Source organism: Serinus canaria, chromosome Z, assembly GCF_022539315.1.
Source record: "Serinus canaria isolate serCan28SL12 chromosome Z, serCan2020, whole genome shotgun sequence".
NCBI classification, from domain to species: domain Eukaryota; kingdom Metazoa; phylum Chordata; class Aves; order Passeriformes; family Fringillidae; genus Serinus; species Serinus canaria.
The window spans coordinates 63,739,084-63,987,739 of record NC_066343.1 but is presented as its reverse complement, the minus strand read 5'-3'; the positions used below and the strand labels follow the sequence as shown (position 1 = coordinate 63,987,739).

At 37.3% G+C, this 248,656-nt stretch overlaps 3 protein-coding genes across 7 annotated transcripts; 1 reads left to right on the top strand and 2 right to left on the bottom strand.

The window, feature by feature from the left end:
• Window positions 1-9,859: 9,859 nt before the first annotated feature.
• CPLANE1 (ciliogenesis and planar polarity effector complex subunit 1) lies at window positions 9,860-69,202 on the bottom strand. 5 transcript variants are annotated; one of them, XM_050986875.1, is made up of 55 exons: window positions 68,795-69,202; window positions 68,513-68,655; window positions 67,593-67,728; window positions 67,288-67,407; window positions 66,260-66,489; window positions 65,804-65,910; window positions 63,952-64,108; window positions 63,061-63,164; window positions 62,725-62,907; window positions 61,063-61,312; window positions 59,910-60,062; window positions 57,926-58,683; window positions 55,388-55,572; window positions 54,411-54,491; window positions 53,430-53,573; window positions 52,371-52,544; window positions 49,260-49,488; window positions 48,905-49,038; window positions 47,144-47,361; window positions 46,716-46,880; window positions 45,576-45,714; window positions 45,146-45,255; window positions 43,923-44,084; window positions 43,651-43,759; window positions 42,984-43,293; window positions 41,627-42,560; window positions 40,336-40,499; window positions 39,221-39,354; window positions 38,496-38,578; window positions 37,610-37,678; window positions 35,298-35,377; window positions 34,395-34,463; window positions 32,226-32,412; window positions 30,001-30,258; window positions 29,080-29,829; window positions 28,072-28,238; window positions 26,722-26,851; window positions 25,733-25,787; window positions 24,515-24,619; window positions 23,959-24,051; window positions 23,194-23,306; window positions 22,742-22,940; window positions 22,245-22,486; window positions 20,873-20,966; window positions 20,060-20,227; window positions 19,006-19,119; window positions 18,609-18,639; window positions 17,280-17,411; window positions 16,269-16,434; window positions 14,600-14,661; window positions 14,015-14,179; window positions 12,609-12,721; window positions 12,204-12,287; window positions 10,848-11,017; window positions 9,860-10,436 (listed from the first exon to the last, which is right to left on the bottom strand). In XM_050986875.1, exons 2-55 carry the CDS (start codon window positions 68,591-68,593, stop codon window positions 10,296-10,298), a joined length of 9,711 nt encoding a protein of 3,236 aa, XP_050842832.1. In that variant the 5' UTR covers window positions 68,594-68,655; window positions 68,795-69,202; the 3' UTR covers window positions 9,860-10,295. The 5 variants fall into 5 exon arrangements, with proteins under 5 accessions (XP_050842832.1, XP_050842829.1, XP_050842831.1 ...); XM_050986872.1 differs by having other exon boundaries at window positions 53,409-53,573; window positions 68,795-69,201; XM_050986874.1 differs by having other exon boundaries at window positions 35,298-35,374; window positions 53,409-53,573; window positions 68,795-69,201.
• A 3,905-nt stretch (window positions 69,203-73,107) lies between these two features.
• Window positions 73,108-103,672, bottom strand: NUP155 (nucleoporin 155). Its single transcript, XM_018920607.3, has 35 exons — window positions 103,447-103,672; window positions 102,302-102,439; window positions 101,886-101,982; window positions 100,781-100,851; window positions 99,850-99,942; window positions 98,936-99,102; window positions 98,391-98,496; window positions 96,351-96,424; window positions 95,955-96,046; window positions 95,730-95,827; window positions 95,493-95,645; window positions 95,105-95,205; window positions 93,601-93,771; window positions 92,441-92,551; window positions 91,450-91,544; window positions 89,716-89,804; window positions 87,364-87,423; window positions 87,116-87,266; window positions 86,181-86,247; window positions 85,281-85,399; window positions 84,974-85,077; window positions 83,514-83,647; window positions 81,556-81,747; window positions 80,760-80,898; window positions 79,982-80,117; window positions 79,397-79,550; window positions 79,038-79,142; window positions 78,780-78,934; window positions 78,246-78,375; window positions 77,869-77,982; window positions 77,282-77,402; window positions 76,750-76,860; window positions 75,654-75,790; window positions 74,833-74,933; window positions 73,108-73,668 (listed from the first exon to the last, which is right to left on the bottom strand). Exons 1-35 carry the CDS (start codon window positions 103,580-103,582, stop codon window positions 73,530-73,532), a joined length of 4,161 nt encoding a protein of 1,386 aa, XP_018776152.2. The 5' UTR covers window positions 103,583-103,672; the 3' UTR covers window positions 73,108-73,529.
• A 10,452-nt stretch (window positions 103,673-114,124) lies between these two features.
• On the top strand, window positions 114,125-245,855 carry WDR70 (WD repeat domain 70). The gene is made up of 19 exons (XM_050986878.1): window positions 114,125-114,220; window positions 114,311-114,373; window positions 114,490-114,573; window positions 116,563-116,668; window positions 120,225-120,441; window positions 144,921-144,980; window positions 150,131-150,264; window positions 155,400-155,553; window positions 156,893-156,969; window positions 184,113-184,287; window positions 203,182-203,281; window positions 209,206-209,290; window positions 210,286-210,424; window positions 224,833-224,933; window positions 226,360-226,439; window positions 229,137-229,253; window positions 229,590-229,752; window positions 237,531-238,384; window positions 243,491-245,855. The coding sequence occupies exons 1-18, from the start codon at window positions 114,199-114,201 to the stop codon at window positions 237,613-237,615; spliced, it is 1,962 nt and encodes a 653-aa protein (XP_050842835.1). The 5' UTR covers window positions 114,125-114,198; the 3' UTR covers window positions 237,616-238,384; window positions 243,491-245,855.
• Window positions 245,856-248,656: the final 2,801 nt, after the last annotated feature.

Genomic DNA, 248,656 nt, shown 5'->3' with positions numbered 1-248,656 from the left:
ATGCTTCAATTTCTTTCTAATGCTGTCCAAGTGGTAATTTATGGTAGTTCAGATTTGGGGAAGGCTGAATGACTCTCTTGCTTGGGAGAACTGGCCATGTATGCATATCTCTGGGTTAACATAGAGAGGCTTGTGTCAAGAGGAGCTTGCTACCAGTGTCAGAGGAGTGAATGGGTATGAGTCTGGGCAATTACACTACATTCCTTCACAGGTGAATTTTTTAAGAAAATGTTTGTATATTAGACTAATTTTTTACTAATTGAAAGATGTTTTCACATTTTGTAAATTGAAAAAATGCTATTGAAATCTTCCAGAAGTATTTGCTTCAACTGCCTTGCCACAACCTTTCATAAGCAGTTTTTCTTTTCTCTTTTCTTCCCAGAGAGCAAGAAAAGCAGCATATTTGCAAACAAGAAAAAAATCTAAAAACAGCTAAGCTTTTTAGGAGTCTGTAAACCCTGGTGTCTTTTCAAATGTATTTATCGAAAACAGATGTTCCTCAACATAGTTATTTTTCTATTACATTTTGTTCTTTTAAAAATTTAATAGGGCTGTTCTTGTGAAACTAACTTGCAGAATTCTAATGCATTATTCAATTTGTGAGGAATAGTAACAGTATTTCAAAATATTGATATGTTAAAAAACCCAAACAACCCATTAAACAAATTGGTAATTACTCCTCAGAATCCAGTTAGTAAATTGTTGGGGAATGCCTTTTTGTTGTTTCACCACTGGAATTTTTCTGAACAGGTATGATTTAGCACCTCTTTGTTTGATAGTGTTGATAGTAATCTCTTCAACATACAAAAAGCCTTGTCTTGGGCTAAGATTGGTGTTGTTAAAGGAGGGAGAAGTAGAAGCAGCAGGAGTCAGTCCTCTGCCGTTCTGGAAACAGGACAATTTTGTCACAAACAATGAACATTGTTTGTCAGGGCCAAGTGCAGCCTTTGTGCTGACAAACTCATGCTTAGAGACTAGAGGGGTTATATGACATGTCAGATATTACTGATAAGCAGAGTTGAAAATACTTCACCAAGAAACTCCCAGGTGATAAACCCCAGGATTTCATGCAGTTTCAGTTTAAAATTAAGTTGGCTGTTAGTAATTTCTAATGCAATTATATTAAAGCATCTTATTTTTAATAGGTAATACAAATATTTCCTTGTTCATTTCATGTGGCTTTTCCAATAGCAAAGATGGGGGGTTATTTCAATTTGCTTGGTATTTATTGGAATGAAATTATCAGAAAGAAGTTATAATTGAACAATATAAGTTAAAAAGTTGAAGTCTAAAGTTGTCTTAGTTGAGAGGATTTAGACCATTATTATACTGTATGTTATGCCAGTGGCATACATGCTCCTTGATGGGATGTGATGGTTGTTACATAATTTACAGTTATAAAGTTGATTATAGATTATTAAATAAATTGAATATGATTCTTACTAGTTAAAGAGTTGAATTTTACCCTCCTGAAGTACACAGAGTAATACCTAGTCTGGTCTTGCCCATCACAAGTGCTCTGGTTACTGGCTGTGAAAGGAAAAGGTGGCAGTGCCCCATTTTGGGAAACAAACTCCTGTTTGCTGTGTGAGACTCAGGCTGATGGCTCTCTGCAGCATGGAGTCAGTGCCCAGTGTCAGCAGTGGCATCAGTGCAGGGCTCAGCCTCTGAGCAGCAGCTGCAGTGGTACCAGCACAAACCACGTCAGTAGCAGTAGCACACACCAAGATAAGAATTTCTCTACATGACAAAATGTTTAGTTTTGTTTTGGTTATTCTTTAAGTGCTGCAGTGCAGTAATTGATCCAGTGACACAATTTTACTCCTTTGTATTGACATAGCTTTGTAGTATTTTTTCACTGTATGGCTATAGATTTTTACTTATATAACTATAAGATTACTGAATTTTTTATTCTTCCTGCTTTGTCCCTTTGAGTAGAGGATCCATACGTGGAGCTTGTTGCAGTAGCTTACCTAACAAAGGGGTATTATCAAGGTTTTAGAATTAACACTAGCCATATTATACTTTTAAAGAAAACACAGACACTTCCACAATCTAAATAAGAATGAAATCATTATTTTTAATCTTCCACTTCATACTGTAAAATTGCAGAATTATTCTTGAATATTTCAAGATCACAATAGTTTTTGACAGAACTGTAATTATAAGTATTTTTTTAAATTATTCAGTAACACCCTTTTGTATTTTTGAGGTTCTTACTTATATTAACTACTCTAATGTGTACAAAAGTAGGCATGGGAAATATTCAGCATAAGTATTTTAGTGAGAAGATATTTAAATTTTTAAAATTTGAGTCAAACTTTTGCCTTTGTTTTGCTATTGTTGTGTCACTAGTAGGAATATTGTTACTGTGGAATAATTAGATTGTGCTAAACAGAAGCTCTAACATGAAATACCTTGCAGCCCTAAAATAGTTGTTAAACGTGTTTGTGGCTCATGTCAAAAAAAAAGTTTTTGATCAGGTCTGCCTCATCTGGTGCTGATTAACAGCACGACAATTCTGCCAAATGCATGTGTTAATGATATTCCAGGGAAACAAAGGGATGAGTTCAGCTGATCCTTTGCTTTGACTCTGAGCCCCAGGCTGATCTCGGTGATGCTGAATTCAGACAAACACCTTTTCTGTGCTTTCCTATGTCCCAACACTCCTGAGATCTCATGCCCTACACATAGCAGGAGTGCAAGCCAAAATTCCTGTATCCCAGTGTTCCTCCACTCACTAAAGAGCCACACCATGGTCACATGAGCATTTCCATATCCTTCAGAGAATTTGTCATCTTATCATTGAAGTTCTGAGTTGTAATGGGTGAGTTCTTAATGTAAGTAGCAAATTTTTAGATCTCATGGTTTCTTGACTAAATATTAAAGTGTTATTGTTATATACAAATAAATTCATAGTATTTTAATATTTCGTTTATTTAAAATAACTGTTTTAAGAGTTCATTCTGGACCCTTCCAAAATGAAACTTGAAAGGTTTTAATCCTAGAATGTGCTCACACTTTGTTGATCCCTTCTTCACCATGCTCACAGTGCTCAAATCATGCCTGGGCACCCGTAAGTCATCTAGGGAATGCATTTTTGGATTGTTTTGGGAGCCTTCTTGCCAATCTGTGTTCCCCCCATCACAAGTAACTACATCATTTCTAGTTTCTGCGTTATTCAGGGGCAGTGCAGCTGCATGCACTGCTCACAGCTACCCGGACTGTGAGGTCAGATATCCTCCAGACACTCCTTGCCCTGCGGGCCGGTTCGGGGCACGGGCGGGGCAGGGGAGGGTTTATCCTGCGCGGACCTGAGCTGGCTCGGGCCACCAACACCGGCAGAGTGGCGGCCCAACTGTGGGCTGTGCCCGTGGCAACCATGCCGGGGGAGGAACTCCCTGCACCGCAGTTACTGCAGGACGTCGCCAGTGGCTGCCAGAGTGTGACACTGAGTGACCCGCGTCGCTCGTTACTTCAGCAGCTTCTTCTTTAAAGCAATCTGGTTGGGCTTCAAAGGAGATTTCCTCCACCACTGTTCTTGGTGCGGCTGTGTTGAAAGGCTCATATTTCTGTTTTGAAGTAAGATCCTGCTTCCTAAAATCTGGAAAGGTGATTTATCTGATTTCATCCCCACTTTCCTGGGGACTGTCCATGAGCAGGGTGCTGCAGCTGTGCCTGCAGTGCAACCTCTCCCTCTCAGCAGCTGCAGTCACCAGCGCCGAGCTGTGTTGGGTGGGTCACTGCTGGTGCTGGCTGCACCTCACTCCCCACACTGTCCATCACCTCACTTTCAATGCACTTCCTCCTTTCTCAGCTCTCAAGAGGGCTTCTGAATTTGTTTCATCTATCCCTTATTCATATTTTCTTCCCAACTATAAAAGGCTACAAGAAGACTTATGTTTACTTTGAGTAAACTTTTTTATGTTTACTTTGAGACTTCTTTCAGTGTATTATTTTGCATGTTTTTTTTCTCTTGTTAGCATTCATGATTGTACAGAAATACTCCTTCACTGCACTCAGATTCCTGAAAGCTAGAAGTACTTATGTGGAGGGAGACGTTTAGTGGGTTTCCTGCTTAGATTAAATATATTCTGTGAGTACAGGCAAAGTATGATGAATCCTTGAGAAAATCTATTTTGTTACTTATTTGTGAGAGCTTTTTTATTTTGAATAGTCTCATGTGGAGCTGGATATTCAGATTCAAGGTCAGCCCTGAATATCACCTGTGTGAAGAGTCCCTGCAGTTTCATCCCCACTGACAAACTGTAGGACAGATTCACATAATACCAAGTTCTGGGTGATTTGGATCAATCCTCATCCTTTTTATTTGCTGTCCTAAAGTACTGCTGTTGCTCCACTCAAGAGAGAGAGGATCCCTTTCCTTCCCTTCGTGTTGAAATCCACATGAAATATTTGGTGCAGAAGTTGTTATTAAGCCTTCAAGCCATCCAGACCAAACTTTCCAGACTAGCCTTGTACAGGCTTCTATACGCTGAGTTTTTCCTTTGGATAACTGATCCCAGTTACAGGATCCTTCATGGTTTGTGTAAATTTTTCATACCTTTGATGGGTATGAGTCTTGGCTGGGAAACGCACTCTGGCCACTTCTTTAATGTCATGCTAGATATTGGTGGTAGGAGGGTGCACATAATTACAAGGCATGTATTATTCTCAGCAGGCCCTTTTCAAATTTTAGGGCTTTTGGAACTTTCATTCCATCTATTAGTTGTGTTTTTCTTTATCAGAAAAATAAAAAAGTCATTCCCTTATTTTAGTGAATTTGAAAAATTCTGAGGTGAGGCTCAGGGTTGTCTTCTGGTGCTTTAGCTCCTCTGTATCTCAAACTGACAAAATTATTCCAAAAGAAAGTTTTAGGGCTGTATTTATTCTTAGGATAGTAGTGAAGTTTTGTTCCTTTTTCCTACAAATTTTATGAATTGTAGTCCAAATTTATCTTGTGTACACATTCCAATGCTACACATAATTTCTTGAAGCCTATGTAGGATCCTTGAGATTCCACAGCTGAAGACCCTTGCTTCCATCTTCAGAAGGTGTAAGTGTGGCATTGAGGAGACAGGGAGCCCAAAAGGAAACTTCCCTTGTTTTCCCTTGCATGTTCCTCTCTAAATCTATTTCTATTTCTTCACGTGCCAGGGGTGTTGAAGAGAAAAATGCCAGCCCTGTGTATCTTAATTGGTCTTTTCACAGAATTTGACATCTTGTTAGTAGTCCCTCTAAGTTTAAATATCTCAGCCAGAGTTCTGGCTTCAGCTGGAGGCGCTCTTGTGTCAGGTACTTACATGGTAAGTACCATTGACTTTATTACTGCCTGAGTCCCTTAACAATCAAGATTTCATATTAAAGAACCAAAATAGTTGAAGCAGTACATTCTTGCTTTTGTAGCTTTGTCTTTTTCATCTTATTTTAATTCTTGTACTTTTTGGGTTTTTTAAGTTGGTGTTGGGTGTTGTCTCCAATATCTCTTTTCAGGGCTTCGTTGGAAGAGGTATTTTAGTTTTGTTTTTCATTTTACTTCTACTTTTGCTTTGTTGTTGTTTTTTTAAACTTCCTGCAAGAAAGTTTTTTCCTGAAATAAGTTGCTTTTGACTTTTTAAAGCTTTCTGATAGAAAACACCACAAAAAACAAAGATCAAAACATATCAAAATGTAAAATGCATGACGTACAGAACACAGCCTCTATATACGATTTAATCCAAAGAAAAGGATCATGTGCTTAATCTGTGAAGCTTTCCTGTCTTTCCTTCAGATGGAAATGCTGTGCTATTAGAGCGCTAAAGGACATTCAGGTCTCTTTGGATGAGATTCCCAAAAAGCTGTGGCAGGGGCTGGTTGCCACAGTGCCCAGCCCCAGCAACATCTCAGTGCCAATGTCCATGGCAACAGCCTCGGGTCATGGCTTTGGCAGTGATTGCCATGGCACCATCCTGGCACCATCCTGGCTGTGTCAGGTGCAGAGCAGGACTTGCCATGGTCCTGCTGTTCCACCAGCCCTGAGGAGCACCTGACAAGGTGTCCTGCTGCCACGCTGACTGAGCAGTACTCCTGCATCAGCTACAGAGCTGAGAGAGAGCCACCAACTCAAACACAGCTGAGAAACCTCTGGGTCCTCCTGTAGCTAGTGGGTAATACGCACATGCAGATGTGCAGATGTGCAGGTTTGAAACTCAAAGGAGAATTTGTACTTTTACATGTTTTTGTGCAAGGAAGAAAAGAGGATTTTCATGTTTAAAATGAGGTTTCTTACGTAGTGACTGTGGTAAAAGATGCCAAGGAGCTGTGGGGTTAATGACTCCCAGTATAAAGTTCATCACTTTTCCCAGCATCTTGCCATTAATTGGCAGGTGCTGCACTGTTCTCTCACTGCTTGGTTAACAAAATTAACCTGTCATTTCAATATCACAGTAAAGAAATGGAATGGAATGGAATGGAATGGAATGGAATGGAATGGAATGGAATAGAATAGAATAGAATAGAATAGAATAGAATAGAATAGAATAGAATTAGAACAGAACAGTTGGAAGGGACCTACAACAATCAACAAATCCAACTGCCACTTCCAAAGACCTTTTTGCTAATCCAAAGAACATTTTAGGCCTGAGCAAATGTTAAAGCCTATTGCTAATGGCACTGTCCAAATGCTTTCTGAACACCGACAGACTTGAGGCATCAATCTTCTCTCCAGGATGCCTGCTCTTCTATGTGACCACCCACAACCCTTGTGGTAAGGAAATGCTTCTTAGTATCCATTCTGAACCTCTCCTGCTTCAGCTCTGAACCATTCCCATGCATCCTCCCCCTGGATGCAGGGCGAAGAGCTCAGCACCTCCCTGAGCCCTTCCCCTCCTCATGAAGCTGTGGAAAGCAGTGAGATCACACCTAAGCCTCCTTTTCTCCAAAATGAAGAGAAGCCCAAAGAACTTCAGCTGCTCCTCACAGGAGGTTCCAGCTCTGTTTCCCTCCTCAGGACACACAGAAGGACCTTCCCATCCTTCTCCACCTGCAGGGCCCAGCAGGCCCCAGGTGAGGCCACCCCAAGGCTGAGCCCGGCGGGACCATCCCCTCCCTGGGCCGGCTGTGCCGTGCTGGGCGCTCTGGGATGGGGATTGTCCTTGGGGCTGCCCGGGCTCTGCTGACCCTCCCTGAGCCACCCCTCTCCCACTTCACCCCTGTGCCCGGTGCTTCTCCTTCCCAGGTGCAGAATTCAGCATGACACATTTCACCCCATTTAAGATTGGTCAGTGCTCCAGTCTATCTAGATCCCTCTGTGAAAGCCTCCTGTCCCTCAAGAGAATCCACAGCACCTCTCAGTCTGGATCATCAGCAAACCTGCTACTGGTGCACTCCCTAAAGCAACCAGACCACTGACAAACACATTGAGTAGGACACTGTAACTAACGGATGAGGATTTTGTTTGTGTCTAGGGATGTTACTCTTCACATTTCTTATTTTCCAAAAGAGGCTACTTTGAAGATTTCCCATGCCAGCCATTAACTGAAAATTAAAATAGACAAATTGTTTCTAAACATTTATCCTATGCAAAGTGTAAACAGATATATGCTTGGGAATGTCAAGTATTTTAGGTATCCTGGAAACTCATGGAAGAGCAAGCCAAACGTGTCCTGGGCTGCATCCAGAGCCCCGTGGGCAGCAGGGCAGGGAGGGGATTCTGCCCCTCTGCTCTGCTCTGCGCTGGTAAGAACCACTTGGAGCACTGCATCCAGCTCTGGCTCCCAGCACAGGAGGGACAGGGACCTGCAGGAGTCAGCCCAGAGGAGGCCATAAAGACGACTAGAGGAATGCAAAACCTCTGCTCCAAGGACAGTCTGAGAGAGATAGGATTGTCCAGCCTGGAAAAAAGAAAGCTCTGGAGGGACCTTAGAGCTCCTTCCAGTACCTGCAGGGGCCTCAGAGGAAAGCTGAAGAAGGATTTTTTACAAGGGTAGGCAGTGGTAGGACAAGGGGCAATGAGTTTAAACCAAAAGAAGATCAACTCAGGCTAGATATAAAGAAGAAATTTTTTCTGTTGAAGGTGGTGAGTCACTGAAACAAGTGAGAGGCTGTGATCAAAAAAAACCACCAAAAACCAACAAAGAACCCCAAAGGGGTGGCAAAAATGAGGCAGGCTGGATAAAGAAAGTTTTCTAAAGTTTCAAGTTCGGCAATTTGGTGCTTGAGGAAAATATTAAGCCTTCAAATTTGAACATAAGCATTAACTTCTCTTTCAGCTTTGCAAGAGAAACTTCAGCCCTGAAAAATGAAACAAGTAATGAGGCAAAATTAAACTGTGAACCAGTTTGGATTAATAAATACATATACAGTTGTATTTAGACTACCTTTACTAGCATATTAGAGAAAATTTGTTTATAAAAGGTTGCAATGACTTAACAGATTTTTATTTGTTTTATCCTCTACAAAAAAGGATAAAACAAATCCTCTTTATAACTTCTACAAAAAAAGCAGACCTCATCAAGGTTTTTTAAAGTCTATTCAAGATTTCTTTAATTTCAAATTATTATCTGCTTCTCTCAGAAAAAGACCTTCTAAACAGTTTCTTCCTCTTTAGCCTTAAAAGGAGCATCATAGAAGAGAAATTGCAAAAAAAAATTTTGAGTCCATGGAAGCAGCTTGGTCAAGAGATCACTCTTGAAGATCTCCTCACATGTAAAGAGTGCTTTTTCTCACTGCTGTGTCTCTGCAGGAGCAGCTCTGCCTGCCCAGGTTCTGCTGCTGTCACAGCTCAAAGTGTGAGTTCAGTGCTGACATCCCAACTGAGAGGTCTTTGAACTGCCTCCCTGCCCTTGTGTTAATGATTTGTGATGCTGTGGATCAGGAGCCACATCAAGAAAGTATTTCCTTTACCACTGTTACAATGAAATGGACTGACTGCTTTCTCTTCTTTCTCACAGATGGCTGTGGGCATAACAAGATTTCCACATTTGGCTAAACCAGTGTTTTTCACAGTATTTTTCCAGCAGGAACAGAAAGTGCTTCCTGGTGATTTGTTTGCCGCCACTCTGAAGAAACACAGTATAATACTCTGGGTAAAGTCACAGTTTCATACATCAATTGGCTCTTCAAAGGCACTGGCCCCTTTCACTTGAAGATGATCAAACCCAATCCTGAGTTTTGCACTCTGATCAACCCTGTGAGAAAAGCTGATCCAGATTCTGAGGACTGCTAAAAAAAAAACCATGGCCAGTTTGGACCTCTGAGCCTACAGGAACTGTCAGTTCTATCCCGGCATGTGTGTAGTCCTGTAACAGTCTCCCTCTGAACTCTATTTTCTGATGTTTGCCAAGATGCAACTTCACTTGAAAACATGAAATTTTTAGGGTTTTTAACTATTACAGTTTGGGGTGACAGTAATTAACTGGAAATTAATACACCTTTCACTTCCATTAGAAATTTGTATTTCCTCACTACAAAATAAAAACTACAGCTGTTGGGAAAAAGTCACCACAGCTGCATCTGTGGTGATGCAAAAGACATCACAACTGCTTGATGGTCACCAAGCACAGGGGAAATTTTTCTACAAACCTCTGGGGGTTGCTGGTGGAGCTCTAAACAGCAGCATCCTGCAGAGGAACAGTGACATTGTTTTTATCTCAGTAGGTACTTGCCCTTTGTGTCTCCCACTGCTGCCTCACTTCTCTAACAAAAGTCTATTTTTCACTTTAATTTCTGACATTTGTACTTCTTTCTATCAATTACTCAAACTCTTTTAAGATTTCTCAAAACTACTGCACAAGTAGGCTGGGTTTAAAATATGACAGCAGTGCACATAACAATCCTAGTGGTACACAGCAATAATTAATAGTGCTACATGTGCAAATCATTTATAGCAGAAACAAATAAAATCACTTTTATTCCATCAGTTTATCACAACCCTAATGTTATAAAAATAACTTCATAGTATGTTAAATATTAAATACAAAAGTAAAACAGCTGTACATTGCTCTTAAAATAAAATAACTTTTTTTTTTGTTTTATATATGTTTCTATATAAAGCAGATGACCCAGATCTGTTTAAGACTGTGGGTCTGCCTTTACCAACTATATTTAGTTCTTCTTGACCTGAAGACAAATGGAAGGAAAACTACATTTTAAGGAATTCAGCTTCATCTAGGAAGGCTGGAAAGTGAGTTTCCATGCTATCTAAGAAGGAAGCCAATGCAGGCCTCAATCCATTTTAAGTAGAACAATTACTAATTTTAAAAAACAAAACGCAAACACCAGCAACTATTTGGAAGAGCACAGTGGCTGAGAACTATTCACTTGTCTTCCACATCTGCTATCATATCCTCAACTGCATTCCAGTCCAACTTGCTGAGAATGCTCCCCGTGCTTTCAGAAGCACTGTCAGTGTTGATACTGCCGAGAGGAGAGAAACTCTTGCTGTGCACTGCAGAGACCTGTAGGGGGAAGAGAGGATGAACTGAACACTGTGCTTCATTCATGGACAGCAAAAATGATCCCACTCTTTTAAAACATGTCCAAATCCAGTTATGCGTCTGATTACTCTGCAACAAATGCAATCTATTTTCCTGTTAATGCTCTCCCACTGGTGTCTGTTGCTTGAGCAGGCAATTGTGCCTCTGCAGTTGTTAAAAAGAACATTCAATTTCAAGGCTCACAAGAATGACTGTAATTGTAAACAAACAAACAAACAAACATGGTTCTGCTGAAGCCCCACCATTTATGCCCCTCTGTATCAATATCACCCACATATTTTGACTAGAGAACCCCATTTTAAACAAAGCAGAAGTAAACAAAGTGTTAAATGGTAAGTATAAAATAGTTTATAGAATAAGTAGGTACTCTACCTGGAACATGGAGTCATGAGTATCTCGAAGTATTCTTTGGATATCATCAGGCACAGTCCAAGGACTCACCACATCTCGATCACTGTCAGGATCAACATCTTCTGTCTGAACTGCAGTGGCAGCTTGAGAAGGCTTTTGTGTTGAGCTTCTGCTGACTCTGCATGCAGCAGCTGAGGAGAAAACAGGACAACCATAGCCCTGTAACACTTCTTGCACTTTTCATCTCAATCTCTTGAAAATCCTTCAAGAATAGAAGCTCCACATTCTAGGAACTGAAGCTATGTGTAAATCCATGTGAAAACAGCAAGCTCTGTTACCTAGAACTGATGTGGGTTTATGGTGAGAAAAGGCTGCTGATTCTTTCCAGCCTCCTGCTCTGAACTGCCTTCCCAGGGCAGAACACAAACAGGACTATCCATGGTGCCTACAGCATCCAGGCTCTGTGGTTCCATCTCCCACAAAAAGCGCATTGCTTCCTTATTTGGCAGAGGACTAAACTAAATAAATTCTGAATTTGTGCCTCTTCAGAAGACATGGAACTTTGATGACACCATTAACAGTGATGTGATATAGTGGAAAAACAGATACAAGAAGGTGCCAGGAAATCAGAGAAAGATCAACCTGAATATAGAGTTTAAAAAGTGAATATATGGAATGGAGAAAAATTACTTTTCCACATGAGTAGAGGTGATGTGCCTCTAGGAAATGTGCCTTTCTGCTTATTATTACTTCCCTCAATTTCCTATACTGCCAAGTCAAATACATTGACCTCTGACAGTCCAAATTATGCCAATAGTACAATTCTGGTGTAAGGCAGAATAGAATCAGGCCACTGTACTTCCTAATCTCAGACTGATTCACTTCTCATTCTTTGATCAGAAATTCTACTGCTGTTAACAAGTAATGTATCTGTTAAATAATTTGATTAAGAACAATCTTTTGTGGATTCAGACCTACAAAGACAGGTATGTGAAAAAGTACCACTAAAATTCAAAGGGGATTTTTTGTTAAGCTTAGTCAAATTTGATATATTAGATGGATACTGTATAGAGGGATAACAAAGACAATTCCTATTTTAAAGAGCTTGGAGAGTCAGCAGCATAGAAAGGTAAGGGAGAGTGTTTCAGGAGTTCACCAAAATCTAGCACACTTATTTCAGTAATCTTGAAACTGTCACCTGGCTAAAACTATTCAGAAGGTAAACAGAGGTGACTAAAATATTTCACAAGTTTCCAAATAAAAGGATTTTTAAGTGGGGAAAAAAGAATGACTTTTATTCTTCTAACCAAGCGCTGTATCTGCATCTTATTCTCTCCCCTGTATTATGTATCACTGTCATTGTTCTGTGTAACTTACAGTGTCTAGACTTAACAGAACCATTTGTAGCATTTCTCAATCTTCTTCTGGAGGTACTTTTCTGAAGGAGCATACAGGCACTTCCTGTAAAGACAAAGTAAGCATTTCTTTTTTAAAAGCAGATCAAATATACTCAAAGATGCTTAGAAATTTTTATTGACAAGTTTGCTGCCTGAATTACACAGGACTCTTGCTATGGCAATTTAAACTATTTTGGATTTAAAGAGAAGTGATAAGAAAAGGTAATTTAGCAAAGCAATAGCAGCAGAACTGTAAAAGTCTTAAGACAGGAAACATCCAGGATTATAAATCTGATTTTTTACACAGATATCCCTCCCAAAAATCCAGCAGTCACCCAAAGATCCTCTTCAGTATGTGCCTTCATTAAAAAAGTGCTGTTCTTACCCCTGGAGTATGTTAAACCAAGAGCTGGGGTGAAACGTTGTACTTTTTGAACAAAGCCAGGTTTGGCAGCAGTTCTGCTCCTTTCTACCAGAACAGGACTCTTCAGATCCCCTCTGCAACAAGACAAAAAGACCGACACAACAAATCTTAAATTCCTGCTACTGTGTATCATATACCATTCCTCCACACAACTCAGACCTCACAGGGCATATTCAGAAGAGACATAAAAGCCAGAGAAATCAAATTAAGCCCAGTTAGCAGAGGACCAACATCACACACTGCTTGTGGGGCCAGTAAGCCTCATCAGAATCAGAACTGCTGCAATCACAATGAAGACACATCAAACTGGCTTTACAGAGAGCCACTTTAGGTCCAACAAAACTTTTTAGTTGGTAGCTTCTGCCACTCATAAGTGGCTTCCTGCATGATGTTCCTTAGCATGTCTGATTCTGCCTGGGCTGATGCACCTAAACTTCCCTTGGGTACCACCAGCAGACTCTGCACAGCACTGGCTACATTCAGTTTAATGTTGCATGCTGGAACTGTAACTAAAAAAGGTACTGTACTGAAAAAGAGAAGCAGAAATATTAAATTACAGGATTACCCTGTAAGTACAGTTCTCCCTATTATTCTGAAAAGCATAAAATTATGTATATTAAGAAGAAAAAACTACAATGCAATAAACACCTGTATTACACATATACACACAATTTAATACCATCAAATTGAGTAAATGTATCAGCTCATAACACTCAGATACCCTCATCTCCCCCAAAGGCAATAAGCAAAGTGCAAAAGTAAGAACAAGTAAAATCCTAAGTAATGAAAAATTAAGAAAGAGAACAAGTCTAGAGTTTGTACAGCAGAATTTTTATTTGCTTCTTGCTTGCTGTTAGATGCTCTCCAGGTCTATATTGCTGGTTATAGTCCAGTGGCACTCATGGAATCATTAAGGTTGCAGAGGACCTCCAGGCTCAAGTACAACCTTTGATGGGATTACAAGCCTGTCAGCCAGACCCTCGCCCCGAGTGTCTTGTCCAGTCACACCTCCAAGGGATGGTGACTCCACCACCTTCCTGGGCAGCTGTTCCAGGGTTTAAACACTCTTACTGTAAAGGAACTGATGTGAGTAGAATGGGTTAGGACACTGCTTACAGTCCAGCTCCTGAGTTGGCTTATTCAGTGATCCAAACGGCCTTTATAAGGCTCCCCACAAGATATGCAGTACTGGTTTTAACAAGCTTGGAACAGAGACTTGAGAGTCCTCTGACCCAGACAAATTGTATCTTTGATTCCACCAGCATATGACTTTTCTCTCATGCTATTCCTGTCTAAACTTGCTACAAAATTTGGAGGGTAGTAAAGACACCAACAGAATAGAGCAGGTTTAATGCTCAGAGTGTTACCCTGTACTAGATGCCACCTTCCTCCTTCTGTAAGCTTGAGCTGATCTTGTGCTGGACAACATCCTGTGATCACTTGCTGGTGATGCCACTGTTTCAGATAACATTTCATTCATCAGAGAAAGTGCCTCTGATACTCTGATTCTGTGATGCTCAGACAGCAGGGCTCTGTGAAGAAATAATATTACACATTACCTCATGCTGTCACTCACTTCACTACAGCTGGCTTGTGAGTCCTGTAAGGCTACATGAAGAACATTTCTTACAAGATTTCACAGAAAAAATACTAAGCGTTTTAAGAGATCATTAGTGAAAAGTTAGAACATTTCTTACTGAAGGGTTTGAGAGAATGAATGAGTAAATGTTGGGGAAAGAAAACAAACAATCATATTTGGAAAGCAACAAATACAGTCAAAGGATAAAAATGCTCAGTTTTCCTAAATGGTAAAAGCAAATGTGAATTATTCATGCTTTTGGTTGAAATTTCATTCATATAAGAAGTTTCATAAGCAATACAGTTAAAGTGATTTCTACATCTTTCCAGGACTGGAAATCTAATATAAAAATAAGGATTTAAAAGCAACTTACTTGTCTTTTTCTTCTTTCTTCTTCTGGAAGACTCTAATATCTTTTGAAGTAGGATTATGATGCTGTTTAAAAAGTATAAAAATCTTTAATTAATTATGTACTGTGGTCTCATTCCAATCTCTCACTCTCAAAATGTACTTACTTGAAAGCTAGTGCTTAAGAAACGCTTCAGAAAAAAAACCAATATGAAAGCATATGGCCCTATAAGGAAATTCAAGTAAGATTGTTTCTATAACTTTCCAGTCTCAAAAAACATACTGAAATCCTGCAGTCACATTTTCCATACCTCATATACTTAAAATATCAACATTCCTAAGGAGATGTCCTCACAGTCAAGCTCAAAGTTTCAAATGGCCTCACCTCCAGTCTCCTAATAATCAGTGACATTTCTAATAACTGATATATAAAACAGGAGAAGGTTGCACTTCAACCTGTGTTTGCTAGAGTACAATTTGAAGTCTTTAATTCTTCTTTAAAAAAAAATCCAATCCAATCCAAAACAAACCCAAACCATTCACTGAAAGCTGGGAATCCCTCCACTAATGATTTCAGGAGAAAAGCCCATAGCAAAAGCATCAAGTGTATATTAATGGGCTGACAACACAGCAAAGGGAGAGAAGCAGGACCCATTTTTCTTCAATCGCTTCTCTCCACGCATGTGCAGAAGAGCACCCTTTCACATAGATCTGCTACTCTTTCTGAAAGTGAATACATTGAACTATTTAGTCACAGGGAACTTGTGTATGTTACATATTTGCAGCTTGGGAGTTAAAACAAGTAGAGATTCAGCCTGCAAGTATTTACAGCATATCCTAAATTCAACAAGTAGAAAGTATAGGAATATATTTGGTGTTCTTAGGTCTCATCTCCTTAACTCCAGAGCTTCCTGTGACTCAGCGGGGTCTTTTCTGGTCCTGAAGGAATCAAAACGGCAAATGCTTTTTTTAAGAGTAAATACTGATTCGAAAATGTTTTCTGAACTGCTTTTGTATTGTTTTTTAAAATTTTTCTATTATTTACAGCACAGAAAAATTTCCAGATCAGGCCACAAATGTGTTTATACTAATAAAATTAAAACGTTAAAAAATTCTGAGAGTGGACTGTTCATTGAAATCAGCCTTCAACAAAATATTTCATAAGATACCTGACATATATGGCATATTCTAGCATCTCTGCTGATCTCTTATGATTTTTGCATGCATCCCTGTGTGGGTGAATGACAGTGACAGCTGCCCTCAGTATCCTGCCATGTTTGTAAAGGATGCTGGCATCTGAACGCTGCTTTTTAAATTCTCTGGGAGGCATGTGGGAAGATGAAACAAGGTGTAAACACATCTTAAGAACTGCTGTAGCTATCACTCCCTGAAAAACACATCTCTCATCAGTGAATGTTGCAGCTGCATCCATCACAGTTGAGTGCCACCTGCATTACTTTGTAATAGCCACCTGCAGCCAATGGTCACCCACTGCAGCCTGTGGAGAACACTGGTGTATTTACTTACCCGATACAACTATGGCAAACTCCAGTAAAATAAAATCATACATGCAGAAACCCTACCTTACAACAGGAAAAAAACCCCACCACTCCAGCCTTTACATTACCTAACCTGAACAATCAACACTTGTATAATAAGTAACAGCTACTCTTCAATACACCTCTTATTCTTACCACATTCTTTCTCTGGTTGAATGGATGATGTTCTTTCTGTCTTTGTTCATCTAGTTTCTTCAAATATTCTTTCATTCTTTCCTTTTGCTTTCTTTTCATCCATGTTTGGATCTCTTTCCTTTCCTTTTCTGTTCTTTGAGAATGCCCAGAAGCAGAATCAAGAACCCTGAGGGCAGATGTAAACAAGAAATAATCTAGCACATCCTGTAAATTTCAAACAATGGCAACTACATGATACAACAAAAACATTGAAAACTCTTTAAAATCCTGACACAGCTGGAAGCATAAGTAATGAACAAGAGGAGAAATTTTATTTTGCAAACTTTTACTAAATAAAATCCTGGCAAACAAGTAATTTCCAAGACATTTCCCAAAACTTTTCTTTTACTTGTCAGCTACATTCAGATAATAGAACTAGAGCTTATACTGGTGGAACTGTGTCACTAATGCAGCAGACTGGTGACCTGAACAGCTGCATTTTTTTGCCTTGTCAGCAACTGATACCACAAACTGCAGTAGGAAACAGCTGTCACTTTGATCTCTCTCAGGAAAGAACACAGCTGATTTTATAACAGTCAGGAAGGTGTAGAAATCTCCAACAGGGAGAGGAGTATGACAAGCTGGAATCTGGGGCTCAAAGTTTATGAATCTGCTGTGTTACTGGCAGGAAATTTCTGTTCTGTCTTTCAGAACTGCTTTACAAGACCTGAAGGTCTGAACTGAATCTCCTGTATAAAACCAGTTGTATAAAAACAGTGCTCCAGTCCATACCTAGCAGAAGAAGGAACAAGCAAATAGGAAGGAAAGAATTTCAAAACCAGAATACTAGAAAACAATTAGTACATTTGACACTAATGATCAGTAGATTTGTGGCAATTACAAGCTCTAATACCAGTCCCATTAATACCAGAGCACATACTTGCTCCCATTGTTTACAGGATGTGGACCGCAAGAATAACCAGGGTTAAAATAAATTAAGCAACACACAACAAAATCCAGCCATGGTATTACCTAAAGGTTTTCTTAGGCTGTGTTCTTGCAAAGCCCAGCTCCAGCAGAGACACGTCACTTTCGATCACATGATCATTCACCACATCAGTAACATCACTCAGACCAGTAATCTGCAGGGGATCTTCTAAAGAGCTTGATGTTAGGTAGGGGAAAAAACCTGTTACTCAATTAATGTAGAACAGTCCTGTAAAAACAACAAGCTAAACCACTTTCTTTTATACTTAAAACAACAATATCCAGGTTGTTTTACATACAGCCTTTGGACTGAATATTCTTTCCTGACATCTTCACTGGGTTAGTACACTTGAGTGAGCTTTGATGAGGACAGAAGGAGCAAGACCTGATTGTCCCAACAGAGGGACAATCCACAACTGAAATGCTTGAGCTCTACCGTGGTGTGTGAACATGGCTGGCCCACAGGAGGCTGAGCCTGGCAGTCAGGAGCACCACAGTGTTTGTACTGCTGCCCATGAGGAGATAAGGTTATGGGATGCCACCAGTTTCAATGGTACCCAAATCTCAATGACCTGAGCAAGAATCAGTGTCAGTGAGAGCACAGCTTCACCTATATTCTTCCCAATTCTTTCCTCTCTTTCAATCAGTTGCTCCCAGTAAAACACAAATCTCATAATTTAGGACTTCAAGCTATCAGTGTCTGGTAAAGTTTTGCCTCACACCCATACTCCACCTTACGTAATCACTTCCTAATTACTTCAGTCACAACAACTAATTCTACTTAAAATGCTAGAAAAGTAGGATAAACCATTCAGTTAGTGCTATGCTTTAAGCAAAGCAATAAAGATGGGTAATGGAGCAGAATGACTGGGAAGAAAGAAAACCAGCCAGCCTTTCCTACTGGATCCAGAAGACAAACAGTAGCTAAAGGTAAAAATATATATGTCAGACCATTTTATTTTATGCATAGGCTCTACCCAGTTTTGAAATTTTCAGTCTGTTGCTTTACACTTTTCACACGGTAAGACTTTAAAAAACCTTCTGGTAGAAAGCTACCCACAGCAGTTGCATATGTTTTGCTGAAGAAGTGGTTTGCAAATAGGAGAAATAACAAATACTAACAGACAAGAGTACCATCTGCATTAACAGCTCCAATACTTTTAATTAGTAAAGAACTTTGAATGCTTCTAGAGCTTTTGCATGAAGCAAATCTAACAGGCACCACCAAAGTCAGAGTAAATGCCTGAAATTAGCTAACAAAAGGGATTTTATTCAGTTTGAAAATAAATGCTTCAATTTTTACAAAGTGACGATTCCACCCTAACAGTCACCTTTTGTGTAAACTGTCAATAACAGCAGTCTCAAAATACTTACCCAGGACATAGATCTCTGCATATGTGAGAAGCTGAAACAGAAACAATCCTTGTTAATAATATCTCTGCATTTTTACACACACTAATCATATGTATGTTAAACAGCCTGTGGGATAAAATATAGAAACATGTCAACATCAATTGACATTTGAGAGTTGACATTAAAAATAAATTAATATGGTACATAGGCTTAACAGCCTGTGAAACAACACAACATTGGCTGCCAGGTGAACACAGAAGCTCCAGAGCATTAATTAGCAGCTCCTGGCTTTTGTGGATAGTTTTGCTAGGAAGATATTGTCACTGCTGACAGTTTTCTGCCATGACCAACTAACTAGAAATAGTCTGTTCCAATTAATTATACAGTATTTCTCGGAAAATTAATGATTGACACTTACTTGAGGAATCCAGGAACTCAGAAGAAGCTTGGAAATCAGGAGATGCAACTGAAGAGCAGTATGGTTGTCTTGGAAGGAAGAGCACTGCTTCCTCTCCTAAACTAATCTCTCCATCTCAAAAAATTATAGTTGTAACTTAGTATCACCTCTAGTTTTCTTAGCTTGGAAATAACAAGCTTATACTTACAAAACTCTATCACTCTTTTCAAAACTTAACTGGGTGTATGTACTATTTGAGATTCACTAGTTCTGTATACAGACACAGGAACCATGTTTTAATATCTTTTAAGAGAGAATGTTGTAAATGTGGCTATCAAATGCACATTCACACGCACAAAGCACATACCACTCTCGGGAGCCTGACTGCAAGCAATGCAGGCAATACACAGAGAAAACAATACAACTGCATTTTTAACCTCAGGCAACAGGTTGCTTGCAGAATGATTTTTCATCCTCCTTTTAATGCTACTGTTGTCTTTATAATTGCAAAAAACAATTTACCCTCAGTTTTCAAAAGGACTAGACCTCATAAAATAATCTTTTAGGACACAGACAGTAGTTACTGTACAGAGAAATAAATCCATTGATTTTGCTGATGTAGGCTGGATTTAACGGAGAGATCACCTCTCTAGACACAGGTAGATGACAGAGATGATCAAGACAGCTTTTGGAGGAAGCTTTGAGTGTTCTGTGATATCACAGTCATTTATATTCACTTAGGTAAATAAGTACAAATCAACACAGTGATGGGAAGCAGACCCAATGCTGACTATTTTCTTTCAATAACAGTGAATTTGAGTGCAAGTATGATTCAGTACTGAACTGTTTTCAAAACTTAGTGATACTGTTATGTCATGTAACAAACTCATTATCACACATCAATGAAACCATTCTAAATAATGCAATCTAGAAAGACTCGTGCCTGATTTCAATGAGCTCATTCGCACTATGTAACATTCTGTGAAACAGTCATGAGGAAGTACTACAGCATGAAGAAAACGTTTACTTATTTTTAAAAGATGCAAAGAGGAAAAATATACAATAACGATTATACCAGAAGGTGACTTCAGGCCACTGGGAAACTTAGAAGCCAAGGCTGAAGAGGCAGAAGAGTGTGCATCCACTGTAGTAGAACTGGGGATAGGATATTTCAAGTTTAAGCTCTCCTTTTGATCACCTAAATCATCTTGAAAGATCATGTCCATCAAATGATCTTCTGATTCTATGGAAAAAACCAAAATTGTACTTAGTGTAGGCCAATGGCAAAATGCAACCCTCCAAATGCAGAAACTATCATATATCTTGGTTAGTGGCATTTTTAATTTATCTGTCACCTACAACAGCCTGGACCTGGATCAGCTGTGCCTCCCTACAGAAGGGTACTTCCTGGGCTGTGCTGTGTGAACCAGTCCTGCACACACAAAGAAAATGACTGGACCAGGAGTTGCTCTGGGTGAGTGTAAAGGACATCCTAAATATCGTCTTACGTATGATTACAGATATAGACATGATTTAGTTCCACCACTTGACTTTGCTTTAACTCCATAAGTGGATTATACAATGTTCTTGGCACAGCCCAGTAGCTATAAGTAGGCACTACATAGTTATTTGTTAGATAAACAATAAATCATTCAATACATCTGCTCTAGTAAACAGTTAAGCTGATGCAAGATTTCAATAAAACCAGTAGATATTATAACTCAATACTAAGATTGGCTACCTTTCATATTATTTCTTTCTCTGGTTTTTTGGTTCATATTTCAATAACACCTTTAGGGATTGAATTAAATGTCTGTGGTAACTAAAAGTTATTTAATATGCACGTTCCATGGCAAATTTATTATCCTTCTGTTAATTGGACACATACCAGCACAAATGACTCCAGCAGCTTCAGAGACTGCACGATGAGCACCAAGGTCTGAATCAGCAGCTGCTTCAAAATCTTCTATCAGCTTCACTAACTATAAGTGAAACCCAAAAACTAGGAAATGATACTTCCTTCAAGGTATTTCTGAGACTTACACCACACATATTTATGCAATGTCCACTCTAAATATATTTTCCTTGTAAGAATCTTTCAAACATTTTAATGCAGTTTTCTAACTGAAAACAAATTAAAATGTTCAGGAATCAAAGTAGCTCAAGCAGATTAATTTCATGTAAGAATTACAATCTTCTGGATACTGACTTTAAGAAAAATACATACAAACTCCATTATTTGTTTGAACAGTTTTACTTCTACTGATCACATAAAGTAGCTGAAGTCTTCCAATATATATTTTATCTAAAACCCACAGATATTAAAATACTTCCATTGTCTTCATAAGTCTGAAGTTTCACACTAGAAAATGAAACCTAAAACTAACCCAGAGTGAGACATTTTACTGACCATTAGTCTCAAAAAGAACAAATCTCAAAACTGATATGAAATACATGAGAAATTACTATAATAGGAATTGCCAACAAGTTTGAATGCAAAAAAAGCACCAAAAAAAGGGGGTTTTCTTTAGGGTTTGGCTAGATACCCAGAAGTTTTAAAACCCAGGTGCTATGAAATGCTGAAACAAATAGAGGCTATATCAAGATTTTTTTTTCTCTACAGGCTTTTAAAAAGCTGACTTAAATAACAACCTTGATGAAGAATGTAAGTGATTAAATAATCCACCTGAGCCTAATAACTGTGTGTAAGTGACACAATGAGGTCTTTACATTTCCGTGAATCATAGAATACCATGAGTTAGAAGAGACCTAAAAAATCTATCACAGCCCAATTTTATTTTAATTCCATATTAGGATTTATAAAGATGGTAAAAATGCAAGTATTTTATGAAACAAATTGGATCAGGTTCCAGAAACAGTCACACAATATTTTGCAGAGGTACAACTGCAGAAGTCTTTGCCAAAAAAGGTTTCCTGCTCAGCCTGAACTCAGTTACACAAAAATTCTGCCCATTCACTAATAACATCACCATTCTGGCCAGCATTCGGTCCATTGTAAGCAACCATGTCAGCCAACAGAGTCAGCACTAAATATGAAAGAAGATTTACATATACGTATATTGTATATACATATATGTAAAACTTGCACTATAATATAGATAATATTTTTATATATTATATATTATTATCAATATCTTTCAACAGATACTAAGCAAATTTGAGAACACATTGTTCCAAAATGGAAGTTTTGTCTTTAGTTGAAAAAATAAACTGTTTAAAAACCAGGAGTTAGCACTCACCATTTTGCTATTTCTGAAATCCTGCTCCATATTTTCTACTATGTTCTCTAGTACCCGTAATTGCATATCCATTTCCTTCTGCTTTGAGGAAAAGTACTCTTTTTCAATTAGTTTGGGTGGAAGCCCTGAAGAAAAAAGAGTTCCTCCATCTTCATGTGCTATGTTCCAAGTTACAATATCTGTAACAGAATCTAACTTCTCTTTCTTTTGCAACTTGTTTGACACATTATTCTGATGATCATCTTAAAATGAAATAAAAAAAAAAGAATGCACCAATATCATTGAATAAGTCACAAGCACCTAAATACTGCACATAATTAGCCATAAACGTGCCATACCTAACAGGGCGTTTTAGAAGGCAAGAATCAATACAAAAGAAGTCAAATGTATTAATGTTGATGTTAATACTAAAAACCAATGAGATTAATTGGGAAAAGGCTGCAGATTTTCTGTGGAAGTATTACAACAAAAGAGTATTTAAAACTGAAATAGTTTACCTTGCTTCTGAAGTGCTCTAGGTGGAACTGCATTAGTAACAGAAGCTGCTGTGTGATGAAGTTTTGCAGTGGATGGAATTTCAAGCTTCTCATTCTGCTGCTCAGCAGCTATCTCTTCTGCAGACTCAGGTTTCATGGGCAAATTGCTAAAGATGTCACTGTCTTCAATGTCAATCACACTGATATATTCCTGTTTATGCTAAATAACAAGATAATGAAGAATTATACAGTATGTGTTTTGAATGGGCTGTTTATAGTACATTGTTCACCATTTCCTGTGTTTACCTCTTGACATTTGTGGATGAAAGGCTTTTTGTTTGGGGAACAAAATAAATACAATCTTCCCTACCACACTACACAACTGACTCAGGCAGATACAAAGAACCCAAATTCACGAAGACAAACAGTATACTTAAAATGCATTTAAGCCATATATACATTAGATCACTAACCAAATCAGGTGCATCTGACAGAGGGGATGGCAAAGACTTCTCATTCACTTCAGTGGGGAAACTCAGGTTTAAGTACATGTCTGGCAGTAGTATCTCAGAGGAACTGGATGATTCTACAAGGAAATAATAATAATCAGTATTATATTTACAGAAAAACACACAAAAACATTAGACTATTAAGAAACAGCTCTGCATTCTCTAGAAGATAAGAAAAGATTTGACTAAGCTGCCATCTAGATTGCTATTAATATCTAAGTCCCTCCTACTTAGGTAAAAAAAAAAATCTGCATCTTTACTTAATCCAAAGAAATTAGATTACTCAGATAGAAACCTCTAATAAAACTATATGCAAATGAGTCATGTGATGTAGTAAAATTATCTTCAAATAGAAGAACATCGTTGAATTTTACAATAATGGAAAAATTAGTATACTGTCTTGGTACCATAGGGAAAATAGTTGGGTACTGAAATCTATGTAATGTATTTATGAAACAATGCTACTGCAGCTCAATTTTGTGTGATCTGTTTTAACCTCTCACTGATCAATTCATTTGTTCTACATTACACTAAATATTAAGATTAAATGGGCACTAAAATCAAGCTAAAATCCACAAAATGAGGATTGGGTTTCAGAAAATCAGATAAATTAGCATGTTATTTGCACCCTGCATTAAGCTGTCTCAGGTACAAAACCCATGTTAGAACAGTAACACTTTTATAGACTTCCCAAACAACAAATGAAGTGGAGAAAGACTGCAGCCACACCTGATACAGGAACAGATATGACCAGCTCGTTTTCTTGAACTCTGGAAACCTCATTTTCACCACTGATCCCATGATCCTGTTGCGATTTGAGCACTTGATTGGGAAAAGAAAGAAGACCAGACTGTATGAGTTTACATAAAGAAAAGATACCAATGGCATTATCTGAGCGTACATTTCTGATTTGCCAGTTCACAATCAAAGAAAAGTGGGGGAAGAGTAAAGGAAGCAATTTCAGTTAAGTGTGAAACATTGTCTAAAATGCATTTAGATAAAGTTAAGTTAAAACAAGCTTTCAGAAAAAGTTGCAGCAGAACTGACTTTCAGAAAGCATGATTTGTGTCAGTAATATTTTAAATTATAATTACTTTAACTACTGCTTTATAATTTATATTCTGTTGTTTTCTAGTTTAATTCTTTTAGAAACAAGAAAATTGCACAAAAACCTGCTTTCTCTTTACAAACTTGCTGCATTTTGAAAACTGATCAAACAGCACAACTAATCAAGAAGGAACACCAGAAACAGTTGGTTTCTGTAGATCACCTGTGTAGCACTTACCTGGGTTAGTATTTGTACTTGCATCTTGAGTTTCTGCTGGTTTTTTTCCTACAGAAGCCAAATAATGTAGATCTGCTGAGGTGATACTTGCTTTATCCATTGCATCTAAAATGTGATAATACAAAACAGGTGTCTATTACTGATAAATAAAATTGATATATTTGAAAGCAATGATACTACTCACAGCTATGGGCTCCAGAATTTTCTTACTTGTATTTATGAGAGATAATTTTCACTTGTCTCTAAGCATACCTCAAAAATTACTCCAAGAAAAGTTCATGCTACCGATTTTATGTGAATAAACAACTGACACAATGTTACACTGAATTAAAACCAAGATTCAGTTAGATATATGATTTTAAATTAAATATTTTAGTATGTTGAACAGTAACAGTCTGTTTCACATTCTAAAAGGAGGGGAGGAATATTTATGACATGTGTGTTTTCATTTCTTTATTGCTGTTTCTACAAAGTTTGCATTTCTTTAAAGCCAAACTTCAGAGAATGAATTGCATTTTGTCCCGTGACAGAACTGAATATTGTCACGAATTAACACATTATATAAAGAAGGAAATCTTTCCACAGGCCCAGTTTTTGTATTGCAGGCTAGAAACACTGCATATATTGAGTTTCTTTTACAAGAGTCCTAAATTTTGTGTAATTAGAATATGCAGGCAAATAATGCTGGAATAATATATTTTTTAAATATATTAAAAATTTAGGATTGGAAATGTTTACAGAATTAGTTTGATTAATCACATGAACAGAAATCACTGTCAATCGCAGGTAATTTACTTGATATACTGTTATTATTTAACTCTATTGTTTATAAACATAAATACAAGATTATCACTCATTTTGAAGAAAAATTAAAATACTTCTAAAATTTTTATGAAAACTAGTCTGAATCTTCAGAAAATTTGCACAAGATTTTAAATTTGCCTGCACCTCTCTTCATACCAATCCCAAAAAAAACAAGTGTCTCCCAAAAGTTCTGGACACCCATTGTACATCCTGAAAGGTCTGGGAAAGATCCTATAAGACAGAAAGTTCTACTGACCACAGACCATATTATCCTAGTTTTTTACATGGAAATTATTGTAGAGTTTTATTGTGAATTCTAACAGACTAATACTCCTTGACTTTTTATTTTTTATTTGAGCACTCAGCATTAAAAAGCATTGTAAGCACTAAAGCATTAAAAAGACTTCTACTTGCCCATTGACATGAAAAAACCATCTTGAACGTAAGACGTTGATTTTGGTTTGTGATCCTAATACAAGGAAAAAAAAGAACCATCTTTAAAAAACAGTTCCAGTGCAGATTAAAGGCTTTCTTGGTGATGTCAGCTATCCAATATACCTGATACGAGTAAAGATTTGGGGGAAAAGAAGGAATAACCGCCACTTACTTTTCTCAACACCTGTTTTAATTCCTCTGAATTATTCCAACTTACTGTAATTTACTGACTATGTAACATTCTCTTATGTACCTTTGGGTGACAAGCAGTAACACAAATTCCTTATTCTTCTTTGAATTTATCCTACCCCTGCTGAACCCTGAACATCTCCAGGTCTGGTGAGGTTCTCTAGCTGCTGTGCTGCAGTGAAGTCTCAGAGAAAGCATGGTATGGACCAGAAACACAGCTCTGGGTAGTGATTCAGCACTAAACTGGTAGTGTTCCAGCTTGAAATTTGGTACTTGTAAGGTTAAACCCCAAAAGATATCAGAAAGACCTAATCAAAACCCAGCTTGATGAAGGCTTTCTTTTTTCAGAGTCTGAACTGAGACAAAACTGAGGTTCCAATGCTGCACATCCCTACTCTTATACTGTCATACATCCAGGCCCACTTGGAAAGAATAATGCCTGTGTCACTTGCCTGGGTCACTTTGTCACTACTAGGAAAAATAAACATTTTTTTCATTTTTAACATTTTTATATGTATTTACTACAAATGTACATGGAGACTTATATCCTACCAAAACAAGTTCATGTTCCAGAAAAAAAAGAGTACCCTGGAATCCTTTATAAAAATCAATCTCCAGCTTAGAGAAAATGCAATTATATGAATCAAAAATATGCATACTGTTTGTAGGCCAGAGCCTGGAAGATAAGTATATTATTGTTTGTTTACAGTTTTATCCTTTCTTTTCTGCTAATACTTGAATAGAAAAGGTAAGAGCTAAGAAAAAAAATAATTCTATACCCCAGTCTCTGATTCAGAAGGCACTGCTGTGTCACTAATACTGATGATGGAGTCGTCTGGATGGAAGGACACGCTTGGTTTCCTCTTATCCTCCTTCTCTTTCAGTTGCTTCTTACTACGCCTCTTTTTACTGTCAACATATTAATTGCAGGTAAAGAGTAAGAAGCGCTACGAAATAATTGTTGTTTTCTAGGAAAGATTACTATCAAGAAATAAACACTGAAATAAAGATTGGAAAAGAAACAGCTGCTGCATATAGATCAGTTCAAATCACAGTTTCTGCTTGGTTGAAAACTACTCAAAAATGTTGTAGGAACCAAAAGAAATAACAGCAATTACACTAAAATCTATTAATTGTCCAATAGGCTATTTATATTAAATATAACAAACCTCATAATATTTCACATCTATATTTTGTGTATAATTAATAATTACTAGACAAAATGTCCATAAGGAATCTATAAGAAGCAAGCTTCAATTATACAGCAGTAGTGTTTCTAACTACTAAGTGACAAATAGATTACACAACAGCAACTATAGCTTCTTCTTTAATAAGTGACAATTAGATTATATGACATCAACTACAGGTTTAAGCACTTTCATAGATACTATTAAAATGTATTCTAAACTCTATCTGCAGTTACTTGTGTAGCAAGTTTTCACTTCAATACTAAAAAACTCCTCTTGAGGAGGAGCTCCAAAATGACATAATTAAAAGCATTCTTAAAAAAAAAGCATAATTGAAACCAAGTATTCTATTCCAAAACATTCTATCAGCATTCTATAAGAACTGAGCAAAGATACGTAAGCAGCTTAAACAACTGTTTCAACTGTTTGTGAAATCAATTAACATGAAATAGATTAATTTTTTAAAGTTTTAAATAATATACCTAGCAAAAAAACCCACAACAACTCAGCCTCAGCAGGAATTTTGTTAATCACTGTCTCTATTAAAAACAGCCTACATATTTAGTTATATTGAAAGAGCATATAATCCTTTCTTTCTTGAAGATGACAGTGACAATATGCAGCCCAGACAGCAGTCTACTAATATTCACTGTGTAAGGAGTGAGCATTTCATTAAGAGTGTATAGCAAACAGTCACAAGACAACAGGACTTTAAAACACAGATAAGGGAATGAAAAACATTTCCTCTTGAATCTTCTTCCTACAATCTCCTAAAAGCAAGAACTCCTTACATCCTAATGATACACTTCTGCTGTATCTTTAATATTATTTGATACTTTATTCTCTGCTGAGAGAATACATTCTCTCTCATGCCAAATCTAGAAGATAAAAGTTACCAGTTAGCCTGTCATAATGAAATTCCACTTTAAAAATCTGGCTTGCCTTTTTCTTGTCTTCTGCACATTTCTAAGTTCAAATGGTTCAACATCAGTTCTTAGTAGCTGGATAGGTTTGGTTTGGTCTTGTCCAGAGGAACTACCAGGCACAGAATGATGCTTGTGGCATTGCTCAAATACAATGAGATCTCGAAGTGGGATGAGATTTGGTGCCTAAGAGGGTTCAGAGAGAGAAAGAAAATAGGGAGAGGAACTCCAGTCAGATTGGATGAAGAAAGTAAGTCCAGTTTGGATTTCAGTTACACAAACAAAACTCCCATAACATTTTTTAAAGAATATGGAAATGGAGTATTAATAGTATCAGAAGAGAATCTCTGCCAATATGTACATGTGTAAACTATTTTCTGAAAATTAAGAGGTATGAATTTTCTCCACAGAACATATTTCACTAATATTTGCATTTCTTATGTAGGTAGTTCAGGGTGGAACCATCCAATGTAGACAAGTACTGAAGAAGCACCTTTCAAGGAAAAGCATTTCCATTCGTCTCAACTGGGATTTGCAAGCATGTAAGTCTATGAGAAATAACATTTTTCAAAACATCAGGTATTCAAATATTATGGATCATAATCCATAATATTTTCTTTTACCATTCTATTTCTGCCCTGCAAAACAGGATTTTTCACCACATTCTGTTTCTGTAAGTAATTCTATTATAATCTGTCTAGGAAAAAATCCTATTTTTTTACCATACAAATATTGTCCAGTATCTTAGATAGTAAATTCTTCACACTCATTACCAGTGGGCTGAACATTGATAAACTATGGAATGTAGAATCAATTTAATGTAGTTATAAACACTTTCAGGCTTGTAGTCTGCCTCATATTGACATGTCAATAAGCAGGTACCCTTAGCTCTAGATCCCTCCTGGCATCTGTACTGAACAATTTCAAATTCAAACTCTGTAAACATGAAATTATTTGTGATGACTAAGAAACCACGAAACTGACAAAACATTACAACTTAGAAAAATATATTATTAAAATCTAGTACCTTCTTTTTCTGATGTAAATTAATCTGAAGTAGTGTCATTCCTGCATCCCACCGTGTTTCTCTGGAGTCAGCATCCTTTGCTGAAGGTTTAACAGGTACTAAAGTAGTAGTGATTGGCTGCCTTACAGCTGGTGGAACTCTAGGTACTGGGTCAAGTTGCAAGTGCAACAGTGGAATAGCAGCCAGGTTCTGAGTGGCTGGTGCTTTGAACATATTCACATTTTCAGGGAACTGTGGCTGAGGTGAATGTTCTTGCTGTCCCTCACACTGATCTGAATTCAGATGTTTGGGAGGACCCTCATGCACTGCTTCTGCCCATCTCTCCTTTTCCTCATGCTTCTGTCTTGAAATGTCAGGGTTGTATCTACTTCTGTGGAAATCTTCCTCTGCCTTACTTCTTCTTGGTGCGTATGATGACTGATGGTCCCATAAGGAATCTGATGAACTCCAAGCTACTCGTGGCACTGGGGGTGGCCTGGCAAATGCTGATGACATTTCTTTTGGATGTAATAATGCTGGTTTGACATGATAACTTGATTCCAGCTTAAGCAAAGGAAAACCATTTGAGTAACTAATTTTTTTTTCAACAGGGATAAGCTTCACTTTTTTTTGGATGCCTGAGGAAGGAGCTAGGAGATGAATTGGTTTAGTAGGCACTGAAGAATGCAAGTCTTGGGATGGTGACATTAATCCTGTTTCCTTGCTGTTGCTTTCAAATAATGTCAAAGAGGCACTCTTATCCAAATGATTCTAAATGAGAAAAGCAAACAAACCACTACTTAATATCAACCATGCACTAAATAAGCACAAAAATAGTTCTATCTACGGCAATCACTAATAACACATTTCCTAACTCAACAGGATAGATAACATACCAGATATACTGAACAGTCTTCATAAACCATGCTTTGATATACCTACTTTTATTCGAGTATTGTTGCTTTCATCTTCTACACTCTTCCTTGGCTGAAAAACAGAGCTCTCTTGACCAGTTTTTCCTTTTTCTTCTTGGGTGAGCACTTGTGTTTTTGGAGAAGCATTGCTTTCAGCAGCGTGTGCAGGCTGGCTCCCTGCCAGGTGAACCAACTGATGTTGCTGTAATACTTGTTGCACATTTGGCACATTGGTAAAGGATGACTGCACTAATTGCATTAAACTCATGAAGTTGATCTGCTGGAGCTGAATACACACATGAACAAAGTTAACAATGCCAATAACTTTAACAGAAATCTTAGCAAAACCGCCTAGGCTGTACTACAGCTGTTCACTATGAGGTGACAAAACAGACAAGATCCCAATGATGGGATGATTCAATAATGATTAATGATTAATTTGTATAATTGTTTTGGACTTCCTTTTAAGATACAACAAATACCTGCCACAGACAGGTTATGCTAAAGCAAAACAAATATCTTCAATTTTTTTGAAGTTTCAATAAATATAAAGTCACATAAAATTGGCTCAACATATTGCCACCACTTAAGTCCTAGCGCAGTTGAAAAGCTATTACAGCATCAGAATTTTTCCAAGTGTAAACTATTGAAGGACATTGACTTATGTGAGCTAAAACACACTCAAAGATCTATTATTATACCACTCATTTTCTTGAATTAAAAGCAAGAGTTAAGTCTAAAATAAGTTTCACAATGATTAACATGGAACTAGAAATCTCTTTAAAGAATAACCTGTGCTGGTTTTGCACTGGAGCCACGTAAGTGATTTTTTTCTGAGAGGAACTGCTGAGAGCTTACTTTGTGCCTAGCAAAACCAATTTGTGCTAGCTTTGAGAATAAGAATATTAATGAGCCAATAAAAACTAGACCTGCCTCTGTGAACACACATTTCAAAACTAACAAACCCTGGGAATTCTCTTTCCTTTCTGGCCTGGGAACAGGTAGCAAGACTGGCCTAGTCCTCTGTCTAGGCCGGGCCTGGCCGGGCAGGCTCTGCCGCAGGGCCGGGCCAGGCCCGCTCAGCCGGGGGGATTTGGGGGAGGGCTGGGCCGGGCCCCGGGGGCTGCCAGGCAGGGAGGGAGAGGCCATCAGCCGCTGAGTCCTAGCCTGGCTGCTGAGATCCCAGCGACAGTCAAAAAAACCCCCGGAGGCGGCTCTGTAGTCCACACAGAGAGCAGCCCCCCGGGGGAAACAGCCATGCAGCCAGAGCAGCCACTGCTGTCCTGGCCTGGGCCCCCTGAGATTCTGACACAGCCCCAGTGCAGCTTGAAATCCATCACCATGAGTGCTCTGGACACCCCTGGCAGGGATCCTGTGAGCATCTGCAGGCCTCAGGTGAGATATTAACTCTTTTAGGGCATAGATAAGATTTGCTTTCAATCCTCCCTTGGGTGAGAGAAAAGGACAGAGTAAAGACATAGAGAGAACAACATGAGACATGAAAGTCAGTAAGAAGAAGTCAGGTCCCAGATAAGAGGGTTGAGGAGATGCCTCAGGTTTGAGCTGAAATCTGCTTGTAAGGCTATGGAGAAGATATAATTGATACATCAGACTCTTTTTCCCTGTAACTCATTGAAGTGTTCGAATTGTAGATATAAGCACAGGTATCTATGCTAAAGTAAGCAGATGTTGAAGTAATTGTGATCCCAGGAGAAGTTTGAACTTGAGAGAGAAAAGAGTGCCCCAAGAGAGAGAAGAAGACCTCTGTTCCCAGAGATTGATGATCTGAGAGACAGATAATATTTGCTCTTGAGCAGCTCATCCTTAAAATAGTACCCCCTAAGTTGATATGGCTCATAAACACAGCTGTGAGAAGGCTGCAAAAGATGGGAGGGACTCCACAACAGCAGATTTCCAAGCGGTTGCTATTCATGGACATTAAAGCCATAAGAGAACTGTTTTTTTTGTGGAGAAGTCTATGGCATGGCAAAGGCAACTGCCCTCCCTAAGAGAAGGGAAGAAAGACTATTGTAGAGCTGATAAACTTACTGAATCGTTTCTGTATGCTGCACAGGAGAAAGAAAAGGTTGTAGGGGAGAGAAGTGTTCTAAAGGTTTTATCTGATTCTTATTATTCTTTCTTTGAATTACTGTTTTACCACACAAAGAAGGCCCTTAAAACAGTAACTATTTCGATTTTTTAGCAACACAGTTGATATCATGAAAACTACTTAAAATAATTAGCTAGTCTCACCTGAACTAATTTAAACATCTCATCTTGCAGCATGTGCCTGACAGTTTCTGATGTGCTTGGTTTCTCTTCTCTAGGGACTTCTTCCTTGACTTCTTGCTTCTTTGCACAAACAGAAGTATGGGAGGCAAGACGTGACATAGTCGACACAGCAGTCTCAGAAGGCTGAGAATCACTTACATTGTCTGCACTATTTAAGAAAGAAAAGAACCAACTATGAAAAACATTCAGAGTTCAAAACACCTACACAAGGTTGTCTTAAATCAATCCAGAAAAATTTTAAAGATACCTGTGTATTTAAAAAACATAATTAATTTGTAGTAGCAACTGAATAATTAACAGTGCACGATCTTGACCATGTGAGCATGTAGGACATATTTCCTTAACACTTCTTAAAATACTGAATGAAAAACAGAAGTGAAGATGTAAGTTCTATCTGATTTTGTAACCACAAGTGTATGTAATATTATTATCACTAGAGATACAGGCAGAAAACAATGATTTGACAAAAAAGACAGAAAAAAGGTCTGGTTAGTCATAAAGTCAAACAGCTGATGGAAAATGAAGAGGGATATTTTTAGTTAAAAAAGGCAGAAGACAGATTCATTTTGACTTAAAATAATGTTCAAGCAAACTGACAGGCCCACAAATCATGAGTGGTAGATGAATTCATAATTTGTATCAGAATAGACCAATGCTTTTAATTTTTCTTAACAGAAAAGGGGGGGAGGTGTTGTATTGCACTAAATAGTTCATTTAGTTGTGGTTTTTGCACTGGGTGTTTGGTAATTTGCACTGATCACATGGTCTTTCCCCCCAAAGCCCACGTGGTAATGGTTTGTTCCAGGTTTATTCCTCCCCTCACCCCTTCCTCACTTCTATCCCATTGGCTGTGGTCCTCTTTGTCTGCCCCCCATTCCCCAGGTTTAGAAATCTCTGGACATCAGGCATTTGCCCTCTTTCTCTCCTGGGACACCGCTCTCTTAATTATTTTTTAGCCCAGAGGAGAAGAGCACCTCACATCTTTTACTTTGTCCTTGTAAAGGCTGCAAGGGGCCAAGATCCAGAGACAGCCACATTGGACCTGAACCGTCCTGGGAAAGCTCCACCTTTTACAATATTCCTTTAGATATTTGGGCTTAAAAAGTAACAAGATTTCAGAGTAATGTATTGTATGTGTTACTCCAATTTTAAAATATTTTCTTTACATTTTCCCACAGTGATAACAAGGTCATTTAGTTGGTAAAGAATATTAAGTACATTGATTCCTTACATGAAGAAGAGAGGGTTAGTATTTATAATAAGCTATGAAGAAACCAAAGGATTTTACTTGCACCAACAGAAATCAACCCAAAAGACATTTCTCTGTTTAAGAAAAATGCTGACATTGCTACGGATACAGGCAACCCTTAGAGAACTTCTTACAATTGCACAGAATGGTCTCCAAGCATGTGAACAAACAGGATCATAAAGTAATGGAAAATGAATAATAGTTTTAGATATGTAATAGGTGTGAAGGAGCATATGAAATCTTTAGGAAGGCAATTAGAATGTGCAAGCATTGAAATGCCAAAAGTTTGAGTAAATTTTTTTTAAAAGAGTTGGCATGAGAAACTCAAGCAGGAAGAGAGATTAGAGACACATGAAAATGAAGCCCAAAAGTATGCGTAGTTCATATTCTCCTCTAAACTGAAAAAAGCCTCATAGAGGACTGTTCCAGAACTGAAAGCCTGACACTGACTCCTGACTCCTTTTCCCAATTCCAACATTCTCTTTATTTTCTATATATTTATGTAAATCTATCAGTTGCCATAGGATAGCTGCATTTTAATAATTTTAATTAAAATGTATATATATAATCAATAGTAGTAATAATAATCTTCTATAGTAATATTACATCATGAATTCTGTCCATAACCAGAAAACAAAACTATCATGTCTCTTGAAATCTGGTAGCTCTGAATTAACATTTGAGTCATGCGATATTCCAGACAACACATAAGAGTATATGGATCCACAAGGATTATAGTACACAAAGTTCCAGAAAAAGCTACTTAGTTTGTAGGTGCAATACACTCTACCTGCAAATATTTTGCAGTCAAAAATACACATCACATTACTACAGATCAAAAATATTGTTTTGTTACATAAAACAACATAGGTTTATCTTACCTTGGAACTTCTGCATCTGGTTTTAAAGAAAATGAGTGGGAAAGGGTGCTAGTAACAACCTCAGTCATACTATAAAGAGAGAAAAAATAGTATGTTATGCTATCTATTTCCGTTTTATATACATGTATGTGTATAAATATACAGATAACCCCCTGAAAAAGTATTTTAATTAGTATGAGATAAAGTACCTGAAAGCCACCTGATCAAAGCTATACAGATCTGCATTCCTTCACTTACTGCATTACACTGCAATCTGAGCTGGCAAATATTGACATTCATGTTTTGTCTCCCCTAGCAATCAGAAACTGACTCAAACAAAAGCACAAACAATAGCACTTCCAGCTATTCAAGACAGCAGGCAAAGAAAAGGTTGATTCTGATAGACACAGGAAGAGAAAATCCAATTTAACTAATACTGTTAATATCACTATAATCTGCATCTCTAGAAGAGAAAAAACAACGCCATAATAAATTCTTGAGGGACATCTTACATTCAGTTAAAACAAAATCATGTAATTTTAAAAAGTAGAGGATTTCAAGTCTTTCTAAAAGTTATTATAGAGTCTTTCACAAACATTATGTATACATAGGGACATTTATTTATACGTTATTGTAATAAGATTTTCTATTTTTTCAGTTATTGTCTTTCTCCTAGATAAAATACACCTTCCCACAAACCATGCTGTTTTATTAGATCATTACTAAAATAATGATTCATCAGCCCAGCTCTTTATATATATGAAATGCCTGTACATGGAATAGGAGATGACTGAAAATCTTTGAAACTATGGCTTTGTTGCTATAAGCAACAACAGGAACCCAAGACATGACAAAACTGCTTTAGATTTTTAAGCAAAGTTAAAAGACTTAAAATTTTGAGTTTAAAAAAATCAAGTCACTTACATATTCTGTTTAGACTTTTCTTCCTTTGTATTCTCCATGCTTGGATCTTGAGCACTATCTACAGCTGAAATGGCAACCTGCTGAATATAAAAAGATTAAAGGATCTAAACTTTTCTATCCCTCAAATTATTCAAATTTTTCTATCCCTCTTGCTTCAATAAAATACAAGTTTGGCATATATATTTTTGATTAATTATCCAATTACAAAAATCTGACTAAAAATAATCAAAATTACATACTTATCAGAAGACAGTTATAGATCAGCAACAAAGAGATATAAAAATTTACCTGAGAATCTTTCTTATTTAAAACAATCCTATTATTATAAGATTTTAGTTCCAAATTCATATTCATCCCTGGATATATATTCTGCTAACCTCACACTCCCTAGTAAAGATGAAAATGTGGAAACAACTCCATTACATATACACAAACTATCTACAAAACAAGAAAATGAAAAAAATGTAGGATATTGTACATGCCATAGATTCACTATAGTAAAATGTGTTGAAAAAACTGGAGACCACAATACAAAGCATAGCAGCCCTGCCCTTAGCCACTTTCAAAGAAAGATACCTATGACCAAAAATGATGCATGGAAAAAGTAGGCTTATTTATAAATCCAGACTGAGTTTTCAGACAGAGGCAAAATAAACATCTTGATGTATTTTTAAAAAAAATCAATTCAATTTTATGTATACATATACTGTATATACATATATGAAAGAATACACACATTTTCAAAAGTGCTTAGAGCAGATCTCACTTTACTACCTTTTAATTGTTAATTTTATTATTAGGCAAGAAAGAAGATTCACCAAGCCTAAACAATATAGCCCTCATGTTCACAAATACACTGATGAAATCAGGACACTTTGAAAACAGTACTCATAACAACTTAATGCTTCCATATAAGATCCTGTCATGTCAGGACAAACGCTGGAGCTGAGTAAGGCAGGCAGATCTGCCCTCTGTGTTACAGGCAGCACAACTAAGGAAAGTTGATTAGTGGTGGTAGGAGGTTACTCTCTTCTGAGAAGTAACAAAGCATCCATCTGCCAACCTGACACACTCTCTAGGGAGCTTCTGCTTCCCTGGGGCTTCTGTCTGCAATGCCTCCAAGAGACAACCAAACCCTGTAGAGCCCACTATTACCCACTGCTGCTGTTTCACACGTGTGCCAGCGACACATCCATAACCAGGCTGAGAAGGGAGTAGCAGTGAGGGCTCTGGAGTGCATAGTCAATCCTCCCAGGCAAAAGGAAGGGGTTTGAAAGGGTTTGAATCTGGTGAATCGACAAATGGCTACAGGACTGGTGCCACAGCCAGGAGTATGGCTTCTTCAGCCATGGGACTTGCTTAGAGAACCTGGTCTGCTGAAGGCTGACGGAGTTATCTATCAGAGAAGGGAAAGAGCACCTTCAGTCATCACAGTCTCGGAAACGGGGAAGAGCCCTTCCAACCTGAAGTTGTCAGGGGAGGGGCAATTTTTTGAGTCAGAAAGAGATGCCTGGAGAGGAGCTGCTTGTCAGCAGAGCACCTGAAGAGCTGCACAACTCCTACCAGTAACTCAACTTCATTGGGGGCCTCCATGCAAGCATATATAGCATGGGGTATAAAAAAAAGTTGGAAATGTGTATGTCTGCCAGGTACGATGTTACTAGCATTGCAGATATGTTTGATGGCTCTGATGATTGGAGTGTTGGAATAGATCTTTCGTTAGGAAGGCTCTTTCTTTAGGAAGCATGGGCAGGGGAGACGAGGAGTGGGTGTCACCCTCTATGTCAGTGACTATCTGCAGTGCATGGAGCTCTGCCCGGGGATGGATTAAGATTTGACCAAGATAAAAGGCTGCCCAACTATGAAGACAAAGCAGATGAGGTCTTTTATATGCAGATAGGAACAACCTCATGTTTGCAAGCCCTGGTCCTCACAGGGAAATTCAACCATCCCAGTTTCTGTGGGAGGGGCAACACAGCATGGCACAGGCAATCCTGCAGGTTCTGAAAGGCATTGGTGATAACCTCCTTCCACATGTAACAGAACAGGCAGTGAGGAGAGGTAGTATGGTGGACCACTGCAGATAGTCACTGACATAGAGGGTGACACCCACTCCTTGTCTCCCCTGCCCATGCTTCCTAAAGAAAGAGCCTTCCTAACGAAAGAGGTTATCACCAATGCCTCTCTTGACCAACAAGAAGGAGCTGATGGGGAATGTGAAGCTCAAGGGCAGCCTTAGTTGCAGCAACCATGAAATGGTGAAGTTTGAGTTCCTCAGGGCAGTGAGGAGGGCACACAGTAAGCTCACTGACCTTCACTTTAGGAGAGCAGACTTTGGCTTCTTCGGGGATCTGCTTGGTAGAGTCCCATGGGATTGCACCCTGGAAAGAAGAGGGGCACAAGAAAGCTGGTTATTATTCAGGAATCACCTCCTCCAACTTAAGGAGAGACGCATCCCAATGAAGAGGAAGTTAGGCAAAAATGTCAGGAGGACGGCATGGATGAACAAGGAGATCTTGGACAAAGTCAAACACAAAAATGAAGCCTACAGAGGGCTGAAACAAGTACAGGGTGAGGAATATTGAGAGACTGTCCAAGCCAAACATATCCTGTGCTGCATCCAGAGCAGCATGGCTAGCATACTGACGGAGGCAGTTCTCCCCTCTATTCTGTCCTCAGAGGACTCACTGGAGCACTGTGTTCAACTCTGTGTCCCCCAATATAAGACAGACATGAACCTGCTAAAGCAAGCCAAGAACAAAGCGCATTCAGGGGCCTGGAGCACCTTTCCTATGAGGAAAGACTGTCAGAGTTGTGGTTGTTCAGCATAAAGACCAGAAAGCTCTAGGGAGACTTCAGAGCAGTCTTTCAGTATCTAAGGAGCCTACAGAAAAGTTGGAGATGGACTTTCTACAAGAGCTTAATAGTAACAGGTGAGGGGGGAATTACTTCAGACTGAAAAAGTGTGGGTTTAGATTACATTTTAGGAAGAAATTCTTTACTGTGAGGAGATGATGCAACGGAACAGGTAACCCAGAGAAGCTGTGGATGTCCCCACCCATTGGATGGGGCCCTGGTCAATCTGGTCTAATGGAAGGTGTCCCCATCAATGGCAGGGGGTTTGGAATGAGATGATCTTTAAGGTCCCTTCCAAACCCAAGCATTTCTACGATCTCTGATGATTATATGGCAACTTGCCTGCTGTCTTTGATGTTCTTCAGGCCTGATCTTGACAGAGCTATTGGAGCTCTTTGAAGTTTCATATGGCTCCTCAAAGAATTCTACAATATAAACACAGTTACTCTAAATAGAAAACTACATAGATTATAGTACTGTTATATGATTTCTGACAGCAGGTCACTTTTCCCTAGTGTGGAGCAAAGTGTTCAGAGTTTCTTCTGCTAATGCAAAATTTGTGTTCTTATTAGTGTTGATGCATGCACCCCAAGAGAGAGGTAAAAAAATCCTCAGCTTAAGTAAAGGGAACAAATATGATAATTTACACATACTCAGCTCTTAAAATTTGCAAAGCATTTTGCACAGTTGTGTGAATATTTCTGGAGTGAAAGTATATGAGAGAATAGAACATACTAAAATACATCTTTTCTATCTCTTTAGAAAAAAGGCGACATACTGAAAATTCTTATTGTAATACATAGTGAAAATTCTTATTGTAATATAAGATGAAATGCCACAGAGGAATTCAGGTTAAATATTCTTTATCTTCAAGACAGAACGTCTTGATAAAACAATTTTATATAATTTAGTTATAATATAAACTGGATAAAATAATTTAAATATAACAGTGAAGACATTCACATTTTTTGATTAAATAAACAGAGGAACATAAAATCGTACTCATGCAAAACTCCTACTGCTTTACATGTCAGACCATAGTAAAAGGATACACCATTAAAACCAACCTTGATCTGATATTACATCCCACTCCTGCTGAACAAATGGTTCCACTTCATTCAGATCTTCAATTATATGAGGCACAGAATTATTTCCATGATTAATTTTCTTTTTATAAAAATCTTTTGACTTTGTAGACATTCTGATAATAGGGATTAGAAAACATAATTAATAACATAAGTATCTGGCTCACTTCAAGTATGCTGTTCCTTTCATACTGCAGGCTAATGCCTAACTACAAAATAAACACTGTTGTGATATAACCAATATTCATTCAGGTTTTCTCTCTGACTACAACTTAAACCAAGCTTAATTTTTTTTGCATAGCTGTGATATTTTAATGGCATTAATGGTACACTATCTCAGACAGGTGTCTCCAGACAAACTGCTATGTCTTTAAAATAATCTGTTTAAGGCTACATTTATCTCCCTCACAGAAACTTCATTTATTGAAAAAAATAGGAAATGGTCAGACAAGACATACAATCATGTCTCAAAATACTAGAGATTATTTTCAGAATAGAGATCTATATATACATTCTAATACTAGAGGTCAATTTTTTTTTCTTATTTTAATGTAAGATGAAATGCCACAGAGGAATTCATGTTAAGGATTCTTTATCTTCAAGACAGTGCAAGATATTAACAACAAAAAAAAATACTGCATTTTCCAACTATTTTTGAGATATGCACATATATGAACATAGCTACATTACAGATCAGAGGAAAATAAACTAGCATTGTGAAGCACTCATCTCAAATCAAAGAAAATTACACTAAGAGAGGGGAAGTTATCTGAATTCTTTGAGAAAACCATGACACTTGTTACATTGGAAATCCAGATTCCATTTCTACGTGACTTAAGTTTATAAACAACCATGTAAAATCCACTGAAATACAACAGCTACCTTACGTACATGTGCCGATGGAGAATATTTGCTTCATGCAGCTGTAACCAGTATGCCCAAGTTTGACTTTTTGCACAAAATTAAACATGCATATAATACATAAATATAAATATGTCTATATTATGTATATAATACATATATAGCAGTAGATCTCTTCATGCTTCTCAGTAGAGGAATTATGACCAACTAGAGTTCTTAGCTTAAAAAAAAATTACCCCAAATCACTTTCACAAAGATTATCATAGACTGGTACAATCTGGACATCAAGAGGAGAATTGGCCACTGTGGAAGAGCCTTCATCCATACTACTTTCTTCCTCTGTTCTAGACTGGGCTTCTGATAGAGATGCAATTTCTTTCAGATATTGATCATCTGGATGCTATTAATAAAAAAAATTATAATCGAAATTCACTAGTTAAAAAAATACCAGGTACTTTAAAAAAAACCCAATTCTTTCATGTAAAATGATTATACTTAATTCAAATCCTTTTCTTTATTATTGAGCCAAGAAATCCTGGAGTTACAGATTTACAGAAACATGCCTTTCTCCCCTTTTTGCATTAAGTGAAGCAAAGGTCCTCTGAATCATCCAATTCTCAGTGTCAACTGAGTATGAATTGTCAAAGACACTATATGACAATATAATCAAGACAAATATATACAGTAAGATTTGGCATTATCCAGAAAATATAGAACTCTCAAATTACCACTGAAAACAGTATGAAAGGCAAAAAGAGATTACATAACCTTGTAGTTAGATTCATGCACTAGATTTGTAAATTGTAAATAAAAAACTTGTCAAAAACCCAGAAAATACAAACCAAAAGTAAGTAAAAAATCCCTTTTGAAATTGGAGAAAAGCCTTCTCAACCTTAGTCCCACAACCCTCTTCCCTCAATCACTAACTCTATCTATTGTCAATTAAAGAAGCTAAGTGATCCAGTTGTCTCTGAAGTATTAACTAAAGCAATACGTACCAGATTCCTCTGGCAAATTTCCTCCTTCATATCCACGCATATACTCCAAACCTCTGTAATAGTGCTAGTCATTTTTCACTGGTCTTTAACCAGTTAAAATTCTCCAATCAGATTGTCCTCAAGCACAAATGAACTTAAACTCTTGCAAGAGGAACTATTTTTTATTCTTTGCCTTGCTTTGCCATGTTCTGTCTCCAGTAGTTTGGTTTTTCAAAGATGATGTCTAAAACTAGACCCAGTGGCCAAACTTACAGGAATTTGTGCAAAAAATGTGTTGTCTGGATAAATGACCTATGTTTTGAACTTCCAAATAGAACTTTCATCTCCAACTCAAGTATTTCTCCTGACAGAATTTCAGTTCTTCTGGATTTTCCCCCTTTCCTTAACAACTCTTAAAAGAAAGGCTTTTAGTCAATATTCTGTGTTTTACTGAGAACAGAACTATGAGGTAAAACAGGCATGTGATTTTTCCCTACTGGCATAACTCAATCACACACTTCACTAACACTTGTCCCATCCTTTTTCTTACCTTACATTTTATGCTCTTTGTTTGAGATCTGTCTCCATATAACTGTTCTAACAACCAAAAAGATGTAAGGACAGCTGCCGATGATGTTTTCAGATGTATCATTGGGAGAGTCTCTTCTAAGGAATCTTGTTTATTGGAACCACAGAGCAGTCTTTTATCAGCCCATCTGATCATCCACTCCAGCAATTTTGAAATATTGTTCAATTTGTCCATCAACTCTATAGGCAGTTCTTCTGCTGGTACAATACCAACTACACCAAGAGTTTTGTAAACATATTTAGGAATTGCCTGGGTTTGCAGGGTAGAGGAAGTATGATTACGAAAGGTCTGGCTTGCTTGTGCAATGCTGACTCCTTGATTGTCAGTCTGAGCTCTATATACTGATTTGTATTTTAAACCAAATAAGCCTTCTTTAAGTCCTTTTTTTAGGTTACACACAGAAAGTTCTGTGGTCTGCCCAACAGACTGTACCATTGTTGAATTTTCCAAATTTTTTTTCTTTTCATTACAGGCAGATACTTTTTCAGGATCACAGAATGCCAGGGTGACAGTATAGCAAGACCCTGCTCTAAACACACTTTGACTTCTAGTTTTGTTTTGTCGACGTTTCAGTGTTGTGTGAATATCAAAAAACAGAGAGTTCAATTCATGCTCTCGAAGCAGCCCAGAAAAGCTAGTGAGAAATGGAATTCCAAGGTCACTGTACTTTATCAGGTCTCTCTCAAGAACATAACTCAAAAAGAGTTCTAAAAATCTAACATACTCATCATCATCACGTTCAAATTCCCATGTACCAACTACAGGCAAATTGTGTTGATTAAGCCTGTCTCTCCTACACACTTTGTCTTTATGTTTTGTGTTACAGTTAGGAGCTTTTATCCTGTGTGTGGTATTTTTGTTATCTATTTCCCTTTGTCGTTGGAGTTCATTTTCCCTGTAAGACAATAGATGTAAGGAACCATTAATACTCAAATCCATTTTAAAAAGAATTACACGCAACATTAGTTCCTTATCTTCCACTGAAGTTAAAAACAGACAAAACCCCCAAATTTACATCAGTACAACGTATAGGTGGCAAGTTAAGCAAATTCAAAATCCAAAACCAGAAACTAGACAGTAACATATATGAATGTAGACAGAGCTGATAGTAATATACACTTCAATAATTTATTAGTCACATACTAACTGGTATAACATTGTCATTTCTACAATTTGGGAAATCTGTAATTCTTCACTTGACAAATCACCCATAGTGACAATTAACCTGTTTGGTGAAGAGATTATTTGATCAGCAGGAGACAACTTTTTTTCCCCCCCCAATTTAAATCAAAAGCATTCTGCTGCAATTTTCTCATACCTTGAGAGTGAAGGTGTTTGAGGTCTTGTTTCTTCAGTAAACAAAGCATCAGAAAGTGTGTCTGCCATGTCTGCATCATTATATACCTGAGAATTCCCAACATCAGTAAGTGTGCTTGTGCTTAGACTAGTGCCTAATGAGAATCTGTCATAACAGTGCTCCTCATCATTTGATGCTGCGTCTTCTACTGGCTCCCAAATATAAATTTCTATAGGGCCTATGTTCTTTACCACACGTCTCAAGGTCTTCTTCCTTACTTCTTCAGCAGCTTGTATAACAACAGACATCATTTCTTCACTTTCAGGACCTTCTGAAAGAAAGAAAACCAAGTTTTCAGTCCAATTTTCAGATTTAATTTAGTCTCAAATTCAGACATGAATTAGATTTCAGTTAAAATCATAAATTAGAGCCATTTATAAACTCAACAAGAAACTGTGATAAAGTGAAGAAACATCAACATTTTGAAAGCCATGATACCTTGTGACTGGTATAGAAATCGTACGTATCAGAAAGAAAACACAGACTTTGTGACAAAACTCAAAGTTGTCCAACCGAAAATGACAATAATTGTATGGCATGAGGTATGACAGAAAGTACTGTTGCAAGCTAATAACTAGGATAACAAACAAAGCTTGTTTAAAACTTCTGGAAGAATGATGAACACTACCTTTAACAGTACTGTGTTTGAGTCGCTGCTGAAGTCCATGATATTTATCTCTTAGTGGAACTCTTACATCTTCAGGATTAGGAAAAGCTTTTACAAAAATATCTGCCACCTACACAAAAAAAGAAAGCATCTTTTCCAGTAGCTATCATACAAGTAGGTGTCTTATCACACATAACTTACACCATGAGAAAATCTGACTAGCAGGTTTTCCAAGGAGGAGAAATATTTCTTATAATCTCTATTGCTTTTATTCTAGTTTTGAGGTCTTGTACCTTTTTTACTGGTGGCAGTTCTCCAAGCAGACTTAAAATTACATCCTGAACTAATTCTTCAACATTCATGAATCTGCAGAAAGGAAGCATTCGGCAAGCCCACTCCACTGCATTCAGACAATGCTCTACTGGGTAGGCATCATATCCATTTTTATTTGGATCCTAAAAAAATTACCAGAAGCATTATTTACTCTAAACAATGTATTTCAGCAAAATGATTCATACATTGCAAACAGTAATGCTTCTTAAAAATAAAAATCACTAACTCATCTGCCAAGCAGAACAGAATATGAGGGCAGAAAGCAGATCAACGTTGTAATGGATCATAACACACATTTAAAAAATAAGAAAGAGAGAAAAAAATGGGCTTTTTAAAACCAGCTTAGGAAATAATTCCATTAGCACACAGCTGAAGAGTTTGTTTACAGTTACAAGTAAAACCTAAGGATTTGCTTAAACTGTGAAGTAAGTAATTGTACTTTGACTTCATGTGATCATAAATTCTTTCTTGTTAGCAAGAAATTTAAGCCTTGCAAGAGGCATTTAAGATGAATTGGTTTATTCTGAACAGCATTTTCTATTTCATTTGTCACTGTCAGATGAAGTACAGAAAAATCAGAAAAATCCACCACTTCAAACAGAGACATTCTGTTTATCTGAAACTTGGTTTTTCTGGTGAAGAAAAACCTTGGACTTGTTAAAGAATACATGGCAAATATGTTAGTAGTTTCTTTCTTTTTCTTCCTGGATCTCTGACATCAATTGAGAAGGTATATGTAGAGAAAACATTATCAAATTTTAATTTTTTTCATTACTCTTTCTGACAACCATGTATATTTAACACACCATAAACCTGATTTTTGGTGTACTAAGTATGTATTATTCAGGAAATTCTCAAAATACCTTGACCTAATATGGAAAAAAACAAGCCAGAAAGTAAATTCTTAGGTCAAAAAGTGTAGGAGCTATTGCGTTCCTGGCAGCTCTTCTGACTCAAATACCAAGCAAAAGCCTAACAGAAATATTGTCAGTAAGATGGAGATTACATGCTCAGCACACTGCTCCAGAGCATCAAATATCTAATTCACATTGCAAGCACTGTGCTCATTTTGTTCTGTTAAGCAAACAGAAGTTTTCACAGAAATATACAGCAGATCTTAAGAATTGTTCTCACAGCTTCATGCAATTAAGATGTATCTCTACTATATTAGTAATACAATTACCTTGATATTGTTAATATTTTCCCTTGCTGTTTGGTACCGCCTACAGTTGTCAGATAATTTTTCACGAACATGAAACATCCAACACAATGCACAGAACTCTCTGAACCAACCTACAATACAAAAATTCAATATGATTAAAAATTAAATAGAGTAGCCTGACATTTTTCAGTATTGCTCTGGAGCTACAGCTCCTTAGTCCCACTTAATGTTCATGTTCTTTAACATCTATCAGGTCTGTAGCACAACCCCCCACACCCAATCCAGAAGAGCACATTTTTGAATAAGAGCTTCAGTAACTAACATAAAAGCTGGAAATGAAATGTGCTCCTGACACATTGCAATAACTATTTCAAACTAATATGCCAGCTATGGATTTTCACCAGTGTTCTTTTTTCCAGCTCTAAATTATTTTATGTTACTGCACACAGACCTAAAATTTTACAGGTAATGTCATCAAACTGATGGGCTCCAGAAGATGTAGATCCATAGAGGGCAGTGCGGAAATTGCAGTAACAAAGCAAAGTCTCTGGGAATGGACTCAGCAAAGGAAGAGAACTTTTCATTCGAATCTATAACAACAGGTAAATAAACAATCAAAATGGAAATAAAAATCAGTTAACATTTTACATGTATCACTACTAAATGCACAGCCTCTCAGTTATTAGAATACTGCTAAAATCAGTAAAACTGCCTGAAGCTTGCTTTTGAATTTCTTCAAATTACTATTCTGAAAATTCAATTAAAGGAATATGTTTAATATGAACTATGGCACAAAGAATGTTTTTGTTTGAATGGTACTCATGATTACCATGAAATACAAGTGAACACAAAGTATAAGAACTAAGATCACAACCAAGAAACCAGACTGATTCAACACAGTACAGGCTGCTGTCACCAAGGCTGATTAGCTTTGCCTCCAGTTTCAGTTGGAATGTCTGACCAGCTCACCATGCCAACATTAGGCATGTGACCATGCAAACAGAAGTAAATACTTTTCAGTCAGATCGGTTCCTGATCTCAATGACTGCATTGACGCTGCTGCAGGGGGGTTGCAGGTAGAGCCATACACACTCCCTTCTTCTTTAAGTAGCTATGTAACAATGACCTAAGAAAAGACCGATTGTACACAAAAACTTTTAATCAATTTATTCTGAATTTGCTTCTGTGCAAACAAACTGCACAAAAGTAAAATGAGATCTTACAAGTTCTGTGCACTAAGATGATCCCTTTACCTGAAATGAACATTACATTCTCTGTTAATATTCAAGTGATTGGAGCATATTTCCAGCTAACAGCTATAACTCCCAATTAAAGTCCGCTTTTTTCTTTTAATAGAAAATAAATTAATTCATATGTTACCAAGTACGTATAGAAAGACATGGAAAAGGAAACACTTTATGATTTAGATACCCTATATCTTTAAGTTCTAGTTTCCTATAAAAATTAAGTGTAAAACTAGAAGATGATATTTACAAAACATGACATCAAAGCCAAGGTGAGACTGAATGCTTCTGCAGCAGCAATATTTACAACTGATAATCAAGTTAAAAATAGAAAGTTAAATGTTTACTTTCTGCATAACTTTTCTTGCCCACTTCAGTTGTGTAATATACCACTGTGCTGCAGAGCAAGAACAATGAGCAGCCCGGAAGAGCAAGATAATCCGCTGAAGAACTCCCGATACTTTCTGACGGACTTCTTTCTCTGTTTTTAAAAGAATGTCATCACTGTCTTCCTAAAAATAAAAAGAAAAACAAAGCTCAAAATTAGAAAGGACATATAACTAAATGTTGTTACTAGTCCTAATCTCTTCTTCTTTATAGCACAGATCATTTACGAAAAAAACACAGAGGCACACATACTTTCTCATCACTGCTGTGCTACTTTGGTAAATGAGCAGACACGGAACAAAACAGAAAAATTACCTCAAAAGAACCAGAATAAAGCTCATAAAGATTCATAAAAACGATCAAACAAACACACTAGAAGCAGACTTACTTCATTGAGAGAAGCTGGTTGAGGACAGTACAATGGTGGTGCTGGAAGACAGAGCCCAGCCGGAACCAAACCATAAAACTTTCTGCAAAGATCCTTGGCAGAATCCATCAAAAGCTGAAATGTCTCTGAGAGAATATCAACATCTGCCATGACAGCTGCTTTCAGTAGTTCCTGTATTGAACTGTAAAGAACATCTGCATCTTCCTCTTCAATTGGATCTATAAAATATTAAGCCCAGAAACTGATAAATTAATTGAGTCAATACATGGATCTTCATTCTGACATCATGATGTTATGTTCCCTGAATTTGCATTCATATATTACAATGACAGACCTCATCTACTTGCTTTAAGATAAGGTCTCATGCATTAAAATCTAGAATTCAATTATTAAGTTTTTCCCCATTACCATGACACCTATTGCCTTTCTAGGTAGACAGCAGAACTTTTTAGTCAGGCATTTGCTTGGCAAAACATTCTGGCAAATTGTTCTTTCCAAAAAGGCATAAACGGGTACATTATTAATAATGACTAAAGCAACTCTTTTATCAGTAAGTAGGTCCACCTGCTGACAAAAACTTGAATGCTTTCAACAAAAAAGAGAATAAAATATAGAGATTTTGCCAGTAAACTTCCCATAGAATATAAATAAGGTTAGGTTGACCTAGCTAACAGTGTGAATTTCAGCAGTTAAGTATTAATACTTAAGTTAGGAGCTCACAGTATCTGCAGGGCCCAGTGAAGACCTGGCCAACAGCCAGAGAGACAAGTGAGAGACCTGCTTTTGTGTCTTCATGTCTCTAAAGGCAAGACAAGGGGACCCCAAGGGAGCCATGACTACATGCCAGAAGTACAGTGTGTTCATCGGTATGTGTCTCTAAAGGCCAGGCACCTGGACAGGCTGAGGAGCCCAGACCAACTCTCTTGCTGTATCCTATATACTGACAGGACTGTATGCTCCAGGCCAGCTGCTGTAGGGGTGCATGGACAGTGTATCTGTGTGGGGGAAGAAGGTGTTTGTGAGTGGGTGTTGTGAGTTTTCTGAGCACCAGAAAGCAGAGAGGGGCTGGGGCTTTGGGGGCTTACATACACAGACATGAGCTATCTGTGACACTCAGCAGCTGGGTCAGCTGGCCATCTACTCAGCTAATGGTCTTGCCACTGGAGTGACACACACTGTACAAATCAGTACCTATAGGCTAATCTTAACCCTGACCAACAGGAGAGGGAAAAGTGACAGGACTGTTGGTGCTGCCTGTGTGAGTGTTCAGCGGATCTGTAGGTGTTTGTGTGCGCCCAGTCCTATATAGGTGCTGTCCATGTGCCTACTGGGAATACACTCCTAACCTTGCTAGCTGCTGGACCTAGGGATTCACTTTATTGGAAATGAAAAAGCAAAGCTAAACCTCTTCTTATAGCTCATTTCAAGTGTGATGACACTTCCCATACTTATTAACACATAAATTTTTTAATTTATTGTAACAAAGATTCAGTTTTCTTCCAACAAGTTAACATAAAATATGGTCAAATAAATGTTTGGACAATACAAATGAGAAGACAAGATTGATAATTTATTTCATTGCTGAAATGATCAAAGCCAAAACACATACCCTCATGAAATTAAAATGCTTGAATATATTATAACAGTAATACACACACTGGAGAAGACAAAGCAATTGTTTCTTTCTCAGACAGTGTTATACACTGCATATGTAGTCAAATAACATGGAAAAATAACCACAATTTTTTTCATTTAATGTACCTGTGAACTTCTTGTATTTAATATGTCCTGATGTTTCAGAAGTTACTGGCTGTCCTAACAAAGACTGTAACTTTTCCTGAAAAGTCTTCATTGGTAATAAGCTTAATGGCAGGTGACACTCTGGTTTTCTCATTCTGAAAGTATAACAAGAAACTGCTCATGAATAACAAAGTAATATCCATACATAATCCAATGAAGGTCTGTTAAACTTATATCTATGCCAAAATAACTAATCATAACACCTTAAGTTCTACACCTAGTAAGAGTCTAGGATATGAACTTCTGAGGTAATATACATGGCTTTTCACAATAAATATAACAAAAAATAGTATACTAATTCCAATTGCAAGTTTACCTTGAGAGCTTCTCAGAGTTCTGACAATACAGCTGGTAGGCCAGACCAACTGACACAGACAGCTTCCAATCCCCAAGTGTGTGTGCTAACCACACAGCCTCTGGAATAAGTCCACCAACAAAGAACAAATCAAGAGCATATTCAGCTGTCCACACAGATGAAAGCTTCTGGTCCCTGACAGCTCTGGTAACCAAAGAGTGTTGCAGTGGAATGACACGAGGAGGTAAGTCTGTGACATGAAAGGCACATATTAAAGTTTACATAAATCCTCATGCTATCAGATGAATAATCTAGATTTTATTTGCTCACATTGCTTATGGATTAATTACAGTGTACAACTGCTTTTATTAATAATTTACTTTTATTACAGGTATACTATGGAAGAGCATCTGCAACAGCTAATGCAACGATATAAGAGTATGTCCAAAATAGGCTATTTTCCTGCTTAATAATGTTGGATATGAAAGCAAGTGCAAAACTCGTGGGTTTTTTTTTTTTCACTTTAAAGACTTAATCACACTGACAGACCATTTGCAAATATTCTTCATATCTGTAGGATATACCAGAGGGTAGACAGGAGATAAATGGAAATTCCTAGAGTTTTCCTAGTGTACCCATACTAGTTTGTACACACTGTGCTTATTGCAGAAGACAGAACATTAAAATGCATTTTTGAGAAAGAACAGTACATAATATTCTGTGATTCTTTGATTTTAGGATAGTATATAGATACAAACTTCAGACAAATTTACTATCTCCTTTTTTTTTCAGATTTAGATTTGCTTTTCAAGGTTTTGTTTCCTGGTTCTCCTGGAGAGGTGCTGATCAACACGAATTCAAAGGAGTTATTTGCTTCTCTCACAGCTTCAGTTTTACTCAGACAATGGCATTACTTAGGAGATGTTCATGCTAATCCAGCTTGCACAATGTAATTTTCCTCCAATTGTCTCACCATGTACATTGACCTTTGCTTAATCAAGTATTAAAATCAAGGTTTTATTTGGTAGGTTTTATCTTGAAAGCTATCCAAATAAAGCATTCGAGAGACCATGAAGAAAGAAGTAGATACCAGGGCATGCTGTAGTACAGAAACATTAAAAAATATTCAATGTATTCAAATACACTACAGAAAACCTAATCAATCAAAATAAGTTAATATTGTAAAAAAAAAAAAAAATACATGGCATTATAGTATCAATTTACTGGTAGAGTACTTAAAATGCTTCCAAACAAATATTTATTCTCACGTACATTTGAAAAAGCAGCTCTGAAAATAAAAATTTCTTAACAAAGGAAATCTTTAAACGGAGTCTCTCTGAAACCACTCACTGTGATAAATAGTAATTCTCAGAAAAAAGCTGAGAAGCTGGACTTAAACTAACAAGTACTACTGGATTCAACGCCAAGCAACTTGGCATTCCCATTTGCTTTGACAAAATGGTGTCTAAAGCATTTGGGTTTGGATTCCAAGACTTTGACTTTCAGATAAGCAAAAAATGCTTTCCTCTGGCTTTTCAGCTGGGGTCACCAGATCACAAATTCAAGAACTTCTTCAGCACTGCTGTTATCCCACTTTTGTGAGGATCAAAGTCAGTCAGAGCCAGATCTTTAGGCAGAATTGTGACAAAGGATGTTAAAGAGGCTGAGGTTCTTAATGCCTTCCCTTGCTCATTCTTTAATAGTAAAGCCAGTTTTCTGAGTAACAAGCTTTCTGAGCTGGAAGACAGGAATGGGGAACAGAATGAAGACCCCAGCCCAAGGGAAAATGGTCAGAAACCTGATACACCACTTAGACACAATTCTATTTGGCTGGATGGGATCTGCCAAAGAGTACTGAGGGAACTGGAGGAAATACTCACTGAGGCAGCTTCCATCATTACCCACAGTCCTGGCTCACCAGGGAGGTTCAAGCTGACCAGAGGTTGGCAAAAGGGACACCCATCAACAGGAAGAGCTGGAAGAAGGGTCTGGAGAACTACAGACCTGTCAGCCTGACTGTGAGGCAGAGGAAAGTCATGGATCATCTTGGGAGCCATCATGAGACACATGCAGGACAACCAGGATCAGGCCCAGCCAGCAGGGATTCAAAAAAGGCAGGTCCTGCTTGACCAAACTGATCTTCTATGACAGGGTGCAGGAAGGCTCTGCAAAGGGTTCTGGATTGACAATTGTATGGTATTTAACAAGGCCATATGTCAGGTCCTGTACTTGGATCACAATAACCCCACTACATGCTGGGGGAAGAGTGCCTGGAAAGCAGTCCAGTGGAAAAGGACCCAGGCATGTTGCTTGACAGAGGTGAACACGAGCCACTGTGTGTCCAGACAGCCAAGGAAACCAAGGGCATCCTGGCTTGTATCAGGAATGGTGTGGCCAGCAGGACGTGGGTAATGATTGTCCCTCTGTACTCAGCAGTGGTGAGGTCAGCTTGAATTCTGGGGTCAATTTTGCACCCCTCAGTACAACAAAGACATTGACATGCTGGAGCATGTCCAGAGAAGGGCAACAAGGCTGGGGAAGGGTCTGGAGCATGAGTCTTGTGAGAAGCAACTGAGGGAGCTGGGGATGTTTAGGCTGGAGAAGAAGAGGCTCAGGGGAGACTTTAACACTCCACAATTCCTTGAAGGCAGGCAGGCTGTAGCCAGGTTGAGATACATCTTTTCTCCCAAGTGCCAAGTGGCAGATGAGGAAATAGCTTCAGGTTATGCTAAGGGAGGTTTAGACTGGATATCAGGAAAAACTGCTTCTCTACAAGGGTGTCAAGCATTGGACCTGGCTGCCAAGGAAGGTGGGTTGAGTCTCCATACCTGTAGGTATTTTACAGATGAGAAGCTGTGGTGTGTAGGGACATGGTTTAGTGGTGGGCTTGGCAATGTTAATGGCTGGACACAATGATCTTACGGGTATCTTCCAACCTAAATGATCCTATCTGTTGGAATAAAAATTGTATCAGCTACACTTTCTCAGTGACATTCTTATGGATTTTTTTTCTGTCTCCTACTCCACTGAAAAGCTGACTTGATCATCAAGTTAAACCATAACAGATATCATTGATACATGTGAAAAAAATTGTAAGATTTAAGCAACTAGAACATCTTGTACAGGAAATACCTTGTTTGATGTGAAGTGGATGAAGGATGTCAACATTGTGGGGAGGAAAGATATAGAGCAGCTGCTTTGTGAAATAAGCAGCCATGAATCGTGCCATGGATCGAATCACAGCCATAGCAGTGTCAGTATGAATGCTGGTTACCATCCATAGTTCATGCTGAAAATACTTGATATCTAAAAAAAGAAAAATCAAATTAAAACATTATGATAAAAAATATTTTAAACTTGAATGCTAAAATTATTTAATCACAGGTTATAAAACATTTTTTTAAAACAAGCAAACTTACATAATTCTTTGACAAACTTTCAGAACTTGTACAGCTTAATCTTTTACACTAATTACACATTATATTAATATTAGAAGACTTTTCTACTAGGTTTTTAATGACTGGAGATAGACCTTTAGCATCTAAATTTAGACCTGCACTGAGTAAAAATAAACACTTCTTCACACTTGGAAATTCAGATTTCACTTAGATCAGACTTTGTAAAAAAAATATTTTCCAAGCATCTGCAAAAAAATCCCACTGTCAAATTAGGACTGGTGACCAAACTAGAATCTGCTGTTTTTTCATGTTGTATCACAAAAAAAGATAAAATAGAATATAATTATATTATTATATCATATATTATTAATATAAATAATGCATTGATACTATAAATACTATTATAATTTATATATTATTATTGTTAATAATAATATATTATAAATCATACCATATCACATACCATATTATATTAATATGAAATCAAATCATATAATTTCCCCCTTATTTTTCTTATTCAAAGTCCTTCTTTGTGATTATTTAGTTCTAAAAATATTTAGCAGGTGACTAGTAGACAATGAGAGTTGTCTAAACACATTTTCCAACAAGTGCAGCTGAAATATCATATGAGGATCAGAAAAAGTCACTGAAAACAGTGTAAAGTGAAAAGTGTCAAAAGCTGCCAGGTGTGCAGGTGAGGGCACAGAAATTAAGACACTAAGTTCTTCAGTGTCAACATACCTTATTGCACTTTTAGGCAATGTAAACATACCAGAAAATTCTTCCATCTGACCTGTCGAGAGCTGTGATCGCCTTAGAATCTCTTTTACCAGATGATCGCAGAGTCCCTGAGCTTCACAAATGTTATATTGATACAGGTGACAAAACAATATTGCAAGATAGTATCTATGCTGAAGAAAACGTGCTCTTTTTCCTTCTGCATTAAAAGATTAAAAAAGGTACAAGTGCAAGTGAAAAAATAAGCACAGAAAGAGACATAGCAAGCGAAAGTTCTTTTCTCTCCAGAAACGCATCTATATTTCTACTTTGAGGAGTAGAAATCAGGAGCAGCTACTTTAAAGTATGATCTTTCTATACAGCCTCCAAGTCGCTAATAAGTTAATGCTCATCCACAACATTTTTATTTCTAGACATAAGGCAGTTTTCAAAACAATAATATGCATAACTGTTAAGACACAGAAAACGTCAGGAGAGCTCAAGGAATTCTAGCCTTCAAAGAAAGAGTGCCTGAACCATCCAGTGGAGTTGCTCAGACACCCACCAAAACTCCAATATTCTGAATTTTTTCCTCAATGAAGTATTCTTTATTCTAATAATCAGCAGAAAATTTTCTCGTGATGCCTGGAAAAGAAACTCTGGTATACCTGTTTCAAATCAACGACTACAAAAACACATGACTCAAGTTTTATTTTCTAACTCTCCAAACACGAATTCTTTTAATTTTACAGCTACTAAAGAAATTGATTTTTTTATCTGTTTTTCTTGTCTCTTTCTTGCTCACAAATTTATCTAGAGCTTTCCTGTACCAAGTACTTAATAATTGCAAGAAAGCCCTGGTATTAAAATAAAAATGCATAGAATTTTCTCAGAGAGCAAAGAGACTTAAGTTTTGACTGGTTGTATTCATCGCTTTTTAATTTCAAATATGCACCCTTTATGCATCTCACCTCCTCTTTTTGAAGAGCAAACAGAGTCACAAATGTAAAATGATTATACAACTTATCCCCCTCCACACTCAAAGATTTTACCTTACCATTTGTCTTGAGTTCACAAAGAGATCTTTTCCAAATGTTCAGAGATTCTCTGTATGAGCCTAAAAGGAACTGCTCCTCGCCTACAAAAGTCACATATTAACAAATTAAAAGCTTTATTTTTAGTAGTTACTTTCATAGTTACAAATACATACGCTCTTCTTTCAGCATCAGACATTTACTGAAAGCAGAACAAAATACATGAGCCCCCAGAAAACTTCTATTCTCATAATTAAGTCTAAGTTTTGAGCATCTGAGAGAATATGACTTTGAATACTCCTTGCCAGAACAAATAATGTATGAGCTCTCCTCCAGGAGGAGATAATGTATTGTATGGGGCAGTGTAGGAAGAGGAGTTAGAATTGTCATTTAAGGGAGAGAGATCAAGAACACAGCAAGGAAACAGAATTGTAAAGGGAGACATATATGGGAAGCTGGGTTTAGCAGCGTAGAAGTCAAAAGGAAGGTAGAACATAGGACAACAAAGTGTAAGAAATTAGGCTACAGCTGTAAACTGTTTGGAAAATAAATATGCTGGATTACCAAGCACCTTAAGTTACACTAATTAGATGTTTAGTTGAAGCTGACAACGTTTAAGAATACAACATGATCATGCCCACAATGACCACATGGAGTGAGCAATCTTTCTACACAGAAATCCAGTAAGAGACACATTGTGATGCCCATTTTACTTCAGAAGAAACAACACAGGAGATCAGAATTAAAATCTTCCATTCAGATTCTTTAGGACATTGCTCAAAGCAAACCAAAGAAAATTCAGTCTTTTTATTTAGCTTAACAAACTCTAAAGATTATAATGTGATCTACAGACATACCAGGCCATTAAGTATTTAAGACAGAATTATGATAAGAATTTTAAGAGAAGTCTAAATGCTCACTTTTTAAAAATCTGGTAGTCAGTTACCGATTGTTAAATTGAACCTAATTTTCCTAGTTTTCAATTAACATTTTTACTAACCAGATACAGAATTAATCTTCAGATGTTGTTCTAATGTCACTCCTGAAGACTGGATGGTTGCTTGTATATGACTTAAAAGCAATGAGACGACAGAAACCTCTTCTGCATTCTTGCTCACTTTTCTTTTTAGCTGCACCTGATACCAAACCACTTTCTTATACAATAACTGCCATAGTACAGTCAACCTGTAATTCAAGAAGTACAATATTATGAAATTAAGCAAGAGTTAACAAAAGTTGCCTACATCAATTTCTTATGTTCTTTTATTTCACATTATGCACCCAAAAACTAAATTGTATCAACTGCTTTCTTGACTTGGATGAGGGGAAAAATGAAGCACTTTTTGCCTCATTTTTGACTAAAAAACATTAATTCTTCTGAATTTTCTTAAGCACAGCTATCTACTTTAAGAACCTAAACACCCCAAAAATTAATCCCCTTGCTAGCTAAACAACGGGGAAATGAAATAATCTCAGACTAAGAAACCTCAGAAAAGGTATCAGTATCTTTTTAAACAAGACTGATTAAAAAACAATTAAAGCATAACACAGGAAAGCAGAGACAAGAAAACAAGACTGTAAAGTATGGTTTTAGGACTGGCAAGTCCCTGTTGCCTAGCACAATCCTATTAGATGTACCAGCTTAGATATGAAGTAAGTTTAATAATAATAGCAAATACACATTGTTAGAGACTTGAAAAAGCTTACACAAAATTGAAAAACATCCATATCTTGAAGTACCTTTGGCTTCATAATTAACACAGAGTCAGTCATATGCACAGTGCTCAGCACATGGAGTACAATTAATCAAAAATATGGATGATGTTCTCTGAGACAACTGAAACTTGCATATCAGATTTGCAGTAAACATAGCACCATATTTAAGGATTATTGAAGAAATACCTTCTACTGTAGTAGGAATTAATTTGTGAGTTATAATGCTACTTAAGTTCTAAATCTCTGGAAAGCAGAAGCCTGCTCATGCGAACACCACACTTTGATTCACTGGAGTTTTGCAGCATAGAAATACTCCATTGATAACAGTATAATTTCCCAGAAGTAAAACAGCACATTTCAGTCAAGTTTATGTGTGTGGAAGAAACAGCTCTGACAATTTAAGTAAATTAGTTTCCACAAATGGGTTTTTCTTATTGCTCTAAGACCCCACATCCATAATGAATAAAAACTTTGCTGACTAAACTGACATCCCTGACATACTGCATATGAGCAGACTCTTGCTCCATAAGATTCACAACTAGGAAAGAACGAAATGCACAAGAGACAGTTAAAGCATCTAAATTTCAATATCTGTATTGATGCTGAACTACCCAGGCCTGGTGTCAACTGTCAACTCATCAGTTATCTCCAAACCGATTTGCAGTTACTGTTTAGTCACCATAACCAAACTATACTCAAATATAGGTCTGAGCCTAATCTGTATGCTTTGTTCATCATGCCTTTACCTGGAGTAAAAAGCAGCAAAAACCCAAAAGGATATTTCATTACAGTTTAACTCATACAATTTTCATTCCATCATATAGAACCACTTAGACTGGAAAACACCCTTAGGATCATTGTCTCCAACCATTAACATTGCCAATTCCACTTCAAAATCATGCCCCTAAACACCACAGTTACACATCTTTTAAATACCTACAGGAATGGGAGACTCAGCCCACTTCCCCAGGCAGCCTGATCCAATGCTTGACAACCCTTTCAGATACTGTGGGGCTTAGGGCTGGATTTGATGTGCTGCCTCACCAGTGCCAGGTACAGAACAACTGTCACTTCTCTGATCCTGCTGCCAGCATTCCATTGGCCTTTTTTGGCCATCTGGGCATACACTAGCTCATGTGTAGCTGCTGTCAACATACATCCCAGGTCCTTTTCTGCTGGGCAGCTTTCCAGCTACTCTGCCCCAGCCTGTGGTGCTGCACAAGACTGTTGTGACCCAAGGGCAGGACCTGGTACTTGGCCTTGTTGAACCTCACACCATTGGCTTCAGACTATCAATGCAGCCAGTCCAGATCCCTCTGCAGAGCCTTTCTGCCCTCCAGCAGATCAACAATCCCACCACGAGTGTTAGCTGAGTGTTATTTGTGTACTGACTGACGGTGCTCTCGATCCCCTCACCCCGATCACTGATAAAGATATTAATCAGGGCTGGCCCCAACACTGAGCCTTTGGGAACACCACAGCAACTGGTTGCAGGTGGATGTAACTTCATTCACCACCACCTCCTAGGCCCAGCTATCAGCCATTAATTCATTTTAACCCAGCAAAGAGTGCTTTTATCCAAGCCATGAGCAACCAATTTCTCCAGGAGAAAGTTGTGGGAGCCTATGTCAAAGGTTTTACTAAAGTCCAGGTAGACAATATCCACAATATCCACAGCCCTTCCCCCAACCATTAAGTATGTCACCTGTCACAGAAGACCAGGCTGGTCACGCAGGATCTGCCTTTCATAAACCTGTGATGGCTGGGCCTGATCACCTGGTTTTGCTGTACATTTTTTCCCCCATACAAAGCTTATTCATACCTTTTTTCTGTTTTTGCATCATGGTTTACTTGAGGACATTCTCTAAGCAGAGACTTCAGTGAGCTAAACTGCTGAGTAGTATTGTCATCAAGAACCAAGAAAACAGGCAACATGAGAGAGTCAAGTTCCACAAGAGTATTACTGTCAGGAGAGGAAAAAAAATTCTCATACTGTAGTACACATACTCTGCTTAGGGTGTGAGAAACCATTTTCAGAAGACAGAAGCATGCCAAAAGGTTTTTTGAGAACAACTGATCTTGTTGCTGTATAAACATCATTTTTAAAGTTTCTAATGTCATCTTTGCCACATGCCCAATCACACTGGCTCTTGAATGCCAGTACAAGATGGTCAAACACTGCCGAAAATATTTCAGAACAAAATGCATCCATTGAGTATTCTTCACAGACTTATTTAAAGACGCATCCTGGTTTAGCAAAGTACATTTCACAAACTGAACAATGCTGAAAAAATGGATAATGCAGTTCACTGTGTAATTCAGTAATGCATCTTTCTCTTCCATATTTTTTGAAATCCCTATCTGCCATGCACCAAGGAGGTTTTTCTGAACGGAATATAGTTCCAATGATGATTTATCTTTCTCTTCAATATCATCTTCTGCATGGATGGTATCAAACATTGACGCGAATTCTAAGCAGCCTTCATCAGCTTTACCAACAGATGAATAGATTCTTTGGTTATAGAAGCTGGAAGTGCTACTGTAAAACTGCTTTTCATTGTCTGATTCTTCTTCAAGGTCCTAAATCAGACAAGCGAAAAATCAACAGTTTAATTTAAGTTTACTGAGCACGAGAGAGCACACACAGATTGCAAAGAATCATCATTTAGTCACTCTCATAAATGAAGTTTTTATGCTTAATTACCTTGCTTAAATGCTCTTACATTTAATAAGCTGCAGTTTCATCTCAATCTCAAATTAAATGTTATTTGCAGAACAGTTGGGCAGACAAATTACCTAACAACAAAATTACACTGCCAATACAGAAGATTTTATACCAGAAAGTGAAACTCTGTCCTTCATTAAACCTAGAGTACAAGACAGAGATTTTGCCAGATACCTGTAAGATTTAAAAGTCATTCAACAAAAGCTCAAAGCTTCAAAGAACAAACCAAAACTCAAAAGCGTGAAATGAAGTTGGGAAAGGCTGTTCAGTAACTATGATCACAGGGCCACTCTTCCAAAAGACAATACGGATTTTGGAACTTATTAAAGAATCCTCTAAAACTTAGGATAAAGACATGTACTGTATTTATTAAGACTGTTATTAAAATAGTCTACAGCCCCAGTATATCTAATAGCTAATGTAACATTTTATTATAAAGTGAATCTAAATCCTAGGTTTCCAGGGAGACCTTATAGCACCTTTCATTACATAAAGGAGGCTACAGAGAGCAGGAGACTTTTGACATGTACACATAGTGATAGGACAAGGGACATTGGTTTTAAACTGAGAGAGGGCAGGCTTAGATATCAGGCAGGAATTATTTACTGGGAAAGTGCTGAGACTCTGGAATGGGCTGCCCAGAGAAACAGTGGCTGCCCTATGCATGAAATGTCCAAGACAAGGTTGGATGGGGCTTTGAGCAATCTGGTCTAATGAAAGGAGCTCCTGACTCCGGCAGGGGGTTGGAACTGGATGATCCTTAAGGTCTCGGAACACAAACCATTCTATGTATGGAAACATCACAAACTGATATATATGTATATTGTCAGATACTCTTCAGAAAGTCAATACACACTGAAAGAAATAACTTGCTTAAAAATAAAATCAAGTATCAATTTGAGAAAATAAGCATATTTCTCATGTCTATGAAGAAAATGAGGCTATTGAATGACTGTAAAAACACTAGTTAGGATAAATAAATCTATTATTATTTTTTTAAATCCCAACAGTTATTTCCATTTAAATTATGTACCTTAAACATACATAATTTCAAAGTAAGTGGAAAAATGCTATTACATACCAGGAAATCCATGGTTTTCTCGCTCATTTCTGTTGTGTCCTCCTCCAGGAATCTCGGAATGGTGGAAAAGATAGAACTTTGATTTTGAACTTGTTTTAAAAGACTGGCTTTTAAAGACAACAGTGATCGTAAGTACTGAGATCCCCTTTTACACTAAAAGAAATAACAGTAACAGAAAACATATTATCAGTTTCTTGCAAGACAGTTACTAAACAAGATAAAAAAATTGGTTACTGTTGTAAAAAGCTTCAGATCAAAAGTCCCAGCCAGACAGAGAGAACCGGGCAGCAAGCATCTGTTGCACAGAGACAAACTACCATTTGACCAAGCTTTGGGGAAGCAGAATTCTCTCACACCAGACAGCTTTAGTTTACGTCATACTGAAAGAATCTGCTTTCTTGATGCCTGAAAAAGCCCTACAAATTTGCCTGTATGTAGGGTTTTTCTACATTTTTACTAGTAATATATCTCTTTAAATCCTCAAATCCTTGCTTACTATTCTAACTTATGCAGGAATACCATGACAGCTCACTTCTCCAAAATCAGAATAGAAACTGAATTAGAAGAAAAGCTGCATTTTATCAGCAAAAGAAAATATTCTGAACTAAATATCTGTCCTATCTTATGTGGTCAGCAATAGCTGCAGGACCTCTTCCTTCAAGGGAAGTAAGGCACCTGGCTTCCCTCCTCCCAGACTTAGCTCAATTCAGAAGTGACAGAAAATGAAACAGAAATGCTTTAACTAAGCTTTAATTGCCACCCTAGATTGAACACCTAGTGGACAAATGTATGAACTACCAGAGACTAAGTTACAGAGGATTTCCAGAATTCTTTCTGCATCACTCTGAAAGTTGATGAGAATAGCATAACACCTGTCAACATCCCAAATCAACTCTACAGATACAGAAATCCCTGTTTCTTTTACAGTTCCAGAAAAATGATATAGTGACAGCTCAAACTGTCCCATTTTACATTTTCCTGAAATATCACCCAGACAACAAAGGAATAAAATTTCAGGATATCTGTATTCATTGCTTTGCAGATCAATGTGGTTACTTAAACAGCCTTATAATTCAAAGGTACTTAAATTTACACTCTTTCATGCACCTGAAAAATTTAACTTAAAAACCTACAAAATAGTTCATAACCTTACCTTGAAGTTCAGCAAATTCTGACGGATGTTTTCAAGCTGTTGGGTTGATACAAGCAAAAGGGATCTCATAAATCCTGATGGTGAAAAGTTGTTAGGAAATCTTAGCAGTGTTATCATGTATCCATCAGAGACAATGAGGTAGGGTAGTCTTGGGTGTGAAGTAACAGAGAATCTCTGTCTCAGGAGGTCACGTTCAGAATCTGAAGAACCAAGAGACTGGCTGGAATCTCGACAACAAGAGTGGTGCTGTCTAAAACAGAAATACATCAAAAATTAAGAAGCAACTATCACATTTAGTAATCATGAACAGAATAATTTCAGAACATGTAATACCATGCAATTTACTATCCAAATAAATCCCTTCCGAATCCTAGGGAAGTGTCTACCCTTTTGCAGGATGAGCACTCTGGATAAAACTATTTATGCTTGCAAGATGCCAGGATTTTACTACAACCGTAACTTCTTTCAATATAAATAAATTAAAACCAGCTTTCAGTATCCACTTATTATTTCATTAGTAATAACCATATTTTTTCATAATTAGAGTCTAAATTTCTATATCACACTTTCTTATCTAGCTTGTATTTGGTATGACAAATGCTTGAAGATGAAATTTGAAGGGCCAGACTAAGAAAGTAATATCTGAAAGAAAAGAACCCCTTGAAAATCTAAATCTTATCATTTCAGCATCAGTTCAGATATTCAATAGAAAAGTTTTATAAACACATCTTCTCTTTCAAAATGGTTTTTCTTATACAGAAATCCCTCCTTACTGTGTTCCAGAAAATTGTGTTATGCACGTATTCCAATATTAGCCACATAATACACTGTCTGGGTTTAAAAAAAATACACATAATACACTGTTTTTTTTTAAAAAGTGGCTGCATATATTGAATATATCATCATAATGTATTTTAATATAGTATTTTAATGTAGAATGTATTTTAATATAGTTTAGCATCTGATTTTTCAAGCAGATAGTGTAAGAAGGTTAATATGATGCTTTGAATATCTTCACAAGCTTTTATATTTACACACTATTTGGTTTAAGGCATGCAAAATTAATAAGATTTTAAAAAAATAAAGTTTAGACTCTATTTTGTTTTCTCTATTTAGACTGTGTTACTTGTTTATGCTAAATTGTGTTATCAAAGATCCTTCTACTCTCTCATGCACCCAGCAGCATAATCTCAGAACTTAGATCCAGAGAATCCCAAAACAACATTTTAAAAACCAATTACTTTCTGCCCATGCAAAATATGTTACTTACAATATCTTACATCAGGTTCTATATGTAAAATTAAGGAATGAGCAGAGAAATAGCAATGGATTAAAATAAACCTGCACTTTAGTACTTCAGCAAGTAAAATTTCTTCTTACATCATAAAAACATGCTAATTTTAATTACTAATAAATTCAAACACTTTTAGGGAAAAAAATCACTTTATGAATACTTACATTATCACAATGTCAATTTTCACCACGACAAATGCATTATAAGAAACAGAAGAGAACTATGAATGAGAAACAGATATTGGAAAGATACATGAAAAGCAAGAGTGAATTTGAAAGATTACATTTATGCAAACTTATAATAAATATGATAGAAAGTAAGGTAAGACCAGAACACAGAAACATATAAACCTTTTTAAACCCTTTTACCTGTATGTTATTAGTGGATGAAATGGAATAAACTGTGCTGGTCCAAATTCTACAGAGCATCCAGAGGCAATTAAGGTCAGCAATTCCCCCATACATGTCAATAAAACCAAACATCCACGTTTTAACATGCAAGCCAAGAAAAGGCTATCAGGAGTCCAGCTCATATCGCCAACCCAGTAAGATCTAAATTGGGCAGATAAAAAAAATTTTTTCTCCGTCTAACTTCAGCATCAGAGGGTTAGGATACAAAATAAACAAACAAGTTATAAAATAAACAAACCATAACACAAAACTAAAAGATCCACAACAGCCGCAGAAACAGTGTCATTTACTGACCTGATAAACCTGGATGGTGTCACACTACTCTTGCTACTACAGCCTTTCAGGCTACCTGAAACAGTTACAAAATTCAAGGTGTTCAGAAACAAAACCTGAGTTGCCTAGAAAGAAAAGATAAACACATCATAAATGTTTGTATCAAAATGCCATTATTGTAAAAAAAGTCTACTACTAACTTATGTATTAAATTTGGTGGACTGGTAACACCATTATACAAAGAAATGACATTGTAGGTCACTATTAATTACTACTTGAACGTTTAGTGAATTTTACACATTGTTCTACACTTGAAATATAACTAAGGACTATTATATACTTAATAGGTAATTCAATATTCTTTTTAATGCAACTTTTTTCTAAAACACTCAATATAAGATCACTCTACTTTAGTCTTTCTGGTAATTAACAACTGGAGCTTTGAAGGATGGTATCATCCCAATCTGCTACATCAAAAAAACAGGTCCATTTCCCCTGACAGCATTAGCATTAAAAAGTACATTAAAATCTGACCTCTGAGTTATTAATAGGAATAACATCATGAAGTCCAAAACATGTCAGGCTGAGGCTTGACTGAGAATCACCTAGAATCTTTGTAGATATGATGCAGTAATTGAAAATAATTTATTTTTTAATAGAGCTTATAAATGACAGGATTTTGTACCAACTTCTAGCTACACATAAACAACTGAGTTGTAGTAAGAGTTTTTAGCCATGGATATCAATGTAAATATAATTTCAAGTCCCTTTATGAGTGCTAAAATCATCCCAAAACTGTGTTTTTAAATCCTTGTTACTGTTTCATTCAAATGGAACTCTTAAATTATGAGTTCCATTCAAATGAAACTCTTAAATTATAAATTAGCTTAAATTATGCACTCTCATACATACCTTTGGATCAGTTTGATTTACAGCTACAGCAAGTAGAAGCCCATCTCTTGCAAATGCACATAGCAGAGCTCCTCTTGACTTTACAGACACACACTGAGGAACCAAATTAACAAGAGAACAAGTCTGCTGTACCCACTGGATCTGGTATGGCAAAGAGCTGAATACCAACAAAAAGATAACAAAACCAAGTGGTTACTTCATTTTGCAGAACGGGATTATTCCTATAAAGTAAAAAACCATGCAAGACAAAACCACATAAAGAATGAGCCAGTAAAAAAAAAAAAAAAATCTGTTTTTCTTCAAATGCCTTACAAATGAAAAAATATTTTGTACTTACACAAGTTCAAAAATTATGTCTGAGCACTAAGAGTTATTTTTATGGGATGGGATTTTATGAGATTTATAAGTCTAGAACACGCAAATATATACAGATCAATGACATATAATTGAGGCACTTTCATTCTAGCCAGAAGCAGCTTCCCCAGACCCTGTAACACCATCCACCCATCACAGGAATACTCAGAATTTGAAAATCAGCAGAATGTAGCTCTGAACAAAAAATTTGTGGATGACCCATCACTGGAAGTGTTCAATGATATGTTGGATTATGCTCCAGTAACCTGATCTAGTGGAAGAGGGTCCTACCCACAGCAGGGAGGTTGGACTTTGTGACCTTTACAGGTCCCTTTCAAGCCAAACAATTCTGTGATCCTACCAAGATTCAAAACATGACAGAAAACACAAGAGAGAATCTGTCTTGAAATATGCCATCTAACTAACAGGAAAAAAAAAAAGCGCATTAATATGCAAAAATGAATTAAATAAAATAACAGCAAGCAATGAAACTAAGCATGAGTTGACATAAGAAAATGTGAATAAGATGTCTGAGAAATGTAGTTAGAATTTCAGGCCGCAATTACTATGGTGCAGATAGCTAGCTAGCTACATACATACACAGGCATTTCTGCACTAGGTATATTATGCTCTGTTTCATTTTTTATATAGCATCAGAAAGGAATTACCATGCCACTGATAAATTGAAGATTAGGTCAAGTAGGACATCATTACTAAGTATCAAAAGAAAAACATATAAGAAAAGCAGTTGTACCATATCACATGCAGGGCAAAATTTTGTCAAGTTATTTTGATAACCTGCAGAGGGCATATCCATTTAAACTCATACACATATGTGTCAGCCAGGAAGAGGAATGGACTATACATGTGCTCCAGACTATTATTCAATAGCATTTTTAAGTGGTTGTATCGTATAACTATTTAAGTACTTGCCCCCAATCCAGATAAAGAAATACACACACGCACTTTCACATCAAGCAAAAGAAATGAAAAGAGCAACAGAAAACCAATAAAATATGCAAATCCACATAACAAAGAGGAAGAAGTAGTCAAGGCATTCATGGCTACACAGTACAAGAAATATAAGAAAATAAAAGATATATAAGCAATAAGAAGAAACAAGAAAAGTACATTCTATCATCATGCAAAAAGCAATGAAACTAAAACACATGTGTCAACAGGCATACATAGCTACCCACACAGAATGATAAATATTCTCAGTGTTATCTAGGTGTAAGATAATAATAAAATATGGAATATGTTAATAAATGCTCTCATGATAAACACGTTTCACAAGGGATGTGTAAAGGACAGGGGAGAATGGCTTTAAAATGACAGAGGGCATACTATAAACATCCATATGTAAATATAAATAGGTGCTTATAACCATAGGTTAATGGAACATCCATGTAAATGTGTTCAGTTGCATCTCTGATTCCTAGCTCTAAAACATAATTAAATATTCCCGATGCTGAACTTCAGATATCTTCAAACTTACCTAACATTTTTAAAGGTATTTTCATGCCATCGAAGAATCAAAAATGTGAGCACTAAACACTCACCAGAGTAAAATACAAATGAACACAAACAGCAATCACCTAGTACCTGTAAAAAAAGAGAACAAGATCAAAACAACCCCAAAAGGCTTGTGACATACAAATTTCTCTTTAACTATCTACATATTTAGATCAATAGCTATTAAAAATCAGATTAAATAACAATGTTGTCACTCAGAAATGTAAAGGCTGGCAAGAACACAAGTGGGCCAGAAACTCAGATCTGATCCAGTATGGCTGTTCTCTTGTTGCCAGCAAATATAACATGAACCAAAATGTTAAGCCTATGCAAAATGCCAAAGAGGCAGACATTGCTTTCAAAATTCACTGTAGCTTTTGTGGCTCTAATTTAATTAAGATTTTTTAATTAAATTATTGCCTTGGGGTTTACTTTTTACCTCATTTTGTATGAAAGCAGCATCCACTCCAATTTCTTTTTCTTCAGTAGAAGGCAATATGACTGATTCATCAGTTAAAACTTGTGTCCAACGCCCAGAAGGAGAGCTTTTACCAGAGGCTGTATTTTCATGTTCTGTACTCTCCCACAAAAAGACACATGCTGTAGAAGTAGTTAACAGTACCTTTCTGCCATCTCCAGATACATATAAGTACAACCTCATTACACACTCTGGAGGAAAAAAAAAAAACGAAAACAAACAAACAAAACAATATGCCAGGATAGTTTCTGTTCCTTTGTTAAACATAGAATTTATAAGAATAGAGAAAGTAAATTTCTCTTCTCATCTATGACTAGAAATCCAAGCTGTCATGTTTAGTATCTTCAATTCCCAGCTTCATGACTGACAGCAGACCTCGGGCAGCAGTAAAGTCAGATGGATGTTCATCCTATTAATTGTCTTTCCTACAACACTCAACTATTAGAGATGTTTCCTGAGACAGCCTAATGCTCTACTATGGATTACTTTTAGCTCTTAAGTACACTACTGATCTTCCCTGAAACGACAGAATTTCTTGTGCAACACTTAACTTTAGCAGTTGGTATCAGTGATGCTATCCAATACAAGAAAATGCTTGATACTTAAGTTTGCAAATATGTGTCTGTATTTTATTCTTTACAGCTAGCATTTGCCATAAAAGCCCACCCAGAGAATCAAATTATCCATATACTGTTTACATCAAATGTACATCTGCCCCTAACTGATAACCTAGTCAGGAACATTTTACAGTAAAAAATTAACCATTAAAAACCACACTTACAGTATCTGAAAATGAACTATGTACAAGGGATTACTAAATGAATAATCTGTATCACTCAAATGACATTTCCCAAAGTTTAGCCAGCAAACAAATTATACAAATGCAAAACAACGTAAAAATAGTTTCACTCATGTAATAACTTTTAAAGAAAGGAAAACAACTTTTCCTTTATTCCATTTTTTCACAGGATTAATTGAAAAAAACCTACCTTGTGCTCCTGCTACTACTTTTTTGGACTCTTCAATTGCTGGTACAATTTTCAAGCAGTTCTGATCTTTATTCCAAAGAAAGAGCTCTCCTGTTGTAAGTATTCCTGCCAACCAAGCAGCTGCATTCGTTGGGGGAGAGAAGTTTTGAAGGATATTACTGTGAAGTTACTTAAAATTACTTCTCTTCCATCCTAGCCACAGTTTTAAGTGAACTGGCAGATCCTTTAGATATCTGCCTTTTCACACTGTTACAAATACAAATAAAATAACCTGAGCTTATTGTACATAAGATATTATACTTAACCATTTCCTGATGTTGTTAAGACAACCACATTTTTCAACAATGACTGTAGCGAAGGGATTTTCTTCTTTGTCTTCCCTGACGACAAGTTAATTTCATTTATATGTTTACCATCTAGAAGAAAAACAGCCTCTTTTTCCTATTGAAAGAATAAAAAAGCATTTATTTTTTCAAAATGCTCTTTTCTACACAGGTGTACAGAATAATGCAGAGAAAAAATGTTAGGGAAAAAATAATTTTAAAAAGTACAATAAAGCAGCAATTGCCATACTATTTTCATTCTTTGGCATATTTACTTCACAGTACATTATATGCAGCATGGACCTACAGTGATGATGAATTTAATTCACAGGTTTCAAAACACCAAACTGATCTTACAGTCATTATTAAAAAGTTATTCAAAGTACCTCTGCTAAACGACCGGCTAAAAATGCGAAAATTGGAAGTTAGCTATCTTGTCTTGCAGTGTTTAACTTAGTGAGGTAATTGCCAGTGACGCCAACAGAAAAAAAAAATCAACATTAAATTGCTACCTACTTAAATTCAAATCATAGAACAAAAAAATTTAGTGTGATTTTATGAAAGAAGTCTAAGAAAGTGTGTCTTTCAAGAGATGCAGGATGACATGAGGAAAAAGAATCATTCACATTTCCCACAATGTATTGTAAAAAACGTTGTGAACAACTATAACCATCAAAACAACAATCTCATCTAAGCACTTCTGAGTCTTTGGAGTAGGAAGAAAAAAAAAAAGGCTCTGCAAAGTTTCCCTGAGAAACTTTAAATCTCCAGACTCAGATCAATAAGATAAAATTAATTTATAACTCTTAAGATTACTCAAAATACTTCCTGAGGTTGTTTTTAAACCCTTCTAAAGCAAATGGAAGTGCAAAGTATTATACAAAAGAGACTATTACACTTACCTGTCCAACCCATGATATGCGGGGCCATGGTTTTCTTTGCTTGATACACGTAGAGACGAGCACATCAAGCTTAATCTCCATTCTAACCAAGCCTCTAGGTAACCGTTATACAGAAAAGCAAATAATGGCTTTTCCACACATTTCTAGAGAAAATGAAGAAAGAAAAAAAAAAACCTGAAGTTTTTGTTATCTGGGGGTAGGTGCAGAGGAGAGGAATTCCCATGGAAAGTCTTGACCATCTCTAGCAGCTTTCTGCTAAACACAAAGAGAACTGATGCTTACCAGTATTTCCAAACTATCTTCCTCCGCGCAGCTCAGGGGCCATGCGCTGCTCAGAAGGAGTTGAGAGAGAGAAGCCGCGTGTACATCGTCAAGAACTCCAAAAATGCACAAGACAAGGAAAACGTCCAGCAGCCTAGTCCGGCGGGAGATCGGGAACCCTAGGACAGGGGCGCAGGCCTGGCGCGGGGCCAGCCGCTCACCCGAGCGCGGGAGCGAGGGGCGGCTCAGGCTTCCCCCGCTGCCGCGGGGCGCCACCCGCGGCAACGCGCGCTGCCTGTGCCCGGCTCAGGGTGGAGACGGACCCCGGGGCGGACTCCTTCCCCGAGGCAGAGCGGCGGGAGGAGCTGCGCGCCCAGACCGCAGCTGGCTCGCAGGGGCGCTGAGGGGGCCGGACCCCCCGCCTGCCTCGCCGGCCCGCCCTCCCCCCGCGCTGCCGCAGCTTCCGGGCCGGGCAGGCGCAGAGCGCAGCCGCAGCCCTGCCCCGCGGCTCCCGGCGAGGCGGTCCCGGCGCTTTGGGCGGGCCTTCCTGTGCGACCCGGGCGGGCTGAGCGCTCGGCCGGTGAGAGCTCCCGCGTTTCTGAACATGCCGGCTTGGCGAGGGCGGTGGGAGTGTCGCTCGCCGCCCAGAAAGCCGCCGGCATCCTGGGCTGTATTCAAAGCAGCGTGGTCAGAAGAGGATTCGGCCTCTGCTCTGATGAGACTCCACCAGAGTGGTGAGAGCTCATCAGCTCTGGGGTCCCCAGCACGGGAAGGGCATTTGGAGAGTCCAAAGGAGCCCAGCAATATCAAAAGCAGGAACACGTCCCCTATGAAGATAGGCTAAGAGAGCTGGGTTTGTTTAGCCTGGCGAAACTTCTGCAGAAACCTCATTGAGGCAAATCAGTACCTGTACTAACAGTGGCCTATAAAATAGAGGAAAATGGGACTTTTTGCAAGGGTGTGTAGGACAAAGAGGAATAGGTTTAAACTAAGAGACAAGATTTACATTAGATGTTAGACAGAAATTCTTTAAGAGTGGGGAGGGCACTGGCACAGGTCACCCAGAGGAACTGAAGATGCCCCATCCCTGGTAACACTGAAGGCCAGGTTGGATAGGGCTCTGAACTGTCTGGTCTAGTTGAAGGTGTCCCTGCATATGGCAGAGGGGCTGAACTATTTGATCTCTAACATCCCTTCAAATTCAGCTCATTTTAGGGTTCTGTGAGCTCTCATATGTCAAGAAAACTGACTACTGAGACTTGGTGATCAACACAACTCCCTCAGTGGAGAAAACCAGACACTGGATTGCCTGTGGCAATCAGCCCACAGGGAAGGGCGCACGGCTGTGGCTGTGAGGGACAATTTGCATCAGCATCAGTATTTGAGGATGAGGGGCATGAGTAACAGCAGGAGACATAGCTGTAAGAGATCAGCATTCTCTATACAATTCAGGAATTACTGGAATCAGGTTGTCCTGGTTTCAGCTGAGATAAAGGTAACTTTCTTCCAAGTAGCTGGTACAGTGCTATGTTTTTGATTTAGCAGAACAATGTTGATAACACACTGATGCTTCAGCTGTTGCACCATAGGTACTTTATATAAAGGAGTGTTCAGTGTCCTGTGCTCTGCCACTGAGCAGGTACACAAGACAGGAGGGAGCACAGCCAGGAAGGCTGACATGAACTGGCCAAGGGGATTTTCCACACCGTGGAACATCATGCTCAATACATAACCTGAGGGAGTTGGGTGGGAGGAACCCATCACTACTCAGGGACAGGCTGGGTACCAGTCAATCCATGATGAGCAATTGCATGATGTCTTACTTGTGTTTCTTGGTTTTATTCCTCTCTTTTTGTTACTTTTATCTTTTTTTCAATTGTTAAATGGTTACATCAACCTATGGATTTTACCTTTTTTCCAACTCCCCCCTATCCTATGGAAGGGAGTGAGAAGTGTGGGAGTGAGAAGTGGCTGTGTGATAATTGCTAGAAGGGGTTAAACCAGGACAAGGTGAAATACAAGTAGGGTAAGCTGTCACTATATTTTATCACCTTGAAGAAATACCCTTGATTTGCTTAAAGCAGCTATTCTTTGAAGCTCACCCTTGTTCCCACCTTCTGCCACCTTTCCCTAATCACAGTCTTGATTGAAAGCTACAGAACAACAACAAAAAATTAAGATACATTGATGTTGATGAGCAATGTTTCACATTTATGTTGGTCTGTTACTTCCCTGTGATTATCATCTTTCATTTCATCTACTGCATTAACCTCTCTTCTCCCCTCTGATCCCAGTTTTCTATATACCTCCAAATTTAAATTGTGAAACAGAACATATCTTTTCTCCATCTGAGAGTAGAGCAAGTGTTATGAAAATAAAAGGTTATGTGTATACTGGAAATACCTGCTGTCATCTGAAAAATATCAGAGGTAACTTGTGATACCCTTTGAAATACTAATACTTTGATAAATTTGCAATATTTCCAGAGGAATCCTTATTCCATTAACTGGAGAAAAAACCAGAAGAGCTGAACTTAAAGTCTGTGATTTGATCAAAACTTTTCAGTTATTTCTCCAAATCTGAAAAGAGAAATGTGTTTAGTAATCACAGATTACAGAATGTGGCTGAACACAACATTTTTTAATGCAAATACTGAAATTTAGTTAAATATATCAAGCAAGACTTTGGACATTATTTGTGTGAACTGCACTAACAAGACCAGAATAAATGCATGATATCCTTGATATAAAACATAGCTTTGCAGAAGGTAACTTCTAATACTTAAAGATGTTTTATTTTACATGGAAAGAAGCAAATATTTTTCCCAGGACACACAGGACTACTTCTACTTAAATACTTTTAAAGTTTTTAACACTGACAAAGAAGAGTTAATTCCAGTATTTAATCTCTTTTTTAAAGAGTTGTATTTTAATTTTTGTATTACATCAGTGAGTGCAGCTGCTGGCCTAAAATCACCATAATGTATTTGGTAGTTGAGAGGGAAAGAAATGTAGTTTAAGCAAAATTTTAGAGCAATCCTGTTTCATAGTAAAGGCGCTGTAAAGCACTCAGCATTGAGAAGCAGCAGGATTGATGCCCTTGTTCTCCAGCACTTTTCATTCCAGTTGTCTGGACAAAGACCCTTTGTTGGGGATCCCAAGTCCTTGAGAGGCACTGGGAGGGGCAGAGTGAAGCAATGAAACCATGCTGGGCCCATAACCTAGAGGCTGATGGATTAAAATCCTATTCTAATGGATTTTTTTGTCTTCCATGGAGTACAACACCTAGCAATCCCCAGGAGCAAGGAATTGGGCAAGGAAGGCTAGTGACAAGCATGGCAGATTAGGGAACTGCTGGTGGAACTAAAGGGAAAGTAGTAAATACACAGATAATGGAAACTTAGACAGGGAACCTGGGAAGAGTATAGAAAAAGAATGGTTACGTATGGATGAAGCGAGAAAGCCCTTCCAGAAGCTGGAATTGAACCGACAAGGGACATAAGGAATAACAAGAAGGGCTTCTACAGGTATGTGAACTAGAAAACGAAGGTCAGAGAAGGTGTAACGCCCCTGATAAACAGTGATGGAAAACTGTTAACAGATGAAGGCTGAGGTACTCAACACTTTTGCCACAGTGTTCAATGGAAACCTGTCTTCCCACACCTCTTGAGCTGATGGACAGCAGGATGGCAACTGGGGGAGCAAAGTGCTTCCCACTGCAAGGGAAGATCAGGTTCATGATGACCTAACCTGAATTTACCCAAGTCTGTAGAACCTGGGTGAGATGCATCCCAAGGTCCTGAGAGCATTGTCTGATGTAGTTCCCAAGCCACTCTCTGTGATAACTGAAAAGTCATGGCAGTCAAGTGAAGTCTCAGAAAATGTATTCATCTTTAGACAGAATAAAAAGAACAACCCTGGGAGCTACTAACCTGTTAACCTCCACTCTGTGCCTAGGAAGACCATGAAACAGGTTCTCCTAGAAATTGTGCTGGAGGACAGAGAGGTGATTTGGGACAACCAGCACGCTTCACCAAGGGTAAGTCATTCCTGATCAACCTGGTAACCTTCATGACTGAGTGACTCCGACAGTCGACAAATGATGGGATACAGATATTTGTCTGGACTTCTGTAAAGCCTTTCAGATGGTCCCCCACACATCTGTGTGAGATGTGGGTGAGAAGCTGGATATGCCCCAGCCATGGCACTCACAGCCCAGAGAGTCAAACCCGTCCTGGGCTGCATCCAGAGCCCCAGGGGCAGCAGGGGAGGGAGGGAATTCTAGGTGTGTATACAATGTGGTGTTTGTGTGCACATAATAAAAATAGACAGAAGTCATTTTTTGACTTCTTTATTTAACAGATACAACATATTAAGATGGAATAGGGGAAATAATTTGCTTTTCCCCATTATTAGAACAAAGAAAAATAAAATATTTTTGAAATATTTTTTATCCCCATGGCCAAGATCACACAATGTTTTTTATTTCAACAGTATAAAAAAAAGCTTTCTATAGTTAAAAAACCTAGTAGTAGTAAAAGTAAAAGAAACTCCATTTGTCACATTTACATTCTACAATGTGTAGATACTTTTAGGAAGAGCATGAATACAGGCCACACATTTGATAACCATGGCAGGAGAAAACTCTCAAGATTTTCTTTCTGAGGATTTGTTCGTTCATAATTCAGTGCCAACACTGGAACCTTTATTTCAGTTTGTATTACCTGCACTAATGATTCTGTTCTTGTATTAGTCAATCAGTGAAGACGTTCTAACTTGGCCTGTAGAGATTTAAAATTCCCAATAGTAGTCTGCACCATTAGTGTGGGGCTCATAGACTGAAGTTCAACCAGGTAGCAACTAACAGCATCCAAACAAACATTAGTGAATCGTCGCCTGCAAAGAAAACACAGAATAACAATGAGCTACTTTCTAATCCTGTATCTCAGAATTCATCTGAACTAGAACATGAGCATTATTTGAGTTCCAATGGAATACTGGATTGGTAAGACATCTGTCACCTACTTTTAAGTATTTAACTATTCATTAAGAGAAATTTATTTTTGAAATCTAATGCCTGTGATTAAGACATAATAGGAAAATAAATGACCCATTACTATTTATCTGATATTAAATTTACACTATAAAAGCATGGTACAGTTATAGCAATGTTAAATAATTAGATACTACTTTAGATATTATTATGGTCAATGTATAAGTTATTAATTTAGATAGCTGTTCAAATGTCTTAAATTATAATCAAATCTCAATTTACGTATTATTAAAGTAGGTATTAAAATGAGACAACATTCACTCAAGTTCTAATAGAGTATTTAAATCAACCAACCATAAAAGACCACTAAAGTGATAAAGGATAGAAATATGTGAACAGGGGATATTTTTATGTATATTCTTCAAAAGAATCAGAAACATCTATGTTTAGAAGAGTTATCAAGACTTTGCCTAGTTCTGCTTTTTGACAAGATAGCGCTGGCTGGAGTTCATATAGTCTACTCAAATAAAAATTGTCAAAGGTAGAGGTGATATGCAGGGGACTTTTTCAAGTACTTAGCTATCTTTTTCGCTAAAAACTTTTTCTATTATTACACCTAAATTTCTTCCTAATGTGAACTAAGATTGATTCATCATCAACTTCTAATAAACAGATGGGGAAGATCCATCCCAAAGTTTGGTCTTCTCTTTCCTAGAGTAACTCAGAGCTTCTAGAATTGTACATGAAACAGTTTACTGTTTCAATCACAAAATGTCCAATTTTTGTTTTCCCCCACTTTCACTAGTCCTTAAAGTATATTGCCAAAAATCAAAAAATAATACTCTCAGTTCCTCAAGAATCTTCAGTGATGTGAAAAAAATTACCTTTGTGGAAGACGTTTATAAGGCAGACTTCTACAAGTTTCTACCAAATGGTTTTTAATGACAAGTGTTAGAAATAAAATATTGAATATACCTAAAAGAAAAAAAGCTTTGGGAATTGCTGGAGTGAAGTATTTTAGAAAAATTTATGTTTCACTATTCATTAGGATATAGCTATCCTTTTACCTCATAGGCACTCTGCTTGGATCCTGTACATATCCTGACAGTAATATGTGAATACACTCCAAGAGGTGCAAAGGCTTTTTCATTCTACTCCAATATGGATCCTAAAAAAAAAAAAAAAAAAAAAAAAAACCAAAACAAAAAAAAAAACAAAACAAAACAAACAAAAAAAAAAAAAAAAACAAAACCAAAACAAAACAAAACAAAAAACCCACAAAATATTAAGGACACATTACACTTGTTAAAGAGACAAGACAGAAAAAGATGTTGTGTGTACAGGAATTGCCAGCTGTGCAATTACTTAATTATTGTATCAAGAAAGTTAGATAAATAGGAATTCTACCTTAATCTATATTTAAGCCTACATTTAAATATTATTTTAAATTACATATGTAAATATACATAAATTTAACTCAGTTTTTCATTACCACGAAGTCAAACTTCTTTGTTTATTGCATTAATGGATCAGACAAGATAAGTAGTACAACAAACTTTAATCATTATTAGGAAACAAATAAAATTAATATTCTCCATATATGCTGTTCCTTCTGCAACATAATCCTATTTCATCCTAAACTAGCTCCAGGTGAACTAAAAAAATTATCAGATTTCCTGATCGTGCTCTGGGGTACTGAAATGAATAAAATTTACAGATTTTATTCACAGGGAAAAAATGTAGGTTTTTAAAAGTCTTTGAGTAAAGAAAGCAAAGTTTGAATGTATATTTTGTTAAATCCTTCCTTATATTATTTCACGTTTCCCATTAAAGAGAGACCTTGATAATAGCTGAACACAGAATTTTTATTTTGTGCAATTTTCCTTACCCGTGCTTTGAACAGCTGGTCATACACTTCAAGCAGTCTTGGCAATGGCACTCCAATTTCTTGCATGGTGTATGTTACAAAACCTACATCCCAGTTCAAAGTGCAGACTTGTTGCTCTAGAAACTGCACTAGAAAATCTGGAGGATATAAATGAGGAACATTTAGATTCCAACTTGTTACTGGAAGTCAAAGAATCAAAGGCATTTAAGAGTCGTTTACTATCAGCAGTGCATGGCAGGGATTACTCACACTTAGTACTTTGTTACCATTTTGCCTTGCAACTATGCTGTTAAGAAAAATTCATTAACTTTTGTTTCTACACAAAACATATACTATGACTACATTTGCTAGAATGGCCAGAAAAACTACTGAAGCTTGTTTAAGTGCCAGTAACAATTAACAGTGTACTGGTCAGCTCTAAATGCTCATATTTAACATCAGTTGCACATTATTTTAGTATTATAAAATAAATGAAGATTTACTACTGAAACATATCTTTAATATATTAATATATTAAACTATTAATATATTAATTATTAATAATATTAATAATTATTATAATTTATAATTAAAAGTAATCAATGGTTATATTCTAATTATTAATATTACTATATTATATATTAATATATTTAATAAATATATAATTAATATATTAATATGTTTGCCAGGTTTTTATATAATAGCACACTGTCAAAACATATGAGCATCGGAAAAGCAGAAATTCTAAAAACTATCCAGAAATCTCCCGAATAATTTTCAGAATCTACTCCTTCAGATGGCAGATGGTTCCTATAGAATTTCAAGAGACAGCAGATAAATGTGCTTGCTTAAAATCTTAAATGTATAAATACACATTTTTTACTTTATGCTTTGATGCAAACACACTTTACTACTTTCTAAAATGGGATCTGCACAGCCATCCAAAAGTAACTGCTGCTGCCACCTAAACTTCATTTATTTACCATTTCTTTTAAGAAACGTAAAACATTTCTTAGTTTAAAAGTTTTCTAAGAGTCTAAAAAGAAAGCTGAAACCCATCCATCAAACCCATCCATCAAACACATATGCTTATTTACTATGCAGGCTAACAACTTGCCTAAAGGAAAGTAGCGAGGTGTGCCAGCATAGATCTTTCCAAGCAATGCCAGCTTCAGACAAAGTGCTTGCATTCTGTCAGCGGGGCTCAGAGATACACTGTCGCTCAACTCTGGAAATTAAAAGAAAACACTTAGAGAGACCTTCAGGAAAAGTCCCACATTTACACAAAATGGTGTGACACTGAGGCACCTAAATTTATAAATAACACATGAAAATCTTACACTCTTGTCAACAAAAAAATCATCAAATGGAAGTAAAAATACAACCTTTTCTGGTGTGTTTGCATGTACATTTTTCAGTTTTTATGCTTCTGTGAAAACCACATTCCAGAACCCCACAACAAACCCACTACCACACAGCTTTTCCCTTAGATCTCTGCCTAATGTTGTTAGTACAATGGTAAATTTGAGCCCAAAGACCAAGAGGGAAAAACCCCCAAACAATCAAAACCAACAGGAACAGAGAGTGAATTACTAACTGATGGTAAAATATGGAGAGATCATCACAACTTCTCCTCCATTAAGACCTACCTTTTTCAATGACTTCTTGCCAGAGAGTTTGCACCAAGATAGGATCAGAATGACCTGCACAATGTATAATTGCAAGCTTACACTCTGAGAGCTTAAAAGGATCAGCAAATTCTCCATACAGCTGAAAGAAAAATTACCAAGCTTTACTTTTCATGTAAGATCAAATTAAATCTTAAAAATCAGTTGTTTCTTATTTTGTCTGACAGACTAGTAAATATGCAACATAACTGTTGTCAAGCACTAACATTTTTTTTGCTACATTTAGTTTCATTTCATTTCTTACTAAATTTTATATGACTTTGAAACGAAAACTTAATTTTCCAATATTTTTTTCTATGAGTGAAGAAATTTAAGAGACGTCATAATGAAGATGAACATGTGAAAGAAATTAAAATACTAAAGATTGAAAGTATTATCTGTACTAATAAAATACAGGAAATTACAGTCTAGGGTAACAGACATTCTGAGACCAGGAGTGATAAACTGGCTATTACTCTTCCTAGTCAATATAGAATCATTCTTTGCAAAACATTTTTCCTCCCCAAAATATGATAAACTGGACTTTAGCACAAGGAAATTTCTACCACCTTGGTTATATCCATCAGCTCAGCATCAAGCTGGGAGATTGCATCTTGTACTGAAGAATGATGGGAATACTGCCGCTGTAATGTTTCTTGTATTTGAAGCTGGATCCTTGCAACCTTGTTTAAGAGGAAAATACAGTATTTCAAAATTGAATTAATTTATTCATAGTTTAAAAATACACCCAGAATTAACTTTAGCTTATTTAAATGCAGAAATATTGCTGCCTTACATAATGAAGTCTGTTTTCATCTGCATAGCTTTGCATGATGAAAGCAAAGAAATCCATTTATAAAGAACTGGTAGTAAAACTGTTACGTGCCAATGAGACAAAATGAAATAATGCATTTACAGTGTAGCTTAGATTAATATTTTTTCTTACTTCCATTTTCTCTTCTAGTTCATGTAGGAATTCACCATCTGCAGCTAAAGAGGATATGGCAGTGGAACTTTTGGCACTCAAAATGGCACGTGCAATGTATTCAAGTCGCTGCTGAAGAGAAATTTCTGTGCTGCAAAATAAATATTCATAATAAAATGAATACTTAATATAATTATTTGAGGGTTAGTTATATTGTAGCTAGATTCTGGAAAGTAATATGTGCCTTTTACAGATTTTACTAACTCATGCATGACACAATCCAACCATGTAACCACATCATTGCTGCAAGCTCAGTTGTAGTGTACTTCTCAATAAGAACTATCCACTTAATAAACTATAATTACAGAAAATGCATTGCAAAGTAATGTATAATACAAAAATAAACATTATCATTGACTTCCAATAGTTGCCTAGATTTTAAGCTAACACATCCTATTTTTAAAAGTACTTACACAAAAGTTTTTGATTTTGGTTTTTTTCAGTTTTTTCCAAGTTACCTCAATGTATATATAATAGATCAGACGTAATTCATACCTATGGAGGTCAGCCAGCTTAGCCAAGACTCTGGCAGCATTACTAAAATTTCTGTTTTTTTCAAAGTATCTCCAGAGTAAATCCATATAGCGGACTTTGTTTTGGTCAATCTTGGTCATGCGCACCAGGTAGGGCTCCAAAAAGGGGGCAGTAACCTGCAGACATCAGAAAGATAACAGTTACACTCTTGCTCTTCCCTGCCTTTTAAAGCATTATTACAGTTACCTCTCCCAGTTCACTGTGTATAGACAAGCTCACCTGTAATAGCTTGTCCGCCAAGTCAGCCTGTATCAACCAATTGTAAAGCGCAATACTGAAGAGCTCATCTGTTGAACGCTGAGCCAACTTTAGCATTTGTTCAAACTAAGGAAAGAAAAGGTCAGAACCGCTATTAGAGAAGTGGCTACATTACTTTAAGTCCTGAATTACCATGCAACAATCCTTAGATTCACATTATTTGCATGTCATAATTTCCATGGGTGCTTTAGATATTGAGGCCAATTCATGACAAACCTTCACTTCATTAAACTACTCCATAATTTTATTAATAAATTCTAGACCCCTTCAAATCACACTGTGTTCTGGAGCGTAGTCATGACTTTTTTGTGAGTTCTTACATGATGTCCAGCTTCTTCATTGCTTAACATGTTGGGGTCAGATGACAGCAGCGGAGGACCTGGCTTTTTGGGTACGCTGGGAGACTGAGGAGCAGCTTTACTTTGATTCACTAACTCTTGAAGGGTGTCAGTGATACACTTGTAGCTGTTCAATCTGTAAACAGAGCAAAAGAAAATAAAAGCCTCATAATTTTTATTGCAACTGTCCATAAAATAGTTTTCTCAAGTCTGTTATTGTATGCCTCTGTAGACCGTTACCAAGATTTAAAGATTATTGTCAGCTTATTGAGCTTATGGTTAGCTGGATGTCACAATCTAGTTTGTTCTCATTCATCTTTTTAATAAGTATTTCTGTAGTGTTCTGATCACAATATTTCTGCATCTCTTAATCCGTTTCAGATTAAGTTGCTGTGATATTAGTCATAATCAAGGGGAGCATGATGGGCAAAAATATTTATATTGTGTCCCTTATCATAAAATGCTTGCTTATTATTACCCTGTATTCCTTCCCTAAAAGAGCTACTTTCCCAGTCACTTGAAATAAAGCATCACATTTAATCGTCATAAATTATCCTGAAAACTTGCCTTTCTTGAAAAGCTTGGAGTCCAACAACATCTTCTTCTGGTTCTCCATTTTTATAGAAATGAAGGCCAAGACCTTGGGGATCTTTCTTTTCAGCTGCTGTAAGAGAGAGCTCTACTACTCCCTCATAGAAACGCACTAGGAAAAATCAAAACAAATATCACTGTTCATTATTGTATTAAATTCACAACAAAATGGTAACTGACATCAAACATTTCTCATGTAAATGCTACACTATTTACTCTGGTCTATATAATTTAAAATCTACACCTGTTCCTACCCTGTGGCATTTATATGCAAATTTGAAGTTAAGATACTAAGTTACATAGAAATTACAAAGAATTTCCTGCACAATATATAATACTGTACAGAGCCCCATTTCTTAACCTTTATATAACGAAAATGTATTTGTAACTGATATACTGCACTAATTAGGATTCAGAACCATCTTTCAAAAAGCTTATTTTGTATAAAAGGTACCTGTAACCCTCTCCTTACATAGAACCTAGTGAAATATTTGAACCACATATATGAAACAAATGACTCTGCAAAATGAAGTACATACATGGGACTATTTTAATATAGAAATGGTTGGCTTGTTTAATCTAGCAAGGCTTTAAAAAAGAAAAGGCTGGCACATTTTAATTTTAAGATTTATTAAGCAATTGTTTATGGTAAAAAACTACAAAACTGAGTTGAGTCAGCTAACAAAGCAAGCAGAAAACATGGCATGAAAGCATATCATGAAATTATTCAGCATGATCAGTGACTGGCTCTTACCCTGCCTGTATTGTGCACAAACATTAGCAAGGTCTACTTGATTGCTGATCTTCTGGTACTCTTTCAGTGACTCCCTCAGCATCTTCTCTTTTTCCATTTTGCTTTGAGCTTGTCGAGATCGCTGAAGAAGTTCATTTGCCTAAAAACAAATGAAAAATTGAAATTATTAATATGAGCACATCATGAACAGATCATGGATACTGTTAATGAGCTGTTATTCTAAATTTCAAAGCTGAAACAGAAGAAAGACCATCCTCTCAAAACACTCTCTGGTCCCTAAGTTTCCAGCAAAAAGGCTACAATAGCATTAGAAGAGCTGAAGACTTAACCAACTGGTTTCCTATTCTCTCCTCACCAGTTACTTGTTTGAAATTTATTTGAAAAGCTTCAATGACCTAAGTTCTTAGACACAATTGTATGTCACAAATTCAGTAAACTGTGGAATGGACAAAACCCAAGATACTATGCTGAGAAAGACTGAAATAATACAACATTTTATCAACATAAAGAAGACAGAGTTAAGATTAGAGACCAGTTTACAGTTAAGAGACTACAAAAATAACTGCAAATGCATCAAATAATTTTTGTGTAATATTCAAAATTAATCAATTAAAATATGAAAATATGCACACAACGTGACTTCATCTTCTTCTGCCTCTGATCTGAAACTACTTGATCATAATCATCATCATCATCATCATCATCATCACCACCACCTACAAGCTGTCCAATGTATCTCATTTGTGCATGTTCTCAAGTTGTGTTTGGGTGCTGTAAAATCTGGAAGTGCACTTACCTTTGAACACACAGCATCATCAGTGCTATAAAGAAGAGGGCAGATATCTTGCAAATGGGCAATGATTCCATCCACAGACGCATTATCTCTGATGTAACAGTTTATAAGAGAGGCAATGAGTGCTCCAGTCAACTCTCTATCTCTAATCACCAAATCTTTAAAAGCAGTAACCTTTAGCTGTTCTTGAAGTTCCTGAAAATAAGACAGAATTTTATTAGTTTTTCAAATCTTCTACTTGACCCTGTTTAGAAGTTTCTGTATGTTCCAGCAGCAAAATTAACTGTTTCTAATAATTAAAAACATATAAAACTCCAATGACTACAATGAACAGCATAGAAATACGTTATTTAAAATACACATTTTATAGTAAAATAAAAATAATAAAGCAAGGGCTACTACTAAAGGCCTTGCTGGATGCCTGGGGACAGTGAAAACTTCTCTTAACAGACTTTCTCTGCCATCTTCACTAGGTGTCCCTCTGTTTCAGATCTCTGACAGTAAGAATGGAATTAGAAGTTCCTTTTAATTCACAGGGCACTGTCAGAATGCATACCCTATGAGACTGTCAAAGTTTTTAATATTCAGAACAGTAAAAATGACAGATTCAATAAAAGAAGGAGTTTGGAAAGTTCGAGGTCTGAACTCATTATGCTTTTTAAGATTAAATTATACTGAAGTTTTCTAATTTTTAAAAACTTATCATGAATATTTGCGCACATAGCTGCCAATAGGGTCTAGGTAGTGTCTATGTAGTATCTATAGACAATACTAACAGCATGATAATATAGCTCCAAAACTCTAAATCTATTGAAGACAAAGGAAAACATTTTACTTGTTAAAACAGTTAGTTAGCTCCTTGTCCAACACAACTAAAAGTGGCACAAAGCTCCCTAATGCAACACTGTGAAGAGCAACAGCTTCTGTGCCTCTGTAAGGCTTTAAAATTATTCTTTTTGTGAATAAAAACTACTACTTCTCAAATAATCTTATCAAGTTTTAGGACAAAATGCCCAGTATTGATGTTCATAGCTTTTTTAATGGTTGGCTGCGAATTCGACATTAGCAAAGGGTATACAGCAGTAGCACCCTTTGTTCTACAAGTTTCCTTCTTTACAAACCAGGGGCCTGAAAGAACTGGGATCATATAGCCTGGGGGCTTAGAGCATGATATGTAGGACCTTACTAATATTTTTGAGAAAGTGTAAGCAATGCAGAGTCAGATTTTTTCCAGGAGTAACCAGTAATAGGACACTGCACAATGGTAAAAAATTGAAGTAAAGGAAATTACACCTAAATAGAAGAGAAATCTTTCTTGCTCTAGAGGTGGTTCAACACTGAAACTGGGTTGGTCAGAGACACTGTGGAGTTTTCACCTTTATAGATATTAAAATCCTTACTGGACACAGTCCTGGGCAATCTGCTCTAGCTGCCCCTGCTTTGAGAGTCAATTAGATTATTACCCCCACTGCGAAGGGGACAGATCATCTCCAGTGGTTCCTTCCAACCTCAGCTGTTCTGTGGTACATTCTGGTACCCCCTTGACACAGAAGAGCAAGGACTCTAATACCCTATTGTTTTCCATCTTTCACCAAGACTAAGGCAAAGAATGAATTCCACATGGCTGGAATATGCTGGTCTGTTATTTTCAGAACATTTTGCAGAACGTGCTTAAGGTATAAAACCCGTAATTTATAAATGACACTTAGTATTAACTATCAATAAAAGTAGAAAAAATTATTGTTAATGGCACTTCCAATTGCATAAATTGAGTGATTATGTCAATGCTACATGTCAGTCTCTTAAACATTTGTGACCACATATTTAAAAATGTGTGTGTGGTTTAAAAGTCATAGGTTTCTCAATTAATTTAAGTAATTGTCCTTTGGGAATACTTAGGTAGCAAAAGAAATTTCAGGTGATTAGTACAAACAAATTAAAATTTAATATCCAGGTCTTACCTTCTGAAGCTCACCTACAGCAACACTGAATTGGTGCTCACATAGCAACTTCCATAAAGCCAGTGCCTGGCAGGTTTTGCGAACAAGCTGCTGGATGCCTTGAAGTGAGGTCTTCTCAGTCAGCTGTGCCTCAGCTGAAAAACCAGAGACTGTCAGCAGGCAACTGTTCCATATATTTCAAATAAGCATGTAAGTTTTTGAGGTTTTTTTGTAACCATCTCCTTAATTTTCTATCTTTTTTCCTCTTCCATTGTTGATTAATGCTGCCTAGCTCTCTTGGGAGATAAATGCTATGTTAACACTGTCCCAAAACAAATGACCCTCTGTTAACATTTATTTCCAACCATGCAACAAAGGAATCATGCTCTCTGAAAAACAAGTATGGTTTCCTGTGCAGTAGATTTACACATCAGTCTTAAATTTCTACTTTTGTTTCAAAAATAGGTATTATAAATGTGTTTTTGCTGAACATAAAAAGAAATCATATTAAAACTATACATATTCCCTTTTTGTTTGATTACCTGTATTTACTTGTAGAGAAAACAATTACAATTACAGCTGTGGTCAATATCGTCTACACTATCTTTAAAGCAACAGCTACTCCAAAAACTATTTCTGTGTTCTTAAAGACAGCACTTTAAGAACACAGAACATTTAAATCTGGTAAGATGTATCACATAAACTGAAAGGATAATGTTTTCATACTTATAACATAGGCAGAACATAATTGCAACAATTTATGTGTTTACTTTTGAGTGTTTACAGTTCACAAACGAGGTTAAAATTAATTAAATTGTGTTATTCAGCTATCTGAAAGGACTGATGAACTCAGTAAAGAATAAAATTTAAAAAATAAAACTATTAAAGGTCTATCAAATCCTACATAGTGACTTACAGAAAATGTTTATGTTTACACTAATTAAAGCCCAGGATTACACACATGGGAACCACGAAGATTCTCAATTCCATATATGCAGTAACAATATTTCCCAACTTGCCTGCAAATTGCTGGGCAAAAGCTGCACTATAAGAAGACAAGAAATCAAATGGGCTGTGTAACAGACCTCATATTTCTAAACAAAGTTTTGCAGACGTTTCAATGACTGCACCTTTGGAAACCTGCACTACAGTAGGTTTTTAACATGACATCATGCTCACTTGTCTCATAAAATAACTGCTTAGTAAATGCCATCTTGTAAATATAAATGGTTGTGCAGCTACTATGTACTGTAGTGAGGAGATTAACCAAATTTTCCATAATGGAGAAGGATTAACCAAATTTTCCATTAGGAAGGAAAAAAAGGAGACAGGTAAGAGTGCAAAATGATGCCATGATATTTAACATAAATTTTGTGCATAAAAAAGGCCTTTTTATTCAGATGATTTCATAAGATAAGTGAGAAAGGCGCCATCCAAATGCACCATTCCTTGATACTTCCTGCTCAAAAACAATTACATACCATGGTATTTCCTTTGGAGTTCTTGTTGGACTTGCTGAGAACTTCCACCATCAGGCCGCATAAAACCCAGGAGTCTCTGTTGTAGATTGGCTGGTGTGCTGAAACTGCAATTTAAAAAGCCCCAAAAAATGGTATTATGATTACAAATACCAAATCCCTTAAAAATGACTGTAACAAACTCATTTTTAGCATCTGAATGTTGCAGCTGGAGACTATACAAACACTTCAACTCAGCAAAACACCTGTGGTAGTTTTTCAAAAGCTGGACATTAAACACCACATGTAAATTTACCACAATTAATAATACCTTGGGTTTCCAAGTGCTCCTACTGTAGCAAACTGTGAATTTCTATCCAAAAATTCTTGTAAACCTTTTAGTTCTTGTAGCACACATTCCAGCATACGGGATGGAACACTGCTTTCTATCTGCAAAAGAAAGCAAACTTCTTTACAAAAGCTGGGTTTTCACACTTCTTTTTCCAAAAAATATCAATTTTAAGCTAATATCACTGAAAAGACAAAAAAGAGGGTACAACAAATAAATTATGTGCTAGTAACAGATCACTAGAACACAAGATAATTATATAACATTCATTGAGGCAGCACACATGCGAAGAGGCAGGAGTCCTCTGCAGATAACACAGTATTTAAGATGCTACTTTCTTTGCCCCCCTGATAACTAAATTAGCTACGCTTTACTACTTCCAACTCTAAGCTAGAACAAGGATTGAGCACTGGAGTCTGCTAACAACCACAGCAAGAAAAGATTTTATTTTCATCATGGACAAAAAATGAAACAGCTATCTGTAAGTTAGGCAAATGACGAATTTTTTTTTTTTTTTTTGTCCTTCCACAACTGCAGTGACTATCCCAAATCAGTAAATCATTTTATTCTTGGGGTTTGTCTGGAGGGAGCATGCAGAAATCCTAAGTAGGTATCAAGGAAGTGACATCAGTAAACATGGAGAAAACTGCCCATTGCCAATTAAGAACAGAGATTAAATTAGTTTGGTTTCTTAGAAAGTACTATTTAAAATAATAGCTTTAAAAGACAACTAATTATCAGTTAAGAGCTCAGCATTTAAGAAAACAATGACATGGCAAATGATGGGTTTTGTACTTAATAGTTTATAACTAAGAACGGAAGTTTAAAAGGACTTACATACTAAAAGAAAATTTTAAGAACACAGAATAGTTTTTTACTTACTGCAACAATTTCTCGATTGCCACTTTTGAAAACTCTTTCCACGACTATACTGCCATCCCAAATATTTCTGCAAAACAAAACAAAAACTAAGTCATTTAACCAAGTATTTTTGTAAGTCTTCTATGTATAATTTCTTGAAAGAGAAATGGTAAAACTTTGAAGCTAAAAGTCTAAAATAAGGATTATTTTTAGATGAAAAATAAATATTTTTAGATGAAATAAATATTTTTAGATGAAAATAAATATTCTAAAAACTAGCTATTATATAATAATGAATAGGTCAGATATAAATAATTAGCAAAATTCCAGATCTAAAAACTTTAATTAAATCAAATTTGACGCTTTCAACTACTATAGATGAATATGATTCCCTGGAATACAGTGTAAATAAACAAGTCTCATAACAGAAATTTCTTTCCCAGTCAGTATAGAGAGAGATCACCAACATATGCAGAACTCTGTTCTTGCTTGGGTTGTTTAGGGCTCAGCTTCCAAGGTAACTGAATCTTTAGTTATGTTTCATTGCTTTGACTTCTGATTCTGACTAAACATTCTTCATAGAAATTACTTAAAGATAGCACTTTGATCTTTTAAGTCCTTCTACATTTCTGTTTCATCCTTCAGTAGGAAAACACACAACTCATAGGTTTGAAAAATAAACCTGGAGATTTCAGAGTTCTGTTAATGCACTTGATTGCAGGCTCAGTATCTAAGCAACTTTCATGCCCTAGGCATTCACTGAATGTACTATTATTAAAAGAGATGCAAAACCAACATATTATACAGACAGGTATTTCATAAATAAACATTAAAATTTACTAATTTCCAAATTAAAGGCTATTAATATAGAATGCACCACCTACATGCACCTGTTAGTGCAAAGAAAAACTATGAAACAAATTGAGTAATGGAATCTCTTTTTCCAAAGATCTCACCCTATAATCCGGGCAAAGTATATGCAGATGCCATTGTGTCTTCCAGAAAACACTATCTCGGGACCCATCATTCCGCTGATGGATGTGCCAGGGTGAGACATGGAATTTCCAGGAGGAAAAATGGGAGTTGACATTGCAGGTGGTTGTAAACCTAGGGTAAAAACAGATAAATATTACTCATTTCAATGCCAATGAAAAAGCCTTAAAAACTTAAAAATTAATAAATAAAATGGAAAAGAAGGTGTTACCTTGCCCAGATGTCAAAATGCTAGGATTAGAATATGGACTATCAACAGTCAAAGGGGTGCCTAAGAAGGGAAAAGAAATAAAGGTAAGGTGTGAAACGCAATCCAAAACTGCCCCCTCCCAAAGCTACGCCATAAAGTATCTCCACAAAAGCAACAAAGTTGTCAAATCAAACACTTTCAATGTTTATAGTAAAGTATCAAACTGCATTCACTTCTTATCAACCAACACTCCACAAGTCAAATAAATGGATACACTTCCTTCAAGAGCAGTTGAAGCAGTATTTTCTTCCCAGCATTCATGTGTTAATTTTTTGCTCACCATCTGTTATCTGCATTGGATGTAATATTGCCCACATACTTTTTGCTGTTCCTCACCTTCTGAATGCTGAACACTGATAATATTACTTTTCATTTTTATGTGGGGCAGATGTAGAAACACTACAGCAACCCTGCTAACTCAAAACAGTAAGTCCTGAGACTGTCCACAGCCTCAAGCTCAGCCATGAATACTCCATCTCTTCCTGCAAATTAAGTCTGAATAGCTAACTTAAGACCTCAAAATATCAGGAGCACATGTGGTCTACAAAAATGTCTACACACCATTAACAAACAAGGTGATGTATCACAGAAAAGATAAGAAAAACTGGCACTCTGAAAATTTGGCTTTTACCAAAGGATACAGTTTTGCCTTATTTGCAACAGTTCTGTCAACTTGGCAACTCACAACAGCACAGAGGATAATACAGTGCCAATACGTTCTCTGAGCACATTGTCATATGTGCTAAAGCAAAACAAAAATCGCAGAAAAGCAGCACACAAATGCATGACTAGACTTTCAACAGTGGGAAAAAAGATGGAAATGGCACCTGGCCTTCTAATGCTAACATTATTGTTATGTTAGTTTCATATGCAAAATTATGAGGTGGTTGAATGAATTTCTGTCAGCAGTGTCTGACCCACCACATGGGACATCCACAATATCAGAATCTTAATTTCACATGACAGTTCTCTACCCTTTGAGCAAACCAAGAAAGTGGTAGAAGACTGGTGCCATCTTCCACCTGGACCTGTTACTGAAGCAAAATGGAAACATCTGCTTTGATACTAGGTTTGAAACAGGCATTTATGACACAACAAAAATAAGCAAACATTTAGACTTGGGAAAAATACACTTAGTCCTAAAATGTGTCTCCTTCTTGACTACAGAGCCTCCTGCCATTTCCCCCACAACCTAATTTCACTCTTAGTCTGCTCCTAGCACCTGTTCTTCCCATAGCTACTGTTCTCTCCAACTCAGATTTCATTTTACATTCTTATGCCTTGCCTCAGCTCTTGACAACACTGTTACTGTTTCACAACAAAAAGGTTGGAAACTGATGCCACTAATTCATTGAAGCAGAATTTTAATAGTAGTTAAGAATTCTGAAAAAAGAGTCAAATGTTTTTTCTAAATTTCATCCTAGTTCACCACATTTTTCTCCAATACTTAGGAATTTGGATACATGTCAAAATATGGTAATGAAATGGAATTTCCTTGAATTCCAGGCAAACAAGTTTATTTCCCAAGTCTGTTGTGTAAAACTGAATGCCACATGTCAGATGAAGGAAGAAGATTTTATACATTAATGAGTTCTGTGTAAAAATCAATAATTAATTTAATTCAGTAATTCAATCAGAATTTAAAACTCATAATCATAAATTTCTTTTTTAAAAACCCTTCCAATCTGAAATTGAGTAATGCATGTTAAGAGACAGCAATTGTAGAAACTTAAGGGAATCTCAAAGTACAAAAAGGCCTTCACTCCAAGAAGCATTAAGTTCTGAGGAGAAAAAATAAGCACTTTTTTCCTTTTTAGGTGGCACTGAAGACTGAAGCAAAACCAAATGCTGAAGACAGTGCTTTTTTAGACAGAAATCACTCCAAATGACTAGCTCATTTCTTGATTAAATTTCTTCTTCCTTCTCATATATCTGTAGAAGCATGACAATGCCAATGTAGAAGATAGTGTTATATCTACACAGCAACCAGCTAAGCTTCATGTCGTCTGAAATACATCATCGATAAGTTGTTCTCTGGCTGCTAAAATGACTCTGGAAGTAACAAATGTATACCCTCTTTAGTGTCTTAACAGAGTATGTGCAATACGGATACATCATTTGAGATAACAACCCCCTCACTAAATCCAAAAATCACTCAAGAGAAATGGAAAAAACTCTTCTCATTAACTAGCTAGTAAGTGAAAAATACAGTCTATTTCAGACAAAAAGAACACAAGTACTTGTGAGAAGACAAACCACAACATATTTAAGGGAAAAAAACCTGTCCAAAATGATGAAATGCTTGCTACATACCTGCAGAAACAGGAGAACCCAAAATAGGTCCAACATTGCTGGGAGGAGGCAGAGCTGATGGAAATCTCATTTGTGCTTCTCCACCATACCTAAAGTTTGCAAAACCAAAAATTTTCAACCTGTCATACACAGCCCATTCAATTTTCATGCCTTTGAGAATTAACAGCAATTCTGGGGTTCTTTTAAAATGGGAAATAAAAATCCCAGAATAGTTTTTAAGAGAAATTTACCAATTCCTAAGTCAGAACTCTGCTTTAGCATCTTTTCAAGGTTTGCTTCTACAGGGAAGTGGAAAGAAGAGCACAGTTGAGATGACCCATGGTTGTCTGTCTATCCACATGTAATTTCTATTCATCTCTATCCTACAGTGTTACATTAACACTTTGCTATGTCTTCCCTGGCTAACTCTAGAGTTATAATCCACATTTTGTCTCAGATTTTGTGATAAAATTTAATTTGATGAAGAGCAACTATTCACAACCTACTGAAAACAGCTTACTGACTTTAACACCTGCACAAGTTTTGGCAAGGAACTACTAAGTTTTTTGGAACACAACTTTCCAAGACGCACATTTTATCATCACTTTTAACAGCCGTATCTTACCAAAAACTCTTTTCTCTTCCTGTAGGACAGCCAAGACACCCACAATATAGGGTGGGTCACAAGAACCTCATTAGGTTCAACAAGACCAAGTGCAAGGTGCTGCACCTACAGAGCACAGACTGGGAAAAAATAACTCATTGAGGGCAGTCTTATGGAGAAACACTTAGGGAACATGGATGAAGAGCTGGAAATAAACCAACAGTCTGCACTAAAAGCCAACACTATTCTAGGCTGCATCAATAGAGGAGCGAGCGGTCAGGTGATTCTCCCCTTCCACCCTGTCCTTGTGATAACTCACATGTACACACACCCTCACTGCATCCAGCTCTGGGGTCCTCATTTCTAGAAAGACTTTGGACCCACTGGAGCAGGTCCACATGAGGCCATGAAAACCATGAGGGTGCTGGAGCAGCTCTGCTGTAAAGACAGATTGAGAATTGGGGTCGTTCAGATGGGGAGACCTTATAGCACCTTCCAGGACTTAAAGGGCACCTTACAAAAATCAAGGAAGAACAACTTCTTACAAGAGCAGACAGTAACAGGACAAGAGAGAATGGTTTTAAACTAAAAGATCAAAGAGATTTAGGTTAGGTATTAGGAAAAATTTCTTTACTGTGAGGGAGGTGATACACTGGAAGAGGGTGGCCAAAGATACTCCATTCATAGAAGTATTCAAGGCCAGGTCAGATGGCGCCTTAAGCAACATTATCTAGTGGGTAGTATCCCTGCCCAAGGCAGAAGATCTGAAACAAGGTGATCTTTAAGGTCCCTTCCACCCAAACAATTTGCGACTCTCTGTATACACCAACTTCTTTAAGGCAGCTAATGAGAATACACGTATTTGCATCATACCAAGGAAATGCAGCACTTAAAATACATGGAGAAGCTCATAATTCATCACTCAGATTGTAATGGAAAAAACATACCAAACTTAACAGCAACATAGCCAAAGCAACCAACCAACAAAAAATAAGAGCCACAAAACCCAAACCCAACACCACATCACCAAAACTTCACACCTGTAACCAAAAGTCACCAGGCCCTGAACTGGCAGCAGGTTAAAAAGCCTGTACACGTGATTAGTGATCCTGTGCATAACATTCAGAATGACAGACAGAATTGAAACTTACCTGAAGAATGCTCGAGTAGCCCAGGCAGATACTTCTCTATCACATGCAGCATTAGAACAGGCCAAAATAAGGCAAGTGGCACAGGCCTGATCCTCCTAGAGCATATTACAATGTTAGTGTGGTGTCTTATATCAACTTGGTAAGAAATCTATAGAAGTTATATTCCTCAATAACTAAAATGGTAAATACTTTCTGCATAATTTTATTTAGAAGCCATGGAAATCAGCTCTTCTAATATACAGTCAAGAAGTGAATTCTAGCAAATTATTCCACTGTATTATTATTACTGTATTAAGTAAGATTTTGCTATACAGTTTTTGCAAACTCAGTGATACTACTGGTAGGGAACAATCTTCATGCCTGACATTTAAATGAGACTAAGATTCATGCAATTTTTACAAACACAAAAACATGAATTACAATTGTGTTTGAAGAAAAAAAACTTGTAAAAATCAATGTTTGCATATTCTAAGGCTGTTACAATACAAACTAGGTCCTTTCCAAGCACAAGAGAATAGATTACAATGAACACTCACTATAGATACTACACAATACTAGTCATATTAAAATTGTAATCGACAATAACCAAGCTTCTGCTTGTTTCTTGTTTATCTTAAGCTGCTAATCAAAAGAATACCCCAACTACACACATTTCTACTGGCCTTCAAAACATAAAAATCCCTTGTAGTGGTAGGAATTCAACTTTTTTAGAAACTCTTCCTCTCCTGCTCTCAGATGAACTTCTTTCTAAACTAAGAAGTGCACAACACTTCTACATACAAGACCTACGAATTTCAAGGAAAGTGCACTGGACATTTGTTTTTAGATATCATAAAATGAGAAATTATTTCTCTATATGATATAGCTTTATGTAGACAAAAGAAAAATTTACCAATCACTTTAACTGGTAAATGAAACATGGACCAAAACGTTGCAGCAACAATGAAAAGGCAACAAGCCTTCCTTGCTACTCCACATCAAAAGTTCTTACCTGATGCAACTTGAAAAATCTCTCAATCTCCTCTCCATCTCCACCTGTATTGCTCACAAGCAGATGCCGCAGTTGATCAACAGGTCTGAGTTTATGAAACATAACACTTCCCTAAAAGTAAGGCAAGGCAAGTTAGGCTAAAGCTGTCTTTACTCTGTTTCATCACAACACACCCATCTCCATGAAATTTATCTTTGACATTCTGAGTCTTGCCCCACTGCACCACTGGATAAAAATGTACCTGGTGTCCAAAGCCAAGTTCTCAATCATTAGCAAATTAAGGAATGGCAGGCAAGTACTGCAATGGTTACAAACTCTCCCTAAACTGAGTTAATTTTTCTATTCTTAGCCTAACACAAAGCACAGAATTACATTCTGCATATGTAAGTAATGCAGAAAAGAAAGGCTTTGTGTACCTTGCAAATCCCAAAAACTGCCTGAAGGAAAAATGCTTTAAGAATTCAAGGCATGAATTCAGACTTCACATTAATCACCTTCCCTGCATTCAAACTAACAACTGGAAAGGGGCCAAATAATCCCCTTAACAAAACGGCTGCTATTAAACAAATGCAGCTTGCAGTTCTAGAGTTTGCAAGATGTTAATATTTAAACACTATTTAAAACAGCCTATTGGTCAAGATATTGAGTGCCAAAAATATTGCTAAATATAACCAGAAAAGTAGGCAAGTTCACTTCCTTTTTTTTTTTCTTCTTTCTTCTCTTTCTTATTGCTTCCTAAAAACCTCTCAAAAAACTTTTTCTGGGACTTTTCTATGACTAATAAGAAATTACTAATTCAAATCTCAATTGCCAACAATATTTACTTGAACTACTTTTCTGGGCAGAAAGTGATTGTTTCAATTTCACATAATCAAGAGCACAACCAAGGCTAAAGGAACTTCCCTGATTTGTATCTGCAAGGATTTCTGGAGAGCAACAAAAATTATTAATATACTGTATGAAAGAAGTTGATTTAAAACCTTTGAGTAAATTTAAAGTAGGTACAGATTAATTCCAGCAATCTTCTTCCTGATTCCTTTTCATGTTCAAAATATATTCCTTAAAACATGTCTGAAATGAATCATGTACAGGTTTAGATGAAGCATCTAACTTCATACTTAATTCTTCTGGTAACCTATGTCAAGAAAAGTAATACTCACTTGGGCTGAAAGCAGAACAAACTTCTTAGGTGGCAGCATGTGTTGCTGCACAACAACAGGTGAATCAGTTATGGGAATAATGTCTTTATTTAGTGGTGTTACAATCTTCTGAACTTTAAATTCATCGATAGCAGAAAGAGCCCAGGAATGTCCATCAACACGGGTCGTCATCTGAAAAACAGATGGATATTGTCCACAGTTTGGTAGCAGAAATGGGTTTTGCACATCCATGGTAATGTTTTACTATTTACCATTTAAAATTACACAGAACAGAATCTGCTCCTCACACAAGAAAACCCAACAAAAATAAGTTCTTGTACTGTCTAACAAAGTTACCACCAAATTTACAGCTATATATACACTGCTGCTTTTAGGAGAAATGCAATAATATATTGCTTCTTTTGGAGGACGGGGATATTGTTTTACATTTAAATGTAAAACAACTTGCAAAGTGAAGCTGCTACAGTATAAACAGCAACCATCTACTAACCACATCAGAACTAAGCACTGTAGGCATCATGAATTTAAAAGATTTCTTTAAAAAATCAAAAAAGCTGCAACTGAACTAAAAAGGTTTACAAGACCTTTGCAGTTGGCAGTACTTCAAATATAACTCAGGAAGAGAAATACACTAGTGAAGACATTTCAGAAAATTATGTATGCTAACCAGAAGGAACTGCTGCTCAAGAACAGGCTGCAGGTTTTTTTGAGAAACCTGGCTGTTGCTGTCAGATGCCTTGGGAAAAAAAGAGGTTGGCACTTGGGATATTCATGTCTAAGTTTTTGCTGGAAGGGATCTGAAACAACTATAAAGATCCTTTGTAAGAATTAAATAGCAGATTAATCAAAAACTGACTTTGAAGCTTTTAACTTACATAGTCCCTTCATTCACTTCAACTCTGCTCTTCAGTAACACTATTTTTGACATGTCACTCCTCCACCTCAGCAGAAGACTTGAAATGTCTTTCAGAGATGAAATACATGTTTTCCCTGAACTGACACATAAGGCAACTAACCCCCTCCAAACTTCTCTTACAAGCCCACTTACATAACAATCAGGAAAACGAAAGTCAGAAACTATCCACCATGAAATAATGAAGACATTTAACATGTGTGGATTTTAATGAAGATATGGCATGTAACTTTAAATAACGAATCACAAAGTTTCTAGCTTGTGCACAATATGCAGCATTGCAACAGAAGTATTCTCAGAACATATTAATATGTATGAGAAAAGTATTCTCAAACATATTAATTAGAAGCCAGGTCTTAGAAGTTAAGGCAATTGCTTTTGACATAAAGGTTGCATCAAGCTAGAAAAGTATGTTGGAACTTGGGATCCCTACTAAGAGAGGCTCATTCAGCTTTGTAGAGTTTCCAAACGCCTCGTGAAATTTTCTTTCACCTACTGATTTCTTGCAGACAGTATGATTCAGGCATCTGTTATCAGGAAAGAAAACATAATACCTAGATTTCATCAAAATCATGAAGAAGTCTGCTTTACCTGTGTTTCCATCATTGGCTTTTGAAAAGGGAAAGAATCATGATTGACACACCACAGGATGTCATTATCTTCATTTTCTGAAGCTGCCATCAGCAGGACCCCTAGCAAGAATAGCAATAGTAAGTCCAAATTAAAAGCAATCATCATGCATTAAATGCAAACTCATTAATTCATTCCTAAGTTAGCAAAACTCAATCTTTAAGTCATTATCATACAATCTGAACAGCAACTAATATCTCCTAGATTTGTATGTCATATGGTACTTCAAAAGGTCACTTTTAACACCATTTACCATCTGAAAAGTAAAACAGATTTTTATAGGGATCAAAGTAATAGTGACTGTCACTCACAAAAAATAATCTCATTTGAGCCATGTTCCATTGCCTACCTTTGCTATAAAGAGCTCTGTGAACTTTTGCAGGCTTCTCTACATTTGAAGAGGCTGAAAATCCAGGTGGCAAACGGACATGGACCAAGGTTAACATAGAAGGACGAGCTGTTGGATGTTTAAATTGTGATGTACTAAAATACAGTCGGACACCTGAACAAAAGATAAGAAAGGTCACAAACTGTGAAGATACCATTTATCAGTTTAAGTAGAGTGGAATTAGCATTGCTTTTTTACCTGCATGTGTGATTGCTAGTAGTTGACAGTCTATGGATTCAGAATTTTCAATCACTGCTATTTGAATAATAGGCTTAAATACAGAACGATCAATTGTTCTGAAAAAAATAAACCAAAAAACCCAATACACTTTTAATTCAAAAAATATGCAAATTCTTCAAAATTGTATTGTGAAACTATGGGTCTTAAAGGAAGCCTCTTACATTGTAACTGTCAAGAACATACCTGGCAATGCTCCCTGCAGCAGAAACGATAGCATTTTGTGAAAGAGAAGTAACTCTGGTCATTCCTTGACCATCTTGCCCCAAATCATAAACCTGCAATTCAATAACACAGCTTAGTATTTATGAATGAATTAATAAATCCAGCCTCACTAAACAAGAAGTCACTCAAGCTGTATTTTTATGTTGTACTCATGCTTTCATAGAATTGAGGCTAGTCTTTCCTCAGAAAAGAAGTTTTTCAAATCTTCAGCACGCACATTGCTACAAAAAGATAAACATGAGTAAGGGCCTGACATAGCTACAGAGAATTCTCAGGCATTGAAGTAAACTTACAGAGGCATCTGTACATTATTACACACATGATTAACAGACCAAAGAGTCATAAGAAGTCACATACTTGCAGGACTCCTTTTTCTGAGCGGGTGTACAAGATATTTCGAGAGTTGTCAATGGCAATTTGAACTACAGGATCTGGAGGAAGAGGAAAAAAAGGGAGAAGCAGCAAATCAACACTGGACTTAAGAAAGCAAGTTTAAGACAGAATGTCTATAAAATAATGAATTCTAAGTTCACAAAAACTGCACTTTCATACAGGACTGCTACTGTAAGTGATTCAAAACAGCAATCAACACAATTGCTAGTAAACAAACAACCAAAAAAATCCCAGAGAAAAAAACTGTAATTTCAAAATAATTTTTCACTAAACAGTGAAAGAAGGTAAGATTATTCACACTTTTTCCATGTTCTTGGTGATGCCACTAAGCACTTATTAATTTTGGGCTGCATATCACTCACTTTAGTTAGAAATGTCAAAGAAATGTCAATTTTTACAGGCTTTGCTGTTTACATCCTGAACTAAACACACAGTCTGTCTCAATTTTACAGAATCACTGGATTGGAAGAGACCTTTAAGATCATAGAGTCCAACCCGTGCCCTTGAACACCTCAACTAAACCATGGCACCCAGTGCCACATCCAGTCTTTTTTAACACACATTCAGGGGTGGTAACTCCACCACCTCCCTGGGCATTCCAGTACTTTATCATTCTTTCCATAAAAAACTTTTTCCTAATATGCAACCTATATTTTCCTTGGTGCAGTTTAAGACTGTGTCCTCTTGTTCTGTCAGTTGCTGCCTGGAGAAAGAGACCAACCCCCACCTGACTACAGCCATCTTTCAGGAAGTTGTAGATGGTGATAAGGTCACCCCTGAGTCTTCTTTTCTCCAGGCTAAACACCCTCAGCTCCCTCAATTGTTCCTCACAGGGTTTGTGCTCCAAGCCCCTCACCAGCCTCATTGCCTCCTTTGGACACGCTCGAGCGTCTCAACATCCTTCCCAAACTGAGGGGCCAGAACTGGACACAGCACTCAGGGTTTGGTCTCACCAGTGCCAAGTACAGGGGGAGAATGACCTACCTGCTCCTGCTGGCCACATTGCTCCTGATACAGGCCAGGATGCAATTGGCCTTCTTGGCCACCAGGGCACATTGCTAGCTCATGTAGTTGGCTGTTGACTAGTACCCTCAGGTCCCTTTCTGCCTGCCCACTGCCCAGCCACAGCAACCCCAGCCTGTAACATTGCCGGGGGTTATTGTGGCCACAATGCAGGACTCAGGACTTTGACTTATTAAACTTCAACCAATTGGACTCTGCCCATCCATTCAACCATACCAGGTCTCTACACAGAGTCCTCCTACCTTCCAACAGATTGATACACATTCCCAGCTTAGAGTCATCTGCAAATTTACTGATACAAGGCTCAATCCCCTCATCCATGTCAACAAGAAAAATATTGAACAGGACCAGCCCCAGCACAGACCCCTGAGGGACACCACTGGTGACTGGCCCCCAGCTGGATGCAGCACTGCTCACCACCACTCTCTGGGCCCGGCCATCCAGCCAGTTCCTAACCCAGCAAAGAGTGCTCCTGTCCAAGCCAAGGGCTGCCAGCTTTCCCAGGAGGGTGCTGTGGGAGACAGTGTGAAAGGCCTTGCTGAAGTGCAAATAGACAACATCCACAGCCTTTCCTGCATCCACCAGGTGGGTCACCTAGTCAGAGAAGGAGTCCAAGTTGGTCAAACACCACCTACCCCTCCTAAACTCATGCTGGCTGGGTCTGATACCCTAGCCATCCCATAAGTGTTGCATGATCACAATATAAACTGCTCTATTACCTTACCAGGTACTGAGGTCAGGCTAACTGGCCTATAATTACCAAGATTCTCCTTCCCACCCTTTTAGTGAATAGGCATCACACTGGCCAGCTTCCAGTCATCTAGAACCTTTGTGCAAATCTTCTGTAATAAGAACGCAAGTATCATTGACAATAACTAAGTACTCCAAGTAAGCAAAATATTCAGACTGACTTCTTGGTAGCATTATTTAAAAGGTTACATTAAGTTATTGGCTAATAAGAACTTTGATATCAGTACTTACCATCCTCTGAGAATGTGAACTGTAGCAACGAAGGAATAAGAAAAGATAGCGCACTCTTTGAATGATTAATTTTTCTACAGCGCTGGCTAAACCAGCCTGCTTCAGCCTACAATTGAAAAAAAAAAATACAGCATTGAAAGAAAAAACAAAACAAAAACCAAACTAGGAGCGAATTAAAAGTCATTCAGAGGATGAGTATGAAAACAAGTAAAGATCTAACTGCAAACTTTGATTTAATTGGACAAGTATGTGTTATTCAATGGAAAGAAAACAGTGATCACTAAAACAAAAATTTAGCATAAAATAAAGTGTGCAGATAATGCAATTTGAATTTTTAAGGTTGACAAAACTGCACTGCTATTCCCCACATAAACACTACTTCTTCAAAGAAAATGCATCTACCCTAAGCTGTTGTGCAACCAAGACATGCAACACAATTACAGAAGAAAAGCAACTGCAAACTTGACATGTTTTAGAACTATTACTGCTGAAATCCCACAACAGTGAAACAATGAAAAAAGCCTGTGTGCAAAAGCAACAGTCACCTGGTATGCTACTTCATATAAGCAGCCATCTTTTCCTGCCAGGAAGATCCTCCCGTTATCAGTGGATGTGATTGCCAGGATGTAGGTGTTGTCAGTAGGGAGTGAATACAGAGGATCTGGTAGCAGCTGCATTCCTCCAGACATGCTGTCATTGAGTGATCCAGTACCTTCAGTAAACAAAAAAACATAAATCCTCTTTAGTTTTTAAGCTGTTTTAATAAATACTACAGGTCTGTGATAAGAAACATTTCAGAAACCAGGAAAAAACTACAGAAAATTTCATTTATGAAAATGTTCTCAAACAGAGTTTGTCCAATGTGAACTGCAGAGTAATAAATCCATTCTATGTAGGTTTCCAAGGAAGGAAACACAATGTTTTTCATTTCTATTGACTGTTCTCTCCTCTAAATCCCACCAAGTCCAAAACACAGATTTCTACTTATTTTCTCTTTCACATTGACAGATTATTAAAAAAAAAAGTAGTAAGGTTCTCTCACTTTCACCAAACAATTTTTTCTCTCTGTATATATGGCATAAAAGCATGCTATCGGTTCTCAATTTTTGTGGTTGAAATACAAATTCCAACAAAGTCAATGAACTCTATTCACAGTTTCATGATTCATGCACCTGTCTTCTCTCCATCTCCAACATGCTCTTTAACAGGAGCATCTGTTTCAAGTTTTTTTAACTTTAAACAGGTGAGTAATAAAACTCAATGCTTCTCATGGAGTCCATGATCCAGCAAGTGCACACACCATAAAAATTATCTTCCCTGCCTGTAACATGACTTAAAGATTTATAACGAGCAAGGCACTTGGCACATGGGGTTTTTCAATTTTTTTGAATGACTACTAATAAAACTGCCATGTGTTTGGTCATTAACACACTGAGAATAGGAGAGAAGAGAGTATTACCTGATTGTATATTAGAACAATGAAGACCTAAAATCACAATATCCACAGGAGTAGCCAGGACAAGTAAGTGTCGTACATGAGGCTGGAAGATACCTAAATGAAAAAAAAAAAAAAAAAGAAAATTTTAGTTTGCACCCTGCTTCTCTGATTACCACGATGTAAGCAAATAAATCCATTGGAAAGCCACATCAACTGATTAGACTGAACAGTCACATGTTAAGTCTAATGATCTCTGGAATTCTAGAATTAGAAAGGAGTATCAGCCAACAGCTCGACTTTCACTTCATGAAATACAGGACCTTTAAAAACATTTCTCTTACCAACATACTTCTTTTAAACTCAACTCATTTGCCAATTCAACTTTGATATTAATGATATCTTAGGAGTAGATACTGAAATAACTGGGAGGGCTAGAAACCAGAATCTAATGGAAATTATTACTTGAATATGTAAATTTATGAACAGTACAGATGTTAAAGCTTGATGTGGAGACAAAAATGCAAGCTTATCAGTGAAAATAGTTGTTTCACTATACATTATTTTTGGCTCATAATTAATTTTTTCATGTTTGTAAAATCAAAACAAACCCACATAGTCTGTGTGTACATATATACACACAAACCACAGATTTACACATAACATAGAATCATTGAGGCTGGAAAAGACCTCCAGGACCACTGAATCCAACCTTGAGACTGAATATCACCATGTCAACTAAACCATGACCACCAAGTGCCACATCCATGCATTAAATACATATGCATGTTAATATCTACGCCTATATAAAACCCAAAAACATATTTTGGGTTTTGTATTACATTACACTGCGTGATTTGTATAAAATACAAATGCATATATACATAAAGACTGAAAAAAATACACAGAAGGCTCAGTACTGTCCAATTCTAAACTCTGTCATAATATTCCTTACCTGCCTTTGGCTTTACTAGGCCCACTGCAAGAATAGTTTCACTGAGGCCATCAAAATAAGCCAGATCTCCTCTGTCAATAAATACACAAAGAACTGCATGAAATTTGTCATATAACATCACATAAAAACAAGGCAAATAAAATCAATTTATATTTAAAAATTATTGATGCTTTGGCAACACTCTGAAGCCATCCACATCCTTCAGTGAAAGCAGGTCACTTGAGTTGCTAGAAGCTCCTATAGTTGATTTTCAAAGCAAATCCAACTGCAGCATTTTTTCTTTTCAGATTTTGTTAACTCATACAGCCTACTTTGAATTACACAATGCAGCATCTGTAATACTGATTAACCTCAAGGAAAAGAAATCACATGGGATTTTTTTTTTCCCCGTGAAAATTATCTGATGCAAAAATTCCCAACTTCCTCCCCACTATCTACCACTAACACCATTCAGTGCTGTTTTCTTTGGGGAATGTATTTCATATGCTCTGACACAATGTAAATGTATAAACAGTAGCTATTCTGAACTTTAGGGGTTTCTTTTAGAAAAAGCAACAATATGTAAAAAGCAATTCTTACTACACAAATGCCTACTATGTCGGCAAATTAAGACGCAAACATGAAAACTATAAACTGATAAATGCCATTTCAAGAAGTACTGAATTTCTTTTCAGTTTTACACATCTATAAAATAAGCAAGAATGGAGAGTTTCAACTACAATACTTCAAAATATTAATGCCCTATTACTTACCATTGTGGGAATGACTTGTACTAAGATGCATGTGCATCTTTTTATCTACTTTTTCAGCAAAGCCCTTGCAAAAGAAGAGCAGTAACTTTAGGATATTAGATATGTCAGACGCAAAGCAAATTCATTTTCTTTTCTCTCACCTGTGGATGATTTGGCAGCAATGTTACTAACTCTTACAGATCATTATACACTTACTACTCAAAAGTTTCGGTAAAACCTAAAAGGAATTAAGCTAAATTAAACTGACCAGCACACCTCCATGCTTCCAGTAAACAATATCCCATGCTCCAGTTGCTTGCTTACTTCAGGTACAATACCAATAGAACAACATTGGGAATGCATCCTCTACGTACCCATCCTCATAGTTCCACATAAAGATGTCACTGTCAATGGTCAGCCAAGCTCTGCTTATCTCTGGAAATACTCCCATCATACAATTGCACTGCATATCTGAAGCACTGCTGATGTAAGGATTAAATGCATTTTGGGTAGCAACGGCAAAATCCTCTTCAAAGCACTTTAAAAATATCATTAAAATATAGTATTACACAAACTGCATACTTCTATTCTTCATTTAGAAACCAATTTCACCAACAACTCTATGCAAATGCGCCTTGTTACCACTTTAAGTGCTATTAAGAGAACCCAAACAACATTGAAGTTTTTTGCTGGGAGTCTGACAAAAAGACTGGGGAAGAAGAATATGGAGAAAAGCTGTTTCTAATATTACTCCTTACACAATCTAGGACATTTGTTTACATAAGGATACGTCCAAACTGCTCCACTAGCTCCGGTGGAAGTGGGACTCGGCGGACTGAGCTGATTTCTGGAAGATTGGGTATTGACAGCAAACCTGGTCCTTGTAGAGGATAATCCATATCTGACATACCAGATACAGTAGGGCTACCTGCAAGTAAGAAACAACAAAAACAAAACAAAACAAAACAAAACAAAAACAAAAAAAAAAAAAAAAAAAAAAAAAAAAAACACAAAAATATCACTACTCACAAGATACATGTGGACAGAGGTTTCTGTAGGAGCAAAACCACAAACAATAAATCAATAAATCTAAGTCTCAAATGAGCTAAGAGCAAACAGATCTGCCAACAAACTCTTATAACAACTCACCTGGACTCCAGCCTACTCTCTACCCCCTTTTTTCTGTGATACCCTGCACTGCTTTTTTCATTGTACAGCCAGGCATTCACATGAACAAGCCAGAAGCATATTCCTTCACCTAGAAAGGCTGCTTGTACTCTCAGGACCGACTTAAAATACCTATACATATTCACTGTTTTATGTGCTGTGTAGCCAGAGCAGCTACACTGTGGCCATGCCATCACTGCACAACAGAACGCAGATGCCGTTTGTTTACATCCTGCCTCTTCGTAGCCCCCTTTGCCAGTCTGCACTATGAAGAAGGAAATGCTGCCTCCACGTGTTAAGGAGAACAAAACTAATTTTTGGTGGAAAAAAGTACATCTTATACCACAAGCGCGACATAAAGGTGCAGACAAAAAAGAAAGTCAAGCTTAAGAGAGCTTTCCAGACTGCGTGCAACTTAGGCATGGTGGTGGGCACGTGGCTACCATAAAAGCATTCTGCAGGGGACTTCCCAATACGAAGAATGGAAAATTAGAGCCGTTTCCGACACCTTTCAGAGGGACAGAAGGCACTTGAAGCCCAGTCCTCCTGACCTCCTACAGTGCTCACGTCCACAACTCTCACCCGCGCACTGAAGCGGACAACGCACGGCCCCACCCCACCCCGCGGCCGAGACGCCTTCTCACATCCGGCCCCAGTCCCCAAGCAGGGACCACAGACCTCACGGGTGTCCAGCCGGGCCGTAGGCCGAGGCCGGCCAGCGGCGGGCCCCGGGGCCCCAGGGGCCCCGAGCGGGCGCTCCTCACTCACCTGGCGCCGGCACCGCCAGCAGCTCCGACAAGTCCGGGTAGCAGCGGTCGTCCTGGATCTGCCGGTCAATGATGCGGCCGGCGATCTCCAGCGCCTCCTGCGCAGCGGGCGCGGCCATGCTCGTGGCGGCTGGCATCGCGACGGAGGCGACAGCAGCGACAGAAGGACGGCGGCGACACGGCGATGGCGGGGCCGCGCTCTCGCGCCGCTCCACCGCCCGCCCAATCCCGGCAGGCCCCGCGCGGCAGGCCGCTTCCGGCGGCGGGAAACGGGGGAGCGGAAGGGAAGGGCCGGGAAGGAACGGCCCCGCGCAGGTGGTGGGCTGCGCCTCACGGGAGGGGAGGGGACGGGATCGGAGGGGAGGTGGTCGCTGCCAGAGAAGATCAGTGAAAGAGCCGACCAAGAGGGGACCTCAAGAGGATGAACCAGCCTCTGCTCGGTTGAGCAGAGGGGAAGAAGCAGAAACTATTGCCCAGGAAGCTCCACCTAAGCATGAGGAGGAACTTCTTTATTGTGCAGTGCCCGAGCCCTGGAACAGATTGCCCAGAGAGGCTGTGGCGTCTCCCTCACTGGAGATACCCCATTTTTTTGTACACAGTCGTGTGCCATGTGCTCTGGGATGGCCCTGCTTAAGTAGGGAGGCCGGACCAGATGACCCACAGTGGTCTATCCAACCTGACCCATCGCAGCTGTTATATGCTCCACAGCTGTGATATGCTCCACACCAGGGACAGGCGTGGTCTGCTCTGCAGCCCCTCAAAGGCACAGGGTGGCCCCGAGAAGAGCAGTGGGAAGCTGCTCTTGTCCTCTAAGGTGGCCCTGGGCAGCTCCCTACCTGCTCTGCAGCCACAATACCTCTGGCTGGGCCCCGGCGATAGCCCAGTCAAAGACAGGGTCTAGGATCACACAGGTATCATATATATGCAATATATACGCTGGATCAGTCAAAGGTTGGACCCATTGGTCTCAGAGATCTTTTCCAACATAAATAATTTGATGGGTATTTGATGCCAGCCTGGGGTACTGTGGAATGGCAGTATAGCTCAGATTGATGCAGACATGCAGATTTGGAAAGAAAATCCAAGAGAGACAAGCAGCTATTGGAGAGGGCTCGGCAAAGGCAGTAGTAGTAGTAGTAGTAATTGTTCTCATACAAGAAAATATAAAAGTATATCATGCATATAATTTAGATATGTAAGATATATATATGTAATAATTATATATACTAATAGAATATAAGATTTATTATTCTAGTAGGTAGTAATTAATAATATGAATAAATAATACAATGAAATAAGGGTATATTATAATGATAAGGTATCTGGAACATCTTGCTTACAAGGAAGCCTGTGAGAATGGGGCCTGTCTCAGTCTGGAGCAGACTGAGAGGGGATTTTATTCATGTATATAAATATATCAAAAGCAGGTGCCAAGAGGACAGTGCCAGATTATTTTCAGTGGTGCCCAGTGATAGGACTGAGGTGCAATGGCCATAAACTAAAACACAAGAAGGTCCAGCTCAACATGAATGAACTTCTTTGCATTGAGGGTGGCAGAGCATGGGAACAGAATGTCAGGGAGGTTGTACAGTCTCCCTCTCTGGAGACACTCGAACCATATCTGAATATGTTCCCATGTAACCTGCTTCAGGTGACCCTGCCTTGGCATGGGGCTTAGACTAGATGATCTCTAGAGGTCTCTCCCAGCCCTAACAATCCTGTGATTCTATGATTTTGTGTGCATTGCTACAAGCCAAAACCAAGCTTACACCAGGCTCCTCCAGAGTGGAGCCCTTTAAGATCTGAATACATGTTTGAGTCAAACTTTGCAATTTTTTTTTTGATTGTTCATCTGTAACTGGCTGGACAGTAATGATTGTGCCGTTGCCATGTGAACATTGTACACTTGGCTAATCTTTTGTTTTGAGGAAAAGAGAAGACAATCCCAAAGTGAATGGGCTGGCTGAACAAAAACCACCAGAATTGAAATCAGCAGGACTGAGCAGTAACTGAGGGAAACTTAATTCCAGGAGTTAGTGATCATGTCCCATTAGCCACCTACTCAAAAGAGATGCCAGACTCAACTGGAAGAGCAGCACCTGTACTAATAACCACGAGAAACCAGATACACAACCAGCAAATGGAGGTTTGAGTAGTAGTCAATAAAGTTAAGTAATTTGTAACTGATCAATGTTGATACCTTTGTAAAAATGTATAAATAGTGTAAAGCTCTGATTATCAGGAGGCCAGCCTTTTGTGAGTTAACACCCACCTCCCTTCTCTGCACAAGCAAGAATAAAGAAATAGAAATACAGGAATAGAAATGCCTCACTTCAGTGTGCAAACTGCATACTGGGTAGCAGGCCCATGTTCAGGACAACATGGGGACTTCCAAGGCATGCACAGTGCCTCTGTTCAGAGCTGAGGTGTAAAAGCAGAGTAAATAGCCTTTGCATGGCACTGGCCTCATGTGGCTGCTGTTTTTCCAGAATCTGGGGTGACACATCAGTGTGACTGTATCAAGTTTTTAACTTAACAAGGCTGAGTTTTTGTTAAGTGATGTGTCTGCTCTGAACAGCACTGGCATTCGCAAAATGTCACAGGATATTTTTGGACTAGGAGAAAATTGGGTTTCCAGAGGGGTTTGGTTTGTAAGTGAAGTTTGCTGCCTAGACTGCACTGACTTACTGCTCCTCAACTGGTCCAGCATCCATTCTGGAAAGCTTCACTTGTGGCAGAGGCACATGGCACAAGAAAGGAAATCCACCCTCAGCCTCTGCTTTCCAAATTAAGATTATAAAGTCAAACCTCAAACCCTTCAGGGTTTACATCACTGTTAAGCTTTAACCCCAGCCAGCAACCAAGCCCCAAGCAGCTGCTCATTCACTACCCCACTCCCAAGATCAGGAAAACTTGTGGGTAGAGGTAAAGAGAGTATAATAGGGAAAGTAAAAGCCACACACAAAAGGAAAGCAAAACAAGGAATTAAGTCACCGCTTCCCATGGGCAGAGAGGTGTTTGGTGATCTCTGGCAGAGCAGGATCCCATCATGCATAATGGTTACTTGGGAAGACAAACACCATCACTCCAAATGCTACCCCTTTCTTCTTCCCCTCAATTTATATATTGAGCATGATGTCACATGGTCTGGAATATCTCTTTGGCCACCTATCCTGGCTTTGAGTCACCTATGCTGGCGGTGTCTCTTCCCAACCTCCTATGCACCCAAATTTCCCTTCCAGTGTGGCAGTTTAAGAAGCAGAAAAGGCCTTGGCTCTGTACAAGCACCACCCAGCAACAACAAAAATATCTCTATATTATCATCACTGTGTTCAGCACATAGCCTTGTACTACCCACTGTGAAGATCAACTGTACCCCAGCTGAGACCAGCACAATGGCAAATGAGGACATTCTCTGTCTTCTCAAGATTAAGAAGCTAGTGCCTAGTCAATGGCAGAGTTCCCAAGGGCTCAATTTTAGGGACAGTGCCCTTTAATGTTTTTATAAATTATCTAGTTGCAGGAATTAAGTCTGATTATACTAAAATGGGAGGAGCTGGTGACTCCCTTGATGGTAGAGGAGCCTAACAGAGATTTGGACAGAGAGACGATCAATCACCACTCATCTAAAATCTAACAAGTGCCAGACTCTCCAAACAGGACAGGGAAATCATGGTTGCACAGAGAAATTGGGGGATGAGAGGCTGGATTGCAGCTCCATTAAAAGCAATCTGAGTTTTTGAGTTGATGTCAAGTTGAGTATGAGTCAAGAGTGTGCCACAAGTGACAGCCAAAAGGGCCAACTGTGTCACAGAGTGCATCAGGCACAGCACTGCTGGCCAGTCTGGGGATGTGACTATCCCATTCTGCATTATGCTGTGGGGTTGCACACCTCCTATTGAGTCCTATGTGCAGTTTTAGGCACCTCAATTTAAGGACATCACACTGTTAGAGGGGGGCCAAGATGATGAAGAGTATTGAGGTCAAGATTTAAGATGCTGAGGTCACTTGGCTTGTTCATTTTGGGGAAGGTGCAGGGGAAGCCTCAGGCTGTGGACACCTTCCTCATGGGGAGCAGCAGTCGGGGACGTGCTGACCTCTCCCTGTTGACCAGCGGCAGGACAGAGGAGATGAAATTGTTAAAAATAGGTTAGAAACTGTTGTAAAATAGTTGATAGTTGTTAAGCATGTACTGTTCGTTTGGTTATTATATTGTAAAAGGGGTTAAAAGGGTTAAAATAAGAAATACGGTACTCAACGTACCTTATTACACCTAAGTAAAGTGTACCACCCCCCGCCAGCAAAACGAGCCAGCTTGGACAGAACTGTAATGGGCCAATCAAGTGCCTTAAACCTTCATGCAAATGAAAGGATCCAAACAGAAACCAATCCAGAGGGACAAAACCCCACAGGATAAAAAGGAGCATGTGACCCAGGGAAGCTGTGCCGCTCCACCTAGTACATCGGGGACATCGCTGCTCAAGAAGCCCCAGCGTCGGCGCTGCAGCATCCTCGACGGGAACGCTCCTGCTCGGCCCACGGGCCCCCTTGCTACGACCTCGTCCAGCCGAAGGGACGGCCGCATGTCCTCCACGGAGGAACCTTGCGTTGTTATCCGGGGCAAAAGGCCTGAGGTACATGTGAGGCACAGCGGAGCCGGTAAGTATCACCCATCCACGGCCGGGGGAGGGCCCGAGGGGACGCGGGGCGAGTGTGTGTGTGCATGAGCGTGTTTGAGACGGGACCACCACCTCAAGCGGCTCAGAGCCCCGAAGTACATGAGGATCTCCTACTACCAAGGTTCTGGCTCTCTGCCAGGAGACCATCTGGGAATGGAGGGAAGTCAAAGAGGGAAGATCGAGTGAGGCGCCCCCCCCAACTCTCCTTGTTCCGGCACCCGGGCAGGCCCCATTAAAGCCTGACAATCCGCTGTTCCCCGGGCGGGTTGGGGGCTGTCGAAAAAGGATTTAGTGACCCGCAAACAAGCTATTGTTTCCCGAGCGGGTGGGGAGCCGTGGTGAAAGGGAGTGAGTCGCACGCAAATCAGCTTCAGCTTCCCGGGCGTGTGGAGAGCTGTGGCGAAGGTTTGAATAACAGCGTCACAGGTGAACTGACACCAGAGGCGACCAGATTAAGGGCCCTTCCACACCAACTCCTCCAAACTCTCAAGCCACCCCCCCACTTAACACCAGCCTTCTGCTTCTCAAAACTTATCTTTATCCCCTCCAATGATCCCTGCCTCTCCTTTATCTCCTCAGCGAATCTCCATGTCATTCTAACGCCCTCCAACAACCCCACTCCCGTTTATATATCCACCCTTTGATGCTTCTTCCCCGCAGCCTCCTACCCCCACTAATCTGCAGTTGTCTCCACCTGTAAGTCAGAATACAACACCCTTCCCTGAGAAAAAACCTCTGGATATGTCTTCCAACCTAACAATTGATCCCTCCCAAAATAATAACAAATAATTAGTGAGCCAGTCAAATGACTTCAGATGCTGGCCCTTACTGTAATACCAGATCAAAAAGTGGTGTAAGGCCAGAGATAAATCCGGACAGGCTGTTTCCTCTGAGGGAAGTTCCACAAGGTGGGGGGGTGGGAGGAATAGGTTTTGTAAATGCACCCCTGACAGCTTCTGAAGGAAGGACATTTAAGAAAGAGCTAGTTAGTTTAATAGAAGACCCAGCTGGCACAGCACAGCAAATAGATCAGTTCCCAATATATATACCTGGGGGGAGCTGCATTCTATTATGAACATCCTCTTCTCCCTGGAGGAGATAGCTTTATAAGGTCAGCAGGGATAAGGATCTGGGAGAAGAAAGATCGTACGGGACCACCCAGGTGAGCAAAAAGTCCCTGTAGTAGACCCCTCTTCCTGTCTTCCCTTAAGCAGGAAAAGGGACGGAGAAATATACGAGACTACAGGACCTTAATTGTAAGAGGCATAGAAGAATCTACTCAAAAGCAGCGATACCAAATTGGCATTTGATGGGAGTCAAGAAAAGGATGAGTCCCCAGGGGCATGACTAAATCAAATAAAATGAAATTTTTAGCTACCTTCCAACATTGATCCTGCTGGACCAGAGAGCAAAGTATTATTAAAAGTACGGTTTGATACCAAAGCTTGACCTGACATTAGATGGATATTGTAAAAACTGGAAGACTGGCAAGAAAGGGGAAATAGCAATCTGTTAAAGGAAGCTCTGAAAATTTATTTAAGGAGAAATGAGGAGAAGAACAGAACCAAAGCAAAAATTATGGTGGTGGTAGCAAGAGAAAGTGTAGGAATGGGAAAAGGGGAGCCAAGGTGGGGGGGGGGGCAGAAAATAAAGAGAAACTGGGTAAATGGAAATTACCACCATTAGATGATGTGTATTGCTGTTACTGTGGTGGAAAAGGGCTTATTAAGTGGTCCTATAAAAATTACAAATGGATGAAGCAATTGAAAGAGAACAGGATACCCTGGAGGAGATTCTGAGAGGAGATGATGATTAAGGGTGTCAGGGGCTCTACACTCTGGGTGATGAGATCGGACACCAGATAGAGCCCCTGGTAAACTTAGAAATTGGCCCTCAGAGTGAAGAATATGAGTTTTTAGTGGACACAGGTGCTGATCGATCCTGTGTGATGAAGCTCCTCAGAGGAGCTCAGCTAAGCAAAAAGATCTGCCAAATGTGGGGAGCAAAAGGGGACCAGTTGGGAGCCCAGGTTACAGAGAGTATAATTATAAAAGGCAACTCGAGTGCAGGGCTGATTTTCTTTATATCTTGAAACTAGGTTGTAACTTATTGGAGCGGGACCTGCAGGTAAAGATGGGGATTGGAGTAGTGCTAAAGGAGGGGAGGATGGTACCCCAAATAATGTTATTAACTGAACAGGATATGGGAGAAATTAATCCAATAGGCCGGGCAGAAGGAAGAGGGTGAGGGTTGCTAAATATCCCCAAGATAGAAATGCAGTCAGAAATTCCCCCTGTTTGGGTGAAACAATATCCCATCTCCCCTGCAGGCCAGAGTGGATTAACACCTGTGATACCTGTGGAGGAAGGCATACTAGAACCATGCATGTCACCACATAATACACCAATTCTAGCTGTCAAAAAGGCTGATGGAACCTATCGATTGGTGCAGGATTTGAGGGAAATTAACAAACAATTTCCAGATATCCAAAAGTTTTAAATCCACATACCCTTTTCAGTGAAATTCCATGAGAGCATGCATGGTTCTCAGTAATAGATTTGAAGGATGCTTTCTGGGCCTGTCTGATAGAGGTGGGGAGCAGGAATTGGTTTGCCTTCAAATGGGAAGACCAGACTGCAAATGTAAACAACATCTTAGGTGGACCTGCCTCCGACAGGGATTCACAGAGTCCCCTAACCTATTTGGATGAGCCTTAGAGGATATTTTAAGGTCCTTTGTACCCAGGGAAAAAATACAAATTCTACAATATATGGATGACCTACTAAAATCAGGCAAAGATCAAGAACAGGTCCAACAGGACTGTCTGTTGTTTTGAAAAAGTTTACTAAATTTTTGGAGATGAAAAGGATTAAAAGTATCCAAGAAAAAACTGCAATTTGTAGAAGAGGTAATGTACCTGGGGCATCTAATTGGGAAAGGTACAAAAAGCTCAGTCCTGAAAGAGTTGTGGGGATCCCGTCAATTCCACCACCCAAAACTAAAAGAAAGCTATTAGGTTTAGTGGGCTATTGTAAATTATAGATTGATCAATATACTCAAACTGTAAATTTTTTGTATGAAAAATTAATAAGCACAGAACCTGTAGCCTGAATTCTGGAGGATATTGAGCAGTTCCAAGACTTAAAGCCTCGATTAATGGAAGTCCCAGTTTTGAGTCTGCCTAATTTGAGAAAACCATTTGATCTGTTTGTTCATGTTAATGAAGGGATAGCATATGGAGTAATAACCCAAGACTGGGGAGGAAGCAGGAAGCTTAAGGTGGCTTATCTGTCAGAATTATTGGATCTGGTTGCAAGAGGGTGGCCAGCCTGTATTCAAGCTGCAGCAGCCACAGCTACGTTATTAGAAGACACTCTAAAGCTTACATTCAGTGGGAGGATTCGAGTACACACACCCCACGACTTGAGGACAGTGTTAAGCCAAAAAGCTCCTCGGTGGCTAACAGATAGCTGAATCCTGAGGTATGAAATAACCGTGATGGATATTGAGAATCTAGAGATTGTCACCTCAAAATGTTTAAATTCTGCTCAATTCTTAACCAGGGAACCAACGCAAAATTTAGAGCATAATTGTATAGAACTAATTGAGATAGAAACAAAAGTAAGAGAAGACCTAGAGGAAGACCACTTACAATACGGTAGGGTCCTGTATATAGATGGATCCTCTCGAATTGTAGTGGGAAAAAGGGCGTCAGGATATGCCATTATTGAAGCAGGGGAAATCAAAGAAAAAGGGAAATTACCTTCAAATTAGTCTGCACAAAGTTGAGAAATATATGCCCTAAAGAGAGGTTTAGATTTATTAGTAGATGATATTGGGACAATCTACATGGATTCTCGATAAGCCTTTGGGATAGCTCATACTTTGAAATAATCTGGCAAGAGAGGGGATACCGTAACTCAAAGGGGAAAAATCTGACACATGAAAGTCTGATCAGGGACATACTCGAATCCCTCAGAGGACCAAAAGAAATTACCATAGTCCATATTAAAGGCCACCAAAAAGGGGATACCCCTGAAATCCAAGGAAACAAATTAGCAGACCTGGTGCCTAAAGAAGCAGCCGTAGAGATCGGGAACTCAGTCATAGTCCTAAGTGTAAAAGGATATGAAGGAAAAATAAATAAAGAGAGGGCACCAATTTTCAATGACAAGGAGCCAAAAGAAATAGAGGAAATGGGAGGGATAAAAACAGAGGATGGAAAGTGGTGGATCACTTTCCTGAAGTAATCACATATGTGATCATTTGCTGAAATATTACATGGAGATGGGAATATGTTGAATAGCCAGATCCATCACAGGAGAATGTTTAACTTGCCAAAAAATCAACAAAAAGGTGATGTGAAAGACCACTCTAGAGGGAAGAAAATTAGCCATAAGACCTTTCCAGAGTATTCAGGTTGATTTTACTGAATTAACTCCAACCCAAGAGTATAAAAACCTATTGGTCGTAGTTAACCATCTAACACACTAGGTTGAAGCGTTCCCCATGAGAAGGGAAACAGCCCAAACTGTGACAAAAGTTCTCTTGGAAGAAATTATTCCGAGGTATGGGCTAGTAAATATTATTGATTCAGACTGTGGCCCCAACTTTACATCCAGTGTTCTGCAAGAAATCATCAGAGCCCTGGGAATAAAGTGGGAGTTACACACCCCTTAGCACACTCAGAGTTCTGGGAGGGTTGAGAGGGTGAATCAAACCTTGAAGAATATCTTAATAAAATTGGTGTTAGAAATCCAATGGAATTGAGTCAAATGTTTATCATAGTCCTATTACAAATGAGAACAAGACCCAGAACAGATCTAGGGGTGTCTCCTTATGAAATGATTGGGATTTCTTGCTTACCCCATACAGTATTGGGGAACATCTAGAGGAAGGAAAGACAATGAAAAATACATAAAAACAGTAACAACAACCCTACAAGAACTAAGGAAAAAGGGCTACCTCCCCCAAATTTCCCCATCAAACTGTAAAATACATGCACTCCCTTGTTTGGACAATCCGGTTGGTGGGACAGCTTGCTCACCTGGAATGCTAAATGGTGGAAAAAATTGGCCTTTTTTGTAGTGTGTGCACTAGCAAGTGTAATATTACTACCATGTGCAATTCCATGGCTAGTCCAGATAGTAGCCAGCATTGTCCAAAGCAGATCGTGCTACAGGTAACGTAGCAGGGTAAAATGGCAAAAAAGTAATGTTAATAAGAGAGTGATCAGAATGTCAGAGATATGCTTGAAAAGTATGAGAAACTGAGAAAAGTAGAAGTTGAGTTTAAAATAGGTTAGAAACTGTTGTAAAATAGTTGATAGTTGTTAAGCATGTACTGTTCGTTTGGTTATTATATTGTAAAAGGGGTTAAAAGGGTTAAAATAAGAAATACGGTACTCAACGTACCATATTACACCTAAGTAAAGTGTACCACCCCCCGCCAGCAAAACGAGCCAGCTTGGACAGAACTGTAATGGGCCAATCAAGTGCCTTAAACCTTCATGCAAATGAAAGGATCCAAACAGAACCAATCCAGAGGGACAAACCCCACCGGATAAAAAGGAGCATGTGACCCAGGGAAGCTGTGCCGCTCCACCTAGTACATCGGGGACATCGCTGCTCAAGAAGCCCCAGCGTCGGCCCTGCAGCATCCTCGACGGGAACGCTCCTGCTCGGCCCACGGGCCCTGTTGCTTTAGGCCTTTTTATTATAATAAATGCTGAAATCACTTTTAGTACCGGGAGTCTGGTCCCGTTTTTAACAGAATGAAGCTCTACCAAGAGAAATTTAGATTGGACATCAGGAAAAGGCTCACCCACAAGAGGGTGGTCGGTCCCTGGAGGAGGCTTTACAGGGAATAATTTGTCAGGGCACCAAGCCTGGCAGAGCTTAAGGAGCATCTGTACAACACGTGCAGAAACGTGGTTTAGTTTTACGTGGCGCTGCGAGGAGCAAGAATTCCGATTCCCTGACGCTGTTGCATCCGTTCGTTTAGGAAGGAAGCTCAGCTGTCCCCGCCCGGCCGCTTCCTGCTGGCGCCTGTTGTGGTTCCGGGGCAGGCGTAGCATGGAGCCGGCGGCCGAGGGCGGTGAGGGACGGGGACGCCGGGGCTGAGGCGGGCTCAGCTCGCCCGCTGACCCCGCTCACCCCCGTGGTTTCTTCTCCCCTCTCGTTGCAGATGCAGAGATGCTGGGGACACCCGACCCGGAGCTGGCGTCCACCATGGGCTTCTCCGGCTTCGGTAGGTGGCGATGCAGCCGGAGGGGCCGGGGGCTGGCTGGCGGAGCGGGGGCGAAGCTGTGGGCCTGTCAGCCCCAGGTGGGTTTGTGTTCCAATCTCCGTTTGCTTCATTTGCAGGGAAGAAGGCTCGGACTTTCGACCTCGAAGCCATGTTTGAGCAGACGAGAAGAACTGCAGTGGAGAGGAGCAGGAAAGTCTTGGGTGAGAAGTGCGAGCGTAGTTGGCTCTTGCATTTTAAAACATGTTTTGATTTGCTCTCTCAGGGCGGTGTTTGAAGTGTCTCGTACTGGCTGTGTAGAAAAAAAAAACAGAAATGCGGTTTTATTCGAGGAAGGCAGCCCTGAACAGCTTGGGCCTCGATGAAATTAGAGATATTAATTTGCTGGTGTTGTCTGAGGGTGTTAGATCAGTGTGCATGTGCCAAGTGCCTGTTGTGGGTCATAGCTTGCAGATACAGGAAAAACACACAAACTCTTTTCATTTTTTCTTTTACTTAGCTGTGTATTTATTTTGGAAGAAAAAATGGTATAGACAGCTTTAATCTAGAGACTGCAGAGTAGTGTGAAAAAGAAATGTGTGTCTTAGACCAAGGAGCAGGTTTTGTAGCAGACCCCAAGTGTGTTGCTGCCTTCTGGTATGCTGGGAGTGGGCACTTTTTGACGGTGCTGTTTCGAGAGTGGGAAATGGAGAAAATTGTATCATTTGCTGCCTGTAATCAGTTCAAACAAGGTCCCTGAGAACAGTCACGTATGTTCTGCAAATCCCTTTGCCAACCTAGTTATTCATGCTTTCTCCTTCCCCTTGGCCAATTTTTGGAGCATGTATGCCTTTTGTTTTATTATGATGCCATGTTTTTTATTGCTCTGATTGTATACAGATTCAGATCAGACCTCTTTGGGGGCTCATTGACTTCTTGGACTTTGGGACACTGTGAAATTCAGCTATATAAGGGATTCCAAAATACATTTCAGACTGGGTTTTTTGGGTTTTTTGTGTTGGCTGAAACTAAACACAGCAATGCATGTCCATATTGGGAACCTTTTTATGTTTGTTACTTGTTCAGTTTGAGCTGTCTTTCCTTATGAAGAACTGTTTATTTACATAATGTATTTGTTTAATTGGGAAAGTCAGTAAGATTGCAAAAATACAATGTTTTTAAGTCAAGATATCTTGACCTGTATCTTGAGTTTGTCGTCTCCCTTACCCTGCAGCAGACCACATCCCAGCCCGCCCCCAGGTTTCTAGGCTTATACCCGTAAAAGAAACACACAGCATTTTGTTATTTATAAAGTTGATAATTTTGCCAAAAATTATAAAGCTTATATGTAATTCAGTTGTTTAACTTAGAAACAAATTTTAGTATTGAGACTATAGCAATCAAGAATGTGTTTATGTTGTGGGGGTGGCTTAATGTGAGCACCTATTTTCTGATTTTTTAAGGTACGCTTCTGCTTTTCAGCTTTTTGGAATGATAGTGATAAAATTTGGATATGTCTACCCCACTATCTGATTTGTGGAGCTGAGATCAAAATATGTTTTGTGGTTCTGTATCTTGCAGCTGTTTGTCTTTCTCCTCAGTGGAAAGCGTTTCCTAGCTTTGCTGCAAAAATGTTTTTCTTTTTTGTTTATTTAACAGAGATGAAACAATGTTTCTTACATAATATGAGATGGAAGTTTTCATTTGCTTTAATTTTACTGCAGTGTTTCATAGGGATCCCTATTCAATGAGTGCAGTTTGAAAGAACTATTAATGTAAGCAACACTTAGTGTGCTTAAATTATTTAAAATTCACCTATTTACATGTCTTTATACTTTAACTGCGCTAATTTAGTTCTCTGTGCTATGAAAACATCAACATTTCTCTCAAGTGATCATACTGTTTTAGTATAATGTTGAAAATAATTGAAATACCAGCATCTTTATATAATCATCTTATGTTTGATAATATGTACAAGTGAACAACAGGGAGGTGTTTACATTGTCCTTTTGATGTTTTGTTGAGTGATCATTGCAGTAGCAATGGAAACTTAATATATATGAAAAAGTGTCTTAAATCCTTAATTGTTGTTACCTTTTCAAGTATTTCATCTAGGTCTAGAAAAAAACTGTCTTACTGTCATTAACAAGCCAGTGATTTTATTATTTTTAAAGGGCTTGATTATTTGTTATTTTTGTGGTCTCCCTATTCAGAGGCCCGTGAAAGAGAAAGAGAAGAGCAGACTGAAAAGGAGTTCAGAATTCAATACGCTGCTTCAGCATCCAGTGCAACAGGACCTGGGTCCACATTAACTGAAAGGTACTCGGATATGGTGGGAGATTCCATGCAGCAGCTTTCTTATCTGGGGAGAGTGTTGGCTTGTTTTGCTAGCATGAATATCATTTAGCTTCTGTGAATACGTCTTGTTGTCTTAAGTATTTCAGTGGGAATACCGATTTTAAACTTTTTAAAAAATTTCTTTCCTAAAGATATGTCAATACGTCAATATTTGCAGATACTGACATTATGTATATTTAAGAGGCAATTTCGCTGCTTCCTCCTTGATTGTGTTCTGCATACTTTTTTAAAAATAGAACAGCACTGTTATCCATGTATTTTTTGGAAATATTAGGGCAAATACAATGGCAACATGTGATGACTTTATTAGCAGCTATTGTGCCCACCTGTAGATAGAATATTCTTGTTCACACTGACGAAGAAGAAGGCAAAGTAAGTGGACAGACTCTGTGTGCAGATTTTATGGAGTAATGATGATGTAGAGAAAGCTTTTTTTTTTTTACTTCAGTCTGAAGTTTATTCTTGAACTTTTGTCTGTTACTGACAAGCAATATATGCTATGGATTTTGCAGTTTAAATTCTGAAATTCTCGGAAATCAGAAGTAGCGGTGGGCAGTGGAGACCATATAACTCCATTATCTGGCAGGGCTGGCAGACATGAATGCGTTGTACATTTTTAGGTTCCTGTAGCTATGGAAGTTTAACAACCCATCCAAGACTCTAGTAGACCTTTGTATATGCATATTATCGGCTGATATGTGGTAGGTTATTATGAGCCTATATGTGGTAGCTTATTATAGACGAACTTGTAGAGTTTCACACTGAACAAATTTTTATTAGAAAATTTTGGTTTTGCCTGTTCGTCTTTGGAAAACCTGGGCACGCTCACTAAAATACTTCATTGCACAATATACTACTACTTTGTGTATTCTATGTATGTCTTGTGCACAAGGAAGAATATTCTGTACTTCCATTTGCTTCTGATCTTATATACCCATTTGATGACATAATGGAGGATGACAAGAGCTTAAATGTAACATGATTGTGTATTGTAAATGGGTGACTCCAATATACATAAGCAATTTAAGCAAGTTATAAGGTGGAAAGTGGTCAGGCAATACAGAGGCATTCCATAATTATCTCATTCTTCTTACTGACTTGACAAGAGAGACATCCAGGGACTTAATATAAAGGAAGATAACAAGTATGTTTCAGTACGCTAAGTTATTAGGTAGGCTCTGATAACTTGTCACAGTTCTGCTCATAGTAAATTTTCTTTGTTACTGTTTTTTATTAAGCATTAAGACGGAAGGGCTTCGCCTGAAAAGCTCTCTTGGTAGTTTTATATTTCCATGTAAAAAAAGGATATGTAGCTTAGTTCTTAAAAGTTAAAACATGAAACTAAAGGGATGTGCCGTTATGACTGAGTTTTAAGTCAGAGGAACAATCCTGCAACTGACAATTTTAGTCTGAAATACAGGATTTTCTAGTTCTTTTTATAACAAAGATTTTTGTTTCTATGTCTTGATCTAATATGCATAGCATCTGTTATTCTCTGATAATGGCACCACTTTAGTGAATTTTAAACTTTTAAAATTATTGGAGTTTTTTTAGAGTAGCCCTTTTACTAATTTTTCAATTGTTAAAAGTCACTTGAAATGATGTGAAATACACCTAATGATTATTTTTTCTCCTGAGCTATTTTGCTGTAGAGAAATGTTTACAATAGCTATGGTACATAATTTATGCTTAAGTATAATTACACCTTGAGAAGTGAAATAATCTGTTAGTATATGAAAAGAAAAAACCTGAGAAAAGTGAGTGATATGCAGAGAATGAACACATGGGGGGGATATGCCCACATATTTGCACAACTCAGGATTTTTTTTGTTATTGCTCTTCTCAGTGTACCATCCATGCTCCATTACAGGTTTCTTTTTTTTTTACCTCTTACAGCTTGTTTCACTTACTGAGGAGGTAATGAGGGAAAGCAAACAAACAAACAAACAAACAAACAAAAAAAAAAAAAAAAGTCCTTACACTTTTCTGAATCCTGGGAAAGGGGCTGGGAAATAGTTCTTTCTTCACAGCCCAAGGCAGACTAAGATTGTAAGATTAGAAGTTGAGGAAAACATCACTTGCTTTGTCCTTTCTGTCAGCGCCACTCCAAGCTGATGTCAAAAAGGTAGATGGGCATTTGGTCTGGCTGCATCGGTGTGTTTTATGTTTGTATCCCAGTCAAGACAGAGGATACCTGTAGCTATTGCTGGAGTTTTTGGCTCTCCTTGCTGTGCTTGGAGTGTGGTGAAAAATTGCACTGCAGCTCTGACCAAGTCACATGCAGAATGGCTGTGCTCTCCCTCAGAATACTGAAATGTTTGATTTGATCAATTTCCTTCACAGCAAATGAGAGAATTATCGAGGTAATTAGGAAGAAAGGCAGATACTGATCTTGGGTGTCTGAAAATTTCGGTCTCAGGGATTGGAATGGCTTCCTTGAATCATTATGTTGTATACATGGTTGTCACTGGCACAGTTCCTATTTAGTTTCATTCCAAAACTAATTAAATGCTTTGGCTTTTGTGGAAAAGGTGTGTTGTTTGCTAGTGTAGGAATGTGTATCAGCTTTCAAAATACAGCTCTTTTGCATGTAGTATTATGGAGTTAGTTTTGAGGATCCCAATCTGTGCCTCACATGCTGGAAAACCTTCCCTTTGATAAACGGATAACAATTGTCCTATTATTGTAGAGTAAGAGATGTTCTTTATATTTGTGTTGGATTTGTTAGGTGGTCATATTCTGATCTTGGTCTTTATTAGACAAGCTATCAGGCATACAAACCCGGCTCTTCCCTGTAACATCTGTGGGATGGACCTAAGTCATGTTGGTTTTAGTTTATTCTCTTTTCTTCTTGAAACACAGTTTAAATTGCTTGCCCAACAAAATTTTTTCCCGTGCAACTTAGTACCTGCTTGTACAGCTGTATAGGTCAGAACCAATTTTCTTAGTCTTTCTTTATGTTCCTAAACTTTTGTGATTTTTATTATAGTCTTAAAGTGATAACCTACACCTTAAAATAAACCCAAACAAAACAATACCGCTGTAGTTTAACAAAGAAACGGGAAAGGAAGACTATTTTTTTCAGCCTGCTCACTTAAAAATTCTGAAAATATAAGCTCCCAAAGGAAGCCTTAGAAGTTGAGCTTCTCTCAATAGTCCTTCTGCCCGTTTGAGTGCGTGGCTTGGGAACTGCCAGCAGAGGGAGCACGGCTGTTTTGAATAAACTGCACGAACATAGACACAACTCAGCTTTTCAGAAATTTCCACATGTCAAAATAATGTGTTTGCAGAACCGATTTGGGCAACAGCAGAATGGTAATTTAATGTAACTTTTGAAACGCTTGAGAGTGTTTCAAAAGATGATGGTGGGCCCACACTGTTAATGAAAGTTGGTGTGCATTTTGCTGCTAGTTTTGGTGTCTACTGATTTACAAGAGTGCTCAACATCTTTTATCTGAAAACTGCAGTGGAAGTGACAGTATTCTTCAAATAATAATGTTTTAAATTTTTCTTGCAGAGAGGCAGTGTGTAGTGAAAGTGAGGACAACTCAAACGAGGTGTTAAGTGGTCCTTCTATGCAATCCCAGAGTTCTGCTAAAGGTCCAGCTGAGGATACTGATGATGATGATGATGACGACGACGATGATGATGAATTCATCGGGCCACCACTTCCCCCTGGGTTCAAGGATAGTGATGATGACAATGACAATGATGATACAGAGGAGGAAGATAATGTAAGTAGCTTGCTTCTCCTTAATGTTTTAATCCTTTGAGTGGGCTCTGATTTGTATGAGGGCCATTCCTTTTGATGGAATTCCCAGGTGATGTATGACTTGTTCAAAATGCAGGTTTTCTGTTTTTCTTGCACTTTTTCTGTTTTTCTAATGCTAATTCATCAAATGCAAATAACTAGTTTTATTTCAAAATACCAGGATTTAAAACAAAAATACACATGTGAGTCTCAAGGGTAATTCAACATCAATTAGTGTATATTGTTTACTTTTTGTTTTTGTGTTATGAAAGAACTAGATGAATAAATATTTAATACAGCTATTTTAAATTATTTATTTCCCAAAGCATATGTTGAATTTTATAGGAGAAAGAGGAGGCAGAGGTAGGCTTTAATCTAGGGAGAACTGTTGTGCCAAAACTGGTTTTAGAAAATTAGGTCTGGTAGCTGGGAGCTTGTTGTTTGTTTGTTTGTTTTTGTTTACTTGTGTTTATTTTGGTTTGCTTTTTTTTCTAAATTAGTGCCAGACTTGTTTGTTGTTAAGAATACAGATTTTTCTATCTATGTTGAAATCAAGAGAGCTCCTAATAGCCTAACTTTGGTATTACAGATATTCAGTTAAACAGCATTCCTCTATTTAATGAAAAGGCATCTGGATCTAGCACTAACTATCACTGTGGTTTGGTGATTTAAGGGTTATAGTGGTAGTGCTGGGTTGGACCAAATGATTTTAAAGGACTCTTCCAACCTTGATTATTTGATGATTCTGTGAAAAGATTATTGGTTTAGTGTTTGTTCTTCAAAACTGCCTGGATAGAATATTTTGTGGCATTGGGTTTTGTGTGATAGTTTCCATGTGTAACAACAATGATAGAAGTCATGTGAAAACAGTCTTACTTACTGCTGTATTGAACTGTCTGCTTACAGAAAAAGACCTGGATGTCCTGTTACACAAATGTAAACCAAACTAAAAACCCCTGAATTTCCAGGGGTCCCAAGACTTTCCTTTTGATTTTTTTTTTGTTTTGTTTTTTGTTTTTACTCATGATTCAGTTTGTTTGTTCTTTTTCTGTAACATCTCTTACCTTGCATGTTTTGAACTTATATTTTAAAGTTTAGAGAACTCTTTTTAAATGCTTGAGAGGAGCTTCTTAAGCCATGACAAAACTCATTTTTAGAGTAAGCCTAAACTTACATGGTGACAAAGTTTTCTTTTTTTGTTTTTTGTTTACCTATAGGGGATAAGTGGTGCGAAATTTTGGTGTCTTTAGGTGTTTATATCTCTCTGTCTGATTCACTTGATTCACTGTAGCATATGGATTTCTATAATTATTAAACTGTACATTTTGGTCCCATATCTCCTGTCATTGTACCTGTACCCCACAGATGACTTGTTCTGACTCAGGGAACCACGAAAAGATAAATCTGGAATTTTCTTTGAGAATGACATAAATCTAAGTTTGCTCACTGTTGATCTATGTCCAGAGTTCTCTTAACTTCTAGCTGTTAGGGCACTGTGAAGTTGGTCTCTGTTCCCGAGGGCATTAGACTCAGTGGGTTTCAGTTGCTACGGGTACTATTATATTAAAATCACTGTTTCTTTGCTGCCAGCTTCTCCAAAAACAATTTGCAAAAGCAGCTGACTTTACTTTACCCTGTCTTTCTCAGTAGTCACTGTCCTGATTGTCTGTTTTAATTTCTAACAAGATTCTGGTATTTACTTTTTATTCGTACGTATTTGAATAATGCTACAACTGGCTTGATGAAGTGAAGTTACTGGCGAGCAGAGTTAAAAGACCCTAATGAAAGGTTTCAGACAGAAAGGTAACTTGCAGTCTGGTGTGATTTAAGTTTGTCTGAACTTAGGACAATAGTTACAAAACAGTCTAGAATAGATTTGGTTGAGAATAAGCAGAGCAGCAGAAATATGAGACTTGTGGGTTTTCAGTCTAAACAGTTAATTTATAACTGGGGAGATTTTGTGTCAGTGTAAATGCCAGAGGCCTTTGGGGTCTAGAGCCTTCCCTTACTGCTACTCATAAACTCAGTTATTTTCTTTCCTGTGAAGTGAATCAGGAAGCAGCTGTGCTTTCCTGGTTTCCTGTTGATCGATTGGTGATCACCGTATGATCTGGCGAGCCCCAAGGAAGGCAGGTGTTGCAGTTATGAGAACTCTGTGATTCCTTTCTCTTGCTTGTACGTAGCCGATGGATGGTATGCATGGGTGCAGAACTCAGACAGAAGAAACTGAAAGCTGAATATTTTTTTCCCAGATGTAGTGTGAGACTCTCTCTTTTATTATCACATTTTGCTGCTGAGATAATTTCTTGAAAACACAAGAATCTGTGGCTTCGATCCTTAAGGAATAAAATTTTTCTTCAGTAGTTCTAGGTGTTGTGGTATATAATTTGTAATCTGAAGTCTTGTGAATTTTGTATGACGGATAAAATACACCAAAATACTGGCTTCACCCTGACATTTTCCCACTTTCTCTCAAGCATGACTTTTAGATGTGGGGTTTTTTTCACTATTACTTGTTCAGTTGTTTTTGCTTTCTTATGACAGACTGTAAGTAGAGACACTTGTCAAATTTGGCTTGCTATGAGGCAGACAACTTTTGAGTCCAGGGTTGACCCAGGACTGCCCAGCTTACATGAGTTATTTTACTAAAGAAACATTAAAGTGGAAGGAGTAGCTGGTGGTTATTTTCTTTGATAGGAATTTTTCATTCCTTCATGGTGTTTTTATGGGAAAATTTCTAACAGCAGTTAATTGCTCAATGTTTTGAATTGGTGCTGGTATTTTTTGATTATTATGCATTTTTCTAGTTTGCATAAATCATCTGTGATACAAACCAAACACAACTTTTTAACAGAGCCTTAGATATTGCATTGAATGTGTGAATTCTGACTTGCGGTACTTTTCCCCCAAATTGATATAAGTTCATTTGATATCTGCAAGTCTTTGTGGTCCTGTTTTAAAGGATTTTTCTGTGTTTCATTAATCTGTGTTGATACTGATGATTAGTTGCATTTAACAAATAAATATTTAGATTAAATGACTTGCTAATTTGTTATCATTCTCTTCCATTTGTGTCAAAAGTGGCGATACTAAACAAACCACAATATGCTCGTGAGTATTTATCTAAATGCATTACAATGCTTGTTTTGTAGTAGCCTAAGGAATAGTGGTCTGTCAAGTACATTTTAAGGATAATAGGTAGATTTGGTATTATTTCCCTCTGATATTTTCCTCTTGGTGTAGTATCCTGTTCTATATAAAAGGTGTGCATTAATTTGGGGAGTGAGGAAAATTAAATCTATTTGAATTGGCTGTTTGGCTATTTGAGTTGTGATCATCAAATTGGCTATTTGAGCTGCGATCAGCACTTTTCTGTGGTGCCTTTTCTTCTGAGGGTGTAAAAACCTGATGGGATTGTTGGTGTCCATTTTTCGCATGGTTGTAAGGCGAGAGGGGGAGAGTGGAAGCAGAGCATCTTTTGTAGTGTGAAGTTTCTCAGTACTGATCTATCTTGATCTAAATCTTTCTAGAAAATTTCAGGAGAATCTTTAAAAGAGAAAACAGCTCATTTTGCAGGAGGGCAAATGGATAATGAAGACACTATTGCATGTGTTAAATTTTGGATTGGGAAATAGAGTAGAGGCTTGGCCAGCTTTTATTTGCCTGTCAAAATGCACTGGGAGTCTGTCTGATATCTGTGCACTCAAAACCTGTCTGAGGAGGGACAAAGACTAGCAAGAGCAGTTGTGTCAGGATTGGTAGTTAGATTTAAATCTAGGACATAAACATTTTTCAAGGGAACGGATGACTCATGTTAGAAGACATTAGTGACAGAGTGTGTATCTGCCAATGCTCTGTTCTACCTGTCATTAGAAGATGTGCTGAGATCTTTAACAAAACATAATATAGTGTTAACATCTTGTGACATTTTTTCTGGCTTTAGGCAACAGGTAAAGGTGATTGTTAAAGAATTTGCCAGATGGCTTTGCAAGGATTTACCTCCTATTTGGAGCTGAAGTTACAATTCATTCTCCTTTGGAACAGAGAACTGTTTCTCCCTGCAGCACCAAAGGGATACTAATCATGTTGTAATTATGTCCCTGAAACAAGTACAGCCTTGGGCCTTTTCACAGCCCAAGGCTGTACTCTGATTTGGCCTGTTTCCAAAATGATAGCATAGCTGTATTTCAGGTTTTAGAATAATTTGGAGATATTTAAAAATTTTTTTTAGAAGTTTAACAGGACATACCAGTAATACTTGTTCAGAATTGAAGGAAGCCATTTCCTGCTGATTTAGATGGAGAATTTAAGTAGACTGTAATTGCTCCAATTAGAATTTGGCTGTGGTACCAGACTAAAAATTATAGTGTTGTAAAAATAAATAAATGTTGTGGGAATTTTTAGTCTTCCTAAGGATTTTTAAGATTTAGACTGAGAATTGTCTGTCCTATAACTGCTGAATCTTATTTACCCAGTCATTTTCCTGTCCAAAGAGGAAAAAGTATAGTAAGCTGAACAAAGTTAGAAGTTAACCATTACATCAAATTTTCTTGTGTGTTACTTTCCTATATAAAAATGAAGCAAATGGTTTTTTCATATATATGCATGATATGTTCTGAAGTCTTAACAATGGAAATTACGTAAATGTATTTTATTTATATTAAACTTGGTACAAGTTGTGACATTTTTCTAAGGATCACTGATGTGCTGCAAAGACTGAGAAAGATCATATGCAAAGGGAGTTGAAACAGATTTGCAAACTTTGCAAAAATTAGAAGAAAACAATATAATTGGTCTCTGTCTTCCAATGTGAGGGAATCAAGCAGAAGCTGTAAAGAAAGGAATACTCAACTTAAGAAACAGATCATCATTTGGAGAGGAAGCTAACAAGATAATTCCCTTAAGGAATGTTGGTCTTCAATAAAAAGGCGTGGAGTATTTGCTCATCTCCTCTTTAGCTGAGTGCCCCAGAGTTCATGACTGCCAGTTGTTCCTAGAGTGTACTACTTGCAAGATCTCTATTGCTTGATTCTGCAGAACTTAGTAAGACCAAGCCTTCTTTGCTGTATATCACACCATGCTTTTTGGTGGATGATACAGATTTTAAATTATTTGTAATATGACAGAATACGAAAAATATTAGAACGTTTTCCCTGCAGATAGGTACTTAGGGTCCTGTGAGTTTGTTTCCAGAAATACTTTGTGAGAGCATTAAGAGGCATATGTTTGTTGACTGCGAGGTGCTCTAAAGACAGAGGTGATTTTACCATTCTTAAAATGTGAAACAGAACATAATTATAGTTTTTACTGCCCTTTTTAATGAAGTTCAAAAATCTTCTTATGTCCTGTTTTTACATTTTATCAGCTCTTTTAGAGACCCTTTAGCAGGTCAGCTTTAGCTGGTGTAGCCTGAAGAAAGCCTTTTTTAGGAGCTGCTGGTACCATTTCTGTGTTTGAAGAGGGAGCTGTTAAGACTGATGCAAAGTGTTCTTCATCTCAAGGCCAGTTACACCGTGGCAATAAACCTTCCACAGTTAAAACCTGGGATCCTTGTGCTCATCCCTCCGAGACCCTTGATTTCTTTATAGCACAAGATTTTGTGGAAGCTAATGTCCTCTACTGTGCTTGGAGGGATAGTAGACATCTAGGTTTTTTTCCTGCAAGTATATTTAAGGCATGTATAACCTTGAGACTGTACAATTCTGTGACCTACCCCTTAAGAAAAAAAAAAAAAAGTCTTTCTAAGCACATACCCTGCATATTTATCTCAGTCACAAGACTGTACTTTTGATACAGTATTATTTAACAAGATTGGGTTGTAACGGTACATGCAATGATAAATGCAGCGCAATGCTGAACATTGGTACATGCAATGGTATATGAATGGTTCTGTCCTGAATATTGCTTTCTTTACTTTCAGTTAAAGTTAGGATATTTGGAAGTGAAGATACTGAAATTAAGTTATTCTTTGAGAACCGAATACAGAGTCAAAACAAAATGGTGACTGCCTCTTTACGTGATGCTTGATGCATTTTTTTGGCCATTGCAAGAAATTTCCTATATACTTTTAAAAAGAAGCACTAATAGCATATTGTTTCTATCAGTGTTAAAATAAAATCTTTTTAAATTTGGCCAGGGAACAGCAATGGTCACACTATATTCAAAGTTGTTGGCATCACTGTGGAAAGCACAAATTGAAGATAACCAATTTTGTTCTTTATTTGGCATGTGAGTGTTGTCTTTTTGAAAAATTGTTGGTTCTGTAAACAGAATAATGAGAAATACAGGTACAGAGGAATCAAGAGGAGAATGAAGTGGATGATAACAACTATTTGAAATATTTATGGTGGGGACAAATAAATAATTTAAAAGGATTGGATTTGAAGGAAGAGTGTAAGTGACATGCAGTTACACTTCCTCTCCTGTGAACAAGTCTTCACGAATGATTTATGTTAAACTGTTGGAACTGCAGACCACTCCAATAGAATCCTTGGAGAGCAGTTTTGTTGACTCTAGGAATGTCTGCTGTTTGTTTAAAAGATGGCTTTGGATTTTTATGAATGTGAGTCTACCACACGTATTGTTTTACAACTCCTGCAGTGGCATCTCTTATTTGCAGGTGAGCACTTAGCAGTATACAGGGACTACATATACTTGATGCTAACAGTATCCAGATCACCCAACTATCGCACTGAACTTTCTTCCTTTACTCCTGCTTATCCTTTTTTTTTGTATTTAAAGCCTAATAAAATTATCTTCAAATTCTTAGGATCATGGATAGTATTTTATTGCGTTACCTTGTGTACTATTCATGAATGTTTACTTGACATACCATTTTAACTAAAGATTAATAAATATTCAAATAGCCAAATACAGAAAGAAGAAAGACATTTGATTTGGATTATTTGGATGTGTGGGATTAATTCCAGTGAGCATTCTCATGTGGTGAAACAAAGGGCTTAAATAAGGGTTGAACTCAGTCAGTCATAGTGACCTTTCGCAGTACAGAGGCCCCCTAGGTCATCTTTCATATAATAATGAGTATGAACCATGTCACAGTTTGGGAATGGTATTCCCCAATTTAGTACTTCCATTAAAAAGAAGAACACGAGCTGCTCCCCTCCCTCCTTCTGGTGGGAGACACAAAAGGCAGAGATCACGAGTTGAGATAAGAACAATTTACTAGATTCAGCAATTGATATGAAAGTAAAGAGTAACAGTATTAATAAAGAATATTAATAGTCAAAGTATGCAAAGAGGGAGATTCACATGGAAAATGGTCTCCATGCCTGGGACAGTTAAGCAAAGGTGAATGGCTTCTGGTGACTGGAAAAGGAATGTCATTCTTCTTTGAAGAATCCGTTTTCCCTGCCCCTGGCACTCACATGAGGTGTAACTGAGTAGTATAATGTCTTGTCCACGCCCGGTCATGCCAATCTGGGCTGGAGCCAGGGCAATGCAGGAAAGAAATTCTGCAAGAGGTGTAGAAATCAGGAATAGAACTTATTTTTCTACATGTGACCAAAACTTCTGTTGTGGAAAGAAATGGCTTTGAAGAATTATTTAATTAATTCAAGTGTCTAGAATGAAAGCAGAAGCTAGAGTTCTAATTGATATTAGTTATTTTCATGGAAATGTTAGAAAATCTGGCTTGTTTTTTTTCAGGCAAGTATTTCAGATATCACAAAGGTAGTGGTATTTCCCCATTTGACTTACTGTAGAGTGTATATTTCTAGAGCAATTCAGGTGTCAGAAAGAGCTGATAACCTTCATTATAGTTGCAATGTCCTATGAATGAGGATAAATTTTATATTAATCTTTGCCTCTACTATTTTGTGTATTAGCTGTTCTTTTGCTTTTATGCACTACACTCCCATTAAACAATGGGATTTAATACTTTAATTTAAAGAGGGAAGCAAAAAAATAAATAAATCATGTTATATATATAGCCTTTTCCTTTATTCTCTCATGTTAAAAATGCAGTTGTCAACTTAGGAAGATTAGTTGGAGGATGGAAAAGTTACTTAGGATTGATGCAGCAGTGGAAGTGTTTTTTTCTTAGCTCAGTAATCTTAAAAGTTTCATGGATTGTCTGGATTTATGAAGGTATCTTTATCTAACCAGTCTGTTACTTGGGGTGTTTTAGAACATGCTGGTCTCATCAAAGAAGGCAAATGTGCATGTCAGGCTATGTGTGGCATCTGTGGGCATCAGTTGGCTTTCAATGCCACCAGATTTGCAACTTTTTGCAGTTCAAATAGTCAGGGTATGTCCCTTGCAAAACTGATGCCACAAAGTAACTGATCTTGTCTTAAATGTATGAATTAAGATATTTCTCAGTGTCATTCCTTCTTGGAGTTAATTTGCTGCCTTTTCTACTGAGTACCAAAAATGTCAGAAATGGAAATTTAGAAGAAAAATTTCAGTAGCTTAATCATCCTCAGTGTCTTCAAACAGAACATGTCTGTTTTATCAGATCACTGTGACACAGAGTGCTGAATCATTTTAATGACAACTTCTGCTTGGTCTACAATGTCAAGTCTTGGTCTTTATGAACATTCTATGCCATTTTAGATGCCTTAAGACCACCTGAAAATAATTTGGTGTTCATCTCCATAATTTTTTTCTGTAGAAAATATTAAAATTCTGGAGAAGCTGTAAACCCCCATGTACTGTTTTTTTTTTTCCCTTTTCTATCACTTCTGCGTTTTTTTCATACATTTACTTTTCCTTGTGTTTAAAAAATGCTGTCTCATTTGGATGACATACATGGGGTGTGCAGGCACACAAGGTTAAGTGTTGGGTCACACATAAGAGTGATAATTTTTGACTCATTAGAAGAGTGACATCCAAATTTAAATTCTAGAAATAACAATGTGAGAGTAATTTCACAGTACATCTCAATAGAAAATAGTTTAGGAATTCTGACATGTGTTTCTCTCAATAAGTACTTGTTTTAAAAACTTCATTTGTTTTAACTTGGCATTTATTACATTTCTTTTCTCAGAGTCCTTCAGAGTTGTTTCTCTGTTTCATGATTAAATGCTGCCTTATCTAGCATTTTCTTTGGTGAGGACAGCCAGTTAGTTTTGGGATTTTTTTAAATTTCTTTTTTGTTTTTTTTTTTTCTTTTTTTCAGACCAGTACTCTGACATAATTAATTGCTCTTCCTAAAGTGCCTTTTAGGAATCAGGCATTTTGTTGATCCTCTCTTTCCCATTCCTGCTTGCATCCCTATCTCTTGTGACTCTCATATTTTTCTCCTTTCTGTAAAAGAACTAATGAAAGAGATTTTTAAAACAACAAATGTTTATATTTGTGACAGTGCAAGCCTGTAAGTAGTAAAGTTTTTGCGTTGGACAACTGCAATTTTAAAGGCAGATTCTTTCAATGATCTCTAAGTTAATGGTGTAAGGTTTAGTCCAGTTGATGTCCGTAAATTTTTTTTCTTAGGGAAGACAATTATGATTTATTGAGTAGACAGTGAATTTATGAGAAAGCCTAATGGTAGTTTCCTGTGATTTCTCAAAGTCTTGTTTTCCAAATAAGAAACTGCATTCTGTTTTTCAATGAATGAGTAGTAGTAAAATAACTCAATGCATTTTCAGCAGAAATATTAATTCCTCTGAGTAAAATGAATGTCACTAGATCTAAATCAGTTTCAGCTATGCTATTTATAAGTCTATTTTAAATAAGCATCTGCCCAATTCACATGATAGTTATGAAAACTGGTCCTATCCTGTTAAAAATATAATAGTTGTCAGCTGTAGTTTAACTCTGTATACAGTTTAATGCAATTTGCATTAGTTTACCTCTTGAGAATCATCTCATAGTGTAGTAATTAATGGAAGCTGCAACTCTGTCTAGTACTTCTAGGGAGTATCCTCATGAGGGACTCTGCAACCAGGTTTGAGTGGGTGGGAAAACACCACAGAAGCTACCCAAAATTTTATAGATAAAATTTTGTATCTGGCTGCATCTTGTGGGTGGGTGTCTGAAGAAGAGTTCATGTTACTCTCAGTAATGCTTTAAAGTGTTGAAAATTTTCAAAGTATTGTGAGAAAAAGAAATTAAAAATTTGGGATTGCAGATTCATGTTTCCTTCTGACTGGTGTGTATTTATCAAACTTACTTACTTTCCAAGTATAGTAAGGATTTTTATTTTTTCTGGAGTCAGCCTTGCCACTTCTTGTGTGTTCACTTTTTTGGAATATTAGTTAGTGATTTTTTTTTTTTGAGCATTTTAAACCAAATTTATATGAAAATTAAAAAGTATTTTATGCTGTGTTTTCTCATATGATTACATAGCTACTAAGGTAATTGGCTCATTTTCAGAACTAAATTGGTCAGGAAAATTTCCCAGTAACTGAAATTTCCTAGAACTTGCTTTGTTTCTGGTTCAAAGCTCCTTGTAAGTATTGAAGTTTTTGTAGATAAAGGAAATTAAATCAGGAGTGATTGAGCCTAGATCATCTTAGAGAAAGATCATTGGTAGGCTTAGGCTTTCTGTGTTAGGACGTTTGTCTTGCAGGCCAGGAGCTGATGAGAATCCAAACATTCAGAATGTTTCTATTTGAAATAAGTTGAATAAATAATATTTAATTTATCTTTAATCTGTAACAGCTCATCTTTTATCAAAGATAACAAACCAGCTTTAGGTTTGTAGATGCTTTGAAAATACTGTGTGGCAGCCCCTGACAATACACTGCTTGACCTTGCTGTGTGCCATTCTTCTAGCTAAAAAGGCATGCAGGAGGCACACTGACAGTAATCTCTCAGCTTGGCACTTTTACAGTGAGCAGGGCTTACTGTGTAAGCATGAGGCTTAACATGCCATACCTTGTTGTAATTACAAGTTCTAAGAAGGTCATGTCAGGTCTTTCATCCTTTCGGGGTGGATGGGTTAAATTGTGTGCAGTTCATATTATAGCTTCTTGGTTATTTGAGTTCTTTAAGTGCAAATTTGTGGACACTAGAACAGTAAATATCATTTGGGGCAAATACATAACCTTATGAAAAATTCCAGTGTCTTAGCCAGAACTCTTCCCCTCCCTTTATTGTGCAAAATTTTAATAGTGCAATTTCTATCTGCTCAGTCCCTGTCAGTATTAATAGATACTTGTAAGTCTTTGATATCCACAACCAGCTGCAAAAATCTATTTATATGTATTTGCTCACTCTTTCTAGCTTGTTCCCTCGCCTGTGGTCCATGCTACTGGAATTGTTCGGTATCATAGTGACTGTGACAATTTCAGAATACATGAGTAACTTGGTAGTGGTTTTAATAGTTTTTGTACCTGCTTGTCTCAAATTGATGATTTTGTTTTAAAAGCAGGATTCTTTTGCTTTCTCCATTTCCTTAATTCTGTATTACACTGAAATTCTAAGGGTAGGTGGTTCACAGGTAGGAAGAATTTACCCAGTGTCAGGGTTTCTGCATTTTAAAAGGTTTCCCATTTTAATAGTGCTACACAGTCATTTCTAAAAGAATTGATTTATGTAGTGAATACTAAACTCCGTAATTTTACTCACTAAATAAAATGAAGGCAGTTGCTTCCTTTCTGTAGTGGTTTATCAGATCTCATGACAAGAATCTAAAGACAAGGGGTTGCCATCATTCTCTACACAGATATCTATTTTTGCTGTCTCAGACTGCATGTTACTTGTGGTAGCTAAATGAAATGAGGATCTAGAGTATCTGAAATGTATGATAGGGAAGGCCAGGTAAATTCTGAAAGCAAGCATGTAAAGAAAAGTGCCCTCAAATGGCCTTTACTTTGCAATTTTTCTGTAAATAGAATAATGGCATTGAAAAACTCACTGTGAAACAGTTTGTTTCAGAAGCGTATCTACTGTCCATTTTGTGTGGCTCCCAAGAGGTAAGGTCTTAACAGGCCTAACAATCAAGTTTGGGACAGCAGGAGGTGTTATATGAGATGGCATTAGTTTCAGAACTAAACCATGTCATTTAGTGGATCACACGTTCAAGGGGGATGTCAAACATGAGGTTAATGTGAAGAATTTGGTCTTACAGAATGAATTCCAGAAACAGGAGTTAACTTCTGCCCAATTGCAGCAACTGTGCAAAATTGGGAATCCTTGTTTTGGCTTCCTTATTAGTTGTCTGGAATATGTCCATAACAGGGAATTTGAACAAATATGAGCAAAAAATCTTGGACTGCATTTGATTCAGATTATTTTATGGGTCATATGTTCCCGCCCACCACTTCAGATTTTCCTGTGAAAAGCCAGTAAGTGTTTATAAACTCTGTGCTTCTCTCACGCACGTTTTTTGGCATAATTTGTACTTTTGTTTCTTTTTTAATAGAATAGAATGTTGGACTTGCTTATTACAGGGGAAGATCTGCTAGAGGATTTTTATAGACAGAGCTTGCTTTTTTAATGGAAACAGTAGTTATGGAATCATGAATTCGCTAGGAACCTCACCAATCAGTCAGCCAGGATGTATGAAATACCATGGATCTGTTTTCTTAACAGCATCAAGACTGCACTTGTAACATAAGCATTATACACAAAGCTTGTTATTTTTTCCCCCCTTTTTGGAGGGTTTTTAATTTGTTTTTACATCCCTGGAGGACAAAGGCATGGAGAGCAACCCTGCCAAGAAGAACTTGGGAATGAAAAGCTGGAAATGACTTGGCAATGTGTGCTTGCAGTCCCAAAAGCCTGGGCTGCATCCAGAATCCTGTGGGCAGCAGGGGAGGTAGGGGATTCTGCCCCTCTGCTCTGCTCTGGTGAGATCTACCTGGAGCACTGAATCCAGCTCTGGGCCCCCAGCACAGAAAATAAGGACAGGGACCTTTTCAGAGTGAGTCTAGGGAAGGGCCGCAAAGATGCTTAGGTGCTGCAGCACCTCTCATGTGATGAAAAGGCTGAGAGAATTGGAACCTGAAGAGAAGACACTTCCTGCAGCCTTTCAGTACCCAAAGGAGCTCCACAAGAAAGATGGGGACAAACATTTTAGCAGGGCCTATAAGGGGTCATGGCATTGAGCTAAAAGAGGGTTGATTTAGCTTAGATACAAGGTTTTTTTATGCTGAGGCCTGTAAAATACTGGAACAGGTTACCCAAAGAGAGATGGTACATGCCCCAACCCTGGAAACAAAATTCAAGTCCAAGTTGAACATAGGTCTGTGCAATGTGACCTAGTTGAATATATCCCTGTTGATTGAAGGGGCATTGCACTAGGTGACCTTTACAGGTCCCTATCAACATAAACTATTCAATGATTGTTTGTTAGTAATTGGCATTAATAATGATTTCTGTCTTAGTGGAATCTGAGTGGCTCAATGAACAAACATACTATACTTACTGGAGTATCAGCATAGCACACCTGCAAGGTGGGGCATTATATCCTATTTAAAACATACAAGCACAAAAGCAATTTTCATATTGAAAATTTTACAGCAGATATGTAGTAGATACCTGGTCTGGAATATGGAGTTCTTTATATCTATGGACTGTGCTTTTCTTTTCTGACTCTTGAAAAAAAGTAATTGTAGAGTTTCATCTGAATATCTGAAACTGCCATCTTTGTACTAGATTGGTATGAACTAAAAATGGTAACTGTCTGTTACGACCAAGTTGAAGATGCATATTGTTGTTAATCCATTTCAGATAGATTTTTTAAAAGTTTATTATGTATACGAGTAATAGCAATTTCATTTGAATCATATAATCCAAACTTAAGCTTTAGATTGTAAAAGGAAGATTTTTCCTGTAACTCAAGTAATCTTTGTATAGTATGGAGTATTGTATGCAACTCCTTCTAAAGATCAAGAAACCTATTGAATAAGGAGAGATATCACAGGTTGTATGTAATCTATGTTTTTTATCTGTTAGGAAGGAAGAAAGAAAGATGTATGAGATCTTAAATAATGTCTGTAAAAATCTAAAATGAGGTATTTCAGGTAGTTATGATGTTGACTTTTTGTGTTCTTTTTCTGTGCACGACAGTTCATGTTGTCAAGACAATGGATCTTTATGTTAGTCTGGGTTAAAAAGTGAAAGCATTACTTCTGTGTACTCGTATGCTTCAGGCTCCTTAAAGAGTGTCTATAATAAATGTTGGATTTAACATGGGTGACATTCCACTGGAAGCTGTGTTGAGGTCTTTGTTCCTTTCCTGTATGACCCAGAGCTGAGCCATACTGAACAGTTAAGTGTGATTGCTTTGTGGAAATCAGTGTCTTTCTGTCTAGTTGTGTGTCCTGTCAGGTTTAATTGTAATAATTTGGAATTTTCACTGCATTACCTATGTGGAAATCAGTATTTTTGATACAATGTGCTGGAGGGTTTTCAACATATATTGGTACTGTAGTAAAATACACCAATAAAAGTGCTCAGAAGACAAGCATGTTTCATAATTGTTAGGCACAACATTTTATAATTATTTGCTTTATATGATTCCGGATAAAGCTAGGATATTCACACTGGTTACCATTTACAACCTAGTGCTTAGTAGTTCACTTGAACATCTTAAAAATTATTGCAGTGTTGTTGGGTATTGCAACCATCTTAGCAATAAGAGATAGATAATCTGGTCCTAATGCACTGCATTCTTCTGTCATAAGCTTTAGATAAAAGAGTATACCTGAGTGAAGCATGAAGGAAGGTGTGTTTCTACCAAGCATGGACCTGAAGTCCATGCAATATAAATGTATCTTTTCCTCTTTCCAGATGCATAAAGTCACTTAGCAATTTATCCTCATGTCACATTACATAAAATTGTGCTGCTATAAGAGAGCTTAAATGTTAATGTTTTGAAGGTAATTTATGGGTGGCATGGGAGAATTAGTAATCGAAACAGTAATGGAATTGGAACCAGCTGTGGAAGCTACATAGGAAATTGTTCTTCCTTCCTGCAGTAACAGAGACATGCTGTAATTTTTAACCCTTGTCCCCCTACCTTCACCCTGTGTTGCAGATCTTCTTTACATGACTAGCTGACAATAAACACACATACATATACTTTTAATTCATTACTCCAGTTATTTGGTAACTTTGTGGACAACTGCAGTCATTGTCATTAGGTAGGTTGTTACACATGCGTTTCTGTCTCTCAAGATCCTGAAGTAAACTTTTGAATGAACATGTTTCACAATAACAGCTGTAGAACTGTTGAAAAATGGAGTCTATGGACATCTCTCTCTCGAGCTGCAGTGGTTTAGTTTGCTGAAGGCAGTGTGTTTGCTAAAACCAACAGGGCCCCTAGGGAATGTGAAAAACTTCACCATTATTGCTGAAAACCTTATAGCAGATTCCTTGAAAAAGGTGTTATTTATTCCCATTTTTTCAGATAAGGAAACTGAGGTATGTAAAAGTCAAATAAATAGCACAGTTAAAGGTCAAGGATTGGTCTACACCAATGGTGTATTGTTTTAATTTTGGTCATTAAAACACAATTTAAAAGAGGTGGCTTGCTAATGAGGTTGCCATTATACTGGTATAGAGGTTGTATTATCCTGATTATGAAATTCTATGCTAACATGTTCACCAAAAGTCTTAAAATGAGCTTTTAAAATAAGGTTCTTTTTTGATAAGAGGAAAAATGGATTTTATTTCAGTTGTAGTAATAGCATTCCTGTTTTAGATAGAAATTCCAGATATTGATTATATATTGGTAGCATTGTTTTTTCAAGTTTTGATGAGCCCAGGATTGTATTGCTGTTGATGGACTTAATTTCAGTGATTACACAATTTTCAAAAGAAGCTTTAATACTTATTGTACTGCATATGTAATTTTAATATACTTCCATAGAAGTGCATGTAACTAAAATTGGGTTTTGCTGCATGAACTACAAAGGCTTAGTAGTATTTTTGACTTTTAAAGTATATAGAGGGGAGGAATATTTTTTTTAAAAACATGTTTAACTTTGTACATATTTCCGAATTGTAGGATATTTCATAAGTACTTCTATTTTGACAATAGTTAAATCTAGAGAACAGTAAAGCTATTTTAAAGAGTGAAAAACACCTAAGTGTTCATGGTTTATCTTGTGAGTCAGGTGAAAGAACTTCATGCTCTTTATTCCCCAAAGTTTGCCAAATGGTGGTAATGATAAAGTGTCTGTGTAGTTTAGATAAAAGATGTTTTGGAGCAGGTTTAATGTAAATAATTAAGTGAACTGGCTAGCAGGCTGAAAAATGTTATGCATTAACAAATGTTAAGTTCAGTCTGGTTGTGCATCCTGTGTTTTGGTTTTGGATTTTTTCATGGGTATCTTTTATGGCATGTTCCTTGTGGTAGAAATCCCACATAGACTCTGTGGTACAAAATTATAAACAAGCTGAATATAGAATAGGTGAATGCTTGTACCCATCTGAGCTAAACATTTGGCACTTTTACTCCAAAGACTTAGAAGTTCACAATTATTTGTTCTTTCTGATTTCGTAATTAAGCTATGGTTTGGAAACCTACCAGCCTGAACAGAGCTTTCAGAGTTTGTTTTATTTCCCCTCATTGTCAGCTGATCTATGGTTGTGTGAGTTGTTTCACTGTTGCAGAGTAAATGGAAGTATTCCATTATGTTAAAACAAAGTGCTCTATTCAGCTCTAAAGAATGACCTTAATAAAGGATATGCCTGACTGAAAATGCTAGAGATTTTTTTAATTCCTAACATGGCAGGTAGCAGTAATGTTTTGTATTTTTTTATTGTAGTAAGACAGTGGCTTGACTGAACATGGGGGTGCTTTTTGGTGGTATGTGGCAGTTGTACATATAATTTCAGCAAATTTGAAGTATTTATACCCATTTGAAGCTGAGAAGATAAAGATGAAACAGGGAGGTGGTTATATGAGTGGAATGTAACTGGAATACTCAGCTTAAGTAAACCTGTCTCTCAGAAACTGCAGAGGAAACTTGAATGACTCCTGGCAATTTTAGATTTAAATCAGTTTTATTGATGATTTTAACTTGTTTTAAAAAAGGCTCAAGAGAATTTCTTTGGTATACATTGTGACAACAGGCAGGTCATACTTATTAATTTAATGTAAACCATGACTTCATAAATCAAAGGCTTGTTACAAATTTAGAAATTTATCTGAATGAGATTTTGGAATCTAGATGAAAAATAGCAGCCTCCTGAAATGTGTCTAAAAGTAGCCCCCAGAAGACAGATCAAGCAAACTTTTTGCTGTACTTCAGAAGTATAATGTTTATCTCTTAAAAATGGTGCTTGCAAACATGCTGAGATTCTATTTGTTATACTTTTTCTAAATTGCTAAGTCATTGGAGTCTTTTCAGAAAGGGATATGCAGGTAATGGCATGAAAGGGAAGGGGAGAGCTAATTCATGCTACCTGTTGTGTCATGGCACAGTCTCTGAGTTACCATTTGACTCAATATCTAATAAAATATGTTGTGTCTGTTCTATAATAACAATAGAAATTTATTACTTTTAGGCAGTCTTGTTGAAGTAAAGATTTAATCTAAGGTCTTTTTCCTTGCTGGTCACACCTGACAAAACACTTAGGTTCAGATCATAAGAGAAAAATTATACGAATCTGTGATTAGATGATGTTGGGAGAAACTAGCCACAGTACTATTTCCATGTTGAATAATGACATTTACTTCCTGTTGGTATTTGAAAGGAAGTTCATCTATTTAAAGCACCTTTTAACTCTTGAGTGCGCACTGAAGCAGTATCTTTTAGTTCACTAAAGGAAAGAATAACATCTTGATCTTCCTATACTTAAAATTCAAGATGTAAATATTCTATGCTGTTTTGACTTACCTAAATTAAAGGCTGGAAACTGGGAACAAAATCATTTTGTAGGGCCATTCGGATATTTCTGTTAATTTTGAAGGTTTTCTGCATTCTTCATGCAGTTATAATTATCTGTGTTTTTCCATGAGTAATGGATATTTTGGGTGTTTTGTAGGAATGCAGTCAAGATAATACATACCAATGTTTGCATGCATCCTCCTGTTTTCTAGAATGTTTTCCTTTGTCTTCAGACCAGAAATTTAGATAATACAGACACATGTGCCCAATTAATCCAATTTATTCAAGGAACCTATGCTAGGAATTGAGATGCTTTGCACTTTCCTGAATAATTTATGAAGAGGAGAGGTTCAAAATAATTCTGTTTTTTTAGTACACTGATTCTTCTTCTTTATATATTTACTTTTTTTTGAAGGCTGTATAGGAAATCTTAAGAAAGTTGTTTCCATATTTAGATTTATCATATTTAGAAACTCAGATTATATGAATCTGGGCCAAGCTGAGTTTAATAACATGCAAGTTTGTATGAGAATACATCTGTCAGTTCTAACCTAAGAGAGAGGAAATTAAAAGTTGTTGAAATGTTCTTTCAAATCTGTATGCTTCCTTCTGCATGGAAGTTTGTGGGCAGTTTGTGCAACAGCAGCTTGCCCATCTCTCATATTGTAGTTTTTCATACTTCGTCTTTCTCTTGAGTGTTTACTTGTGCAACCTTAGTGTATATCTTGCACGTTTATTTTCAGTTTAATTTACAGAGGAAAAGAGTGAAAAATTGTGACTTGGTAAACCTGCCCTTTTTACAAGTAGTGTGGTTTTAATCAGTGCATGATTGTGGAACAAAACATGACATCACTGTGTGTTTGTTTGAAAAAGGGGTTTTAAAAAGAACAGAAAAAATAAATTAGAACACTTACTACTGCCTTCACCTTTCACTGCTGTCATGGAAAATTCATCTGGGTGCCTAACAGCTGAAAACATTTATCTAGTTTGGAAAGAGGAATGAGGGATGTTTTCTTCCAGATTTGTGAAATACTCCCCTTAACCTCCTTTTATCTTTCTTCAAATAATGTTTCAGACTTAATATTGAAGAACAGAACTGGGTTCTGATCTCTCTGTTCATCATCACTAAAATAGTCTCTTAATTTCCTTCACTTGCATATTGAAGTTGGATGTGAGATAGAAGGGAAAAAATTGCTTTTTTGTGGGCCTGAGGTTAATTCCAGTGCAAGAAGGTTATGCAAGTGTCCCCCTCTGAAGTTTTATGGAGTTCTAGAACTTCTTTACACTGAAAAAAAGAATTTAGGTTGTATTTTAAGTGATGTGTGAGAGAGAATACTTGACCTGTAAACCAAACACATTTTGATACAGACAAGCATGAGTTGAAGCCTTCTGCTATTCATATTAACATATGGTTGTGCCTAGATACTGCGGCACTTGGACCAGATTTCTTTGGTGGTCACAATAAACAGGGGCTTTTCTCTGGTTTTCTGTGGTATTTTATCTGTCCAAACATTACAGGCTGTCCACGGAGTCTCCCTTTCTGGAAATATTCAAAATCTGGCTGAATTCCTGTGTCACCTGCTCCAGGTAACCCTGCCTTGGCAGGAGGGTTGGACTGGATGATCTCCAGAGGTCCCTTCCAACACTGACCATTCCATGGTTTTGTGAAGAGCTTGTGCTCTTGTACCTGTCTGGTTTGGGAATTACTGTGTCAGATATCCCATCCTTTCTGTTGTGATTGTTGATGAGTTGTCTGCCCATATTTTTTGTCCTAAAAATGTTTTAAGAGCTTTCTCTTTCAATATGTAACATAATTTACAGTATGAACATTTTTATAAGAAGATATTACATTTCTCTTTTTAACTCTTTCCTGTCATCTTAATTAACTTTATTAATTGCACTTACAGTTTTGAATGCTATGCTGAAGAAAATAGCAGAGGGATAAATTTGCTAGTATCCGATCACAAGGCAGATTTCAGCACTGTCAATCTGTATGCTGGTGTACAAAATAAAAGTCTTTCAAAGGGTCTCAAATTTTCCTGCACTCCTCACCTTGCCCCTCAGCAGTATGACATACTTTTCCAAACATGCTGTTCCATACAAATCAGTAATTTTTGGATAGAAAGAGAATAAGCTTTTAAAAAACTTGCAAGAAAACATGAACATTACGTATTTAAACAAAAGGCACAAAAATAGGAAGTCCTTTTTTCTTAATTGCCAGAAGGCCTGAGATTTGAATGATTAAAACATGGCCTACTGTATGGGGACTTTTTTGTGGGGACTTAAGTTCTTATGTAGATGGTGGTATTTGCATTACCATTTGTTGCTAGGGTTTGTTGTTCCCTTTCCACTTGAACCAGCTATTCCAGTTGTCCATTTAGTATTCCAGTCATTTCCATCTGTCTTCAAATAAGGCAGTAATCATCTGTGTCAGACCACTTCTGTGATACTTGTGCAAAACCTGTATTTTCACCAGAAATGGAGAAATATCTGTAAAGTGTAGCTCTTGCCTCCTTCTCATCATTCCTGCCCATCAGGAACAGACAACATCTTCCCTGTGGAGTATGTCAAATCAGAGACCCAAAAGAGCAGGGTGAGTGTACACTTGGAGCAGAAGGGTGTTTTTAGTATAGTAGAATCACTTAGAATTATTGAATGGTTTGGATTGAAAGGGACCTTAAAGACCAATGTCCCTGCAACTAAACCAGGTTGCTTAGTGCCCCATCCAGGCATGGTCTTGAAAACTTCAGGGACGGGGCATCCACAGCTTCTCCCAGCAACCTGTGCTAGTACCTCACCACCCTCACAGTAAATAATTTCTTTGTAATATCTAACCTAAAGCTAAACCTAAACTTTCTCAGTTTAAACCTATTCCCCTTTATCGTAATGCTAAGTCTCTCCAGCTTTTTTGAGGCCCCATTCAGATACAGGAATAATATTCCCCCAAGGCATTCTCTTCTCCAGGCTGAGCAATGCTCCCAGCCTGTCCTCACAAGAGAAGTGCTTCAGCTCCCTTATCAATTTAAAGACTCTCTTAAAGATATTTAAAGTAGGTAGTAGGCAAACCAGCTTTAACCTTTTATCTTGCTCAAGATGGAAAGTGTTCACCTTTTTGTTCAACCAGCTGTAGTTTTGCATTTTTTTTCTTCATGCTGTGCCATTGGTCTGCTCTCACAAATGATAGTCTTTTCAAGTTTTCAGGAAGCCAGTGTTTCAGGAGAGAAATGAGAACAAAGGAGCTATCCAGATTTTTTTCCAAGGCAGCATATGATCTTGAGGTTCTCAAAGAAGGCAATTGCAAACACAGAGAAAAAAGAAGTGTTTTTTCTCTGTAAATTATAGTATTGTAGGTACCCAGAAATGTTCCTATTTAAGAGCCTGATGTGTGAAAGATTACCTATAGTTTGCAAGTCTCTCTCAAACAATATAATTTCCATTTATATATAAACCTCTGGAAACAGAACAGTAGATCTTCTTTTAGGTGTAAATGTGTCATTTTCCCCTTCTCTGGTTAGGCCATGAAAAAGTGAGTAATTTTGGTTTATTTGATTTTTTGGTTTTGTCTTCGATTTTTCTCAAGACATTCTGGGGAGACTAATCGAGTTTCAGCCTCTGGTTGCTAGTGGCATATTTTCTGAGTATTGTTTGAGAATAAGAAGGCTCCCAAAAGGAGCAAGGGAAAAAATACACAATATTTATTGACAGTGGTGCAGTTGTTAGGCACAGGAGTATAACACTCAACTAGGGCTGGAATTCCCTGAAAAAATTGAAACTCCATACTGCAGATGTGATGCTGATTTGCAGTGTCCCCTTTGCAGAAATTGCTTTAAGGCAAGACTGTTCATTTTGACAAAAAACTGTGAACTTGTAGAATACTCTATTTCACAGATTTAATATGTATTAATCTTATGTCAGACAGGGAATTGAGAATTTTTGTGAAAGTAGTAGGAGATATGTCAATGCCATAACTATTTTCCTCCATTTCTGCTGAAGCAGAAATTTAAAATACTATCTTTTCCTCATGGGCTTTATAAGAAAATAAAAACAGCAACAACAAAAACACCCTGGAAATCCTGTAAAGATTTTATCTCCTGTAGTTTTAATTGCTATACAAATTTTGCAGAACAATATTTTTGAAATCATGTCATCAGTTTGTGTAAATTAACATCTGAAATCCAAGCAACAGCTGAAGTCCTGGAAGTGCAGGTACACTTCAGGCAAACTCTATCTTGTCAATTTTTTCACACTTCCAGTAATATTCCAGTATACATGATATCCAGATGTTCAAATCGGCATAAATGTATTAGATATATTTAACTTTTGAAGTGTGAAAAAAAAAGGATTTTATGGCATTCATTATTCTTTGGAGTGTAATAACTGGAAAAGTGCAGTAGTGCTGGTAGTTGTGTGCATATAAGCATGTGCTGTAGCACATTAGAGATACAGCATTCTAAGTTATTTAGGAAGTTCATGGTTAACTAAAATAGAATAAGCCACCTTGGTTTTCTGTAAATATTTAGCTAATTTGAAGATGTTATGCCAAGATACGTTCCTGGATGTTGTTATCTTAATTTTTTGTTTTGAATAGTCTAAACAGTTACTTTAACTGTCAGGCATCCCTTGGACCCTGCAGAGCTTAGCACCAGTAGCAGTCGCCAAGTGTCTGACTTTTAGGCTCAGAATGTTTGATTTATCAGGTGGCAGAATATATTCCTGTCTGTTTTTCTTCCCTAAAATGAGTAGCCAGAATACTGTTCAACGTGAGTGTGTTGTAAATGTTTTCATGTTAGTGCTTCACTCTTGTCATAAAAGGGGGAATTTAATTATTGTCGCCTGAGGGAGCTAGCAATTAAAATAAAGTAAATTTGTCCAGATAATTTTGTTTATTAATAAATTATTTTTTTCTTTGACTTACTGAAAGACCTCTCAAAGTAGTTAAGATACCCTCTGAAAATTAAAATCAGTGCTGGCACAATATATCTATACCATACCTGCCTTTGTGGTAAGTTACATGAAATGGAGAACTCTATAATAATCCAATAACAAAAGCAACCTGGCAGTGATTAAGGTAAGAATGCAGCAATGGTTTCTGTGAAAGCCTTTGATTCACAAATATAATGCATCTTTTATTGTGTGTGATGGCTGTTGTGAGTGAATCTTGGAAACTGTTTGCTTTTCTCACTTTGGTTTTTATGGAATGTGCTTGGATAATAAGTGCAGGCAATGGCTGTTGAGCAGTTTTTTGCATCTCAAGAACAGCAAATATCAGTTTATAGTGTAGGGAATGATGGAGCATTGAAAACTTAATTTGTATTATAATTATACCTTTGTCTGTGTGCTTTATAGGGTCAGTTGAACAATATATTAATTTTCATAATCACAGCTTTGCTTGGGAATTTTAAGCTGCAACTGCTTCTCAGCTTCTAAACCATAGAATCTGTGAAAGTGTCTCTTGGTTCTATGTGGGCTGTACCTTTTAGGATGTCATGTATAGTTATTGGTAAACCTTTACTGTTATTTTGTGATGGGCTGACCTTGGCTGGATGCCAGGTGCCCACCAGGCTGCTTTATCACTCCCATCCTCAGCAGGATGGAGTGGGAGAAGAGAGGAAGATGAAAAAAAAATCACGTGGATCAAGATCAGCTAAATGAAATAAAAGTGAAGTCTTCACATGGAAACAAGGGAAAGCAGAGGATTTATTCTCTACTTCCCGTTAGCAGGGGATGTCTTGCTGCTTCCCAATTTGGCTTCAGTGAACAAAGTGGTTGCTCTGGAAGACAAATTATGAAAACACATGCACAGCCTTCATGCCCTCCCCCCTTAAAGACCATCTCATTTCAACCCCGCTGCCATGGACAGAAGCACATTCCACTAGACCAAGTTGCTTAGAGCATCATCCAACATGGCCTGGAACATTTCCAGAAATGAAATATCCACAGCTTCTCTGGGCAACCTGTGCCAGTGCCTAGCAATCCTGAAAGTAAAGAATAATGTCTAATCTAAGTGTACTCCCTTGTAGTTTAAATAAAGTTAGAAGAAATGTAGGTGTGGCTAAACCAAAGATAATGAAAGTTTCGGTTTTATCTGAGAAATAAAAGATTGAACTGATAAAGAAGATTTAAAAAGTATGGAGGTAATCAGCCTGATGCTATAGAGACATTTCTGTGAAGCCTGAAAAATAGTGAAGGGATTGGCAGAGATGGATAAGACAGGAGATTTAATGTGTAGTATAGAGTGGGCCTAAAATTATTTTAAAATTATACTCAGCAACAGATAATTGTAGGAAAGATGTCAGGCATCAAGAGGATAGATAGTGTCTGTTTTAGGAAACTGGAGTGGTGCCAGATAAAGAAGCATTTTCAGGGTAATGATTCACATGACCTTTGTAGGAAGTTGCTCAAAAGTACTTGAGTACTTCCATTACATTTCTTTCTGTGTGAACTAATATCTTCCAAAGAGAAAAAAAAAGAAATATTTTAGTTTTTTAGTCTTAAGATGGTGTAATATTTTAAAAACAATTATTTATCATATTTTTGGGAGTCTATTCATGCAAATAAAAATATTAAATCAGTCTCTGGTTTATGATTTTCCCATTTCATCTCCTTATGTTACAACTGGGGTGATAGAAGCCTTCTTACTTTAACATATATATTGCATTGGTGTCTTTTTGGGGATAACACTGTTTTCACAGATGTGAATTTTCTTTTTTTCCAGAACCCTGTCAAGAAAATCCCAGATTCTCATGAAATTACTCTCCAGCATGGAACAAAGACAGTAAGTGATAACATGTTTTCAACCCTTCGTGCTTTTCTAGAACTGTGCTAGTCTGTGAAATAGGTTAACAAATACTTATCAGCTAAAGTTCAAAAAGCAAATTTTTTCCTTGATGTGTTATTTTAGTTGGTCTCTTTTCTTAGTGCCATTGAAAGTGTGTTTCATGACTACCTCTTCAATTTCTTGTAATAGCCTAAATATGGCTCCATTTGACTCAACTCTAGTCTCATTTTCATCAAGTATGTTTTCTATAAGTGTCAGAGTTTTTCTTCTAGGATAGACCTTCCAAATATGTAGACATGGGTCTAATATAGACTTTTTTTTGGTCATGGGTTTCAAGGAGAATATTATTGCAAACAACTTCTTTGCAGCTAAGTACTTAGTTTTACTTCAATCTTTTAGTGCCTTTTATACACCATTCTCAATTTCTTGAGATCTTGTCTTCCTTGTTTTGACTGCATCTTTTCTAGTTTTTATCTCCACTACTGCTCCTTTGCTTTCTTTTAAAGATCCACAGTCAAACTTGGAAGTAGCCTTTTTTGCTCTATATATTTCTATCTCTGTATAATCACATCTTTCAATATAAATAAAATTGTTTTTGTGGGCTAACTGACCTGTAAAAGATGCATTGCACAACACTAAACAAAACAGAGTGGATTTTTCTACACAGAGTACATGCAACTGCTTTGCATATTAATTGATATGGATACTGGGTTTTGCAAAGTAGTGTGCTAGTGCAAATCAGTTTCCCATTTTACATGGGACAGTAACTGCTTCTGCAGTATGTTCCTTGAATACACATCCTAACAAACTTTGTTAGGTAAATTTTTTTGATTTATTTTTCTCTATATTAAACCAGTAAATCTTTTCATGGCTTCCTAAAGAGTAAGCTCATGTTATTTCTAACTAAAAGGCCTTGTAAAGTGGAAGTTACAGTTTTGGAAGACTTCTGAGATATTTTGACTGCAGGAGAATGGAGCTGTCATCACCTTGAACAGAGGTGAATTGTAATGTGGGATATATATAGCACAGCTGGATTAGACTGGATGCAGTAAATTAAACATATTGAAAAAAAATCTTTTCTGTAGAAGGGCTGGGTTTTTTTTTTTTTTCTTTTTTTTTTTTTCTTTCTGGTTTGTTTTAGAACAGTGAAACCATTTACCCCTGGCCTTAGACACATAAAGATGGGAATAACTTAATATCTTGATTTTGGTGCTTTGCCCCAATGTTTTTAAATACAGTCTTCTCATTATATTCATACAGTGTACTGTATTTCAGCTAAGCTTATACATCCCATCTGTACCTCTTCAATCTAGTGAATGTGGATTTGATGATGACTCTATTCCTGTGCAGCTGAGAAATCTCAGGAAAGACTTCCCAAGCTAGAGAGTCTTCCCAGAAAACTGATTAATTTCCCAGCTGTATTGCTTGTACAGTGAAATAGGAATTACTGTTCCCAATGAAACTTCATATATATTTTTTATTTCTCATCATACTTTTTATATATAGGTGGGTATGAGAAAGATTATGAAATATGTGCTTTGTAATATCTCATTTCATAACTGCCCCCTCATACAGAAGTTACTGAATAGAACACTTGAGTGTTCTGATTAATCTGGTGATGCCCAGTTTTTCTGCATGTCAGAAATCAAAAATGAAATGGCTAGGGTTCAGAATTGCCATTTAAGTTGTAAAAGGGGCATATTCTTTTTAGAAACACATGGGATTTCTGCAAGTGAATGCCCTGAATTACAGCAGAACATGTAGATGTAGGAGTCAGTTGCCTGGTGAATAGAATCATCATTTCTGCAACATTTTGGTTTTCTTGAAAGTACTATTTTCAGACAGTTGGCTATACTAGGGCATTGTATATTTGAAATATTGTGAGGTACCTGCGTTGCAGAATCACAGACTTTTCTGAGTTTGAAAGTGACTCACAAAGATGGACAAGTTCACCTCCTGACCCTGCACTGCACCATTCCCAAGAGTCACACCATATACCCAAGAGCATTGTCCAGGCACTTCTTGAACTCCGTCAACTGCTGTGACAGCTTGCATGGGGAGCCTTTTCCAGTGCCCAATCACCCTCTGGGTGAAGGACCTTTTCCTAATACATTTCATTAAGAAGGACTCTGTGAGAGACAGAACCAAAAACTACTTATATCCAAAAAGATCACATCCACTGTCATCCGTTGACTAACTTGATGGCTTACCTTGTTTTAAAAGGAAAATAGATTTGATAAGCAAGACTTTCCTCTCATGAGGCTGTGCTGGTAGTAACTGATAACAGTGTTGTCCTTCTTACCCTTCTTGAAAACTGGGACCAGTTTCATCAGTTTCCAGTCGGCTGGGACCTCTCCAGATTCCCAACACTGCTTGAAAGTCATCAAGAAAGGCTTCAGAATAACATCAGCCAGCTCTTCGAGGATTCTCAGATGAATCTCATCAGGCTCTATAACCTGATGTAGGGATCCACTTGGAGCAGCAGATGCTGCTCAATTTCAGGATTGGCTGGGAGTTGATAATTTTCACAGTCATGGTTTTGGCCCCCCCTGTCAAAAGACAGAGGCAAAGAAAGCTTTAAACATCTCTGCTTTGTCTCTGACCTCTTTGTGAAGTGTGCATCCTTATTCTGTAACAGGCTGATATTATTTCTACACTGCCTTTAATCATTAAAGTGCTTGAAAAAAAAGTTCTTGTTTTCCCCCATGTTTCTGAGCAGCTTCAACTCCAACTGAGCTTTGCCTGCACAGATTTTCTTCCTGCAGCAGTAAGCAGCACCTCTGTATTCTTCCCACGTCACCTGACTTCGCTTCCCCTGGGCATATACCTTTCTTTTTTGCCTTACTTCTGAGAGAAAATCCCTGCTTAGCCAAGCCAGGCTTCTGCCTCACCTGCTTGATTTCCAGCATTGGGGAATAGCCTGTTCCTGCCTTAGGAGGTGATGCTTAAAAAGTGGCCAGTAGAGAGCTGGTCAGCAGTAGTGATAACCTGAAGGAGAAGATGACTGAAAATTTGTCTTTGATAAGATAAGGAATAGCTAAGTGAACTTTTTCTCAATGATACTGGAAAAGAAATTTCAAAAGAAGCCCATACTATTTCATGTTAGGAAATCCAAATTCTAGGGAAGCAAATTGTGCATTTTAAAGAATAAATTTCGTTCACACAGGCTGTTTTTATTGGGACAATTGTTTTCTGTAGGTTACTTTTTTCATGAACTTGCTTCCATGCTTTAAAATATTTTCTGTGGGAACTATTCAACAGTTTATATAAGTCTTTAAAGTGTCCATAACACAGTGTATATAGATGTATACTAAAGTTTTGAAGAAAAAGTACAGTAGTAGACTGATATATCTTTGAGACAAGTTTTTTTTGGTGGTATTACTATGTGTCTGCATTAAATCATTGTCCCTGTCAGTTCTTCTCATGTATAGTGTAAAGAAGATACATATAGGTAAGCATCTTCTGTGCAAAATTCTTGGTATTTTTGTACATCCGTATCTAGAATTTTTAATACTGTTTAAGACATCTTAAAAAAGTAATTCCCCGAGTTCTTTTCTTCCCTGAAGAAATTCAGTTTTGCTAACCTGTAGTCATGACATTATTCTCAGGCATTACCCTCCACTCGGAAATGAAGGGGGTTTTGTCTCTTATTCTGTATAAAGTGTTTTTGTTTGATTGGGGTTTTTTCCACATGGTTTTGTATAAGTCAAATATTCCTGGTGAATTCTTTTTCCTTCAGAATTTTCTGGTTTGTCTCTTCAAATGCTTTTACTGACATTTTATAGAATGTTATCATTATCATCATCATTACCATTATCATGACTACTAGTACTAGTACTACTATCTTTCTTCTTACTGAAAGGTTTTTTAATGTGATGATTATCTATCTTATAAATGTGAGATGACCCATGGTTTTGTTTTGTTTTTGTTAAAAGTAATCTGCTGGTTATAGTCTAGGTTTAATCCATGGGCTCCATTAAAATGTAAGCATGAATTCTATATGAATTTTATCTTTTAATGAAAACTTCTTCAGGCATTTTAACCTTTAATATTAGGTGTAATTTTGAGTAATTCCAAAAATACTCTAGTTTTATGGTTTTTGATAGAACTTTTCATTACTCTCTTACGTAGACAACTTAATTTTTTGAGAATTAATCTCTTGGTATCTAAATTATATTAATGTTTGAAACCATAGTAGTAAATACAATATTTTCACAAATGTGAAAGGAAAAGAAATAATTTTGAAGGTAAATTATTTTAAATAAATATTTTTAGTGAAATGCCTTCTGTTACCTTATTTCTCCATGTAGTGATTTGAACACTACTGTTTGTTTTAGTATATGAAATACTATTTATTGTACTATAGAACATTACCATTCTTCAAATAAAGAATTAAAATAGATTTTCAGTAAAATTTCCATTTTACTTGATCTGTGATTTGAGAATAACAGATAAGAATAATGAGCATAAGCATTCTTTCCTCAGAATTTCTAATAGCTCTGAGAAGCTGGTTTTGTGTATTAAAAAATTGGTTTTAAGAAGTTGTTTTGACCTGTTTTGTTACAGTAGTATATTTTTAAAATCTGTGGTTTAAAAAAAAAAATTAAGTTTATACCCTATTTTATTCTTCTCTTCCTTTTTCAGAAGAGAAATTTACCTAAGCAATGTGTGTATGCACAAGAACTGTCTTAAATGAACTTAAAATCTTAAACTAGTGAATGTTACACATCATTTTGTTACCTTGCTGGAAATATTGTTTGCACTTTTGGTAGAAGTCTAGAGTACAATTTTCTTCATAGAAACACTTAGCCACATTTTGCAATGAGATTATTAGGAAGTAAACACTGTAAACTATTTTTTTCTCAGCTGTCTTCAGTAGTTTATTTAGACGATGTAATTGTTCACTTCCATTCTTACTACCACTTCAAAAGTACTTTAAAACTTTATTCAAGGTAGTGAAATTTCAGAATGAAAATGTAGCTAAGGTATTTTAGTAAGAAACCAGTGCACTGTGTTGTTTGAGGCTTGGGTTTGTTTGGGTTTTTTTTTAACATTAGTAATGTTTTATATTTTGGTGACACCCTGAAGAATTGTGGAAAAAATAAAAAACTTGAATGATTATGATTATCATTTTTTTTCCTTCACAGGTTTCTGCTTTGGGGTTGGATCCTTCAGGTGCTCGTTTGATAACTGGTGGATATGATTATGATGTAAAATTTTGGGATTTTGCTGGAATGGATGCCTCTCTCCAAGCTTTTCGGTCACTCCAGCCTTGTGAATGGTAGGCATGAAGGCTGCCTTTTGCACATAATGTTTCATGTTAAGCTCCTGGTAGAATGCACAATAGCCTTGTAAAACAGCTTGTTTAAAAGGCTCTTGAATACCAAGGAATATGAACTTATGAACTTGGCTCCTTATTTCTTTTCCTGCTTGTTGCAGTGACTTGCATTGTTTCCCCTTTTAGAAAGCTACAGGTGGATTTGCCAATGCAATTTTTAATAGCACATCAGAAAAGGAACCTCTGGAAGACAAGTTGACTGTCATAGTTGTAACTGACATTAGTAGAATACACTTTCTATATGTATTCTGCTTACATAAAACTAATAAAGAGAAGAAGCAAGTTAAAACGATTGACCCCTTTGTGGGGAGCTTCTCTAGTTCCTGCTAGGATTTCTGAAGGGAAGGTGATTTATTTAATTTTCATGAAGTCCTCTGTTTCAAAAAGTACTGGCCCTTTGCATTGCAGTGATTGCTGAATAACGACATAGTGTTAAATACTGTCTTTTTTAAAGAAAAAGATATCCTTATTTACATTTATTTCTATGTTTCTATATATGCAAACTGAAAAGAAAATGCAGGAAGCATTTTTAGAGAGTTATTTTCCATATTATCCATATTGTTCACTGGTAATTAAAAAAGTAAGTTAAGTGAGTTCATTTAATTATTCCAGAGAACTGGAATACAGATTTCCTTCAACAGTGGTGCACACTGAACTTTCTGAAAAATATATTGAATAAAATAAAACACAGTGATTTTAGCAAGGTACTTTCTGATGTCTGGCTTACATGGTACAGTTTCTAAGGTACTTTTGTGTGATTAAAAAAGGGATTGAAATTTTTTATACACAGAGCGAGTAGTACTTAGAATGTCTATTTTTAATCATTACTATCTTAAAAAGCTACAGCTGAGTTATGGTCAGTTTGAAAGGCTAGGATGCATATAACAGTCTACAGATATGCCAAAAATCTAGATAATGAAAGATGTGAAGAAGTTAGGACTGTTATCCTCAACAGGAGCAAAACAGAAGGGGGTCCTACAGCTGGTCTGAAGTATGAAAAATTGGAAAAATAAAAAGCGTGCTTTAATGCATTATGCAATTCCAATCTCTTTGACAGACCTTGACTTCTTATAATAAGCTGACAAATGATACATTTACTTTGAAAACATAATTAAGTAAACATGCCACTTGGGAATAAATAAATAAATAAATTAAATAAATGTTTTCACATATAAAGTGACATTCAGATTTTTCTGGCATGAGTTTCATATACCTGATTAGTTAGCAGGATATAATTGGTATTGTCTTTCCTCTGGTATAACTGAGCAGAAGGAGCTGACAGTCTTTACTCCCACAGTAGGAAATTATTTTAATGAAGCATTTTCAAGTTTAGCAGAAGAGTGCATTCAAATTTAATTGTACTTGCTAATAATGGTGTAAAACATAAATATTGTAGAAAAACCACAAGTAGAATGTATGTTAGTGCTTTATTTCAGGGATAGCTTGCAGATAAATTGGTAAGCTCCTTTTAGCAAAAAACTAATCGTAAAATATAAACTTAAAATACTTGTTATTCTTGACACTGATAATTTAGTAAAGGATCTCATAAGTATTTTTATATAAATGTTCTTTGTGAAATTCTTGTGATTTGAGTACATTGATGTATAAATAAAGTACTTAAAACATAAACATGAAGTAATATTAAAAATAGACTTGACTGGTGTGAAGTTTGGAAATTACATTTATGATGCAAGTCTCATGAACTAAATTTGGGGGCTCAAAAAACTCATTATTCAAATATAACTTCTGTATCTTTTTCTAAACATAAAACTGAAACTATATCGCTGTCTGGTAGAAAGATTCAACTTCAAGTTCTTTCATGCTGACATTGAGACAAGCTGGTGAACACTATGTGGAATATTATATAACTTGTGTCCAGGTGTATATATGTTCTTACATTACTTTTTCACTATGAAGTTTATTATTGAAGGGCTATTAGCATTTACAGACTTGAATTTCAAAGAATTCTGAGGAGTTCTGGTATGGAAGCATTAGGTGTTAGCAGAAATCCAGATCTGGAGCCATAAATTTAATTTCATTTTAAAAATAAAGGAGCCTGAGATCAATTCTGTATTGTCAAGGCTCATTTTGTAGCATAGTATCACGTTACTCTGTTAATTTCTCCTTGGATTTGTGATGTAAAGTGAAAAAAAAATCCAGCCTGACAAAAAGCTAGTACTTTCAAGCCATACCTTGGTGTTAAAGCCAAAAGGAAGTGTAAGGCAAAGCTGTTATGTGCGTAGAAAATATTTGTGTGTCATGATTCTACCCATGCATATAGCTCTGTTCTGCAGGTCCTGGTACAGAGTGCTGTGCACATTTGGCAGTTTTAAACCAAAATTACTCAGATTGATGCTATTAAAAGGAACTGTTTTTATAAGTTTCCCAAGACTTTTGCTTATAACATTAAAAAGAGCCAAAGACGTTTTCTTAAAGAGCGGCCTTTGTAGAGCCTCACTTTTGGTCATTTTCCAGTAAACATGAGAAAAGTGGTAACTTCTGCGACTTTGCAAATACCCTACTTACAGCAGCAATTTTAGACATGATTTTAGAAGTCACATTGCATAGTCAAGAGGGTATGGGTTTAGGTTTTTTGTTCTTCAGGTAATGGTCATGGAAATCTTTTTTTTAAAGCTAGTATTTTCACATGACTGATTTGATAAATTATTGGTTATGTTCCATGGTGCTAGTTGCTGTAAAATCAGTTGATTTTCCTTGCTAGAAGAAATTTCAAGACAAAAAAAAAAGCTTTGTTCAGCTTAGTTTTGTATCATCAGACATGCTGATACAGAACTACTAAAAAACAATGAGATGACATTGTTTGAATTATGAACAATGCGGTGTTATTATAATTAATGCCTGTAGTTTGACTTTTAGTATTTTGGTGTCTGAAAACAGGTTTGGTTTTTTTTTTTCTGAAGACTCTGTGGGCCTTTATGTATTGTGGATTCTTTCAGAAATCAGATTTTACTTCTGAGCTGTTAGTTATTACCTAGTGGTCAGATCCTTTTCATGCATGAGACATGCATCAAGTGAAAAATATGTTTTAGTCTAATTTTTAAATGTTTACTTTTTATTCTTACATTTCAACAGTGATAAGTGCTAAATATGAACCTGTGCTTTGGAGATGTTGGCTGTTTTGCCATTTTCAGCCTTACAGTATGAAAAATATAACTTAATGAGTAATTCAATCTGTATACGGTACTCAGGTGGGGCTCAGGAATATTTTGTGAATGAATCATATGATAGGACTAGAGCTTGGAAGTACAACCGAGAAAAAAATTTTAATTCCTAAGGTGTTTTTTTTTTTGCAATAACTGAATCTCATGTATTCTTTAGTATAGGTTTATCAGCTGTCTGCAGAGAGTATTCTAGACTTTAGATATTATTTCTCTTGTTGGTTTCCTGTAATTTCTTTCAGTGTTTTCTCTGAGCTTAATGTCGCTGGCCATCTTCTTTTCTAAGAAAGTTTTAATTTTTTCTCTTGAGTATCAGAATGTTTATTCAGACATTGACTGTGATCTATTTTGGAAATTTACAGATTTGAATGTCTCCTTTCTATTAAAAATCAGCTTATAATACTCCGTCCAATTTGGCTGCCAGATGGTATTACATAATAGGGTGCTTGAAGCAATTTTTAGCTTTTGAATTGCAATGAAATCAGTTTTGCCAAACATTTTTTGAATAAGAAACTTAGGCTTAGTTTACATTACTATGATCAATGAAGAACTTTTAAAGTAAGCATTACAATATTTCAAGTGTTTCATGTAGTAACTCATGGTTTGAGGACATTTTTAATAGATAGTAGCTACTGCTCAGAAAATTATGTGAAGTCACTACTGTATAAGAACTAAAATGCTAAAATATTAAGTTACAAGTTGCACAGTTGGTTTTTTTGGTCATTGGAGTGTTAACTTCACTAATAGGAAATGTTAAATGAAAGTGTTAAAAGGTAGTTCCTGAAAGGTGCTAGGATTTGAATGCACTTAGTAATGTTCTTAAGCAATAAGAAGATATTTCTTTGAGAATACTTTGTATGCCACGAGAATCCAAATCTAGCTGGCAAATGTGTTCCGGTCCTGTACTTGAGATTAATCTAGAGGCAGAGGTGAAGTATTAACAAAGAGTAATGTTACTTTGTATATTCTAATAATGTGCTGGGATATAGATTCTGGCAGGTTTGAAGTGGATAGACTGCTTTGCATTCTTTGCTATCCTTATAATGAAGTATAGGGAGGGAATCAAAGGGATATCTGCTTCACATAGAGCAAGACCCTTGAAATTTGTTCATAATTTAAGATGATGAGAGAGTATGCTGAAGCTGGAATTGGGCTACTCATTCATCAGTCAGCTTTGCACTTTCAGTTCATCTCTGTCATCTTGGTATTATTATTCCATGGTTTCTGCTGCAGGTTTTCTCAGTCAGTGGAACATGTATGTGAGAACACTGTTAAAACAAATGAACAGTCATCTAAGATATAGTAAACTAGACAGGTGGTTATCTACAGTCATGTTTCCAGGGCTGGTGGTATTTTTTAACTTTATCTTAAAGTTTGATGAAATTAAAGCCCTGACCATAAAAAAAAGATTTAAGAATGCTGACCTATGACTAATATCCTGATATGTGAGGTACAATGAAGTTTTATGTATAACTACAACATCCTTTTATAGTAATTTACAGATTACTGTAATTTCACATTCTACTTTAGAGAAGATGAAAAAGAATTTTCATCTCTAGGTAGTTAAATCTGACACATATTATTTTTCCATTGGAGTTATAATAGCATTCTTAAAGAATTATGTTTGCCAGAAATGGCATTTTACGTGTTTGATAAGCTATGTGTAGTTAAAAGAAACATGACACACACAGCAGAATAAAAAACTTTATTTCATTAGTAAAGATTATTTGTCTCCTGCCTCTCTGATATAGGAGTGTGTATAGGTCTGTTTCTGCAATGTGGTTTCTCACCATTAAGATTTTTGTTTTAATGTAAGTAAGTTTACAGGAACGTTAACTGAAATGTTTTATTTCTTTTTTTTTTTTTTCTTTTCTTCTTCTACTACTTCTTTCTTTATAGTCACCAGATCAAGTCTTTACAGTATAGCAGCACAGGAGATGTCATTCTCGTTGTCTCTGGTAACTCTCAGGCAAAAGTTCTTGACAGAGATGGCTTCCCGGTAATGGAATGCATAAAGGGAGACCAGTACATTGTGGATATGACAAACACAAAGGTAAAGTCAGGGGCTGGAAGTCGTTTACTTGCATGCTGTGAGTTTAAGACTATTAAGCAAAAATGTGTATATTTTTAATGGTAGTTAAAAATGCACATTTAGAAGGGCTTGTGAATAGTTCTGAAGTGCTTCAGCTGGTTGTGGATGACCTTGTATTTTCTGTTGTACTTTGCCCTTGTATTTTCAAAAACTTTGATACAATTCTCCTGTTTACCTAGTTTATTTAAATTCAGGTCAGTTTTTTAACTAGCTTAAGCCTAAACAGTAATGATAAAATCTAAAGCTCAGACTGATGATAAAATTGATTTACCTTTTTCTTGTAAAGTATATTGCCAAATAACTAGGCTTAATGCTGTTTTGCCTTAAGCTGTTCTTGTCAGATAACTATTTCTTTTGGCTGGTGATACATATATAAAACCATCAAATAACATCTGCTTTAGTTCTAGTTTGCTTAAAAATAATTTAGATTTTCTTTCTCTTGTAAATGTCTAGAATTCCAGTATACTGTAGTCCAATAGTCAAAATGCTAAAATATTTGTTATATCGCCTCATTAACTTTTCAGTATTTCTCTCCTTATTTGTGCCCAAAACAAACTGAAGTCATTGCAGCATTACAGGAGTAGTTTCCAAATTTCTCTTTGAACGAAGACAGTGAGCATGTGCCTGTACTTCAAGGAAATAAAGCCAACTGGACAATATATAGTCCACTAATGTAGTTATATTCATAGTCATCATAATGGTAATTGCTTACTTTGCATGAAACGCTCTCCTTCCGTTTTTTTGTCTTATAGGAAAACAACTGACTAGTCAATTTGCAACTTTAGTATTTTATGAAAAACTCATCTGAGATTAAACCCCTCTTGATTCTAAAATTCTGTTTCCTCAGCTTTCTCCAGAAGGATTTCTGGCTAGTGTAGACTGACACTGGCATATTGTGTCAGTATTGTTGTTACTGTTAATTCTGTTATTCTTCTGTTGCTTGAAAAAGTTTGTGTGACACTGTAGTGATGCCTACAGTGAAGGATGTTGTTTCATCCTTTCTCTGCATTACAATTCTCCCAAGAGAAAAAGAAGTGTGATTCTATGCTCGTTTCTGAAAGGAAAAAAAAAAAAAATAGAAGAATGTAAGGGTTTTTCTAATTCAGAGATGAAAATAAGCAAGGATGAAATGAATAGAGTACACACAATCTGTTGAATCATCCTGATGTCAGCCAGAAGGGCCCAAATTTTTGCCTCAGCTTTCAAGCGTGATTTCACTTGAAGGATTTGGAGAAAAATTTGTAAAGCCTTGTAAGACAGCTTAAAAGTCCCTTTAAGACCTCTATGTTTATTTCTTTAGGGTCACACAGCAATGCTCAATTCAGGCTGTTGGCATCCAAAGATAAAGGAAGAATTTTTGACGTGTTCTAATGATGGGTAAGTATTGAGGTCTCTCTTTGACTCTGTATTTTGGGAGGCTTGTTTAGCTCACGTGTTTTACTGTGCCTTAATTTACTTTAAATATAATTCTTTTTAATCTTTAGTAACTACTTAATATAGTGAGACTTGGAAGCAGATGTGATATTTGTTTTGCCTCTAGTTAATAAATGTATTTTGTTTGTATTATTTTAGTTCTGTAACTTAAAATAATTTTTAATAATATTTCATGAAATATTATTGGTATTATTGGTAATATTTCATGAAGTATTACTGGTATTCCTTTGGAGTAGTATAATTCCGGTGGAGAAACTCAATGTAACTGAATTCACTAGGAAGATTGAAGATTTGAAGTTACAAGTTTCACTTTAGGTGTAACTGAATATTGATGGATGTTGTTTGACAAGTGTCAAAGAGACTGTTGGAAATTATTTTGTGGCTTCAGTCTTCATCTTTGTGGTTAGAATCAAATGGCAAAATGTCAATTAATTAGGTTACTGCAGCGGTCAGTAGCAGGTTCATGGATGATTTTTTACTGATGTTCCAAATATGTAATCTCCTTTACTCTAGAGTGACAGTAAGGATTGATTTTCCCCACTAATGTATCTGTAGAGTGGTCCACTGTAAAAAGAAGACTTCAGTTATCAATTTCTTTAAACAACATGGTTTGTTTTCTTTTTCGCCTAAAAGGGACTGACTTACTGGTTTAACAAGTGGGTACATGAAAATATTATTTGAAGGGGAAAATTCGCAGTTTCTGATAAGACCATGTCAGAAGGAGAAAAGCCCCAATTCTACATTGTGCTTTATGGAGAAATTAAGTTTTAAAAATACACTTGAGCAAACTGTATATTGTTCCAGATTTTAGGCACAGAGGTACTACTTCCATAATAGGATTTGTTATTAAATGCTAGAATCAGTACTTTAGACAGTTTGTTGATATTTTGAATGCAGTTAGACATTAGTGCAGTTTCTTTATTAGGTTGAGTAGTTTATAGAGATCATTAAAAACAAATTAAGATACTATAAATTATGAAGACTGTCTAATTTTCTCCTGTCTAATCAAGTCCCCTAACTAATATAGCAAAAATGCACTCAGTACATTCCTGATACGTGAATTGCTGTGAAATAAAATGGTCTGGACAAGTAAGAGAAAACCAGATAAACACTACTATAAATGGCTGCATAATTGCATTTTCACAGACACTTACATGGCTGAAATTACAAGAAAAGTATTTTAAAGTGATTGCATTGTGCTTTATGCTAGTGACAAGTCTTTTTAAGGATCTGGATATGTCCTGTGAAAATAAACAATTTGTATTGCTTAATTTGCCCCACAGGGCTTGAACACACTGTTCTGTCTGTGAAATTTAATAATAACAGAAACTAAAATCTCTCCAGAGTTTAATCAGTAATTCATTTTAAGATTGGAGTTGTGAATGAGAATTGAAAAGAATAGTTCCAGTTGGAAGGGACCTACAATGATCATCCAACTGTCCGACCAGTTCAGGGCTGTCTAGAAGTTAAAGCCTGTTGTTTAGGAAATTCACCAATCAGCCATATCTCCAGGAAGCCCGTGATGGTCTGGAAACACCTTATCAGTAAAGAAATGCCTGCTAGTGTCCTGTCTGAACTTTCCCTGGCACAGCTCTGAACCATTCCCATGCATCCTGCCCCTGGATGCAGGGCGAAGAGCTCAGCACCTCCCTGAGCCCTTCCCCTCCTCATGAAGCTGTGGAAAGCAGTGAGATCACACCTCAGCCTCCTTTTCTCCAAAATGAAGAGAAGCCCAAAGACTTCAGCTGCTCCTCACAGGAGGTTCCAGCTCTGTTTCCCTCCTCAGGAAGGGAAGGACCTTCCCATCCTTCTCCACCTGCAGGGCCCAGCAGGCCCCAGGTGAGGCCACCCCAAGGCTGAGCCCGGCGGGACCATCCCCTCCCTGGGCCGGCTGTGCCGTGCTGGGTGCTCTGGGATGGGGATTGTCCTTGGGGCTGCCCGGGCTCTGCTGACCCACAGCAAGCCTACAGAGCTAAAAAAGCTGAGTAGGGAAAGTCGTCTGATCATGGCAATATCTAGTCAGCTTCAAAAACATAATTAAATTCAAAGAGATAAATAAAAGCCTTAATATTATTTCCATTAACCGTGTTGTGTGAAGGTGAGTTGAGTTAGTGAGTAGTACACCTTTGAAAATATGGGTTCCACTAGTAAATTTGGAGCACAAGTCTGATGAGGAGCAGCTGAGAGAACTGGAGAAGAAGAGACTGGGGGGAGGAGTCCTTAACAGTCTCTACAACTCCCTGAAAGGAGGGTGTGGCCAGGTGCCAGTCTGTCTCTTCTCCCAGGTAACAAGAAACGAGGCAAGAGGAAATGGGCCTCAAGTTGCACCAAGGTAGGTTTAGATTGGAAATGAGGAAAAAATTCTTCTCTGAAAGGTTGATCAGGCATTGGAACAGGCTGCCCAGGGGAAGGGGTGGAATTGCCATTTCCTGGAAGTGATTAGGTATATGTATTTGTGGGGGATCTGTCAGTTTTAGGTTAATGGTTGAACTCAAAGATCTTCAGCGTCCTTTCCAACTTTAATGATTCGAATTGACAGCAGTTGCTGCAATTACACCAGGTATTTTAACCAGTATCATGTGAGATCCTGACTTTTTGGTGGTAATTTTTGAATGAGGAAAAATAACTTCTGTAAGATTGCTTTAATATGGTATTCTCAGAGAAGATTTTGTGTAGGAGAGTAACATTAGAGCACTTACGTGTCAAGGCAGAGAGTTTAAATCTAAAGAAAGAAATGGTCTGTGTCAGCAAGCTATAATTGAAACTTTTATTGGTTTATGCCTAAAGGAAACAGGTTTTCTGAATTTTAAGTAAATGCAATTTGTACCAAGCATTCTAGAAACCAGATGCTGTTCATTTAATACTGTTTATTCGACGTTTTGGTAGAACGAGTTATGGATGTCATTAAATGTTACAACTGCATCTGTCTGTCAATCTAATTTTTTTACATTTATTCCAGTATTTAGACTTGACCCGTAGGTGTTAAAGAACAGTATTTCATCAATTTGTAAAGCTGGCTTTTTTATTCAAGCCAATAGATTTGCACTTAGGTAAATGCTGGCTGAAAAATGAAACTGTTGAAAACCAACATAAAACTTGGTTTATGTTGCATGCAAAGAAAACAATATAATAAGAAAACTTGAATTTTGAGGACTGTGGGCTTCTCAGTTCAGACCAAAAGACTGGCAGTCTTTATTTTAGGGAAGAGAGATCTAAGTAGGAGAGTATGTGGTCAAAGTTTGTGAAATGTCCAAGATGGTAGGTGAGCTGAATGTGGAACTTATTTTTGAAAACGTCTTTGAAACCCAAGAGGTATTTCTTGAAAGTGGATAAAGTAAAGTTTAGAAGTAATAAAAGAAGAAAAGATGAGTGCTGCTCAGATTTATTCTGTAGTGTGTTGTCATAGGAGGACATGGAGGCAAGTTAAAAAAGGTATGAGAAAAATGCATGTTTAGAAGCACTTACAAACAGGAAATGCAATAGGCATTATAATATCTTCTATATGACAGTTGTGGATAGTAAGGTAAATGAACGGAATTAACTGTAATGACAAGACTCTGAATACAGGGCTAAATGAACCTATGATCAGATGTAGCCAGATGTTTCTTATATCTTTATGTTATTCAGTGACAGTAAATATAATTTCATGCTGCATTACTGTTGATAATGTAGTGTGTGGATTCTCAAGGTACAATACTTTTGCAGTGGTTTTAAATCTAGAGTTGTGTGGTGTTTGTGTGAATAAGTTAACTGTTTGTTAAGGTCTTCTCTCAAGCAAGATGGTGAGACAAAGCCCAGTCTAGATTTACATGGCTCTGGTACATAGACATTTTTGGTACAAGTGTTTATAGTTTTAAACAAACAAACAAACAAAAAACCAAAACCAACCAAACAAACAAAAAAACCCCAAAAACAAAAAACCAAAAAAAACCCCAGTCTTTTACAAGGCAGGAGACCTGCCTGTAACCAGTTTTGACATTCCTGACATTATACATTAATGTGCTCTGACTTTCATAGACCTTGACATATTACACTATCACATAATTTAAAAACACCATCTATATCCATAAGAGGAGAACTGAGAAACTTTAGAATATTGCATATCAGAGGAAAAGGTGCAAACATCTACTCTTTGTCTTTTATCCTGAGAGTGCACTGCTGATCTTGTATACTGTAAAGACAAGCACTGGAAATTTTGCCATAGATTCCTATAAGTTTTGTTCTAAAATTTTTACTAGACATTGGTGTAAGAATAAATTACCTTAAGTAACTGCTCTGGAACATTTAGGAGGGAATGTTGATGCTATGTGTATATCTACAAGTTGCAATTTAATCCTCACATTGAGAAGAGGAACTGCCACAATTGGCATGTGTGGAGGAGTATACACCTGATACTAAGCACCAAAAAGGGATCCTTTGGAGGGTCATGCTGTATGGGTGTGGGAAGATGATACCAGGGATGCTCTTAACAGCTGTGACAGAAAGCTGCTTTTTCTCTTTTTGCTGGTTTTAATCTGTGTTGGACATAACACAGAACAGTAAAGCACAGTGATAGTGGTCTCTTAAACAGAGACTTCTCTACTGACATGTGAGTATTTCTAGGTGGAGAGGTTCTGTGTACTCCAAACCTGGTTGCCAGAACCATCATTTTTTTCGAAGATGCTTGCAAGAAAAGATTTAAGGGTTTTCAGTAATACTCCAGGAGTTTGGAAGGTGCTGAAAATAATGGTTGAAGCATGTCTGTTATGCTCCTTAGGGCACACTGAATGGCAGGGTTTGAGGCTGAAGGAGGACACAGGAGAGCACATGAGGGATGTTAATGTACTGTTACTAATTCTGTATTGTATGGGTCTAGATAACATTTATACCTCCTCTAGAGAAAAACAGTCATTCATAAACCAAATGAATTAGTATTTGCAGGTTGTAGACTGTATTTTGTCTGATTTCTGTAGCATTTACACTGTCTGTCTCTTTAGTTGAATGACTGCCATCTGCATAATGTTTAAAAATAAAGTAAGGAAAGAAAATGGCATTTTCTGGGTGGCATGTTGAAACAAGAGTTTTTCATAATGCATGAAGAAGTTAAAAAGCAAAATTTGTAAGTGGTTTTGTGTTGAAGGAAAGTAACACATTTTAAATATGTTTTAAGTAAATGCTTTTCAAATATTTTAAGTCCATATTTCTTTGATGTTAACCTGCTATAGCTGAAATATTCACTTAGGGATAGTCTTTATAACTGTGTGACAGTCTCTTTTGATTTCACATGACTAAGAATGTAGTAGTAGTCTGAACTAAAAAGTAATTCAAATGAAGGCTTTTAAAATTGCTATTGTAAATGAAATATTTTTAGAGGTGATCTGTTTCTTATGCATGGGTGACTTATGTATGGCATTCAAATATGCTATACATTTTAAAAAATCCTAGGAGTAGGTTTTGATGATATTTTACTGTGCAGTTATTAGGCTATTTGTAAATTTATTACTTCAGACTGCAGATATACGGGTTACCAGCAGGGAGTCTCAGTGAGTTTTGTAACGCTGTTCAAGGACACAAAGTTGAACACAAGAAAAACTACATAAGAAAATGACACAGTTCCATCAGACTCCTCTATGAGAGAAACAGAAGCTGGTCACCTTGCACGCTGAAATGAGCCACAGCCTAGACACAGCAGTTATGGAATAAGTCTGAAAATTCCTCTTAACTTGTGCAAGTTCCCACCCACTTATGCAGTTGTTAGTGGATGCATACAAATCTCAGTAAGCTCACTTCATTTTATTTTCCTTGAAATATATTCCAGATGATGGCTTGTGGAAACACATAATACTATAGTCTTTCTTTTTTTCATGTTATGGCCAGGTTTGGTTTCCTTTTGGTCTTATTTTAAACAAATAGTTTCATTACTCTGGGATTACTGATGAATAATATTTTGGAGGGCTTTTACAGGTTGATAAGCATTTATTGGCTTTTAATTGCAGAAGGAAGTAAGAAAGTTGTCAGTTCTATCAGTAATCTGGTGATTAACTGTAAGTATATGAATGAATAACACTAGCCTAGAGATTTAGCTAAAGTAGGTGTTTGAGTGTATTTTTTAAACTGGAATAAGTGTTGTGCATAGATTCTCATATATGAGAATTCTGATATTCTCAGTGCTTCAGCTTCTCAATATTTCATGTGATCGAACAAAATCATATTAAAAGAAAAGACAAACATAGAAAAGCAATTATCCTCTCCATAGAACTGCAGTAATTCTCAAGTTTGCATTACAGATAATTTCAATTTTAATGAATTTGAGACTAATTAATTAATTTATATCAACCTTTCACTGTTTTAAAAGTATATCCAGAAAGTTTTCATCAGTATTGATATTAACTTGAGCCATTTTCTTGCACAAGCGATCTTTTTTCATTTATGGCTATATGTTGCCTAGAACTTTAAATATGCAACAGCTATTTCTGAATGATCAATCCCTTTCCATTGCATGTACTCCTTCCCATTCTAGATAAGGTTTGGGTACAGTGTGTGATCAACACTGTCTTTGTCTTGCTTATAGATCCTCTGCCAATTTATTTGGCTTATTTGGAAAATACAATTACTATGGAAAGGATGTTTCATTTTAGCAGCAGTATGTTGGATAAATGTACAGAACAGCATTAAGGGTGATAGCATCAGAAATTCCAACCATAATACATTGCCTAAAAGTGAAAAAAGTTTTGGAATTTAGGAAGTCTTTAAAAAGTTTTTTATTCTCTGGAAATACACCTGAGCAGAGTGACCTTTAAAAATACCCTGTGTTTTAAGACATAACTAACTCTTTGTTTATATTATTCCAAAATATCAGTTGATGTCTATGTAATAACAAAGAAGGAAGAGGAAATGGATAATGTTGTTTTTGTTATTTGGATGTTTTCTTATCGCAAATGTGATAGGTAGTGCTCTAAGAATAAGCAAGAGAGGTCAGTGATGTTAAATGGTCCAGCAACAGGTGTTCTGTGTCCCTACTCTCATATATTTTTCCTTTTAGAAGCAGAATCACAGCCAAACTTGAAATTTAGCAGTCGTGAACTTTATGATCTGTCATTGCAGCTTGGGTTATGGTTGATTAACAGCTGGTTTACTGTAGAGCATTCCTCTCACAAGTCTTTCCTCTCTTGTCCTCTAGCAAGTTAAGTTAATGTTCCTGCTCTCTAAAAGGTATCCTAGAGAGTAATTACTCCATCACAAACTGACCTCTTCTATCTAATTATTTCAGTGAAGTAGCTTCAAATCTTCAGAAAGAGAATTTTGCATTTAAGGCACAGTTGAATTCTTAGTCTTTTGTCAGATGCATGTTTCAAATATGAAGTTACTCTGCTCTGTGGAATATGGTTTTTAACTTTTGTTTTAACCATATATTGTTGCTTAGTAAATATTATCTGTGGTTTTTTTTGTTTTTTTTTTTTGTAATTTCAAGCAGCAAAATGCAGTTAATGAAGGATGGGTAGTTTGCATAGCATGTATCTGCTGTTTGCAACCATTGCTGATCAGAAGTTTTTTCTCTCCTTTAGGATGTCTGTTATGTCCTAGACACTACTAGGGACTTACGAAATTTGCTATGTCTTAGTAAACACTGCTGTTTCATGACAACTTTTATCTCAGCTTACCTTTCAGTCTTCATATGTTAACTATTTCCATCCTGTTAACTAGGTTTGCATCTAGAATGCCTGCTGTCTCATCTTCTTCTATAAGCTGCCTTGTTTCAGTCTCCTTAGGTGGGAGCTATTAGTGTATGACTTCTTTGTCGTGACAACTGTTTTCTAGCTTTTTATTAGGCTCAGAACTGCATTGAATCTGGTAACTTGACAGAAAAGAGATTTGAGCAGGTCTGGAATAGCACTGCTGAGAATGGCCAGCAGTTAGTTTCACTGCCTATGGAATCAGTTATTCCCACAATGTTGTTCAGCTTGTCTTGAACTTCAGCCCAGATGATTCTGTTTTTCTTTAATTGAAGTCTGTGCCCCATAAGCTTAAGAGCCAAGTCACCGCTTATAGACCACATACTTAGTATGTTTTCAGGAGTGCACAGATCTGCTGTCTCCAGCCTGCTTGTCTGTGCACTGTGAAGGACAGCTCCACTGGCTGTGAAGATAGGATTATATGGCATTTCTCCTTAGATTTATAGACTCTAAGCTTCAGGTTTCACACTGTCTGCTTACTCCAGGTTGACAGCAGCTCAGCCTAAGCTGATTTCACTGAAACTGAATTCAATCCTGGAGTTTGTTGAACTCTGGTAAGGCTTGGAACAGCATTGTTAACAACTCAAGAACTTAAGCTATGACTTTACTTTCCTTTAATGCTTTTACGTATCAGGAATACGGTGCATATGAAAACATAGTTGAGAGCTGAATTCGGAATTGTGTGGTTAGTATAAGTGGAGTTATTTCGTCTTGCTGAATTGCAGAATTTATAGATTTTTTTCTGAATAATGTATTTGAAGTAATACAGTGGTAAAGCTTGTTACATAGACTGTCTTTGTTTTGTTTAAAAGCACCAAAATGCAACATTGAAGCAGGCTTTGAATAAACATTAATAGTTCTAACACCTTCAGTGTTTGAAACATTTTATATGTAATAAATACAGTTGACACTGATCCATCTGCAGCTTTGAAAACTGCTGAGAACAGGAAGATAGCAGTGCCGGGGCTACTACCAAGACTTTTGTATAAACTTTTGTTGCAACCTAAGATTCAACACTGCATCCGTCTTCACAGATTTGAAGGCTAGTTGGAAAAAGCATACTTGAAAATAATTACTGATGTTTTACCTTCCTTTGGGGGATCATTTAAAAATTTTAATTGCTGTCTTAGGCTTTGCTTCCACTTTCTAGATTTATTTGTTAAAGCAACCTGCATGTTATAGAGAGTAGGACCTGCTTTGGAGTCCAGAGTACCTACTCACCAGAAAGATCTGAATCATATCTAGTTGCATCATACTACTTTATAGGGCAGGGAATGCAAATAACATTATGGTGAAACAATTGAATTTGCCAGAGGAATAGTATAACTTAAGACTTCCATCTTAGAAAAAGAAATAACTCTTGCCAAGTTGTTTCAAGCAGATATGTTTGTAGGTGTGTATACACATATACATTCACTTACTGTGCCACATTCCATATTGGAAGGGAAATCATTAAGTTTGAAAATGTTTCTTCAAGATTTTTGTGAGATACTTTTACACCTAGTACAATATTACAGTTTAAGAAAATTTTCATAATTAATTTAGAACATAGAGGAATACAGTTTTGTCAGATTTTATTTTTAGTTTTACCAAGGTGAAGTTCTTTAATACAGCAAGAAACTTGAAAGTATTTTTGTGTGTCATATGAAAGTACACATTAAAAAAAATTGGTTGATTTATCTGGCAAGCATAGAATTTAAGTATTCACAGTAGCTCAGTACTTTCTGAAGAGTTTGCTCATTTTAGAACTGTGCAGTGAGTATAGCAAGAAGGGACAGTCTTTTCAAAGGCTTTTGCTAGGCAATTGCAACATTATTAGCTTAGGATGGGAAGGCAGAAGTTTTGGAGTGTATATTTGCTTCTTTTATCCCAGAACACACAGTAGTTCACTTCTCACCTGTATTGTGCTTTACTTGGGTCATATGGGTAAGCTTCCCTGAAACTTGTTTCCTAACCCCTTTCAGTCAGACTGGAAAAGCTTTTCTCTTATGTCTTCTCTGGTCTTGGTTGACCTTGACTTAGAAAAGAGAATGCTTTTGTGCAATTCTGTTAGCTGATCTGTGGGGGTAACTTCTGGCAGAATAGAAATTATGAGAAACTGGAAGTTCTAGTATTTCTATCAGCTCAACTTCACATCAGATAGGGAAGAAGATGGGTATTTGCCATGTGTGAAATTGATAGGAAGTTTCCCACGATTTAGGGTCATATACAGGTTCTTGGGCAAGTACTTCCAATGTAGTGACTTTGTTCTACAGGTATCTTTCACTGGCAGTTTCCTCTCCTGTCTTCTCCCATAAGAAATGTATTTCATCTTTTATTTTATGAAGATGGAACCTTTCTTCTTGTGTATTCACTGATAATTTTGAACTATAACTCAATTTAAAGGACTATTTTCTCATGAGATATGCATCTTATTCAAATGACCTGAATTTGTTGATTTTTCCAGTACTAATGGTAAGTAAATAGACTTAGTAAACTAAACTAAAATGGTTTTGTTTGATAATAATGAAGTGGAGTGGACAAGGATTTATTTTGGCACATTTCCTTACAAAGATAAAATATGCATTATATCTAAGAAAATAAAATTAAATTGCAATGATTAATGTTCAAATCTGATTCTGTATTAAAGCTACACAGTAATGACTAATGATACTTAATATCCTATAGATCAAAACTCTGTGAAAATATTTGCTTTGTGATTTTTGACATTTAGAATTGCAGGTAATTTCATTGTTTGAGTAATGAAATTTTAAGTTGTTTCTCTTATCAGGGTCCTCATGTTATATAAATATATGTTTTAGTTAAAATCCCACTGCTAAGTTGCTTGTTTAGAGATGTATGTTGGGTGGTTTTCATTTTTCATGGAGTGAATTGGAACAGCCTGTAGTTAAATTTTTCCACTCATAGTGGATTCAAAGGTGCATGGTTTCACTGGAAGATGATGAAGCCTGAAAAAGTTTCCAGTTCAGAAAATTCTGTTTAAGGCAAATAAATCCCATTTCGCAAGTGAGATGGAATACCATGAAAATTATGTATGGGTTTTTGTGAAAGAAGTTTTTTTTTTTTTCCTCTCTCTTGTTTATTTAATAAAAGCTTTTATAAAATTTGTATAGAATCCATTAGTAACTTATAAGCAGTAAATTACATTCCAAAATATTTTGAAATTTTTTCTGTTAATTCCAATAAGTTTTGTTTCTGCCTTTTAAAGGATTAATTTTGTAAATACATGTGAGACATTTGTCATCTATCAACTGGGCTAGCGAATAGGAAGAGATCTTAAAACTGATAATCTGAAGTAATCAAAACAACATGTTTCTAATGCAGTTTCATAAGACTGAACTATTGCCTCAAAACTTCTATGTTTCTATAAATTATTTTAATTAAAGCCAATTTTATCAGAGAAAATGTGAATTCTTGTAGTAAAATCTGAACACTAAGTATTAGCCACTGACTCTGACAGCAGATTGGTTAATGAGCTGGTTAGTGTTTGGAAACAATAGCGTGGGAAATCATGCACAGAGAGTAAAGTTATGTAGGGTTAATTATGTATACGCTCTTAGTGTGAGGCTGCGGAAAAGCAGATACGCATCCTCTTCAGGAAGTTGAATACATTTCAGTTTATTGAATAGGATATTAAGAGACTTGGCAATAGCAAAAAAAAAAAAAAAAAAAAAAAAAAAAAAATTGAAACAGAGATGAAATGTCCAGCATTTGAAAAGTCTTTAAATTAAAAGACATAAGTCGACTCAGTAATTGAAAGCTAGCAAGATTTGTCTAGGAGAAAGAAAGTATTTCTTTCTAAACAGATGTATTATGCGACTATGGAATAATTATTAAGGAAGAAATGCATTAAATTCTTTACAAGTTGTAGCTTTCACACAGAAGTTCTGGATGAAATTTCTCTTTCAATCATAAGACAAACCAGTGAACACAGAAAGCACCATTTAATCAATCTGAGATTGGAACAGGCTGGGGATTCTCAGTGATAAAAACTGCGATCAAGCTGTTCATATGACTTTGCTTTTTATAGATAAAAGCTTGGTATTGAGCTGTTAGTGTCTGTTAAAGGTACCCAGCTTTTAAAGATAGAAAGAAGTCCATACATAGTCCTTGTGAGGATGGCAGAATGTGGAGCTGCAGGTAGGATATGTATCCTGTTGTTGTTACCATAGCACATTAGTTGCAAGACTTCATTCCTATTTTAGATGAGTGTTTTTTTTTCTCCTAAATCAGTCTGCTTTCACAGTTTTATCAACCAATTCCTCATTGACTTTTTAGCTCATCCCCCCCTTCTGTCTCCAAATCCTTCCCCAACAGATAATTTTGCAGTTGCTTTGTGGCAATAATGTCAATTTTTTAAGCTAATATTGTCATTCAGATACTTTCTAATAAAGCTTTATATTAAATGCATTTCTCTTGAGAGGGATTAGTTTGGTTTTGTAAATGTTTCTTCTCCTTGAAATCTTTCCAGGAATGTGATTTGTGAAATCTTCAGTTTGCTAGGACAAAAAACATATTCTGATATTCTTCAGTTTAGCTCATTAATGGTAGTGGAAACTTCTGGTCAGCTAATCTGTACAATTAAGATCCACACTGACTGGTGTCTGTATGATTTAGAACATTCTGGCAAACATTTCAGTCTCCTGAGGATGAACTTTTGGTGAGATAAGATGCAGATCTTCTTTTGTCATCATAAACTTACTAGACCATATACATTCCTCCTTTCAAAATAAATAATTTACTTATACTCATGTGTAGCTCTCTTCTGTGGTGTAATTCCCAGTGAATTAAATGGATAGCAGAATAGCAGGTACTGAAAAGTCTCAGAGATGAAAAAAAAGTCTTCCCTTTTTTGTGGTACACACTTAGGCTTTAAAAATTAACTATTCCATCAGCATGTTTATTAAAAAAATGCAGCAAATAATTTAACTTAAAGCAGATTTGGTTTGAGATAAAGTTTAGCTTTAAAGCTCTTGTAGAAAAAAAACCCTACTTTAGTTCATCCAAAATATAAAATTCTGGATTTTTTCTGAATAATTTTTTAGTTTACTTATCTATAAGTGATGCGTCATTCCAGCATCTGTTTACTCACAGCATGAACTGCTTTTCCTTTGAAAGTTTTTTGTTACTCTTTCAAGAACACTGAGTGAGGGTTGTGCTTTTGAACAATGCATAATATAGTTGTCTTCTTGGATCACTAAATCAGAATTGCCATTTAAATGGAATATACATTTCCAGTTCCTTCACACAGTGAGACAACCTCAGAGGACCAGAGTCCATAGCCATGATTTGTTTGCTCTAAAAATTTTTTCAAGTAAATGAAGGATGTCTCTTATATTTTACATAGCTCATTTTCATTTTACATGAATGTTGGCCATTGAGTAACAAGTCTCACAGTGACTCTAGAATGGCTTGGGTTTGAGCCAAACACCCATATTGAAGGATCTAGATGACATTAATAGACTGTTGAGCACTGTACATGAAAAATTGTAGCATTATAATTTAGTTTCACAGATTTGGATATTTTGAGGAAAAGTCAATGTAGTTTTAAATTAGCTGTTCCACTTCAAGGTCCTTTTTTTTGTTTAAACCTTCTTCTGAAGGCTAGCACCCTTATGACAGGATTGATGGAATTATTATTGTGAACATTCCTTATCTGTTAGAGAGACAGTGGCTTGTAGAGCCTCTTCGTCAGGTTACATTCAAATGAATGATTTAGCAGTGAAACAACCAGATGGTAACTTACTGGACAATGCCAAGTAGATATATAATAACATCCATTTACTCAAAATGCAAATAAATAAAAGACCTTACAAGTTGGTTACTTGCTTTTCTTGTTTCCGAGTCTCTTGCTGGAATTTGCATAATACTTCAAGTTTAAGTGGAAGCTGACATACTCATGAAGTCTACCAGTTTCAGAGTGTAAGGTGTTGGAAAAGTAGAAAATACTGCAAAGTTTCTGAAGGTGTTAGAGATTTGGAAGATTCACCTTTTTTTTTTTTTTTTTTTTGAAACATATGTCGTTATATGGAATATAACTTATATGTATTCCATATACATATGGTGCCATAATGCAGCTAGACTTCAAAGTAGTGAGCCTAACAAGCTTTATTTCTTGTAATGGCTATTTGTGAATTAGGCACTCCCAGACTATTAGAGATAATACTACTTAGAACTAAATATCAAATGTATGTGACTAGTGCAGCATTCATAAAATTTAGACAAGGGGAAAGCTAGAGGTGCATGTATTAACAAAAGGGTAACAAAAGTTCAAGAGAAACCGGATGTTTGTGTGCATGCACACAAGTGAACACTAAGAGTAAGGAACTAATAGTCTGGTACCTGGGCCCAAAATAAAGTCATTTTATTAAGTGGTTTTTAAATATTTTGTCAGTTAGAAGTTTTAAGTCTTTTATCTCAGTTTTCACCCATGTAAATAAAATATTTTTTGCTTCCACACAAATCAGGTTTAACCAGTATTTTATATAATCTTTTACTGCTTAAGTACTGATACTGAAATGCCATGCAGATTATCTAAAAACTTGTTCTCAGGAGTTGCATGAGGCAAAAATAAAGAAGAATTGGCATTTGTGAAGATCAAATTACTTAGGGGGATTTTTATATCCACTTTATTTATCCTCTCAAAGTTGATGTCTTACTAATTATGTCAGCCATAGCAATTCAGCTGTTTATAACAGTGAGGCTTAGGAATTATGTATATCAGTTAAGTTCTGGTGAGTTTTTTTTTTCTTTTGTCTCTGGAACAGCAGAATTCACATCCTTTGGTGCAGAACCATGGTATTCTGCAGGAAGAGGGATCATCGTGGGTTAAAGTTCTGTCACTTATTAAAATCTCCCAATAAGTCATAATTTTAAGTCTTTAGAAAAATTTTCTCTGGAGACTTATTGTAATACAAGAGTGCCTCCATCAAAAAAATGTGATTATCTCACAGATGTGTAGCAATTTGCACTGCACTGGCATAGCGGTTTGCTTTTTGTCTTGACATGTCTAAAGGTGTGAAGTCCATTACAGATCCATGAGGATGGCTTCTCCTGGACTAACTTATCTGTTTATGGATACATCTGTGGTGCAGAGCTGATTAAGAGAGTACAGCAAATGAGCAGGCCTGGTTAAGAAGTGTTTGACTAATGACTGTACTGGCCCTTGCTGAAAGCTGTATGTTTACAAAAGGGTTAGTAAAGCTATTTTTGTCTTTATAAACTATGTGTGTTTACATTAATATTTTTTCTGAAGTTTTTCTTGATTCAAATGTTAGCTGCTGCAATGAGATACGCAGTCAATGGTAAGAGCTTACATATGGGAGCTTTTTCAACTGACATTTTTATGGCATAACTTCCTTTTTAAAGGATACACACAGCTTCAGTTAGATCATCTTAAGAATTAAAATTTAAATCAAAAGGAAAACTTCCAACAATGCAGAGGAAATTTGGGACCAAAATATGCTAAATTTATATGCTGCCCTGGTGGGGTCTCACCAGGGAGTCCTGGAGACAGTTTTTGGTGCCACAGTATAAGGAGATAAGGACATGGAATTGTTAGTGTATCATGGGAATTGGGACCAAAATGGAGCAAGGTCTTGAAGGCAAGACTTAGGAGGAACTGCTGAAGTCACTGAGCTTGTTCAGCCTGGGATAGAGGAACGTTTACTTCCTCTTGGGGGACAGCAGATGGAAGGTGCTGCTCTCATCTCATCACCAGTGGCAGAACATGAGGAAATGGAATGAAGCTGCATCAGTGACAGTTCAGCCTGGAGATTAGGAATAGGTTCTTCATTGAGAATATGGCTGGTCCCTGGGTTCCCCCCAGGGAATTGGTCCCACCATCAAGTCTGGCAGTGTTCAAGGACCGTTTAAATGAGACTCTTATTCAGGTAGTTTAGTTTTGTGTAGATCTGCAAGGAACAATGATCCTGATAGGTCTCATCTGTTCTGAGATATTATGTGATTCTGGTCTGTGTTTCTAAGAAAGTAAGAATTAAAAATTTTGCTGATGCCCTAGGTAAAAAGAAAGGGTAGAGCTGGGCATTCCATGGATGCTTCCTCAATAATTCAGCTATTCTTTAAGTAGAGCTACTTAAAGAATAGCTGAATTATTGAGGAAGCATCCATGAATTCTAGCTGAGGAAAAACCAACAAAGAGAATTTTCCTGCTACTTGATTGATCTCTGTAGGAGTGCTCTCAGCCTGCAAGTTAAAATTATATTGCTCTGTATGTCAGTGAGTACTTTTAACTGTTCATGCATGTAGTTAGAAAGTGGAGACAAGTCATGTCTTTACAGCGTTTAGGACAGTGGACATAAGTTGGAGCTGGAGCTTCTGCAGATTTTCCAGACTCTGTCAGTCTCAGATTTTTCTGTCTCCCTGTAGCTCCTAAAGTTGGAGATGCTGATGACATTAGTATGTCTTTTTTTTTTTTTTTTTTTATTTTGGACTTAGTTGTAGTCTTATTAGCTTTTGAGCAGATTTCTCGTGGTTCATAGAATTTTAATTATAAGAAGTGTGTGTCTCTGACAGGAATATTTATATGTTTTAAATGCATGGTAGAGTACCCTTTTGAGTTGTCTGTAGTCACAGAATAATTTAGGTTGAAGGGGACATCTGGAGGTCATCTCTTTCAATTCCCTGCTTAGTTCAAAGCCAACTCAGATCAAGTTGCTCAGGTTGGGCAGTGAGGTAAAAGGTGAATTTCTGAACAGTCAGAAATTTCAGGGTTTCAAGAAACAGAAGACTAGAGGACTGCAAGTAGCATGTTCAAACTCTAGAGCTAGTTGATATTTTTATCAAATTAAGGTATGAAACAAATCACTTCTCTGCTGTTTTTTTTAATTTGAAAGAAAAATCAGGTTGTTAGAAGCATCTTCTTACTTATTTATGTCCCACCTTTCCTATTTTTAATCATACACATTTTAAACTCAGCAAAATCCCCACCATTTTCCCATATATGGAGAATATAATTAATAAGGGAGTACAAGTCCCTTAGTGTTTATCCTTGAGAGTCATAAAATTTAATGCTGTTTTATCCACTAATCTATTGCTTTAAACTTTTAACTTCACACAAAAGTAATAGAAGAATACAGGGGCTTCCTCAGTAGTCTAAGTATTAGGATATGAGCAGACCATGATAATATATGAAAAACTGTTCTGTGTGGTTCTCCAGACAGATGTGGGACTGTGTCATGACTCTTTGAAGTTCTGAGGCTAAGAATTGTCATTTCTTTTGAGAGATGCTTTTTTCCATTCTGAATTCGGTGAGGATGAGTGTCTTGGACTTAAGTGGATATGTTGGAAAATCTAAATACAAATACCTAAATTTACATTTACCTTATGTGCTGCAGTTTGTCCTGGTCTTAATGAGTAGGTCATAAGCTTTTATGTGATTACACTGCAATGTATGAAGATTGGTTCTTCATACATAAACACAAAGGAAAACTCACATTTAAAATTTTCTGTAGCCCAAGGTGCATAGAATCTGTGCAGCTGATTCAAACTTTGTAGAGCAGATTCTGTAACTTCAGAAACCGAAATACATTTAAGGCTTACAATTTGCTCCCTTTAGTTACTTATCTTTGTTAGATTGCAGTTCATTGCTAATGGAACTGCAGAAAAGTGTCTTGAGTGAGATCGAAGATGACAGCAAAAGCAGTTAAAACGAATGTGTGTAGGGTCAGCTGAGGTGTTGTCTCAGAGAGCTTTTCAATCCTTGACTGTTTAATTTCAGTTGATTTTTCACTGGTGTAATGAAGAGTTCAGCTGAGTGTTAGTTCCAATTTAGGTTATTTAATAGAGTGAAAAAAACTTGAGATCTAAGTGAGCCTAAGCTATTTTATAGCCATGACTAATCAGCTCTTTAGAAAGCATCCTGTTTTCCTAGTGATTAACCCCTCCTCCTTTTGCAGTATCATGCAAGACTGCTCTTGAGTCATTTCAATTCATGCAGGTGACAGTAACTTGAACTGTCAAGATGTTCTTTACCAGAAGTCTTCCCCTTTGGTCTTAGTCAGATGTACCCCCTAGGGAGATTGATTACATCCCACTTTATCTTTCCTAAGTGGGTGATGAGATCTCAGTTCATTCAAGATGCCTGCTTGCCCCATTTGGAAAATGACATAAAATTGTATCTACTTTTACTGTCACAGCTTTCAGAATTGAATCACATAATACCTGTAATTTATCTATTATTCTGTATAGAAATAATAATATTATTTGATGTTAGATGTTGCTGGAATGGTAAATGAAGGACTTCTTATGTGTAAAGTGCTACACAGTCTCAGGAAAATACTGGTGTTCAGGTTTTTTAAATAGCACAGCATGAACATAGACTTTGAATTATTACTGAGTCAAAATCATGTCGACTCTTGCAATGCTCAATATCCTTAATTAAAATCTCTGAATCTGTTACTCACTGGAAGAAAATGTCTTCAGGGGATATTCTCTAACCTAGTCAGTGCACTGTTTTCTGAAGACTTGCTTTTAGGTACTTCCTGATTTGAACTAAAGAAATTATTGCCTTCTTAATGGTTGATGCAAAGATAAACACCTTTCTCTTCAGTCAGATTTGTATGTGAAGACATCATCAACAAGAAACAAAGCAAATTAGCTGTCAGTCCCAGTGAGAAGGTAATTCAAAGCCAACAAGAATTTTTTCTCTTAGTGCAGTTTAGCTGCCCAAATATTTATCACTATTGCAATCAAATATAGTCAGTGTTTCAGGGAAGTATGAAAAGAAAATAGTTTAATATTTAAGGCAATACTAGTGGAGAAAGGCTTATTATACTCAGGCATGATGATCAGGTTCAGTTTTTGCTTGTATATCGGCCATTGGAAGGGAAGCAAACAGACTGAATCCAGGAGTCAAACATAAGAAAAAATTCTTTGAGGAGGAATCCATCACAACAACACAGACAGGAACCGCTAAATGAATTATTTTTAATCAAAGTATTAACTCTGTATTTTAAGTATTAACATATTTTGTTTTAAGTACCGTATATGCCTTTAATTTGGAGACCATTTTCTTAGGCTGAAGGGACCTCTCTCTGTATCACTCTTTGGGATTTTAAGGAGGCCTCTGGAGCATGTTTGTTTGTTGGTTTTTAGACTGGGGTTTTTTTTAATTTGGTGGTCTTTTTGGAATTTTGCTTGTTTGTTTTTTAATACCTCAGTGATTTGCCTCCAATTCATCTTCTATGGAATTTGAATGTATTTAAATGCAGTATCCTCTCAGTAATATATCCTCTCAATAACATAATTTCCTTGTCATGTATTTTTTTTTTCTCGTGCATAAGTTCTTGAAGATGTTGGTTTGATTTGGTGAGATGGGGAAGGGATGTTTGTCCCATTCCCACCTCATCCCCTAACAATTATCCTGTCTTCAGAACGTAATCAATGTTTTTAAATTTCTTCTATTTTTCTGTATTCTGAGCAGCTCTGAGTATATCATCTATGTTGAATATTAATTTTCCTTGCTTAGAAGTGAGGATTGTTACTGCATGCCTGCATACTCTGAAGTACTGCTTTCTGTCAAGCAGTCATCTTAGTTGGTTTTTTTGGTTTTACACAATTAATCTACTTTTCACTTTTTATTATTTCTTCTCAGCCTTTCATTCTGCTTGTGTGTTCTTTCCCTTAATAGCTCTTTTTGTGTTTTCTTCTGAGGCTGTAAATTTTCTCCCACAAGACCTTTTGTTATATTTATTTTCAGAGTATTTATTTTGATGTGAGGAAATTTCTGCTGAACATCAGTAACTGCGTTGGAACTTACTATTAACTGTTAATTGAATAGACATGTAGTATTGTTGTTCTTTTGTTTTTATTGAAAAATTTCCATCATTTACTTTCCTTTGATCTTGACCTTACATTATATATGATTTGTGTATTAATATGTTATACTATCTTTCAAGGTAGTAATTACATTCAAAGCAAATTGTGACTACTTTAGAATTTTTATAAAGAAAAAAAAATTCTTGTGAAACTTTTAGGTCCTAGGTGAGACTTACTGTTTTGAATTAAAGCATTCAGAATCTTTGAATGGGTATAGTAAGGTATTTATCTGTATTTTACTTTGTGAATTCAGTGGGAGATTCACAGTGAAGGTGGAAGACAGTATAGAGCAGAATCTTGGAATTTCTTTTAAGATCCATTCTGAAATATTTTTATTTGTGTGACTTGATGCTCTGTTTTGAGCTTTGATTTGACAGCTGTTGGTGATAATTAAGAAATGGCAACATTTAAAATGTAGAATTGGGTTCTTAACTGTGTAGAATTTGGTCACTCCTTCTTTCTGCCAATGTGATATGCAAAATATGTCTGCTGTAATCTTTGAGGATGACCGAATTTTGGAATTGGTCATTTTGATGAACTTGTCTGTAGATTCTTTGAGGGAATCTTCAGGTGTTAAATGAAGTACTTAAAAAAAAATTGTGCAAAAATTGTGCAAAATTGCAAAGGATGCATTTTCCATCACTTTGGAGAGGTATGTAGAAAGGAACAGCTGAAATAGATAAGTAATCCATATGCAAATATGATAACATTTTATATATAGGGTCTGATGATTAAAAAAAAAAGTCAAAGACTTGTGTTACGTTATTTTGTTACTTGTTCCTAGGAAATTTGTTTCTACTCTTGAATTTTTAACCTTAAGAGTGCCTTTTTGTTTTGTTAGTTTGACCCAGTGATTTAATCTGGGAAATAGCAAAAATTACTCAGTCCAGAAAGCTTGTGATCTTTGATTTCATTAATAACAGATTCTTCATGCCATAAGTAAGAGGTTCTGTCAGTAGGTATTCTACTGTGTCTTTACAGTATAGCCTCTAAAGGGTCCCATAGATGTATTGGTGGGTCACCCTTTGTGTATGAATGACTGTGCTCACAATTAGAAGTGATTGTATGTCATAACTCACTAGTATTTGCTGCTGCCGTTTTCCTCCCATGAACATGCTGCACAGCACTCCATTGCTTCTGATTTCTAGCTGAGCTAATATTCCTCCAGTTCTTCTCTGTCTCCTTTTCTAACTTAATTTTCCTCAAATGTTGCATATATTGGCCACCAGCAGGAATTTTTTCTTAATAATTCAGAACACCTTCTCTCCACGCTCTCTCAGACACGCTTATGTGTCATTTTAATTTTGAGTTGGTTGCTTTTTGGCTCCTTCACACTGGAGAATGGGAGCAGTTCCCATTCATTGTTATTAGGTTTTAATCTACTCCACCCCAGTAATTAAGATTCAGCTGCTCTTGTGCATACAAATGATGTACTTTGTACTTTTGTACTTTGTACATACAAATGATGGTAATTTCTCCTGTCAAAAAAAGGCTACCAGTTTAATTTAAAAATATAGAAAAATATGGTTTGATAGTTGCTTAGCTCATTTGCTGTACATCACATACATTTTTTTTTACTCTGTTAAATGTTTCTCTACAAGTTTTTACATTTTGAGTTTATTTAAGTGACAGAAAAGTAGAGTTGTTATAAATTACTAAGTTGTCTACATATTTTTGGCAGTTTCTTCCATAATTATGATTTTACATGTGTTGGATGTGACTTGTATTCTGGTTCAAATTATTTTGATTCTGTTCAAATGCTGGAAGCAGGTATCTTATTTAAAAGTTTTTCTGCCCAACAAGTATGGAAAGTTTCTCTGGATTTCTCCACCCATTTATGTACAAATTTTTTCATTGTCTAGCAGGTGACTCAACCTTCCTTGGGTCCCATATGCTCAACAGAAGAAGACTATAACTTACTTGTGCTGAAAGATGGCAAAAAGAACACAATAATGAAAGTTTTCTTGCTGACATAATGATGTAGCTCCATATTCGTGAAGTACATCTTAACAGAACTTTGCAGCTATTTCTTAACCAACCTCTTTACATATTCTACTTTAGACAATTTTCCACTGTATTAATAAATTCCTTAATTTCACTCCCATGTACGTATGTTTTATGTGATAAAAGAGAATTAAAGAAACACTTACTTAAGATCAGTTGCTTTTTTTGTTTATAAAGAGTCTTAATTTAACACTTTAAAAATTTGTTTTCTATCACTGATGGCTTGGTGTCATCTTGTACCTCTATGGTGGCATGATCAATTCCATTGCCACCATATTTGTATGATGATTTTGAAGTATGTTAAGTTTTGCCACCTTATATTACATAGGTAGGCATTATAACACATTGCAAAGGTGAACACTTTAATTAGGTTATTAGATGTACGATATTAGGTCTGTTTGTACTTTCAACAATGCATTTTAACAATAATGTACTCTTATCTTCTTTTGTATTTTAAGTGATAAGAGTAGACTTTATTATTCAGAGTAGACTTAACATATTAAATGCCAATAACATTCAACATTGTACAATAGAGTTTTCCAGTCCAGTAGAAACAGAGGAGGTGGGACAGACGAAAAAGCTTAGTGGAATTTGGCAGGTCTGGCTTTTGAAGTTAACGTTGGTTCATTTCTTGAATTTCAGCAGATTGTATTAGGGCAGTGTCTAGCTGACTCATGACAGAGAAATTTTCTGTGCTTGCAGTCTGGGAAATGCTGCTACATAGTTGTAATAATTTGTGTAATGCAGCAGCATTGCCAATAATTAATTTTATTATAAATTTTAACTTAGTAATAACATCATAAGAACATGAGAAAAAAGGGGGAAAAGAGAGAAAAAATATTTTTGATGGAAAAAATCCTGCCAAAACCTCCCCTTGAACCTCAGTAATTAAATTAGTTGTTTATTGTGTGTCATTTAACTTCTCAGTGGTCACGAAAATACCCACATTACCTTTCCAAAAGTACATTCCCCTCCTATTCTGCGTTGCTTTGAATTGCTCTTGGCAAATAAAAGAACTTTACAAAATCACTTTTACAAAATCTGTTTTGCAGATGTGGAATCCATAATTTAAGAAGTTAAATTTAAACATGTGTGTGTGAAGCCTTCTTCATGGATATTTGAATTGAAAAGGAATTTATGAAAAAAAATCATAAATGTTGATGGAATGAATATATTAAAACTTGATGTAATGAGCAAAAAACAGTGTATGTTTGAAGTATAGTTTTTAAAAAATTCCTCTGTCTAGTTTTTACTAAAGAACAAACTTTCATTAAACAGTTTTTCAGGTGGAAAAAAAGACTCATTCAGGAAATGCTTTTCTTTTGTTTTCGCTGGAGTTCAAAAATATCTAGGTTCTGCCTATCAACATATAAATATTAATGTTTTACTTCTGCTATTTGGTGCAACGTAGAGCACAAAACAGTGTTATTGTAATCTCCCACTTTTTTACTTCTGAGGACATACTCTTAGGAAGAACGGTTTTTTGAACAAAATGAGTGCCCTGGAAATTATCTGATAAATGCAGGGGTAAAAGTTTTTTGCTCATTTCAACAAAAACAACAGACTGAGCTCAGAGAACTTAGGAAGTGAAAATAGAACTTCTGTAATGCAATCTCATTTATTTATTTTTTCATTATGTCTGAGGAAGAGGAAATCATTAAATGGTACAAAACTTTCCAGAAAAAAACCCCAGAGTCATAATTACATCATGTACCCTAAGGTGACTGTTGCGTGGTATGCTGATTGAGGGTCAGAAGGGGAGAGAATGTATGGAAGCAGTCCACATATTTTTGCTGTAATTGCCAATTTAAATACAATATTACCTGAAGGTAAATTATTTGGATTTCTATGCTTCTTTTACTTTTTATCTCCTTTCCTTCTGGCTAGAATGGCGGGAGTTAGATGTTAGTCACAGTGCCACAGAAAGGGCTGGGTTGGATGAAACTTCGGAGGTCATCTAATTCCAAATTCCTCCCCCCGCTCCCCCTTCCAGCCAAGGTTAGGGATACCACCCAGTAGACCAGATTGCTCAGATCCTTGTCCAGCCAGGTCTTGATGACTTCTAGAAATGTGATATCCACAACTTCTCTGAGCAAGCTGTGCCAGAGCCTCACATTGTCACAGTAAAGGATTTGTTCCTAATATTGATCCTAAATCTCTCCTCCTTTAGTTTAAACTGTTTCCCCCTTGTGCTATCAAATCTGCTTGTGTAAAAATCACTTTCCACCTGTTTTACCAGCCCCTTTTTAGTACTTGCAGTTGCTTTAGTCTCCTGAGACCCTTCTTTTATTCCTGTCTGAGCAAACCCAGCTCTCATCCTGTCCTCATAGGAGTTGTGCTCCAGCCTCCTAATCCTCTTTGTTACCTCCTCTGGACTTGCTTCAACAGGTCCATGACGTTTTTATGCTGCATGCAGTACTTCAGGTGGGTCTCAGCAGAGCAGAGGGGCAGAATCCCCTCCCTCCCCTGCTGCCCACAGGGCTCTGGATGCAGCCTAGGAAACGTTGGGCTCTCTGGGCTGTGAGTGCCCACAGCTGGGCATATATAGCCATAGAATCAATTAGGTTGGAAAAGGCCTCTGGTATTCATTCCAGCCTGTGACCCACTATGATCAACCAGACCATGGCACTCCATGCCATGTGCTGTCTTCCCTTTAACATTTAGTGTCATGTGCAGTCTTTCTTAAACACTTCCAAGGATGTGACTCTACCACCTCCCTGAGCAGCCCATTCCAGTGTCTAATCACCCTTCCTGTGAAGAAATTCTTCCCAATGTCCAGCCTAAACCTCCTTTCTTTCTAGTGAAGGTATGTCTCCAAGGTCCTTCAGTGATCCCTGTTTCTAGTCTCTCACTGGTCTGAAGGAAAATACAAAACACAATGTAGTTTACAAATTACTCCTAGTGTTTTAGTTGGTGATGATTCAGTTAGAAACCATGCTAAGCTGAAATTTTGCACATAGTATTATGAGATGTGTTTGCAATATAATTTAAAAATAGGAAATATTTCTATAAAGAATAAAAATACTTAAATGATCCTATGTGAAATAAGATATTAAAGAACTCAGTCTTAGCTCAAGAATCAAGACTCTCTCAGAATGACTGACAAATTTGTAACTGTGGTTACAAATCATGTATAGGTGGTTTCTTACAAGATACTTACTTTAGTATAATTTTTTTTTCATTAGATCCAGTAGCAGCAAGGCAACAGCAAACGCGTGCTCAGTGTGGGGACATTAAGAAAACATTAAGGGAATATTAAATATATGTTGTAGGCTATGTGGGCATTTTTGACAGGGCATGTGACTCGTGTATGGCCAACTGTCTGCAGTGGAAGCAGCAGTTCAGAGAACTAGGATTTTTCAACTGACCTGCTTATACAGCTAATTTAGGGTTCATACTTCTTTTAATGTGTTTTATAAGGAAAAAGAGTATAGAAGTGCTTCTACTTCTTTTACAGTGGAAAGGTAAAATCATAAAAAGGTTTGAATGTGCTCTTAGCGTAGCAAATTTTTGACAGGACATCGAGCCCTAAAATGAGGAAACTGCAGGGTTTAAAAAAGTCATTCCATGCCAACAGAAATAGAGAATTAGGATGGTAAAGGATTCTCAAGAGATTGTTTCTGGAATTACATCTGAGATGCTGTGAGGCATTTGGAATGAAAGGGCTCTGAAGTTCCTGCACATAACTGTGTTACCAGGTGCAACACCTTAGAAGGGGTGTGCCAAGGCAGTCCTTGGGAACTTGCACTGTAAGAGAGGACAGAGCTGTTCAGTAGGAGGTGGTCATCACTGAAGGAAGAAGAGAAGCTGAAGGTGCAGAATATTCAAGTGAGATTTTGGAGGGATTGAGTATTATGAAGAAAGGGGAATGGAAAAAGACTCAAGTTTTGAGCAAGTATCACAGTGGGAGAAAATGTGAATGAAAGGCAAGAGATTGAGGTGGTTATTGACCATACAAGGAGATGAAAAAGGGAATGTCAGAATTATATAATGATTGAGGATGAAAGCAACATCTGAAGATCTTCTAATAAACCTAATCATAATTGCAATAAAGTGTGTCATTTAAAATAAAAATAATAGTTAAGACCATCAAATCTGCCAAAACAAAAAAACCCAAATTAATTGTCAGAAACTTGAATATCTTGTGCTAGAGCTCCAAATACAGCAGTGGAAGTGATGCCTTACACATAAGAGATTTGAAGACTCAAAAATGAAACTAACCTTGACTTTATTATGGAAAACCGAAGATTAATTCTGCTTATTCATTTCAACTTACAGTTACTGATTTCTCATTACTGTCATTATATGTGCAGTTGATTGTAACCTCTCTGAGGTATTTCCAGCTCATTTTCTTGTCTGTTTTATTCTAGAATTATTTGTATGTCAGCTCTGTGGCCTGTCTGGTCGTGTATCTCTGATGGAAGTTCCTAATGTTATGCTGTGTATCTTGTCTCATTCTGGAGAAATGGCAGCCTCTGTTAAAGTTGTATTTGCTTTGCTAGAGACCAGTGAATTATGTGCTGTTGGATCATAGGCAATGTTTGTACAGTCTAAACAGATGAGGTTGTCTTGAGAACCTTGAGACTTTTTCTTTCTAAATGAATGATCTTCCTTCCTTTGCCAAATTCTGAAACTCTTCTCTGCTTTAGATGCCAGAAGAGTTCTGAATTTTTATATGGAAAGACCTCAACATATTAAATGGACAGAAAACATTTGTGTCTAAGACAGTTTAAAGGGTCCACCTGTATCTAGTGTTTTAGTTCTCTCTTATTTGGATGTTTTTCTGTATCTAAGGAACAGTGAAGATCCAGGCAGATACTCTTTTTCCATTAAAAAGAGAAAGGATGTATTTGTTTTGCTAATAATGTGGGAAAAACTCAACCTGAAAAAACAATAAATTAGTCTTCCTAAAATATTTGAAGAACATTTTTATATCAGAACTCTTAACACCTTGAGGATTAGTGGAAGAGAACTACAATAATATTACAATTAATATTTAACATGCCTTTTAGAAGTAAAGTGGGAAGAATAACCAGCCAGTTAAAAGCAGAATATTCAGTTGTTGTTATGTCTGAATAGTTAAGAAATCTGTTTAAGTTATGAATTTGTATAAGCATTCATGCCTATTTCCTGAAGTATTAATTCTTTGTAGAAGACTGAATACTTTCCTCTTCCTTACTTCCAGTGGCAGTGGAGATGATGTAGTACCTGTGTATTAACTTTTTGTTATCTTCCAAATTCTAAATCACTGATGTATTTACATGAGAGTTTTGGGAAAAAGTGTTTTGGTTTGGGGGTTTTTTGTTTGTTTTAAAATATTTTTTAATTTTAGGTGCATTTTAGTGAACATGATGTTTCTTATTTCAAAAGTTGTCCTCATAGCTTAAATGCTATTTTGCCATTACAGCTTAATTTGAACAATATTATATGACATCTGTCCTGGAAAAGGTGTTTGGTTTTATCGCAAGAAGAATTATTTTATATATATTAACATTAACTAAAACAACTGTTTATTTAAACTGTTTTTTTCAGAACTGTGAGGACTTGGGATGTTAACAATGAAAAAAAGCACAAAAGCGTATTTAAGCCGCGATCAGCTCAAGGTAAACGAGTGATTCCTACAACTTGCACGTACAGCAGAGATGGGAAACTTATTGCAGCTGGCTGTCAAGATGGCTCTATCCAGATCTGGGACAGAAATATGAATGTAAGTCCAGTATTTGATAACAATATATGCTTCTATTATTTTGAGTGTGAATGTTGAAGCAGATAAAATCAATTTTGGCACTTTCATATTTTCATTTATTTCCCCTCCTTTCCTCTCTGTCCTGAAAACTAAATAACTCATAGACGTGATTTAATATTTCTTCTGCCTTTCCACAACTGATCATTGTGTGGTGCTACTAAATTCAAAGTTTGGGAAAATTCTTGACAATCTGTGTTAAAAAAAAAAAAAAAAAAAAAAGACCACATATCTGTATCTAGATTATTATTCTTTTAAGATGGAATGCTTGTAAGAAAACGTGTAATTTTTTGTTGTTATATAATTTATTTGATTTATTGAATATATTGAGGAGTAACTTTTAAAACTTGATACTGAAATCAGTCCTTAATCCATATAATAGGTGGAGAAAAATAGCATCCAAGTGGGTGAGGATATGGCCAGTGCTGCACATAAAATGGCAAATGTTGTTATATTGTCTAATGTTTAAAAATTAACACTGAGGCAAAGTGGAACCATTTATTTAAATGCACTGTGGTCAGAAGGAGTTAGAATGCAAACTATTTCAAACTTATCATAATTAGGAAATATTTCTGTTTAGTTCAATATTTCATATTGAACTAAACAATTTCCAGTAATTATGAATTGAACTGATAAGTATAATTCTTGCTAATACTTTATAATTTGAAGCTTAGAGCATTCAGTGCTCACTGTTGCTTTGTGTAGTATAGCTTACAAACCAATCCAGTTCCGAGAGTTTAATTATGCAATGTCAAGTGCAAATTCACAGGCTAAGCTTTACTGTTTTGAAAAATAATCATCCTAGTAAATCATCCATATCCTCTCTTTATGCCTGTCTTATGTGAAGAAGATTCAGGGGATAAGTAGCAATGGCATGCATTGCAGGAGAAAATGGAAATAGGGTCAATTTTTTTTTAAAGCCAAAATGAGAATACAGAGTAAATGAGGCAAGAAGAGCAGGATTGTGAAACTGGTGTCATAAATCTCTGAAAGCTGTTCGACTCCAGTAGGATGGCTTTGTGAAAGTAAAACTGAACTAGTACAGGTTACATTGGTCTGTTAAACTTCATATTTCAAAATATTTGATTTTAAAAAGGAAAACAGACAATCTGGGCAGCTTTTTACAAAGATTTAAAAAGATTTGATTGCTGGAGGCTGGAGGAAATGTATAGATTTAAAAGGAAAAGAAAGCCTGTGGATCATACTTAAAGTACAGCCTGTATTTCGGGATTGTAATCTATTTTTATTTCTGTTTTTATTTCCACTATAAACCTAGTAAAACTTCCTAATGGCATGAAGCTTGAGAATTCATCCTAAGTGTAAACTTGTTCTAACAGAATAATAAATTTTTCAGAGACTGGCTTTCATCACCTGTGTATGTTGTTTATTTTAACATATACAGTATTGAAATATTAAGCTTTCTGGTGTAGTTTTAACAATAGTACTCTTGGTAGTCTGCTTTTTCATGTGCTTTTCCTTTTGAACTTTCCTGTGTCTGTAAGATGACATATTGCAATGCTGATTGAGTGCAGTTTAAGGTGATTATGAGTAATTTAAAGATGTATCCTGTGCATCTTGTGCAATTTCCAATGGGTGACCCCTGTATAACAAGGCAAGACTAAAGTGATTTTCTAGTGGAAGTTAAGTTTGTGGTGTTTCTGGCTTTGTATTTTTAATGTCTAAAGAATTTTTGTCTTTGTTGGTTTCATTAAGAAGTGTGCAAGATTTTTGGGTAAAGGAGCAGGTAAATTGGATTTTTACTGGTATTCTCACCTAAGATTGCTGGTGTCTTCTGGAGATTCCTGCGTATAGTTAGAATCAAGTGTTTCAAAAAGCATCTTGCTTAAACAATTAGAAAAAGCCTTCATCTTATATTTGGGGATGGGGAAAGGATAAGAAAAAATTTTCAAAAGGATCATGTGTTCAGCATGGTCTAACAATAAGTTAGAAAGAAGAGGATGAGACTGTCTCCTGCAGTGGAATGGTGAAAGCACTTAACTGTCCCGAGAGCATACAGAGATGCTTGCAAAGGCAAACAATAAAATGCTAAATTATTACAAATTGATGGTGTTCTTGGGGTACAAATTGCGTGTGACACAGGAAAATGGGTAAAGCTGTGGAGGATTGAGCTGCAAGGGTTAAACTTCTTAAAGAACTATATATTAGAAATATTAACTTCTGATTTTTGAACAGAAAGTTGTAATTCCTATCCAGCAAATGTCATTTGGTTCTGTTAAAACAAGTGTAGAGCCATATATATATATATAGTTTTTGGTGTGTTACAGTACAACTGGCTTTCAAGTCAAAACTAAGAGAGCATTTGTTTCTCTTGACAAGGCTCTATTGAGTCAGTAGCAAAATTCACTAGTGTTTGAAAGCAGAAAATAATTGCCATATTTTCTTATTCTTGATCAGTTCACAATAAATCTGGCATCCTTATTTATGCTGTGTGTTTGGTCCATATGCAGCTGGAAGGAGAGATTCAGGAATGTGTGTAAAATTGACTGTTGCTTATTTGACCATACTGTCATGAAGGGATGACCCAATAAAGGCCTGTTGTGACTGTCTAAATTTGATTTTGCCTTTGTGCAAGAATATAAACGATATTTTAACCCTGATCTTGAGTGCCTAAACCACTGCTCCTGCATATGGCAGTAACAGCACAAATGAAATCCATGAGGATTGTCCATCCACATATTATGGCTCACACTAGGTACACACCCATAGTGCCTGATGTCCTGGTCATCTGTGAAGATTTTTAGATGCATTTACTTTTGAGTTGAGTCTAAGCTACGGTCAAATACAGACCTCCCTAGAGGGGGAGGTTTCTGTTTGCTTCAGTGAAAATGTAAAGTCCCTGCTTTTCTGCAGAAAAAGGCTCATCAGCACAGCACAGAATCACAGGATAGGTCAGGTTGGAAATACCACTATGGGTCATGTGGTCTAACCCCTCTGCCCAAGCAGGACCATCCCAGAGCACATGGCACAGGGTTGTGTCCAGATCATTCTTGGATATCTCCAGTGGGGGAGACTCCACAGCCTCTCTGGGCAACCTGTTCCAGTGCCCAGGCACTACACAGTAAAAAAGCTCCTCCTCATGTTCAGGTGGAACTTCCTGTGCATCAGTTCCTGCCCATTGCCTCTTGTCCTCTTAAAGTATGAAGCAGCAGTTCCAAGGGTAGAAACGAATATCCCAATAGGGAAGAGGGTCTGGTGATGCCCTTTCCAAGAGCAAAAGGGGCACTTATTAGAAACAGGCATAATTGGGCAGTGTTGGTGGGAAGCCATCACTGTACCACTTTGCAAGACAGAAGCTACCCCACAAATCTCCTTTGCCACTGTAGTCATACATTCTGACTGCTGGTATAGGGTTTTTTAATTCTCTGCTTCACGCCACAGACACATCACCTCTGTTCTACACTGTTCCACGGTCCAGTACTTGATCTAGAATGGAGTATTTAAATAATTTTTGATTTTAAATTTAGAGGAAGACAAGATCTCTATGTCATATTTTATCCACTCTGCTGAAGTCACTTTTGAACCATCTCAGTATCTGCTTTTTGTTTTTCTTTTTTTTTTTCTAATTGTGTTGCTGTGCCTAGGGAAAGATTTTGGTGTGTGATCAATTTACTTCTGACTAGTAATGAACACCATGAATGTTTCATTCAGCTTTTTTACTTCCACTCACTCTTATTTTGGTATGATTCCAAATCTCCCAGCTGTATGCAGTGAGAGTAAAAACACTTTTAGAGGAAGATTTTTTTTCTTCCTCCAACCTGACATTGGTAACTTGCTAATGCTGAAGTTAGCCAAATGCATTCCGGCTCTGCCTTGCCTTTTTCCAAACTTCCTCAGCAGGATCATGATCCATTATAATCACCTGCCTCAGAGGATTTTTTTGTTTTGTCATAAATCTGTGTTATTTTCTCACGTATGTTATTTTGTCGGTGCATGTTTTTTCTTCAAGGTTCGTGTACATGTGCATTTACAGTGCACATTAGCAGAGCAATCTGTCAGCCTATTTGAAATATTATGAACACTGTCAACTTGGCTTAAAATAACAGCTTCAAAGGACGTAAAAAATAACTTCCTTCAAACTTTGAATGAATAGTGGAAACAACAGTGCGAAATAGTCAATTACAACACAACATATTTGAACACTCTCAATTCAAATGTTCTGAGATGTGGAGAAAAGTGTCTGGCAAATATGGAGAGTTGAAGAGCATTAGTGGTCAAAATAAGACAGGGCCTCAAAAATTACTGGTTCACAGGGCAGTGCAGTAAAACCACTAGGTTTTACCTGCAGTTCGGTAAGTTCAAATTCCTCATCTTGCCTGCACTTGTCTGTTCAGAGCTTTTTGCAATCCTGTAGTAGTACATATTTCTGAACAAACTGATCAATGGAGTCAGTCTTTAGTGTAAAGAATGCAGAGTGTCTTGCCATCAGTAAACCTTTGTGTGCCTGATATTCCTGTCCAGGAATGTGAGTATCTCATTCATAGAGATAGGGAAAGAATGAAGTCATTTTTGAAGCATACTGTGAGTTAAAATTAAAATCTCTTCAATGAACAGAAAATCTCCCCTCATTTTCCACAATAAGCAGGATTGGAATGAGATGCTTTTCATTAGTTACAAATAGGCTTTTTTTGGGTGAAAAAGCTAGACTTCTTAGTTAGCCTTTCTTAATCTTTCAAACCACCTGATGAGGCTACCTGTTATGTAAATTTTTTTCTCCCGCTTTTCCTGGGCGTGCTCAGCGCAGGACTGCATAAACAACTTCTCTGTGTATGACAGGCTGAATCATGTCTCACAGTTTCACATATCACCTATTTTATGGTATATCATTGCAGCTGTGATACAAAGATATTAATAAGGATGTTGTTTGTATGAGAAGTGGTAATTTCTTTAAATACCTTTGAGAAAACAGCTTGTACACTTAAAATCTTGTCTGTTTTTTACATAGCTATGTTAAATGTGGTTATAAACTTGGAGTAGTTTTTATAAACTTTTACCTGTCTACTGGCTGCACTATAAGTAGTAAAGAATTAGTTTGGACAAATACCTCTGTAGTAGGTTTGTCTTTTACATCTGTAATAGGTTTTTTATATAGTGAAAATCTGAACATGAAAGATACAATGTTTTGTGATTTTTAGCCTAATTCTCATTAAGCAAATTGATTCAATGCTTATGGAAATACTTTTATAGTGAGTGATTAACCTATAGTTTTTTACTTTATTGTTTTGTAAAAGACTTAGCCATAGATTTAACTCTGTTCTTCAGCTCGAAAGTGAGCATTTGATACAGGACAGCTGAATTCCTTCTTTGCTAGTACTTTCTTTTCTCCTGGTTTTAAAACCTTACTCTGATTTTAAATTGCTAGAATAGTTTATGTATTTTGATGAGTTTAAATTACTTGGCTGAAACTCAAAGTGGACCTGCAGAACTTAAAATTCTCAATAATATTGAAATTCAACACTGTAATAATGTACTGCCCACATAAATATTCATGGATGTGGTGTGATCAAGTGGTAGTCCCAATAACTTGTTTTTAACATGCATTAAGCCATCCTATCCTCAAAATACAAGGGGGAAGAAAAGCGGAATGTCACAGTATGCCCTGAAATTAAACAGATCTAAGCTCTGTACATTTTAATTACAAATAGTCATGTTAAAAGTATTTTCCAAATAATTGCATGATTTATGGATGTAAGATAAATACATTTCTATATTTAGTGATAGTTCGCTTTGAAAGAGTTTCTGTAAGCTTAGTTTTGTGATGTGCTGTTGGAAGTTTTAAGGTAGAGTTTTTAGAGATGAAGGGTTTCGCAAGTACTGAAGCCATTTTGAAAAAATACTGTACAAGTAAGTACACAGATTTAGATAATGAAAAATTATTATGTGAAAAACTTCCTGGGTGTTTTGTTTTTTTTTTTTTTTTTTTTTTTTTTTTTTTTTTTTTTTTTTAATGGGAATCTAAGTCCAGATCTTATTTGGAATTTTTTTTGCAAACTTTATTTTGATGTTCATGACAGATTTTACAGCTGATGCTGATGCTGAGCCAAGACAGAGTAATCAGAACTATTAGTAAGATCAGAAACTTGCTGTAAACACTTTCCCATTAATTGGAAGGTCCTTTGAGGGGATTTATACCTATGTGTTAGGAAGATGAGGTTGTTGAATATTTTGTACATTTACAGGATTCATTTTGCATATGTTGACATGCAAAAGACATGGCTTTCAGTAATTGATTCCTGAAATGTCTTGTATCTGTCCACTGGAAAGCTGTTCTATACATATGCCTTTTTAGTTAGTTTCTACCTGTTCATTGTGTGTCTTTGGCATCTTGTCCATCACAGCATTAGAGAGTTACGGTTTTTTCACACCAGCTAGGTTTTATTCATCTTTTTTCACCATGGAATATTCACTTGTCTATTTGGATGATTTTTTTAATGTGTAAAATTCAATGTTTATATTGATATCTCCACAGCATTAAAAATATTCCAGTGAAATGTCAATATTTAATTGAAACAGTTTACAATGACTGTTCTTAAATTTGCTGAATATCACCACTACAGCTAAACAGCAGGGAAATCTTCCAATTTCCCCCAAGTATGTAACATGCTTCATACTTTGAAGAGGGTAGTCTGGCTACATCTGGAAATTTCTTGTGTAAATACAAGATGAAGGATATCCAAATATACTATATTCCCCTTTCAAACTTAAGGTAAGTTTTCCATATCCATAATATTCCACCCTTTCATTCCATATGTATATGTGCCAGACCTCTGTTCCAGAAACTGGAAATCACACACAAGCTTGCCAGCAGCAAATATTAACAGATTCATATATTACTCCTTTTTGTATACGTCTGGGTTAGCCAGTACATCACTATCTGTACCCTGAAGCCAGCCACAGTAAAGAATCTGACAATCATATGCTGAGATAAAATGTGCCCTGCTGTATTTCTAAGTGCATTTCTCTCTTATGTAATAAACAGTTTATAGTTAAGAACTATCTAAATGTTTGCACTATCTAATATAGTGATGAAAGGCAATTCTAAATCTTGAAGTCTGTCATACCCCACTGAAAATAGGTTAAAGGATTTCACTTTAGATTCATGTATGGTTTAGGAAAAAGGCTTATCCCACAAGGATTGTATATCTCTCTTTGGTTTATTATTTCGAAAACTAAAAGTAGAACTTAGAGAAATAATTTCAAAATTACAATTTGAGAAGAGTGGACATTACAGCAACATGATTGGCTTAATTAATATTGTAGTGCTATTAATATTACTATAACATGAATAATGTTACAGAAATATAAAGATTAAATAATAAAAAATAATGGAGAAAAATAATAAAGCATTCCTGAGCTTGCTTTGTTACTTTAGTGAAAATTTTTCTTTATTTGCAGAGGCAAAAGGTAGAAAATACAAATACTACATTCTGTTCTAAAAATAAATGAAATCCAGATTGGTTTGGCTTATCAGAAAAGTAGCTTTTAGATGCTGTAGTATATGCATTGCTCAAGCAAGCTGAACATTTCAGTGGTCTAGAGTCTGATAGGATTTGTAAATAATGAAAAGACTGTTGTGCTTGATGTGTATATTAGGAAGCTAGTTTTGCCTCCAAACATATCTCACTGTGCTTCATAGTAGGTCACTATTTCTTGAAGCTTGTGAGGAGATGAACAGCAGGATTATGCTGTGAATTTCCTAAAAGCAATGAAAAATGCGTTTTTGTACAGCTCTTGGTCATAAAATTTATTTTATTAGAGAAGTCAAAGACTCCCACATTTTAAAATACTTAACAAAAGGGAAGCTGTTACAGCTTGAGCTAATGATTTAAAACCAAAAAAGGTAGGAAATCGCTTCTGAGGTAAGGAACATACAGGTTTGCAGGAGATAAGTTATAAGTTGAGGCATAGCTTTTGTATGTAATATTAAGTTACATCATTTAACTCAGGAAGTTTGAAGGAGAACAACCTTTTCTCTACAGAAAGAACAATTGATTCATAGTTAAATCCATTAAAAGGTGCAGTTCTGTGGGGATACAGTTTAAATAATTAGCCATAATACACTAGAGTCTGTCCTCAGTTCCTAAAGAATGTAAGTCTTGTTAACTTTAACGTAAAATATGTGAATGGCATTTCTAGAAAATTCGTAATAAGATTGTAAGTCAAGCAAGTTATTTTTGTGTTCATGATTATCAATGAGAAGATAAACTGCACAGCTAAAACATATCTTGGCAGCAGGTAGAGAACTAAACCAATCATAAGTATTTGTAATAATACCATACTTTTTGTAAGACAGCTTCAGTGAACAGGTTTCATGCAGCTCTAGGTATATATCTCATAATTGAAACCTGATTGAATATATGTGAGGCTTCCTTCATAAGTAAGCAAAACTTCTCCCAGTGCAAAATATTTTAAAATAAAGGGGTTTTTTTCATGATCTTACTATTCCTAAAGTTTGTTTTCAACAGATGTTAGTGCTAAACAATTAGCAGAGAGGGTGGTGACATAGGTGGAGCATTGTCCAGCTGTGTTTTATTTAATGTATGACTGCAGTGATACTATACAGACTGAAATCAGATACATCCGTGAAACAGCTGCTTTCCTTAAACTGAGTTCTAAATTTTTCATGAGATAGAGAATTAGACTTGGAGTTGGATATGACTACCTATGTGTTTCACACATTATGTGCAAATACATATACAATGTGTCTAAGTATGTCTGGAGACTTATAATGACATTCTAGTTCAATAGACTTTCTGAATGTATATAGCCATTTTAAGCAGTAATTTAAATAACTTAATTTTAGATATTTCAATGTACATAATTTTCATTTAGATTAAGCAGTATGTGGAATTTTAAAGAAATTCCTTTATGGTTACTATTTCACTTTGTGTATAAGTATCACTTTGAGATTTAGCTTGTGACTATTTTGTGCTCAAAGGAGTCACCCATAACCAACACTAAAAATCTTACTTTATTTTTGGTGCATTTTTCTGCATCCTGGCTCACTAGCCTGCTCTTTGTCCTCATCATTATGCAGTTCTGTGGTCTCACCTGGAGAGTCCGAGACCTGCAAACAAACTTCATCTTGCTGAGGCCATCGGAGCACACTGTGTGGGCCTTTACAGATGCTGTTTCACCAGGGCTCACAAGAGTAGAAGAAAGACAGGTAGTGCATCCCTGCCCTTGTGACAGGAGGACTGGCATATGTTCAAGACTGTCTTGAAGAGCCAGAGTGATTTTTCAGAAACAGGGATGGACACCTGTTGCAGTCAGCAGAAAGCATTGCATTGCAAGCCATTGACTTGTTACTTATCACAAATGTGAAAATGGCTGCTGGATTTCAATATTTGATGTGTATAAGTTATGGGTTGGTGTTGGCAGAAGTGTAGGAATATTTTCTCTATTCCAGACAGGTCAGTGTGGTTTCTTGGTTGTTGTATCAAGGTGGGAGGGCAGGGTAGGGCTGCAGTAATATGTGGTGCTGTCTGTCTGCATGTGTAAAACAAACTTTAGTTTTGACTTCCTTCCTAACCAAAGGTGGCTGTGTCAGAAAATGAATCCTTTAATGTCAAGTTGGTAAGAGGTTTACACCAGCAAACAAAAACAAAGCAACATGCAAACTGGATTACTCTGTGTCTCCCACCCCCCACCCCCCCCTTTTTAACAAAAATGGGAAAACACATTAAATAATTATATTAATTATATTGGCAGTGGGTAATTGGTTAGATTTATTACAGTGTGTTTTACAGTATGTGACAAAGGATATGACAGATTGGGATGCATATAACAACATTTTTCTTATGATGAATGGTTAAATGACGTAAGATCTTCCAGGGAAATTAAGATATAGTATCCCCTTAAGAAAATCAGGAGCAGCTTTCATCATGTTGAATTCTTATTGGCAACTAAACATTCACTGAGTGATATCAAGGTGAACTGAGATGTTCAGCAGAGAGACAATGATGGACATTTTTTTTTGGAAGGCAGTTTAATGGCATGAAAATATTGGGAGTCATGGTTGTGAGTAAGGTGTGTAAAACTACACTGTAGAGTGAGAAGTTCAGTGACCAAGGGGATTGAGTAGCAGGGTTCACAACTGCCAGAGAAACAGAAAGGTAATTATGTACCAGAGGAAATAGTGAAGAAGGGAATCAACACATAGATGGTGTGCAGGAGATACTGGATTTCATAAAACAGTGAAGAAGCGGAACAGAAAACAGACGCTTTTGCCCAATGCTGATGACAATAAGAGTGGGGTAGCATCCCTTGTTGGATTTGTCAGGAATAATCCTGAGACTTGGAAGGGAATTTAAGTAGAATTCTCACATGGAATGGAGTGGGATTGACAAGGAGTGAAGGTGGAGAAGGCAGTACTGGTTGAAAAGGCAAGAGAGAGAGGAACATGGATCTGTTTGGGGAAAACTGGGTAATGCAAGTAACATTTTGAGATACATGAATTGCTGCTTCTGAAATTTATATCTGTCTATGCTGTGAGGATGCCATTGCTGGTGGAGAAGACATATGAAGGTGCTGGTCATAAGTGTGAAGTATTTGGCTGTAGTGAAACTAGGAGGCTAGAACAAGAGAATGAAAGGCATCTTTCTGTTGGATGGAAGAGAATTCTAGGGATGCTAGTGGTCAAAGAGAATTGCAGTGGAAAGAGGTATTACATCATGAAAGATGTAATAGAAAAAGAAGAGGAAAGAGAGGTTTGAAGCAAATAGCAAACACTAATGGTAGAGGAGAAGGCTACTTGCTGAATGAAAAATTCTGTAACAATTCTCAATCTTCATGGACAAATTTTTATGGAAATACTGCAGCCTTTTTGAAGGACTCTTGGATATCAATTTGGACATTTTTATATTTCCATGCCTTTTATAATCACCTCATTTATATTACATGAGACAGAAAGGATTAATTGATTCAAAGATGTTAATTGCAAACAAAAAAAATTCTTTCATACTTAAAATAGTAATTTGTTTTAATGACTTTTAAAAAAGAAAGCTAATTTTAAAAGCGACCCATGTTTGAAATTAAATCTGAAATTGCACTGTAGAATAGCAAGCAACTTTTTCTCTGAAGGGTATTACGAGCTTTTTCGCTCTCTTTAGGGCTTAGGTACTTGATTGCTGCTCTGAAAGCTAACTTGAAACACTCTATTCTGTTAGTGTAAACCACTGTAAACAATTTTTGAATTTTTTTTCTGCTTTGCCAGTTTTTTGCTTGCATGTGTGGGGTTTTTACTTGCTTGCTTGTTTGGCTAGTCAAATATATAAAACTATTGTGAGAAAAAAGCAACATCAAAGAAGGAACTATGGAATTGAGATAAGAATATTGCATGAAAAGAAAACGAAATTTACTTGAGAATGCTCAGTTTATCACTGACATGCATGAGGAAAAATATCACTTACCTCTTTAACTGAGACAGAGTTCCATCTTCATTGTTCCATCTTAATGAATAAAACCAAAAATATTTATTTTTAAATAATATGCAGAGAGATAATATGGCAGGATGGTTACAGTGTGTTTCTATCAGAAAGAAATCAAAGAATGTAGAAGAAAGAATAGCTCGGTACGTTACAAGAAGTTTAGTGAAAATGCTTTCATTTCCTAGAGAAATACACCCATCCTCTTAGAAAATACATGTGCTAGCTACTGTTTCTAGCAAGCAAATAGATTTATTATACAACCATCTTTGATAACTCACTGCAGATTGCACCATTTTGGCTCAAGGATTACTGAACCAGAAATGTTAACTTCATGTAGATTTTTGTATATTTTCAGTCTCATTTCACCCTGTTTACACTGTACCTCTGTTAGACCACAAAAGTGGTTTAAGCACTGGGGACACTGAAAGACTAATATGAGAAATTTTATTGAATATTTGGGAATAAGCTGTGAATAAGCTGTCATAGCTGCTTTTTGAAGACTACTTAGTAGCTTCTTTATCATTTTTTTTCTGTTTATATTTTTGTTTATTGCCAGTAGGCCAAAAGCTACTTTTAAATGATATGAAACATCCAGGGTTGGCATAGATGAGTTTGAAGAAATCTGTGGATTGTCAGTGGAGTTCTAGTGTATCTTAGCGGAATCTTTAAAGAGATTTTTGCAGAATAACATAGATCATATTTGATTGTTTTCTGGAAGGTAAAGAAACCCTGAACAGCTGGGCAAGTCTAAGAATGATCAATTTAACTTCTAGAGAGGCAAAAGGAGGAGTGGGCGAGTTTGTTGTTTTTTTTTTGTTTTGTTTTGTTTTGTTTTTTAAACAAAAGCCATATTTATGATAGTACAAAGCAGGAAAAATGTAAATTCGCTAGGATAAGATGAGATGGGTTAGATAAGTTATGAAAAGATACAGAAGAAAGTTCCTTTTATATCCTTGTGTGTTTTTCTCATGCAGTGTAAAAAATCCCCAAAGGAAGCCAACAGAATAGTTTCCAAAAACTATTTTTATTACTAATATGTATCATTTTTGTGGCCAAGATAGGTTATTTTCTCAAATGCAAAGTTTGACCATGCAACCAAACATTCAGCTGGGATTTCATTTTCAAACCTTTAGGCAAGTTTTTAGCAATGCTTTTAAGAAGCTATCTTTCTAAAATGGTTTCCTGAAATATTTCTTGATGAATATGCTTAAGCAAGAAGAAATTGTTTCTGTGGTCAGCAGTTTTCTTAGAAGTTGATTGTTCTTCCTGGTGAATGAAGCAGAGGCAGATAGGAAAGACTTTCTAATCACTCTGCAATGGATCAGAGACATCTCTAGGACAGGCTGGCCTGCCTGCTGCTTCCTTGTTTTGTCTAAACCCTAAATGCATAGTCTAATGTATCAGGTGGCTTTCCTCATTGCCTTCAGCATAAATGTTTTAAATTTTTTTTAAGTAGAAATCAAGTTTTGTATCAATTGCAATTGACAAAACACTAAATAATTTTTCACCTTGCCTGGCTGTGCCACTATATGACTTCTTTTCTTAGACTGCCCTTTTCCATAACTTCCAAGCATTTTCTGACTAAGTATTTCACACTTGTGTTTTTTTTTTTTATTCACAGTTGCATAATATAATGCATGATTCATTGAAGATTCAATAAATTTTAAAAATAATTATACACCTTTTTTTCTTCTCCCAGTTATGTAGGTTTTTCATTGCAATGTAGTTGCTCAAGAAAAACTACACAATATTTGAAAAAAAAAATCCAAGTCTTTTATGGGTTCAGTAATTGCAAATAACTAGGTAAGCTTTTCAATGAAATACGTGTGAGAAATTACTAAAAGGTGTTGAACCACTGCTGAGTGTGAGAGATAAATGCTGAAGACTTGTCACCCAGATAAAAGGCCTTAGTTGCAACAGATGAGAATATAATGGTTGCACAGGACAGTTAAATACAATTGTAAGTCATATGTCCTGATTGTGGCAAGTAAGGTTAGGCTACTGTATTCACAACTGATGAATTAGGATTGAGAGAAAAGGAGTGTTTCAGGTCTGATAATTATACATGTGGATGTCACTGAGTTAGAAGGTCACAGAGAAGAGGAAATAATGTAAGGGTGTAATCATGTAAACACAAAAACCTCAGATTTCACAAGTTAATCTTGTTTTGCATCTGCGTGCTCATTACTGAAACAGCATCCTTTTCTACACCACGGGAAGTGGTATTGAAGAGCGGTCACATAAGTTGAAAGTCCTAGGATCATGTTTACAGAGACTTAAGGAAAGCATCTGATACAGCCTGCAACTGCCTGCTCAGGGAAAATACTGAGAAATTCCTAAATTCAGCTGACATATGTAGACATGACAATTTTTAATTGATACACTAAACCCAGAAAGTACACTTAGATTTCTTTTGTGGATCATAATTGATAGCAAGTGAGATAGGCTTCCTTCAGTAGAGGTGGCTGAAGTGGGGATGGGGAAGTATTCATTTGGAGAGTGTTAACGCCTGCCTTGGGAACCCGTCTTCCTTGTCAGCTGGGATCACAGCTCTGAGATGTCTTTTAATGATGGGATCACTTTGAACAAAGTGATTTAGTCACTTTGGTCAGTTGTGACTAAAAAGGAGATTTCTGATTTGTGTGTTTGTTTGTGTCTTGCAGCTTTGTAACTGATACTTTTATCACCTTGAGCCTAGCCTGTGATAATATGTCATCTTGGAAGGCTTTTACATTTGTTAAAAATTACAACTTTTGCAATTTAATATTATCAGTGTGAGTTATTTTATTTTGCTGTAAGTATCTTAGGTGAAAAGACTCATTTAAAACTCAAGTAGCTGTACATGGCCTGGGACTCGCCTGTCAGGCATCTCTGCTGAGCTGTCCTGCCCTTTTGCCTCCTGTTTGAAACCAGCATAAATCTCAATTGTGGTTGTATGGTTGACTGTGTTCACACTAATAAATAAGTAATATTTTTCTATACATCTGTAAAACAGAGAAAGATTGATATAGCCGTCTTTGTAGGTCCCACTTTCCCCAAGGCATGCCTTAATTTACTGCCTTTGCTTTAAAAAAAATCTAGAAGATGTTAGGAGTAAGAAGGAAGAAGAATTCTTGACTGGGACATTCAATATTTTGTTAAAAGAAAAGTGTGGGGTGGGGGGAGGGAGCAGAATGTGAGAAGCATTATAATCTTGGGAAAGTGTTGGCTTACTGTGAAATATTGTATCCCAGAAACAATGTGAGAAGTTAAAAAATTCCATCAGTTAGACATACTGTTATTTTTCTCATAGATGTGGCTTAGATTTCTGAGGTGAACTAACTGAGTAGGTCTGCCTTTTTCCTAGAACAAGTTTTATTGAGTGTTTTGGAGCAGAAGAGTTTTGAGATGCAGAGCTGCAGCAATGTGTCTCTGTTGTAGGTCATTCTTTTGTGGTAAACCATTCATATGGCCACTGTCATCTTCACTTCCTGTATCGGTACTCTTAAGTCCATACAGATTCTTGTACGAGGGATACTCATTGCTGATGCTCCTCCAGTCATGTCCCTTTGCCCCAACCCCCACCTTTTCCCAATCCATTCTCTGGTTTCCTTTTGTCTTCTGGCTCTCATTCGCTCTGAGGACTGCGGCAATATTGCAAACCCTGAGATTTATCTGTTATTTTTGGTTTTTTTGATACATGCAACTGTGTCCTTTCTCACATGTGCTTCATGTTTTATGCCTGTCATCTCATTTTGCACACAAGTACAGTCAGCTGTAATTGTTTAACAAAAATATATGTGTTAATACAAAGCTAGGAGGAAAGTGCTTACATTGGTGGAGTTATTTGTTAGAAAGCCTTTAAATAAGTTGCAGAAGCTGGTGGTTTACTGCAGAATTTGCTGAAGTAACCAAACCTTTAAAAAATGTTAAGGACTGATGAACTTGTCAAATTTTGTATGGTACGTGACAGTTACTTCATTATAGCAGGCACCTCTGCAACAAAAGGAGAAAGGTAAGAGTGAAATATGTAGATACACTTTCCCCTAATTATCTTGACATCTTTATCTTATGTTTCAATTCTCTTCCTTTCCCTTCTTGAATCAAATTTTGTACTTGCATACATTGGTTTTGTTGTTTCATGTTTTTCCAGCCAGAAACATTCTGATAACAATTCTTTTGCTAATGATTTGTTAGCAAGATTAGACATCTGTTAAAAATACTAAGAGGTCAGAGGCCAGAAACATTATTTTCTTTGAAAACTGCAATGAGTGTTTGCCAGTATGTGTAAAAACTTCTTTTCAACCTTCAATCATTTTAGAATATTTGATTTAGTACTACAATTCAGGGTTATATTTCTTTGTAGAATAATATATGGAGGGCAAGCTTGCAGAGCTCAAAGTTAGGAAAACAATCTTTTACTGGTAAACTGAGCAAATTTATTTTTAAAGGCATAGACTTGCTGATGCAATCTTACTATCTCTTTCAGTCAAGCCTGGTTTTACATGAAATCCTAAAGTATTGAACCTGGATAGAGATGGGCAAAATTTTTTTTTGTTTGTTTAATTTTTGTCATTAAGGGGCAAATGATATCAGTCTTAAACATCTATATGTTCCTGTTTTCCTTTCTCTACAGGACAGTTGAAAAAAGAGCAAAAACTGGTCAGAGTATAAGTACTTCATTGAGAAAGCTCTGTATTGCATAGTGTAGAATAAAAAGTAATTTCAGTTGGAAAAGACCCTGAAGTGCACCAAATTCCACTATTTTCAACCTTATATACAACCTTAACTCTGCCAAGCCCATCTCTAAACCACGTCCCCAAGTGCCATATTGGCACATCTTTCACATTCATCCGTGCATTGGAACTCAGCCACTTTTGAGAAGCCTGTTCCAATGCTTGACCACTCTTTCAGTGATGAAATTTTCCCCAATATACAATCTAAACCTCTCCTGGCACAACTTGGGGCCAATTTAAGATGAGTTGTTTAATTCCTGAAAGACACGGTTTAAATTTTATTGATGGATTCACAAATAAATGCTAAATAAAATCAGTATCTTTGACCATAGGAAAATAACACAAATTCTGTTACGTGATTTGCTATCTATCTATAGACATTTAGGGTTTTTACTTGTAAAACATAAAAGAAAAGGCATTTGTTGGACCTCCGATCTCTTTCTGTGTTTTAATTTTGATCCAACACAAAGCAAGAGGAAAGAATTCCAGATTGAGGATGAAATGAAAGGAAAAAATTCTACACGCTTACATTAAGTTTGGCAGCAGAGTGGAAAAAAAAAGATATTTTAATATATTTTAATATATGTATGTCAGTGTGACTTTGCCTGGAAGGATGGGAGTGTTGTGGAACCCAAATGAAGTTTTTTCAATTTGTTTGAATTAGCTTAATATCATAATGTAATTTTTCTGTCATTTTTTAAAGTGTGAATATTAACCATTTGTGATGTTTTTAAAAGTGTCCATGGTATTTCCTACACAAAAAAACCATAGTTTTAATTGCTTGTTAATGTTTTACAAATATTACAGAAAATTTATTTCCTGATAGCCAATTCACATTTTATTTTTTGCACATTTTCACATACTTGGAAAATTTTATGCTATTGGATGGACAAAATATGTTTTTTAGTATTAATAAACACTCCCATCAAAGACAAACAGTTGTAAACTGCAGTCTGTTCATAGACTTCAGGGTATGCATAATTGGCTGGAAGTGACAGTAATTTCAAAACAATTACTATGGCTAAGTGTAGGCCATTGCAGTCTGTGTTCAAATACTGTAAGAAGCATGTTGTTAGTATTTGAAGTCCCCCTTTGTTGAAGAGTCATTTGTGGAGGGAATGCGTGACTCCTCTTAATGACTGACCAAATCTACACATCAAAATAAGCTTGCAATAGTTATTAACATCATCACAAAAAGATTCTTTAGCTTTTAAACCAAATTTAGAACAACTATTATTAGGAATAAACAACATTAATTACTTCACTAGTTTATGGCTTTTACTTACAAAATAACCCATTAAAAGAGTCTTAGTAAGGGGCGTAGTCAAAAATTTTAAGATAAATTTACTGAGGATTCCTGTGCAAGCCTAAATCAGTTTGTGTGATTGCATTTCATGATCACATTTTCGTTTCATGATCACATTTTCATTTCACGATCACATTCTCTGTAGAAATGCGTCTATTTTAATGCATATTTTGGATAAAAATCACTGAGCAACTGCTCATTGTTTTGTCCTCTTACTGTTCAGGGTGGGATCCTAGGTCTGATTATGCTTCATGTTGTTCAACCCCTCATCTGCTTATATGTGTGAATTTTGTTTTGCTCATCACTACCATAAATAAAGGACTTCAAGGTCACTAATCTGCCATTTTCTTCTCTATGTTTTAATTCTCATTTTACAGAGAGGAAGGTTAGATACAGTTGCACTGGAAACCCTTAAGTCTTGAAAGCCTAATTTTACAACTACGTGAATTAGTTTTCTTTGACAAAAAGTGGGCAAATTAGAAGCATAATTACCTAGGTATTAAAAAAGGAATCAACCTGTCTCAAATTTCTTTTTCTCTGTTTATGTCTTTTTCCTTCCTGTGTTTCCACTTTCTGTCTTGGAATCTTGGCTGAGACCCTTGTTTTAGGTTGGGAAGTGGGAAAGCTGGTTTGACAAGACCATCTAAATTTATTTTGAGGTTCCTTCCCTATTAATAGAATTTTTAGGTATTTTACTAAATAATGACTTAATAAATAAGAAGTGATCTCCATACAAGAATAAAATGTGAACTTGAAGATAATTTCAGTCTTTCTTTAGGATTATCAGCAAAATAGAAATAATTAAAATAAAACATACATTGTTCCCATACTTGAATTTTGCTGTACCTAAATGGAGCACAAACCTCACAATATCTGAACTTTGTTCTATTATTTAAGCCATGAATTCTGCCAGGGATTAAATTTGGCAAAAGTAAATTTATCCAGTCCTTTTCAGTCCTTTCCAAACTATGTACACTGTATTTTGGTAGTTTGAGAAAGTAAAAACCTGCTTAGGGGAGTGTTGAAAACTGTCTTGGAATGTATTTTTATCTTAACCAGGCATAATTACCTTTGTTCAGGTAGTGGGAGTTTTCCAAGAGTGCTGATGCTATGTAAATCTGTACTGTATATTTAAACTTAGGAAGAATTCAAATCTTGCATTCAAGCTCTATGTGAAAGCATATTCTAAAACTAATATAACATATATAAAAGTCTGTTGGAAATACTTAGCTACTGTACCTCCTAAAAATGTAGGGATTTCTGTTTAGAATAATGAATAGCAACAGAACAAAGAAAATGCTATGAAGTAATGTTTGTCCCACTTGTTTCATTTGTTTTTTGATTTGTAATTGTAATTGATTTTGTAATGTTTTGTTTGTTTGGCGAACAGGTACATACAAAGTTCCACTGCAGGCAAGCCCATGCTTCAGGCACTGACACTTCTTGTTTGACATTTTCCTATGATGGTACTGTCCTTGCCAGCAGAGGAGGTAGGTGATTGAAAGAAGCCTATGACATGTTGAATGTAAGACATTTTTAATGAAATGAAATGGTTGACTAAACAAACCATATAGATCACATTAATTGTTTGGATGTAGTTGTTTGTGATGAGGTAAGGTAGTGAAATCAGATATTTGAATCATACATATGATTCAAATATGAAGTATTTCACAGTTTACTACTTTTATTTGATACACCATGCAGTATTGTGTTCCTGAAAGAGAATTTTACTGCAGTTAAGAAATATTTTAAGATAACTTTGCTGATTGTATTACACATTTCCTGATCTGTGTTCTTGTCTAGCAGTAATAATAGACTGAAAGAAAATCATTAGCTTAATTAAAAAAAAAAAAAAAGTCCAGTTTCATTGCTTAGTTCTTCCGTGGAAGATAAACGCCTCTCAATAACACTATCTCTTCTCTGTAGGTATTAATTCCTCATACAACTTTCTTAAGCAATATCATTTTCTGTCCTAATTGGAATTTTTATCTAATCTGTACTAAAAACATCAGAAGTTGATGACTGGAATTGACTTTCAAAAATAAACTTGAATGGCAAAAGAATTTGGAATGTTCACAGGACTGGGAAAACAGACTTGCGTTGTAAAGTTCAGATAAAACTTTTATAAATGAGCCTTAGATAACAGAAGAAGACTTGAGAAGGCAAAGTTGTATTTGAGGACTCATTAACTTCATTATCGGATAGGATGGTGTCTGTTGAAGACAGCTTTTCATGCAGCGATTTGTCTGCCCAGTACTTTGCAGGCAGGTGCAAGCATACAAGCCAAGCTGTCTGGATGGAAAACAGCTGTAACCAGAAGCTCTGTGTATGCATTAGAATTGCCCCAAGGCCAAATAAACAGGCCTGGGGGGAGGAGTATGCATTAATGCTGGCTAACACTGTGCCTAACATATGTTTAGAACATCTGGTCAGTTTAGTACATAGACAGAATGAGATTACATACACAAAATACCAGAATGTAGGTATTCATAGATGAAAAAACCTCTGAAGCAGTGGATGTGTTTCCTAGCCAAATAGCTTGTGTTTTCGTTGTGTCCTCCCTGTGCCCCTGTCCCTGAAGGGGGTAGAGTGTCTGACCAGTGCATGTCGGTACAGTGAAATGCAGCTGATATTGGGTGTGGCCTCACTGATTCTTTGTATGTCTTGCCACATTTCAAAGATTCCAAATGTTGTTTCCCAGAACACTTCTTTAAGAGTAAGGACTTTATACTCTTATCCTTGAAGGCCCTAGGCATATGGACACTAATGGCAGTTGTGTTGTTTTGTAACTGCTGTTCGGGGTCCTGAGTTGAACTCCTGTTCAGAGTTCTGCTGCCACTCTACCCATCATGAATGGGTTGTAAGTGGTGAGGTAAAAGCTCTCAAGCTTTTTTGTCCTTACTGAACCAGACTTGTATTATGTGTGGACCTTCTCCTGCTTGGAAAATATGTGAACTGTGTGTCTTTCCATTCTGCGCTAAGTAAAACACTGTGTCTGCCTGCCAGTGGTGATTGCCCCAAAAAAATTCACACAAACTCACTTCAGGAAATTTAGGGCTAAACCTTGGCATGCTATTAAATATAGCAGCAGACAAGGCTGTTACTTAGTGAGGGGTATTCACTGCTATGTTGAAACCTCCATTTATGCAAATTATCTTCAGTTTCATATTTATGAATGTAGAGCACGTAAATGACCTTTTCTTATTTTTTATTGCATGTGGCACTTTTACTTGCCTGCTCTTCCTCATCTGTCTCCAGTTTTTGTCTCGTGTTAAACAGACTTTCATTTACTCAGGTTTTATCTTCCACACACTGCACTAAGCTGTATAAAATGTTGATTGATTGTTTGCAGAATGTAAGACTGCACAGAAATTTGGCCACTCAGTGTGGATAAAAGTGCTACCTTTGTCTAGTGTATTAAGAGGAAAAAAAAAGAGCTCTGTGTGCACTATACTAGAAAGTAAAGAGGATTCATACCTTATTTTGACTTGTTTGGTTAGTGCTTTAATATGAGTATTGCTTTGGATCTGTACCAACAAAAGCAGATGTGGATCCAGCATTTGTAGATTAGCACACCTGCCAAGTGCTGAGGATCAAAGAGAGGATAGTTGTTTGGGGCATGGGAACTTTCATTGAAAGCCTGATGGACTTTCCTGCATCTGATGTAGATCTGTGTTGGATATGAGAAGATGAGGCATGGCTCAGCTGCAGGCACAAGGGAAAATAAAAACCTGAGGAACTGCTTATGAAAGTTTCCAGTGCTATTCTTGTTGGATATTAGGTAGTAACTTGACAGAAACTTAAGAAAGTGATATTTCTGCATGCTTGAAACAACGAAGGATATTATTTGTGGAACATTTTCTTTGTTTAGCAGGGGAGAGATAAGAATTAGGATTGGACTTGAGGTCTTACTGTAAAAATTTTTAAAATCTTTTTTTGACTCCTGATATTTTTTGTTGGTCTTTTTCCTTTTTTAATTTTACTTGTATTTCTTTATTCATTTTTAAATTGGTTTAAAACATAAAAACATGTATGCTCAAGGATTATGAGCAGCATGTATAGAGGCTGTTTTGTGTAGTGTAATAACATACTGCTCTTCATAGTAAATCCAAACATTGGCATTTCAAAAATCAGATGGGTTTTTGTCAAGTAATATTTCTTAGAAGCTGAACACTGGTGTTCATTCAAACCATGGCAGAAATACATTTGCTTGTTTTAATAGTCAGGTAGAGCAACACTTGGAGCTTAAAAGGCAATATGAAAGTATTCTGGTATCCTTCTAGCCATGTTTGTATGTTCATTCCAAATGTTTAAAGAGGATGATGCACTTACTTGATCAGGCAGGTGATGCTGAGAAGTGTTCCAAACGTAGGCTGAGACTCCTCGATTTGTGACTTCCCTCACAGGATCTTTGTCTTTGGTCCTACTCTTTGATGCCTCCAAAAGTTGCTCTATAATTGTTGCAGCTCTTCCTGTGGAACCAGTACAGAATGCAGAAGCCTGTACCTTGTTTTGTAAGGTGTCTCTCACATATGTAGTATAAGCCTTCACAGAAAGGCTCAGAGTTGATAAACATATTCTGGTAAGTTTGTTAGGCTATGTGTTTCCAAAGATATAACCTTTTAAAATTCCCATTTCCTATGTTTCTTTGCCTCATTGATCTCTGTGACCAATTTCTGTCATCAGGCTTTGCTTTCAGCAGAGGACTCCCTCTTTTTAAACAGAGTGCTGCTGACTGTAGGCTTTGTGAATTCCTGGCAGCATTTTTGCTTCTTTTGGGCCTACTTGCATTCATGTGCTTGTCTTCCTGGTCAGTATCTTCTGAAAAGAAAAGAAAAAAATCAGATAAAATCTTTATAGTATTAGAGCTTCAGCCGTATTTTGACAAAAGGGCATTTGAAAAATGCCTATCTTTGCTCACCAAAGACTGCTTTTTTAGGACCTAATTGTTACTTCTTGATAAATCCAGTGCTCAATACCATTGGCATAACAGTGTCTTGACCTGATTGTGTCAGTCTTGAGCCTGTTTATTGATATCCTTATTAAAATGGTGAAAAATAGCATTTCAAATGCTACTAAAAATGCTGTAAAAGCTTTAAATAAGCCTGCCAGGCTTTGGAGAAGTCTGCCATCAAGAAAAAATACAGAATGATCTGAGTAGACTATTTTGAATATTCATTCTGAATTGCACAACTTGTTTCTATGCTTTTGTTTAAGGATAACTATTTCTATTCATGTATAAAGTAATTAAAAACAGATCGCAACTGCTGCAGTTCTGTTAGCTGCCTCCTAAGCATTGATAGAAGGATCCTACTGGGAAAAATCCTTGGTGCTGAGGAAAGGCAATATTCTGTGATCTTAGTGACAGTGATTTCAACTTGAAATAAAATTAGATTTAGGAACCAATTTGCATTTGCACACTGGGAGTTTTAATTAGGAAAAGTGAATTGGAGCAAATTGTTAATGATGGTAAAGTTATACAGCATTAGCAAGTCAAGTCATTCTACTAGCATTTTCCCCTCTCCAAATACTCTTACACTTCTATTACTCTTCTATTTCTAAACTATTTCAAGATAAGACAATGTTGACTTGAAATCAGCCCTAAATTTGAGTCCTACTAGAGTCTTCTAAATTTTTTTATCTAGCCTATTACATTTTCTTGCAAGCAAAGGAGATATAGCTACATGTCTGACTGCTTTTCTCCTGCTAAAACCTGGCAGGACTACAGCTTGAAGATCATGTCAAGGCTCATTCCACTAGGAACAGAACAGCCTTGGCTGCTAGCCGTAGATCTGTCCCTATCCAGGAGATTTGCAAAGTGGCCAAATGCTGTCCTTTGCATACATTTATAAAGTGCTGGTGCTTTAGATGTAACATCTCGACGATAAGTGGGGTTTTTTTTGTTTTTTTTTCTTGGAGGGTGAGAGGGAAAAGGGAGGGCTCATTTTACAAGACTAAATGCTTTGAAGTACTTGGGATGGAGTCTACTGGGAAACAATAAGAAAATACATATCCCCAAAACAGGGACTCAGCATTTTTCTTTCTTGTCATTTTTTAGCTTCCCAATGAACAGAAATATACTCTACTCTAGACATCATTTATTTAACTTGTCCACTTCTTAAAAATATTTTGTAGTAAGGAGTTATCCTAGTCTTTAATATAAACATACATGATGTACGAGGCCACACATTACTGCTTTCTCTGTAAAGGGCACTGCTGGCCTTGATTTCTTTTGTTACTTCTTTTAAAAACATTTTATTTCCAAGGCCTCCTTTGAGCTCTTGAGCTCAAAGGCTATGAATCCACAAAATACTTGTAGATAACCAAATTACTTCCCTGCAAGATTTGTACTTTGGAAGGAAGCAGATCTTGCCTCCTAGGTCAGAAAGATTTTGTAACTTTTTGTCTGGATATTTTTAAGGGAATTGTTGCTTAAATGTCCTTCTTTTTACCCTTGAAAGTGTTGAGGCACTGCTGTCAAATGCTGGGATATGTCTAGGTGCTTGAGTGAGGTACTTCAAAGCTCAAATTCTGTAGCTCGTCTCATGCTGGAAATATGTGTTCCAGAAGGACAGTCAGAGAGGAGATGTAGATGTCTCTGAGAATAGCTAATTATTCTTTTTTTTTTTAAACCCCTGTTCTCATTTTGTTAGTATGTCATAACTTTTCAGAAAGGGATAAACAGCCTGACTTTTACTGGCCTACAGTCACACCATGTTTATCAAACACAGATGAAAATTGCTACAAATCTCTTTTTGTAACCTTGATTTTGGCTTTTATAACTAAAGGTAGTGTGGTGAAAAGTTTCATTACAGTAAAAAGTGTGGTTTCACTTGCTTCCCTTCACCCCGTTCCCTGAGGATTTCGGACTGATTCCAGGGCTTCTTCTCCATACTGAGATAGCAGTTTGTTGCCTGCTAAAGAATGGAGAAGACTTTCATGTGATTTTCATGTTCTTCCTGATTGCTTTTTCAGGACAGGTAAAAACCACACATATAAAACTTATTTAGTTTTTGATCTAGACCATTCATGGCAACATTTTTAATTTCTTTAGATATCTTGAAATTTGGTCCTAGAAGCAAAGCATCAATGCTCACAAACAAAGAATAAATTAGTGATTGAGTAATCTGATTCCACTGTGAATAGTGGTTCTTGATAGGAGGGATTGCCACAACAGAATTGAGCCATTGAGGTGAAATTTCTGGTATACTGGAGGGCTACATATTGAGCTTCTCAACCTTGCACTGTCATGGTCACTTACTGAGGAAAAACTTACAATTTGTTCCCATTTTGGATGATTCTATTACACAATTTTGTTCTCCTTCTCTCTGAATTAGAGAGTGAAATTTTCTGACATGTGTAAGTTCTTGACTTGAATTCTTTTTTGCTAACTTTTGTCTCTTCTGTTTCATAGGAGACGATACTTTAAAGATATGGGATATTAGACAATTTAAAAAACCTCTTAATTCAGCAGATGGACTGCCCAGCTTCTTTCCAATGTAAGTATTCTAATTTATTCCAACTAGCAGAAATAGCAGTGTTTTTCCTGAATAGGGAAGGGTTCTATTGGAGTTCTTATCCTCAGTTGTCACTAGGTCCACAGTAGTGAAGAGTAGAATGTACAAGGAGAACTGTGCAGTGACAATTCTCATCTATTTTAGGGATTCACATTGCTTTAAAAGATTTTTGTGATTTTTCAGTCTCATATATCTTAGGTCTAATTAGATTAGTAACATTTGAGGAGGAAATGTGTGTGTAATGAGATATAGATGTAAATCTTATTGTTATTTAGTCTATAATTATTAAAAAAAGAGCTGAATGAAAAACTAGACATAACAGGAAGGTACATGATATGAATTCAGGTTACAGTGTCAGAAAGGCTGATTTTATTTTGCTGCATAGTGCTAAGTATTGTTTTCAATATTTTTATTGGTCTCATCTGCATTTCTATTGCTGTAATACAGCCAAATCCCCTAAGGACGGTTTTGAAATAAGATCTTAGAAAGACAAGTCATGGACAGCTCAGTCTTAATTGCAATTTGTAACACAGAGGAAAAATAAACAGAAAAATATTTTTGGCCAATTTATAAACACACCACCTTGCATCACTGAAGAATGTATCATCAGCAAAACCAGATTTCATTATTAGCACATTTTTTACTTAATGATGGCAACCAGATTTTAAAGTACTTTTTTTTTTGTTGTTGCTGTTTCTTGTATTGAAAAGCTTGCAAGACTTTTGATTGTGGGGAGGAGGATTTTTACTGAATCTGTCAGTTTTGCACATCTTGTGCACAACTGTAATAACAATTGTAACAGATAACTGTAATTGATAACTACAGCAATAAATGACATTTCACAAAATACTGTTCAAGTGTTGTCTGAAAAGGACTAAAAAATAGAAAAGATTGTTTTAAGGAGTCCAATTTATATCTAAGATCTTGATGTGTTAATTATTTATCCAGCCAGTGAGATTCTTTGTTTTCTTCAACAGGACAGATTGTTGTTTCAGTCCAGATGATAAGATCCTTGTCACAGGCACCTCTGTTAAGAAGGGTGGTGGCAGTGGGAAGCTGTTTTTCTTTTATCGTGAGACCTTCCAGAAGCTGTATGAGATAGAAGTTACAGATGCCGTATGTATTTTAGTTTAATCATCTCTTCAAAATATGAATGAAATCATATTCATATGCTTCTTTTCCCTTATACAGGTCATTACCTACTAACACTATTGTGATTTTCCTATTCCATGATAAAGAGATAAGGCTAGAGTAATCTGAATAATTGTTTCAATTAAATTAAAAAAAAAAAATTCCTAGGACAAGGTGTTGAAGCAGTAGAGCTTCCCTGCTCTGGTGTTAGCAATGCATTTCTCAAGGATTTCTGTGAGCCCTTCTAGGTCTATGGAGTGAGACACAAATCCACAAATACATAGATTTTTATGTTGTTTATTTCACTAGTTATCATGATGAAATGGCTTATTGTGACAAAACTTGTTTTTGTCCATGAGACCAGATTAGTGGTTATTCTAGGATGTGTTTCTAGTTTGTCTAAATGCAACAATTTGCTGCAAAAAGAAGGCATTATTAAGAAATCCATCAAAAAGACCATTCTCACCAGTTACTACAAAAACCTAAAGCTGTGAACCTGTAATACAGAAGAGTCTGTTCATGGCTTGAACTGGTGACCTATTCCCTTGTGCAGAATACCATAGATGAAAAAGTCCTTTTACTCTTATGATATACAAGTAAACTTATGGGTGGTAACAAACACCCATAAGGTATGTTATTTCATCCATAGGAGTGGGTGAAATTACAACAGAATTGCCACTGATAAGTATGGCAATGTATGTCCCTTTAGCTGTTGGAGTATTTCAGGTTATCAATTTTGATATTTGTTTCAGAATACCACTTTTTCCTTCTGCACTTTTTTTAAGCGAGCACAACTGTTTTTCCTAGCACAGAAGACCAAACCTCCTTCTGCTGGATGCTGTTTTTACACCACCACCTTTGTATTTTCTTTTTGAATACTGCTTTCTCCATAAGTCCATCCCAAGGTAAAATCTGCTTATGGATGGATTTCTTATACCTATAATTTTGGTGGCAGCTGTCTTGGAAATTAAAAACGCTGAATTCTTACCAAAGCATAAAACACATGTTTTTTCCTAGTGCAGAAGAACACCTGTTTTCATCTTAAACATATAATCTAAATAGAAAGGGGTTTAATATGACTTTTGAAATTTTACCTATTGCTAAATAATTTCTCCAAATTCAGCAAAAATTGGCTATTATGTTTTTCTCCTGTGGAACATGCCAAACCACAAACCAAGCTAAACTCATGAGACTTTCTAGAGGATTTCTATTTTCTGATACAAGCCTTATAACCAAGTACTTACAACTTTTGTCTGAGAGAAAACATGAATACCTCAGTAGCTCCTCTGAAACTTCATGACAGAGAAAAGGAAAACAACTACATAAGCTAAAGTGAAAGAAGTAGATTTTTGTAGGAGCTCTCCTGTCCATGAGCGCCGAAAACAAAATAGTTTCATAATTCCATTCACAATGAATTTGAACTCCCTTGACCTGACTTTGGAGCTGGTCATGATGGCATCTCCTTTTAGTAACAGTCATGTCAGTAACAGGGTGCAGAAATTTCACTTAAGCTCTAAGGCTGCAACAGGGAAAAGCTATCAATGATGGATCCTGTATCTCCAAAAGATTTAAATATTTAGAAATACTTCTCGGCAGTCTTTTTTTGCATTCAAAAAATTTTTGTTTTTATTTGGAACCTTTGTCTTCTCAGTCTTGGAAATTAAGGGTCTGTTTACCTGCCAAGATAGATCGTGCTACAGGGGAGTCCACAAAAGATTCCTTTACTTTCAGTTTCTCTTAGAATCAAGAGCTAAATTTCTGTTCTTTGTTTAAATGCAGAAGGGCATGAAACGGAGACCCAACAGTAAGAAACTGTCAATAAACAACTTCATTTGGGCCACTAATATAGTAAAATTTTAAGTATGTGTACAAGTCTAAGCAGGTTCATAATTTTATATTATAAATTTGTACAGGTGCTGATATTTATATAGTACTTTTTAAGACTCTAGTAAATCACTTTGGTCTGTAGAGTTTTAATGCTGCTGTTTTTCTTCATTTGTAGTTATAAAATTTAAGACTTTCATTCTTCTGCTTTGCACAGTGGAAATGAAAATAATGGAACTAATAGGTGAAGAATTTAGACAAATACTAATTTTATGACATCATTTTCAGTGACTTAGCACTACCAATACCTGTACAAGAAGTCTGTCTAGTTTATAACTTTAACTCTACACATCTAAGGAAAACACAGTTTAGCATATCAATCTGAATAGAAAAGAAGAAAAATTCCTATAAGCAGTCGTACAAAATAAAAGCAGTATACTTCTTCAAGGTCTTTCTACTGTTTGTATCTTTTGGCTTTTTTGTTAGTGTTCTTTACTTGTTCTACTCAAATTACTGTGTTTGATGAAATATAAACGCATAAAGGCATGCTAAAAGCAAATGAATGTTCAAGAAGTTGGCTTTTATGTTCTGTAAGCAGTAAATGCTGTTTGTTGGAAAGATCATTGGTCTGTAAACTGGGAGATTAATATCTTGTGTGTAGTTTATCAAAGCATTTTTTCAGCAGTGCAGTAATTACTTTCTTTCTACCGGCTACTTTCCTAGTTTCCATTTTTTCCCTTATACTCTCAAAAATAGCAGTTGGCATTTAGCATTAGTGTAATTAAAGATAAACACATAATGTTATCCAAGACTTCAGTTTGTTTTCTGCAACTAAGTATTACACTTCTTTACATTTTCCATATTACCTAGTGCTGAAAAATGTAATTTTACTCATTTTGGGTTTTTTTAGGCATTACAGAGTTGAAGTTATGGTATGCTATATGTGTAATAAAAGCACAAGTGCATCAGTGTCTGTCTCTACAAAGAGCCTGATGTGTTCTCATTTCTAATGAAATAATTTCAGTGAGATTTAGTACATATTGCTAAAGAAAAAAGGCATCTTTAGTCACTTTTTGAAGGTAATTGTATAGCAGTTTGGTGGTAGAATGTTTATAATCAGAATAACAGAAAATCTACTGAAATTTTCTCAGTATAGTATAAACCATTCATGTGTTACTTTTTAAATTTTACAAGGATGTTTTAATTTGAAATGCCAGCAAGCCTAGAAAATTGAAAAGCAGTAAAGAGCAGTAAACATTTTCTTAAACCTCTTTGGTAAATAGCCAGTGAAATTGGCCTGTGAGTGAACTTAGTGGGTAATGAGAAAATACTTAATGGGAATGTTTGACCAAAGCTGTGTCTGGCATTCCTCTCCATCATACCACACAAACCTTTTTTCACCTTTTCTTTCAAGTTTTCATGGGAAAATCCATTACTGTTTCAGAGCTGCTGGAGTGAAACCTTGTGGTTTTACTAATGGGCTAACAGTCTGATTAGTTTCTGCTGTTGTGGCTGGGTACAGAATATTAATTTGCTTTTTTCCTCTTGTATTAGTGTTTTGGGTTTCTTTGTTTCTCAGACATGATCTGTGCTTAAGTAGCTGTGTTGTTGTGTGCACTACTGAATGCCATCCCACCATGTAGGCATTGGGACTTTTGTAGAATTGAAGCTTCTTAGATAAATGCTTCTTAGCAATGCTTTTTGAAGAAAGCTGGTGTCAGAAGAAGTGGAGACCATGGGCTCTGTCTCTGGCCAGTAGCTGGAGGAGGTGTGAACAGGATAAAGACAAAATTTTTGGTTCTTCTCTGACCATCCTTTCTGCTTTCAGTGATTGCTGTTTTCACGATAATCTTGATGCAGATAGAAGAATTTTGCAGTTAATAGCACTCAATGAATTCTTTCTTTCTCTGAATTTATCAAGGAGAGAAATCACCCGTGCTGCAGGTTATGGCAGGGTCCTTTACTTACTGCAGGTTACATCAAAATTACATCAGGGTTGGAACTCCTGCCTCTGCCACTCTTATAAGAAAGTTGATGATGCTCTGAGTGCAATTGCCTAGCCTTGCTCTGGCTCAGTGTGTACAAGTCAAATTGGAGATTTTGAGGGCTTTGTACTGACCATGGTCATGTTTACTAAACTGTACAGAATTCCATCTTTTTAATGGAACTTGAAAATATTCTGTTATGAATGTTTTTCTGTCTCTGATGGCAGGAAACAGTACTGCCAGAATATGGGGCTACAGAGCTTAAGTCCAGAAACTCAGAGGCTGTTTCCCTTTATTTTTGTCAGGTAGTGTGAGAGGCAGGAAGACCTATAGCTGCTGTGGAATGAGGTCTCACCTTTGGGATATGCAGTGTGGAAGGGAAGGGAGGTTACAGTGCCAGATGAAGGCCAGGGAGGGTTTATTCCTAATTCTTGCTTTGGTTATGCAAGCATGAGATCTTCATGGGAACCAGTTAAAAATATCTAGTGTATGGGAAAAAGAAATGGGTATACAACATTTCCCCAGTGTCAGTTTAATTTTAAATAGCTGTGGATAGGCACTTGAATCACTCTCACATGTCTGTCATTCATTTGGCTACTTCCAACAGATCACCCGGTAGTTATCCTTATTACAGACAAGATTGATCTTGGCAGCAGTAGAGTACTCATTTTCCCCATATGGAAGGGACAAGTATTACACCCCATTACTGCCAAGCAAGATGGGCGCTGAGAAAGGGAAAAAAAAAAAAAAAAAAAAAAAGTTAGACAGTTACAGGAATTGCTGATTTTTAATGAAAATGGAAGTAATAATTTAATTTAAAAATGAACCGAGGTTATGAGTTTATGTACATTATAAAATGAGATGAACAAGTTTTTAAAATATCCCACAGAATTTTTTAGATAAGCAGCAGTCCAAATCTATAGATTTATGGTTGTTTAGGAAACCTATTTCTGTTAGGAGGATTCTTCAATATTTTCTTAGTTTCTCAAATATAAGCAAAAGTTAAATTATTAAATACTTTTGAAAATACCTCTAAGGGATGTTTCAGGAAGGTCTTCTGAGACAAGCTATAAATAAAGCTTATTTTTAGATGAAAGAATGAAAAGGAAAGAAGGAATAAGGAATATGAACCTTCCAGCATCCTTTATGCATGGTTACTTTAGGATTGCAGTATTTCTTTCCTTGACCTTAAACAATATCATTTACTATTTATAAGGTGTGGTAATATAGTAAAGGGCTTTTCCACTGTGGCCCATTTCTCTGAGATTTAAAGCTTTTCTTTATTTAAGAAAAATAAATTCTTAAAGAAGTTGCATGATGATTTTCAAGAAATCATCATGCAACTTCTGTTTTGTTTTGAGTTTTTTTTAAAGCCATTTGTTTTATTTTTACGGAAAATCCATATTTCCACAATAGGTAAGTTAATACAATATTTAAGGCCCAGTAAATTTATGTGGTTTTTTTAAGTGAACAAAAATATCCTCTAGTGTAAGAGGTGAAATACAGGAATGTGTTTTCTTTTATAGGGGTAACCTGTCAGTGTTTATTTTCTGCTTCCATATATATAAGGACAATGTGGTCCTTCCTTTTGTGTATCCTGGAGCAGCATGTACTTTGTTTTAGGGGAAATGTCACTAGAGGTTTGAGGTATGCAAAGTAATAAACTGTGAGGGTTTTGTCCCTGTAACAGTGAGTGGGAGTGCACATGAAGGTTGTCTCCCTCAGTTTTATGATATATGGAGATGAAAGTGTGGCTGTAATTTTAACAGACCAAGTGTTTCAAAATGCCTGACATTGCAGTTACAAGGGAAACAGGTTGCCACCTTGATTAAGTTACTTTTTTTATTCATCAAAAGAGGAAAATATTATTCAGTGGCTCCATGCTCTTGTAAAAATGTATTTTATAGCTGTACCTTGAAAGTTGAGTGGTAGAACATTGTTATCCATGTTTTCTTTAATGAAATCCTTCTTTAAAATAATGGTCTCTGAAAATAATTTTAGGGTATTTCTGGTTTCTACCAGAAATGGAGCACTGTAAGTTTTATCCATTTCTGGTCCATTTTCTATTGAATATTTCCGCACATTTTCTAAGTCAGGTTTCACAAGGGAAAAACATTAGTATTCTTTCCTCTACTACTGTATTCTCATGAGTATTTTAAACCTAATGATAGCAGGTCACTACATTGTAGATACTCCCTAACTTCCCACCTTATTTATTGTAGTTGGCTCTTTTCCTTGGAAGAGCTCCAGGGGAATCTTGAACATGAAGATTTTTGCAATTGGGGTTTACAGTAGATTTTTGAATATAATATTAGTACATTTCTATTATGTGAGCAGCCTTTTTTTTTAATCAGAGCATACATAGTATGAACATGTGTTAACCGTATTTTTGCTCAAAAGAAGAAACAAATGGAAGCATTTGTTATTCAGATTGGCAGACATTTGAAAATGACATACTTTTAAATCTGTTATTTAACTTTTTTATTGTTATTTAAAACTCAGCAGTTTTATAAGAGTTACACAGTTTTATCCCCTCTTCTGGTGCTTCCAGGAGGCTGACCAGCTGTTTCCAGGTGGAGCAGCAAGGCAAGCCAGGTAGTTGGCTGTTGTATCATCACTCTGCTCTTAGACACCAGTGGAAAGAGATTATAGAGTGTGCAGTGGGAATTGGCATTGTTATCAATGATCTTAGATAATTGTGTAGAAATTATAGTATTTCTGCAGATAAGATTACTGTTATCTATGGATTAGTATTTCAAGTTTCTGATTTTTTTTAATTTTTCATTTAAATTCCAGTTGCTTAGAGCTGGAGAGAAATTATTTGTTAACGTGGGTGAAAATGTGTTGAAACACTTTATTGAAAATCTTTAGGGCCTGTTTCTGAACTTCATGGAGTATATGTGAGAGAAGTGGTTTTTTTTAAAGCATTGAGATTTTTGAGACAGATCTTTTCTACTGCCTCTAAGTTAGAATGCATATGGATCTTTCCTCATCATGAGACTTTTAGTATATTTTGATTCATTTCCCTCTCTTTTCTTAAGTAGTGTATGCATTCTTGCTGGGATGTATAAAATAAAACATGGCAGAGGTTTCTTTTAGTTCATGAAAACTGTGAGCCCCCTAAAACACATCTGTGAAAGTTTGTACAAAGACTAGATTCGTATCCACTGCACAGCAGTCTAAATATTTGAAGCTGCTAAACAGTTCCACACTTTATTGTAAAATGGAAAAGCTTGAGAGCCCCTGCTTTAATATCTTTCCTAATTACAGAAGTTGTTTAAAAGTGGTAGTAGCCAAACAAGAATGGGAGACAATCTTGTGGTAGTGGGAAGCTGTCTTCAGCAATTGCTATCTAAACATTTGATGTTTTATTCAGGGACATCAAACTGTATTAAATAAATGGGTGTGTTTTCCTGAAATAACTTTGTACATTTACCTTCTCTTATGGGGAGACATATTGCTAAAGTCAGAAGGACTTAATGTACAAGTCCTAGAACTATGGAAGATGGCTACACTGAGATTTCATCCCTCTATCCAGCCCAAGTTTGAAATTGCTTCCCCCTCTCAAATACAAATATAGTATAAGCTTAGGTAACAGATGATGTAAATTTGTAAGGTAATTTATTATAAGTTTACTAAGTAGTATTTGAGCTCCTGTCCTGCAAGTGCAAAAGATACTGCGAGTGGTTCTTCACTGTAAGTATAAAGGACAGTTTTATAGAAAAAAGGACAGAATAGATGTGCTAAATAAACTAGTTGCATGCATGCTTGCACTGATTTTGACAGACAAGGCTTTTTTCAGAAAGACTGGAATTTGTAGCGATTACATTTAAGATAAAGACTCAGTTCAGTCAGAAAAGCCCCACTTAGCACTGCTGGGGTCACCTGTCCTTATGGAATCCATGACCACAGTCAGAATGTCATTTTACATGTTTGCTATCTTCCCTGCTGACATGTCCCTCATCTGACTGCCTGGACAGCCAAGTGCAGTGAATTCAAGCAGTGCTGTTCAAACAGAGCCCATCACATACCGTCACAGCCACTGAAGCAAAGCTTTCACATGGGAAAGAGAGAAGGTTTGTTTAAGTTTTTCTTCTCCTGACCGAAAATATTTTCTTAGGTCAGCAGCTCCTGCTTTCACTTATTTATTGTGTAGCTTCAGAACAGATTCTGAGGAATTATTTATTAGATTGTAGGTTAGGAAAGGGGTAAGCAACAAGGGCAAATATACATTTTTTTCTGTTTAACCCCTTTTCAGTTTTTAAGTATCTCCAGAGCTACACCTGATGAAGCTTAAGTTTTCAAGATTTGTTGGTCAGTTTTAGAAGTTTGTGTCTGGTGTATTCTTCTGCACTAGGACTATTCAATATGGGTACCAGGATTCTTTATCTTCTGCTGTGGAGTTTCATCTAAGTAGCACAACATGCTGTAATATAGATCCTCATTAGTTTTCTGTTTTTCTTCTATAGCTGTTTTGGCCACTGTAGGCTGTAGGGATTCACCTGACCAAATATAGATGTCTACAGCTGATCCAGTCACCCTAGGCTCCTTTTCTAATCAACAGAGAAAAATAAACGTATTCAGACTGTGATTTTATCCCATCCTAAAATAGATCTCTCAAACAGGTTAGCTGAAGTCCACTGTAAAATGCTTATTTCTCTCTGTTAAGTTTAAAGGGAGACATTTGTAGACATTTAAAAAACAGATCTCCAAAGATTAAAAGTGTAGACATGTTAAATTTGATGAAACAAGTCCCACCTAAACTCTTCACTTCCCTCCGTGGGTGTTTATTGTCTTCTACTAAAGCGCTGGAACATTTAATCTCTCGTTTTCTGACCTTGCCAATAGCAAAGTAGGAGATAATGGGTTACTTTTGCATTCATTTCTGTTATTTAAGAATTTTTGACTGTAGGCAATTCACAGGAGAAAAGCCTGCCAGTCTATGAAAGGCTTGTGCTAGCTGAGAGCAAAGCCTACGCTCTCTTACTTGCACCTGATTTCCCAACAACTGTCAAAACATCAGCAGCTTCACCATGGAGTTACTGAACTTCATCTAAAGTATAAGGCTTTTAAAGAAACATCAAATGCTCATGAATTCTTATTTCATAGATTGGAGGTGTGTGAAAACCTAGTATTAGCATGTTTCCTTTCCATTTCAGTGTTTATGTGGATTTAACAGTATTTTTTTCTAGTGGCTATTTGGAAGATGACTTGATTTTCCCTGTTTACAGGTGGAATGTTGACTGCACATTTAGCACAGGGAAGTATGACTATTAGCTGTACATATTAGCTGTGTATATCAGAATCATTCAGTAGAGATGTCCAGCTTCTTGGGGTAGTTTAATGTAGGGATGGAAGTGGATAGATGTAGTCTGCAAAGCAGATTTGTTGTCAGTGTTTTTAAACACTGACAACAAATTTAAGTAGTTAAATAGTTTGCACTAACAGCCAAACTATGGGAGGAGACAATAATTCAGTGGACTTTGCCTAAAGATCTGATAACTGCTCTTAACTGATTAGTCATATCTGGTGTTTCGGAGCAAACGTATAAGCCAGTTGAAAGTCAAGAACAGCCATAGAAGAGCAAAAATGTGTACCTGAAGTGAAAAGAAAGAAAAATGGAAAATGTTTATTCCAAGAATGCATAACTGATATGGAAACACGTTTTTCTTTCCTCTTACCTGCATGACAGGTGAAGATTTAGTAATGAACTTGAAAAAATTGATACATTATCATGTGTTATCTGAAAAAACACTTTACATTAAATGTTCCTTTTCAAAGTACTGCATTGTACTTAAGGTTAAAACTTAACTGTCTTTAGGGAGAAAGGGTAGTTTCTAAAGAAAACAGTGCGTGGCTGAGAAGCACTAAGACCTCCTAAAGGAGGGAAAAGAAGTTAAAACATCACTGTAAAATATGGCCTCTCTGATTTACTTTTCATTTTGCAGTAGCAAGGAGAGAATATAGTCCTTTTCACCTAAGTGCTCCAGAAGTGTATGGTGATTCCTATTTATGTCCAAAATATGAAAGTTCTTGGCATTTTTTGGAAAATGGTAAATCATTGTCATGCCAGTCTTGTTACAGTTATGACCCCCATATGCATACACACGTTTAATAAAATGTTTAATGTATGTTTAATAAAATTCTTCTAACAGAAAAAGATTAACTGTTATCATGGGGCTTGTTTACATAAAAAGTTAGTGAGATTTTGTTGAATCTCAGCTGAAATGCACCAAATAAAAACCAATTCAATCCTTTTGTACAAGATCAGCTCACAGACATGTAAAATGTCAGTAGAGGAATTCAAGAGGGCAGTGATGGACAGAAACCTGAATCTTCCCTTAATCTTTTGCAGCAGAGTGAAGAAGGATAGAGGTGAATAATGCTTTCAAGAGACATTCTTTATATATGTTATTCTTATTTTGTTATATAATGAGCAAGCTCATTGTGAGCAACCATTTTGGTAGATTCAAAACATACTAGGAAGGTTAAGTGACTGCTCAGGCTCTGAGCTGCTGCAGAAAATTTTTTTAGTTCTAAGATGTAACGTTTATGTGAAGACTGTATGTGCTCTGTAATTCACAGGAACTAGGAATAGTTACTGCATGATGCAGCATTGATTAAGGCATTTATGGGTTTTTTCTTTATATGTTTTATCACAGCGCATCCTCTCCAATAACAATAATCACTGCCAATGTGTGATCTCTTACCATTCATAGTCCCTCTTACTAGTAATAATTAACCTTCCTGCCTGACCTGTACTGACCCCTCTGAGACTGCACTTTCCATCCTGGATCAGCTCTGTCCACTCTCTAAAACTGAGTGGTTTTATTTTAAGTATGGTCCAGGGAACTGAATTTTGCCTTTCTTGCTGCAGTCTCAAACCATCTTTACAAGCAAAGATCCAGGAAAATTCTTCCAGTCCTTGACATCAGTCTGTAGTTTTCATGACCTTATGAGCTTCATAGTTTCATCTTAGGGGGTAAATTTTCCACTCCTATGCCACAAATCATTTAAATCTTTTCTTGCTGACCTTGTAAAATGCCTTTTCTGCATTGTTTACTCCTGTCAGGGTGTTGCCCAAGTACTCTGGAAAGTTTCAGTTGAGGTAATTGGCTTTTACTTGCTGACAAATCTGCTTCAGTTATTTTTCACTGTGCCTGTTAAACACAGGGTTGTATTCCTAGGACAGAATAAGTATCCCATTCTGTGTTACAGAGAATGAGGTTTCAGTTTCTCCTTTAGAGACGCTGCTCTTAACTCTTGTCAAAGCACTATTATTTGTTCAGTACCAGAAAAGCTGTATGTGTAGTTGCATAGTGAGCTCACCTAGATGGAGAATTACCTGACAGAAAAATTATTTGGTGTTGTTTACTGTTTACCTGCACCAACAGCTCTGTTCACATGACTCAAAGGGAAATAGAGAGCTGAGAACAGACTGATAGGGGTGAGACTATTTGGGAACCACTCCAGAACTGCCTACAAACAGTGACACCCACTGAATCTGTTCTGACCTCTTTCACAGTTAGAATCAAGAGGGTAAACTTGCAGTTTTCTCTTTTGGGTAATATTTTTAATGTTTTCTCTTTTAATGTTTCTCACAAAAATACTTTGACAGTGTTTTCCCAGTATTTCCCAATGCAAGCTACTGTGTTTGTATATGAATAGACATTGCCGAAGTCTTTTCAGATTTATTTAATTTGAAGAACCTAATACTTCTGCCATAGCAAAAATGCCAAAAAACTTTTAAATCATTATGTAATTATGTTTTGTAATTTTCTTACAATCACAGAGCTGGCCACATCAGTCTATGGAAAAATTATTTTCAGGATTTTTTATGACAGGCTTCCAGGACTTTATGCTCCAAAAGCATAGTGTCCAAAACATTCAGCCATCAGAGAAATCTTTTTTTCAAATGTTGAATATTTGTGTGATGATGCATTTTATCATTCTTCTTTGTTAAAAGACATTTTCCATTTGCTAAGCTATGACCTAACATTTTTTTACTTTCAGAATCTACATAGGTTTTACTTGTTTTAAATTGAAAAAAATTATTTGCAATTTGTGGTTGGATTTTAAAGTTTTTTACAGTAGGGCTAGTTGTACATTGAAACAGGTTGCTGAAAGAGGCTGTCGAGTTTCCATCCTGGGAAATATTGAAAACCAAACAGGGTGATATCTTGAGGTGTCTGTAGTATCTGACCATGCTTTGAGAAGGATGGTTGAATTCATCATCTCCAGAGCTCTCTTCTAACCACAACCATTCAAGAGTTGTGAAAAATTCAGTATCAGTAGATGGGTACCTACCTACATGTGGACATAGGCAAAGGCAGGAAAACACTTCTTTTTCTGCAATTAACATACTTGCCTGGAGAGCTGGGAGGTAGGACCTTCTTTGAGATGGAATTTGATGTTAAGCATTTCCAGTAATAAAGATGTCTACCTGAGCTATTCTAGGTGGAAGCAGTTGAGAAGTTAGAGGCATCAAAGAATAAATGCTCTTTAAGTGTTAATTATTTTTTTGTGACAAAGATTCTCCTTACCCTTCTCTCCCAGTATTAAGACCTAGCCTACAATTATCCCTTTGTTGTACAGTTAATTAGAATTTTGACTTTTTAAAGAATAAATAATTGTAAATTAAATAATTTTTTAGGATATAGTTCAGGAATTCAGTATTTTGGTATTTTTGAAGAATAGTCAGTTTCTAAAATAATCTAAAAACCACAGAAGTAGTTTTTATTATTTCTTATGAAGTAGGTTTATATACCAGTGGATTGATAAAATTACTTGCATGTTCAGAACTTGAGTTTGTTTAGTTTTAACAAATTATATTCTGGGAATGTTTTATGGTTTCAAAAGATTTATAGGGCTACATTTAATGGCAGTTTCTTTTGCCTGCTCTGTAGCACGTGCCATGGTGGTTTTAAGTGTGCTGTGCATGTTTGACAAGTTAGAAACTCAGCAAACCCCATCAGGGCTGAGCCACACTGTCTCAGGCTTGTTTTTGTTGGCTAGTATCCACTACCATACTATAAAATACTTTTACTTGACAGAAGAAAGTGGAGAACCACATTAACTACGCAGTTTAAAAAGGCTGGCTAACCACATGCAATAAATATTAATAAAAGAAAAGGCCACCCACCTTTGACCTTCAGTATTTGTTACTAGCTCTGGTGTTTTAGAGTTACTTTAGCATTTTGAGCATTACATAACAATATGTAAGACTCTTACTTAAATCCAACAACTTATTAGCAACTCTGTATCGTATACTTCAGGTTTACCTCTAAAAATGTTGTTCTGTAGTTTTCGTGTAATAAGCAAACCAGGTTTATTTGTGCTTGTAAGTAAATGGGAAAGTGTAATGTTGTATGTTGTGTGTATGTAGGAGGATGCTTTGCTGGGGAGGCTTGTAAAGAATGGCTGTTTGATTAATGAACTTTGTCCCACTCAGTTTTTCTTCCTAAAAGAGAATACAAAGCAGAAAAAACAGCTTAGGAGAGTGTCATGCATCATCTTATGGTAAAATGAAGTTCTGATTCATGATGGCTGAATGGCCTTCAGGATTTTTTCAGTATTTTAATGTTATGTGTCTGCTAACATCAAAAAAAATGGAGGCTGGACCAAACCAGAAAGAGAATGGAACATACACTGGGAAGTTGGAGGGAGAAGAAAGGGAAGGCTAGAAAAGGGAGCATTGTTCTGTGAAATACTAACAAGATCATGAATCTTGCTAGCTCTGGATAAATTTGTTACATAAGTGGCACAAACCAACTTCAGCCTCAGACAATATCCATTTAAGGCATTACTGTTTATCAAAAATAGATACTTTCTTTTCTGTTTTTTAATGAGATGTGTTGTCCTTTGTGGCAGATTGTGCCCACTTTGGCTCTCTGGAGTCAGAAGTTTGAGTCTTAGAGTTTCTGAGCTGTCTTGCTGAATCAGACTGAGAACAGTACTCACATGGAGATTCAAAGTCATATGTAGAACAATACTCTTAATGTCTGAAAATGAGTTTCCCTGCTGACCAGAAGGGTGACAGTACTGTGAGACATTGGCTTCAAATAGCAAGTATTGTGGGGAAGAGAGAAGCATGAGTGAAAATCAGCATCTCTTCCGTTTCTTCAGTCAGCAAGTGAAAAGGTCAACAGTGTATGACAAGAAGGGAAAAAACAGATAAAGCGATGAATGAAGTGGAGGAATTAAGAATTAAAAATAAGAGTACAAAAGTCATGAGGGCCTGAATCTCTATATCTTATCTGAAGCACTTAATTGTTCTTCTTCAAATCCCTCTTTAACTTTCCATTTTTATTGTGCCCATGAAGATCCTGGCAGCAGATAGTCTGTAGAAACCACTGGTTATCACACTGTCACCAGTTTTTACTTCCTTCCCTGCCTACATCCTGGTGTTGTCACTCCTTTTACTTTGTATTCTACTCTGGAGTTATTCATTCACTTATTCACATTCTCATTCATATGCTTAAGCTTGGTCCTGCTACAGTGTGCTGCACTCTTTGACAACGTGAATATTAATTCTGAGATCCAGATGAGTGACCAACTAACTGTCAATATCTCACTCTATTTCAGAGTGTTGTGCGTTGCCTTTGGCATCCCAAGCTGAACCAGATCATGGTTGGTACCGGAAATGGTTTAGCCAAAGTGTACTATGATCCTGTCAAAAGCCAGAGGTATGTAATCATGATTTATTATGGCTTTTTTTCTCTAATTTAGCCTTATTCTGTGATTCAGTGATTGTACTAAGAAATTAGTAAAAATGGTTTGGTAACATTTGTTTTGCAGAGTTCTACTTATTCAGCAGCTGTAGAAAGAGAAAAAAATAACTCAAAATGTTTGCTTATGAAGAGTGTCACTTTTTCCATTGGGCTTCTCCTTTTGCCGTATGCTGGCTGTTCTACCTGAATTTACAAATGCTTTAAATTTTTAATTGCTGAAATCTTCTGTAAGAACAACCTTTCATCCTGTCTGTTGGAGGTTGCCGAGGAAGTATTAGTGAGTCAGTATTTATTGTATTTAGGTTTTTGTATTGTATTCAGGTTTCTTAATGCATAGTTTCTTCCTGAAGTAAAAATCTTGGTTAGAAGTATCAGGCTTCCGTGCTAATGAAGTAATGCTGGAAGACCGAATTTGACAATGTGCAAAGCAAGGAAACACATCCCCATCTTTCTTTTAGTCTTCTTCACCACCCTCATTTATCACATGAGGATTTTGTCTGTACATCTAAGGGAAAGGTGGTACTGATTTATCAGACAGTGACTTGCCAACCTAGGATGAAGAGGGCTTAAGTAGAGGGCCTATAAATACTTGTTTTATGATTAATTTTCTTTTGCTATCTGGGCTGGCTGGAGAAGTGGGGCATTCTTCCTTCCTGTCAGTGGGAAGGAAATGTACAATTCATTGATACTGACCGGAATAAATAAGGTGTTCTTCCTATGTATGTAGTTTCTTTGTTTTGCTGGCATCCTAAACCAAACTGAGTTCATGTTTTCTGGATACTTACTGTCACCTGGGCACTTCCTTGTGAAGATAAACTCTTTTTTACAAGATTATCAGAAATAAGTTCTATTTTTCTGATTTTGGCAGTTTAGAGAACATGGGAGTTGGTCACCATTTTTTAGACCACAGAGTCCTATCACAGTTTTGTGTGTGGTTTATTTCCTGGTATTTGCCATGAGGAGGTGAATACCACTGGTTTAAATCAATCTTGATGCTGCCAGGCTTATGCAGTCTTTCTTGCCTCAGTGTTACAGGCACCTCTGATTAGATAACGGCCAGCTCTGCTGCCTAGGAAGAATTATATCAAGAGCAAATGAGTTCCCAGGTTTGGAGAGCAGCACTTCCAATGTGCACACTAAAGTATTGTGGACAAACGAAGTGTGAAATGAATCTTCCACCCTTATTTCTGCATGTCATATAAACTGGTCTATAACAGAAACACTAATCTCCCTACCCTCCTTCACATGAGCATGAACAGGCAAAGATACACACATTCATGAATATTTAGAGTGTTCTATAAATTTGTTGAGACTGTCTTGAATAAAAACTGGTTTCTGTTTGGTATAAACAGACTTACTGAACTGCTCTGTTTCCTCCTAGGGGAGCAAAATTATGTGTGGTCAAAACAAAACGGAAAGAGAGACAAGCAGAGACTCTCACGCAGGATTACATTATAACACGTAAGAAATTTAAACATATCTTTGTAGTAGAGTCCTTAGTTCATTCTTAGGTTTGAAATTATTTTCAGATTGTTTAGCTTTACTTTTTCCCTCTGAAAACCAGTATTTCATTAAGCATTGATCACTGGTGTCATATACTGGTGCTTCATACAAAGTTTTTATAGTGTTGCACAAACAGAAAGGTGTATCTAATCTGTATGCTCTGTAAAGTTGTTAATAATAGTTGGTTTCTTGATTGTGATGCTCCTGAAAGCCTCCAAAATTTTGGAGCATTTTACAGCTTTAGTTTTCCATAACTTAATTGTGGAATGTAGATGGGTTTAGGAAGAGTTTTGCCACTTTGCAATACCAGTGACAAAATCAGAGATGGGAGATAGGTCTTGAACAAATAACAAATGATTTTTCAAAATTTGTAACTTACCAAAGTTATACAGAGTTTTAAATAGCTTAACCATCCCTAGCCTTGGGGATTTTTGAGCGCTTATGTTTGTAGTAAGGATCACTGACACATAAGAAATAGTCATCATTGCTACTATAAAATGTTCAATGATCTGCCTTTTCCCAATGACAGATTTTTACAATGGAATGAGGGGATTAATTGAGAGATCTTGACCGTCCCCATTAGCATTGCCCTGGGTAGTGTTTCCTCATGAGAAATGAGAACAGTCACGTGGTTGGGGTGTCCTGCTTCTCTTCATCCTCTTCCAGTTCCAGGGTGTTCAGTTCTGATTTCTAGTAGTCTTGGTTTTACACATACTAAAACCACTTCTCTATAAAACAAAGAAATTATTTGGCAGCATAATAAACAAAAAGAAGTCTAGAATGAGGAAATTTGGGCAGTCTTGGTAACTAGACCTGTATCAAGACACTTTTGTTCCAGGTTCCCATCTTGGGCACTTTCCAGCCACAGCTGTCTAAAACCTACCTTACTGCTGGAGATGTGCAGCTCCAGTTTTTGGGACCTTAAACTTATGTAGCAACTACCAAAAATCAGGGGTATTTATCCTCATTGGGTGCTCTTAATGCATCCTTACAACATCCTTCACTGTTATGCTTTGTGAGCACTGTCATTAGTGTTTATATTCTAAAGAACTTCTGTGATTTTTTTAAAGCAAATTCTGTTTAAAATCCAGTGGAACTTGTGTGTTCAATGGCATTTATTAATGTCATTGAAAGATACAGGTCCCAGTTATGCAAATTTTCAGGATTTTTTTCACAGAGTTCTAGCTGATTAGCTGTTTCTTCCCATAATTTTGAAACTAAACAAAGATACTTCCATATACCTCAATTCAGAAAAATATTTTAAGGATTTGCTCAGCAATTTTTAAATTTTTTTTGCGTATTTTGAAAACTTTTCAGAGATTCCCTCTCTGTCTTTTAAGTTTACGGATAGAGCTGGGAAGACCTGAAGTTCTCTGAAGTGCTTTTGCTAAGTGAACTGACCCCTTTTTTCTTCTCTTTTTTTTCCCCTCTTTTTTCTTTTAGGTTTTTTTTTTCTCCCGATCAGATTTCTTGTTGCTCTTTAATATCAGAATTGCCTGTAATGGCTACTTAAAATGCAGGAATGTTGTTTTAAGGGATTAAGTGTCACTTTTAAAACATAGGATTACACTGGTTTTCCCTTAGACAACCTTGACTCCACAAATGGCAAAGGCTTGGATCTCTGCATTAGTGACCTCAGATGCTCTGTGCAAACTGATGAAGCTTAGTGCCTGCCAGAAAATTGTCCCTGGCATTTCATACTTAATGAAATCTGAAAAAATAGAATTTAAACATTTGTTTCCAAAGATCTGCTGTGTGTCACCAGGCTGTGACTTCATTCAGTCCAATCAATTGAACAAGCTTACAGAAATAAGCTGAAAACTCAAGTTGATAAGTGCCTGAATGCTCCCTGACTTTTTTTTTTATTCAATATAGAGATTATGTTCCTAAAGTTAAGATTTGTTTGGCTGTTTTTTGTCTTTATTGGATCATTTGATCGCTACCCAATTTCCCAGGTTTTGGGAAACAGCAGCAATGGGCACACCTGCATGTGAGATCTAAGCCTCTCTGCAAGAAAGCCAAGCCCATTAACATGGTGTTTCTCTGTTGCTGGCACATGACTCTCTTGTCTGGGTGGATCAAAGCCATTACTGTTACTGAAGATAACACTTTTATGAGGAAATAGAAGTTCTAAATCCTGACAATTTAGCTAGGGTTTCACAGTTAGGATATTTTTCCAATGGTGATTAATCCTATTATTTAAGAAAGAACATGATTGTGACTTCATGTGCATAAAATTGTATTTTGAATCATTGAGGGGTTTCTGCTCCACTCTTTGTCATATCCAAGAATGTATCAAGTGCCTTGTCATGCTCTTAGAGTATGAGAAAGCTGAAGAAACATGGTAAGTTCAGAAAAGAGTAACTGATTGGTCACAATGCTAATGTTGACAGAGGTATGAATGAAATATGCATAAACTGTGCAAAAAGTATTTCAGATGAGAGGCTCCTTCCTGAAGGAACCCCAATACCTGATTGTTTTCATCTGCTAAAAATTTAGCAGGAAGAAATGCCTGAAAGTACAACTTGGATATGGGATTACTGGGAGGCTGCTCCTGACACCTATTGCAAGAAAGAATCCAACTCTTTGTATTTAAATGTTAAAAAGAAAGTGGAATTTCTAACATTTCATTTTGTTCAATCTGTGACCCTTCAGCCCATGCGCTTCCAATGTTCCGTGAACCACGACAACGAAGCACGAGGAAACAGCTGGAGAAGGATAGGTTGGACCCCATGAAGTCTCACAAACCCGAACCTCCAGTAGCAGGAGCAGGTAATCTAGGCATAATCATTTTGAACTGTTGTATGCCAAAGGGGCCATCATGTTTTGGTTCTACACTCATTTGGATTTGCATTTTTTGGATGGTGACTCTACTCTGTAGATGAATGGGCAGTGTCCAGCACTTTAGACATTGATGTCTCATTGGAGTGCTTGCCTTCAAAAAATTAGTAATTACAATGTCTTACTTTTAGTTACATAGTCAGTAAAACACCCACCTGACTGCAGCTCTAAGTTAAACCTTTCCTATAGCATTAAATAACCTCTTTGTATCCGGCCACCATTGCAGGCTCTGCATGTTTCTTAAATATATTTCTCTTCATGCCACAGGTCGTGGTGGCCGTGTTGGGACTCATGGGGTCACCCTGTCATCATATATAGTCAAGAACATTGCCCTGGACAAGACAGATGACAGCAATCCTCGAGAGGCCATTCTACGTCATGCAAAGGAAGCAGAGGAAAATCCATATTGGGTGGCTCCAGCATATGCTAAGTAAGGAAACAATTAAGAATACAAGTCGTGTTTCTGGACGCCAGTAGGAGTTTAGTTAAAATAGACATTTTTAATGCTATACTTTGCCTTTTTTGGATTGCTGCCACAAATATGTAAACAAGAATAGACTCTTTTATAAAGATATGAGTTTCCAGGAGGTAAAAATGTTGAAATTTCACATTTCCACTTCTAAAATGTACGTGTAAGTTATTTTAAAGCTTTTAAAGTTTATTTTAGAATCTTCTCGAAATCAGTGTCTTAAACTGCAATATACCTTTTAATACAGTATATATTTATTATTTTAATAGGGTATATATATTTAATAGGGTGTATATCAATATACCATTGGTATATTGAGATGATTTTCCAACTCATCCTCTAGTTCTGACTGATTCTTAGATTAAACCTTCAAAATATTTATGTCATGTTATGACAGAATGATTTCTCAACTGTCCTAAGATTTTATCTGAATTTTTCTTGCATGGGGACCCAAGTAACTGCCTGAATTAACTTGGTTTTAGATGTTCAACAATATTAAAAATTGCAGCTGATGAAAATTAAAAGTTGATAAAATCTCCTACCAAAAATTCAACATAAAGAAATAAGTTTTCAGGTGTTACATAAGTTAAAGAGCCTTATCAAGATTTTTGTGGTAAAACCTTGGTAACCTCACAGAATCACAGCCTTCAGATGATGACATTTGTTTTCATTTTCACAAAGATAACAAAATAGCAAATCCAAAGCAGCTTGAGAATGTCAGCCATCCAGCCTGGCTTTGAGCTGGTAATTAATAAGTATGGTACACTGGTAATTGATAATGGCATTATGGTGTTTTGTGTATGGCATTTGGTGTTATACATCAAACCAATGCATTATAGAGTGTCACTCTAGGTACCAAAGATGGGATGTTTGAAAGCCTAATTCTGTAGCAATTGTTATAATGAATATGTTAAATATTGATTTTTAATTGTTTGATTGCAAGAGAGGAAATATATTTGGAATGTGTAGGCATCTGGTTTCATTTGAGGAATCCATCCTCAAAAGTAAATACAACCACACATTACATAGATAGATAGGTCAGCATATTTTTGGCTTAATAACTTCATTGATTGTATATTAAGTTTCATCCCCAACACCTGCAATGTAGTAGACATGAAAGTTTTAAAACAAAGCTGTGTTAGAGGAGGCTTACTGTGTCAGGTGGCCGGATCTCATTACAGCTCCTTGTTAAAGATGTGGCTGCAGGGGAAGAGGAGAGCTGGCTGAGAAGTGGGCAGGATGCAAGTCCGGACTGCTATTAACTTACACACCAGACGATGATGTGTATGTGGGGGAATTGGACTGCAGCCAGCAGCACGCTGCCTGGATGGCTTTGTCAGCTGATAAATCTCATCCTGGTGAAGATGAGAGCCTCAAGCCATTAGAAGCTTCCATTTCAGATGCACTTTCTGCAAAGAGCATTAAAAAACTCCCAAACAATAACATTATTTTTAACAATAACAATAGAATAGTAGTAGTAATAATAACAATAATAGTAGTAGTAGTAATAATAGTAATAATAGTAATACGACTACTACTACTATTACTACCACCACCACCAATAATAATAATAACAATAATAATAATAATAATAAACAACCAGCTCTAATAATAATACTAATAATATCTAATACAATGAAATGGAGAAACTTTGGATTGTGTTATGTTCTTAGTTTTCAGAAATTCAGCACTATGTTATCAGTCCCATAAGGCTGTGCTATTATAATATAATATATATAAAACAATAATATATGCTATTATAATCATATCCTACATCTGATTTTACGAAGCATGGATATTTGACCTGTACATAAAATGCATTTTATAGATGTACTTACAGACTTATATTTAATAAATATGCAAATTGCAAGTAATTGATCCAGATAATCGTGCAGTACTGGTTTGTGTACAGGACAGGTGCTTTAGGTATAGCTTAAGTTACACTATAGATTTAGGAAAGGTGATATTCTGATACAATTTAAAAACCGTATACTGACTTAAGACCTAAAAGCCGTACATCCAGTATGTTTCATTTTTTTAAAATAGTGTTTATTCTTTTACTACTCTATTCTTCTGCTACCAGTTTTTCCATTTCTTGTAGTAGATTTTTACTTAAACATGGCATAAAACTATCCATTTGATATATCTTTTGTTTGACAAGGCTTTTGGTCCTATGCTGTCTGTGCACATAAAGTTTTCACTCTCCTTCTTCAGAAAATGTGTAAGGAAACTATAGTTATTTCGTTTCCTCCAGTGTAGTTATTAAATAATTTTCAACAGAAGATTAAGAAATGCTCTTTTCTGGTTAATCAGTTTTCATTACTTGGAATATGATGACTGGATTGATTTGTCTGTTCCTGATATAGTGGCTATATCATTCTCAATCAGTTAACAGATTTAATGCTTTTTAAATTGTATAGGAGGGAGAGTGACTTTTGTGCGTGGGGCAGTAGTGACTAAAGAGGAAATGGTTTTAAATTAAAAAAAAAGAGAGATTTAGATTAGATGTTACAAAGAAATTCTTTATTCAGAGTGTAGTGAGGCACAGAACAGGTTGCCCAGAGAAGTTGTGAATGCACCATCCCTGGGACTGTTCAAAGCCAGACTGGATGGGGCTCTGAGCAGCCTGGTCTGGTGGAAGGTGTCTCTGCCCATGGCAGGGGAGTTGGAACTGTATCATCTTTAGGTCCCTTCCAACCCAGACCATTATATGATTCTATGATTTTCACTTCAATAAATTTTCTAAGAAATGCATAACTTCTGTTAGTTTATGAATTCTATGTAAAAATCTATCTCTTTTTTTGGAGTTAAAGGTGCATAATTTACTCTTGAAGCTGAATATTCATTTGTCTTATCAATGACTTGAAAAATTTTTTAAGCTTTTTATCATTAGCTTGACCTTTCTGTTCCCCCTGACATTTGAGCCAAAAAAGAGGGGGAAGTACGTAAGAGGCAAAAGAATGGGTGAAAAACAGATGCTGCTGAAAAGGATACTGGGGATGATAAGAAATACATTCTGAATCAGGAGATGACATGTCACAGAAGCCCAGTGTGAATAAAGTGTCAAATAAGATGCGATCAACACAGCAGAAAAGTCATAATGGATGAGGATAAGAGAAAGATCTTGAAATTTCTCAGGAAAAGGCTTGTTAGAGTCCTTGGCAAGAGCCATTCCACTGGAGTGAAAGGAAAGGAAGGACAGATTGAAGATTTCAAGTAAAGAACTACAGGAAAGGAACTTGAGGCATCAGTTGTAAATGTTTGAAAATTACATTCTTTGTGAGCTGTTTGTTTTAACACAGCTGTACAGATATACTATAATGACTTCAGATGTCCCTCTGAAGGATCAGCAGGAATTACTATGCATTGTAGCTGAGCGCCTAATCAGATGCAGCTTTCTTCTGTACCAGAGAGAAAGTGAGGGTGAAATTTCCCTCCTCAACAAGGTAAACTGGAGTTAGTGAAAACACCTTTCATTTCACTGATGTTACCCCTACTTTGCAGTTTTTTCATTGCTGCTTGTCACTGTCAAAAGGGAATGACTTGAAGCAAGAGTCTGTAGCTGTGTTGTGTTCACTGAACTTTTTCTCAAGGGCAAAACTAGTATGTGAAGTGTTAGTCATGTAATGGCTCAAGTATCATTAGATGAAAAATCAGGACTAAGCAGAATATCTTGTAATAGCAGCCTTGTTGGGATGCCTTGTTATATTTATCCTAAATATTATTTTGTAAATTGGTAATTTCGAGAGGGAAACCCCTGAGATTTAGAAAAGAGTCAGGCTGGTTGGTGGGATGAAGAACAAAAAAGGCTCCTGATGCTGAAAACCTTACCTTTTCCATCTGAAAGTAACCTTTATGACATTATTCTGGTTTCCGTGCATGCTTGAAAATCTTTTTTCTTTGTTCCAGTAAAATATAAACACAAATTTCAGAAGTTACTTTGACATGAGTCACATGTTGTCGTATGCAGTTGTCATCTCCAGCTGGTTGTGCTGCTGCAGTGTTATCTGTCTGCTAGTCTATGATCCTCACATGTCAATGAGCTACTTTTACTGGATTCCTGAAAAGCAGTTAAGAAAAACAACCCATAACCAGAGAGATTATGGTGACTAAAGCAGTCTTCATGGTCCCTGGAAATTTTCTAGAGGTCTGCATATCTGAATATCTTGAAAACCACTGAAGTAAAGAGAAGCACATAGTATAAATAAATCATGCTAGTTTGTTTTCCTATTTTTGTTTGCAGCCTGTTACCATAACTGACACTAGAAATGCATTTTTCAGTGTATGAGATACTGGTTTCAGCTGACAGTCATGTGGAAACACAGGATCATAGAACAATTTAGGTAGGAAGGGAATGCCTGAAGTCATCTAGTCCAAGCTTCTGCTTAAAGTGTGTTCACTGCTCAGATACAGTTAGATTTGGGTTGTTCAGGGGTTTGCTCAACCAAGGTTTATTATCCTCAAGGATGGAAATTCCCACACCTGTCTGGGCAGCCTGTTCTCACAATTTTAGGACACAGTATGCCCTAGCTAAGTCCATGCTGGTTGTTCCCTGCCACCTCATGTCCTTCATATATCTGGAAATGCCTTCCACTGGGATTCATTACATAGGTTTCTTGCGAACTGAGGTTGCATAATTGCCCAAATCCTCCTTTTGCCCTTCACAAAGACGATAATTACTTTCTCTAGCCATTGAGACCCTCTCTCAGTCACCATTTCATCTCAGTGATGACAGAGTGCCCTTGCAATGGCATCAGCATGACAGCTCCCTCCGTACCTCTGGATCTGAAAATGTGATACGGATTTTTATATGTCCAATGAGCTACAAACTCTGTCTTCCTCTTTCTGTTGGAAATGTCTCAGTCCCTACCAAAGACTCTGCTATAGTGTAGGAGTGCTTGCAGGCCTGAGGACATCCCTTTTCAGGGAAAATGTAGCCAAAAAAAGCACCGAGTATCTTGGCTTTTTCCATATGCTGTGTTAGTGGTTTACCTGCTCAATAAAACACATTTTCCTTCACATTCCTTTGTCTGTCAGTGTAGCTGTAGAAATCTGTTATTCTTGCCTCTCACATTTCTTTTCTGTTTCAGTTCTGTCTAAGCTTTGGCTCTCCTAACTCTTTTCCTCTGTGTTCATGTAATGCCTACTTTCCTTTTAGCCGAGGGTGTCCTTGCCTCCTTTGTATTCTTCCCTTTTGGAGTTTGTGGTTTATCCCAGTCAGATCCATATGCATCCATGCCCGGCTACTGCCAGGCTGTACTTTCTGCAGATGAAATGTAATCTGTTTTGGGATTTCCTCAAATATCAACCAGCTTTCCTTGGGCCCCTTTGCCCTCTATGGTATTCTGCCATGGGATCTGCCAAACAAATCCCTAACAAACTGAAATAAACCCCAAAGTATAAATAAAACTGAGAAGTTTGATGGGGAAAAAGAATACAACCCTCAGAAATAAGAATACTTAATAGAAGAAAACTTGTTGTGATAATTTTTGTAAGAATTTTTATCATACAGCAAATTCCTACATTTACTGCAGTTACTAAGCAGAAAAAAAAATGTGTTTAAATTAGATTAAATGATCACTGCTGATAAAGCAATAACAAAACCACTATTTTAAAATGGTCAGGCATATGAATTACCCTAGGTGCCCCAGTTACAGCTATGTAGCTTGTGGGGGTGGAACAGTTTACATTTAAGCTGAGGCTATAGCTATTTGATGGTAATTTTAAAAGGTGAGGTAGCAAGCAGACTTGACTTCCTCTGCATTTTTTTGCTTTAGCTGAATACCTCTAGATTATGGTATAGTTTCTCTCTCTTTTTTTTTTCCTTTTTTTCTCCTTCTTCCCCTACCTCAGCTTTCCGGTACTCAGTAGACCTTTACTGAAGTCTGTGCCTTTTTCATGCCACTCATATCCTGGAAAAAACTTAGGTTTTGCTGCTTGTTTCACAAATTTATTCATTCCTCTAATTTGGAAATGTTTATCTGAATGATGACAGTTGCAAGTTTGTGGTCAGAAATTGTGGGCTTCCTCTTGATAAGTTGTGCTTTACTAATTAAACTCTTTAATATGGAGGTCATGCTAGAGGATGTTCATCTATTGTGGTGAAAGGAGGGTACATTCCTAAAATGGATTAAATAAACCTTTGTCAGTATGTCTTTGCTGGAAAGAGAAGATTCCATACATTCTTCCTTTTCAGCAGCTAGCCAAATCCAGTATTCTGCCAATAAGACCTTCATTTCTGGTGTCTGTTTTAGATTCAATGTTGACTTTTTTTTTTTCCCTTCCCCCGCCCCCCAACTTCTTTCTTGAGCAAAGGATTAAATAGAATTTATATAAGTATTTTATAATTAAATTTTAAAACTGGAAAATATTTTTTAACCTCATTTATGCTTTCCATGGACAGTAGAAGGACTCATGTAACTTCCACAGTATAGGTCCTCATCTGGTCTGCTACAGCCTGCACCCAAGACCATGTGCCAGTCAGAGTTCTTCAGCAGGGCCATCTCTGGAATTACCAGCATGACCCTTTCCTCCATGGCACGCTTGGAAGATGGAGGGGCAGGCAGGGCAATAGAAAGATCATGCATGTAAGGGGGGTTGTCTTTGACTAGTTTTGGTGATCTTGAACCTATTTGTGTCAGTCACATGTTTAACAAGTGGAGACCCTGCTCTGTAAGAGCTGATGGCTTGCTATGACTCTTTAAAATCAGAGGCAGCATGGGATTTTGCCTATTGTGCTATGTAAGGCAGGCATAATTTTGGTAAGGTTTATGCATTTTGTAGAGCTTGCCAAATAACAGTTATTATAATAATAACACTTCACATCCTTATACTGATACAAAAACATTAGTTAATATAGCAATGAGATGATGACTGCCTTGGGTGCATTTTATACTTTGTCATGTTGAGAAGTTGAGCACAACCAGCATCAGAAATCTGATAGTTTCAGCTCTGCAGTGACTGTTCTGAGAATTAAGTTGGAAAAGGGGACCATGCAGTTGTTAAAGTGAAAAACAAGGGATCTGAATGTCCAAACAATTTATTGAATTGCTACTTGATACTGTGTCCATTTAGAAAGTAATCAGTAATTAAAAATTTTGTAAAGTGTAAGTAGTATTTAACGTTCACACAAAGAGTGGAGGAATTGATACCATCAAGCTTGACTGTCAGATACAGTGTGTTCTCATATGAAGATCATTACATTTTTTATGTTACAGCAGTGTTAGATAAAGTCTCTGGGGAAGAAGCTGTTTTTTCATGCATAGGCTTAGCCAGAAACCTAGCTTAGCTGTTCTGTTTTCGTGTACTGGCTTTTGTTGTTCTACAGTGTATCAAAATGGAAGTTTCTTTTCAAAAAGTCGTGGAATGAGGAGGCCAGTGGCTCTGCTTTTCTGGCTTGGAATTAAATGTATTTGTTCCTCCCTTACTTCTGTCTTAATTTTATTAATGGAATATACAGATATTGATTGTAAGCTAATGAGGAAATAATACTTGCAAGACTTGAGTGTTTGTTGTGCTTGTTTATCTGTGAGCTGCAGATAAACAAGGTTTATCTGCAGGTTCTGAGAAGGTTAGTTGATAAGTTATTGTCAAAAATAAAAAAATGGTCAAGCCCAGTAAGCTTTTTTTTGAAAGTGTCTATATGTATCTATTTTGTTGGTGTCTAGTGCCTGTCTAATACAGTTTCTGATAAAGTTTTGTAGACTGACCATTGTTTTTATCTTTTTAATGTTTTCTAGAACACAGCCAAAAACAGTTTTTGCAGAAGTGGAACCAGAAGATGATGAAACAGACAAGCCAGAGTGGAAAAAACGTAAAATTTGAAAAATAATTTGTTGAAAGAATAATTTTGGAGCATTTGAAACAAGATGAAACATTTATTTCTTTATTTGGTATAGTGGGTCAAAATTTGAAAGCAAGCATTACTTCAATTTATAAAACTTGCTTCAGTATAAAAGAGATTGTTGAATTACATTGGCTTAATCCCACATCTGAATTTTGTAATAAGGAATTACTTATATTATGCAAATAACTCATGTATGTCAGTTACTTAGCTTTGTGAGTTAAGTGAAAAACATTTCTTTATAAATAGTGAATTCATTATATTGCCATATGTTGGGGTTTTTTTTCATTACTGCCAACTTTACAAATGCCATGTCATGACTGTGGAAGAGTTAGGGATCTTGCGAGCTGAAGATCTCGGGCTGTACGGGTAGTTAGGAAGGCCCCTCCTCACCCTGAAGTCAGACCCTTGCTCCACACCCGGCCGCACCCAGCCGGACATGAGTCAGGGAAGTGACACAGGCTGCCCAAGCCGTAAGTACCCCTGAGACCCTGCAATAAACGCCATTTTGCTGTCCACCACATTGGTGTCTGTAGCAGTGGACCGAGTGACCCTGTCGGGTTTGCGTCACCGTGACGGTGTCCGGAACCAGGCCACCACGCCGAAGCCGCAACAATTGGTGCTGAAACTCCAGGAATCACCACCCGGAGTCCGGGATCGCCTGGACAGGGACCGGCGGCTGCACAGCTGGACTAGTGCAGCGGGGGGGATGCCCCCGGACCAGCGAGGGACATGGAAGCAATCGCGAAGGTCGTAACTCAGATGCATGCTCAGTGGGGAATAGATTGTAAGCTAAAGGATCTATGTCTCGCTATACCGAGACTCATTAAGTTGGGGGCAATAGATAGCCCCGTGGATATTCTCCATTCGGAGAAATGGGATAATTGTACTAAGATTCTCGCCGAGGAAACCATGTCCTCTGGCTCAGGAAAGGCTCTTAAGTCATGGGGCAGAGTTGTGCAAGCCCTGCAAAAGGCTAGGGAAGAGCAGGACACCTGGCGTGCCGCGAAAGCGTGGCTGCTGGCCACGCCGCAGTTGGGGGTGGGCGCGGCAACGCAGACTGCGGAGGACTTAGAGCAGACCGGCGGCGAGAAGCCACGAACGCCGGACCCCCCCCCCGCCCAGCAAACCGGCTTACCATCAGAAGGAGGGGAGGACGCGCGGTCGTTTTGGCAGGGACTCGCGGAGGAGGCGCGGGTGGCGGCAAAATCGCTGAACCCCGAAGGGGAGGATAAAAGTGCACCACCTCCATATGCGTTCGAAAATGGCGCTGAAACGCGTGTTCAGGGCGGAAATGAAGGCGCGGTGGGCGGAAGTGGAGTCAGCCTGCTTAACAACGCATGCGCGGACGAGCGGGAGGTCGGGGCGGCCCCCGCGGAGAAGCGTATGACCAATCAGAGCACTCAGCTCACATTAAGTCCTTTTAGGGCAAGGACCTCCCCCAGAAGGAGGCGGGGAGACCCCAGGGGGAGGGAACGGCCCTACGCCCGCAAGAAGGGGCAAGGTCGGAGCCCAAGAAAAAGGCAGAGCAGCCCGGAAGTGTCCGAGCAGTCCACTTCCGACTGGGACTCGGACTCTAGCTCCGAATCGAGAGGGGATCGGGGAGTTCCGATTCAGATTCGAGTTTTAACAGAAGAAGAGCAGCGGCACATAAGGCAACTAACCACAGCGCTCCTGCATGGGTAAAGGGGATACCGGAGAAAGATCGAACTCCGCTTACAGACTGGCGTAAAATAAAAATAGCGTGCGCTGAATGGACTCCGTCAGCGAAACTGGTGTTTCCGGTCCAGGTGGGGGGAGCCGGCGGAAACCAAAGGACCTATTCCCCGGTAAACCCGAAAGACGTGCAGGCGATTATTAAAGCGATCGCGGATAGGGGGATTAACTCTGCAATGGTTTAAACACTTATCAATGGAGTTTTTGGGGGGGACGACATGTTGCCTTTTGACATTAAGCAGACTTGCCGAATGATTTTTGACGGGGCAGGGATGATAGTTTTTAAACAGGAGTGGGAAGATAACTGTATTAAACAGCTAGCCCTGGTAACAGGGGCAGACCACCCACTGCACGGCTCCAGCATACAGAGGCTAATGGGCACAGACCCCACTATGATCACCCCTCAGGCACAGGCAGAGGGCTTGCGGGCACACGAGGTTATGACGACCACCCGTGCCACCCGAGAAGCCATCTGTGTTGCCTCCAAAGTAATAGCCAAACCGTCGCCTTGGGCTACAATAAAGCAAAGTGAGAGTGAAAGTTTCACTCAATTTGTGGACCGTCTGCATCAGCCTTGGACACCTCGACATTACCCTCAGAGGCAAAAGGTCCAGTGCTGGCAGAGTGCCTACACCAACAATGTAACTCAGCCACCAAGGACGTTTTAAGATTACTGCCGCAGGGGTCTAGTATAGCTGCCATGATCAGACACGTTGCAAAGGAAGAACACCTAGCTCCCATCCAAGCAGCAGTTCACACTGCAATAACGAGTGTCATGGAATGCTTTAAGTGTGGCCAGGCTGGGCACGTGGCAATAAACTGCCCCCAATCAGGACACCCACCAGCAGCTGCTCCACCACGCCAGGGGAAACTGAGGGGGCCATGCTGGGCATGTGGTAGGAAGGGGCATTTGGCTAAGGAATGCAGATCCAGGCATCAGGGAAACGAGAGAGGGAGGGGGCACCCGGGCCGTATCCAGCCTCCTCCCACTGGGAACACGCAGCAGCTACAGCAACCCTCAATGGGGCACAGGGTTCCCATGCCCACCACCACCACCCCCTCAGGGAATGACCAACTTTGCCACCCAGCCAATGGCTCAATCGAACCCACCTGCACCTCAGGAATACCAAAAACAGCCCCTTGGGGAAGAGGTCCCTGGGTGTCTTTGGCCATGAAAGCATGGGAACGGGACCCGTGGGTGGCCTTCGCCGCGAAGGTGGGCAAGCACCCACTGATCGTGTGGGCAGTGTGTCGTCTCCATAACAGCTCCAATGACTCGGCCATCTGCCTTCCCTTTTGGGTGGACACAGGGTCAGACGTCACCGTCATCCCAGACACACACTGGCCTTGACCATGGAAGCTAGAAGTAGCCCCCATGGTGGGCGGAGTTGGAGGGCTGTCCCGAGCCCACAAGAGCACCCAACCAGTGGCAATAACCCTCTGCACCGAGAGAGGACCGGGAAGAACCATCACCCTCACTACATATGTGATGTCAGACTGTCCACCCTTACTGGGAAGAGATGCCCTCGCCCTGCTGGATGTTAGGGTGACAAATTTATGCTAAGGGCCACTGTAGCATATCCACCATTACCCATCAAGCGGACTTGGAAATCAGCTGACCCAGTGTGGGTCGAACAGTGGCCCTTGTCAACGTCCCGAATGACTGCCCTCATTGAGTTGGTTAGCCATGAATTACACAAGAATCATATAGAACCCTCCACAAGTCCATGGAACACTCCGATTTTCGTAATACCTAAGCGATCTGGTGAAGGCTTCCGTCTCCTGCACGATCTGCGGGAAGTGAACAAGCGAATCCAGCCTATGGGCCCTGTGCAAACCTTGCTGCCCATGAACTCGATGATACCGAGAGGGCAACCCTGTGCAGTGCTCGACATCAAAGACTGCTTCTTTTCTATCCCCCTGCACGAAGACGACAAAGAGCGTTTCGCCTTTTCCATTATCTTCCCAAACAGCCAGCGGCCTAACCTACGCTTCCAATAGAATGCTTCCACAGGGAATGCTCAGCTCCCCTACCATCTGCCAGATCACCGTGGACCGAGTGCTAGCACCTGTCTGGCAGAGCAATCAGACTATAACCATCGTGCAGTACATGGACGACATCCTGATCGCTGCACCATCCACAAGTCAAGTGGACCAGCTGGTGTCAACCATCTCCGAGACCTTAAGGACGAATGGCTTTGAGGTAGCGAGTGCAAAAATAAAAAAGGGACCGTGTGTGACCTTCCTAGGAGTGGGAATCACAAATTCCTACATAACTCCTCCCCAGATGAAAATCCACCAGGACATCAAGATGCTCCACGACATGCAACAGCTGGTAGGGTCCTTACAGTGGCTCCGTAACATCATCTTGATTCCTCCCGAGGTCATGGATCCTCTAAATGACCTCTTGAAAGGGAAGAACCCATGGGAGCAGAAAACCCTGACACCAGAAGGGGCAAGCTCGCTCGATTTCATCAAACGTCAGATGTCAGAGAGCATGCTCACCAGATGGGATTCAAGTGCTCCGGTCGATCTGTATGTCCACTTTACAAAAAAGGGGGGAGTGGGAGCCTTAGCCCAAGGACCCCCTGACAAGGCCCAACCGATACTGTGGGTGGTCTTGATGAAACCGTCGCGAGCTTTTTCTCCGGGAGTCGAATGCCTCTGCAACCTGATTATGAAAGGTAGGAAACTCACCCTAAGCCATCTAGGCATTGAGCCTTCCAAGATAAGCTTGCCTCTCCGCAAACAGCTCTCTGCACAGTCAACAACAATATCGGAATATCTAGCCATAGCCCTTACAGGCTTTGGAGGAGAAATTCGCTACGCAGAAAAACCCCCTTGGACTCGGCTGCTCGCGGTCATCGATATCGACCTCCCACCAAAAGTACTCGACTGACCACAGGCGGGACCAGCCATCTTCACGGACGCATCATCGCAGACCTCCACCACAGCGGTAGTATGGCAGTCAGGAGAACAGTGGCAATGTGTCAAGGCAACCGACCCCACGCTTTTGGTCCAACAGCTTGAAGCAGCAGCTGTAGTGCTAGCGTGCGGACTGTTCCCAGAAGAACACCTTAACATTGTGACTGATTCCATATTTGTGGCAGAACTCTGCTTAGTCATGTCCGGACCAGGTGTGTCAGTGTCCACAGTGGCAATGATGCTGGAGGAAGCACTCTATTCACAGAAAGGCACCATATCAGTCATCCACGTCAACAGTCACGACCTGATCAAAGGGTTCTACCAGATAGGCAACGACAAAGCTGACGCCGCCGCAAAGGGCGTATGGACACTGAAAGAAGCTCGTCAGTTGCACGAAACCCTTCACATTGGAGCTAAAGCGCGTGCGAAAAAGTGTGGGATTTCTACTGCAGACGCAAAGCACGTCGTCGCTACATGCCCTCACTGTCAGAAGTCGCCACTGTGGTCGAGTGGTGTCAACCCCAGAGGCCTCAAAGCCTCAGAAGTGTGGCAAACAGACTTTACACAATGCCAGCTGTTGAAACCCCAAGCGTGGCTCGCAGTTACTGTAGATACGTACAGCGGCATGGTTGTGGCCACACAGCATCTTGAGACGGACTCCAAAGCGACCATCCAACATTGGCTGACAGCCATGGCATGGCTTGGGGTTCCAAAACAAATCAAAACAGATAACGGCCCAAACTTCATCTCAAAGGTAGTCCAAACATTTGCCTCGAAATGGAACATTGCCTTGGTTCATGGCATCCCATACAACAGCACCGGACAAGCCATCGTCGAAAGAGCAAACCAGACTGAAAACCAAGCTGCAAGTGCTAGCAAAGGCAGAAGGCTTCTCCAGTGCCATCCCCCAGGGTGACCAAGCGCGCATCCTGGCAACTGCGCTGCTACCCTTAAATCAATACCCTAGGGGGGATGAAACAAACAGTCCTGCTCAGAAACACTGGGCCACTTGAGCACTAGAGGAGGGCCCACGGGTGGTGATCAGAAATGAACTGAGGGAGTGGGAACAGGGTTGGAAATTGGTGCTCACGGGGCGGGGATATGCAGCTGTTAAAAAAGACGGGCACATTAAATGGTGTCCACTTAAGTCAATCAAGCTCAATCTTCACCATGAGCAGAATGAGACTGATGAGAGTTGTGAGTTTCTGTTTACAGGACATGCTCGTGGGGCGTCCTCGTGACGCGTACATCCCCGTTCCAGAGGACAGACCACCAAGCCGTCCGGCAGCGCCCGAGAGACCCGCATGGGTGAGACTCAAGCATCAACGGTGTTTCTGTGTGCTCTTGCTGTTGGGGCTTGTCGCCAAAGGGCAAGCCAGCCCAGACCACTACCCTCATCAGCCATTCAGGTAGGTCATACGACACCTTAGCAGTGACAAGGTGCTCAAAGAAATCACCCCACCGAACACCCCATCTTTCGTTCTTCACTTTACTGACCTGTTTCTAGGACGACCAAAGGTAGACCCCTATTCCCCACACGTCACACAAACGCACATATCCTACTGGTGTCCAGCCTCAAACCCAGGAAAAAGCTATTGCAATCACCCAGGGTGGGGATACTGTGGGCATTGGGGCTGTGAAACCATTGTTACAGATGCCAGACCGACAGGGCCTGGGTGGGATCCACAAGAGCCCGACAGATTCTTACGGTTCACTTGGGCACCCACCGGCTGCAAAACACCCTTCTTCTTCCGTGGAAATTTCCATCGAAACAGCCATAAAATCCCTAAATTTCGGAAATGCACCGACTACAGCATGACGGTTTTGCAGCCAGATCACCCCAGTTGGACCACAGGCAAAACGTGGACAGTAGTCATTCAAGGGTCGAAAGAGTGAGTGAATGTGCAAGTAATCAGACTCCCAGCCTCTATGTCCCAATCAGTCGGATCCAATCCGGTTCTAGTAGTGAGTAAACCCAGGGAAGAGATCGCAGCTAACGGTAGTTCTAGCCGCGAAACACAGAGGCCGGAACTAGTCTCCCCATCCGATCTCTTAACCGAACCAAACCTTTCCAATCCATTCATAAGCGTGTTAAATGCTACCTTCATATCGTTAAACCAATCCAACCCAAACTTCACAGAATCATGCTGGTTAAGCTATGATGCACAACCCCCTTTTTACGAAGGCGTTGCCTTCGATCTCCCATTCATCTTCTCAAAGTCAAACAATCCACGCCAATGCAGATGGGACACCCCCCGGAGAGGCATCACCCTAAGTCAAGTTACGGGCCAAGGCAAATGCTTTGGCAATGCAACCTTGGCAAAGCAGATGGGCAATGTCTGCAAGGAATTCGGCAAAGTTAAGGGAGGGAAGTTCCAGTGGGTGATCCCAGCTGCATCGGGAATGTGGGTCTGTCACCGATCCAGGGTAAGCCCATGTGTACTCCTTGAAAAATTCGATCATTCTAACGACTTTTGTGTCCAAGTTCTAATTGTCCCTAGGGTCCTGTACCACTCAGACAAAGAAGTGTACTACCTTTTTGAAGAAACCAGCAGGCTCCACAAAAGAGAAATAATGACAGGTCTAACTGTAGCCATGCTGGTCGGCCTAGGAGCAGCTGGAACAGCCACAGGCATCTCAGCCCTAGTGACCCAACACCAAGGACTGTCCCAGCTGCAAATGACCATCGATGAGGACCTGCAAAGGATCAAGAAGTCCATCTCTTCACTGGAAAAATCCCTTTCCTCACTCTCAGAGGTTGTTCTCCAAAATAGGAGAGGGCTGGACCTCTTGTTCATGCAGCAAGAGGGTCTGTGTGCTGCCTTGAAAGAGGAATGCTGCTTTTATGCAGACCACACCGGAGTCATCAGGGACTCCATGGCCAAACTGAGAAACCGGCTGAACCTAAGAAAAATGGACAGAGAAGCTCAACAGGGCTGGTTCAAGTCGTGGTTCAACCAGTCTCCATGGCTCACCACGCTGATCTCTACCCTAATAGGCCCAGTCACTATAATCTTACTAACCCTAATCTTCAGGCCCTGTGTACTAAACAAACTGATGCTATTTGTTAAAAGGCATTTGGAAACAGTTAACATTTTGTTTCTCGAGCGCCGGCAATTACTTTAAGGCGTGACGGTTACTAACACACGATTTTACACTAATTCTACTAACCCATGAAATTGTGTAACCTTTACATTTTATAACTTTGTAAGATTTTTACTAATCACGAGGTGGGGGAAATGTGGAAGAGTTAGGGATCTTGCGAGCTGAAGATCTCGGGCTGTACGGGTAGTTAGGAAGCCCTCTCCTCACCCTGCAGTCAAACCCTTGCTCCACACCCGGCCGCACCCAGCCGGACATGAGTCAGGGAAGTGACACAGGCTGCCCAAGCCATAAGTACCCTGCAATAAACGCCACATTTGCTGTCCCCACATTGGTGTCTGTAGCAGTGGACCGAGTGACCCTGTCGGATTTGGGTCACCATGCCGATGTCCGGTACCAGGCCACCACGCCGAAGCCACAACACATGACAATGTTCAATGAATTTAAGTATCCAAATAAAACAGTACAATTTCTAAGACTCCTTTTATTTTTTCCAGTTAAGAGCTAACAGATTACTGATTTATAAGTGCAACAAAGTTTAGATTCATTATTGTGTAATATTCAAGTTTTGTTTGTGAGCATTTGTTTGCTCACATGAATTACAATTCAATTCACACTCTGTGTGACTCTTAGAGAACGTGTCTGTACTTCTTTGCATGATGTTCTTTTCCAGTATGTGTAGTATCTACAGTAGCACTATATACAGCTTATTTTTTTTTTAAATGTGAAATTGCAATGGACAGTTACATAATTTAGTGTAGTAAAAAAAAAAAATGTAAGTTGATGCAAAATTTCATTGAGGTTTATTATCCCCCCTAGTTGGTATGGGTGAGTTTTAGGATAGAGCAGATATGTGTATTTAATACCAGGTCTTTGTGTATATTGACTTTGTTGTTGAATTAAGTATATCCTGCCTCACATTTTCCAAAGACTGGTACTATTCTTTATAAAGTAGCTTGTCTAAATATGGAAAATTCTCATTTTTTGACACAAAATTGCAGTTCTGAGTGTCATAAATGGAAGGACAGATTTAAAACTAATGAATGTCCTTTAGAGGAGAATAAAGAACCCAAGTTAGTTTTAGGCCTTTATGTTGTGATTATAACAATACACAGTATGCTAAGTATTGTGATTATGATAATACACAATATAACAAGCAGTCTGCATTTCCACTAAGAGTAGAGAGTAATGGACATGATAAGCATTCAGGCTTTCTTATTTATGAATAGAACCTGGAGGCATATTTTAAGACTATATTTCGCAAAGCCCTTAATCACCTTCCTAACCTCAAGACTGTGGTCCTGATAGTGTGCAGAGCTTAGACTTTTTATTTAAGCATTGTTCTGCATCAGTGTTTCTATATATTATTTTCTTTTCCAAGCTTTTCACTCTTTTTCATTTATTATTTTTATACCTGAGTGAAAACTAAGTCTGACTTCAAAAGGTCTAATGAGAAGCATTGGTATAAAACACTGACTACAAAATGTTTCCACTGCTTTTAGTACTGTGGTCTTTTGATAAGAGAAGAACTTCAGTACATAGTCAACAACTTATCTTTGACTCTTGTAAAATTATTTTAATACTTGTGTGTAATAGCAAATCAATGTTTAATTTAAAATTGCAGCTGTAAAATGTAGGATGAGGGACTGAGTAGATGAGTGGAAAGTCATTGGAGGAGAAAAAGAAATTCCAGATGGAGAGGAGTTGTTCACAAAACCTGCTAAAGACCTCCCTATGCAATCCTCCCCGCAACAAAAAAACATAAGATGGCATTGCTTCATTTAAGGCTATTTTTTGTCTTATGTTTCATCCAACTATAGCCCTACAAAATAAAATATTTTCAAATAAATTTCTCTAAAATCTCAATTAATAATTTTAAAGGATTAGTATGTTCTTCATTTTAGTCTGAATATTAGCATTTTATCTTTTCCTTTGTTAGTTGTTCACTGAGGCAGTGTGTCTTATGGAGCAGAGCTGCAGGGAAAGGCAGATGAGAAAAAATGCTGCAGCTGTTCTCTGAGAATGACAGGAACTTCTCCTTTCATGTTGTTATTCATATCAGCTAGATCTTTTTTCCTAATTTTTAAAAGAATTAGTTCTGTAAGTGAACACTGCAAAAATTCTGTTGAAATTTCTCTTAAGTGTTCATCATTGTTACTTACAGTAATTGTCTTAAATGACTGTTCTAGCAGCCTAGAATTTAAAGCAGTGCCTGTGCAGATAAATATTAAAAGTATTAAAACTAACTTAAGTTTTATTTATACTTTAAGTCTTGGATTCATTTGGCATAGCTCGTAAACTGGATTTTGAGGGATGTTCACCAACAAGGGGTTGTCTTGTGAAACATCTTTAACATTAAAAATATCAACACAAATAAATATTTGCTATGACAGATGGAATTCTAGGTGCAAACTAGAACATGAGAACTTTATTATATTAATTTTTTAAAAATCTAATTTTCTTATAAGCTTGACGAAACTTTTAGAAATTCCCAAGCTGTAATCTTGGTCCTCTATTTGTCTGTGTTTGTTGTTAAAGTGGTCAGAGTCCAGAGAGGAGTTTGTTTCTGCATTACTGAAACAAGGTGGGCTTATTTTGTTTGTTTTCCTTAGAAGTGTTTATGGATGCACTGATGCCTTCAGTTTTAGCTTTCATATTATCCGGAGTCTGTACTGCATTAGTACTTAACTCTGAACTTCACATAAAGTTCTCTTAGCAAGTTCTCTTGGCAAGTTAGCAAGTTCTCTTCACAGTTTACTTAAACAAAACAATCCTTTTCCTGCCTGAGAACCAAGGATGCCACTTTTTGTTTGTACTTTTTTCAGGCCCAAAAAGTTCAAAGAACAGCAAATTGAGGAGAGCAATCTGGGAGGATGGGACTTCATAACCTGAAGCTTAATGGGACAATTAACCCCGATATGTAAATGGAAATTACGAAACAAAACAAAATTTATAAAAGTGAAAACTCGTGGCCCATTGTCCATCTTGGGTGCAGCCTCAGCCAGGCCCTTGTACTGTGCAGTGGGTACCCTTTGAAGGCCTTTCTAATGAAAGGGTACCCACTTTGAAGGCCTTTATTCCTTTAACACTGTCCAGCCTCTGTTCTAGGTAGCCTCTCAAGGCATCAGTACCACAGTCACTGCATGCAGAAAGGCTCCCATGGTGCTTTCTCCAAACCTGGATTTTTCTGTGCAGCCGCTGGATGTTTCTTTATAGTAATTTCTGGTCTTTATCCCTTTGTGCTCATGACAGCTGTAGACCAGCTGTTAGGTACCTCTT

Coding starts and splice junctions, on each gene's coding strand:
- CPLANE1 (XM_050986872.1), bottom strand. CDS start 68,593: ATGGAGATTAAGCTTGATGTGCTCGTCTCTACGTGTATCAAGCAAAGA. Junction 35,378..37,609: donor TCTGCTCTCCTAAAGTGAAG/GTCAGTGAGCTT, acceptor TTTTATATTCAG/CAGGTTGCCATTTCAGCTGT. Junction 24,052..24,514: donor AAGTACAAATACTAACCCAG/GTAAGTGCTACA, acceptor TTCCCAATCAAG/TGCTCAAATCGCAACAGGAT.
- NUP155 (XM_018920607.3), bottom strand. CDS start 103,582: ATGCCAGCCGCCACGAGCATGGCCGCGCCCGCTGCGCAGGAGGCGCTG. Junction 87,424..89,715: donor GGGTTCTCCTGTTTCTGCAG/GTATGTAGCAAG, acceptor TTCCCTTCTTAG/GCACCCCTTTGACTGTTGAT. Junction 73,669..74,832: donor CCAAGCAGAGTGCCTATGAG/GTAAAAGGATAG, acceptor TTTTCTTTGCAG/GCGACGATTCACTAATGTTT.
- WDR70 (XM_050986878.1), top strand. CDS start 114,199: ATGGAGCCGGCGGCCGAGGGCG. Junction 114,221..114,310: donor GGAGCCGGCGGCCGAGGGCG/GTGAGGGACGGG, acceptor CTCTCGTTGCAG/ATGCAGAGATGCTGGGGACA. Junction 229,753..237,530: donor GTGGCTCCAGCATATGCTAA/GTAAGGAAACAA, acceptor AATGTTTTCTAG/AACACAGCCAAAAACAGTTT.